Source organism: Miniopterus natalensis, chromosome 13 (genome assembly GCF_054644295.1).
Source record: "Miniopterus natalensis isolate mMinNat1 chromosome 13, mMinNat1.hap1, whole genome shotgun sequence".
Taxonomy (NCBI): Eukaryota; Metazoa; Chordata; class Mammalia; order Chiroptera; family Miniopteridae; genus Miniopterus; species Miniopterus natalensis.
Window position 1 is genome coordinate 16,899,732 of NC_142093.1, and position 288,358 is coordinate 17,188,089.

The window sequence follows — 288,358 nt, forward strand, 5'->3', positions numbered from 1 at the left end:
GACAGGCCTCAATCTCAGAATCAGCCCCACAAATACTTGAGTACTTGCTGTACAGTAAGGCACCAGGAGAGGCGCTAAGGGTAATCTAAGAAAAACAAACATGGTCCCTGCCTCAAGGAGCTCAGAGACAGAAGGAAATAACCATTAACCATTTTATTAGGTGACCAGCAGTACTTAATATGTAAAACCTGAGTTGAGGATGGGGTAGAATCAAGGCATTCACAATAAAACTCATCACACTACGGGCTACCCATGCCTCAAAAAAATCCACAAAATTTTGAATACATAAAACAAACTTACCATATCTTCCTTGCCAATCTTTGTACTCCTACAATAATTTCTAAAAATCAAACATAATAAAACTTGTGTTTATTTGCAGAGGCAAGATGTATATATCTTACAACCAGGGCACAAATCTGCCTGGATCTGCAATCTCCAAGTTCAAAAGTAAAATCGTTTCTGCGTCCAGAAAGCAGTGTTTCTAAAGAGAAAGCAGCCTGCTCGCAAGCTGTGCTGTTTTTCCCTGGAATGAGGTGTGCCTTCCTGAGTCTCCCACAGCAATGAGAAAAAGGAGCTTATCACCTTGCTTGTTCAAAAGGCTGAGTGAGTCGAGTGTCTGAGGGCTGGGAGAGAGCCTGATTTCTCCGATCCTGTTGTAGACAAGAAACTGAACAGGTACTATTTCATTGAAAAACTTAAGTGAACTGGTTGTTAAATGGTATTCTGGTTGAACCTGTATACTTTTACAATCCGTGAATGGCAAATTGGTAGAGTTTAGCCTTAATGTTAACTCTGAGGGGACCTAATATTAACATTATTTACATGGTATACATGCTGTATCTAAACATCCACTTTGACATGTATCAAATGCATAAGGCTTTACATTTATCTGCAAGCCATGCACAGAATTATTGCTTTTCCTGTCAGCAAAATGCTGAGACATTTACCACATACAAAAGCATCCCTATGTAGCAGTTGAGTATTGGGGAGGGAGGTCTCAGGAATGCTAGTCATCAATGACTGTCAAAGATATGTGAAACCACTGAGTTCTGTTTCTAAAATATACCTCTGAAATATTTAGGTTCAAAAGTCTGTAGAAAAAGATACAAATATATTTTTAAATGCTTTTAAAAGCAGTCAAAATCATTCAAAACAGAACCGATCCTATAAAAATGATTCTCCTGCCTTTTCATGATTATCACTTGGCCACATTAGGACATTTCTTACATGTCTAGTCTTCATTCTGATGTGCAGATAACACAGCATACCTGGGCCTGTTAATATAGCTTCCTAAAGTATAATATAAGCTGTGTGGTTTGACACTTTACCAGGGAGCTCTAGGATACTTCCGATGTGTTTCCTAAAAAACAGGGACCAAAGACAAGTCAGAATTGGAACTATTCACTTTTAGAGGTCAAAAGGACCTCAGAGGTTAGCTTTCCAGGCCATGTAAAGAGAAACAGACAATGGGTGGTGGGCTCTCCCTTTTTGGTGTGGTATTTCTCTCCCCACACCCTCACCCCAGTCATCCAGCACCCCAGTAAACTGTTTTTATGACATTTCTTTTGCTCCAAGGTAAGTTAACCTTTTTAATAAAAAGTTCTGCCTTGGTGCCACTCCCATAAAGAAGTAATTGAGCGTTAGTATACTTCAACATTGCAGCACATTTTATATAAACCACAAGCATTTTTACAACTCATGCTTAACATTAAATTTTGCTTTCCGTGCAGTTTTTAATTAAAGAACATTTTCCAGTTTGGGAATTCTCATTTGTGGGTGATGTTTCCTTACCATTACCCTTAATTTGATGCTGCTATTATATGAGGTAATTCAAAAATATCTTTGGTTTGAGGTTACAGATTGGGAACCTGGTACATGCACTGGATCTTACGAGGGCATGAAGAACTTTGGCACGTGAATTAATAAATACTAACTCTAGTACTCCAAGCGCTATTTAGCAGATGTTTTACTGTGGGCTCTCCTTCGCATCACCAGATTAATGAACCCTTTAAAGATGCACACAGGACGAGTAAATGTGGAGTTAGCATCTGGACCGCCTTCATGTAAGATGAGTGGCTAAATCACCAAGGACAAGAGACTTTTCTATGAAATAGTCCCTTCCTATTAGCAGGACATGGCAGATTTTGTTCACTGAACTACTCAGATCCGTCTTCAAGTCTGACCGAAACCACCACTACTTTAGTCTAATAACAACTAGGAGTAAGATTGGGGTTAGGGTTTTACAGGATCTAAGGGAAATTCAAAGTGAGTCATTTTTTTGTTTGGTGGATTTGTATTCTGTTTGGTTTTGAAAGTGTACAAAATACACTAAATTAAAATTTGTGTTCCAGAAAATACTGACTCTTAAGTTTCAGAGTTGTATGTCAGTGCTCCTCCACAGAATTGGAGTGTCCTAATCAATGCAAACACCAGGTGTAATAGAAGTAACAACTGGAGGGATGCTTCATGGCTATAATGTTGGGTTAAAGGGTGTTGCCAGATTCCCAGGAATTCCTAGGGAAGACTCTAAGAGTCATGACAATTCTGGGACCCCTCAAAACCTCAGTGATGATCTTGGGAAACCCAGTGCAAGTCAGAATACCATTCTGGCCGAGGGGTCCACTAGTCCATGAAAAACATGGAGTTCTACTGACCTTCTGACCTAGATTACTCTAAAATAACCCCAAGCAAATTATGTCTCAGTTCTCATTAAAAGGAACAAAAGGGATATTTCTGACACTATTGAAAAATGTGTACATACCAAAGGATTTAACACTCATTACTACCACAGCATAGAAAACATCAACAAATAGTGGATACTTTCAAGGACATCCGAAGGGGGATCTCTTAGGTTCCATACAGTATTGTGACTACAGATCTGAACAAAGAGACTTTGAGTCTGGGCAGGGGAAGCCCTTGAAAAATAATGTTGATTTGAAGAAGAGAAAGGACAAAGCTAATGCTTGTGTGTTAAGTAGCCAAAGAAAAAATAAAAACACATTACATGTGGGTGTATAATTTTTAAAAATTATATAACTGAACACTTGAAAAAATAAACCTGTGTCCCTGAAAGTATCCTTGATCCAATCTTATGGGGTATTTTAATTTTACTGGCTTTCCAAAGGTCCAAACTCTCTGTAATGATAAACTTCTCCACTGTTCTCACAATTGGTTCATTATTCTGGATTCACATCTACTTTGTCTAATACCCTTTTATTTCTCTGTACCCCTCTACTACCTCCAAAAAATAACAAAATTAGGTTGTATTAAAGTATTTTAACTACAAATCCACTATATTCCAAATCTGACAAATATTTTAATTCATGAGACACCTATAGCACATTATCTATATTTGTACACTTTATTTAAAAACAATAATACACTCAGAGCCACCAAAAAAGGATATCTCAATTAGCTTATCCATACCCTGAATTTACAAAAGAAACTTCTTGCACCACAAAAATTAGCATTTGGATTAATTTACATTAATTGATATTATACCTAGTTTTTAAAATACCTGAAGATCAAACATTCTGGCCCAGGGCTCACCAGTTGGGGGTGAGTGGGTGGAGAAAAGGAGTTATTTAGGAATCTGAACTGATGATGCCCCGAGGTCAGCTCTAGTAAACTGAAGTTGAAAAAAACGTAGAATAACCAATAGATTTCAGGATTACAAAGAAGTGGTTCCTCCTAAAAACAGTTATTAGATCACATAGTTGGGATGGGTATAGGGGATAACTCTTCATGTGGATTGGAAAAAAGTGTGTGGAGAAAGGGGACTGTATTAGTTTCTCGCAAGAGGCCAACTTCAGCCGAACAATGAGAAGAAAGTAGACAGGGAGGTGTGCGACACGCTGAAGACTTTCCAGTCGCTGATAACACCAAACTGAGCAGCTCTCTACAAGTCAACTAAAATACCATTCTCTGAGACATCTTCAGAGAGGAGCTAACATACAACCAGGAAAGAATCATTCTACATAAACAAGGCACTCACTGGTTCACAGCCTGTTAAAAACCCAGGCAGACATTACAGTTAATCTAAAGTAAAATGAACTTTCTAATTTGCATCAGAGGGATGACAAGCCTGTGGTCCCAGTTAAATCAAGTCTAAAGCTTGATTAGCAAAGATCTGGAAAATTCTGACCCCTAAGCACTACTTCAGGAATACTGCTAGAATAAATAAATGGGATCTAAGGATCTCTGGCCTAATACTTGCTTTTTTAAGAATTTTTAAAAAAAGATGTGATTTGTTAAACACTTTGTCAACCTTCTGTCCCTTACACTGACATGGAGACCCAGTTGGATAATGAATACGGCCAATTAAAAAGCCTTCAGTGGCAAAAGTAAAAATTATTCCAATAATTTACCAAGGACCAATCCTCTGTTTTTAAACACAGCTGTTAAGTATTAGGGACGTTCCCCTAAAACCAACTTTGGGAATTGATACATTTCACAAAAATATAATTTGTGTCAACAACTACTTTTGTACAACCCGAACCCCAGTGTCAAACACTTAAAGGTCTGCAATGATATAACTAAATGAGTAACGTAGTAATGGAGGCAACTGCTGAGTAAATAAAATGAATGATTATGTACTTAATAGCCTTGAAACAGCTTTCAAAGAATAAAATAAGCTGAAGAAAATTATACTTAGAGCTCTTTCTTCATATAAATTCAGTAACAGTTTGGCTCTTGGTTGAAAACATCACACAGACACAAACTAACCAGAGATTAACCATCTTGACTCACTATCAACACTGATGATAAAATTTAAGCAGTTCTTTAAAAAGGAAACCAAAATTAAGTCTTTTGATCTGATTTGTGACATCTTAGTTCAATATAACTTAAATGACAAAGCCTGAGAAAAGCACCAACACAGATTTTTAAGTTGCATCCAGCCATCATTTCCAATGTCGTAAAGATCTGCTTCAGTTAAAATGGCAGCAATGAGAAAGAGGTAGATATGAAAGATGCCATTTAAATACTATTCTTAGGTGGAATTATAACTAGTTCAAGGTGTTTAATCCAAAAATAATTTTTACTAGTTGAATCTTTATTACATAAGAATTTCATGACATGCTCTTGTGTAAGGGAAAATATATGAAGTACTAAAAAATAGTGAGCTTTTAAAAATTACATTTACTTAGCCAGTATTAATGAGATCCCATAATGTTGGTGAACTAGTAATTCATCCTTTTACCTGCATTGACTATAATTAAGTTACTTTCTTCTCTACTGAAATTTTTAGGAATTCACATTCAAAAATCTTGGGAAGTATAAATGGTGCTCAGAAGAGCACAAAGCGCACGGAATGTCCCCTGATGTCCTCGCAGTTGAGCAGACACATTAAAAAGACACTGATGGTCACAAATCAGGGCCTTCGCGGACTGGCCCACGCGTGCCCATTCTCCCCCCTCCCAGCCCATCCTCACCCGCACTGTAAGGCTGCATTTGTATTTTTTAAAAGGCACCTCTCATTCTCTAGCTATTGCCTTCTGGATGATATCTATTTTGTTAAAAATCCTGAATGTTCAATGGAAATAGTTCAATACTAAGAAGGGAATATTTTTCAATTCACATTTAAATAGCCAAGTTTTCTTACATTCAGATTTTAATAAACTAGAACGACAGTCTTTAAAACAAGCATGCTAGCCTATAATGAATATAGTATTTACAGTAATTTAAACGTTTAGAACTATATATTATACTGCAAAAGCAACAGCACAACACTCATCATACTCATCACTACCTGCTGTGTACACTATCTCCAAAAATGAAAATACAAAACAGTAAAATGCACCTATGGTTTTTTATATATATATATATATATATAGTCTATATATATATTATATATATTCTTACAATATATATAATATATATTTATAAAATATACATACATTTTAGACATTTTCAAATAAATTTTCATCTCCAAAAGAAATTTATAGCAAGGATACCGAAGGAATGAAGGTCAATAAACAAAAAATTTCTCACAAAGTTCATTACCAGTGATGCAGCTCAATTTGTCCCCCTTTAGTCATAACTAAAATGATTATAAAAGCTAAATACTTTGCATAACTAATTATCTGTTTAATGGCAAAAATTGATTAACTTGTTCAATAGAAAAATACTGAAGGTCATTGTATCACTTATGTTAAATACCTATCTATGGTTCGAGTAGCAAATGAGCTCCATATGACAGCTGAGTTTTGAGAAGGCTGCTGCAAGCTCCCACGGATGTATCCACAGCATATGAAAATAAGGCAGGAACCCACATGATGCTTTTGATACTATTCCAATTCATTTCATCCAAAATATTTACAAACCAAGCCCTCCGAAAGCATGTTAATGGCTGTTTGAATTGTGATTTGTTTCACTTCGTGAAGTTTGTTCGCCTTTTTGACAGGCTGAGGGGAAAATGAGAACCTGTATATGCGTCTACCTGGCTGGAAGACAGCTCTGGCTCATTTCTAGGCTAACATCATACAGCACTGGCAGAGAAGAATCTGCTTCTGTGTACAGTCTCCAGTGGCACAGCACTGGCTTCCTAAGGAATGTTCAGCACCTCCAGCATTTGCAATACAGTCTACATATCTCACGGTTATTTTCCACTCACTAACAGAAAAATTTCAGCCGTGAGGTACAAAATGCAGGTGAAGAGAAAGTCGGTTTTGAGAATTTCAGTGACATAAGTAAAGAAGGTAGTGAAGACCATGGAAGGTAATCAAAGCAATAACTGGCACAACAATAGCTTTGTAGTTGTCCATCATAAATACAACAGGCTGGGCACCTGGCTAGAATTTTCTAGTATTCTTCTACAAATGTTAGGTTAGCAATAGCATTATTTTACTCTCTGAAGAACCCAAAGAGGATTTCCACAAACACAATGTGGAATTCCATATCTGCATGGGAATATAAATATTCACCTGGTATGCAGCTCAGCTATGATATGGCAGCTTGTGTCCAGGTCAATTCCTTTGATTATACAAGAGTCCCTTCAGCCCACTGTTAACCAAAGCTCAGATGAAAGGACAAGGTAGTTGTGTCAAAATATTAAAGCATACTGTATATCAACAAAGCAAATTTAGCACAGGTCCTTAACTTTAAGGAAAATTTGCCTGTACATTGCAGAATTCTAGAAGCAGACAAGCAGTGATTTTAAAGAAAAAGAGTTAATTATCATCCATATCAACGCCAGAATACTTCTTCAAGGAGAAATATCATTAGAAGTACAATTGTTGTGACAATGGAATATGTGGTAGGAATTTAGGGACTGTATTAAAAGGTTAATATATTTATGGATATGGATTTTGTAAAGTCTGAGAGCCTATTATATATACATTTTGCTGAAAAGCTGGGCATTAGTAACTTATTTCTAATTTCTAGATTGGTCTCTGACATTCTGAGCAAACGAGAGTGTGTGAGGAGGCGAGAGTTGCAGGGATGAGGTATGTATACCAGGGTCAGAGAGCGGGGTCAGGGGAATCCCAAGAGCTGACCACACGTCGGTCAGAGGCAAGGATCTCAGGGAACCCTGGTGCTTTAATATATGGTTTTCCCCAGAAACAATATTGATTCACTGCCATTAAAACATGCTGTGTTTTAAATTAGACAATGGAGGAGGAGGGAAATGAAGAGAGAACTATTTACCCAATATTATACACGGAGCCCTTCTGTTCAGGTTTTTAAGAGGTCCTTCTTATGGGAGATGCTAATGGAGGACTTTTGGGTTATAAAACATTTGTTTTATTTAGTACGTCTGCAAAAGCAGCTGAAATGAACCATACCCTTTGGACTGTTGAAACATAATTATGAACTATTTTTTTGGTAGGTGTCAGATAATTTGAGTATTAGAAGAAAGAGCAGAGATCATCTGAAGTGTGGTTATGTGGGTTTAGATAAATGAGTACTTGCAAATAACCACCATCTTTTCAACCACTGAAAAGTTAAGATTTTATCGATATGAAATAATCACTCTGATACTGTAAATATCATATGAATAAAGTGAGCTTTAAAATTAATAGAAATTATAAAGATATGCCCTGCTTGCCCTTAAAAATAAACAATCTTACACCTGAATTAAGTTAAATCCTTTAGTAAAAGCAGAATCTCAACTACTCTTTACAATGGTGAGTGTTTTTGACAGCTAAACTTCAGAATGGTACCAAATCCATTTTCAAAAATGTAATACAATACAGAAATCTGCTTACAAACTGAGTATGTTTAGCATTTCTGAATAATAATACATTTAACATATTATTGCATTTCTTTTTTCCCCCCTAATAGGTAAAATGCTTTGCCAGGTGCTGTATGTAAACAGTTGGAAAGAGAGCTAAATTAAAAACTCATTTTACACTGCCTAGTCATTAAGTACACAGGGATTAGTATGGCAGGTATAGTGCAGATTACTCTTTTGACTACCTAATGTGTTTAGCAAGATTTCTCAGGGGACAACTAGGTCTAAATTTCTGCTCTTCCTCTACTCATTACCAGCCATGGAGCTTTTAAATGATCCCTTATAATGTGCCCTATTTACTCAACAGGGGACAAGCTAGACATATGTTCGCTCAGGCCCGCCTAGCGAATTAGAATTCCAGAAATAAAAGTTCCTATTTTGGGGAAAAACTGAAAGTTTTCAGGCTCACAGATTCAGCTGAGCTTGCAGCAACCTGAACAAACCTTAGTTTTAGAAAACAGTGTACGAATTGCAAAACTATACTTTACAAATGTTCTCTGTGCTCCTTCAGCAGAACAGAAGGGCAGAACAGGTTGATTCTTGCCCTGGTCTTCTGTATCTCTTTTGTGCAGTTGGTTATTTATAAAGAGATAGAAGCTGAAGATGACGCAGTCTGTCATACGAAGACCTTAGCCAGTGCGTCAGCCCCAGCACTGGCTATATAGCATTTGGATGGGTGGAAAGCTACATCATGAATTGATTCTTCAAACTTTTTCCGATGAGCTGTGAACTCTTGGATACATGTCTTACTTTCTAAGTTCCATAAACGTATTGAACAGTCATGACCTATATCAAAAGAAAAGAAATTGAAAGAAAAATTACATTAACATGAAAGTGATAAGAATAAATAAATAATCCATAGCTGATGTACTTACTGCCAGACATCAAGTACAGGCCATTAGGATCAACGGCTAAACTTGTAACGGCTTCTAGGTGGGCTACCATTGAGTGGATCAGTTTGCCTTTGGAAAAAGAGATTGTTACTCTTTATTAATAGCTTTCCTCATCCTGAATATATGCCAGTTACCACGTTACACTGGTTGCTCCAGTCACCCATCTCTGTGGACCTATTGTATCAACAGCTTTTTTCATCAGTTAAAACAGCATTTCCCTCCCCACTCTAGCCATGTTAATGATGAGAAACAAAAGCTCAAATTCCAGATTATATTTTTGCCTTTCAAACCACAATATAAAAGCCAGTAATTTGTATACAAATATTCCTTTAAGCCACGTGCACTAACCAGAACTCAGACATTAATCACCTACTTTGCATCCTTTAGCTACAAGCAAATTATATAGATTGTGGGAACAGAGACTGATATAAAGATAAAGAAATAGAGAGAAAACCTGGCCACAATTTTGGTGGAAACAATATATAAAAAGAGTTTGAGAATATTAAATTACTCATCACTCACAGCTAAGTAAAGTCAGCAAAAGTCAACATATTTACAAAGCCAATAGCAGACACTCAGGTAAATATGGCTGCTAACATAGTGTTTTCCTCCCAGCACAGCTCTTCATGAATTTTCTTTACACTAGCGAAATGTAATCCAATAAAAACTGGAAAAGCCCCAACTCAAATCAATCAGAACCAAATAGCATTACAATGCAGAAAAGATTAGTCCATGTAAAAATGAATAAAATAAAAGCAAATGACTCAGGGGTTTTCAATCTGAACACTAAGGCTATTCAAGAATTGAATGATTTCAAACAAAATATAATGACCATATGCTTCTACTTCTACTTTTCCCCAGTATATTCACAGTAAGGGATCATTTTTATTGGTATTTGAATGAAATTTTCATTATGTTCCTACTGATAACCTTGACTCCAGGGCCAAAATATAGCAAGTACTTACTATTAAATAAACCAAGATGACTCTATACGCTATCATGAGTAGTTCTTAGCAGATCTGCATGAAATGAACAGAAACTGAGCTGGGAGAGTACCTGTGTTTCAATGCCTATTCCCTGATGATAAAGTCATGGATAGACACCAAAAAAGGCCTACTGAGAGTGGAGGACTTTTTTTTTGGCTTTAATTAATTTTTAATAAATTCTTACCTGTATTGTTATCATAGAATTTGATATGCCTGTCTTCATGAGCAGTGATGCTGATGGGAAGAGTGGGATGACTGATGACTCTATTTATTTGGCAGGAAGAGTTGGCTGCTAAAAAGAAAAAATTAAACATAACACAAATTAGTCAAAGCTACTATTTCTTCACACAAAAGTGAACTGAATACTCACCTAAGTAAATGATGCGACTTTAATTTGTTTTTAATTTATTCTGTGACTGTGTTCATAATTTCAACGTTAGGAAATAAGAACTGCCAGGGCAATACTATACTGACAAAGCTGGAGGTCCCTAAGAATCAGAGTTTCCTTTTCCACCACCTGCTATCTATGGGTGCCACATAGGGCTTAGCCTAGAGCCAATGACATTTCTCATTCTACAATGTTAATTCCAAAATTTTCACATACTTCTTAATTTCATACTGAATTTTTACTTTACCACTGTAGCTTTAGGTCATATATTTAAATATGATTTTAAATTTACTGAGTCTAAAACCTACATTTCTTGGCAAAAAATTCTTTTTCCTATTCCATAATCTCAATTTTGATTTTTTTGGTCTCTTTTACATCCAAATAGTTCAATCAGTCTATTCATGCCTTCTTCCCCAAACAATTCTGAAAGAACATGGGAAGAAAACAAAGGATAACAGATGAGAAAGAGAAAATAAGGAAAACTAAAATAGAATGTAGGAAATTTGGGGGAAAAAAGAGAGAAGGGACCCCCTCTCCCCACACACTCATCACAGTAATTATTTTTAAAGCTAGTTCTCAGATTAAAATAAGTTTATGTGTATGTAAGTTTTCTTTACTAACTGCAACCTAAACTGTGATTGTTTGGATTAAGCCTAAAAATAGAAAGCAAGGGTTAAAAGAGCCCCAAACAAAATAATTCTGTAATAAATTCTTCACAATCTGAGAAATTATTTCCTAACTTCCTGTATCTAATAAGAAGTTTCAGATTTGGGATTTTAAGAGGCACAATTTGATCTATATTCTAATTAGTAATGAGCTGTGGCAAATTATATTATTAATATAAAATTAAGTTGATTTAAAAAATGATATGGGCCCAGCCGGTGTGGCTCAGCAGTTGAGCATTGACCTAGGATCCAAGAGACTGCGGTTCAATTCCTGGTCAGGGCACATGCCTGGGTTGCGGGCTCGATCCCCATCATTGATCAGCTGCCTCCTGCATGCCCCCAACTGGGGATCGAGCCTGCAGCCCAGGCATGTGCCCTAACTGGGAACTGAACCGCAATCTTCTGGATCCTAGGTAGATGCTCAACCGCTGAGCCATGCCGGATGGGCTAAAGATATATCAAATATATATATATATATAATGAGAAAGGAAAAATATCTTATATTCAGAATAAATATTTTCTTCAAACAAAATTGAAAACTAATCATTTGGCACGAAATTAACTTGACTCCTCTTTGGCATAAGTCAAATGTTATTTCAAATGTTATAGTTAAAAATGTGCATACACTTACCTCAAAGACTTAAAATCAATTGTAAATCATCATATCCTTCTACATAACTACTATGTTCTGTGATTTAGTAGGCAGAAGACTTTATAATGACAAGTATTTTCCATAGTCAACTCTAGAAGTTAATATTTTGATGAAGACTATCTAAAGACTATCATACGTACTCGTATCTAGATTGGATTCTAAAGTGAGAATGCGTTGTTGTGTTTCCATGTTAAAGATGCTTGTATATCCTTTGCTGAATGATGCTACCATAAGGCTCGGGTCACTGCTCACTAGATCCACAGAGGCAGGGATTCCAAATTCTAAAAAAGTCAAAACATATTCAAAGAGAATGATAATTAGAGGGTTATTCAACAGTGTGCTTAAAATATAGCAAAACAAATAGCATGATTTCCTTAAGGAGTAAATAAGGCTCGACATTAGGATAAGAATTTGCTCACTGCCATTCAATGGAGATTATTTCTTTTTTTCTTTTAGACCTAGCCTATTTCATTACTCTTACCTGTTCAGCACATCTACCTGTTACTCGGCTAACATATATACGAAATGCAAGCCTTTATTTAAAAAGTAAATGGAAACATGTATAGACTACAAGTTTTGCTGCTTCTACCTCAATGTGGGACTTAGAGTGGCGTCATGGAAATTCTTCATTTTAAAAGCCCATCTCTTATTTGGAATTCTAACTTACCAAAAACATGGAATTTAAGGTAAAATTCCAAATTGTTATTGGTAGTCATGCAAATATTAAATACAGGCAACTCATCAAAACCTAGACACACGTTATCACAGCTCAATAATAAAGTAGGTTATTTTTATTTATTATCTAAAATAGATAAAACTTGGTTAAAACTTAGAGCTTTTTAAACATAAAAAAATGATAGGTATATATGAACGTAATATAATTTTTTCATTTGGTTCAAAATCTAACTAAAGCAAGCTAACAGTTCAAAAATGTGTACATTATAGAAGAAGATATATTAATGGCCAATAAGCACACAAATAAAGTGCTCAAAAGAATTGGCCACCAAAGAAATGCAAATTAAAAGACAATGAAATACTGCTTCACACCCAACAGAATGGCTAAAATTAAATAGACTGATAACACCAAATGTTAGTGATTAAAGATATAGAACAACTGGAATTCTCATATGTTGCTGTCAGTGGTATAACATGGCACAACCACTCTGGGAAAAAGTCTGGCAATTTCACATAAGGTTAAACACACAATTCTACTTCCAGGTCCTTACCCACCTATCATAAAAACGTATGAATGTTCATAGCAGCTTGTTCAAAATAGTCAAAAACTGAGAACAATCCAAATGTCCATTAAGAGGTAAATGAATAAACACATTGTGGTTTAATAAAATACTATTAAACAATATAAATTATTGACACTTACTACAACATGGATGAATCGCAAAAATATATAGTGAGAGTAAAAAGCCAGACACAGAAAGAGTACACATTATATGATTTCATTTATATAAAGTTTTATAGTAGACAAAACTAATTTATGGTGAAAGAAATCACAACAGTGGGTAACTCTGGATGGTTATGGGGAGAGGGGATTGACTGGGAAAAACATAAAAAAACCTTAAGGAGGTAAAGGAAATGTTCTATATCTCGATGCAAGAGTTATACATTTGTCAAACTCATTAAAATGTATCCTTATAATTTATATACAGTAAAAACCAGATAATATCTCAATTAAAGATTATTTTAATATGCTCTTTCACCAAATGCTATGTTTTTAAAACTTATACATAGTAAGCTGAAAATTCAAAATATATTTTCATTGCTTCAAAAACCCTTCAAATTAAATTTAAACAGTAAGAGTTTGTGGAATCATTTATTTATTTGCATGTTTATTTTTACAGTAAGACAGATAATTAAGAATTTTATAAAAAATTCATTAAAGTACTTTAAAAGGTATGTACCTTGATTATCATTAAATACACTTAAGGCTGGAGCAGCCTCGGTTGTGTTCCATAGACGAAGAGTGCCATCTGCTGAGCAGGACAGCAAACGCTGATGTGCTGCGCTGTAAGCCAAACCCCAGACTGCGTCGGTGTGGCCTAGCAAAGGGCCTCTTAAAACAGAAGGATCTATAGAAAACAGCAAGAATGCAAAGTCAGGAGAAAAAACAACTTATAAAGGTACTTAGACTCCAGAGAAAACACAAGGACCCAATAAAATATGTTTCCGACTATCTATTATTCTTTCTGAAGTGCTTCAATAATTAAAAACAGGCTTGGAAATATGCAAATGTGAGTTTAAAATTTATAAATTAAAATTACAAAGTACATATTTTTCTATTTAAAAAAGTTAGGTATTTCACTCTCCCTCCCTTTTTTCTTCCATTTGTCTAGATATTTTAAAGAGTCTGTTAAAACAAATAAATCATTTCAACTTAAGCTACTTCAGAGAAATCACAATTCACATTCCCTGAGGAAGTAAACAGAGATCCTTCCCTCCTCCGACTCCTTCAGCACCCTGGATATACTCCTTCAGGCCACTTATCCTGCAGTGCCACCAATGGCAGTTATTCCTGGGAGCAACAGGCTCTGACATAATGGACGTGAACTGAGACCTACAGGGACCCCAAATTCTCGAACAGCAGTAACGGACATGAATGATGTGTGTGGGGGAGGGAGGAAGAAGGCAGCAGGTGGGTCACTTGTGACTATTTCATAATAAAAGTCAAAATGGAAACTTTAATTATTAATCCTCACTTTCAAAATGGCTCACAGATGTTAAGTTTAAAATGTTGCTGCTGTTCTCTGTCCTATATCCTCTCTCAGTCATACCCTAGAGTATTTATGGAAGACACACTGTGTGTTAGGCACTACTCTAGATGCTGGGACCACACAGATGATTAAGACACAATACCACCCATGTTCTCAAAAGACAGTGTGGTAAGTACAATAACAGTGGCAGACACCAGTTCCATGGATAGTAACTGGGTTAGCAAAAGCTGCTTAGAATGACACCGGGAGTGCTGGGCAGTCAGAGTAGAGGAAAGCCATTCCTGGCAAAGGAGGCACCTACAAAAATCACGGAAGGAAAGACAGCATGGTAAGCGAGGAAATGAGCAATTCGGAGTGAATGGGGTATGAAGTTTGAGGGAGGAATGATGAGACGAAGAGTGGCTATTTAATAGTGAGATTTCCACAACATATTAAGGTACTTGGGAATTATCCCAAAAGCAGTAGGGAACCACTAAAGGGTTTCCCAGGGGCTTCGGGGTGAAGTACCTACTGAATAAGGTAACTCTGGCTGTAGAGAAAACAGGCTAAAAAAAATCAAGATAAAGGCAAGGGAACCGCTTCAGGAGACAGTGATGATGAAGACCTAAGCAAGGGCAGTGGCAAAAGGGACAGAGCAGAAGTAAATTCAAAAAACATTTAGGAGTGATATCTAAAAGACTAAGTAATTAATAAGGTATAGATAGTAAAACAGAACAAGAAATCAAGGATAACTTGTTGCTTTCTAATTTGGGTAATTCTGGTAGAGCCACCAACTAATAAATAATATATGGGAGAAGCAGCCCAGCACTTGAGAGGATTTATGGACAATGAGGCAGCCACTTAAAAAATGTTCTAGAGCTTAAGAGGAGACTTATGAGTCAGCAGCACATAAAACCATAGAAGTGGATTCAATCTAAAAAGAATATGTAGACAACGCAAAGAACGAGTTAGGGTCTGGACCCTGATAAATGCCAATATTTAAGATAAGGGGGAAAAAGGTTTACGAAGGATGGGGAACAGAAACTGTCAAAGATACATGTCAAAAATGCCCACCGAGGACAAACTTAAAAGAGGATGAGTGGTCAGCTTCAGAGCACCAGTACCTCTAGCAGAACAGGGCTGTAAAACAGCCTTGGGTCAGCCCTGAAAGTCTCGCTGCACTTAAGTGGTATGACCAGAAGACAGAATGCACAGGGATGGTGGAGCACAGGGAAAGGACATGGAATTAGTAACTAGTGATTGTGTTTTCTAGACAACAGCACCGAAGAGACCTAGATGGTGAAAGAGTTTAAACAGAAGCCAGAGGGAAAAGCAGCCAGAAAAGGCTTCCCCTGGCCCAGGATGGGTGATGCCTGAATTTACGTACATGTTGAGGGGATGGAAAAAGAACAAAGAAGCTTAAGATGAGAGCCAGAGAGATCTGAAGTGGGGAGTGGGGGGAGGGTCGACTACAGCCTCAAAGGAAACAACAGAGAACGGGGTCAAGAGCAAAAGCCAAAGAGTTGGCTTGGGACAAAATGAGGACAACTGATCTTTTGATGGATAAAGGAAGTAAGGAAAAGCATGAAACAGATAAATGCACAAGAGATTTGGGGAGAGAGAGGAAGTTCACCTCTCACAAAACATGTAAAATGCTTATTAAATGTTAGAAAAATTTTTACTTATTGAATTTCTTTACTTAGATTTGGTGTTAAAATTAATCTAAAGTGATAATGAAAATTAAATATGGCTTAATGATAAATATGACACTTTGTACCATTCTAGAATTAAGAGGAAACCAAAAACAGTCAATTCCTAAACCAGTTTTTGTAAGAAAATTTTATGGCAATAGCCAGGGATAGATTATAATAAGGATTTGTGCCTCATGGTACTGTTCCCAAAATAAAGGGCACTTCTGAATTTTTAAGACCTTTTTTTTTTTTTTAAACGTATCTTTATTGATTTCAGAGAGAGGAAAGGAGGGGGGAGAAAGAGAGAGAGAAACATCAATGATGAGACAGTCATTGATCGGCTGCCTAGCCTGCAACCTGGGCATGTGCCCTGACTGGGAATCGAACCCTGATCTCCTGGATCCTAGGTTGATGCTCAACCGCTGAGCCACGCCAGGCCGGGGAAGACCTTTTAGGTATTTTGGTGCCAAGCACTTGAAAAGTTACTAGCCTCTAAGTCCTCCAATAATTGATCAAGAAGACGAGGCCAACATGCATTTTCCTTCAAAGTTGTTTATTAGAAAACTGATGAAATATGATTACAGATTAGTAATGATGTATCAAGTACTGTTCAGATGCCTAAAATGAGGAAAACAACTGTCAATCAAACCAGCATCTTGAATCAATAAGACTGGATGGTGGGAACTGTTTTCTAAGGAAGAATACTTTTTTCTTTTCTTTTAGCATTATATATTAAATTGGTGCCAAAATTTAGGAATACTTTTAAACAAAATAAAGGCATGGTTCTCTTTCACCAATTTATTTTCAAAAAGGTCTCATTTTATCCTATGTATGCTATGTACAATGTATAAAAAGAAAACATTTTCTTCTTTCATATCTTTGAGACTCACATACCATAGGAGTCATAGGGATCGATGTTGGGGTTGGTGGTGTTCCAGCCCTGGATCAGTCCATCAGTGCCACCACTAAAACACTGTTCACCGTTGCTGCTCATTACCACACAGAGCACTGGACCTCTGGGAGATAAAAATCAGTTTCTAGTCTCAAAAATAATCTGATAATAGGACTTATTAAACTAAGAATACTTAATTATTCAAATGGCTTTCTATTTTTCAGCTTTGTACAATGAATAAAAATACTATCAAAACACTGTTCATTTTTCTTCCTCTGCTAAGCCAAAGCTTGGTATAAACTATGGACTGTGGGCCAAATTGAACCAGTGGTTTGCTTTTGAACAGTCCTCAAACTAAGAATTGGTCTTATAGTTTTTAAAGGGTTATAAAACTAAACTAAACTAAAAACAAGAATATGCAACAGAAAATATGTGGCCTGCAAAGCCTACAAATATTTACTATCTAACCCTTTACATAAAGTATGAGAACTCTGCTACAAAGCAAGTGATTATGTACAATCCTTAAGCTTAATAGGAAAATAGGAAAAGCAAGTAATATGTGATCACAATAAAAAATTCTTAGATATTTTTATATAGGTTATCTTTAAGGGAAAAAAGGTCAGGATTTCTAATATTTCAACCTAAGTGTCTCAACTTTCTTTTAAGAAAGCTATATACATCATTTAAACATCATGCAAATAAAATCTAATTTCAGCAAGAATCCCCTTTTGGTAGCGATAAACTTATTTTTAACATTATCTGCCAGTTTCTCTTACAATTATAAAAAAAGCTAGTAATACAAAAATACATAACACAAATACATAAGTGAAAGAAAATAAAATATTCTAATCAGGCTGATTTATAGTGATGTCGATTTTTTAAAAAAGCACATACTTACTTATGAGCCCTGAATGTATAGATAGGCTCCACATCAAGAGATGTACTCCTAAATCAGAGAGAAAAGACAAAGTTTCAGCAGTAAATAGTATTACTGAATTACATCATAAATTCTGGGTTCAATTTCCAGTGCTGTTATTAACTAACTTTAGGCAAATTGTTTAATCTTTCAGAATTTCACATTCCTCTATGTTTCAAATAAAACAAAAAAAAATAGGAACAACACCAAATACAGGAATAAAAGAGATTTTACAAGTATAACAGCCTAGGACAGGACTGTGTACATAGAATTTCAATAAATGGTACTTTCCATAATTTCCAATATGTCTATCCTTGATATTTGCAGAAATTGTCCAAGTCATCAGTTCATTCATTACTCAGAACACTGAATGTATGAGTACTCTACAGTACAAAAATGGCCATGATTGCTAATAGAAACTGGATTTCAAGTAAAATACCATTTTCTACAATGTATTGCAACGTTTTTTTGGCATATGATCTCTCTCAAGTCATTTCCAAAGTTTTAAGTTCAAAGGTAAACAGGGCAGTTATTTATATTTGGAGGTATTATTATTAAACTGTCACCAGCGAGAAACTTGTTTCAGTATTTTTCTAAAATTTAGTCAAGAATATATGATGAGACATTCACATTCTCTAGTTTGATGTGATGCTCATTCTGACCAAAGAACCAAAGAGAAAAAAGCACAATTTATAACCAGGAAGTAATTTTTCTCTGCTGAAGATATCTGATCCAAGAGAGGATTCACTTGGTTTTAGCAAGATCTAGTGGAGCTAACTGATAAAGACCGATAAATCAAGTATTTATCTAGTTTAGTATGACTCACAGCAGGAATATCACTGATCTCTTTCAAACGGGGCAATAGATATCCTCTACCAGTAATAAAACTTCTGTAATCTCCTCCATCGGAAATTCATTTCTACTCTTCTAACAGAAATGCCTGACACTATAGAAGGGCCCTTGCTATCAGATGCTGAGTTCTGGGCCATGTGATCCAAGGAAGAAAGAAGAATAGCTCCAATAAGGACGCCAACAAGTGGGATCAGGGCTAGCTTGGTGACTGACCAAGGGTTTACACCAACTCACACCTGTCCATGCCTAGAGAAAAAACAAGGGCCCAAGGCCAAGACCAGGAGTTAAATGACAGCAACATGCCTTTCAGTCTAGACCTCTTGGTGGGTATGGAAAGTACCTAAAGGGTCAAGGCCAAAAAACAAGACCAAAGAGAAGTCCTTCACCCCTCCCAATCAGCCTTCCCTCCCTTCCACTCCATAAGTCCAAAGCTTGTAAACAATGGGACAGGGTTGGGGTGGGGGTTTGATGTTTAAACTTTTCTATACCTGTTTACAGCAACAGTAGAAACCTTCAGTACATTTAAAGGGCTCCCCAAATATGACAAACATTTAAAATACTGTGTAAGAAGTATAATAAGGATTCACAAATCCTGAGAAACCAGATAATACCATCTCTCCCTAAGTGTCAGTTTTCCAACCTAATATTAGATAGTGAGTATAAAGGGGAAAACACCCTAAATTATATGGCATGGTGAAGAAGAAAGAACTAGAAGAGATATGTGGGAATTTAATAGTAAATAATAAAGTATTTTTCTGCTGAAAATCTATTAATTAAAATACTCAAAGTTAAAATAGAATATTCTCACTTTTTGGCTGGGGCTGTTTTCTGTAAATTCCACATTTTTAATGTGTGATCCTCTGATGCTGTTATCAAAACAGGCTCAATGGGATGGAAAGCAAGGGCTCGAATGCCATCAAAGTGACTTCTTAACGTAAACTTTGGGTTCCAGGTCTTCCTCAATGCATCTTTATTGTTTGCTATCTATTAAAGAAACCAGAGAAAAATACCTATACATTTAGTTCAGGATAGAGAAAAAAAGCTATATTTCAACATTAATTCTTGCTGATTTGCCATTAAACTATCACATTTTAAAACTTTCAAAACAATATAATTTGTAAATGTAAATAACCAAATCAACAGGCAAAATTTGCAATATGTCAACAGTGGTTTTCTTTGAAGAATTATGAATGCTATAATAAGAAAACGTAACAATTCAGTACAGAAAAAGGTTCAAATAATTTAATAAAATAAATCTTCCCTAGGATCATTAAAAACAACAAGTAATTTCAACCTAAATTATAGTACAAAAACTAATTTTGGGTAGGAGTTGAAAACCTAAGTTATCTTTAAACATGTCAACATTATAGAATATTATCCTACTTTGGTTGCCTCCCGCACACTCACATGACCCAAATGGGGTGGGGGATCGAGCCTGCAACAAAGGTACTCGCCCTTGACTGGAATCAAAACCGAGACTCTTCAGTCCACAGGTCGATGCTCTAACCACTGAGCCAAACCAGCTAGGGCTACAAATGCATTTATAAAACAATTGTGCTTGGGAATCATAAAGGTACGAAATTTCAGCTTTGGTCCAAATCACTCATGGGTCAACCTTAATGCCTGCAGAGCACCCTGTACACATTCCTGCCTAACAGCTAAAATCACTTCTCAGCAGAATACTGATGTACTAGAGAAGCAAGACAAATGGTACTGTTAGGCAGGCATGAATTTCAATTAACCACTGATGCCCTAAAACATAAAACAAACCCCAAACTTAGTAATGGAAAAGGAAATCCTTTATCTAAAACCAATAAACGAGCTATATTAATTTACAGACTTAGGTAAAGCCCATAATTTTAATCTCTACATGATGTGGAAAATATTGTTTATATTTACAATATATTCATGAACAAAATTCTATACTTGTCAAGTTTTACTCATTTATTACCATCTTTTTCTATGAAGTTAACTTTTTACTTTCAAAAATGAGTAAAAAGAACAAAACACAATCACCACTCACATCATAAGTTAGTGAATCTGCTTCGTTGGCCACGGTAAGGCCTGCCAATTCTCCAAGCCCCAGTTCATTTTCAAGCGCTTCATCTGCTCCCATGATGAAGGACTTCCCAGAAGAAGGAGGAAATGTCAGTGCTTCCACTGAAAGAAGACAAAGGAAACATAAAAACACCTCTAAAGGGTCAATAATTAGTGTCATAAGAGCACATCCACTTTTGATTTTTTTGTTAATCCTCCCCCGAGGGTATTTTCCCATTGATTCTAGAGAGAGTGGAGGGGAGGGGGGGAAGGAGAGAGAAAGGGGAGAGAAAGAAACATCGAGGTGAGAGAGTCACATCAACTGGCTGCTTCCCACAGCACCCTGAGGAGGGGGGGGAACCTGCAACCCAGATACATGCCCTTGAAGGGGAATCGAACCCACGACCCTTCAGCGCACGGGCAGTAAAACATGAAACAAATCTAATACTTACTGTCCTTTCTTTTTCACTATACACAAAAACAATGTGTCTAAGGGAGAGTCAGGTTTCCTCATCTGATAGTTCATGCTAATTACCAAAATTATTTCTATCAATTATTAATCACATATAACAAGCGATTCTGAACATTGCTACTCTCATTCAAATAAAATTGTTAATTCTATAACCTGGAGGAATATAAAAAATTTCAAATGAAAATGGTTACAATTGTGAAATGTGCCAATATAAGGCAAAACTATGTGGTGACAGAAATCAGGATCACCTCTAGAAAGGAGAGAAAGGGTAGTGATTAGAAGGCAGCACTAGTAGGACTTCTAGGCCTTGGTCATGTTCTGCTCCTTGACCTAAGGGCAGTGGTGACATGGTTGGGTTCACTTTGTAATAATTCAGAGCTACACTTTGGTGACTTCAGTAGTCTTCTGTAGGTAAGTTATATTTCATTTAAGAATGTTTATTTCAAACAAAAATTCTTAAAGTGTCCATTTGAACATTTTAGATTTCAACTATGCTTCAAGATGTCAGATTTACTTCATGATAAATATAAATATCCTTACTATAAATGTGGACACACCAAATTAACCTCTTTAGTCACCATCACAGAAGAACCAGTTAAAAGTAAAATGCCAAATTTATTATATAAAATAAGTATTTTACTTAATTTGGCTAATAATAAAATGCCATTTTTTGTAAATGCAAATTATTCTGACAAACTGTAGATGGTCTTTCAGTAGTTTTCTACAGGTGGTTACTTTATTGATGACAAACATTTATGAGTTTATTAGATGAATTTAGTAGTTTAAATTTTCGCTGTTAAATAAGTAAATTAAATTTTTCTTAAAAGTAGCAAATCAACCTACTAATTAGTATATGTAGAAAACTGAATTTACAAGGTGTTTTTCAGCTACAGACTCATTCCTATAATTTTTCATTCAGTCATAAATATTCGTCAAAGAAATGAAAGAATAGTTATGTTCTTTTAAAAATAGTAGTAGCAGAAACTCTACTGAAAATCCTTATAAGAACAAAGTAGAGTACAACTTAAGTAAGACACTTTCACACCACCATAGAATAAAGCAGCAGTAACAAAAATGCGTTTTACCAAAACATACCATATATCCTCTGAGGGAATTTAAAGAACTCTAAACATTTATTAATGATGAGGGAATTGTTTAAATTAGAAAAGCAATTTTCATGCCAAAATTTCAACTAAATGAGTCATGCAAGACAATAAGACTACGTCTTTAGCCAGGTGTTTCGCCTGTTTTGTTTTCATTTCTAATATTTTCAGATAACTTTATTTAGGTGTTAAAAAAAATTTACTTTTCAAAAAAAGACTAAGATTTGTGGGATTTTACCATACATATTGTTTGGGCTAATTTAGCTAATGTTCTAGAAATGGTCAAATAAAGCCTGAAAACACATACCAGTGGCTAAACCAGCACACTTGAGGGATGAAGAGAGAGAAAGCAACAAGAGGCATAATCTTATTTGATTTCTAAAATTCCTTAGAACTTAAGGCTGTAGTGCGTCTTAAGTGTGGCACTGCCTCCTAAATGAATAAAATAAAAATAAAGTAATAAGTGTATGTAGTACACACAGGCTACGGAGGCTTTATCTGAAATTGCAAAGATAATTCAAAACTAGAACTTGAAGATGGTTTTTAAGTTTATGCACCCCTTTTCAAGCCGTAAAGACTGAAGTTGGAATCAAGCCCCATGAATATAAGAAAACCTACATTTGGGGAATAACATGTAGATCAAATATTGGTAGAACACAATTTTTCTTTTAGAGAGCCCTTTCTAGTAAGAATGTAGATATGGATATCCAAGTGCTTTCTGTGCCCCAGAGTGTCTTAAATACTCGCCTTCATCTGCCCTATTTATTTCGTGTTCAGGAAGCCTGGAGCTGCTGGGTCTGGAAGGTGAACCCACAGATGGCTGCAATGAGGGAAGTTCATCAACATCTCTCAAATTAGCAAGCATATCTTGTAGTTTTGACCTATTGGGCCCTAGCCCAAAAAGGGAGGGAGAGAACAAAAGAGAAGAAACAGAATTATCCAACTGCATTAAAATGCTGCCATAAACTTATTCACAACTGCCAACATTCACCTCTAAATCTACCGTACTGTAATAAAAAGTAATTATTTTCCAAATTTTCAAATTATTTTAAAAGTTTATTATTTCTTGAAAAGACTTATATTTTACATATATTCTAAAAATTAAGTTAATGGAATAACATCACTATTTGTATGGACAAATGCTCAATGTGCAATTTCAACCATTAAAAATAATATTCTATAATTCTTGCAGATTGTTCTAAATTCAGACAGACACTGCAGACTGTGAAGCTACTGCTGTGTACCAAATTAAACAATAACATCACTTTTTGATGGTTTGCTTAAGTTAAGTTGCACTCATCGCCTTACATCCTGAAGCTATGGTACCCGAGGTGAAGCCTCATGCCCTGCTGATTACTTACCTGAAATGTGATTCTTCATTCTCCCACATCCCTGTTTTGACTGTTTTATATAGGATAGAGGCTGAAACAGATCTTCGGTAGTTTTTCCTGTTATAAGTTTAATTAAGAATGGGAAATCTTACCCATAGTCCGTTATGGTTTTTTTCCTACACCAGCATAAGCAATTTAACTAATATCTAAAAATATATTTCAAGACAGTATGACTGGAGTACACAATTTGACTGGAAATATTTCTAATAGACCATATTAAAAGAATTCAAACTTTTCCAATGAGTACACAGTTCAATTAATAAGATATTTCCAGATTATAAATTAATGCTTCATTTAGCCATTCAAAGCTTTGCCTCAGTTCTGTTTTGGCTTGTTCCCAGACTACCATTTATCCACATAACAGGAACTGACAATGAAACAAAACGTGCTGAACCGTTTGTAGTCTCTCTAGCTTCAGTAAAAGACATTAAAATTTCTCCCCATAGTCTTTTTTCCTCATCATACTAAAAAACTTTGTGCTTTATGCCTGAATACTGATCATAATCCCCACATTCAGGAAATCGAATAACTTCTATTAATAGGAACACTGTTCCAGTCAAATGGTGCAGTTTTAGATCTTAAGTGCTAAATTTCAACTACAGCAATGCTTTGATATTTGACAAGAACTGAATAACCGATATAATAGTAGATGAGTTCTACATAAGTCCTGATGCTGTTCCAATTTAAAGATCTTTTACATTTCAAGACATTCATTATTGTAGCATAATGAGTGAAAGAAATATATCAACTTTAAATCAACCTAAAAATTAAAATATTCTTGTTTCTCATGTATGATACACTAATTTTCCTCAAAGTTTCAGTTTAACAGGTTTTGTTATGGTTCTGAAAAGCAATAACAAATCATGCCTCAGTACTGTTTGTTAAGACTAATTTTCTTATCAGTTTATTTGGATAAAAGGTACAAAATATTCTACTGTTTTAATATTTATATTGATTTAATTTATATTGAGAAGACATCAAATGACATCATCTCTCATTTATGTAAGGGTTGTTACAATGATGACATCAATAATAGCCACTGACTTTTATCCATTCAAGCTAAAGGCCTGTAAATCCTAAAATATTTTAAATAAATATTTAAATGTTTTCCAGTAATTACTGGGATTTGAAAGAATGTCCTAACAGGAGTGACTGGTCTTTAATAAACTTTAACAATACTATAAAAAGAAAAAAGTATATCCTTCCAGTCTTCTGCAACTTTTAAATGCATGTTTCACTAAACTGGATTTTAATCTCACTTTACGCTACTTTAATATCCCAGAGGGTAAAACTCCTATTGCCATAAAAGATAGACCCATGTTCATACAGTCAATAAGTGGAAACACAAGGAGCTAGTTTTACCTTGCTCTCCTAAAAAGGGGTTTTCAGGGATGTTTGAAAGTTTTTGTATTTCCATTTACATGCTTAACTAGATCTATTGCCAAACTTTATTAATAATTTGCATAATGAATTATATATATATGATTCACAGGGCTAGAAATTTAAGCTTCTGTTTTTGATGTGGCACACATTTTATTGAAAAGAAAAAAGCGAATTGGTAATATTATAAATGAAATTGGCCAAAAGTTTTAAATTAATAAATACTTTTAGAAATTGTGTATCTGTGCCCTGTATAGCATATAGTGGTGAAAGCAAATGAACTGTGTGCTATGAACACATAGGATATTCAGGGGTAGAAATTAACTTTCTTTCTGTCTCTAAATTCTAAAATTATGAGCAATAATTTTGGTGGATTGCCAGAGGGTCATACTAGATGAGATTTAAAATTATCTAAAATTGTCAACAATGAAAAATCATTATTGTAATTAAGCACATATATTTTTAAAAATAAAATCATCACTATGTTTGAATACAGTCCCACACTCTCATGAGGCTCTGGATTTATTATTGGAATATACTATGATTCAATAATAATATGCATTGTTTTGTTTTATTTTGGGTTTTTTTTTAAGTTCCTAATTAAATAGCTAACCATTTAATTTCAACCCCTGAGAGCAAGTGAAAAGGAAAGAGGCCAGGAGTAGAAAAGAAAAAGAGTAAGTAGTTTTAGGAAAACATTGAAAAAAAATTGGGGGATATGAAAGAGGCAAGATTTATGAATTACAGATACAATGTTTTCCACTTACTCTTCACCCCCTTTTTCCCCTTTCTCTCCTTTTTGTATTGTTCCTTGAGTTTGGTAATTACTCCCTGGTCCACATTCCAAGCTTCAGGCATGAGACACTGGTCTTCCTTTTCTAAACAGAGTGAAACAAATGAAACAACCTTTTTCAATGAAATAATAAACACTATACGTCAATTCACTATTATGTCAATGACTGACATAACCATTTTCTCCTTAGTATCATTAATTTTAAAAAGACATCAGATATGTCACACAAAATACAGTATCTAAGAAACAGTGACCAATTCAATTTCCTAGGTAATATTAAATTTCTCTTGAAAGAGACATAGAAGAAAAAAAACCCTGAAAGATGTGAGTGACTTTTAGTAAATTAGGCCCCAAAACTCTATAATCAAGAACCCCTCATTTTCATCCCATTTTCTGAATTCGATTAGGATTGAATCACAAATTTTTTTTATTAATTTACATAATGAGAGATTATTAAGGTTATACAAAATAGACTTCAATGATCTTCTCATTTGAAAAATTTTCTATTTTGGCATGTGTTCATCAACAAATGATCATTTTTATTTTAAAGGTCTTATAAGAAACACCTGAACACTTAATCAACCTGCATTTAAAATTTAAAGCAATTTAAGTGATTTGTTTATCAATTCTTTAAACAGGAAATAGAGCTTCTACGAGAAAAGAAATTCCAATCATTAATTTTCCCTATTTCAGGAGAAGAAAACTTAAAGAATAAATGCTATATATTTTATACTTACTATAAAATAATTTCTATACTATATAATGTTACGTGTTAGCTTAGAACTCTCACTTGAACTCAAGACTCATATATCCAACTGCACACTCTACATTTCCATTACGAAGTCTAAGTAATATCTCAAACTACACATACAAAACCAAATTCCCAATCTCCCCCATCCAATCTGTTCCATCAACTGGATTCACCATCATACTTGATGGAAATTCCATACTTTCATTTGCTCAGACCAAAAATCTCCCTTTCTTTCACCCAACATCAACTATTTCAGGAAACAGTTTTTCCTACCTTCAAACACATCTAGAATCTACTATTCAGCATCTCTACTACTTCCCTAACCTCTCGCTCTCTCCCCCTCCCTCCCTCCCTCTCCCCCTCCCTCCTCCCTCCCTCCTTCTCTCTCTCTCTCTAGAATTACTGCAACAGTTGTTCTCTCTCCCCACCAAGTTCACTATCAACACTGGTTGCCCTGGGTTCTCAGCACAGCAGCCAGAGTAATGCTTTAACATAAAAGTCAGATCCTGCCATCCTCGTGTTCAAATCCCTCCCATGGTTCCCCATCTCACCAGTGGTCTACATAACCCTACATGATCTGGTCACTTCTTACTATATTCCAGCCCCAAGCACTCTAGCTTCCTTGAATTCAAGCATACCAGGGCTGCTGCTATCTTAGGGCATTTGCTCTGGCTTTCTTCTTCCTGAATACTTCCCCAGGTACCATATGCCTAACTCCCTCGTCAACTTCAAGTCTTTTGCTCAAATGTTATCCTCTCATGACCACCTTATTTTAAATTGTAATCTGTGGCCTCCACCCCACACCGACCCCAGCACTCTCTATCCCCCTTATTCTGTTCTACTTTTTCTACTTTCCATTGCATTTACCACCTTCTGACATACTATTGATATATCATGGTTATTGCTTATTGCCTATGTCCTCTTGGTAGGAACAGGGATGGAGATCCTCACCTAGAACACTTGGCACATAGAAGGCATTTGATCAATACTTATTGAATGACTGGAATAAACAGAATAAACAGGAATTTGTCTATTCTTAAGTTCCAATCCACAGTTTAAAAAAATGGTTATTAGGCCTGTGAATATACTAAACATAATAAAAAAAAAAAAAAAAACCCTCAATATTTTTATAAACCTAACTATAATCTATCAATAGTAGAAAGTCTCTTTTTCCAGAAAGAGCGAACAATCAAAAATGTTAATTTTCATCAATCGGGTCTTAATAATTAATTAAATTGGGTGGCTTCTAGATCCCAAAATGCCTTCAGTTGTTGTTTTTTAAATAAGCCTTAAAATTTTTTTAACTATAAAAATTAGCCTTATCATAATCTTAACTAGACTCATAATAACAATAGCAATGAAAACTCATAGATGTGTGGTAAAATCTATTTACTTGGCGACACTAACAAGATTCTTAACCTAAACATATTCATTTTCTAGGGGTTGGGGAGGGATAAAGGAAGTACTTAAAATGGTTTAAATGTCTATTCAACTCCACAGGATTTGCCAGCTAGTTTTGTTAATTGCTTAAAGGTGAAATGCTTAGAATTAGAATTATAAAATCTTTAAAACACATAAGGTCAAACTCCAGGTAAAGAAACCTCCAGTCAACTGAAAGATTCCATTCACTCATATTCATAAACAAAAAAATACCCAACACACTACTAAAGAGTGAGATAGCTCAGATGCGGGAATAGTCCCTCAGGTTTTCACTCATAACTCCCTAGCAAGTTAGGTTAAAATGCACACACAGGTGTCATCTAATACTCTGGGCCATGACTCACCCCTTAAGGCAAAGAAGTTACATAAGGGACAATGCAGCCGTGTCTGGAGAAAAGTGAATTCCAATCACCACTGCAAAGAGACTGGCAATGAAAAGGGCCCAGTATCATTACTACGCAGATGTAGGACTTCTCAAAGACGACCTGCGTGAGGCACAGTGGGTCTAACCATATTGGTAGAATTGTTGCCTGAAATATCTGAATAACCTGATATATAAGCTCATTAGGAAATAAAACAGAAGAGAGACTCATTTCACTTTAACTTCCTCTGGTTTCCAAACTTTGTTCTGTCGTGGGGAGGGACAAAGGTCAGTCACTAAAGAGCCATTATATTCTCCATAATGACTTCAAGTAACTGACCCAAATAATTCTTCAAATGTTTGCTATGAAAAAGGAAAAGAAGTGGCAGGAGCATTACCAGACCCCCGCCAGGAAAGCCCCAAGAAGAAAGTTTGGGTAGCTACTCATTCCCTAACCCTACGTCTCTCAAGTGCATCGGCTGTAAGCTAAGGGTGTTCTAAAATTCTTTAACCTCAAGAGAACATTCTCTCATTCCAAAACACTTGTTTTAATTCCTGTTAGATGTTTAAAATATCAAATACACTTAGAACAATTTACACACACAAAATTTGATGACTTGTGCAAACTGACGAAACCTGACTAGAATGGCAACTACAAATTTTTAACTTATCTTCTTTTTGTACAGAAGATGCCAGGGATGAGCTCTCTAAATCCTCTAAAGCAGCAATTTTCAACATTTTTCATCTCGTGGCACACACAAACTAATTACTAAAATACTGCGGCACACCAAAATATATATTTTTTGCCAATCTGACCAAAAAAATAGGTATAATTTTGATTCATTCACATTGGACGTCAATTGTTGTGTTGTCTATTGTCATTTTTTAAATTTTTATTTGACAATCTAAAGAAAAAGAGGTCGGTGTGCCTGACTAAATAGTCAGTAATGCATGTTATAAAAATTCGTGCAGCACACCGCTTGAAAATTGCTGCTAATGCATTGTCATACTCCACAAAAATCTAGATTTGTACATTCTACTGTCTAGGCAGAAAACAGAGAACATTCTGTATATGAATTCAAATTATTTTCATACTTCATTACTTAATTCTTTTTAATGAGGCAATTACTTGTACAACTTTCTTTACATACATACACACATACACACACACACACACCCCAGACAGAAGGTGGTGGTAATAAAAAGTTCAGTGGATCAACATTTCAACATTATTCAGTATCCTTCCTTACCCCAGTCTGTTCCATCACCTGCACTTCTAGATTCACTGTCGCCTTCCTCTGAGGTAACCAAGAAGTCAAACTCCTTTAGAGCTTCTTCTGTATCTCGATCTTCACTGCTATCAGGCAATGCTTTTTTCCTAACAATCTAATGAAAAAATATGCCAAATTAAAATATATTGTGGAATTAATTTAAATAAAGGAGAAGGTATCCCTTTACCACTGAATGGGAAAACCGAATTATTTTCTTCAGAAAGTGTATCTTTGTTTTGTTAAATAACTGTAATACCAATTCAACTGTAGAAAACACAGATGACACTACATTTTAAAGCAATAATTGAAATTTTGTCCAATGACGGCTTGTTTTAAATAAACTAATGGTATCATATATTGAAAACACTGGAATATAAGACATGTATTTAAATTACAGGTAGATACACTATATCCCTGAAATACTGTAGTATGAGAACCACAACCAAATCTTACATTTCTTGGGAGCAGTTTGTGCAGTGTGCAGACATTCTAATCTTTTTTTTTTTTAAATATATCTTTATTGATTTCAGAGAGAGGAAAGGAGAGGGAGAGAGAGAGACAGAAACATCAATGATGAGAAAGTCACTGATCGAGCCCACAACCCGGGCATGTTCCCTGACCGGGAATCGAACCCCGGTCGCCAGGATCCTAGGTCAACGCTCAACCGCTAAGCCACGACTGGCCGGGCCAGACATTCTAATCTAACCAAAGAAAGAAACACTTCATAAAACATTGCAAGAGCTTTCAGAATATAACCATGATAAATTTTAACTCTTATACATCATTCCCTTAAAAATTTAATCACAAAAACTACAAACTCATAATACATGCCTCAAGACTCAGAAGGTATTCTGTTTGTGGCGGGGGGCTGGGGGTCGGGAAATTCCCATTATTTCTCCTGTCCCGATCCTGCATTAATTTTCTCTAATAGCTCTGTATTTATTCAAGTTTTTCCTAAAATATGGATGTTTCAGAGTGAGACTTGACTTAGATTTAATAGCAAATCAAATCCAGCAGGGCTGTTATATCTCATTTTTATATATTTAGGAATATCTCTGGAATCACAAATCCAGTTGGAAGATTAAAACTTAGGCTTAATGCATGTAGAGATAATTTTTGAGATCTATATGTCAATACTTTTTATTAATTATCTCCCTTTTGGTCACCTCCACCACCAGAAGCCCAAAGAAATTAGGACAACTGGTTTGCAGCTTCCTTTGATAAAATGGACTCAGTATCTCAACTTCTCCAGACCTCTCAGCCTTTTCACGTCATGCAAAATAGAAACAGCATGATCTGATCAAACTTTATCACTGTACTATTCTGAGTGGTTAAAATTATAATGGTTCAACATATAGATCAATGGTACAGACTAGAGACTCTAGAAAGAGACTCTGAGAGAGAACGATTACCTGATTTGGGTGGCCCTGTTCTCATGCTTGTGACTGATACCACTTGTCAATCACAGCACTTTTCATCTAAGACCAGATACAGGCTCAGGAATCCTCCTCAGTGCAGCACTCCAGGGAGCCACTATCATAAAGGGAAGCTGGCACCATGGATGAAACCTGATCTGCCCTAACCATCCTGGTGCACATAAACACTGCTGAGGAGAAATCGAGGATTCTTTAATGATGCTAGAATAATTAGTTTAGCTATTTAGAATATTTCTATGAAACCAAGAAACACTTTTAATTTTATAGCATTTTCCAATACCATCTAGTAAGTCTATTAAACATAAAAAGCAAGATCTGTTTGACAGAATGTAAACAGAAAACCTATGCTAAAGGTGTATTCTTTTGTAAGTATTCACAAGCCAGATTATTACTATATGGTAATAATCTGTTCTAATTTTCCCTGGGCAGGCAGACTACAGTAGAAATGTCTTTTAAGAGCTATACCAACAGAAGACGTTCGTCTTCATAGTTCCAGATACAAATGCAATGCCTAACCCACCTACCTTTACCCTACAGGCTTGATCCCTCCCTTTTCGTGACCCTGATGGAACTTATGACAGAAAACAGAGGGATCATCACCAACATCCTATAGATAGAGAACAGAGAATCCATATTCTCAATGCCTGAAAAAAAGGGCAGGGAAAACACAGAAGTATCTGGAACCATAAATTCAAAGTCTGAATGTATTTTCAACATTAGATATTACTAATTATAGTGTTAAGTCACAAAACTAACCTTCTGGGAAAAACCTGTTTCTAGGTCTCCTCTCTATATAACCTAACAAAGAAGGAAGATAAATGGTAAGTTGAAAACCACTGTCTATCAAGTATCTCATTTAAATCAAAAAACAAAAATCCCTGTATTTTGAATGGCTAGACATAAAAGAAAAGTGAACTGTAGTTACCAATGGAGAGTAGGATTAGTAAATGGGAATGGGTGGGGTTTGCTGTAATAAGCATGTATTACTTTTCTTCATTATATCTTAAGGTTCCACTCCACTCCTACCTTCAATGGCTTACGAATCAATTAAAAAAATTAAGACAAACACAAAAAAGATACCAGTTGCACAGGGGGCTAAGATTAGTAAAAGGGATAGGCTGTCACTTTGAAACCCATTAAAAGAGGCATAACACAAACAGCTATAAGATTTTTACACTATGACTAAAACAACAGTTAATTATCCTGCATCCCATTAGCTCTTCCTACCAAAGTGTTGGAATGTGGAGACAATGTGCTGCTGAAGTTATCTTTCATGTAGTTCAAAACTGATCACATCTGATGGGCATACATAATTTCAAGATCATTATTACACTTAACAAATGATATGATGATGAGAATGCTCATAATGAATGGTAAAAAAAATCGATGAAGAGGTTGAGCTTCAGGAAAGAGGGACATGGAGAGGAGAAAAATGATCCAGAATGTAACCTGAAGAACAATCAAATTCCAACAGAGGGCAAAGGGCAAGAAAGGAGAAGGGACATATGTACCTTTTGAAGACACTGTACTATAGAAGAACTTAAACAAAATCAACTGCTACTAAGAGCTTTATGTTTCTATATTTTCTTAGTTGAACCTAGTAAACTATTTTGATTAAAGAAATCAAGTAACATTTTAAAAAACCTGTTTGTTCTACTAAGCAGTAACAGGATAATTATCAGCCATCCTTTCTTTATATAAAGCACTGCAATAAATCTTCTAAGTCATGCTTATTCACTGCTACGTAGAGTTAGGTTTTGAAAGTCCTTTTGGCATGTTGCTATTATACTGCAGCTGTGAAAATTAATGTACTATATCATAAGAGTTAGTGAAACTATTATGAAAAAAACAATTATTTGTTTAGAAATATTTTTTCCGGAAGAACTACAAAAATTTTTTAATTCAATGTTTCAATGGGGTTAAGTATTTTTACATTAGCTGTGCCTTCATTACTTGGTCAAAGAATTGCTATGGCCTATACTAACTGGAAGACAAGGTATTTGTGAATTTGATTACTTAAAAAGAAACCAGTTTATGGTTAGGAATGTCTAGTGAGACCATACTTAATAGTTAAAATAACCAGCTTACAGATTTTAAAAATATCTAAACTGATGTAATTACAACTAACAGAAACTCAGAGTGTCATAGCTAGTTATTATTTACCACTAAGCTATGAACACATTCTTCTGGCAGGAAAACAGTGTCTCAGCGCCACCATCTCACAGAAGTCACAAGGGAGGAGAGAACCTCCAGGTGAGCAGACAACGGCTGCCACTCAAGCCTGGGCATTTTCTTCAACTGCAGCAAATCAATGCATATTTATGACTATTTGTTTGGGCAATAGAAAGAGGGAGGGGAGAGGGTAACTTCTCAAAGCTCAAATAATATCCATGGCAGGGCTGAATCAGCAGAATACAACTGAAGAGTGGCCCAGGTAAATAATAATCTGGAAGTAATAATTTGAGAGTCTCTGATGGAAGCAGAGGCATAAAGAACAAAGAAGATGCACTTAGAAAGCACTTTATAGTTAAACACACCATTTTCATATGTAGTGTCTCATTTATTCTTCACAAAATCCTCTGGGGATAAGATGGTATGTATTATAATCCTCACTTTACAAACTAAAAGGCTAAGCCTGAAGGATTAATAAGCACAGACAACTGATAACAAAATGGGGACTGAAACCCAAGGCTTTTCTGACTTCAGGTCCAGTCTGCTTTGTATTACCTTACATCCCTCCTCCCTCTTCTTAAATAAAAGTGGAAGAGGGAACATGAACATCTTCCTAGCGAAGCAAAGCGTGCCCTCTCCTCTTACTCTAAAAACAGGAGGAAGGGGGAGAAGGGAGCTGAGGCAGAAAAGAGTAACGGGCAAGAAGAGAGGGGAGACGGGAAAGGGAGAAGGGGGCAAGGGAGAGGGGAGAAGGGGCAGAGCAGAGCAGGGAGGGGGAGGGGAAGGGGGAAGGAGCAAGTCAGAGACATCTCTTATTCTAGGAAACTACCGAGAGGGTCAACTAACTTATAAAGACATAAACAAAACTACCAAAAACCCTAAACAAGCTTCAAGAAATAACAGAAGAGTCCTGAAGCTCTGTAGACCATGTCCACCAAAGCAACCCTGACAAGAACAAAACTGTATCACTGAGCGCTGATGCCAGTCACCATCAGGCACCATAACGGGTCTGTCAGTTCCATTGTCTTACAGCGGCACACAACAGGGCACTGTTACAACACACAACGTTCACCATATTCACCAGCTCTAGAGAAATGTCGAAATGTGTAATGATTAACAAAAAGTCGAAGAATGGGGCCCTTAACAGAAAGCTGCTATACTAAAAGTATTCTTGATGGTGAAATCAATACTAAAAACTCTTCTATATTTCCTCAAATTCATGAAAAAAAAAAAAGTTAAGGGTTTAGGTTGAGAGAACATGTTATTTTTACAGTGTGCATAATAGTCCCTAAAAATATTTATATCCGAGTTATCCAGCTCACCGTCGACGTGTCGGTGATGCTCTTCCCTCGTCCGTCGATGTCGTCGTCGTCGTCGTCATCGCTGAAGTCCGCAGCTGCGCTCCCAGGGAATTTGAAATTATCCAGCACAGAGGCAGGCTCTGTTAACTCAGATTTCCTGGTTAAAACATGCACATCTTGCTCAATTACATTTTTAAACCTAACATAAGAATTAATCTGTGATATGATGCACTAACTTCTGTTTATATTGTAACTATGATCCCTCACATCACATTATGACTGACAATGATTCTTATCCATTATATTTCCATGGATTTTATTTGGAAAGACAACATAGGAAGTGATTACTTTTTAAAGTACTTTGCAACCCTACCTATTCAGATTAATGGTAATCTAATGTAAAGAACTCCCCCTCCTGATTCAGAAGTATTTAGATCCTAAGTTAACTTTCATGTATTTGTTTTTAAATATATTTTTTCTCTCTGCAACTACTTTTCTCTATTCTTTCCCTCTATGCAACTCTTCCTATGACACATAAGTTTCCATAACTACATAACTAGAAGATGTCATTTTTCTCTGATGCAATCTTATCTCTCTGAACAGCTGAAAAAAGCAAAGGCGGACATGAAGTTACTAAATACAATGTATTAGTCAAATCAACATTACTGCAAAACTTCATCCTATCGATGAGCATTAAGCTTTTGGAAATGATTTCAAATATGTAAGATTTTAATTTAGGTCCCTAAAAATAAATCTAGTAAACAATTTCCTAATGATCAGAAAGGATGATTTCCCTCTAGTTCACTAAAAAATGTTTTAGAAAAGGCATGTCCATAAAAAAATTTAGCCCCAACTATGGACAAAATTTTCAAAACAGATAAATAATAAACTTCAAATCTGCTGGAAGCTATGTTTGACATTTTTCCACCCTTTTCTTCATCTCTACATAAATTAGACATTCAGAATAATTCCCTTGTCGGCTTCAAAAGACAGGTCAGGCCAAAACACAAGACAACTAAAGTGGTCTTTATATTGACTTAACCCTTTAGGTAAAACTATAACCAAGAATGCCTACATTGTCTATGTCTGCACAGAGAAGCAATCTACATCTCACATTTATAAAAACAATTTAATGTAGTTTTAATTACTAATGAATACATTTAAGAAAGCTCGAATAACATCCGTTTACGGAAGTCATATTTTTTTAACCTTTACCTAAATCTCATAATTTTAGCTTATGGTCCAGATATCAGAAACTATGTTCTCACTAGAACAGCAATTTTCAACCTTTTTCATCTCATGGCACACAGAAACTAATTACTAAAATTCTGTGGCATGCCAAAAAATATATTTATTGCTGATCAGACAAAAAAAATTGGTATAATTTTGATTCATTCACACCAGCTGGCTATTGCTGTGCTGGCTGTTGTCATTTTTTAATCTGACAATCTAAGGGGAAAGAATTCAGGGCCCCTGACTAAATAATCAAGTATTGCATGTTTTAAAAAGTATTGCGGCACACTGGTTGAAAATGCTGTACTAGAACACATATAGAATTTAATTAAAACCATTTTTTCAGCCTAAACAAACATTAAAAGAAAGTGACATCATATTTAGACTTTCACAGAACCTTTTTTTATTTCTTCAAAAATCCTGCCAATTTTTTTTCAATAAAGAAGAACCTTCTTGCCCTGGGGCAGCTCAGTTGGTTGGACCATCAACCCGTACACCAAAAGGTAGTGGGTTTGATACCCGTCCAGGCACATACCCGGGTTTCAGGTTTCGATCCCCATCGGGGCACACACAGGAGGCAACCAATAGATGTTTCTGTCTTGCATGAATACGTCTCTCTCCCTCTCCCTCCCTCCCTCCCTCCTCTAAAATCAATAAATATATCCTCGGGGGAGGAGAAAGAAAGAAAATAAAGATGACTCTCCTTTAACTTTTCATGTTCCTTTTAGCAGAATTACATATAGCTGTATGATACATGATCCAAAAAACAAAACATTTCAAACAGCTATTGAATTTTTCACACTTACTCTGTCAATTAAAAATATATACTTAAAATACATATTTTTCAAAGGAAAGCTGAGTTACAGCATTACCAGATAAACAAAAGTGGCTAAGGTAAGGTTTACTTCTAAAAAATTTGTGTATTTATGTGATTTCTAGGTTACAGAAATAAAATTTCACTCTTAAAGATTTGAACTGAATTTCCAAAATAAGATCTTTTATGAAGTTTTAATAGTAACTAAGCTTCAAGATATTAAAATCTGTATTAAGTCCATAAATTTCAAGCAAATATCTTAAATAAAAAATATTAAAATATCATAACTATGTTATCTTCTATCAAATGAATTTTAAATTTTTATTAAACTTTATTCTGATTATTTCTGTAGCAGTATCTAAAAGTGCAAGTATAAATATCACCCATAAGTCAAATATATTTAATAAAAACTAAAGTTATAGCTAAAACACTTTCCAGACAAAATACTTACCCAATCATTGCTGTATCTTTAACTTCACCTTCTGTGCCGTTTATAACCGAGTCCTGATTTTTGTCATCTTCCCTGTCCGTGACATCACTTGAAAAGCCCAACAAAGCTCGCACTCGTTTAGATTTCACATCTAGAATAGTATCTGTGTAACCCACCTCCTGTAGATACCTGTGTATGAAGAGGATCCTTACAATTCAGCCATACTGGATGAGCATTCTATAACTTAATACATAAATTAAAGTATTTCTTTAAATTCACTGCCTGCATAAGACTTAACAGAATAGTACTATGCTAGTATGACTTGCTAATAATCTTCCAGATGGAGCGGTCTCTTGCAGATGGAGCTGGCTCTTGCAGTACCAGTCTCTATGGTCACTGAGAAAAATCAGAGAACTATACAATACACCATTCATTATATTTATCAAAGAAGCTGTTCCTTAATATACCTCACAGCACACACATTCTTTCTTCTAGGCAGGGTTGGAGTAATCTCACTCTCAGATAAATTACTATTTCATGATAGTAATTATTATAACCAGTAGTCTTTTTACATTTCTGATGTAAAGTGTCATTGTTTGAGATCTAAAGAGAATGTTTCTAGCATACATAGTTTCCTCCACGACATACAAGAAGAAAATATAATCCAAAGAGTAACTTCTATAGGAGGAAAGCGTCTATCCTGGGACAACTGTAAAATAAAAAATGTAGACCACAATTCAGTTGTGGAATGTGGGATGCCTGTGTGCACAGGGAGAGGGGCACGTGGCAGAGGGGCAGCAGCACAGAATAAAAGAGAATAGGCTTTATATTTAGAGTTAGAACTGGATCTAAACACCATTTCTGCTACTTTCTTCCTGTGTTACTTTAATTCTGTTGAACCTCAGCTTTCTTTCCTTAAAAGAGACATACTTAGTATACTGCCTGGCATCTAGGCACTCAATATCTATTAACAAAGATGACGAAAAAATAAGATCAAAAGTGGTAGAGGCAGGAACATCAATAAGGCAAGTGTCACTAAGAGCATCATTAATAAACATGACGGACAAGTGCTAGGCATTAACTTATAAGTAAGCGCCAGTCTATGGGACGAGGGAGAAAATGAAGGTAAACAAGGTAACCAGTCTAAGGGAAGTTTATTTCAGTGTCTGGTATTATAGTTATTACAGCGCAAAGAGATCTCTCACAAAGATATGTGGCCAAAATGGAGTAAGTGCATCCTATCAAATCAAGACACTCATTTTTCAATCCTATTCAATATTTATAGCAAGGGATTGATTAAAATATAGATAATAAATTTCTAATTTTCCTAAATTTAATCAGTTGTTCTTGCAAAGTAATACAAAGGTACTATGTTTCTCCATTTCTAACAAATAATATTTGATACATACTTCACTTTGGCAACAAAATCACATAGCAAATAACTGCTACAAGAACTGCGCTTTCCAAAGATAAGTTGGCTTTACTAAACAGTTACTTCCTCATTCACTGCTAAAATGTCACCTTTCCTTTAAGGGGCAGCTATGAGTCTTTTAAAGTTTCTGCAAATATCTCTTGGATTGCTCACTGTAATAACTTCCCATGAAAAAAACCAGCAGATTATGAACACATATTTATTTATATAAGGAAAATGCTTAAATCATATTTAAGACCAAAGTGAGGGCACTAGTGAAAAATCCATTTATTAAATATTAATGAAAACTCATTTTCCTCTAACTTCAAGTAGAAGAAAAATAGATATGTGAGGCATTTTACTATTCTCTTCCCATCATCAAGAGGAACAGCTGGCAGGCACCTATTGGAAATCATAGATTTAGACTATTGACAGTGACCTCAAAAATCCAAAACAAGCAGCAAATTTCATAGAGTACTGAGGCACAAACCTGAACACCAGTTTCAAATGTGATATGCAAGGACCAGGCACTGAGCTGGTGTGTGGGTCTAAGTCCTGACATCTGAACCTCAACCCAGCTTTGTTCCCTCTTTATAGTCTCAAATACCCATTTTATCGGAGAAAGGACATGTTAGTGCAATATTTGCAAATTTGGGAAAATCGGAAAGTTCTCCAATCAATTAAAAACAAAAATCTTAAGAACACACAATTTACATATAAATACTAATTAAACTCATATTAAAACTTGTATATTCATGTATAAAAGATGCAAAGAATAACTTCAAGAGTATAAAATTCTTTAAACTATAAATTTAAGTGTAATAAAATCTAGAAGCTTAAAACTGTACTCTTTTTGATGAAGATAAAATTACGAAAATAATTTATTCTTGTTAATTCTTATTAATATTTAATAAAATATAAATTCCACTACAGGGGGAAAATATGTTTAACATGAAAACGGAAAAGTAATTCAATTAAGCTTTTTCACAGCAGCAGCATAATAATGAAATAAATTATTCTACTGAGTTGAAAATACAAAACAAAAATAATCTCATGAAAATATATGCTTTTCTTTAGTTTGACCATGAGTTACTTACTGTCTGAGTAGTTGTCGACCTTGTTTCCACATTAACTGGCTATTTTGTTGTGGCTGCACCTCTGTTTCATTACCTTCATCTAGGAAACATTAAATCATAATAAAACTGACTTGTCATATACATTAGAGGGCATCTCCATTCATAAAAAGTATCCAAAAAATGTGTAAGATTAATAATATGTAAAGCTGCACTGTAACGTATATTTCAGGACAAGGTAAATTCTGTTTTTAAGTCAAATTTCCATAACAAAACTCTAAATTCATTACTGCTACTGGATTCCCTTCAGAGTTGTAGAACTAAAATAAGGACATTTTCCAAATCTTTAGGCAGCCTGAGAAGTTTCCTCCAGGATAAGCCTATCCATATCAAGTCACACAATTAAGAGTTCAATAGAAGTATTATGAAGCACCACATCAGAATTAGAACAAAATACCCAGGAATGATGGCTTTTTAAAAAGCCAGTTTGATTAAAGGATAGGAAACAATCTCAGTTCAAATCTATTTCCTTTACTAATTATTAAATGAAAACCTCAAGTATTCTTTTTAAGAAACTGTTCGAATGAAAATCTCATAGAGCCTTCCTTGTAAAGCTTTAAATCCATCATTTGATAGAAGCTGAATCCTTTCAAGAAGGTAGTAAAATAAAAAGAGCCTTCTCCATGATAAGTCTGGACTAAAGGATTTCTAAATTATGCTATGGCTCTACTTTTAAGTACAAAAAAAGTTCACACTTTCCATCAGTCCTTGAATAAACTATAAGAAACTGTGATCTTTATACGGTTTTATTCAAGTGAAGATATAAGACTAGCGAAATCTATTTCATGATATTGATATTACACATTTACTGTGCTTCAGATGCTGTGTTAAAATGTATACATTATCTCTTTTAATCTTTTTTTTTAAATCCTCACCCGAGGACATTTTGTCCATTGATTTCTAGAGAGAGTAGAAGAGAGGAAGGAGTGGAGGAAGGGGAGAAAGAGAGAGAAACAGAGAGAAACATCAATGTGAGAGAGACACACCAATCAGCTGTCTCCTGCACGCACCTGGATCGGGCGAGGACCCTGCAACCAAGGTACATGCCCTTCACCGGGAATCGAACCTGAGACCCTTTGATCTGAGGGCCAATGCTCTAACCACTGAGAAACTGGTGAGGGCATCTCTTTTAATCTTTACAAACTCAAAAAATAGGTGTTATTACTAGCCTCATTTTAAAGACGAGAAATATGAGTTTTACAGTTAATTTTAAGGTTTCTAAGTTAGAAGTAGAGTTTAAGCATTGAAGTCATGTCTGACTCCAGAGCTCACGTATTTTCCTCCATATGCTATCACTACAATGATACGAAATTAGAGAAATAAGTAAATTTAAAAAATTAGATCTTGCACGTTCATTTTTCTCCTAAAATAACAAGGCAAAGCTCTGTGATACACCAAAGAAATATCAGTAGAGTAGATGGAGGGTGGGAAGGGAGGTCAGGGGGATTAAGTTAACTCAAAAAGGAAAATTACTTCGGGATAACTTCAGAGAGTATACTTTCTTTTTTTTTTAAAAGGCAAAAACAAAGGTCTCAATACTAAGGAAAAATGATACATTCTGTTTCCACTGACCCACAAATTCAGGAACTGTGTATATAACATAGTATGTTCCAATATGTCCCCTTCTTAAGTCAAGTGAGTAAACTATACTTGCCAAGTAGGAACATTCATACTGACACTTCAAAAAACTAAAATTTCAGATGTAAAAGAACTTTTGAGGTCATCTAATTTCCCATCAGAACAGGCCTAAATCCTTTCTATACCATCCTCAGATATCCTCAACTGCCTTTGCCTACTCTGGCAGCTAGAGATGTTAACAAAGTGTGGTACATCCATTCAATGGAATACTACTCAATAGGAACAAGGAACGAAATACTGATGCATAATTTCAAATGCCTTATGCCAAGTGAGAGAAGCTAGAATCAAAGGTTACATTTTGTATGACTCTGGAATCCATATGACTTTCTGGAAAAGGAAAAATTATAGAAACAGAAACAGATTAGTGGTTGCGAGATTAGAGTGTAAAGGGAGGGAATGATTACAAAGGGTAGTAGTAACAAGACTATATGTGTTTGTCAAGGTACTAAATAGGTGAATTTTACTGCATGAAAATTATAACAATAAATGAATTAAACCAAATCCTCAAACTCTTTAAAAAAAAAAAAGTATATTCTTATACTGAGATAAAATCTGACTCTCTGGGTAACATTTGACATTTACAACAACAAAAGTCTGAGGTTTAAAAAAAACACAACTCTTGCACATGTGAACTTGATTTTCCCCACATTTCCTTATCTAGGCTAACCTCACAGTTCTCTCAATGGTAGTAAGTAGTCACCAACTATCGGAGTCATTCTTACCTTATAAGCAACTTCAAAAAGTGACATTATACAAAAGCAAAGATTTTAAAGTGGGTAAGAGTTGTATTTCTTGGCAATATTAAAAGTATTTGACTGGCACTTCCAGTCAAGTTGGAATGGACCCATTTACCCTCCTGCTTGAAACAACTATAAAACAAAATAGATGAAACAACGGTTAAGGCACTGGACATCACACAACAGAGGAGAGCCAGCCCTGAGATGATCCCCGAGAGAACGGAAACAAACAGGCAAGCCCCATAACTGTTCCAGTTTACTGCCTTAATAGTTTCCAGATCACAGCATAAGGAGGGGGAACTCAAATATCTGAAGAAATAATGGCTGAAATGTGCCATATTTCATGAAAACCATAAAACCATAGATCCAAAAAACTTGACAAACCCCAGCCCAAGAAACACTGGGGGGCAGGGGGGCACCAAACCACATCATAATAAAATTGATTAAAGATGAAGAAAAAAATCTCAAGTGTAGCCAGAGAAAAAGGTCACATTCTATACACCAGAACTATGATAAGGATGACAGAAGACAGTTCATTAGAATCAATTCACAGGAAAAATAAAGACTTTTTCAAGATACAAAAGCTAATCGTAATAGCGGCCCATATTACAAGATATGTTAAAGAAAGTCCTTAGTAAGACAGGAAGAAAATTATACCAGAAAATATGAATCCATACAAAGGAATACGAGTACTGGAAATATTTACTTTTTATAGTACTCAAATGTCTTTAAAAGAGAATTGACTGTTGAAACAAAAACAATGTAGTGAGTGGTTTATAACATAAATAGGAGTGAAATATATGAAACAGTCACACAAAGACAGGACAGATGCAAGTACACAGTAATAAGCATCTCATACAACACATGAAGTCGTACATTATCACTTAAAGATAGACTGTCATAAGTTATAAACCCTAAACAAAGAGTTATAGCTAATAGGTCAGCAAAAATAATAAAATGGAATCATAAAAATTACTAGATTAATCCAAAAGAAATCTGACAAAGAGGAAAAGGAAGCAAAGAATAAACTGAACAAATAGCAAGGTGGTAGCTTTAAACCTAACCATATCACACTAAATATAAACGGTCTAAATACTTCAATTAAAAGGCTGAATTTGCCCTGGCTGGGTAGCTCAGCTGGTTAGAGTGTCATCCCGATATGCCAAGGTTGAGGGTTTGATCCCCAGTCATGGAACATACAAGATTCAACCAATAAATGCATAAATAAGTGGAACAACAAACTGATGTTACTCGTCCTTCAGATGTCAACTTTAAATATCACTTACTGCAATAAGCATTCCTGGACCACTAGATTTGGTTCCCCTGCTATTATGCTCTGTAACACAAACCTATTACCTTCCCCATTATGCATGTCGCTTTATTGTAATCACTTTTTTCTGACCTTCCCTGTAAAAATCCAATAGGGCACTATCATCTTATTCACAAAATTTGGGGCTGGGTCTGACAAGTATTACATATTTAATATCTGTAAGAGGGATACGTAGTTTGAAAGATCAATACATGGAATAATAACTAGGTACTTAGTACTGTATACTAAGAAAATAAACCTGGGAATTAGAAATTATTCCCAGAATTTTTCCCAGTTTACAGATAAGGAATGGAGCAAACTCAGAGATATTAGGTAATATCATAGGCATTTAAAGAGTTAGGGCAGAGTCAAACTTACATGTATCTGATTTGAAAGCACAAACTTTTCCTACTGAACCACACTGTTTACTTATAAACATTTTGTATATATTGCAACTAGGCCTTTATACCTCTAAATTGATATCTAAAAAGTAGGAAATAAACTTTTTAATGTAAAAGTACTGGTTAAAACCACTCCTTTGAATTAGGCAATATAATTTTAGGACAGTCTTTAACAAATAGCCTAGATATAAAAGAAAATGCACTTATAAAAATTTAAGTGCATCTCAAGTTAAGAGATACCAAAGTAAAAGATAGAACAATTTAAAAACAAAGGAAAAAATATGTCAATGATCAGGTATTACTGTATTTCTCAAGATTCAATATTGAACTGTAGAAGCAAGTTAGTAACTTTACTACACTGAACTGAACTATAAAATCAGCTGCACATTTAGAACTTACTTTGTGAAGTTCTTTCATAAACTGTTGTATGCAGAAGCAGTGTGGTAAAATGGGAAAAATATGAATTTTGGAGTCAGACAAACCTGCGCTCAGATTCATATTCCCATTACTTAAGTTATGTGACCTTGAGCAAATTTCTCCATTATTCTGGGTTTAAATTTCATATAGTTAAAATGAGGATAATGTTATCTTTATTAAATAACTATTTTAAAATTATAGTTAATATACATAAAGCCTCTAGCACAAGGCAAGTATTTCAGTAAATGATATAAACAATAGTTGGTATCTTCAGATAATTGATCCAGATATTTAATCTGAAATTATGTCCAAAACACAATCACCTAAAACATGGCAATAACTTTTTTTTTAATTTATCTTTATTGTTGAAAGCATTACAGGTGTCCCCCCTTTTCCTCCCACTGATCCCCTCCAACCTGCACCCACCCCACCCCCAGGCCTTCCACATCATGGCAGTAACTTTTGAACAACTTTTCTTACTTTCCCCTACACCTACTCGTAAGTAAATTCTACCTATACCCCTTAAGATCTGATGGTTTCAAGTACTATTTTTGTACTGTTTGGGGGGGGTGACAGGAAAGCAGGAGAAGGAAAAAGAAGTAACACAAAAAGAAACTAAACGTTTCAGCTGTTAAAAGATGACCTGGTTAGGGAATCCGCTGTGGGTGACAAAGTCCAAAACAATTCTGCGCCTGAAACTGAAGGACTAGGTTTGTAGGACAAGGAATGCCCCTGTACTTAAAGAAGAAATCTTTTACCTCCACAGTTCCTACTCTCTCTCTCAGACTTCAAGGACATGCTGTACTTTGTACTGCGCATCTCAAAGTTCCCATTAATACGAGGGAGACCCAGCAAGAATCAGTTACATTGGCACATGTTACTCCATGAATTCTGATCCTTCCTCAAGTGTACAAAATAAACAGAAAATGAGGAACTAAAAGGAAGGGGAAGGGATAAAAGAAGAAAGGTGGTGGAAAAAGATCCAAATGACACTACATAATTAGTGCCAAAAGGTAAGTAGGTAAAAAAAAACTAGTATGCAAATAACTAGAAATTAACTCACAGTTATAAATATTGTTGCTACAAAATACTAGATATTAACTTCTTTTTAATCACTTGAACTTCCTTTAAAATTAGCTTACCAGAATCATAGCTTGGAGGCTTCATATCTCCCTGATTCAATTCTGTCCCATATTTCAACTTGTGGTATTTGGCTCTAACAAAAAAATGAGAAAATACAAACGATCTTAAAACATATTTAAATAAACTTTTAGATATGCAATAGGAGTAGTCATCAGTATGCAGCAGTCCTTGCTAACTTTCAAAGGCTCATAGCCTTCCAAAGTGTCAAAGTCATAATACAGAAGTGTCTGCCATTATTATTTTGTTGTTATACCATCAGGTGCTATTATAACAAATAAATAGCTAACACTGGGAACCATACATCTTCCTTCTATACTTACTAATGAACCATATTAACATGCTAGTTTTCGTTGTATTCAAATTTTCTTAATAACTACCACAGTATACTTCTATTATCAAAAGCAGTAGATAAGTTTGGATTTAAAATAAACTTGTATAAGACTAACCTTTTCAAAATCGAGTTTTTTAAAAAGAAAAATCATCTATAATACTTTGTGCCTTGTCAGGCAATTAGGATTTACCAAGTATGCATTATATTGAACAATCCAAAGGAGGGAGGGGGAACCAGCCCAAATCATGAATGTTGAATAAGATATTGCGGCAGGAGTGAATAATTTTTTTTAATAGTCAAAGTATCCTCTGCCTTTTCAGGAAGAACTCAGGAAGAACCATGAACAGGAATTCTTGTCTATCTTCTTTCAAAAGCTATATGAATGTTATTATTTCTGGTTAATCTGATTTAACCATCTCAGATTTAATCATCTGAAACCAGAAAAATAATCCAGAGGAGGTAAAAAACTTTAAGGTTAACTAAAAATGGCCATACTTCCTTAATGCACTTGTATATTTTGACTTGTTTGCTTTCCTGAAATATTGAGGCCATTTACAATAAATATTCACTATAATGAGACTGGGATAATAATAATTTGAAAATCTAAATAATAAAGAAGTAATAAAAGAGTAACATAGTCAAATCTGAAAGTTATTTTTTGAAAGTTCTTTTTATCTTTATAAAAAACTAATTGAGAATTTACTATAAAGTTTTTATATTTCAAGGAAAGTATAAAGAAAATGAAAATTATTTGCTTGAATGTATGAAGTACTGGAATTTTTATTTTATTTTAATGCTTTAATTTATCTTTCTGTTGAAAGTATTACAGATATCCCCCTTTTATCTCCCCATTGATCCCCTCCACCCTGCACCCTGCCCCCCCCCTTCCAGGCGAAGTACTAGAATTCTTCATATTATTTTGCAATAATTATTTTGCAGTTACAACAGAAAAGTCAATATTTTATACAGAGGGGAATCTTAAGAAAACCTATAAAAATTATAGACAGCTGATGTTCTATTTCTTAGGGTAAGTGGTGGGTACATCAGTATTTTTTATATGTATTTATGTTTTGCATATATAAAAAATGTTTTATAATATGTACCCATTTAAAAAAAAATGTTTGTTTGCTAATGTGGATTGATCTCTAAGTTTAAGTAAAACAACAAAGTACAAAATACTATGTACATAAGTATTTTATACATATGTTATATATATTTCATATGCACTGAATATTTCTGGAAGGATACATGATACATAAAACATCAATTACAAAGATTTCCTTTGGGAAGGGAAATCAGTGAACTGATGCATAAGGGAGACTATTTTCAGTTATTTGGCTAATTAACCATATGTATATATTTCTTTTAAAAAATGTTAGTAAATATTTTGTCCCAAATTATTTAGAACACCTTTTTCTCTATTCCCAATGCTTCTCTTAATCAAAGATTTCATCACCATACTAAGCACTTTCTAGTCTATCTCAGTGTATTTGTAATAATGTTGATTATAAGAGGATAAGATTTATAGCCATTAAATTGACTCAAAGTAACAATATCTCCTAGAAGTCAAAACAGTAATTGAAAGTGACTGGCCTGAGGACAGAGTTCAACTAACAAAATTTTATGGAGTTAATTTATATATATTTTTTATATACATATAAAGAAAAACATTTTCAAACACAACATACTGCATTATAGTGCATTCTAGTGGTCTTAGGAAAAACTGCAACAGAGCTACAAAAAGGAACAGAAAATATTCTATGCAATATATATAACAAAAATAATAAAACACTATGTACTAACACTTCATAAAAAATTAGACAAAGACAAAATAAGTAAAGAACTGCTATGTTTATGAGCTGAGTTCCCTTAAAAATAATGTCATCGCACCCAACAACTTACTGAATTCTTATAACATGCCAGGCACTGCACTGGCTGCTATAAATAACCTGCAGCTTGCAATCAGTTATAAGGGTGGAGGCAAGGAGATGCCTAAGAGATAGAAATGTAAATAACTAACTATATCACACTGTGGGTTAAGAGCTGGGAGTTATATCAACTGTTATAGGAATTCAGATAAGGAATTATCTCATTCTGTCAAAGGTGGTGTCAAGGAGGCCTACCAAAAAGAAGGTAGTAGTAACACATGAGATTTTAGCTAAACCTCAAAATACCATTAGTTTCCCAATCAGACAAATGAACTGATTGACAGGGCATTTCTGACAGAAGAAAAATCTTAAAAGTTCCTCAAATTTAAAACCATATGTGTGTGTGCATATGAAGTAGGTCAGAAAACAGCTGTGTGTGTGTGCATGCGTGCCATGTATGTATGTGTATGTATAAGACTAGAAAGGGGCCTGGATGTAAAAGGTTTTACTAAGAAGAATTTTGAAATTAGCCGGATATTTTTAAGCAGGGATATAACACCTGTGTTTTAGAAAATGAGTACAACGGACAAAGAATGTCTAGGAGCTCTAATTCACAAAGAAACACTTTTTTATTCCTTAATTTATTATACTTCAAAAGGGCCATTACATCAAGAATAATCTCAAATCAGTCCATGAACTTCAAAAGATACAAAATCAAGGACTCTTTTCCAGGAAAATCCCATTAGTTAAAAAACAAAAGCAAAAACAAAACAACACTTCCCTAGACCAAGCCAGTTCTTTATCTCCTCTGTTCTCCAAAGTCAAACTACTTGAAAGCTAAGAGACTGATCTGTCTCCATGTTACCTATTCTTCTCACCCCGAGTCCCCTGTGATCTGGTTCATGTTCCTGCTACCTCACTGAAGCTGTTCTGCAAGAGTTCCAACAAGCTCCTAACTGGCAAATCCAAATGACTATTTTCAGTATACAATGTACTTGGAGTCTGTCTGGCACCTGCAATTGTCAAACTCCCACTTTCTTTGGCTCTCGCCTTCCTTCTCCAACCATTGTTTTGTTGGCTTTTCTTCCTCTGCATTTTCTTCAAACACTTCCATTTCCTGTGGCTCCTGGGGGTTCTCTTCTCTTCCCAAAATATTTGTTCTTCTTGTCTCAACTACTTCTATAACTTTACCCACAACACTGATGTATACATCTCTAGTCATGAATCCCTCCCATTATTTGCTTTTAAACCCTTAATTCTTACCCTTAATTCATTCAGTAACTTCCAAAACTCACACTCAAGCCAGCGCCTAGGAACCACTCTTGAATTATCTTTCTTCCTCCCCCTAACCAATCATCTTCCAAACTGTATGGATTCTTTCTATTTAAAATGTTTCATAGCTGATGCCTCCTCTAGTCCTGCAGAGCTACTCTGCTACCATTTCTCATCCTAGACTATTAAAATCTTCCTGCCTGTATTAACAGACTTTCCCAGTCCATCCCTCACAGTGAGGTCAGAATGATCTTTCTAAAATCTATTTCACACTATTCTATGCTCAAAACCTTTCAATTGCATGACAACTAAATGCAGTATGTACTCCTAGACCAGGAAAAACAACAACAAAACCACCTATAAAGATCATTATTGGGACATTTGGTGAAAAAATGCTAGAAAGATCATCACTGGAACATATGAGTATGGGCTTTGTTAGATAATGGAACAGTATCAACATTAAATTTCCTTAATTTGATAATAAGCTTAATTATACAATGGAATGTTCTTGCTTTTAGAAAATATACACAGAGGAATTTAGGGGAGAGGGACATAATGTCTGCAACTAAGTAGCAAATGATTCAGGAAAAAACAATATGTTGTAGTGTGCGTGATGTGGTCAAACTGATGAATCTGGGTAAATGGTATACAGTTCTTGCAACTTCTATTAGCCTGAGGTTATTTTAGAAAGTTTTTGAAAACTTTCAATATTCCTTATTATGTGTAAAAGTTTCAATTCCTTAGTTAGGCTCTCAATGATCCCTTATCAAATCACAACTAATGTCCTTCCCTCCAATACATAGTAATTACAAATTTCTGAACACACCGAGCTGCTTGACTCCATTTCAAACATATCTTCTCTACTTCCTGAACCTTGCCTATCTGGCAAACACATTATTTTTTATGATGATATTCAAGTCCACCTCCTCTAATTACACCCTCCTTCCTACTTCCACCTTCCAGACAGAAGCAAGCAGTCCCTTCTTTGTGATCACACTGTATCCTATACAGACTTCTCCCACAGCACCTAGGAGGCTGCACTCCACTCTGCAGTTTCCAGTTACTCTAAGCCCGTAAGGACAAGGATTATGACCTGTGCTTATACTCAGGTCCAGCACAAGTGCCTAAATTGGATGGACAGATTAATATGTTTAATGAGAAGGGACACACACACACACAAACATAAACACACAAAATATTCTTGGTTACTGTAGTGTATTTCAATTCTTCTGTCTTACAAGATACTATAATGTACTGGTAAAGAATATAGGCCTCAGAATCAGACAGACCTGAGATCTGAAGCAGAGCTCTATCTAACTGCAGCTCTACCCAGTCACTTTGTTTTTAAGCCTCAGGGCCTGCAACGTAGTAGTTAAAACATAGTGGCCATTTTAATATTACCCTCTCTCTTCGCTTATGCCTGTAATTTAGATAGCTTAAAATCTCAAATATTCTCATATTACTACTTTTAAAAGTATGGGTTTTTTTTTCCATTTCCCTGATACAGTTTTCAATTAACTTCTCAAGGAAAAGAATTGCCTATTTTTCACTAAGAAGTCAACCTGTTTTCAATCTCTTGTGCCATTTAAAGATGCCACATGAAAGTGAACACAAGTTCAAATAAAGTTTTATCTATTTATTAATATTCATAAATATCATCTAAATGTTATTTTACGGTAGTTTTGCAACAGCCCATTCATCAACTTCAAAATAATGAGAAAAGAATGTGATCACGAAAAACAAAGCAAAACAGCCCTGACCGGTGTGGCTCAGTGGTTAGAGCATCAGCCCATGCACCGAAGGGTGGCAGGTTCGATTCCCAGTCAAGGGCACATACCCGGGTTGCAGGTTGGATCCTCGGCCCTGGTTGGGCCTGTGCAGGAGGCAACCAATGGGTGTGTCCCTCTCACAACGATGTCTCTCCCTCTCCCTCCCTCCCTCCAACTCTCTCTAAAAAGCAATGGAAAAAATATCCTCAGATAAGGACAAATAAGTAAATAAAGCAAAACAGAGAGTTTTAGTACCACCTATCGAGTACTGAGACAAAGAGCTGTTTCACACGGCTGACACACAGAAATCCAGAGACTATCATCCGTTAAAGCAGATAAACCTAATTTACGTGAAAACTTCCAAAACTCTCATCTATGACCTACAACTTATGACCCAAGTTTTGTTACTTGAGTATCTCAAGACACCAGCAAACTAGAAAGGTAAGGTTTGCATCTGGAGAAATAGGAATAGCTGATAGCAAAAGAAAAAAATACCAAGAAACTCTAAAAAAAGATTCTCAACACACTCTGCTAGAGCAATGTTTTCCAAAGAAAATACATCAAATTGAATATTAGATGGTAAGAAAAGGGTTGCAAGCATTATAGAATTTTCTTTACAACTCAAAAACTATTTCAATTACATAAAGAAATGGAAAATAATAGCTCAGTAAGTACATGTTTCTTAAGAAAGAAACATAAGTCAGCTTATTGTTCATTATTAAGTGTTAAAAATAAAACTAAGCTAACGTATTACAGCACTGAGAAAGGTTTGTTACAGATGACATTTCCTGAATTTGGAAGCGCAAAGCATGAGCGTGCAGATGTGCCTCAGGACAGGAGGACAGCACGCCCGGTTCGGCGCCCGCTCCGCGGTTACCTCTCCTGCTTCAGCGCAAACTCCAGCATCTTGATTCTCCGCACAAGGTCCTTTTTCAGGTTTTCCTGACCCTTCCTTTCCCCCTGAAGGAAGGCGATCTGCGCCTGCATAGGGAAGAGAAAGATAAAACTCAGTGTAGAGCAAATACATTTTAAAAACTCGGCCGAGGAAAGAGCCTTTGGAGGATAGGACACTAGATGAAGAACATTTCCTTTACACATCCACACAGAGTATCTAAGCATATATATAGGAAGGCACTTACTGCAAGTGGGAAAAAGCTCAATTATTTTTTTAAAAAGGACATCTATATACATTTTACTTCAGACTAAGGAGGTTACAAGACACAGTCCATATCCTCCAGAGTCTATAATCTACAACCACCAATAAACACAGACAGATGCAAAGTATACAGTATAGTGTGTTCAAGTGTTTGTCTCCCAAGGCATTGGGGTTTTCCTCTTTTATAAAGAGTGAAAATGGGGAAAGAAGGAAAATCATGAGTTCGTATAACACCCTCGCAAAGTAAGAGTTCTGAGAGCGTCACCACCTACTTACATTTAGGAGGGACTCCTTGTCGTGGAGAGACTTTATCCTAGACCTCCCCTACAAACATTCCACGCTCCCACCCCCATTCTTTACATTTAATATGCCGGGGGGGGGGGGGGGGGGGGGAACTGAAAGCTGGAAAACGGAAAATCAGAGAGAACTGCCCTCTGTAGATTCCTGGCCTCTCCAAAGAACTACTAATGAAAAGAACCCTTACATTTTAACATCAAAGAAACTGTAAAACTCTTGTCTTCAGTAAAACAGAGGGCTAGGAAAGAGCTGATCGGCAGAATAATTTAAAAAACATTTAAGACTGAAATAATATCTTCCACTTAACGAATTGAAACTATGTTGCAAACACTAACTTACAAGTTAAGTAACTCATAACACTACTAAGATTAGGGCAGGTCTATTTAAGGTCCATCAAGCTAACTATCAATTTCACTATTCCCACATGCTTTCCCCTCTCATGTTTATTATATTAACGTAGGCAAGAATGCTATTTATATTTCTACAGCACTTTCAATTTTATTAAGCAAAAAAATTACACTTAATGGTCACCTTACCACATCCCTAAGGAATTGTGGGGATTGTCCAACTAAGGTTTAGAGAGCAAGCCATTAAGCTTACTTCTTACTTAGTTTGAATGACACTAACTTTTATTTATTCAGTACCAAAATGAACATAAAGTCCAACTCACTGAGTTTCTTACAATTATCAAGATTTAGGTAATGTTATGCTTTTGTTCTCATTTTAATGAGCTCTTAAAATTTTAATTGGAATTAAAAGAATTATTTTTATCTTACTGAAATGATTGAAAATAGTCTAAAAATAATTCAATTGTATACAAAGGAAATGGCATAAAATATCTATATCTATATTTAATAATCATAAAAGCCTTTTGAAATCATGTTATGTAATGAGATCATTATTTTAGATAAGCGTAATTATAGCACATGAAAATACATGCATTTAAGGCTGACAAAAATAAAGGGCTTGTCAGAAAAACATGTTAGCCCAACTTTCATACAATGCTTTCATAAACACTCTTCAAAATGGCTTTAATAAAAACAATAATCAGTAGAGTCATATAATCAAAGTAATACTAAAATTGATCAGCAGTGTTTCCATCTATACCTTTTGGCTAGTTTTTTATTTCTACCACCATCATTGATTCTGAAATCTCAGCCTCTAATACTCAAAAGTCTTTACCCTGACTCATTTCCCAACCCATCATCTCCTTATCTGCTATCAAGTCACATACTGGGTTAAATAGTTAATAAAAATAGAAGAACCAGAATTGTTAAAGAGAAAGATTACAAAGAAGACGAAGTGCCTGGAAAAGGCAAACAAAAAGGTGCAATAGGAGTGCTGGGATATTCGCTGATGATCACAGAACACCTCTGTGGTATTTCCTACCAAAGATGCATGAACGGAAATCAACGATGGAAATTTCAGAATCAATGATGGTGGTAGAAATAAAGAAACATCAGGCAAACTGAAATTGAGGGCTATTTTACATTAACTTTTTTGTAATATTCAAAACTATCAGGCCCTAAAAGTCAAAAATATTCTTTGTATTGCCCTTGCAATTTTTCTGTCAATATAAGATTAAAAATTTTTTATTTTGAAACAAACACTATGCCAACTACCTTACTATGATAAGAGCCACACAACACAATTTAAAACCAGCATCATGAGTAGTGAAGAAACCCAGAAGTACTGACAATCAGGAACAAAGTAAGGGTGTTCATTCTCCACCACAAATAGCCGTGTTCTGCAGGTGGCAGCCAGTGTCATTAGTTAAGAAACATGTAAGTTTAAAAATAGAAAAGAGGAAATACAATTACTATTATTTGCAAATGATATGAGTGAAAATACCTGAAAAATCCAAGAAAATGAACTATAAACTATTATAAAAATAGAGGAATTTTAGTAAAGTAGCTGCATATAAAAATAATAATTTGAAACGCATGGGCTTCTATAAAAATGACTAGTAGTTAGATGATATAATGAAAGAAAACAATCCCATTTATAACAACAAAAATGATAAAATGATTAGAATAAATTAAGAGCTATGCAAAGATTATTTTAAATGGTACTAAGGAGCCCCCCCAAAAATGCCTTGAACAAATGAGAAGCAAAGCAATGTTCTTAAAAAGAATTACAATGATTTTATTTCTCCCTAAATTAAACTTTAAAAATATGCAAGCCAAATAAAAATACCAACAGAGTGTTTTTTAAAAGCATCATACACAACGATTCTAAAGTACGTATGGAAAAATAAAAAGAGCAACAATAAAAAAATTATTTAAAAGCCCTAAAATATTTTAAAACTTATAATTCTGTAAGTCACTTAAAAAGTGGTAGTGATACATAAATAGGTAGAGACATACATGGTACAGTCAAAAAACAAACCCAAATATATAGAGAAATTTAGTTAAAGCTAAGACACTGCATGCACATGACTGGGGAAAAATGTGGATTATTCAATAAATGCTGATGGGCAGCCATCTGAAAATTATTTCTCACATCAAATCAAATGCTAAATGGATCAAAAAGTGTTAAGGAATCCCAAAGTAAGAAGAAAAGATAGTTTTTGTTTTAATAATCTCAGAGTTGGGGATGCCTTTCTGAGAATAAGACAAAACCCGAAGCCATAAAAGACTAATAAATTTAGTCTTTTAACCTCAAAAAAAGAAAATATTTATATATGGCAATAAAAAAGTTGCTAAACAATTATCATGAAAAATAAGACAATTCTTTTTCAACAAATGTCCAAAAAAATAGGAAAGCAGTCATATCACAAATCACAAAATTTACTTTTTTTAAAAAAGTTTATCTTTATTGTTGAAAATATTACAGATGTTCCCCCTTTACCCCCATTGATCCCTTTACTTCTCTTAATATATTAAGAGCACCTACAGTCAATAAAGAAGAGATCAGGACTCAATAGAAAAACATACAAAGAAAGTGTTGATAGAAAGGAAATACAAAAGGCTCAAACATATTAAAAAGATGTTCAATCTCACAAGCATGAGAAATGCCAATTAAAATTGCAACCTGTTAATACTGTCAAATGAATAAATGTGAATATTTGAGACTCACAACTTCAAGCCTCATTTATTAGGAGGCCCCCAAAGTCTCATCTTAGCTTTTTTGTATATGTATTGTTCTGGTCTTATACCCTAACCAGACTGGAAGTGCACAGTGAGAAGGAATTTGGTTTTATTTTTCTTTCCTATATTCTTCCTTACAGCAATCTGGACCATGGTAGGTAGTAGGTATTCCCCAAACACATTACTGAACTGGATGAAAATGGCTGACTTATCCTATCAGGATACAGTTTAAAACACAATCATAAACAAAGATTTTGGGAAAGAATTTTAAAAAGCTAGTGTGTACTAGTCTGTCAGCTTGCAGGCCTATATAAGATTTCATGCCTCTGTAGAGTGAAGAGTTGGTGTTCTGCAACAGCTCTGTTTCTTGCTCTTTATTTCTGGCCACCTAATATGTCACAAATGGTGTAAGTTAGTGGTTCTCCAAATGTTGTCCCAAGTAGTAGCATAGCATCACCTGGGTACTTGCTAGGAATGCAAATTTTCAGGCCCCATTCCAGGCCCGTTGAATCAGAAACTGAGGGTGGGGCCCACACATGAAAGCTGTGTTTTTACAGGTCCTCTAGGTGATTCAGATGCTTAAGTCTGATATTACCACCTGGTGACACTATCTTTAGGAGAAAGGGCTAGCTAGAGGCAATGATCATATGCCAGGGGAAACCAACAAGTAGCCTAGAAGCCTAGAACACTCTTTCCTCAGATCACCTTTTCTGGCCTTTGTTCAAAAGGCACTGTATCAGTGAAGCCTTTCTTCCCCACTCTACCCTCCCAAGCACTTCACAGCCCACTTACCACACTTTATCATAACACTTACTACCATCTAATGTTTTAAGAATGCATTTGTTTATTACTGCTTGTCTTCTGCCACGATTTAAGCTTCATGCAGGTAGGATCTGTTTTAATCATTGTTTCCCCAGTGCCAGCATGAAGTAGGCACTTGAAAAACATCTGTTGAATGAAAATATGAATCACTAAGCCAAAATCCAAACACATAAACACTCCAGTACCAACCTCTGCACCACATGCCCTAAGCTGCTCAATCATAATACCTTTCTCGGGATTCTAGCATTTCCAGGTAAATAGCACAGCCTCCCCTACTACATGACCTACAGGGGACATACACACACATCAAAATCTAGGGACATTAGAGCTAAAGTAGTGACAAAACAAATAACACCGAGCTCACAGTTCAGTAAATGAAACATGCATGCTGAATAAAACATATGTGAATTGGTAGCATATGTTGTGTGCTACTAGAACCAGAAACACAATTATAGGCAAAAGCAGTGAATATACAGGTAAAATACAGTAGGATGCCTATTTAACTCTGGAGGCAAGTACAGAACTGATGTTTAACTCAAAAACTATATTTTATTCTGGTATAAACTCTACAGCTAGCTTTATCTTTTAACAAACTAGTGACTTTCCTGAAATTTCCTCATAAAGTTTGTGTCGTTATTTTTATTTATTGATCTAACATTCCTTTCGATCATAAATGTTACTTATTTATTCAATCATTTTTAGAATATAAATTTCCAAAACATATATTCCCATACATCATATAGTCTTATGCAAGAGAAAACAATACCACTAAAAGGACAAACTAAAAAGACATGGGATTCAGGAAACAAGAGTTCTAACAATGGAGGGCCCCCAAAAAAACGTTTTAGATTAAGAACTGGTTCACAGGCCTAAAGAGCAAGTAGCCCACATTAGAGCAAGTTAAGACAGGAAACTCTAAGAATAAAATTGCTGGTTTAAAAAAGGGAGCAAGGGGCCTGAGAAATTATTTGGCAATTTTGACCACACATAAATTTGTATTTAAAGGCTACTAAAGTTGGGGGTGGGGGGGAATAGAGCAAAGTTCAAACAAAATTAAGCCATTAAAAAAATGAGGTAATCATTAACTCCAGGAAAGCAAAAGTTGCATAGGAAAAGAAACAATTGTAGTATACTATTTGGCTGGCTCATAAGTGGGTATTATTTATGTATATTTATATAATATACACAATAATTTTGAATATTTTGATATAACTGGGGGATAGAAAGTAGAGCCAATAAAGGGGATAATATAGCTAAAACCCTCATCTACCATATATAAAGTTAGTAAATATTATTTAAAACCAACAAAGAGGAAGTACTATAAGAATGCTGTTTTGAAATATGAATAAATAACAGAAAAGACAATTAAAGAATATTTTTAAAATGCTTGATTCTGAGGAGTTATACTTGGAGGCAGGGAATGGCATATTAGGGAACAACTGTCTTTTACCATAAGCCCTTTAATACTATTTACCTTTTACTGTGTGCATGAATTACCTTGACAAAAATTAAAATACATTTGACAGGCTAGCCACAGTGACTCAGTTGGCTGAGCATCGTCCTGTGCCCAAAAGGTTGCCAGTTTGATTCCCAGCCAGGGAACACACCAGGGTTGAGCATGAGATCCCCAGTTGGGGCGCATATGGAAGGCAACCCATAGATGTTTCTCTTGCCCCCCCCGCCCCCCCCCGCGCAAGCATGTCCTCAGGTGAGGATTAAAAAAAATAATAATACATTCAATAATTTAACAACTATCAATACAGCGTGGAACTGAGGCATTCCAGGTGAAGTGATAAGTAGAATATGAACTTCTTTAAAATATACATGTGTCTTAATTACCTTTGGACCCCTAGTGCCTAGCAAAGTTTCTGGCACAAAATCATTATTTAATAAGCATTTGATAAACAGAATGAAAGTGAACAGAAAGAGATTTCAAAAAGTGATTCAAATGATTCTAACAAATAAAAATATATAAATCCAGAAGTAATACAGTACTAGGAAAAGATCATGATTTAATACTTGTTAGGACCAAAAAGGAATCAATTTGAAAAGAAATAACTTAAAGTTCTTCATATTCTAACGAATATACTGCAGTAAAATCCATCCATTCATTTACTGGGTGCTTACCATGTAACAACACTGTGCTAAGCACTGGGAGGATAATCCCACCGGAAATACAGTCCATTTTCTTTAAAGCTATAATCTACATAAAATATGGTGTATTTTTTTAAAGGAGTCCCTTTTTTTTAACATTCTTATAGAAATAGCATAAGCCTTTCAACTTCTGAAGAAATAATTATAATCAGAGTCAAATACTTGTAGTAAAAGTATTCAAACAAAAGACATTTTACATAATAAATTATGATAGGGTATGCTCCAAAAGGAAATAGAAAATATAAACAGGAGATATAATAAAAGTTTATCTTTAAAAAAAGGTCAATATTAATCAACACAATAACCATATGAGAGACTGATGAAGAGCCATGAGACCATAGAGATGAAAAATCATTACATGGAAAACTACAGAGTCTAACTAGCAAAAAAATACAATTTATCACAGTTTTAAATATTAACAATTGAAGGTGGGTGAAGAATTTTTAATACTCTTCTTGGAGCCTGCCTGTTAGATTTTTTTTTCAAGTTTTAAAAAAGGCAGCTCTGATGCATTTTAAATTAAAATGTGTTAAATTAAAAAAATAAAATTTAATGGCAGCAATGCAATTTTTTTTTTTTTTTTGCCGAAGGGGCCTGACAAGGCCACACACCCACACCTTATGATCCGGTATGAGAACACCAGTCCCTTCCTCACTATTGTCCAAAAAAAAGTAATGTGCAAAGCTGTTCAGATACCCTCTACTTTGGCTTCTATTTTTATCCTTTGAATTATTTCCTTCTAATTTCCCTTTCAATCCATTTCTCTACATAGATAGAATTATGGTGCAGAATTTTATAGCTTACTTTTTGTTATGCAGTTTCTGTGTTATTACTGTTTTTATAACCATCATTTTCATTGGGTTTATTATAGATCTTCAAGTAAACTTACCATAACTTAGCCACTGTAGCAGATTTTGTGTACTGGCCACTCAAAATACACATTCCGAAGCCTCTTCTATCTTGTAACTTCCCACTATAGAATCTTGAAAGCCAAGTGTTTGCTGTCTTAAGTTCTGTCATGTCCAGACATAGCTATGTAACCAGTGAGACATATATGGATGTCTTCGGGGGGTGGGGAGAAGGTACTTCTGGGAAAGTTTATCACTCACTGATAAAGAAGGCTCGCTCCAAAGAAAGCAAACATTTTTCTGCTTTTACTGAGGTCTTAATGTCTGTAACTACAGTAGTCTCCCTTTCTCTGCAGTTTCGCTTTCAGCAGTTTCAATTACCCGCAGTCAGATGTGGTCCAAAAATATTAAGTGAAAAATTCCAGAAATAAGCAATTCTTAAGTTTTAAATTGCACACCATTCTCAGCAGCATGATGAAATCTCACACTGTCCCACTTGAGACATGAGTCATCCCTTTGTCCAGTGTATCCACACTGTATAAGCACCTGCATGTTAGTCATTTAGCAGCCAACTTCGTTATCAGATCAACTGTGGGCTATGGCAGTGCTTGTGTTCAAATAACCCTTATTTTACTTAATAATGGCCCCAAACTGCAAGAGTACTGATGCTGGCTATTTGAATATGCCAAAGAGAGGCTGTAAAGTATACGTATGTATAGGAAAAGATATATTATATATGGGGTTCAGCACTATCAGTTTCAGGCATGGGGTGGGTGTCTTGGAACAGATCCTCCATGAATAAGGGAAGAATACTGTCTAGCAATCTTGTAACCATAATGTAACAAGAAGAAAGATAGTAAGTTAGTACATTGGAGGTAAGGGATGGCAGAGAAGAGAAAAAGCCTAGATTCTTTATGTCATCACTGAGCAACTGCACCAGCTTATGTCAGAGAAAAGACTACCCACAAACAGAACTGAGAAAAATGATTGTTACTTTTTTTATGTCACTGTTAACAGAGTTTACTTGTAGCCAAAAGCATTCCCAGTGATACTCATTTCACTAGTTGGACATTTAGATTATAATTTTTCACTATTACAAAATAAATTGCCAATGGTGTTCTTCATGCATACAGACTTTTAAGGCAATTTTTGTTTATTTCCCTGGGATTACTAGACCAAAGTATAACCATGTTTCCTGACAGACCACCAACAATACCACCAACAATGCATGAGAGCAAAATTTAACTCATTTCCCCTACCACTGGGTGTTATCATTGAGTTTTAAAAATTCACAGACAGAAAAGGGTACCTCGTTGCTTTAATGTATATATTGTTGATCATTGTTGACTATTGTCCTCCTCTGAGCCCTCTGCTAAACAAAAATTGATCTTTGAACTTCCAAGTTCATCTCTGTGCGTCTCTCAGCAAATATTTCTAAGTAGGTTTAGCAAGAATCCTCCACCTTCAAAATCTGATCGCCCTCAATCTCTGATCAAATTCCTCGCCACCCACCATCACCCAGAGATATCTGATCGCCCCGGCCTGCTGTCAAGTACCTTCTTCTTAGTATCTTCCACCCACCGAACCCCACCCTCCTCCTAGTTCATAAATTCCCACTTTTCCTTGCTGTATTCAGAATTGAGCCCAATTATAAACTGAGATCTTTCCCCCCTATTACAGGAGTTCCTGATTAAAATCTGCTTTTACCACTTTAACCACTGTTTGGCTCTGGTTTTCTTTCATACTGCTAAATGTAAATTTTAGACAGCTTTCAAAAATAAAATCTAAATTTAACTCTCAATTCTAAATAAGGTCTAAGACTGTTTTGTTTTGTTTTTGTAGAAAAATTGGTGGCTTCTAGTCAGTGGTTCAGCTCTAAATCTCTTCTCTTATTCAAGTTACAGTAAACTTACAAAAACATTTTTTTTAAATCATTAGAGATTCCTTAACCAGGGAAGTCAAGTTTTATTAAAATAAGCTCTTATTAATAACTACCTGATTTTCAACTATCATAACACCCTCATTTTCTGATAAAATATTAAGACAAGATGTCAAAATAACAATTTCCATTCAAACAGTCTGAAAAGAAAACAAAATAGAACATAACGTAGGGAAAATAGGAAAGACATTAGACACATATAAAAAAATACCTGAGATAAATTATATTAATATTGATATATACTGAATCTTAAAGATATATATATTCCTACCTTTATTTTTTAAAAGGCCAGTGAACATAATTTTTTTTGATGATTCAGCATCACAACTCTATACATCAATTATTGAACTGTGTTGTATAAAAATTCAATGTTCTTTGATTTGGGAGCTGGGAAATTCCTACTCCTGGTTCTCTCACTAATCCATGTGATCTCATTAAAGTTACCTAAGTTTTCTGAACTTCAGTTCACTCAACTATACAATGAAGGAGTTTAACATTCGGTGATTATATGGAACTAAAGATCACATTTGGGAAACACCTGAGTAAGTACTGATCACGAGACAATGAGTTTAAAAAAGATTTCTATTTGTTTGCATTCTACTTGCATCCTGGTCATAGGAGACTGATGGCACACAGTTGGATTAACATCTTCCAAGGCAGTTTTACTTTGGCTAATTTTTAAAAATTTATTATTGAATCCATGACAACAGCCACCTTCCAAAAGACATCTTCATCCCACAGAATAATTATCCTTCTCTATAGTGAGTTTTTGTGGGGGTTTTTCTCAGCATTATTAGTCCAACGGCTCCTTCTTGCAAATTTGAACTCAATTTTAACATCATCACTAACACATGCTGTGACAGGTGCTAGAAATAAATTATAAAAAAAAAAAAATAAGGTCAGAGGAAACTGCTAACGCTCCAAGAGGACAGGGACTGTTTATGCTATTCACTGCTATACTCCCAATGCCCAGAACAGTCACTTGCATGCAGCAGATGCCCGATAAATATCTGTTAAATTAATTAAACAGCTTCATAAAGAGCAAGTAAACAGTATAAGGTCATATACCCTAAGTGCCAAATGACAGAGCAAGTACTAAAAATAGAACAATCACTAAAAACTAAGGGTATCCAAAACTCTTCATATTGGAAACAGGACTTAAGCTAAATTTGAATAAAGAACCTATAAGCCTGAAGAGTAATAGCAACTACAAGGTAATGAAAGGACATTCCAGAATGTCCTTCTAAACAATGATTAAAAAAAAAAGTAGACATGGCTTATATGCAAAGCAAGATTACAACACTATTTTGGTTTAGAAAGAGTGCCCTAACAGGTAGGAAATATAAACAACCTAATCATGGAGAGATGTGAAACACACTATACGCAAAAATAAAAAAGGGTGCTTGAACAAATCAGTATTTTTAGAAGCTTGAGAGGCAATACTGTGTAGAATACCTTGGCAAAGGGAGAGGCCAGAGGTAAAAAATTAGGATGGCCCCTACTGCAGTCACCCAGATAGGAGGTGATGAGGGTCTGGGCCAGGGTAATAATAGCATTGGGAATTAAATGATTACAACTGGAATTAAAACATTACAGAGTTTATAAAATCAGATAGATGGCTAGGAGAGAACCAGAGAATGAAATATTCAGTGAAAGCACAATCTAGGTTGCTAGAAAATGTAAAAGAGGGGCTAGGTTTGAAAAGAAAGGTCAGCGTGGTTTGGGAGAAGAATTTTAGAAAGGATGACTGAGTTTCAAGTGGTAAGTCACCCAGGTAAAGACATTAGTAAAAAATTCTACAAGTAGAATTATAACTGTGGAAAAGCTACAGACTAGCTAGAGATGTAATTTTACATCTAAACAAAAGGACTCAACTGTAGTGGAAGGAATTAAATCAGAGTAGCTACTGGAAAAAACAAAACACACAGTATAATCTGGCGAACAACTGAATAGAGGACTGAAACAAGATCACAAGAGTTTGAGAAATGAATAACCCAAAAAAGAGAACAAAGAAACAGGGAAAAGAAGATGAGATGAGTAAAAAAACCGAAGGTTGTAAATGTGGTCTGCACAGAGAAATTCGTAAGATAGAGTAAGGGACAGGATGACAGTGCCAATGGGTAAGAGCTGAGAAAGGGGTTTCTTCTGTTGTTACTATTGGTTGGTTGTTTTATTTTTTAATCACAAACAGGATTTATTTGTCACCATTAAATGTCTGAGTTTTAAACAGGTTCTTGGATTGGGGGATCATATCCATCAGCTCGTTCAACTTTAGAACCTGTCTCATTCCCAGTAGCTTTTCCAGAACTGCTACCTTCACCATGAAGCTCCATGGATTTTCCCAGTTCAAACTTGGGCTTCTTCAGCATTTTGTCTTTTCCAACAAAGACATCATGGAGCAGATAAATACAGTGGCAAGCCTTTTCTTTGTTTTTTCCAACGCTATCTGGAGTCAGTTTACTGACCACTTCTTTCAAATCATTTGCCTGCACCTCTCCGGTCCTAACTTCCATCATCTTCTGGATTTGGCGGACCTGCTGATGATGAGCATTAAGAGGTCTTCCAAATCCAATTGTTGTGGTTTTTAGGAAAACCAACAGAGAACAGATGAAGCAAATAACCACTGGTCTTGACATCAACGTAAGTTTCAATCATGGTCTGCATTTTTTGACCACGGAGCACATTTTGTCATGGGTAAGATCCATGCCGTGGAAATTAGTCAGACAGTTTTTGCCTTGAACATCCTCAGCAATTAGCTTGAATTTTCTAAATTCAACTTCATCATTCTGCATGCAGATCAGACAGGCTCACTTCAAAAACAAGACCCTTGAAACCATCAGATGTGACTTTGGTTCCTTGAGTTCTCATGACTACTGTTTTTCCAATATTTCTTATATTGAACATAGCTGATGCTTTCACATCACACCAACCTTTCTTAGAAAATGGATCGACCACTTTCTTCTTGGCTCCCCTTTTGCCACCTTTTGTAAGGCACTTGGTTCTTGCCCACCACCATGGTGCTGCTCAGGGAGCCAAAAGGGCTAGTTGGTTAGTTTTCAAATGCGGAAAACTAGAATAGCAAAAGTAGATATTACCATTGGCATAATGGACTCAGTTCTATCTGAAGTTAAGAATCATTGCCAGATTACAAGCTACATGTGAGGTAAAGCCACATCTGCCTGTTTTTCACTGTATCTCCAGAACCTAGGAGAATGCCAGGTATTCAGTAAGCAACTAATATCACAACCAAAAGCCTTATAAGCAAAAGCATAAAATTTTTTAAAATTCTCAATGATAAATTTTCTATGAAGTTCTGGCAACTTTAATATTTCCATATTTTAGAGTTTTTGTGCTTCTTCTCACTTAGCTGGCTAGCTATCAGGATCTAAAAAGGTAAACTTTAACTTTTGATGAAAAGAAGCAAGCTTAGTGATACGAAAATCAGAAGTTTCATTCTAAATTCAATAATTGAGGTGTTTCCATTTTATTATTTAAAAAAGCAGTTTTAAAAAGTTTTAAAAATCACAATATATAGGTAACGCAACTACAAACGATCAGAAACGTAGAATGCAAAATAATTATATTTTATTTAAAATAAGATTTATCTTTATAGAAAAATATTCGATTTGCTCTCTATTAAGAAGGAATAGAAATGTGTATAAAATTTGAAGGTATGGGCTTTAGAAAAGAAAAAAAGTTACAGGACTCTGCTGATTACAAAGCTTTTTAGTACATGATGCCAAAGACATTTCTTGGCAGTCCATATTTAACACACAAAGGGAAAAGAAAACAAACCTATACTCACAACTACCAAAACCCAAGCATCATTTGCTGCCACTAACATCAAGCTGCAATTATGAAGCCAGTGGCATCCCTGAAATGAGCTCTGTCAGAATGACCTGGCAGGGCCCAGGCAATGCTCTACACACAGAATGCAGATACTACTTACTCTAAAAGGCTCTTTCCAGTGGAAGTCATAAGGCAGGACTAGCTAGCAGCAAGAAAGATAGGCTGTCCTGTATATAGCAACATATATTATACATTTACTACAAACATTGTAAATATCAAAGATGTTGGAACATAAGACTTACCCTTAAGGACACAATTTAGCTGAGAGACAGAACATACATATACAGACATGTATTTAATACATAATCAGTAACAACATAGCCTAATATATGATTCATTCAAGAGCCATTTATTAAGCAGCTACTATATGCTAGTCACTCTGCTGGACTTTAGGGAAATAAAAACACCTTTAAGTGACTCACAGTCTAATGAGGAAACAACCATACTAAGTATGAGATAGGGTATAATTGAGGTATAGTACAAGTTCTCACCACTCCTCTCTTAACCAACCCTGTGGATTAACCAGTATTCTCTAGTCCCTTTGTAAAACACTGCCCAAAGCCCAGGACATATTAAATATTCACACCTAGAGTATACTATTCTTTAAAGTTCACCCATACACTTTGGTTCCCACAGAAGAGCTGCATAAGATCACCAAAAGTCAACTGGTTTCCTCCCAAACCTGTTTATGTCAGTTGCACTTGTTATTTTGATAATTCAATTAAATACTATACAAGCCAATAAACATGAGTATGAAGAAAAAGACTAGGCTGAATGTTTCGGAAAGTCAAGACAATAAAAAAGAGATCTACTAAAAATATAGCTGTCAAATTAGATGTGGGTGAAACAACTGTAAAAGATTGGGAGAAAGGTGATAAAAATCTAGGATTTTGCACTCAGTGAGCTTTACTCGAGAAAAACTAAAACCAGAAATCATAAACAATTGTACTATGTATTATTGTATGTATGACAAATGCGTTGAAATTGTAGCCAATTCAAGAATGTCAACACAGAACTCCATTCAGCATTCTTAAAAAAAAAAAAGTGAAGGGTCAGTGGGCTTGGTCTTAGATTGGCAAATGATTATGCATTTATATATATTTAATTCACTGCCCTACCACCAGTCTGGATGGTGTTGGATAACAAAGCTTCTCTCTTATATATACAAGCGAGAAACTTCATTGTGTCTGGAGTTTTCCCAAAGAAAGTAAACTGAATCTTTGGAAGATCATTAGAAATTCATCAGACAACAAGAGAGAGGAAAACATCCCAGCCCTGTACACTGACTCAGAGCATGAGAACAAGAAAAATGTCAAAATATTTCCTTCTACTTACCATGCCCAGGCCTATCACTCCAACTTTTCTAATGGCAAATTATTTAACTTCATATCTATAAATTAAGGAATGACTACTAATACCTACCACATATAGTTTTACAAAGTTTAAAATAGATCATACATGTAAAGTGTTTAGCACTGTACCTGGCAAATGGTAAGTGCCCAATAAGTGAAACTATTACTGTTTCTGGGGGGTAAAGAAGAAAGGAAAGAGAGAAAACAACAGCAAAAGTACTGGGTTCAATTACTGGCACCACAGTACCATCCTCCCCGACTAACTCTACTTTTCAAGTTCAGTAAGTATGCTGACCCGGATCCACCGGCTCCTCCTTACTCCCTCCTTTTAGCTCTACCATATATGAATCCACATTCCTCGGGAGCAGGTTTTAGTTGTGCCTATAATTAAGATCCTTTGCTCACTACTTAACCTTCTCATTTAGGAAGCATAAACAAAAAAATGAGAACAAGTCTGGGCTGTAATTTTCCACCAGGTGAAATTGGTATCACCCTTGTGGAATCTGACATCGTGTTTATTTCTCCTAACTAGATATGCTGGTACTGGGTCCAATTTCTGTCACATGTAAATGAGTGCTAATGGAACCTGTGTGCAGAGTAATGAAACACTCCCCCGGCCCTTTCCTTGGATCTCTATAGTGCAGTAATGCCAAGAACCTATTCGCCACACCCAAGATACCTATTCTACCCAAACTTATGCAATGTTTCCCAAAGATTGCCTTAATTCCAGGGCTTCTACTCCCTTATTTTTCTTCTCATGCTGTCTCCAAATATCTACTCATTTTTCCTCCTGCCATACTGCTTCTAGCCAACTCTATAATAACTTTTCCTTCTTACATATCAGTATTTTCTAATATTCCATCATCTTGTTCAGATAAGGTACTTTTACAATAAAGGTTAAACAGCATTTAGTCTGCCCCGCAAAAATAATTTAATTTCCTCAAATACCTTACTGCATAAGAGCAAAGAAAGACAAGGTTAACATAGTATTCTGTTCAAATATAGCATATGTATAACAGACAGGCTAAGAATAACCTAATAACCAAAGCACTACACAAACTGATATATGATCAATAAACACAAACTACATTAAAAATATATATACAGAACTTAATTAGGCTATTCCCAGGGTAAGCTGAAAAAGATCCAAATTTGCAGACTTTTTAAAAAACAAACAGACATTTCAGTATTCCTTACACAAAAATAAATAAAATTAAAATAGAGTTATACACTGTTAAATAATTTTGAGGAATACAAATTGTTAAAGACTTTCCTGAGCCCCTTAAAAAATTATTCTACTTGAAGAAAAACTTGAAATAAGTGGTAAGAATTTACTTTAAATGATGACAACTATTCACAGCATACTTAATCATCTAAATAATATAATTCACTTGGCTACTTCAGATCAAAAGCAGCTTCACAGGACCAATTAAAGGAGATGATATAGTATGGTGAACAATGCCCTGGCCTGGGTTCTAAACTAAATCCATACCAACTCGTAGAGTGAGCTAAGACAAATCACTTCAACTCTCTGGCCCTAACTACTAAAACAAGGGATGAGACTACCTAAATTCTGAGGTCTCTCAGGAGGTAAAATATTCTTAGTTCAATGAAGGGGATAGAAAAGTGAGAGTAGAGATACGGGAGAAGGCATGTGTGTGTGTGTTGTGTGTATGAGTGTCTCTGTCCTAGTCAACCCTAGGATTCTACAATTACAAATGCTAAAATGAAGACTACAGATAATATACATCCTTTAGAAATTAAGAACATTACTGTGTGCAGTGCAATTTCTCCCTTCTGTCTCTGCTTCCCCCTTCTCTGTCTCTTCTTTTCTTCTATCCCTTCCCCCAACTTCTCTCTCTTGCCTCAGGATTCTCTCCCAAACTCCAAACTTTCCTCCATTACTATCTGTAGGCCTCAATGCTTACAAACTATTACCACCTACTACTACTATCTCTGGCCTGCCCCCAACTCCCAATATAGTCAGTTTATTGTCCTTAACCACTAATAATAGGGCAAAGAGAATGTAATTAGCTACTACACGAAATGAATCACTGAAACCAATTCTTGGTTTATAAAATTTGATTTAAATAAATAATACAATCAAATGCATTCTGTCCATAGAAATTTCAACCAACAAGAGCAAACCACTTACTGGACATCTATTATGGGTAATATACTTTTCATAGTTTATCTTTTTTAAAACCTTACAACTACTCTCCTTGGTGGGTGTATTATCATCCACAATTTACAAATAAAAATAAAGCCCAGAAAAATTATAAATCACAAGTGATGAAACTATTGTTAACATCATAATCAATTAGCTAATATTAATAATAGGAAAGGAGCAAAGGGAAGGCCAGACATTGTGTAAGCGTGGTCATCTGGACAGTTTCACCAGGAAGCTGAAACTTCACACTCCCAGGAAACCACCAATCCATTCCCTGCAAATCACTGGGGGAAGAGGTCCAACAAAGGGGAAGATGGACACATGGGCAGTGAAGTCAGGGTGATGTTGGGCAGGTGCTTACCTATCAGTCTAGCCTGGGGAACAATAGATTGGCTAGGCGGTGGAACCACTGCAAGCACAGGAAATCCTGAAGGATTCACTGGTTAAGCTCCTAGTTAAAATCCCCAAAGAAACTTTCTCTCTCTTGTTCCTCTTGCTTTGCTCCTGCTTCCTTGCACTCACTTGTTTCATGATCTGCACTAGCCCACCATGTGGCCCTAGGCCATGCAGACCCCAAATGCATGGACTTCAGCTGGGAACACAAGCTAACCTAGGCAGATGCTGGGCTGCACTGGACTGGACTTTAATATGAGCAAAGACTCTGGGCTGTGGCTTTAATTCTAGCTCTACTGAAGATGAAATGGGACTTTTTCCATGGCGGAACAGAGGGAGATGGGAACTTGGAAGGGAAATCCCTTAACCTTCCATCATCAATAAAGCTTTCCATGACACCTCATCCTCCCATTGGGCCTCAGGAAATTCTTGGTGCTGCGGCACCCCAAGAAGCCTACTTCCACCAGAGACAGGTAGGGACACGGAGGACTGCCCACCAATAACAGTATGACCCACACTTTCCACAGCCAAATTATGATGGTCAATAGATTGTTTTGTCCAAATGGCCATCAAAGCAAGAAACTCCAAAGATCCTAATGGCAATTTTACTTCTAATGACCTGAATACCACTAGTAACATTCGTAAATCAAGAAGTGTACCTGAGATCAACCAAGCAGATAGTAAGCTGAAAAAGGGAAACCAGTCCAGATTATTTGGACTTTCAAACACCTTTCAGAGACTGACTATTGAAGGGGTTTGTTTTAAATTCTGCTTAAATTACCAAGATTTCGGAGAAAAGTTGTAGGTCTTCCTCTACCACTGGAATTCAATGAAAAGTGGACTTAGATAGTATGTAATATTTAGGGCTAAATAGGCATATCCCTTGATAAAGAATTTCTAGCAGTGGTATTTATCCCCAGATAATTAATGGGGCCATTCTTATATGTCAGTTTTGGAAAGTAAGACAAGAGAAATCCACTTCCAGTAATGGTGATTTGAAATAACTCCCCTACTGAAAACAGATAAAAATTCTGGATAAAATATTTTTACAATCATCTTAAAAAGCAAAGCTGGTAAGATAGTAAGGAATTGTTTGGTTAAAACTGAAGAGAAAATGGGAACCTAGTGAGGTAGGGAACAAAAGCACTTCTGCCCTTTGAGTGCTGGCTAATCAGAACAAATCTGAACTTTAGTTTGGACAGTCCTGCAGGACTGAAAAAGGCAAAAGTCAAAGACCAGGGCCACACGGAGCAGGGGTCTCATAGGAGATATACCGCACATTTTACTAAGACCCTAAAGGGCTTATACGCTCAAAGCAAAGGGGAAACAGATGTAAATTGGCCCTCGAATATATTCACAATGAAAATATGCATCACCTGGGTGGTCCAAAACTTCAAGCAATGAATTTGCTTTAAAGTGGTTCAATCCAAGCAATGCCTCCAGATACCTACCAGAAGCAAATGCAAAACCTTTCTGAAGAAGCTGTCTTTCTTTGAGACCTCAGATTAGTCTTTATTTTTTCAGGGACAGTGAGCAGCACACCATGATAACTATGCATACCAAAAAAAAATACAAGTCATCAAAGAAAGAATCAGCAAAAACAACAGATCACAGAGAGGGACCTCCAAGATTGCACATATAGGCAGAAGAGACACCAACTATAAAATAAATATACTTACTAGGTTTAAAAAATAAAAGACAACTCTGAAAATATCTACAGGGAATAAGAAACTATTAAGAAAAGATACCACAGATTTTAAGAAGAATTAAACTGACTTTGAACAATAACCAAAATTACAAACTCAGAGGAAAGCTTTAAAAAATTAAGAGTCAACTGAAAAGAAAATTAATGAACTAGAAAATAAATCAGAATAAAGCATGTACAGATAAAAAGATGTAAAATAAAGAGCAGATAAAGAAGGCCTAAAATACATGTAATCAGAGATCCAAAGGAAAAGAGAACAATATAGAAGAGAAATCCAAAGAGATGATGAATGATTATTTTACAGAACTAATCAGATGCCAATCCACAGATTCAAGGAGCCTAACAAAGTCCCAAATAAAATAAAAAGAAATCTAAACCCTTACACATCATAACAAAACTATAGAACACCAAAGTCAAAATAAAATCTTAAATAAGCTAGAAAACAGGAGAACATAGTAAAATCTCCATGCCTGTTGCTTTAAATTTAAAAAAGTGAGACTTGGCCAGAGTGGCTGAGTTGGTTGGGGCATCGTCCCAGACACCAAAAGGTGGTGGGTTCGATTTCTAATCAGGGCGCAGGTTCAATCCTGGGTCGGCGGAGGCAGCGCATAGATGTTTCTCTCTCTCCCTTCATCTTTCTGAAATCAATCAATCAATAAAAGTGATTAAGTAAGCATTAGTGACTGAGAAGGTTGTAAGGCTAAAACAAGATAATGTACTTGAAAATTTTTTTTAAAAATCTGGAGATTTAAGTGAAAGAGCTTGGTCAAAGCCTATTTCATTCTTGGTCATTTAATCTCTCTCTGGGGCCTCACTTTACCCGCAAAAGAAGAATGTAGCTGATTATTTCCAAAGTTCACTCAGTTCAAAGATTACTCTATCATTTTTATCTCTCAGCCTGAGGGAGGTGATTCAAATTATGGTATTCTATTGCCTAAAAATAAAATGCTAGCTATTATCAGAAAGAACAGAAACACAACAGAAATTATATCCCAAATTCTATAAAAAGCCATCCATATCTGGATACTAAGAGAAGTGTTAAAATCGCCAAACTATGTATGTAAAAAATGAAAAGAACAACTAAAGCAGTTCTCAATCCTTGTTGCATATTAGGACTACCAAGCAGTCGAAAAATATTAATGCCAGGGGCCCTAATTCCTACAATTCTGATTTAATTGGTCTGGGACAGAGCTCAGGGAATTGATATTTTAAAAGTTCTCTCAGATTATTCTAAAGTTGCAGCTAAAGTTGAGAAACACTAAACTGAAGTGACAAATATTAGGATACGTTTCAAAAGAGTAAAACCTTTATAATCTTTCCCAAAATATAATTAAAGATTATAAAATTATCAAGGATGACTAAAATTAAAAAATGAACCTGTTTACAGAATTACACCATACCATAATGGGGTTCACCTGTTCCAATTGTAACGGTCCAAATAAAACCAAAAATTCGTTTTATAGAGTGGTTAGTAAATGCATACAATTTGTTATCCAAGAAGTCATGCATAGTTAAGAAAAACACACTCTGAAATGTTTATAGAAATTTCAAGATAACAGATACACAGTGGGTTATTAAGTATAGCAAGTACATTTGAAGTATATTATCAATGTTTTGAGGCTGACTCCTATTAAATGTCCCTTAGTGCCACCATCAGACCCAGAATATTATACTTCCTGGTTCTGGATGGCACTACATGGTCCAGCCTTAAAAGGGCTCATAACTGAAGATTGTGCTTTTCTGTAGAAACAGGAGATACACGAATTTCACATCGTGCACTTGGTGCCATTTATTTATTCAGACCTTACTTTGGGTTATGTACCCCAGGCCTCTGCTAGATACTTTAAAATACCTTTTAATTCTCACACAGTAGTTTATTATGCTCACCTTACACACAAGGAAACTAAGGTTCTGAGAGGACAGAAATAAGGCAAAGACGTATTTCTGGCATAAAATAATAAGTCTTAGTGCAAAGATTTAAATCCAGGCCTAGGCCATGCTGCCCTTCACTGTCATTGTGAATAAAATTACAATAATAACAAAAAATAAACTGTTATTTTAAGTGTCTACTTTGTACATTTAAGTGCCCAGTAAATCTCAACAGTCCCACGAAGATGTTCAGTCGAAATAATTTTGATACTTGACTTCCTTTTCTCTAAGCTCACATCCTATCTCCTCCAGCATATCTTGCTGATTCTACCTTCAAAAATGTATTCAAAATCCATAATATTTTGAGTATGTATCCAAATATATAATCCCATATCTCGTTACTGCCACAAAGAGCCTACTAACTAGACTCTGATTTTTCTACCCTCATCTCCCCTCCAAGTCTATTGTGAATCCCTGCAAAGGGTTCCATTTAAAGATGTTGTCACTCTTTAGTTCAACACATTTCAATAGTCTGCATCTTGAGGTAAATTCTAAAGTCCTTACCATGGGCAAGACTCAGTACCTCTGATACCATTTCTTCTATTCTCCTCTGCTCCACCCACACTTGCCTCATTCATTATTCGTCCAGCATTCCAAGTGTTCCTTCCCCCTACTGTTCCCGCTGCCTCGATTACTCTCTTCAGATCACCTTTTCTGGTCTTTCTCGAGGGGCATCTTATCAGTGAAGCTTTCTTCTCCACTCTACCCTCCCAAGCACTCCACAGTCCACTTACCACACTTTATCATAGCACTTACTACCATCTAATGTTTTAAGAATGCATTTGTTTATTACTGCTTGTCTTCTACCATGATTTAAGCTTCATGCAGGTAGGATCTGTTTTAATCATTGCTGTTGCCCCGGTGCCTAGAATGGGACCTGGCATGAAGTAGGCACTTGAAAAACATCTGTTGAATGAAAATATGAATCACTGATGCCAAAATCCAAATTCATAAACACTCTAGTATCAGCATCCACACCATATTTCCTAATCATAACTTAACCTTTTTCACAGTTCTAGCATTTCCAGGTAAATAGCACAGCCTCCCCCTACCACACACACACACACACACACACACACACACACACACACAAAATGTAGGGCAATAACTTTTATTTTCTATTTACATTCTTGCTTTCCTGTAATTTTTAAATACTGAGCCTTAGGTTCTCATTACCTCATAAAGTTCTTTTTTCCTGCTCTTTTCTCCACTCACTGCTAAGCTCTTCTGTGCTATTCTAAGAAAATTTAAATCCCCAAAATGATAAACACTGATTCTTCTGCATTTTGTTTGTTCTATCACTCCGACTAGATTGCATGTTTCTTTGAGGTTATCTAGTTCAACGTGTCTCACCCAGAAAATCCTTTAAATGTTATGTATGGGTGTGGTTCAGCAGTTGAGCATCGACCTAGGATCCAGGAGATCAGGGTTCGATTCCAGGTCAGGGCACATGCCCGGGTTGTGGGCTGCAGCTGATCAACGACTTTCTCATCATTGATGTTTCTCTCTCTCTCTCTCTCTCTCCCTCTCCTTTCCTCTCTCTGAAATCAATCAAGATATATTTTAAAAATAAAATAAATAAATAAATAAATAAATGTTATATATCCCATCTTCAATTCCTTTCACAAATATAAAGCTCAGTAATAATTTTGGCCATTCTTTTCTCATGAATTATCTTATCTGCATGGTGTGGTGAGGGGGATTACCACAAAAGTAAAATGGGCAAGGGAGAAAAAAATGACACTAAGTTTTTGGTATGATGTGACCAGTTCCTTACTCTCAAGATCTGAAAGAGTGAGGAAGTGATGAAGGCAGGCCAGGTAGACAGATGAGAGCTTGGATTGCCTTTCACAATCTTGCCCTGGCAATTTGAAAGAGCAGGACTAACAGGTTCCTGAAGAGACAAATTGGAGTTAATCTTAAAGGTATTTTTCTCGACTCTGCTGTTAATGACTTGAGAAGAGATTTAAAAATTAAAAGGAAGACACCAAGTACTTCAAGTTTCATCATCATTCATTCAACTCTACTTCCTAATATTTGTCTAGGAAAATTCCAATGACAAAAGAAAAATGAAGGGCTACGTTGAATTTAATGATGTTGTTGTAAAGAAATGACTTGGCAAAGCAGGGGTGGGGGGGTGGGGGAAGACATCCATAATACTGTCAACAATAAGTAAAAATTTTAAAAATGATTTTTAAAAATATGTTTTAAATAATGCTAATAAGGGAGTCAAAGACCACAGGTTCCTGCAAACTGTCTCCCCCCAAAATACATAATACTTGCTCTGTTTGGAAAATATGACACATTTTTTTAAGTTTCTCCATGGATGTTTAATTTGAGCACAACCCAAAAGGTACTGTAAAAATGTAGTGTCCTTCTCTTACCCTTTGAGACAGCATGGATTGACCTGAAGACTATTATACTAAGCGAAATAAGCCAGTTAGAGAAAGACATATATCACATGATCTCACTTATAAGTGGAATCCAAAGAACAAAATAAAATGGTGAACAAAATAGGTGCAGAGGTATGGATGCATCAAACAGAATAGAATAATAGATCTGGGGGGGGGGGTGTTGGGGGAGGGGACAGGAAGCGATTAACTAAAGAACATATATGTATATATGCATAACCCATGGACACAGACAAGAGCATGGGGAAGGCCTGGGGTGGGGTGGGGGTTGGGTGGAAGGGAGCAAAAAGAGAGAAAAGGGGAGACACGTGTAATAACATCAACAATAAAATTGAATTAAATTTTAAAAAAAGTAGTGTCCTTAATATAATGAGCACCAGTGGAAAACCTACCTTAAGTTTAATATTTGCCATAAATAATCCAGGAACTTGTGTGTACATATAAAATTGAAGAGTGGCTACAGTTACAGGTAAATTAAAAAGTTTAAACAGTGGGGTGGAGGGAGACACGGGGGTGAGATGGGTTGCAAATTCCCAAGCTTCCACAGGTAGGAAGGTAAGAATTGTTTTCTTGTTTGTTTTTGACCAAATTAGTGTGACTTATCTTACATTCCCTAAACTGGAAAATAAATTCAAATTTAAGTGGTTACATATAAAAATCATTCTCCACACAGTACATTAAAGTAAAAGCCTACCTTTATCACTTCCTTGAGGTCTGAAATCCACAAGCTTCATTATGGAATTTATTGCTAAAGGTGAATTACCAATAAATGTGAATGAAGCATTAAGTCTGCTGGTTACTATACAGACATGGTCAGATTCATTATGAGAAAAACTACAAATATCAAAAGGCCAGATACTAAAGCAACACAACAGTAGGAATGAAAAAGCTGTCAAGGGATATAAACATAAAGAATCAGAAGGTATCTTAGAAAATATGGGTGACTCTCATTTTATTCAACTCCTCCCGGAGGCCTTCCCTAACCACTCCATCTAAAATAGCCACCCCTATCACACTCTATTCCCGTTCCCTGATCTATTCTTCTCATAGCAGTTGCCACTATGGGTCAGTAGTCTACAGAGCTGCATTTGCTGATTGCCTCCCAACTAAAACGTAAGCTCTATGAGGGCAGAGGCTTTGTCAGTTTTGTTAACCCCAGGACCTAGAGGCACACAGCTAGCACTCAATAAATGTACTGAATAAATAGCTGATGAAACTGAAGTTCAGAGAGGTTAAAGGAGTTCCTCAAGGTCACAGAGCTAGCAGCAAGCCCAGCCCATACTATAACCCTGTCTACTTGCTCTTTCCATTGCCACCTGCACTACCCCAAACGAGCTGATTCCAGCACAGATTCTATTTAACAGATGTCTCCTTTTCTTTTAAGTGCCAAAGAAAATAAATGTTACCAAAAAAAGTAACACACTGGGTAGCATTTTAACTTTAAGTGTTTCACCAACCAAAACCATACTCAAATTTCATTAAGCATACAGGATTGGTCAATAAAGCACAGCCACCCATAGTTCTTAAGTTCCTTGTGAAATTGGTGTCTGGCTTGGAAGTTTTAAGAACAGCCACTTACCAACTCAGAATGGCCTGTAAAGTATCAGCCTCACTTTCATTCTTCTAAGAGCCCACAACAGCTCCTCCCTGGATATACTTTACCTTGATGATTACGCAGGAAATGTAACCAGCTTTAAAGCCCCTTTTAAAGTAAAAGTCCATCTCACAAAACATTGAACATAAAATTAACCCTCGGGAAGTTTTAGACTCCGAGAGCAGGAAACCATCTCTGAACTATCATCTGGCTGTGATCATCTAGGTCCTTCATTTAAAATCCATGAATCTGAAATACCTAAAAGAAACGCGGGAGGGGGTGAGGGAGTGGGAAGGGGAGAAGACACATTGACATATGAAAAAAGAGCTGATATTCCTAGCGACACTTTCCCCCAACATCAGCTTCTCGCCCAAAGTCAAGGCCTCCCGGACGCGGCTTCTGCTGCCGCCCGTGACCACCTTCCTCCCGAGAAGCCTGCCGCCCGTGCCCACTGCGGGCGCGCCTCTGCGCGGGCACCGAGGACGGAGGCTGGCTCGGCGGCGTTCAAAACTACTGTTAGCCCAAGTAGCACGCGGAAAGGGAAGACCTAGAATGTGGACGGCAACAGAGTTGAAACGAGACAGAGTTGAGAGAAGGAAGGAGCCAACGACAAGCAGCGGGGGGGTAAACAACGCATCACGGCCGGAGTGGGAACCCGGGTCAAGGAAGTGGGGTCGGCCAAAGGCAAAGGTGAAGAGGGGAAGGGGGCAGTTCTGGGTGGGACGGGTGGGAGCAAAGGGGAGGGGACCGGCGAGGCAGGAGCAGGGGGAGGGGGAGAGGGGGAGGGGAGGGGGAAGGGTCCGGGGCGGGGCGAACGGGAGCGAGGAGGCGGGATGAAGAGGGCCCGGCCAGGAGGGTCGTTACCTGCAGCTCCGCCCGCTCCACCTCCCACTGGGCTCTCTCCACCTCGAAGCGGGCCCACTCGTGCTGCAGGAAGTGCAGGATCCCCGGAAGGCTGTACTGGGCACGGGCCGCCCCCGCCGCAGCCGCCCCGTCCCCGGCCGCCTCCGCCAGAGGCCCGAGCCCCTTGGCACCGCCGGCGCCCGGGTGGTTGTTGCTGAAGAAGACGCCGGGTCCCGCCTGCTCGTCCATGGCGGCCGCAGAGAGCCGGTGAGCTGCCCAGCGCCCAGCAGCGGAGGCAACGGCGGCGGCCAGCAGCGCCTCCTCCGCCCTCCGCCGCTCCCCGCCCACACCCCAGTCAGCAGGGAGCAGCCGCCTCGGCGCGGGGGCCGGCCGAGCCCGGGACGGGCCGGGAAATGGGTCAACTGCGGCGCGCGGGCGGCGCGGGGCTTGCTGGGAAATGTAGGCGCGGGGCGGGGCGGGCGCCGCCGAGGCGGCCTGTGGGGCGGCGAACGGCCGCTGCGCGCCCGCGGCCCCGCCCGGCCCGCGGCGGCGGGGGGGCCCGAGCGGCGCGCGGGTTTCCTCTGGGGCGCGGCGGGGCGCGGCGGGGCGCTCGGGTCCCTCGGGTCCCTCGCACGCGGAAGTGCGCGGGCGGCGCCCCGCTGCGCACCCACACGCGGAAGTTCCGGGGCCGAGCCGCGCACCTTCGGGCGGCTTCCTGGCCGTGCTGCGGAGCCAGCGAGCAGAGCGGCTTCGCCGGGCTGGGCCCCGTCCCGCGGGCCCGCCTCGGGGCGCTGCACCTGGACGCTCCGTGCTGCGGGGCGCCCGTCGCTGCCGCGCCCCCTCCCCCTCGGGGCGCAGACCTGTTGCCGGGTCGGCTCCCTCCCTCCCGGGCTGTTGACACGCCGCGCGGAAGTCGCCTTGTGGTTAATCTTGCAGGAAATCTTTTTAGTTTCAGGTATCCGAGGCGATGGTATTCCGGTCTCCCTTTTCCTACCTTATTCCCGCGCAGCTTTTACTCAGTTCAAGTCAGTTCAACAAAGACTTGATTGTCGGGTGTGTGTGGCGGGGCCGTGCGGATGAAGGGCCCTCCCTGCCCCGGGCCTCGGCGGTGCCGGCGCCGCTCCCTCGCTCGGCCGGCTCCCGGCTTCCCGCGGGTCGCCTGCAAACTGGCAACAGTGCCCTTTCTTTCCACTGTTTCTCTGAAAAGTCATCCCCCGGAGTCCCCCGAAATTGTCACTAGAAGTTCCTTCTACAACGATAATGAAAGGAACACACTTGAAAAACTATATAACAAGTGAAGATGAAATTAAGCCTTTGTTTAGGCTTCATAACAAGTTATTTGTATTTCTTTTGTTTTGTGGGACGGACTTCTGACATAGCAGGTGTGATGGCCATGAAAAAGCTTAAAGATGCGGGCTGGCGAGTGACAGGCCGGGGAAGGACGTCCCCCCCTTCCCGTGGCTGCTTGTGGAAAGGGCAGGAAACATTGTATCTGCTCCAGCTGCAAATGAAAGGGCAAGCTCTGTTCTCCCGCTTGTTGAATGTTTCTGTGTATTAATTTATTCTTTATTATAATTAAAGATTGATGCATGGCCAGATCCCCTGTGTCATAAGTATTTTGGTTGTTCGTGTCCTTTGAGATACTGCCCAGTCCTCTCATTTTACATCTCAAGAAACTGAAGTTCAAAGAAGTTGAGACTCGTCTACAATGAGGCTATTATTCGGGTACAGGGAAAAGTAGAAAGCAGTGTTCCTGACTGTTAGTTCGCCAGCCTCTCCGCTAACGTTGCCTCCTCTCTTATCAGACCTATAAGGATTCCAAGGGGACAGTATTGCATCAATGGCACTCTTGTTTTTATTGGAAGGGTTTAAATAATCTTGGAGGTTGTGAATGTCCAAAGCTATTTTTTCTCTAATAGAAGGCATGTTTGACAATTCGTTGAAATAAAGACACTATTAAACTAAGTGGTAGCTGTTAAAGAACCCATAAGCCCTTTAGCTAGACTCACCAGGAGAAAAAGAGCTCAAAATCAGAAATAAAAGAAGATACTGCAACGGTTACCACAGAAATACTAAAGATCATAAGAGACTACTCTGAACAATTGTGGGTCAAATTGGACAATGTAGAAGAAATGGATAAATTTTTAGGAACATACAACCTACCAAAACTGAATCATGAAGAAAGAGAGACTCTGAACAGACCTACTCCTAGTAAGGAGATTGAATCGGTAATCAGGGACGCTCAACAAAAAAGAGCCCAGGACCAGATGGCTTCACTAGTGAATTCTACCAAACATTCAACGAAAAGTTAATACCAATCCTCAAACTCTTCCAAAAACCAGAAGAGGAAGGAACTCTTCCAAACTCATTTACAAGCCCAGCATCGATCACCTGATAGCAACACCAGGCAGGCAAGGACACCACAAGAAAAGTATTAGAGGCCAATATCCCTGATGAAAACACATGCAAAAATCCCCAACAAAATATTAACAAAGCAAATTAAACAATACATTAAAAGGATCAAACGCTATGATCGAGTGGGTTTTATTCAAGAATGCAAGGCTGGTTTAACATCCAAAAATCAGTCAACGTGAAATAGCATATTAACAAAATGAAGAATAAAAATCGTGATCATCTGAACGATGCAGAAGAAGCATTTGACGAAATTCAACATCCACTTATGATAACAGAGCAGGTATAAAGGGAACATACCTCAACATAATGAAAGCCGTGTACGACGAGCCCAAAAATAACATCGTACGTAATGGTGAAAGCTGAAGGCTCGTCCTCTTGAGATCAGGAGCAAGACAAGGGTGCCCACTCTCGCTACGTTTATTCAACATAGGACTGGAAGTCCTAGCCAGGACAGTTAGGCAAGGAAAAGAAAGAAAAGGGATCCAAATTGGAAAGGAAGAAGAAAAACTCACTATTTACAGGTGACACGATCATATACATAGAAAACCATAAACACTCGTCAAAAAACTTAGAACTAATAAAGAGCTATCGAAAAGAGAATCACCCCATCTATAATTGCATCAAAAAGAGTAAAATACCCAGGGATGAATGTAACTGAGGTGAGAGAGATGTATGCTGAAAACTACAAGACATTAAGGAGAGAAATTGAAGACACAAGTAAATGTAAAAATATTCTGTGCTTATGGACTGGAAGAATTAATACTGTTAAACGTCTACACTACCCAAAGCGATCTACAGATTCAGTGCAACCTCTATCAAAACTCCAGTGACATTGTTCACAGCAATGGAGCAAACAATCCTCACATTTGTATGGAACCACAAAAGACCCCTGAATCTTTTTCCCCTTTGTGCTTATCCGTCTCTCACATTTGCTGTATTCAGCACGAATTACATTTTCTTAAGGAAACACTTAATAGCATATAACATATGCAGAAAAGCTCACAAGTGGCAAGTGAACACAGTGAACTTACAGACTGAACTATTCTATGTAACCGCCACCCAGATGGTGAAACAGAACGTGACAGGCACCCCAGAAGGCCCCTTTCAATGTATATCCTCAGACACTACAGCAAACATGTTTTTTTGGGGGGAAATATTCTAAAAATTTAATACCTAGAAAGGACATGACATTTATAGTTAGTTAAACCTAAATTTTATTCCCCACTCTAGTTTTCCAAATCTGGAAATCTTGGACAAATGTTTTAACTTTTTTCTGCTGCAATTCTCTCAATTTTAATATGGGAATAATATTTACCTTATAAAGTCACTGTGAAGATTAAATGAGAGAAGAAATGTAAATCCCCTAGCATAGTGCCTTTTATTGTAATAAGAGCGCACTCACAAGACTAACTGAAATAACACACGTAAAATTTAATTACAAGGGGCTCAGTATTTTTTCTTATTGCTTTCTCATACTGTTCAGAACTTTAATTCAGCAGTTAAAATAATCTTTTTAAACATTAATGTCTATGCCCAACCATAAGCCTCAGGCCTCAAGGTTATTGCTGATTTCCTGATCATACATTTTATAATTAATAAAGCCTGTGACACAAAAATAGTGTTCCCTTTCCAAGCACAGAGGGCAGCTGTCAAAATGTTGATTTATGTATCAGTGTACCCAGTTTAAAGTGAAAAATTGTGAAATGCTAATACGTTATTTAGATAATTGGAGTGTTTGCTATTTTTTGGTTTATGTGTGTGTGCTTTGTAGTGTGGGGAATCATAGTTCTACAAAATGGCAAATAATTCATTTCTATTTTTCATTAAAATGAGTGGCTATTTAAAAAGAAAAGTTCCAGATGACCTGGTATTTGGGTCTCCGACTGTAACTGCTCACAGAAAAGGATTCCAGTTGAACTGGCTCTTTCAGAATTATGCCAAGAAAAAACAAAAAGAGTGGAAAATTTGGCGAGGAGCTGGGATGAGTGGAACTTCGGGAGGGGAACATGCAGTAGCCAGTTTACCTTCCCCCCCTACCATCTGCCCGCTTCCTAATTTCCCCTCTCCTTTCTGCCTGCCCTGCTTCACAGGCCAGTCTCTGCTGCTCTGGTTCCTCAGCCTCCAAACTTACGCCTGAGATTCAAAGTCTGGTAATGACTGGGCTGGGGAAACAGCCAAACGCAAGTTGGGAAGTGAAGGAATTCTATTTCTGAATTTTTTCTCGGAGTCCAAGAATTAAATCTGCATCACAGTCTTGTGAGAAGATGGGAAAATAGCCTCTATCACTTACTATTATTACTACTGCTATTTTATTTAGGAAGAGTATGGTTGAAATGAGTTGCCTAATTTAAGTTTTAAAATTAAATTTTATTTAATGTACTTAAATACACTTAAATAAAATTTTAATATTGTAGTAGCTGATATTTGGAAAAATAAATACTTAAAATCTAAAATCAGGAGAGCTTTAACAAATGTAAATCCCTAGCACAGGGGGACGCTGAAATGGTAACAGCTCTGCAGCTTACACTTCTTTTGGAATATTGATGGTGAGCAACTTAAGATTCTATTTCTGTAAGCAAAGATAAACTGCTTTTGAACACTGTTTTCCTTTCTCCCCAACAACTCCATCTTTGCTTCTTAACTTTCTCTTTTAAAATTTCAAGTGAATGAAAGCTCTACTCAACAGATTGTTTTCTTTCTCTTATTTTTTCTTAAAATAACCATGGTGCCCCCATTTTTAAGGCAGGAACTAAATGTCAAACAATTAATGTAATCTCCATTGCATAAAAATACCTGGGGTGGGGGGAGAGGGGAATATTTTTATAGTGTGGCTACTCCTGCCAACTATGCAATAGAGACAATTTGTTTCCACGTGGAATCTTTTCTCAGCAGAAAACTCCCAATCTTCCTTTAGGCTTGAACTGCTCAGAACAGCAACCCCCAACTCCTGTCTGATAGTCCTTTAACATAAATTAAGTCAGTTCTCAGAAGAATTTAAATGTGCTACTTTTTTTTTTAATAAACATGGTGGGGTGAGGGCGGTGCATGGGGAGGGGCAGGGTTGGAATCTGGGCTTTGTCCCGGAAAAAAAGAAAAATCAATCAGGTTAAGGAGGCCCAGTACATTTTTGTTTTAATTTTTAAAGACCCGTGTTTTCTTAACTTTTTCAAGCAAGATTTCACTTATTTTGCAGGTACTACATTTCCCTCCCTCTGCTCTGCAGGCCCTCAGTATCCTACTGTTTGTTGTTCAACCCATGTTAATTTTAGCACTTGCAGTTCTGTGCAGTGGAAAATTCTGCCATTATCCGTGCTATCTCCTTTCCCAGATTTCCCCCAACTGCAGGACATGAAGTAACAAGAGGAGTGGTTTGAACCAGCTCATAGACACTTTCACATGAACTCATGATGTGTAACACTGTAACTAATGAGTATTCAAACTTAAGCAGCCAATACATTCATTTTCATTATAGGAGAAAACAGTAATTTAAATAATACAGTTTTTAGTATATAGCAATGACCAAATTAATGCTGCAACATTTTTATGAGGATGTAATCAGATTAAATGTGAAGCAAGAGTATACCTTAGCTAGAAGGTGGAATGGAGCTTTTAAAGCAAAATTCACACACCTTAGGATGAAAAATACACAGTGCATTTGATATCTTGAAAGAAGTCCAATATAGCTAACAATAAAGAACAAGGGGAAAGTAATAAGAATTGTTCTTTTTATAGCCAGTACTTATTGAGCATTTACTCAATTAAAATGATGCATTTTAATAGTGCGTTTAGATCCTTACAACACCCCATGAGGCAAGTACTAAAATTACCTTCATTTGACAGACAGGGACGTGACAAACAGTCATAGGATGAGGAGGTGAAGTAGGAGCCAGATGATGCAGGGGCTTGAGGGTTACCTTCAGGAATTGGTCTTCATGGTAAGGTACCTTACCTGAACTGAAGACTTTTCAGCAAGGTGTCAGATTTGAATTTAATTTCCATTTCTGTGTGGGAAATACAGTATAAGTCGACATTTCTAAATTGTTCTCTAAAGGTGAGGCACTATTTTAAGGTCCTTTGCAAGTATTAACTCATTTACCCCACAGCTACTCTGTGAGATAGGTATTATTATTGCTCCCGTTTTACAGATGCATAAACGGGCACAAAGAGGACAAGCGACTCGCCCAAGGTTGCTCAGCTTGTAAGTGACAGAGCCAGATTCCAACCAGGCAAACACCCAACCGTCCACACGAGCCACTTTGCTACACTGCAATCAAATGTGCTGATTTGGATTAGGATGGTGATAATGGCAATAACGACGCACGGCGGGACCGACCAGATACTTAGGAAACATGGTGAGGCACTAAGCATAGTGAGAGAAGTTGGGGGAGTCACGGGTGAAGCTGAGGGTTCCACATGGCTGCCCAGCAGGATGGAAGGTTGCGCTGTTTACTGGGAGAGCGTGAGCTGAGAAGCAGGTGTTAGGTAGGGGGGTGGAGCTCAACTGTAAATTAATTCAGTTTGAGGAGCTTCTGCGACAACTAATGGTGGGTGGTCACATAGGCAAGTCTGAGGACAGGCCAGGGCTCCGGGCACGCCTGTGAAGGAACCCCTGCCCGTGATTCTCTCCTACCATACTTCGTACTATTGCTCCCTACTTGTCACGAAGCTGTGCAGAACGTGAACACATCATGGCAGGTCCTTTGCCTAACTGTTCGCTCTTGCATTCCCAGTGCCCGGCATACAGCAGGTGTCCCGTGCATAGCTGTTCAATGAATGAGTGAGACAGCAGCAGAGAATCTTATCACGGAGCCTTTGACGAACAGGAATTCAAGTTCCCCTTGCATGTGTCCAGTGACAAGGAATGCGCTGTCATAAGGCAATCATTTTTAAAGAGCTCTTAGAAAATTCTTCGAAGTTTGACTGCAAGCCTCTTCTTTAAAACACTGACCTGTTGGTGCAGTCTGCTAACTGGTCCTCCTATCTGAAGATTAATGATCATATTGCCCTTTTTTACCCTCAATTCCTCTATGTCACTTCTTGGATACACACCAGTTTGTCATTGCCATTAAAATGTGGAATTAAAAGGTGATGTTCTAATTCCCTCAGCTGCCCCTACACACACACACACACGCACACACACACACACACAAGGTCCCCCAGTGTGTAGAGTAGGACTGCTACCTTCCTTATTTTAAACAAGTATATTTTTACTAAAAAAGTAGCCCAACTTTATGAAATTTTTCTACTAGCTTTATAATGATTAAGTCAACTAAAATGCCATTTAAAAAAAAAAAAAGGCTAGGTATATCAAAATTGTTGAGACTTAAGGGCATTCCCAGGCATTTTCTTAGAATTTGGAAAACAATGAACCAGTTTTATTTCACTTCCGTTATTTCAAAAAAGCATCACTTTCTAAGATTTAGCAACGTGTGTCAAAATTCAAGCCTGTCATTTTTTTTTTATAACCCCTTTAAGGAACTATCCCAGGAAATAATCTGCAAGGCTTCCTTTTTAAAAAGTCAAATGCAGCATTTTTTATTAAAATATAAAAACTAGAAAACAAGTGCCCAAGCATAGGGTAATGGCGAAGTAAGTTAATTGGTACATCCACTATGAGGTAGCCATCAGAAAAATGAAAGAAGGAAGAAATGTAGACAGGATAAATTACCAAACTTAAAAGTTGGAGAAGTTAAACAAGCTCACTTAGATTTTCATGGATTCTTCTGACTCACATTAAAGTCAGCAGGGGCCGGCCGGTGTGGGCCAGTGGTGGTGCGCCGACCCGGGCACCAAGAGGCTGCCGGCTGGATTCCGGGTCAGGGCACATGCCCGTGCTGCCGGCTCCGTCTCCCTAAGGTAGGGAGTATGTAGGAGGCAGGCGTTTGATGTTTCTGTCTCTCCCTCTCTCCCCCTCCCCCAAAATCAATAATAAGAATGTTAAAAAAAAAAAGTCAAGGGGTTTTAAAAGGGCAAACAGAAGTAGTATATGTGCATAAGGAAAACAATGCCTAAGATGAAAACCTCTGAGTTCTAATGGCAGAAAGAGAGAGCTGTGGACAGGGGGCCCAGGCTGTTAACCAGAATAAGATCTGGTAGACAAGAAACAGTACTGGACTGGTCACTGGTGCATGCATGGGTCTCACATTTGTTTACTGACACCACCAGAAACTTAACTCAGAATTTTTCTAAATTATGATTAAGACACGCATTTCCCATTTAAGAAAAACTTTGTGAAGTCCATAAATAATATTTTCATAAGCCCTTAGAATTATAAATGGGTTCATAGTGATTGAACCAGGTTTTGAAAAGAATCCATATGGAAAGCATGAAGGCAAGAAATTTATTTATAGCTATACTCTAGCCATTTCTGGCTCCAACCTAAAAATTCCAATTAAGAATGAAGAAAATGTGAGGCATAGTAATTCATATATAATTAAATGCATTTTGAAAACTGAGCTAATTATATCCCTCCTTCGGCATTGTTTGAATGAAAAGAAACAAGGAATGTGGAGTTCTAGCACAGTGCCTGATACACAACAGAAAGGGCAGCTCTTCTTCAAAGTGATAACCTGCAGCATTTTAACTGCTGTCTGGATTTAATGTATTTTATACTGTCATACTGTGATAGCAATTTTATACACATGTAAAAACTGCTTATCAGACTATAAATAATATATGCCAATATTAAAGGATTGGCCAGAGTCATTCTCTCGATTTTTAAAAAAGGCAGGATAAACAGACATATATACTTCTTAGGTGTGCAAAAGATCAGAGAGAGAATACCTAGTAAATGTGCCTCTCATTTTATAGATGGGAAAACTGAAGCCCCAGAGGGTTCGGCTGTCCAAAGTTCTATCCCTGGCTGATGGGAGGACCTATTTAGAACAGGGACACTTGATTTCAGAGCTTCTTTCTTTCTAATTGAGAATTCAAATGTACTATATCGATTAACAGGAATTTGAAAAGCAAATAGATATTTTATTTCCTATAATATTAAAACTGCCCAGATTAAGCTTTTGAAATAATCTGCTGGCTATCATCATGCTCCTCCTCTTAGCTTCTTGATACTGGATATTCTTAGTCAAAAAAATAAGATTACTCAGGCTGAGGAAATCTCATGGGTTGGACAATGAAACAAATTAAAAAATATAATTCTTCCAACAAATCTTTTAATAGGTATAATCTCAGAAAACTAGAAGTTAAGTTGTAAATGATGCAGAAGAGTTTAGAGAAAGTATAAAGATGTGCTGTGGGGGGCGGGGGGAGAGGAAGAGAAAGACTGAGGGAGAGAGGGAGAAGAAAATGACAGAATCATTGTCAATGCCTGATGCAGTCTACTGCAAAGTGGGATATTATGGAAAACGCCTGGGGGGTAAAAAGAGCAGCAGAAAACAGCCAAGGCAGAAAGAAATATACTTTATAAATAGGTGAATGAAAAGGGGTTATGTCTGCAAGGAATGGGAAAACAGTCTAGCAATTCCTAAAAAAGTTAAAAAGAGTTACCATTGAGTAGGCAAATCCACCCCTAGGTACATACCCAAAAGAAATGAAAATATGTTAACCAAAAACTTGTAAACAATTGTTCACAGCAGCATTTTTTCATAATAGGCAAACGGTGAAAACAATCCATGTGTTCATCTACTGAATGGACAAACAAAATGTGGCATTCATACAATGGAATATTATCCAGCCATAAAAAGGGATGGAGCACTGATGTATGCTACCACATGATGAGCCTTAAAAACATCATGTCGCCCGGCTGGGCGTGGCTCAGAGGTTGAGCATCGACCTAGGATCTAGGCAATCGGGGTTCAATTCCTGGTCAGGGCACATGCCCAGGTTGCAGGCTTGATCCCCAGTCGGGGGCATGCAGTAGGCGGCCGATCAATGACTCTCTCATCACTGAGGTTCCTATCTCTCTCTCTCCATCCTTTCCTCTCACTGAAATCAATAAAGACATATTTGAAAACCAAACAAAACACATTAAGTCAAGAAGCCAGTCACAAAAGACCATATATTATATGATTTCATTTGCATGCAATGTTCATAAAAGGAGAATCAATAGAGACAGAAAGTAGATTAGTGGTAATGTAAGGTCAAGGAGAAATGGAAAGATTGTGGGGTGACAGCTCAAGGGTATGGCTTTTCTTAATGGAGTAATGAAAATGTTCCAAAATTTCTGGCGATGGTTGCATTACTCTGTATATATACTAAAAACCATTGAATTGTATATTTTCAATGGATGAATTGTATGGTAATAAAACTGTCATTACAAAAAAAAAACACTAAAAAAAAATGAGAATAACTTTAGAAGAGCAAGTCTGAAATGAAAAACAACCCTGCATAAATAAAAGTCAGTGAGCAAATAGGTGAGAGAAAGCTCCTGTCTAAGGTGTAAAGGACTGCATAAGGAAGAAAGGCAAGGATATCTGAGCTGCTAATTGGTGAGGGTATGAGAGAATATATAGAAGGTAGCAGATGATAAATAGGTACACATTTTGGCATGCTCAGAAAGGTGACTTGCTTTTGATAATACAGTTGATGTAACACTTGTAAAACTTGTTTAAAATTTGCTAAACACTGTGGCAAACATTAATTTCATCAATTATCTATTTGATGTGGTAAAATCCCCATTGCCTTTGAGACTGGCGTAACTATAATTATTAATTCATTTTTGTATGCCCTGTGGCACTTAGCTTGATGCCTTCCTTATACACAGTAGGCACTCAATAAATATTTGATGAATGGAACTAGCCATCATAGCCAGAACTCGAGGCTCTGAAATTAGAAAACATAACCGAGGCCAAATTTTAGCCATTAAAAAAAGGCAGAATAGTATTCCATGTCTGAAACATTTTAATGGATCTTAAATGAAAGTTTTAATTTAGTTAACAACTAAAATATACAAAGCATAATTTAGTAACCTAATGTGAAAGTAAAACGACAGAAAGGTAAGGACATTTTGAGAAATTATAAGAAAATGTGACTTTATTCATATTATATATACCACAAACAGACATTTTACATTATTTTGCTAAACAAAATTTAAATTTTGCTATTTTTCAATTACATTTTTCATGACAGATGCTGAATACTGGCCTATTTTTTCTGACAATATCAACAGGCGGCCCAACTACATGATACGATTGTTTTTAGCATTTAAATTTAAAAGACTGGCTCAGTGTTTAAAAAATAAATTAATTAATAAAAGAGAAACAATATTAGGAGAAAAATGAAAGCATATTCACCACATGATGAAAGAAAAAAAAAATCACTCCTTCAAAACCAGAAAGCACTCTGAGCATTAATTCACTTAACCTACGTGGAAGCATATAATACCAATATACAAATAAAGTAAAACCTATAGCCTGGAAAGACACAGTGACTATCACTAACTAGCTTCTAGTTGACAATATAAATAAAAATGAGTGGAAGAGCAAATTAAAAAAAACTTGTTTTTAGCTTAATTGTTGGTGCAGAATGTACAGCAGGGGCTGGCTGCCTGGTAGCTGCTTTAGCTTTGCTGGCTTGGCTCGCTCGAACAGCAGTTTCCAAACGTACTTTCAACTCCGGAGCTGCTCCCATTACGGTCTTGAAGGCATGTGGATACAGAGGTCCAATATGCATTAAATTCTGGAGTGCAAACTCATGAAGATCTTTGGAGGCTGTGTTTGCTGAGGCAAAAGAATTTTCATCCAGCAGGTAAGAGATCAAAGTGGGTACTAAAAGAGCAAGTAACTGGACTCCTGCAAATAACAGAGTTAGTTTGAAGATGATCATGATTCTGAAAATTACAGTAAACTTCATTTTTAAAACTAGGCACAGTAGTCTGAATTATAATAAAATATAAGTAAACATACACAATCTACTTTGGACCTCAATAATAACTCATAATTAATATTAAATATTTACTAAATGCCCAAGTTATGTTAGGGTTAGAAACCAGGCTTGTTAGATTGTATATTTAGCCCGGCTGGGTGTAGCTCAGCAGTTGAGCGTTGACCTAGTTATCCAGGCAATCAGGGTTCAATTCCCAGTCAGGGCACATGCCTGGGTTGCGGGCTCGATCCCCAGTCGGGGGCATGCAGGAGGCAGCCAATCAATGAATCTCTCATCATTGATGTTTCTATCCCTCTCTCTCCCTCTCCTTTCCTCTCTCTGAAATCAATAAAGATATGTTTTAGAAAAATAAAAATTTAAAAATTAAAAAAAAGATTGTATATTTAACATACATATTAATTTAATTTTTAAAATAATGCTTAAAAGGTTAAAAATAAACCCTTTACAATTGCCATCTGATAGAATGTATTTTGAGAGTAAGATTATGAAATATTTAAAGTTATTCCAGAATAAGGAGGCTGGAGAGTAGGGAATAGGAACATGAACAACATCTTTTACTATTATTTAACTAAAACAAGGTATTTCCTTGGTTTTAAAATAGAAATACAACTCTTTCCCATTTCATCATCCCCAAAACCCACAGTAAAGGAAGGGGGAAAATCTTCCAAAAATAAGGAAATACATAAAACTTAGGGTTAAAAACAAGAACCCCTGTCTGGCTGACATAAATTCCAACCCCTAAAAAAAGATTTATTGGAGGCTTAATACCTTTTACTAGTCTCTGTCTTCCCATATTAACAACTCCATCCTAGAATATAAATGTCATTAAAGCTGATATTTTTCTAAAAATAATATGTAATCGGATATGTGTGTATCTTACAATCAACATTGAGAGTAATGCTTTCTCCACCTTTAACTTATGCTAATTTTTGCAGAATGGCAATAGATAAAGTTAAAGCCAAGGCTGTGGGGGAGCAGGAAACATCTGACATCAGTGAGTGAAGTGTAACACACTGATGTCATCAGAGAGTGATAATAACCAATGAGGCCTTTCCAAAACCCCGACCCCACTGTGGCCCTGAACTTCCTCTCTCCATGCTGTGTTTTTTCTCCACATCTATTCAGTTCTGCATCTCACTACTGTATCTACATCTAAAATTATATAGTTATATCCTTTTACCTCTACGTAAAATTATACAGAGATATGTCTACACAGTACATATATATAAATTTTATATCTATATATAAAACAAGTGTAGACATACCTAAGAGGGGGAAGGTGTTCATTGTCTGTGTTTTCCCACTAGAATGTAAGCTCCGTGAAGAGCAAGGACTTGAACCTGCAACCTTTTGGTGCACGAGACAATGTGCAACCAACTGAGCCACTCCAGTCAGGCAAGGTTTTGGTTTTAACAGTTAAAATATAATTAATTGGGAGAAACCTATTATAAATTATTAAGTACCCATCAAATACCTAGAAATGTGCCAAGCGTTTTAGGAAACATATAGTTCATCTCTACCCAATGCTTTTATTACTAGTTGAAAAGCGCACATGTATCACACACAGAACAATTAGAGAACTATGTGTAAAAACCTAGATTTAGCATCTGAGGTACAGAGTTCATCAAAAGACTCACAAAGCTGAGCAATACTTTAGGATTTTACAGTTTTAGTGATTGTTTTAAAATAAAGAGTCCATAACATAAGACTGATTACAACTGTCAAATTGTACAAAGGAAAAAATCAGAGTGGAATGAGTAACCTGGCAACATTCAGACAAAGGAGACCTGGTGCAGGTCTAGAAGATTTATATAAAAAAGGAGAAGGAAACACCGAGGAGAGTGAAAACAGAATGAACACTGTACAGAGATTAAACTAAGCGGAGTGAGAAAATTGGTCTGGTCAGGTTAGTAGGGGCACATACCGGGCAACAGAATAAAAGTTTTGAAAACCAAGCAAAGATGTTTAAACTTGATGCAGAAATACAAGAGGAAATTACTCAAAAGTCTTAAACAAGGAAGAGAAAAAACTTTTAGATGTATCTGATAGGAACATCTGCTAGTAAACTACTATAGTTATCTTATTTACAAGAACAGGAAGCAGGTTTCTCTTGAATACTAGAGAAGTTTCAAAACGAGATGGATGAGTTTTGAGTAATGGTGTGAATAAGGATGGTGAAGAAGAGTTAACTGTCAAGTCTAATTCAATGTTTTTAGCTATAACCTTGGTCATGTTGGGGGAAAAAACATTCACAGCCTGTTTCTATAATGGATACTGTAAAGTTAAAAATAAAAATTAATGTGAAAAATATTGAGTGATAAAACAAATTTAAAAGCTGAAAATTTACCCTCTTGGAATCATACTAATGTATTTTATATAATTACATATTATAGTATAAATTAATACTACATACGGTATAATATATATGCAAATAATGATGTACTGCAATATTAGTGAGCTGTATCAATAATAAGCATCACCAAGGTTTCTTCATTTTGTTAATGGACTGCTTCACTCAGAATACAGATATTTTGTACCACAGCAAGACTTTTAAGGGGTAGATTTTAAATGAAATATCTTATACATTCATTCATTTATCTATGCTATCATATTCCATTAATATTTACCTTTTACCTTTAGTTTATCTTCAGTAAATGTTTACCATTAACCTTTGGTTTGCATAGCATGAGCCTTAGACTTAGTTTTACTGTTGTAATGGCCTGTGTCTATTATCAAATAGGATTTACATATAATACAGATCTTCATTTTAGACTAGCGGCTTTTATAAAAAAATACTTACTATTCTGTTCTTCCCCAAGAGCAACCAATGTTTCAAGAACTTTGATTCCTTCTTGAACAGCTAAAAGTTCTGTGTTACTGGCTGGTCTGTTTCTTTCAACAGCTTTTAGCTTTTCAACCACTATTGGAGCTAATGAATGGATATAGGGAGTTGAAAGGGCACGATTGGAGTGTTGGAAGACTGAGAGGAGAAGCTGGTAACACTTGGCTTGAACCTATATAAGAAAATCATTGTATTAACATGTGTAACAGTTCTTATTTGCTGTACAATCACATTGCATCTTTTTTTAATTCTCACTGGAGGACATGTTTTTTCTTACTGATTTTTTTTTTTAATCAATGTGAGAAACATTGATCAGGTGCCTCTCATGTACCCTGATAGGGGATCGAACCTGCAACCTAGGTATGTGTCCTGACCAGGAATCGAACCTGCAACCTTATGGTTTATGGAATGACACTCCAGCCAATTGAGCCACTCAGCCAGGGCTCACTGTATCTTAATATACACTGAAAAGATGTGACAGTGCACAATAAAAATAGCAATTCAGGTCAAATTAATGCCATTTTCTACTTATAGAAATGAAGTAGAAAAACGAAACTTCTAATAAACTAATTAAATAAATGTAACTGAAAATAAATTAATCAAATAAATATTACTTATAGGCTAAGTGCCAAATTACCATGCTTATATAATTTGTATATTTCTATAGTGTGGAAGAAGCTTGAAACCAGAAATCTTAATTTCTGTTCTAATTCTTTCTTTAATTTACAATTATCCTTTCTACTTTAACCCATTTAATAGGAAGGGTAACATCTGAATGATGTCAAGCAAAGCTATATGCTTAGACACCTCAAATCCATTTGAATTCCCTGGAAATGACTGCGTAAGCCAATTTAAGTTTTCCAGGCCTGGAAGGTAAGGTCTCAGTGGCTCCATTTTAGATTACAAAGACTGTATATTAATTTTTTTTAAAAGGAAGGTCCATTAACATATGGGACAAATAGTAGACTCAAACTGTTTGAGCACTTCGGTAGAAGAAAGTTGCCAGGCCTTGCTGCAAATAAATACCCGGGGGGATGTTTCTAAAATACAGATCTCTGATTTAGGAACATAGCAGTAAGTCCAGGATCATGTTACTAAACTGATTTTTTTCAGATGTGTAGCAGGTTTGAGAAACATTCATTTAGACTTTGACACTGTGAAACAATAAAACTTATTTTCTGGAAGAACTAAAGTTTCCAATTGGTTCATTAAAACATGTAATAAAATAAATTTATCTTTTAATGCCCTTGGTGTCATTAAGTAAACAGTGAGAAATATAATCATAGATTCATGTATAGTCTCTACCAATATAATCATGCCAGGGTTAAGCAAATATGTTAGATATTGGAGAATTTTTGCATATGTATATTAACATGCACATAAGTCCCTCCTAGTGTCTAAACCTACTGATCTTTTCAAGTTTTTCTATTTAAAAGCCACAGAGCAAATACTTAGGATTTTCATTTGCTATATCATACATTTTAATGAGTCAATCTGAAATTTCCCTGATAAAGCGGAATAATTACCTCTATGCTTGTTTTAAGTGCAACTTACCCATGGGTCACGTGAGTGTAATGCACTTTTGAATCTGTTCATGCAGCCATTCTGTAATGACTGGACTCCTATTATTTCACCACTTGCAGACCACAGGAAAAGTGCTATTGCAGTTAGCATGCTTACTTCATCAGGCACAGGCATAGAATCCTCTGAAATACATGAATAATAAAATATTGAAATATATGGAAAACGAAAGCAATGTGCTGTTTCCAAAATGCTTTGGAATTTCAGTCTTGAACAATAACCCTCGCTCCTCGCAACATTTATAGCAGTGTATGTCTCCATCTAATACAGTCCAGAAACAACTTTATGAATACAACTCATCTACTCTTGAGGAAATGGGGGATACTTTACTAGAAGTTCTATATTTAAATTCTTTTTCCTTGTTTTTCTGGATGATACAACAGTAACTGAAAAAAATTCAGACATCAGTCCTAATCAGAACTTTAATACAGAAAGCTTATTTAAATGATAAATAACATGGAAGTATAAAATTGGAAGATAATATGGAAGTGTAAAATTATTTAAAAGTCATTTACCTTTTTTGGAGTCTAGATTAATCAAACATTTCCAAATACTCTCCTTCCAACAAAGTTAAATGATTCTAGTAAGATATTCTGAGTAATTTAAAAATCCAGAGTAGACTTTTCTTAGTAAATTTCCTATTCAGTAAATGTGAAACCTATAAATTCTACACAACCATAACCAAAAAAATCTTGCACAATTTTCTGAGGACAGTATTCTCAGAATTTTAGAGACTTTCTTGCTATTTCAATCATTTACTCAGAAATAAATATAACTTAACCTAATGAAAGTATAGTATGTAATTAGAAATATAGGAAATATGTACAGTTATTCTAAAGAACAATACTACTAAACATATAAAATAAGAAACTTAAATTTTGTGATTACCATTTCTTCCACAGCTGAACTTATCAACATTCTATATATGTGAATTTGGGCTAATTGTGCAACTGCAAATACCCAATGATAATCTGTACTTTATCAGAATTATAAACATATACATTTGATATGCTAACATTATCTCATAATGAGTATACAATAGTTGAGAAGTCCATTAACTTAATATAAAGAAAAAAAGGGATGTAACATTCAAAGGATTCCGCCAATTTACAAGTAACCTTAGCCATAAGCATTAAAAACCCGAGACCCCCACAGTGGGAATATTACTCTAGGTAAAATGAGAACAATCTCTAATTCAGAGTTTGGAACATTGCAAGCAATTTTTTTCTGTCAGAAAATCAACATTTTATTTTTAAATTGTGACTTCAGTAATGGAGATAATAAAAGATGAGTCTGCTGCATCTTTGAACCAGAAAGTAAGGAAGTGCTTAGGAAATAATAAGGTCATGCCAAACCTCCCAACATATATTTAGGTTCTAAGATAAGAGTATTTAGAGTCAATATCCAGAAAAGGTACTAGAGTTCATATCCGAAAGATGTGCCTAAAACACTTCTGGGTTGATTCAGTGTTATACAGCAATTTTCTCACAAGCTCATTCAATTAATTAGTTATAAGGGAACAGATAGCCTACAGATTAAAAGTTTTAAACTCTGATTAGGTTACCTGGTTGCGCATATTCTAGAATGCATGCAAGGGTGCTGCGTATGAGAGCCGTCCACTGTTTTTGAGTGTCCTCAGTTTTGGCCATTGAAAGTGTCACAATATTTTTAATCCCTTGAAGAGCTGCACTAACTGGTGGAGGAACCTGATTATCTGCAGACTTTATTGCTGTGTCTTTTAATATTCTTGCAATTAAAAACAGAATCGTGGGCAGGATTGTCATACAACCTGAAATAAAAATCAATCAGGTTACTTTATCACTACTTCCGTTCCCATATTACAGTTGTTTCAATTTTGTTTATTTTTACAATTGACTGTGGTTTAATATTACTCCTTTTCCTTGTTTTTATACACAATTTATTGCATTACTATTACTATAGTTCAAGGTTTGAAAAAGAAAATAAAAATAAGTGGCAAATTATTTCAAAGACGAAGGAATTAATTTCTTTCTAATTAGCCTTGTTTTTATTATTTCCAATATTTTATCTAGTTAATATGCCATGCCCTTCATAATGGAAATGAGAAAGGAAGATAGAAAAACAGAAGGAAAACACTACCATATACATAATTTGAGAAATATCTGGGTAACCTGGTGAATCTTGTAGCAATTCTAAGACATGTAATCTATCTTCAGTGTACTGAAGTCAGCCTAGCCAAGCCAGGTAAATGATAAACAGACTATATGGGTAAGCAAAGAAGAAATGACAGAATCCTGGAATTTGTAGCTAAAAGACTTTCAAGGTCATGGAATTCAACCTCCCACTTAATGAAAGACTCCCGTCACCACTCTCCCATTCTGCTATTGTTGTCTGCTGCAAAGCTCTGCAAAGCTCCAATGATGGAGAAGTCAGTATTTTCACATCTGTGGGTTTATGTTGAGCTGAAATTTACCTTTATTTCTCCTGATACTATTTCTACCTTCTAGATAAACAGAGGGAAGTCTACTTTTCCATTCAGTAGTTCTTTAGGTATCTGCAGATAGCTATTACCTTTTTCATCTACAGTTTTAGTTACTCCTTAGAGTTCACTGTCACTCTCCTCTGACATTCCTTAGTCCATCAGTGTTGCTCAAAAGCGGCAACCAGATCAGAAACTAAAGGGTTTAGTAATTTCAACTTGAGTCTACTTGATAACATTCAATGTCTCTCTCAAGGTGTGGTTCTCTCTCTTCATTGAAGTTTGTCTAAAATATATCTGAAAAGAGCATCTTGAGCTTTAGGTTTTTAAATTCTTTAAAGGCTCCTTAAGATAAACAAACCCTTAAAAAAACTTTCTCCTTTCACATTTGAGATTTAAGAGGAAAATAAGTCACAATAGTGCTTAAAATCAAAAGCAAGCTCATCTTTGTCTACCATAATATATAACATATTTTCAAATAGTAATCAATACTGTACCAGCAGGTGAACAAAGGGACGGTAAGTCAGAGAGTATGGTAACTGTGGCTGCCACCAAACGAGCACTTTCTTCAGACAGTCGAGTCTTTGTGGCTATGTGACTTGGGGAGTCTGACATCTTGGTGCTGAGATGAGGCATGTGCCGTACTAAAATGAACATCAACAGCTCCATAGTTGCAAACACAAGAGATTTTCCAGGAATAAGACCACCGCTGTCACCTCCTTCTCCTAACACAGGACCAGGCTCTTTTTCCATGTCATCTTCATCTTGGGTAAAAGAAAATTTGGTGAAATTTCCAGCAAAAAACAACAACAACACAAAGTAGATAAAAGAAAGCCATAAGTATATTTGAGAAATTCTTTCAAAAGAATTTATTACTGAATGTCTGATATAAAATGTCTTTCTCAGAATAATTCTTATTAGAATTCTGTTTACTGACCTCTCCTTTAAAGTAAAGGACAATCCATTTTTTACTTGGAAAAACTTTATTACATATTTTTATTAGAAATGTATTTAATAGGAGTAACATATATATTAAGTTCAACCCTATGCAGCTGACACTTTTGAAGGTGAAAAGTAGTTGACTATTAGCAATTTCATTTGGTTCTTTCTAATGATAGCAAAGTCAATTGCAAAGCTTCTCAAAGTATGATTAACTTTTTTAATTTAAAAAACCCTGGCCAGGTGGCTCAATTGGTTGGAGCATCATCCCGTACACCAAAAGGTTGTGGGTTCAGTTCCAGTCAGGGCACATACTCAGGTTGAGGGTTCAATCCCCAGTCGGGGTGCATACAGGAGGCAACTGATAAATGTTTCTCTCTCACATCAATGTTTCTTCCTCTCTCTCTAAAATCAATAAAAGAACATATCCTTGGGTGAGGAGAAAACACACACACACACACAACTTCCTGGCATTATTGTTTTAAAAATTAGAATACAAATAAGATCTACATTAAAGATAGTGTAATTTCTAGTGCTTACTTAGAGCATTTCTTTTTTCTTGCAAGTAATCCTGAGCAGCTCTTACTATCTGTTGTACAACTCCAGTAACCAGCAGCTGGACGGATGGTGGATTGCAGGTCAGTAAGAGGCGGTGCAAAACACTCAGCAACTCAACACCAATCAGCTGTTATAAATTAACACAAATAAATTTAATTAATTTTAATTTCAAAGGATAAATTTATATTATTAAAATCTAAGAAAATATACATGTAAAAATAAATAAATTTGGTAGCTAAAATTAGCACATAGGACTCTGTAACAAAAAACATTCTCACAATCTTGAGAAATAGTCACATTTTATCCCAACCTATTTTCAGTCAATAAATTACTTTGTTAGTTATACACTTAAATAATTTTTATATTAAAAAATGATCACTCTTCTATATCTTTCCTCTATTTGAACTAGCAATATTGTTAAAGTCTAGTAACACTAAAGTTTATGATTTTCAACCTGAACTGAGTACCCAAGAGGTGTCTACCAGAGGTTCTAGGCACTTCCAGTAGTCCCTTTCCAGTTCACCTAAGCAACTACTACAAACAATCTCTACTCACTTTAAGCCCCTTACTCACAATTTCCCCATCAAACCCATCCCATAACATGGATAAAGTCCTCTAAATATTCTATACAGAAATTAGAAAAAGTCAATCATTAAACTGTTGAGATGAGAACTTGAGCCAGTGCAAAAAATAATTGCATTAAGTGAGAGAGAAAACTTCCTCAAACATATAAAAGTAGCATAATTTACTTAAGGTCCTTATAAATTACTTCAACCCCTTTATTAGAATCACAAACTGGCACTAAGGTCATCCTTAAATTTTTAGTTTTGCTTGTCTGCTGATGAACAAACTAAAGAAGGTATACTGACTGTCTCTAGTCTAGTTGTGCCTGGTCACCCCACATTCAATAAGGGGTGTTAGATAAAGCCAAAGCTTTGCCTAATTACTATATAATTACTACATAATATTTCATATGTGAGAAAATTATCTTAAGATAAATATGATGAAAACAAAGCACACAATTAATTATATATTATAGAAATCAATTATACCTGATCTTCTGCAATATGGACTCGGGCATAAGGAGAATCTAGCAAGGTATGTAAGGCCTGGAGACACGCTGTAACATGTTCAATAGGCTCCTCAGGTCTAGGGGAACAAAGGAATTGTATACTCACACCTGCGATGAACAAAATAAAAACGGGTTTGTCAATATAAAACACGGTTGCTCTGACACCAAATTTTTTTCTTTTTTTTTTTTAACAAGTTACTTTAACATATATTTATTAACGCCTTAAAGTAGAATTCAAAATGGTTTCCAAAATAAACAGCCAAACTTAACATAGACTGTAGCTTTGTAATTAGGTGAAAAATAAAATTGGAGGTGGGGAGTGGGGTTCTAAGATCATCAGGTTAAGAAAATATTCAATTTTTTATTTCTAAGACATTTAAAAATAATACATTAAGAATAAATTTATGAAAACTATAAACTACTTTTCATTAAATGACAGCTAAAAATTTTTCATACCTACAAAGTTTTTTAAATGGCAAGCTACGGAGGCACGATGGGTATCACAGATAATAACTGCTCTTAATTGGCATAAGGGTGAGGTGACTGGAAGACTTGTATTTTCACTTAGGAGATCTACTGACAAATTCTATAATTTCACATTACCAATTGTGTTCCTTTTCCCCCCCTAGAAAATATAAGATGGCTAAGAGATTCATTAGAATGTATAACATTGAAAAAGTAATTATAAATTAAGATTACAATTTACTTTAACTTTGCATTTTATTATTTCCTCATGGAACAATATGTTAAGTGCCAAGTTAAAAAAAAAAGTTGCTGAAAAAAAAGTTTATTCTGTTTCTTGAAAATTATTCAGTATTGCTCTGTGAATAAACATGACGGCTAAACTTTTCATAGTAGTTTTTAACAATTAGATTTTGATTAAAAATTCAGATAACAACTTAGAAAATGTGTTTAAAATCATCCTTTCCTTCTCTGAACTGACTGTGCTATGTAAAACTTTCCATAGCATTAAAATGAAAGATATGAAGGAGTTCAGAACATCCCATGCAAAAATATGCCTCTTTGGCGTTTTGATTATTTTGAGCTAAAGATACTTGAAAAAATGGCAGGTGCAGAAAGGGCTCTCTGTTCCCTTTCTACTCAAAAGCAGGTCATAAAATATCTCATGATAACAGTGCCCTCTCTGTATCAGGAAAAGAAGAACATTCTTAGCACCAGAGACTGGGAGTCCATGTCAAAATAGACCTGTACAAACACAAACCTACTAAAATAACCCTTGTATCCCACTAGTTTCTCCCATATATTTCCTAGTCACTGTGCCACAGTTTACTGCCCCTTACCCAAACCCCTTTGTCTTGTCACAGCTCCACAATTTATTGTTCTCTATGTAAAATGGTAGATAAGATTTTTGGCCTAATGGCTACTTCAGGTCTTCATTTTCCTTCTAAAGATCCTGTGTACATGTGAAAATATTAAATAACTTTGTATGCTTTTCTCCTGTTAATCTGTCTTATGTGGATTTAATTCCTGGGCAAGCCATAGAACTGAGGGTAGAAGGAAGTTTTTCCTCCTCCATATATGAATATTCAGAAGTGATACATCTTGAAGTACATTATGCTAGCTCACCTACCTAAAATCAGATGCATTCTGTCTTTGTTAATTTCTGGTAAAGACTTAGCACTAGGCATTGCTCCTGATGGTTGGTTTAAATTGATGGATGTAGGACGTTTTTGTACACCAGACACGGCTGCTGTTTCTGCTGACTCTGAACATGTAAATCCTGTGCTGTTTAACCAAAGGGCCACTGCATGGAGAATTGGGGCCCAGGAATTCCGGTAGTGAAGTCTGGCTGTATCAATAGTCTCAGGAGTATAAAATGCCCCACCTAGAAAACAATCAAATCAAACAAAAACATTACTGTTAGTCTAAGTGTTCACTCATTTATGTACAACTAACTTAAAAGTACTCATTACATACTTTCTTAGCCCGTTCAAGCTGCTGTAACAAAATACAGCAGATTGGGTGGCGTATAAACAACAGGTTTATTTCTCATAGTTCTGGAGGCTGGAAATCCAAGACCAGGGTGCCGCATGGCCCACTGAGGGCCCTCTCCCTCGTTCACCTTTTGCTGAGTTCTCACATGCTGGAAATGGCTAAGGAGCAATGCAGGAGTCTCTTTTTTGTGTGGAGTCTCTTTATAAGGGCACCCAATCCTACTGATGAGGGCTCCACTCTCATGACCTAAGTACCTCCCAAAAGCCCCATACCTCCCTAAGTACCTCCCAAAAGTCACCTTACTGACACTAGGGTGTCCAGCCTCTCCTCTGCAACTGCTGACGCCACTGAGCATCCCGACCCTGTGGCCACAGGCTTCACCTTCATTGTTGCCAGAGACTCATAAAACCCTCATCACCTTCTCTTTCTGTCACAGCCAGGGACCTCTGCTGCTTCTTCCTTTTTCACTTTTCTTCTGCCATTCTTCCCCGCACCTGTTTTCACTACCAAACTGAGGACTTCCTTGCCTGTCCTTGCACACATACAATGACCAGGGCAGCAATGTACTTCATCACGCTTATGCATAATGACTTGTTTTGCATAATTATTTAGAGTACCCTAGCTCATAGTTAGTACTATAACAGTGAGAACATTTTTGCTTTGGCTAACAAATAATTTTAATGTGGTATTTGAATTCACAAATTCAATATGCAGAATATGCTCTAAGTGAGAGAAAGCCAAGTTGAAGTGCAAAGAAATGTAAGATGTTATTATTACTGTTGTTTTTAGCCCCCTCCAGTTCCATTTTGTTTAATTACTACTTGGAACTCCATGAAAGCAGAACTCTGATTGCAGTACTTACCGTCTGGGGGGAGCTGACTAGCAAATTCTGCTGGTAAAGTCAAAAGTGCATAGTCTTTTAATGCTGCTAACCACAGGCGGCTGAGTGTTGGCAGTTCAGGCTGTACAAGTGTTATTAAACTATCGGGAGGTAGTTCATCTACGGTACCATAATCATCATCATCATCATCAGTATTTTTAATTGCTCTTTTTGGTTTAGACTCTGCTTCTTTTTTAATATTCATAGCAACCACATATACCTAGTAAGATATTCAGGAGGAAAAACAAAGCATAATTTTTAAAAACAACATATTCTAAGTTGTTATGATTACACAGTTGAATCATCAAAAAGTAACTGAATATAAATGTTACAGGCTATACAACCTCATGATTTCCTGATAACCTCAAAAGAATAATTCTAGCTACTTTGGAGGCAATCTTTTTCATTGATCTGACTTCTGACCAGTACTCCAGCATATTCTTTAGTAGGATCCTCTGAGTTTTTCTGGCTTCTCTTGTTCTACTTTACAAAGCCCCCTTTTATGTGTTTTTTTTTTTCTTTTTTTTTCTTTTTTACCATAGGGTATAATTTCCTGTTTACTGCCTCCACTTCCATAGACTATTAGACAATCCAGCATTCAAAGAAAATGGCTGAGGGGAGAAGAGGTCAGAGAAGGGATTTCCATAAACACCCTTCTAACCCCCTTCTTATACAGTCCTTAAGTGATAATTAGCAATCTAGCCTTTACAACAGATAGCTGAGCCAAGAATATGATTTACTAGTCACATATATTACCTGTATCCTTTCTCTTCACTTTTTAAAACCCAAAAGATGTATACTTGCCACTTCTAAGACATAATTTTAAAGATTCCTCTTTGCTGAAGTTATTTTTGTTGTTTTCTCTGTCTTTGTACATACATTTAGGCTTTGGCAAATAGCAGGTACAAAGCTGAATTACACATGAATGAAAAAGGAAGAAAAAAGAAAGAAGGTGGGGAGGAAAAGGGAAAGAGCAAGAGTAAGAAAGAAAACTGTACTAGGTAAAAATCTTGAGAAAATTGTTTTCCCCTACACAGTGTTATCTTCACTGTGTCCAATGAGGAAGTCTATGTATGTGTATATATGCCGTAAACTTCTTGATGGCAGGGTCTTATCTCTATTCCTACAATGAGCAGACAGTTATAGTACAGTCATTCTAAATTCTAGACAATGAGTACAGGAAACAATGAGTCTTCATTTTTGAGAAAAAGCTTTCTTTAACATTGCAATGGTCTGTAATAGTTTGTTATAGTCAATTAGAAATACTAACCCCGAATATTTAGAAACAGAAACCAATTAATATTTGGAGTAGGTACTTCGGATCTCAAGTTATAAATATGTTATATTCATATTTTCTAGTGGTTTTAAAGCTTGCTTCTCACCTCCCGCCCATATTTATTTTCATACTGACATTTTACGAAAACCTCTCATAAGCATTGTAGCATATTTAACCATTCATCAAATCCTCATTAGGTACTTATTCTTGCCTCTCATTTGCTATTGTGCTAGTACCCAAGGCAAAAAAGACAAACAGAACATGGTTTTAGTCTTCCATGAAGTCACAGACTAATGTAATGATAGGGGAGTGAGAAAAGTGCTAGAAGAAGGAGTGTTTTATAAATTTGTTTTTAATGATCTATCTCCCCCACTTTACTACACTCAGGGTCTAGGCACAGTGCCTGGCACCTAACAAACACTAGATGGTTTGTGTAACGAATTAATGAATCTCAGGCGCAGAACTGTGTGTGGTTTTTATTTTATTTTACTTATAGTTCTAATTTTTTTATTTTTCTGTGTAATACCTAACAAGAAAAACAAGTTTCTATTCACTTAATACCATCATCTCTGACAAAGTCACATGTTCCCAGAGATAACCAGCTATTAAAAAACAAAACACAAAAATCCCCTGCAGCCTGGGTACTAATGAGTGCCGGCAAGTCTCCTAAAATTTACTCAAACAGAAGAGTCTTGGCCTAAATTATTTTCTATTATTTGTACTTGTATGTTTTCCCTGCCTAATTTCTCCATATTAAGTAAGGAGAGCCCTTCCTCAATATGGAAGTTTTTAAAAAAACTCATTAAAAATATAATTTTCAAAGATGTAATAACAGTTCTTTTGAGATATAAATGTTCATGTATTTCAGTGAGAGAGTGCAAATACATTTTAATCAAAAGGTCAGTTTAAAAAAACCAAAAATTTAAATAAAAATTTTTTACCTATAAGAATAGAGACATTTTCTCATGCATGGAGAAATAGTTCAAAAACAATAGGCCACGGTTACCTCTGCCCAAGCTTTGAGCACAGCCAGTTTTTCCATGGTCGTGGCACTCTCTCGGTACAGCTGGCTGGAAGATCCTTTCCCAGCCTGAACTTTGTCCAGAGAAGAAACAAGCAGATTGTGTACTCGACGAAGATCATTGAGGTCACTGACAACTCCACTTCCAATCCAAGTACTGCATACCTAGCCAAAGAAAATTTTAAATTTTTGTATAAAAACTAACATTTAACAGATAAGAGAATGGAGTAATTATAACTTTTTTCTTTGAGGAAAGAAACACAAAATAAAACCAATAAACAAAACCAAATACAACAAAAAACCCCAAAGCTATAATTTAATTAGTTTTAATAACAAAACAGCAAGTATGGACTTTATTATACATTTATGTAGAAAAAACAATATTTACTTATCATGTTTCCATTGTCTAACTGGACAAACATTTTACCAGAAAAGGTTTTCCAGCTAAATCAGGTCAGCCGTGAATAATTCAGTAACATTTCTGTTTACTACAAGCAAGGGGTTATTAGTGCTGTGGAAGAGAAGTTTTTCTTAAAAAGTAAAGGGAAAATAATCTAGTCCCTGTCCTCAAGAAAGCAAACAGACTGAATGAATCCATGAGAACGTTTAAAACTACAACACTGCACTTAAAAACAGGGAGAGATTAATTCTGGCAGGAAAAATGGGAATGCTTAGATACCAGGAAGGTTCCTGTGTACAGATACAGGGGAGCTACAGAGGGAAAGAGATGAGAGTAGGAAAGTTAACTGGGATCAGATCACAGTACAATTTAAATTCCATTAGAACTGAATTCAGACTTGTTCTGTAGGCGGCTATGAGTTTCCAAGGCTTCTGAGCAGGAAGAAACTAGAAAGACTGCTCCAGCACTTGTGCATAGGAAGGAATGTGTATAGACAGTAAGCAATATGTTCAGTTAAGTGACTATTACGATACTATGAAACAGAGATGACAGGGATCAAACTGGGAATGGGACAGAGAAGGAGAGGCATCAGGGAAAGACTTGGAAGTAGGAATCACAGGGTTTGGAAACCAATTAAATATCTTTAGGGGTTGGGCACAGGGACATGCAAAAAGTGTGACAACTCAAAGATTGCAAACTTTTGACTGCCAAAGCTGCTAATGTGGATGAATGAAAGGAAGGTGACACCAATGATTAAGAGAGATCACATAAGAAAATAGAAAAGTTTGGTGGAGATGAGAAATTAGAGAACATGATTTTGGTTGTGAACATTTTGACGTGTTGAGTTCAAAGTACCAGTCGGAGACCCGGGAAAGACATTCAGCAGGCAGTTGTGAACCTGGGTCTGGATTTCAGGAGCAAGGTCAAAGGTAATTATGTAGACCCAGGAATTTGCCACACAAAGGTGATAACTAAAGCAATGTTACTAGGTGAATTTGTTCAATAATTAATGCATTTAAAAAAAAAAAAGCCTTGCCCTGGCCAGGTGGCTCAGTTGGTTGGAGTGTCACCTATACATCAAAAGGTTGTGGGTTCAATTCCCAGTCAGGGCACATACCCTGGTTTGGGGTTCAATCCCTGGTCCGGGCAAGTACAGGAGGCAACCAATCAATGTTTCTCTCTTCCTTCCTCTCTCTGTAAAAAAATCAATCCTCAGGTAAGGATTAAAAAAACACACAAAGCCTTAAGGATAGAACATGGGGGAAACAGTTATACTTAAGAGACAGATGGAATAAGAATAAACAATGAAAGAAACTGAAAGGCCAGAAATGCAAAAGGAAAACCAGGCAAGTGTGTTGAAAACTAGAGCCAACGGGAGAACATCAAGAAGGAAGGGTGGTCTGGTAGTGCCAGTTTTATTCAATAATTACAAGTCCTTACTTCCTTATTTGAAATTCTTGGGTCAAGACATGTTTCACAATCCACAACTTTTTGGTAAAAGGTAACAAGGGACATGAACCTCATTAAGAAAGATACCAAGCAAGATGTGTGGCAGCACCTCATAATTAACATGGACATTTTTCCAACGAAAGGTAGTGCGAATCACACTGAAAGATTAATACGCTAGTCTCACTCAGTTTCATGTCAGGGCCAAATGAGTACAGTCAGCTCAGGTTCTGCTACCAAATAAATTATGAAAAAGCTTTTGGCTTTCAGAGCATTTGGATATTGAATCATGGCTAATGAGTTGTGTTCCTATATTTAAAACTTTTTAAAAGTTGAGAATAAATATTTATGTAACTATTTTACTCTTATAGTGTTATTTTCAAAGGATTCAAAATTAAATTGAATAAAAATTAATAAGGATATTTTAAATTGATTATCAATTGTGAACATATTGATGGCAAAATAAAATGCCAGCCAAAACAATGTTGAAAATATGACACTTAAAGTGACAAAGATTAAATATAAATATGAGAATAAAGAGTTGTTATTCCTAAGGAAATGAAACAGAGAGATTTGATAAATATTTCTGCAAAATTTGGTAGAAATATAACTAAAAGTTGGGGAAAATTGTAAAGACTGAGATTTGGCATTAAGTTTACTTTGCAAAAACCTCAGTACATTTTCCATTTTAAAGAACACAAAATTAGAAACTGCAGATACTGCAATAGGGTTTGGTTTACGTCGAAAGACAAAGCAGCACTGAATCAGCAAAATCATATTAAGCGAAAAGACCTTGGCCTTGCAGAAGAGTGGTGAATGAATGCACATTTATAAGTTGTAAGCTGAAATCGATAAAGTATGTATTATGTTTATGATTTCTGCCCTGCTTTAAATAATGTTTGATTAGCCCACTGATTACTGTGCCAAATTGTGTTACATCTGAAGGTCTTCCTATAATATCTAAGAATTACCCAGATTTCCAGGTTTAATGTTAGATTTATCTAGTAAACAAGCTGGGATGCCATGTTTCATGATCTGCCCAAAGCCAAGTCCTTACTTTCCCTTAAGGAAACACAGCTCCAGCTGTTTCAAAACCAGGGTTTCTTCCAGAAACAGAAGAATACAAGGTCAAAAATTTATGCCTGCCACTAGAAAAGAATAAATTTCTTATCGAAAAAGCAGCAAGAGCCACATAACAAATAAGAGGTTTAAGGCAAATTCAGTAACAGGAAATTTACATACTATCTGTACTCATTCACAAGATAAAATTCTAATAGCCTTTGCTTTTCTAATGATCAGGAGCTTTGTAGCAGACTTTCTGTGCTTAAATACTATGCTCTGAAACATCACCATGATACATTTACTTGCATATGACTGTGATTTCTGATGTTTGTGTTTTGGTATTCCAAAGCAAATGACCTACTCTGACTCCAAAGTTTGTACCATGATCCACAGACCTCTTTCTTTAACAAGGCTCCCCCTTCCCTCTCTGGTCTGCTATTGGTGGGAGGAGTTCATTTCTCTGAAGGCCGCCATTAAGTCTTAACAATGGAAATGAGAGGCAAATCCATTCAGCCACAGAGAGAACAAAGTCCGAATTTTAAAAATCACTCCCAACAGCAGAATATTCTCTCCATGGAGGCCACATGTAGCTTGATTATGGATTCTAAACAATAATGAGAGATCACAGTTCTGTACTCCAGAAAACCTGAAAGAAGAAAGTTGCTTTTATTCTATCCTTAGGTAAACAGATGAAGAATCTGATTTTCTTAAAGTTTAGAGCTTAATGCATCAATCCTTTTTCAGGATGAGGCATAAAAAAGAGGAGCTCATTAAAGGTGTAGGAACACATGTGCTTTTGTGACTCTCTTCAGATACAATAATGTGAAAATAATCCCCTGGGATTAATTTTGCAATGAAATATCTACATTGTGAAACTCTCTTTTGGATAATTTAATACCCAGAAACTTGTAGAATTTTCACAGCCTGTCAAAAAAATATTTTATTACCTAATTATCATTACTATACATTCTTTAATTATTCTAGATTTTGGATCTTACTTTTATTTTAGTCCCTCTTATGACTGTCATATTTCTGTTCACTTCTGGGTTATATAAGAGGTATGTATCCCATAGTCATATTCTCAGCTATGACCAAAAAAGGGGATATAATTAAGTTTCTATTTCATCATTTGATGCAGAATAAAAAAGGAAGCTGTCACTGTTATATTATCAAGATAAAAATAAATGTTATTTAATTTTTCTATCTCCTTTCTTAGAAGTGAAATCCTAAGATATCTATGAATTTATAGGCGATAACAACAGAAAATCCTATTTTTCTTCTTACCTGGCAAGCTTTTGCTATTATGTCTGATGGGGTATCTTGTGAAAAGGCTGGTCTTAGAGCAGCTCCCACCTAGAAAAACAAATCCAAGCATTTTATTTTTAAAGATAAGTAATAAACAGCCTCTTCTGCCTTGGTGATGAAAACACAAAACACAACCTTGTTCCTTCCTTTTTATTACATCTCTCTCTCTCTTTTTTAATCCTCACCCAAGGATATGTTATTGATTTTTAGAAAAAGGGGGGGGGGGAGAGAGAGAGAAACATCAATGTGAGAGAAAAACATCTACTGGTTGCTTCCTGTACCCCAACGGGGGATCGAACCTACAACCTGAGTATGTGCCCTGACCAGGAATCCAACCTGCAACTTTTCAGTGCACGGGATGATGCTCCAACCAACTAAGCCACCCAGCCAGGGTATTACATTTCTCTTATCTTTCTTTCCAGTTACAATAAACTCAGCCATACCATTTTCTTTTGCTTTCCAGGAGATTATCATTATCAAATCTATATGAGTACTATACCAAACAGGCAATGAATTTTGTTTCTTTTTCCTTTGTTTTTGTTTAATCATAAACAGGATTTTCTGACCAAGTCACACATTCCCAGAAATAACAAAAAACTGCTATCCTTTCTTCCCCTGTGTTTTCCTAAACATCTTTCTAACAGTATTTACTTCATGGGTGAATCTTACATAACTAAATCAATTCCTTTAAATAACTTAGTACTAAAAATTCATAGTCACTAAAAAAACTTAGAGATAATTTCACCTCAAAAAGAGATGCTTTGCCCTGGTCAGTGTGGCTCAGTTGGTTGGGCATCCTTCCAAGCACCAGGAGGTTGCCAGTTCAATCCCTGGTGGGGGCGTGCAGGAGGCAGCCAATCAATGTTTCTCATTCTCCCTCTCCCTTCCTCACTCTCTAAAAATCAATAAACTACTCTTCTAAAAAAAAAAGAGAGAGCCTGGCTGGGCATGGCTCAGTGACTGAGCATCCACCTAGGATCCAGGAGATTGCAGTTCAATTCCTGGTCAGGGCATGTGCCTGGGTTGCGGGCTCAATCCCCAGTCAGTGGTGTACAGGATGCAGCCGATCAATGACTCTCTCATCATTGATGTTTCTCTCTCTCCATCTCCCTTCCTCTCTCTGAAATCAATAACGATATATTTTAAAAAACAAACGAATACATTTAAAATAAATAAATAAATAAAAAGATGCTTTAAAAGCTGTTCAAGAAATATTACTTTATGTACTGTTCTTACAGTAATAAGTAAAAGAATTTGAGCTTTAGTTTTAATAAGTCAACATCAATTGCAGATTCTTAGCTATACTAGATTTAATACGTATGAATTGAATAAGGAATTGGATAAAGTCAACTCCTAATTTGAGATTTCTTCCCTTTCACTAGAGATTCACTTGGTAAGGTATATTAACAGCACTTTGGAAATGAATCAAGAGCCCCTCTCTGTGACTAAAGACACATGGGAACTAATTGCAGTATTAGTATTGCAATAATCAACTAATCGCAGAGTTAGTAATTGGATCCTGTACTGAAGAATACTATAAAAGACATACTTGGGTTGACTAATAAAACTGAAATATGATAGATTATGTAAAAATAGTATAGCAATGTTGAATCTTGAAATTGATAACTGTTCTGTGATTATGTAAGACAATGGGCTTGTCCTTTGGAAATACAGACTGACATGTTCAAGGTAAAGATATATGATTTAAATAATTTACTTTTCAGTGGTTTAGAAATAAGTGTGCGTGTGCATTTGTGTACCCGTGTGTGGAAAGAGAGGAGAGACAGACACTATCAATGTTAAAGCAAATGAGACAAAATTAACAACTGGCAGATATAAATAAAAGGTATAAGACAGTTTTTTTCGTACTATTCTTGCAACTCTTCTGTTTGAAATTATTTCTAAATTAAAAAAACAAAAGGCCTTTATTCTAATAGGTTGGGATTTGGAAATAAATAATTGTACACAGGTTTTCAGTAGCCAGTTGGGCTAGAAACTATAGCTTCCTCACTTGTACTTATGATGGAAAAACAATGGATTACACATTATTCACACTTCATCTTGTTCAGGTTGAACGTAGCTTTTAGATAAGGTGTGGTTTGTCCAGAACCAAGATTTTGGTATTATCACAGGAAAAAAAATGTTTATTCTTTCTTTGCTAACATGAGTTTTTTGCCTTTACATAACCCATTATTATTAGGACTATATCTATTGTGCCTCATTTGGAAAACATAAAGGGATATATTTCAGGAGAAATAAGTGTCTGTTTAGAATAAAATAAAAAATCTTTTGAAAGTATCTAATTCTTTCAGTAATATTTTATCTGCTGTTCTTAAAAGTTAATTTATCCTTTAGCATTCAGGGCAGAATTGCTTTTTATTTCAAAAAATGCTTATAAAGTTTTGATATATAAAAATAATGGCAACAAATCCACATACTCTTTGAATGTTCCTTTTTATCTTTTAAGTGGTATGGCTAAATATGTAAACACAAGACAGGACAGTCAGGCTGGAATTTCTATTCTAGTTTTATCACTAACGTGCTATCATGACTTAAAAATAGTGACAAGTTTTATAACATTGTTTCTGCAACTATGGGTTGATTAAAACCATGTAACAGACAATGGCAGCAGAGATATGCCTTCTACATGAATAAGTAGGTTGCAGTTCAAATACAGTTTTTCAGGGAATCCTCACACCTTGAATGATCACTCGAAAGATGAATTTTAAGTTTTTAAATAAAGAGAATGTCTCACATTAGCTTGATACTGCTCCAAAATCACATGACCTGGAAATTCTGGCTCCGGCACGGATGCAAACTTCTTGATAATGTCTTCAAGTGCTTGGAGCCCAGCCATCCGCAGCTGGTTACTGTGATCAGTGGCAGCCATGAATGCCATTCGAATCAGGTCAGAAAGGTGAAGTACTAAGAGGTCATCTAAAAACAAAAATAGAAGGCAAATGGAAAACTTTTCCAAAAATAAGTATAATAACATAAAAATATGAAATAAATTTCTTTATAAAGCACTTAGGATCCATATATTTCAGTGTGCTTAAAAATAACAAAGATACATTTTCAAGAAAGCTTCCATATCATAAGAGCTCAAGAACATTGATAAACTAATTATCATAATTTTCCCCAAAGGAGTCTGTAATTCTGAGAACAGGGATTGGCAAACGTTTTCTGTAAAGAACCAGACAGTAAATATTTTGGTTTGCCAGCCATTTAATTTCTATAGCAATTGTTCCTGGAATTAAAGTGCTGTTAACTCTACATAATGTCAATATCCAACCTTTCTCAAGTCGGTACCTTTATCTTTTTTCCAAATCCAAGGAAATGAACTCAAGGGACATAGTGGGAATGGGCACTGGGTAGAAACTCCAAAATGGGGAGAATTAGCAGGCTGTTATAAGTTTATTACATATGGGAGTAGTAATTCCCTATAATTAAAACTCTTACTCCCTCTATTTATAATAAATCAGTGTGGCAGGAAGAATAATGGTGTCCAAATACATCTATGCTCCAATTCTTGTAACTTCTGAATATGTTATCTTCCACAGCAAAAGGGACTTTGCAGATATGCTTAAGGTTATGGACACCCAAATGGGGAGATTATCCTAAATTTTCCATGTGGACCCAATTTAATCATGAATCCTTAGAAGCAGACCACCTTTACTGGCTGCAATCAGAGAGAGAAAGATGTGATGGCTGAAGAAGGATCACAGATTCCCCCTTGATGGGAATGAAGACAGAGAAAGAGGCCACAAGCCAAGGAATGCAGGTGGCCTATAGAAACAGGGAGCAAAAGAGAAAAAGGATTCCCCTAGACATTATAATCTCTTTGTAAATTCCTCATTAATATCTGATCCAGGATATATGTGGTACAAAACCCTTACAAAACACTAAAAACCTGTGAGGGGGTTAGTAATAGACAATTTTCACCTTTTCAAAAATATCTCATAGCATTTCTGAAATCTGAGAGTTTGAAATCTGCAAGTTTGAAATCTACCAAGGCATTCATCAAGTCACATTCTCCATGCTGGGGACTGCAAAACTCACGTTATGCACCTTAAAGGATTGTCATTTCTGTAAAATAGAATGCTAACCTGAGAGTTTTAGCACTGAAGTGTTAAAATTAAGACAATGTACTAAGGAAACATAAGGTACTACCATCACTACCCTTAGGAGAAATTTGACAGATAGATATACAGGAAGGAAGGAAGGGAGGGAGGGAGGGGAGGGGAAGGGAGGGGGAGAAGGAGGGAGGGAGGGAGGGAGGGAGGGAGGGAGGGAGGGAGGGAGGGAGGGAGGGAGGGAGGGAGGGAAATGAAAGCTATAGTCTAAAGTAGTAAAATACTGCAAAACTATAAAAATACTTTGGGGAAAAGAAGTACTGATTTTAAATTTACTTGTCGGGTTCCGTAGTTTAGCAGAACGTGCCATGGCAAGATCAAAGTGAGCCTGGTCTGCATTCTCACACAAGTTGATGATTCGACACAGGCAATCAGCAGCAAATACCCGAGTGGCCCACCGAGGTGCCACAAAAGGCTTTGATTTATCTTCTTCGCCCAGTGTGGTAAACATGATATCATCATCCATCTCATCTTTCTTTTCAGATTCTTCATCTTTTCCACTACCTAGTGGAGTTGCAGTGCTCATATCTGTAACAAAAATAAAAGCATATTGTAACAACCTCACATATAGCAAAAATGATGCTTTAGAAATAACATTTATGTTAGAAGATATCAAATTTTAAAAAAAGACTAAGTTCTCAATCCTTTAAAAACAGTAGAATTGGCAAGCTTTCTTTTTTATACTATCAAACAAAAATCAAGGAAAGGATAACATAAAAGTATCTTACACAGTTCACTAGTTTAACATACTGTGCCATCTACAGAGTAACCTAGGACTTTTATATAGGAAAATTTAGTTTGAACTTAGTCATTTGCCAAAAAATAAAGTTCACTAGTTTGTAATATAACATAATCTTCAACATTTTTATAGATATTCCGATTAAAATTTATAAGTAGTTTTAAATGTAAGCTCAAAGTTACATATCTATATGTGTATATATCAATATATGTATATGTCTATATATGTGTATATGTAGTTACAAATCAGAAAATAATTTTCATTATTTTGAGAATATATTTCATATGTTAAATACGTACCACTAGAAGCTGCGAGGACATCTTTACAAAGCATTAGCCAGTGGGAAAGTTTTTCTACAGCCAGTGATGAAAGCATATGTCCCAAAGTATCATGAATATCAGAACATAATTTTCTATCTGTCTCCCGGTCTAGCATTCCAAAAAGAAGTCCCTCCAGACCAGTTTCTGTTATATTAACTCCTTGATGCCGGCAATGGATATCACGCTGAGAACTTACTCCAGGTGCAAAAGGGCTGACATCTGAAAAGCAATTTTTACAGATGAACTTGTATAAGATTTTGTTGTATATTGTAGGTAACAACTATGCTAAGAAGTAAGGCTTACATGTAAACTCACATTAGCCACAAAACCAGCTAGCTATATATATATAATTTATCAGTGGTCTCCAGTTTATATATCTTCAGGATTATAATTTAATCTGACAATTAAAGGTGAAGCCCTAATCTTTAAGACTGATATTCTGAGGTATTTAAACAAATCTCAGGGAATGCTCAATAAAAATATGTGATTCTACAAAGGGTGAGAAAAAACATTTTCTAAATAGATTTAATTTAATGGGCTGAAAAATTTTTTTGCTATATTTGTTGGAACAACAAATTAAAACTTACTCAATCTTATAGTTCAGAATTTTAAAAAAATCTATAAAGCCAGAAAATTATAAATGGATTGTATCCTAAAACTTCATTTAAATTTTTGGAAAATCCTTTCCAAGAAACATACAATTAAAAAATAATACAGTTATGAGATAGTATTAAAGTTCTGTTTTATCCAAAAGTCTTTTTATTCTTATAAACAGCAGAAGTAATAAAACTGGCACCCCTAAGAATGACTACATTATGTTTGTTAATGTTGCTCTCATTATACTATGCTAAAATTGAAGTTATTTTGGTATCTTGCTTTTTAGTTCCCAAGCAACTCCTATGCATTAGAAAGTCTTATAAACAAAAATTTTCTATTAAGCTCTGAAAAAGTCCCCAAACCACCTATCCCTAGAGAGTGTAAGACCTGCTATGAATTCAAGCTATACTAAAAACCCTCCCAAAAAGCAGAAAGACCTAAAGAAGGCAAAGATCTACCTTTCACTACCAAAATAGATTATTGGTTAATTTGGCCTTACCTCTCAGAGGAAAAGTTGTATCACAAAAAGTTAACTACTGTCAAAGACTGGAAGTTTCCCAAATAGGTAATTTCTGTTCTCAGAAGTCTATTAGTGATACAAAGCAGCATACCCAAGTTAGTCACCCTTTATACAGCTGCTAAATCAGTCTCAAGGGATGGCAGAAGTATTCATATACTAAATGGTATTTTTTTAAGCTACAAAATGTTTTAAAAGGTAAAAATGTATAAAGTTACCAAGAAAACTACACTGGAATTTTTAAAGTGATAATGGTTTTTATTTTTTTAAAGTAACAAGAAAGTTGACCATATGTTAACACGGAAACTTATTCAATAAGGAACACTCACTTGAGATATTCCAGTGCTTAAAGGAAGAAAATAGTGGCCAATAAAATAACTTACTGGCACCGCTGCTCTCTTTGTCCCCCGCATTTTTTGCTAGGCTCATGGCATATTCACAGACTTCAGCTGCTTCTCTTTGTGCAAGCTGCCGGAGGCAAGCCACAGCTGCGCGCCGAAGTAACAAATGGGAACTACATAAGTGAACCTGGAAAACATAACAATTTTAGACATTTTTTTTTAAAAGTTGTACTTGTACTTGCCTCATGAAGATATATAATCACCTAACTTGTGAAGAGGCTCTTCATTTAACAGCCTCAGTTGTTTAAAAACTATAGTCAAAACTATAGTTGAAAAATAATTATACCAATAAAATATATAAATACTCAGAAACCTAAGCATATATGTTCTTTTTTACAGGCAAAAGGAAAGAAACCATTACTTATACAGTTGATCCTGGAAAATATATGGAGTTTGTATGATGCTGTCTTTTAAATGCCGTCTTTTAAAGGATAAAGAATACTTTAGTAGCCAAAGTAACTGTCCCAAGACCTGGGCACTAAATATTATATAATATACTTAATAAAATTCTAGGAGGATCTTTTAAATGCATTTCTTATTTACATATGGTCCTATTAAATTTTGTCATTTAAACTTTTTTTAATCCTCACCTGAGGATATTTTTTCCATTGCTTTTTCAGAGAGTGGAAGGGAGAGGGAGGGAGGCAGGGAGGGAGGGAGGAAAGGAGAGAGGGGTAGAGAGGGGGAGAGAGAAACATCGATGTGAGAGAGACACATTGATTGGCTGCCTCCAGCACGCACCCCGACCGGGGCCAGGGATGGAGCCTGCAACTGAGGAATGTGCCCTTGGCTAGAATGGAACCCTGGACCCTTCAGTCTACAGGCTGAAGCTCTAGCCACTGAGCCAAACCAGCTAGAGCTGTCACCTAAACTTTTTAAGTACATAGAGATTAAATGTAGTGAATGAAAAGTTAGGGGGCAGAGTGCACAGTAAAAACTGAAAGCAAAGGAGAGCATTAATAAAAAATCTAAAAAAAAAAATTAACCAAACACATACCTGAAAAGAATTGCTAAATGTAGCCTTTTGGTATAGAATTTTTTTTTAACCTCAAAATTCCTGAAAGAATCAATATAGCATACTCTAATACATGAAGTAAAGTATAATGCACCACATAGCCTAATGATCAAGAGCTCAGGCTCTGGTTGCCAAACTGGGCTTGAATCCTGGCTTTGTCACTTACTCCTGAGTGATCTTAGATAAATTACTTAACCTCTCTGTTGCCTTAGTTGGATGTAAAATGTTACATATGGATGTAAAATGGGGATAGTAATTCTTCACAACATGGCAATGAGCATTCCTGTCCATATCTTTTGGCATACATGTGCATGTAATTCTGTCAAGTATTTACTTAACAGTGGACTTGCTGGGTAAAGGTGTAGGCATATATTTAACTTTTATAGATTATGCCTAATTGTTTTCCAATAAAGCTTCTTTTTTTCCCCTTACATTTCACAAACTCCAGGAAAAAGAATGCTGTTTTGTTCCTACATTAGATCTCCACCTTCCTATAAAAACCCTTATTATTTTACACTTTATGTCATCTTGCTATCTCTTCTTGTGCCTACCATCCTAGACAACTGGATATCCTGTGCTGTCACTGACAACTTGAGCATTCAGCTTAAGTCTTTCTCTCACTGACATCTCCTGCAATTATCCCAGAGGACATCAATGCCTATGTGTAGAATAATTCCATCAGGACAGAAGAATGAATAACTGTGGGTCACACGATATAAACAGCATCAGTAATTGAGTAGGAACATGAAATTTATAAAAATTTATAAAAATCTGAACTGATTCCATTAATATGGATGAACCCATGTGCAGATTATTTCTCAGAGCATGTCAGAAGATCTGGTAATGGAGACAGCACAAGGGACTTTTGTCAATATGGAAACAGGAAAACCACTCAAATGGCCCTTTTTTTCATCTTATCCTGCCAGGCCATCTCCTTCCCACCAGCTGCCTGTAATCTAGTTTTTTGGAAGAAGTTCAGGAAAAGGCTCCAGCATGCCTTGTAATAAAACCCTTGAGGTTCTACTAAGGAAATCGGTTTGGAGACATAATCTTGTGTTAACACAAAGGAAACTCATTGCATTCCCTGTGCTTTACTGCTAACTGCCACTGAGATAAAGTCCCATTATTACTTTCCCAGGTCCTCTTAAATGTGTTCTACCTCATACAGTCAATCTCCAGAGTATAATTAATTACCTTTAAGGAGGAAGATAAAGGAGAGAGGAACCAGACAACGGTGGTAAGTGTGTTTGCATCTTCATCACATGTGTCAGTTGCCTACCTAAGCTTGGATCCCATAACAAGTCCACCTCGCTCACGAGGTGCCATCTATGGCCTCAGCTTGAGTGTTAGACCATGCTTTTGCGAGGATGTCTCACATCATGCTGCAGAATTCAATTTAGTGTATATTCTTAGTTGACTATTTTCTTTGTGGATGCTCTTTGTAAACATTTCATGTGCATCCGGTTTGTGCCCTGTGGTATACTCAAACTCCGTGATGATCTGGGACTAATTCGGCTCCCTGTGGTCTGTGGTGAAGCAGAAGCAAATCTTGTTGAGTAAAGCTAAATATACCACATGAGATCCAATATCATGGCCTTTCAGTTCCTTCACCACATCGTGGGTAACCTTCCCTTCCCTTTCCTCAGCAATATCTTCCCACAGGTATATGTACAGCACCTTTCCTTCTCCCTATATATCAGCCTCCTCCTGTCTTTACCTTTCTCCCTCATTCAAGTGAGATTTCATAATCCATCATTAACTTCCTCACCTCCCTCATCCTGCTGTCATTTAAACGAATCTGCCTGGCCAAAGCCCAACTATGAATGTATCAGAGTATCTGGCTGCTCAATGCTAAGTTGTTTATAGGTGCTGAAGAAATTCTCAAAACAAAGTGAACTGGTAGCATCATAAATCACACAATGGAGACAGAGGGCGACTGACCTCTAGTGAACCCTCAGTACTACCACAGGATCTTGTATTTCTCCAGTTACTACCAACTCCCACCTTCCATTCTCCTCAAACTTCTGACCCTCCTCTTTGCTCCCTCATTCACAGAACTTGATCTGCCCTTTTACTTGATTAAGAAAGTAAAAGTTGGAAGTAAAAACTCCCCCAACTTCCAGCCACCAAATCTATAAACCCACTTATACCTACATGCATCCTCTCCTCCTTTCTCTATGTTGCACTGAAAGAGATATTCCTTTACTTACGCCCTGGAAACTATCCAATTAGAAACCTTGGATGTTAAATATTCCCTCTCTGCCCTACATCTTTAACTCTCCCACTCTACTGGCTCCATCTCATCAGCATTTAAACATGCTCACCTCTCACTACTGTAGGAGAAAAAGAATCTCTCCTGATCCCATCACTCGTCCTCTCCTTACAAACTTCTGGAAAGGAGTTTCTGTTTATATTCTATCTTTAACCCAATGTATTTGAGCTTCTGTTTGTACCACTCTACCAGATGACTAAACAGTTCCTTAAATGCATCACACTCCTTCCTGTCTTGGGGACTTTCACATATTTTCTCTGCCTAAAAATAAATGCTATCTACTCCAATACTGTGTTCTTCCCCCAAATTAACTCCTATTTATCCTGAAAAATCACACCTTAAATATAATTTTTTCAGGGAATTTTTCATGAATGCCTGGATTATGACAGCCTCCGCTGTTAAATGCTCTCCTGTAGCCTTTTCTAACACTTATCTTATTTGTATATAATCAATGTCGACCATGTTCCCTTGAAATTATAAACTTCATGATAGAGGCTTCATCTTATCTCATCCACAGGTGTATCCCCCATACTTTGCATCGTGTCCAATACATAGCAGGCTCTCACTAAATATTTGTTGAGTGAATAAATTAACAACTGGGAGGACAGCAACAGATCCTAAGAAGTTATCAATCAAACTTCAAGAAATAAAATTCTGAGTGGGATCCACTAAAAATAGGAAGCATTCTTAGCCAGGAAATAAACAGTTCATCAAAATACTTCTTAAAATGTGAAAAAGAAAATCAGTAAACAGATTAAATAATCATAAAGTGACTACTGAAGCCAAAACCCTAGAATTCACCATCTGGGAAACTTACTTTTTGTTTATTTTGGTCTAGTTTGATTTTTTTGGGAAACAAATTTGGAGCTTTCTAAATAAATTGCTGAATGAAAGAGCTTTATACTTACACAAAGGCTAGGAACGAGACTAGATAGATTGACATGTCGTGGTGCAAACATGTGAAGCTGCTGAAGGCAAGATATGGCAGCTGCCTGAACGAGAGAATCTGAATGGTCCTGTGTAATTGCACAGCCCACCAAACAAGAAGAACGGATTGTGGAAATGGATGGTCCATTTCCTAGTAGTAAAAGAAAAGAAAATGTACAGTACAATTATTTTATTATCAACAAAAATATTCCCAGAAGACAATTATCTTCTAAATAACCCTCCTTCCGATTACTATTCAGAATGTTTCAAAACAAAAGGTCTGCAAAGTCCATGGAAGTGATTTCAAAATACAACAGTATATAGATGACAATGATGCACCTGTTAGATTTAGCTAGGTTTGTATTTATTACCTGAAAAATTATATTGTCTTTTAAACCCATCAGTTTTATTTGAAAGGGCCAAAAGATTCATCTCGGTTCAACCATCATTATCACCTCTATTACATAATAACCTGAAATCCCATTTTCCAAATAAGATTAAGAGCAACTTTTAGAGAAATAGTTAGGAAAATAAATTGTAGTATTATATACTGTCTATATAAATGTCTTAATTGTCAAATATAAGTGATTTAAAATTTTTACCAATGTAAAATAAAATAACTTTACATACACATAAAGACTAAACAAAGAAATCACAGAGTCACGTAAGAGTCACATTCTAATATGAAATATGCAATGCCTCATCACATCAGAAAGCACTTGGTAAACACATATACTTAATCAAAGGCACATATTTATTCTCTCCATATCCTTCTGATATTCACTGAAGAAAGAACTATCAATTTTCTCAAAGAGGACACTGAGTCCAAGAAAGAGACATGTCTAAATCACAAAGTTTTTCAATTCCTAGCATTTTTTCCTTAAGATCTTTTGTTTCTACTTCTTTCTTTTAAAAAAAAAAATCTGTCCATATTAAGAATGCAAGCAGAGGAAACTGATCTGGGCTTCATCTCTGACTCCAACCACTCACTGGCTATACTTGGAAAAGCTTTTAATCTCGCAGCCTCAGTGTTTCTTCTGTAAAATGGAGAGATAGCTCAGGATTGTTGTCAGAATTAAATGATATAATGTTTATAAAAAGTTTGACCCATTGAAAACATTTAAAAAATGCTGAAATAAACTCTGAAAGCAGCTTATATATTCAGGATAAATTTACAGTAATTTGCTGACTTGAGTGTTTAATTTAACCATTAGTGGAATTATTTCAGTGGAACTGGGTGGTAAAAACATGGACCTTAGAATCATAAATCTGCTACTCATTAGTTCAGTAACTCTAGGCAAGTTACTTATTTTCTCTAAGCTTGCTTCCTCAGGGAAAAATTAGGTAATATTATCTACCTTATGGTAGTGGTTTTTCAAAACTATGCTTCTGATCCTTAGAGTTAAAAAAAAACTAAACAAAAATCCATGAAGACAAGTGAATGGTTTCTCAGGCCAAAGGAATTCCACTTGTATCTTTATCTTCATGGGGTTCCAAGTAAAATTTCATTTAGAAATGTCTTCTGTGTTCAAAACTTTGAAAAACACTGAGTCGTAGGTTTGTTGTAGGGATTAAACAAAGTAACACATGTAAAAAGTGGAGCTCCAGGCCTTCCGTAAATTGCAAGTATTTGGTACACAGTAATGGTTATTACTATTACAAAATTTCTTTAAGCAACACAATGATGACATTCAGGAAACTGAAAGATAGTAATTATCTGTCTAGTTCCTCTAATTTAAGATGAACTTACCTTGTAGTTCAGGGCCAACAGTAGTGATTATAGCACCCAAGCATCTACCTAAACACTGATGAACTTCCATATGTGAGGGTGGAACTGTCAACAGCAAGGTAAGAACTAGAGATAATGTTGGTTCCACATATCCACGGTACATTGGGCCACTAGAATCCACTATCAAAGCCAGTGAATGAAGAGACCAAGTCTGGAATAAAATACAATTTTACTTTAGTTGCAAGAAATAGAGTATATTAAATTAATTTTAAGTTAAATTTTAGTAAATACTATTATCTTAGTTTTTTATCAATGACCTAGAAATACTTAAAAATATACTCAAGAAATAAAAGGTAGCACATAAGCTACCAATCGCCAATAACCGAAGCAACTGACATATCAATGCAGCGTGGCTTTGAGTGTCAGAAATAAAATTTCAACGATTAACTAATTTTCTTCTACTATAATATATATATATATATTTTACACTTCCAAAGACATTGATTTATGCAGTGTTTGATTCAATGGATGCTTATGGACAGTATCTTTATTGTCTGTATTGTTGGAGTTTTGCTAAGAAACTTGCCTGAAATAAAACAATGATCATAACAATGTTCAGTACTCAGATATATTTCTAGAGCCATCACATGCCCACAACAGCTCTTCAAGTGCATGTAATATGTTCAGGCCCCTATTTATGTTTACTAAGTACAAAGTAAGCTAACTGGCTACTAGTACTTACAAAACTAACTCCAAAACAATATACGATTATCAGAACAGGTCTGAGAAAATATAAAGTCCTTCAAACTGCCTATATACCTCTGTAGAACTTCTTTTATTTCTACTGTTGGCAGCTCTAAAGGAGAGCTGGAAAAATGGGCTGAGAACAGAGAAGTCTCCACAGAGAGGCTTCCCAATTTGCCAACATAGCAGAAAAAAATCCATACCTTAACTTCTACTACCTGTCAATCTACTCCAATCCTAGAGAATTTAGCAATCTGACTTGGACAGGTTATGTACAGAAACCACACCTATTAAAAGAGTTAGTAAAAAGTAACAGATATACAATACTTTGATGGAGTAAGGCCAGAGCACACATTCTAGAGGAAAAAAAATTAAAGGAAGAAACAAAACAGGACTTCAATAAAACTATAATCAGGATTTTAAAGACAATATAATTAAAGAATAAAGGAGATTCTAGAAATGTTAAACAACAAAAAAACACACACAAAAAACCAACCCTACCCAGAATTTATATTAAAAATTCAGTAGAGCCCGGCTGGGCGTGGCTCAGCGGTTGAGCATCGACCTAGGATCCAGGCGATCGGGGTTCGATTCCCAGTCAGGGGACGTGCCCGGGTTGCGGGCTTGATCCCCAGTTGGGGGTATGCAGGAGGCAGCTGATCAATGACTCTCTCATCATTGATGTTTCTCTCTCTCTCTCTCCCTCTCCTTTCCTCTCTCTGAAATCAATATAGATATATTTAAAAAAAAAAAAAAATTCAGTAGAGCCCTAGCCAGTTTGGCTCAGTAGTTACAGCGTTGGCCCATGGACTGAAGGGTACCAGGTTTGATTCCAGCCAAGGGCATGTACCTCAGTTAAAGGCTAATCCCCGGACTCGGGGATCAGGGCACATGCGGAAGGTAACCAGTCGATGTGTCTCTCTCACATCAATGTTTCTCTCTCTCTTTCTCTCTCTCTTCCCCTTCCACTCTCTGGAAAGCAATGGAAAAAATATCCTCAGGTGAGGATTAAAAAAAATTTAGTAGGAAGAAAAAAGAATAGTTATTGCTAAAATCCAAAATCAATATCTTGAAGATAAAATGGGGGAAATATCATATAACAGAGTAAAAATACCAAAAAAAAAAAAAAAAAAGAGAAAAAAACAACAGACTTAATATATGAATAATAGGAGTTCCAGTAAAAGAAAAAGATAAACTTATACAGAATTTGATGACATTTCTAAGCTTCAAGGACAGAGAAAAATATTCTTACATACTGCCAAACCAAAACATAAGGTTACAGACATAAAAATATATTTCAGGTTATGTTTTTTGGCAAAAGCTATGAAAAGATGGGGAAAAAAGACAGTTGTTATGCCCTCAAGCATCCATTAATTCAGAATTTTATTACATGAGCTGTTGTCTTTTGGAAGTGGGAAATATATGCATCATATAAAATAGAAAAATGAACTCAATGAAGTTTTATCTACATGCGCAAAGCCACACTGCAAAGAAACGTTAAATAGTACTTGCACATGAGTTGTTTAGTTATGTTACCTTTTATTTTCTAAAGAACTTATTTGGAAGTTTTAATAGGTAACTGATTACAAACTGAGATGTTAATATTTACTGAAATTCAATTTTAAAAAAATCTAGCTACCAATAGCCTCCAATGTGCCACATCAGAAGAGAGAAGATACTGAAATATTTATGGCTAATTAAAGAAAAGAACTGTGTGCAAGGAACAGTATAATCAACTAAAATATCATCCAAATGTGAAGGCTAAAGAAGCTACTTTTTAGATATGCAAGGATTCCAAAGGCAAACCACTGAAGACCCTTCCTAAAGTAATTATTGCTAGGGAAAGTTTTCCTAAAAACAAAGATCTCAAGATAGGAGTTGAAGATACAAGAAAGAAAACAGTATTGAACAATAAGTCTCCAATAATTATAGTTAAATACATGTAGACAATAATGCAACTGTGAAGCATGATTTTTGAGTTAGGATTCTCAAAACAGAAAAACAGTAAGGAACACTTAAGAATAAGTATTGTACTATTTAAACATTTTATAACAAAAAAAATTAATATTATACCTGGACTTCAGAGGATGTTCCATCTTGTGCTAGAGCCAATAAGATGCTGACACTGGTCTTCAAATGTTGTCCTGAGCCAATACCACCAACATAACGATGCAAACAGCCCAGAGCCAATGAATGCCCAGTTCTGGATACAACATCTCGAGCAGATTTCAACCTGGGGAAAAATATATGCTTCAGGGATTGGTTTTCTATTTCTCTATGGCAATAAAAAGCTTATAAGCCACACAATAAAAGGAATTTATTCAGAAAATCACAAAAGACTACAATCATGATTACTTCCCTCTCCACTCCCAAACAAGAGCTATTCAATTTAAAATGGTTAAAGTGACACATTTCACTGAAAAGAAAATGTAAAGAGGAGCCACAACTTCTCAGAACTACAGCTCAGGACCACTGCTTCCCCATCTCCCTCTCTCGTTAATAATTATGACATAGTTTGATATAATTGGTACTCAAAATACAATATTAGTTAAGAATGATTAATTTACCTAACTTAAGTATTGGTTCTTGACCACTCTTGATTTTCAACTTCTCTAAGTACTTAACAACCAACAGTCACTAATAACTGCATGTTATCATCTTAATCATACTTATTTAGAACTCTGAGATCACTCTTTTGAATTCATATTAAAAGAAATCCTTAAAACTTAATGCTACTTTTATTCTCTGTTTCAGCAATTAATTTCAGAGATGATAAACTTAGCAGCAATTAGCCAAAAAATGACTCATTTTAAAAAGTGAGTAATTAACAGAAAAAATGGGAGGGAGATGAGATAAAACAACTTCAGAGCCCCTCTTTAGAGCAGGAGACACATAACTGAGAGACATCCTATTAGCCATCTTCTTCATTCCATTTGTAACATTCAACAGCTGAAACCAAAGCCCGCACCACACTGAAAGTACTTAACATATTACAACTTAGCCAGAGTCTAGACTTTAATCAATCATTGAAATAAAAATTAAGGCCATTATGAAAAAAATCACAAAATATTGTCACATGCTATACTACTTGGAAAACATATAGTCCAATTATTAATTACTGATTACTTAAAAGACATCTTTGCCTGTATGAGAAACTTACTTGTTGGTAAAGAGACTCACTTACTTGTCAAAGCTATATTGGGCCATTCTAGCAATAAAAGTTGCTTCTCCAACCACCTGAGCCATTCTTCCAAGAGCTTCCCCTGCTGCACATCGTAAGATGGGGTTTGGGTTGTCAAGAGCGCCCATAACCAGTGTCAGAGCGGATTTACGTACTTCCTCAGGTCCTAAAGTACTTTTGTTTTCAGCCAGGCCCTACAGTTATTTTTTTTTTTTTTAAAAAGGCAAGTCATAATTCATATTAAATAAAAGAAAAAAAAAGTTGCAATCTTTGTAAATATACATATATCTTCAGACATTATTTTCTTTAGTCATCTTTCGCATGCACATAATATGTCTAGAATCAACAGCTATTTAGTTGATGGTACTCACTTTCCTAAACATGATTCAGGACACGATACATAACATAGTAACAGCTCATCGACCCTAAAACCAACAATCCCTAGGAATGTCTCTATCCAAAAACTAATACATACTTAAAAGTTGTTCTTATATGTAAAGAACACTGTATTATTAAATCAACTGTTATTCAACTGGTTGAAATTTATCATCATAACTTTAAGGAAGGCCTGATAGTATGAAACTTTGGTTAATTTATATAAAAATCCCAGGGAAGATAATTATGTCACAAGAGTACATCCAATATATATCTAAAGGCTAAATGAGGTAATAATAAGTAACTGAATGTTGATATAATTTGTTCATCATTCTAAATGTTAATATCTCTGTTCTAGCAATACCTACTGTCCTAGAACTTAGTGACTTGAGACCAAAAATCCACATTCTGGCACCTGGGGAAAAAATGTTAACTACAGCAGAGGCATTAACTAGCATATCTATGAAGAAAAGTATACTGTACAGCAATATTACAGTTGGTTCACTAGATTTCCAACCACTGAGGAAGACCATGAGCACCCCACTGCTTTTTTAAAAAACTCAGATGTTAGTATTAGCTGATGATCTCTAAACAGGGCATATACTAATGGTTGTGTAAATGGTACAAGCCTAAATTTCTACCAATGCCTGTATCCCCTTCCCCAGATGTTTACAAAATATGACTTAATTCATCCTTATTTCAACACTTGTCCTTGTTGCTATTTTACTTAAAAACAGTTTTACCTTACAATAAGCTTAGTGCTGAATAATATAAAAAGTTTTCAAATACATCATGAGAGGCTGCAGGCTGCAAGTGCAGTGCATAAACTGAGAGATAGGCAAAATACTTGTTGTTTCTGTATGTGTAGAAACTGAGGTTCAAAAAACAGTTAAAGAAATTATATAAGACATAAACCAAGTGAGTAGCAAAACCAGAACACAACCTCTAAAGGCAGAATTCTTTCAACTCTATAACACAGCCTCTCCTGATTTATGGTCTAAGCCGAAGTTCAAACTCAAGCTTTATCTCATTGTCCTTCAGCAGAATATCAGATTTTACTAGTCAGACATCTCTGAGAATTCTGTGAGAACTACTGGCATTTGTAAAGTCTCAGGGGTCAAACTGAAAGAGTAACATTACTAAAATATAAAATACTTATTTAATTACAATGAACCTAATATAAAGTTTCTAGTAATTTAATTCAATATAAACAGTTATATAAACAGTTGTCAAGTGATATACATTTAAACATCACAACAGTCTAGATGTGCCTACCTTGTTACAGGCATTAATTAAAATCACAGTTCAGAATATTTATTATGTTTTAAAGTAAATACCTTTAGTGCACTAAGAACAGCAGTAAAAATATTAAGCTGCACAGCCTGCTGGCGGACACCTTTGGCTTGTTTAACACATTCAGCAAAGTGATCCAACATCTGCAGTCTATGATAATAGAATAAGATCTTATTAACAAAACTTTATTCAAATATGGCTCAAAAATTAGAGATAAGAAGAGTATGAGCTAATTGTTTAACAAATAATGCCTCCAGCTGTCTCGTTTCTGTCTCATTCCCACAGCTGGTCCAAACCAGATCTCCTTCTGAATTAGTCTATGGGCATGTGGTTATCAACTGGAACAAGAAGAGATTGAATATTACATTTCAACTAGGAAAGTAAGGTCATAAGTCCAGTGGCTCTTAACACTAACACCAGCATCCCACAAAGTGCCTGGCATAGCAGGTGCTCAAAGTTTTTTTGAACAGAATAACAATTTAATTATGCATCTGAGTGGGAGATTTTTTAAGGCGGAAAAAAAAATTGTGGCATAATTTTTTAAATACTCTCAGATAGAAGAAAATAGTACCTCATGTCCTACCCTTAGAAACTAACTGAAAGATTTTTTTTAAAGATTTAGCTCTGGTCAATTTTTGTAATGTAAAAAAAATCAGAAGTGAATTGGTGTTCATTATTTCAACATTTTTAAATGAGACAGTTAACAAAAATAAACCAATCACAGTCAGTTGAGAGTATTCTGATAAAAGCGAATGAGATAATTTCAGATTCTTCTATAAAGAAATGGGGTTGGGCAAAGGAATCTAGGGAAGTTGGGTTTAGTGCTAAGGTAACTATGACCTAAAGTAGGAAATAAAGATCTCCTTAAGGTCACTGTAAGGATTTAAGCTCAATTTATAACAGGACATGGGTTTCAGGTCAAAGGACCCTTCAAAAATCACACAGTTCCTGCCTCCAGTTGGAACTCTGGTTAGAGATACCGAGGACCAAAGATGACTACTTCTACACTTGCTCTGACAAGACCCCGATCTATGGGTGAAAAGGCAGGACATTACTTACACTACTTCAGGACACACATAAGAAGACACAAAAGGTCTCCAACACTACCATTAAGCATCATTTGCCTATACCTGACCCTCAAATGCATAACTTTAAAAGCTTATTTAAATTTATTTTCCTTACAAAATATTCATTTAACTTGAAAACTATTAACAAGAAATTATTACCCAGAAATAACTGCTGCTACCCTCGGGTATATTCCTTTTCTTTTATGAATGTATACACATGTGTATACCCTTTTGCTTATGTATACACGTATGTACTTGTATACACATACACATTTTTATGTATTTTAAAATACCAAACTGAAATTACACCTTGCCCTTTACTTTTTTCATTTAACATTACAGGAGCATTTTCTGGTATCAAAACATTGTCTCTTTAAAAAAGTATTTCAGCCTGTCAACTTGCCATAATTTATTCCTCAATCATTGAATATTTATGTTATTTATTATACTTTAATAGAATTTATTTATACATTTCCTTGTTCCACAAAAGTGATTGAGTATAATTAAGATATTCCTGGGTTCTAGTTATAGCTCCCATAGCTAGTTGTATTACTCTGGACAAACCATAAAGTCTTAGACCTGGATTTCCTTCGATTAAAACAAGAACATTAAAGCAGATGCTTTATAAGATTCCTTCACATTTAATGATCTTTAACATTTATATGACAACCAAATGTTCCTACAGATATCTGGGTAAAGTAAAATTTCGTATTTAAAAATTTCCACTCAAATTAAAAAGCAACTGACCAAGTAACTTACACTTTTAAAAAGATAGTATTTGTGTTATCTTTTACATATAAATATAATAATGTTTTTAAGGCATATATTTAACTAAAATGACCTGATTGACTATATACTAACCGGTGTTTATACGAAACATGAGGAAACACTACACCAAAAAGAGCCACGGAAGCATCAATGACTGACACTCCCAGAGGGAGAGGACCAGGCACAGCTTCTCCAGCAGGTATTCGTAAATAAATGGAGGATGGATCATGTTCCAGAGCCCCACTTCCAGATGCACTGTTTGGCTGGAGCTGCAAAAGAATAACATAAAAATCATTCAAAATCTACTTTAGAAAATTCACTTACTAAGAATTAGACATGAAGAATAAATAGAATAGGTGAGAAAGGAAAAAAACATAGCAAAAAAAGGACAAAATGATTGGATCTGAAAATTTTTAAATAGATAAAAATGAAATTTGGCCATTAAAAAAAAGCCACCAGCAACACCTTATATAATTTTAAGAAAACTTTTCATTATAAAACATTTTTATGGGAAAAACTTAAACCCACAAAAATTTCTTTAAAAAACGCTTTAGTAACTCTTTTTAAAAGGTACTGTATAAGAGGTAATGTATTCAGTGGGCTAAACAGTTCTAAATGCTCAATCTACTAACACCCCTTTCTCTCCAATCTATCACAAAACAAACTAAAATGAAACAAAACACCAATAACCAAAAACCCAGCTAAAATCTGTCTTGGCCACAGACACCCACAGGGTATCTAAATACAAACAATGTTGAATAAAGAGAATTCACCAAATTCTAACTACTGCTGTTTACCTGTTTTCACTATTTATCCACCACTGGGAAGCCATCTTTAAATGTCTAAGAAAGCTCAATGAAAATTAAATTTTAGCCTACAATATTTTCTTTTCAAATGACAATGTGTAATACTACCAGTGATTTCAACTAAGCAAGTATTTCAGTTCTCTATATGGTTTTCTACCTGGTCTTCAATTGACTTATGATCAGTTTCTTGCAGCCAGGACCCAAGAAGAACACTATCATCATAGTGACAGAGGGATCTGAGGAGTGAAGTAGTTGTATTGGCTGAATTGTCAGTCAAAGTGAATTCTGCCACTAGTTCTCTAAGAAGTGCGTTGAAAGATCCTAAAAAACAGAACTTCAGATCAGATTAAGAATAATAATTTTTAAGACAATTACAATCATTGCCCACAAAGAGCAGCAACATGTTTAACAGAACTAAAATAATTAAGTTCCTATTTCCTATTAAAAATGTGTATTAAATATTTTAATGCTGTTTTTAATATACAATAACAGTATTTCCTTTTATACTATTGTACTGTGTTTTTTAGCCCAAATTATTTAAAGTAACCAAAAAAACTCAAATAGAGGAAAGATTCTTTATAGTAAATAAATTAAATATGATATGATTATTTTATTAATTACCCAGTGATATACAAACACTGAACCAGAGCATATCAAAATTCTTGGCCATGGTTGAACTGGAAACAAATCAATGACTTATTTTAACGTTAACATTTTATATAATATTTAGTTTCTGCAAAGTTCATTCCTATTCTACCTCCAGATTCCTAAATTATTGGCTAAAATATAATATATATGAAGCAGCTTAGGATAGTTATTAAAAGCACAGACTTTAAAGATGAACCAGGTGGGTTGGATTCCAACCTCTGACACTTATTAGCTCTCAAACTTGGGCAAGTTACATTACCTATATGTTCCCAAGATTCTTCATTTATAAAATAGAACTAATCACCTCATAAGGTTGAGGGTACAGCCAGAGATGTTAATACCTGCAAAAGGCTCAGAAAGGGGCCTAGAACACAGTAAGTGCTGTGTTTATAGTTTACATGAAGAAAAGGAAAATGGTTGTCTGCTTTTGCAGAGTCAGTCACTGGGAGAGCTGTGGTCAGAACTCTATAACACTGTAAAAAACTGGAAAGGGACATTTAAAAACTTTTATGAGCTACTGAAAATTTTATTTACCTTCATAAGTTTTTGGAGGTAATAAAGCCAAAATATCGTAAAGTCTTAAACGGACCATTGCAGCACTAGCTTTCAGATGAGCTCCATGAGCTTTAATTACAGATGGAATGCTAAAATATCAAAGGTATGATTAGTATCATCTTATTAGAATAAGTATTATTTACAACCATTTTTTTCAGCAATGCATCAATGTACTGATAAATTGACAGTACTTCAATAAGTATAAGATTTTCATTTCAGTTTATTTTGTGATCCTTACTGTTCTAACAGAAACACTATAAAGTACAATTTATTTGAATACATCATTACTGCAGTTTTAAGTCACTTTATAAAAATAAAGTTTTATATGTTTCCTATATGATACTAGAGGGAAGTACAAAACATGACCATCAATATGTAAAATTGGATATTGCTTGTCATAATTGCCTACTTACTGTGACATCATAGTCATGGCACATTCAATAGGGGTCATCAATTTTCTTATCACATCTTCAGTTAGGAGTTCAGGACAATGCGCAACAAAACTCCTCATTGCTGGATAAAATTTTTAAAAGGACAGATTTGGAGCAGTTTTTGTGAAGATGAATATATTTATAAAATTATATAAATGTACCTACAATTCTTATTATAAAATATAAGGTTCTAAAACCAGGTCAAACCAAAAGAAGAAACAATTGCAACTATAGAGAAAAATCATTAGAAAAGGCTAAAAGAAGGGTGGACAGCAGAAATGGAAGGAGGGAAGACAACCGTTAGGGAGATTTCCGTAAGTAGGAATTCAGAGATCTATAACCCTACATGAATCTAGATGACTACAAAGAAAGCTGTTTCAAGACAGAACCAAGAGTGGACACCATGGCCCAGTGAGAAGGAATATCTCTATCGTCTCTTTAGCAATAGAGCTAAGAGTAAAACAGCTCTTAGGTGTGTGGGAACAAAACTGACACCTTGCCCTGATGTTCTTATGGTTACATCTGACTCCAACAGTTTGGAAAAAAAAGCACTTCTCACCCTGAGATAAACCAAAAACAGAACAGGGTCACCCAGTGTAATTCTAGTTCCCAAATGAAACAAAACTTGAGCCTTTCCTATAAGTTGCTGACTCCCAAATAAAAACAAGTTTATTCATAATTTTTGTAATGCTGATATCTGAAAAATGTATCAACATTTGCAGATTTGATCATGACACTCATAGTTGTTTCTCCATTATGGAAAGACTCACTGCAAACTCAATAAACTTGGCAATCCCAAGTTTCTGTTTCCTTAAATACCCACTGGGGCCCAGCTGGTGTGGCTCAGCAGTTAAGCATCATCCTGTGATCCAGGCAATCACAGTTTGATTCCCAGTCAGGGCACATGCCCGGGTTGTGAGCTCGTTCCCCAGTGGGGGGCATGCAGGACGAAGCCAGTCAATGACTCTCTTATTATTGATGTTTCTCTCTCTCTCTCTCCCTCTCCCTTCCTCTCTCTGAAATCAATAAAGACATAAAAAAAATCTTAAATACCCACTGGTTTTTTTTACATGGTGATCCAATGCTCCTCTGACAGGTGGAAGATTGCAATAACTGGGAATTAAGAGGCCTGAGTTCTACTGCCTGTTTTCACTAACTCTACACTCCATCTCAGTCTCAGTTTCATTTTTATTTCATAATTAGCCAACTGATGTATTTATAAAGTTCCTTTCTAAATCTAAAGGTCTCCAAATGTTAAATAATGTATAAAACATATATAAGTTTATGTTACAAACTTATCATTATATATTAAAATAAAAATTTTAAGAAGTGATTTTCCTTCACTGAACAAATACTTTAGTAATAAAATAATATTCTGAAAGTGCATCCCTTTCAGTTCTTACCACATAAAGCTCCAGCACGGCCTTCCAATGTTACCTGCCAGGTGAAAGAATCGCCTCGGGCCTTCTCAGCCTCCAATTCCTTTAAAGATCGAGGGAACACATTTCGCCACAGTAACAACATCTTTGGTAGATGATAACGAACGACAGATGGTCCTAAAAGGAGAACGCAAAACCATACATACATACATACATATATAGCATACATTACAATAAAAAGTTTAAAAAAGAGCCCCATACAAGCTTTAGTAATAGCTAGCATTTCACTTTATATCTCTAATATCAACATTTTCAAAATGTTTCTTATTCAGTAGGTAAAATATCTATATATCTATAAAATATCCACGTATTTTATAGATATTTTATATCTATATCTATTTTACAGATATATATTTTATATCTATAAAAGCATAAGAAATTCAACTAAAAAGTGCCAATATTTTTAGCACATAAACATAAAACAAATCCACAAAAAGTAATCTAAAACAAATTACTCAAATATATTCAGAATGGTGAATTACGTAATATTGATGACAAAATATATCTGGAAAAAATTTTATGATTTTTTTCCTATAAATATATGTAAATAAACATATATACCTACTCCTACACACATACATATATATATTCCTCTACTTGAAAGGGGCAATTTATATGGTTAATTTAGTTTTATAGAGGAGCAGTATATTTAGAATTAGGGACCTATATTTACATTGCTAAGGAATTCATTTAACATATTACTTAATATACCTAACATAAATTTCTAAAAAAGAATTACCACATTTTCTTTAGAAAGCTAAGTCAAAGCATAATTTCCAAAAGGCAGATATTTAAAGTGGTAACTCTGTACACACACATTTGTGTGTGTATGTGTGTACAGAGTGAACTAAAAGATAGACACACCTCATCACATGTGAGTTAAAAGACAGATACATCTCATCACTATAACATGTCTTTCTGTTCTACGTCAATGCTGCACTTTGCCTGCATCTCAGAGCTGTCACAGCACTTCAGAAAGTGAAGCACGTGAGGATAACCCTAAGGAAGCAGCACCTACAATCCTGTTTAAATCTGATATTGTCACCCTACTAAAATTACATCATTGGCTTTTACTTTGGGGGTGAAATGTGCCCCCCATGCTCTCGTCTCTTTTGATTAACACTAAGCTAACCAGTTAGACCTTGGCTATTCTGATGGTAAAGGTGAAACTTTGTTAACAACTTCCTCATTAAGTGTCCTCAAGCAAAAATTGCCAAAAGAAGAGAAATACGCTACCAAGTGATGGGAAAGACACCTTTACCATTTTATAATCTCATTCCAAGTCTAGAATGTGAAGTTTAATACCTTTAAATTAAATCTTCTTTATTGTCTACTGACAGTTACAGAGTAAGACAAAGATCCTACTCAAATACAATTGTACCTAAAGTCATAAGTGCTCCAAGTAAAAGCCATCCAGCTTGGGTGCGCTGTAAAGACAGCCTGCTGTTTTGGGCAGCAGTTCGTAAGAGATCTTCAGCAATACTAACTACCATCTGCAAAAAAAGTTAAAGAAATCAAATAAGAAAATACATAGCTAGTATACTTTATTAAAACAGAAGTTGTCCCTTTTTGTTGCTGCTGTTAACATGTTTTTAAGGAGGCAACATTGAGACCTACTCAATCCCGACTTGCACTACTGCCTCTGAGGAGACCCAGAACAGCGCTGTGGTTAAGAGTCAGCTCTGGAGCCAGGCTGCCTGGGTTCATATACCAGCTTTATTGTTTCCTGCTTTCTAAACAGGCACAAGTCAAACTTCCTGCCCCAGGTGCCTCATTGGCAAAACAGGAATAATAGAAGTGCCTACTACACTCTTTCAAGGATTAAATAAGTTAATGAAGCAAAGCACTCAGAATAGTGCTGGTCCATGTAACCACACAACAAATACTATTATTATTGGTACTATTATCCTATATTCAAAGGTTTGTTGAAGACCTATTATGCAACTGCCATTAAGCTAATCTTACAGTGCTTAGAGTGTTAAAAAGACCGAGGAAAAATGGGAAGTAACAAGCAGTAAATGACAAATAGTAGTACAGAGATAGTAGTGGTCAGAAAGGCTATCAAAAACCGAATAGTTTTGAAGAGATTTCGTGAAAGAGATGGAACTTAAATTGGGCCTCTAAACAAATAGATAAGTTTGGTACAGGTGAACAAACAAGGGGGACGAAATTCTATTGTAAGAGATTAGCATGAGCAAAGACATGGAGGCTGAAGAAAGCATGGGAAGAAAGCAAGATGACTAGTCTGACTTAGAGCAGTGAGAAATTAGGATGAATGGGTAGAATAAAGACAAATTATGAAGGTAAACGTTTACCAGACAAAGGCGATTATATTTTATCCTGAGTACTAGGTAGTCCTTACGGGTCTCTGAACAAATGTGAAATATGAGAGTTGCGTGGAAGAGACAGGAGAAAAAGATTTCAAGGATAATCAGCAAGCAGACAACTGTATGACAAAGGGAGATGGAAGCCTGGACACAAGTAGTAGCTATGGAACTAACAGGAATGAATGGACATGAGCCTAATGATCCAGAAAAAAAAAAAAGAAAAAAAAGTAGTTAAAATCTAGCCCCAATCTCCCTACGTAAAGTTGCAAATAATATTTATAACAATATTTAATATTTCTTCCTGAGAAGAAAACCACGATGGTAATAGGAGGTACAGTAGAAAGAAAAAGAAAAGTAACTGACTCATGAAAACCATTCAACTTTCATTATTATCAAAATGCTAAATAATGGCTATAGCATATTCTCCTGACATCTTTTAATATAGTCGTGTCAATTTTTATTTCCAAAAGCTGAAAGAAAAGCTCTAATTTCTAAATAATAGTAATTACATAGGATTTTTTCTCTACAATAAATTATAAAGTGATACTATACCGAAACAAAATCTATTCATTATTCCTGTGTCGGAATTAAATATCAAATTTTAATTAGAGCCTGTCAACTCCATATTAGCAGAACACTCTATATTACTGTAGTAAAACTGTTGTCTGTCTTCTGATCACTTAGTTCAACATTAAACACAGAAGGTGTTCCAATAAAGATAAAAGCCCATATGATAGCACTTGCAAGTCTAGGATCTCTGTCCTACCTTTCCCTTGGCATGAGGAATGCCCAATGGACACTGATGAACTCCACCTAATAAGGCAGCCATTGCAAAACTGTATCCACTAACGGCTTCTGGTGAAGTTTTCAAGTTGTTGAGCCGTTCTGCACACCTGTCTAGAAATGGTGTCAACTGGAAAGGTAATGCCACAGCCACACAGCGCAAACACCATGCAGCAGCGAGCCGAGCAGCCATGCTTGGATGAAGCAGCACGGAAGTCACAGTCTCCAAAAGTCCTAACAAAGAAATACTCAAAAAATTACTCTTTAATGAAGTCAAACAATTTCACAAACTAAAAGACTATGTACAACACAATAATTAAAATCATAGTCACTATGGTTTCACAAAGATACTTTCAGAACTTTGCCAAAAACACATACATTACCTCATAAACAGCAGAGCACTTTAAAGGAACATTTTCTACAAAGAGCACAGTATAAATTATATTCAGTAAGATATAAATGTGGATGTAAAATTAAATGAAAGTATTCAACAAACTTTAGTCAAAAACTACCATGATTTTTTTTATTTGTCTCCCCAAACTTTATTTCACCATTTAATTCAAGACCGACTATCACAGTGAATTTTAAATTAAATAAAACTCAACTTTTAATAAATGATCTAAACTGCTAATTTGATGACAAGCAACTACTTAGGGGTTAAATATCAATTACACCTATGACTTTTAAAAATAGTAAAAAAATGTTTCAGTAAGTAGGTGGATATCATACCTATGGATGCTTCCTGAATAAGAGGGGAGGCGGTGGCATTGAGGCTCTGCACCAGGCTCCCGAGCTCCTGGAGGGCACAGACCATCACGTGCTGGCTGGCTGCGATGTCTGCTGCTCCAGACTTGTTTTCACTACTAGTATCATTCACTACTGCTTCTGGAAACACAAAAGTATGTCCTCGATGAGTGTGAATTAAATTGTGATACAGCCCGGCCGGGCGTGGCTCAGCGGTTGAGCGTCGACCTAGGATCCAGGCAATCAGGGTTCGATTCCCGGTCAGGGAACATGCCGGGGTTGCGAGCTGAATCAATGACTCTCATCATTGATGTTTCTATCTCTCTCTCTCCCTCTCCCTTCCTCTCTCTGAATCAATAAAGATATATTTAAAAAAAAAAATAATAAATAAATAAATAAACTGTGATACAATTTTCTTGACCTACACAATTATATTCTAAATCATCCTAGTTGATGCCTGGGCGTTAGAACTCTGTATGTAGTTACTTTTCGGCAGAACACTTGTATAACTAATAGTGAAGTAAACTAAAAACATCATTTAATGACTTCGTGGCAATGCTTAAATACATATATACTGAGATATTTTGTTTGCTTCCAGGATAAGACCTAATTTTAGTAAACAGCAGCAAACTGTATGGTACAAAAGCACAAGCTCTAGAGAAAGAAGATGAGGGTTCAAATCCCAAATCTACCAGCTGTTTTAGCTCTATGCCACTGGGCAAGATACTCAACCTATCTAGGTCTCAAGTTCCTCACCTGCTGATAGGGTTAAGAGCCTATCTTGAAGAGTACTGTTAGGATTAAATAGTCAATGCATATAAAGAATTTGGCAAAATGCTGCCCCCAATACACATTTAATAAATGTTAGCAGCTGTTATTATTACTTATTAGAATTACTGCTATTTTCAAGTGCTGCTATATATTGGTAATATCGGTGTCAAATTACTACCAGAAAGTGGATTTATAAGAAAAGTGGCTTTAGACTTCTTACTGGAATGTTCCTCAAAGTCCCCATTAGCTTTGCTGCTCCCTTCCTCACCTTTTAATTTCCACTAGACTTGGAAAGTATTTAACATAAAACAACTGTAAATCCCTTGTCAATTTATTGAGAATACACTCTGGCCCATAAATTCCAGATACATGGCATTGTATTTAATTCTGCTTTTTGGATTTTTAAAACAAATGGCTACTCTATGTCCTTAAGATTAATAAGTCAAATCACAGTAAAACTTTCTTGCCTTTTTTGCATTATGAATTAATAGACTATAAAATATAGAATACAGAATAATAGAATACAATAGATTAACACATTATGGACTTTAATTAAGTACCTCTTTTCTTCTTAGATATCTCTGGACTTAGAAATATATGAACTCTTTCTTTGATTACTAAACTAGAAGCTGCCTAAACAAGTAGTTCTCTGTATCTGGTTCACTATTTTCCTCCCACCATTTGGCAGTGTTTCTGGCACTCAAACATTTCTTCAATGAACCAATGTACAAATATTTTTCAAGTTGTAAACCTAGGATATACTGCTATTTTAACATATCTAAAGACCTATACCTCATTAATTCAGGCATCCTTTAATTCACAATTTGTAATTTTTCAGTTAGCCCTGGATATTTTAAAAAATGGTTCACTAAATAAGGTATAAACAATAAAAACTATAAACTATTTGTAAATTTATTTTTTTTAAATGTATACAACATATATTCTCTAAATACAAATTTCTGATCATTACCTTTTCATTAAATTCTTATTTCTAAGGACCTCTATTAGGCAATATAACTGGCCTGATTAAAGTCAATGTACATTCCCAGCAGTGATAAAACTGCCTTATAGAATTTACATTTTACCTTGCTTTAATTTCCTAAGTGAATTGTAAGCTCCATGAAGGCAAGGACTTTATCCCACTTCATTATTCAAACCTTAAATTACCACTTTGGAATTTCAGATACTTGATAACTATTTGTTAAACTAAAAAATTTATAAAATTGATACTTCTTAGAAAAGGGTTTCGCCCGGCCAGGCGTGGCTCAGCAGTTGAGCATCGACCTAGGATCCAGGCAATCGGTGTTCGATTCCTGGTCAGGGCACATGCCCGGGTTGTGGGCTCAATCCCCAGTCGGGGGTGTGCAGAAGGCAGCTGATCAATGACTCTCTCATCATTGATGTTTCTATCTCTCTCTCCCTCTCCTTTCCTCTCTCTGAAATCAATAAAGATATATTTTTTTTTTTAAAAAAAAAAAAGGGTTTCTTTTCATTATGAATTACTGCGGTTTTACAATGTATCTTATCGTGGGCTAATACTTCATGTTAAGCCTAGTAAAGGAGGGGAAAAACCAACATGTGTATATAAAATAACAGGCTCCAAGCACAAAAATCACATTGATTATCTTTAAAGAGAGCAAACCAATGCTGCTGTGTACCAGGAGTTATAAAATCAGTATAGGTACTTGAAATAAAGCAGAAAATCTAATTTTATAAACATGCTACCAAAATCTTTAAAAACTATTTCACTAAAATTACATGTTGCTTTAATATAAAATTAGAGTACTCAATAAGATGACTAATAAAACACAGCCTCAAAAAACATATAAATTAATTAGATCTGTTAGTATTTACTAAGAATAATAATAAAGAACTAAATGAACAAGGCAATCAACAACATTACTGAATCAATCCTTACCTACTACTTTCATTTGTTTTCCAATAGCTTGGCATATTTCTTTGGCAGCCGCAATCTGGGCTTTTTCACCTAGCAAACTGCCCACAGTAGCTCTCAGGATGAAGGAGACACATCGTCTTGAGTACACAGCCTCTACATGTGTTTGTGTTGCCCGAGGATGGGAAACCAGATCAAGTACGTGAGACAAGAATGTAGCAAAGCTACGCTCCAACCACTGACCACCCAATGTTGTGACAAAAACAACATATGCCTATAAACAGATTAAGATACATCTTCAAATAAATGTATGTAAATGAACTGAAATTACAGATAAAGCAACCACAGAAATAACTGATAACAGCATGCAAATAAATTATACTTGAGATTAAAATAGAGAAAAATTTAAACATGAGACCTTTTTAATACTTCTAGCATAGGAATTACTGGAGGAATTATCTTTGACTCAAAATAGTTAAGACAATAACTTCATGAAGAACACAGTGAGTAGTAAAGGAGGAAAGCTAAATTCATCCTGGTTATAGGAATAAAAAAAAACCTAACACCCTAAATAAACACAGACCTAGAGCGACAAATCACTTGCTCTTGACTTCACGATAAAAATGGTTACTTCTATTTATACCTGTTTCAGGAATAAGAAATAGTTGAAGCGGTTCTTACTAAAATCACAAAGAAACATTTCATCTTATTAGGTGTTACTATTAGATCATTAGCCATAACATCTCATTTGGTGTTAATTATTATTTTAAAATTATAATTCCAAGACAGGTTTAATATTACCATTTATGGAAATCCAAAGTATTACCCAATATTTTTAGCTACAGGATCGTTGAACAAAATTAAACTCTAAATGTCTCAAGCTACCTAAATAAAGTTTTGATTACAACTGAATCATTTCACATCTGATTTTCTAAACAGTAAATTTTGTTATTTATATAAATATAGTAGACATAGGCTTACTTATACATCATTAAGCATCTACCTTTCCATATAAGCATGTAATTTGGAATTTAAATGTAATTCATTCATTTGGTAAAAGAAATGTTTTGAAAGAAACCAGACAATATTAAAAATCTCTTTGTGTGTACTATTACTTAGTAAGAGTTCTCCATGATTTTCACAAGTGATATGTATTACAAACCTGTGTGACTCCAACTCTCACTTCACGATTAACAGACCCTCCAACTTTTAACATCTCTCCACCACTCTTTAAGAAACCCGACCCTCCGCGTAGAAATCCTGTGGCCATGAGTTCTAAGACTTCATCAAATGTCGCTCGCTTCACATTCTGGCGCATTACTTTCAGGAAGAAAAGTAAACTTATAAACAAATATATTTTGCCATTAGTTAAATAATATTTTCTAATAATCTATCTTGAAATTTCAAGTGATTATTTTTAAGCATACCTAAATTGCCACAAAGGAAATAGGTCATTTAGTTTTCCTTTTATCTTAAAATTGACGATGTGCTTGTAAAAATAAACTCAATTTGAAGCAAAAATGCTAACTATAAAGAATAGAAGGAAATAGAAATTAAAATAAATTCAATTAATCCATGACAAAATAGTCACATAATGATGTGATCTGGATATGTGTAACACAACAAGGACAAAGCCTATCCACAGCAGATACTGCTAACTGATCATGTACAGCCTCATTCCGAAAACTGAGATGGACATAAAGAAACTTCGTCAAGACCATGCTTTCTATACAACAGTTATCAATGCATTAAAATGTCACTGGACTACAACTGACTTGCCATCCCTGGTATTCAGGTTCATATTTTATGAAGTCCTTTCACATATAGTAGCAAACATAATCCTCATAAAAGTTCTGTAGGAGAGACATAAAGCTCATGATGAAGTATCTAGGCTTTAGAATTTAACTGCCTGAGTTTTAATTTCAGCTCTGACACTAAATAGAACTCTTAGTAGAATGTAAATTATACAGTCTCTCTAAACCTCAACTTTCTTATTTATAAAATGGGAATAACAACAGAACTTACAATTCATAGGCTTTTGTGAGGATTAAATAAACAGTTCTGTTATATGCTTATTAATTCAATGCCTGGCACAAAGCACTTCATAAATGTTACTTATTACTGTCTTCATTATCATCTAATTCACAGATTAAAATAATTCTTATTAAAGATGAGAACAAAGCTCTAGGGGTTTCATAACTAATAAACATAAGAGCTAGGATTTGACTCCATAACATCGGGTTCTCTTTCTACTATTTAGAGATGGAGTAGGAGTGGGGACAACAGCAGAGCTGGGTTTGCTCAGCATCTACACAGTCCCAGAAGCATCTCCATGAAAGTGGGAGGCACAGAAGAAGTCACATGAAAAGTCAATGCTGCCTCTGATTCTACTCACAATTATGGTGAAGAAAAAATGAAAAATAGTACTATACTACAAATGGGGGTCCAGTCATCAGAGATTTAAAAGAAAGCATATAAAATGCCCAATTCCAACCCCTTGAACATTATACAAAATCACTTCATAAATCTTACTTGCTTATCTGTCCAACATAGTTGCTACATATTATCTTGTACATTATCATCATAAAAAATATTTTCACTATACCAAGAAAAATGCCATTTGGGTACTTTAATTTTATGAAGAAGTAGACAAATATCTAACAATTTAAATCCTTTAAAGTGACTTGCCTGTAAGTAATAACTCATTTAAAAGGAAGCATTCCATATACCTTCAAATGTCTTTTACATCTAGATCAGGGATTGGCAAACGATACCTGTTGCTTGTTTTGGCATCAGTGCTGTAGCCATGACTGTTCCTAAGAGTTTAGATACTGCCACTCGTACTCCATAATTTGAGTTTTCCAAAGCCTTAAAGCACAGAGTGGCTATATTTTCCAGTTCGGCAGTCCACATGAACACAGCTTCATTCTGTAGTTCCAGTAGACACTGTAATTTTTTTTAAAAAAAAAGTAAATTACATCCTAAAACTTCCACTTCCAGAGATGGAGTATAAGAACCAGATTTACTCTCCAGAAATAACCGAAATATTGGACAAAATATATGAAACGCAAGACACTGGGCATCAGAAAATAAAGAATAGTGATCCTTAAGAAATGGAAAACAAATCAGGTGAATCCTACAATTGTTCCAGTTTATTGCCTTGAGAAAGTTTCCAGTACCTAGGAGGACATGTTTAACACTAAAGTCCTATGTTAGAAAGAAGCAAGGTCTCGAATCAATAACCTCAGCTTCCACCTTAAGAAACTTGAGGAAATTAAGTAGAATACAAAGGAAATAATACAGACAGCAAAGGAAATCGATGAACAAGAAAACTGAAAAGGAATAGAAATGAAACTAAAAGCTGCTTTGATATAACCAATCAATTTGATAAATCTCTAGCCAAACATGAGGAAAAAGAGACACAAACTACCAAAATTAGGAATGAGAGTGGTCACATCACTACAGACTCAATATATATTAAAAGAACAAAGGAAATTTATTTCTTTATTAAATTTATTTATGCAAATAAATCTGAAAACTTGTACTGAACAGGCAACTCACTCAAGAAATACACATAACCTAAATAGCCCAATATCTGTTTTAAAAAACGGATTTATATTTTAAAATTTTGCCCCAAAGAAAACTGCAGGCCCAGAGAGCTGTAGTGATTAGTTTAACCAAATTATAAGTAAGAAACAATACCAATTCTATACAAACTCAGAAAACTGAAGAGTATACTTCCCAGCCCATCTTATGAGGCCACTATTACTCTGATATTGAAATTGGACAAAGACACTACAAGAGAAGAAAACGACATACCAATATCTTTCATGAACAAAGATAAAAAAATTCTAAGTAAACTTTTAGTGACTCTAACCCAACAATATATGAAAAGGATAATATAAACCCCCAAGGGGGGGGTTTATCCTAGGAATGAAAGCTTAGTTAAAATTCTAAAACTGATCAAAATAATTGATTACATCACCAAAGTAAAAAAGAAAAGTCATATAATCACCTCATAGATGCTTAAAAAACCATTTAACAGAATACAAGTAACCCTAAGGAAACTGGTCATCAGTGGAATGTGTCAATGTCACACTGTATTATACTGGTTGTAATATTACACAATACTTTTGCAAGATATTAGCATGGCAGGAACTGGATATAGGTTTATATAAATCTCTCTATATTTTTTCTTACAATAGCATATAAATCTACAATTATCTTAAAGAGTTTAATTAGGAAACAGAACCAACACAGAAATCAAATTTAAAACAAAAGGCATTTCACAAAGTCCAACATCCTCTAAGAAAGCTAGGAATATCAGGGCACTTCCTCAACTTGATAAAGATCATCAAGAAAAATCGACAGTTAACATGATACGTAATGGTGAAGGACTGAATGTTTCCTCTTAGGGATCTGGGACAAGACAAGGCTGTCTGCTCTCATGTTTTCTATTCAACACTGTACTGAAGGATCCAGCCAGTCAGCGGAATAAGGAAAGAAATATAAATAAAAGGTATCCATATTGGAGAAGGAGTAAAACTGTCTTTATTCATAGACAATATGCCTGTCTACATAGAATATCTGATAAAATCTATTTAAAAATCTGATAAGCCCATTTAACAAGGTTGGTGAATACAAGATCAATGTATAAAAATCAACTGTATTTCTACAGGGTGTCCCCAAAAAATGTATACACACTTTGAATAATTATTAATTCCAATGCGTTAAATCTGAAAAGAAACATCAGTTGAGCTATCAGATATTAAAGTGTATATATATTTTTTGGGGACATCCTGTACATGTTACTAATAAATAATTAAAAATTTTAAAAAAATTGTTTAATTCAATACCATTTAAAAATATGAACTACTTAGGGATAAATCTCACAAAAGAGGTGCAAGCCCTGTACAATGAAAACCACAAAATGTTGTTAAGAGAAATAAAAGAACACCTAAATGAATGAGAGAGATATCATGTTCATGGGTTGGAAGACAATATTGTAAGCTGTCAACTCTCTGCAAATTGATCTATATATTCAATTCAACCTGAATAAAAACCTCAGCATGCTATTTTTGTAGAAATTTATAAGTTAAAATTCATATGAAAATGTAAAGGATCTAAAATAACCAAAAATATTTTGAAAAAGTTGGAGGGCTAACATGACCTGATTTTAAGACTTATATAAAGATACGGTAATCAAGAAAGTGTTACTGACATCAACATAGACAATAAAACATAATAAGGAGTCCATGGGGACAAAGTATGCCATCATATTTTATTTATTTATTTATTTTTTATTTTATTATTTTATTTTATTTTATTATTATTTTATTTTATTATTTTATTTTATTTTATTATTTTATTTTACTATTTTATTTTATTTTATTTTATTATTTTATTTTATTATTTTATTTTATTTTATTTTATTATTTTATTTTGGCCATCATATTTTAAAACTTTAAAAGAACAAACAAGATAAGCAGCAGCATTATAAATTGGTCTAGCACTAACCTTGGCAACTGCGCATCGAACAGCCATGGACCTGTCAGTCAAGAGGGATCTGGCATTCTTGTAAATATCACGATGAGAAGAAGCTGCAGCACCACCCAGTCCGTTTAGAACTTTCTGTAGACTCATTAAGATTTCACTTCGCCCTTGAGACTAGACTCAAACATAAAGAAAACTTAAAAACCATGTTGTAAAGCAAATTCCACATTTAAACAAGAATATACCAAAACACAAAAATTATCTAGGCCTAATGGTCTTACCTCTAAATTGTAAATAGTAAGTAATAAAAAATAAAATTAAGTATTCTAGAAACATTTGCTGTAAAACTTACCTCTGCACTTTTCAGAGATTTCAAAAGGTTATTTACTGTATCTGGAAATGCACTACCTAGCATTCTTCCCATTTTTTCATAAAATGCTCCAACACAAGTCACTGCAGCCCTGTGAGAAGTGGTATTTTCATTAGTCATTGTTCAGGTTAATAATATAATTTTATCAAACTTTTCTTTTCAGAAATCAATTTATATTTGTGCTGGGCACTTTTGACTATAAATCCTTAATTTCCAACTTACCTTGTTTATTCTTTATAATTACAACAAATATTATGGTTAATCAAATTGTATTTTTGTTAGGAAAACATGAGAATAAATAGAGAATAAATATATATTACATAACAAATCATACCCATCCTTTGGAAAGAAACCCAAGCTTTCCTTTTATGAAGACTTCACAAATTATGTCAATCAACAAAGATCCCTCTCTTCTCTCATTATATATAATGTCAACTACTCATTTTTGACAAAATTATATTGTTTACAGTAATGTGACCCGATCATTTTATTCAGCTATATCTTATCCTGCCAATGAAAATGTAAACTCTGGAAACAGGAAATCTGTCTTACATATACTTGCGTTGCCCATAGTGTCTGCCTCTTAGTATAAAAATAATAGTAAACAATTACTTGCAAAATTTAATCTTAATGGCTTTAATGGAACATTTGGCTACAGAAATGTAACAGCAGCCTATCTCTTCAGGAAGGAGGAAACCACCCGACCATCACTCATGTAAACAGTAAATAAGTAAATAAACGTGAGGTTAGCTTAGAGGCCAGAGTAGGGCATAGAGGTGAAGAGCAAAACGTGAGGTTAGCTTAGAGGCCAGAGTAGGGCATAGAGGTGAAGAGCATATATGTGGGAGTCTGGCGGATGTGTGTCTAAATCCTAAAACCTGCTCCCTAATAGCTGTGTGTTCTGAGAATTTACTCTGAGGCTGAGAGAGGGTACATAAATTTAGCTCACTATCATAAGTGTAGTAAATAGTAAAATCAGGGAATCCACCTTCACCTCTTTGACTCCAAATCCTATGCTTTTTTCAATACTCTCCAGGCTGATGACAAAGCTAAAGGTGACAGATCATATGCCAGAATATATTAGGAAATTCCTACAGAAACCATAAATCCACTGGAAATACATATAAATAACATAATATGTACTAAATTCTACTTAAGCAGAACTACAAAATCGTGCATGGATGTGTTAAGTGGTAGAGAAATAAATCATTAACATAGCTTCAAACTCCAAAATAAAGTGGAAAGCACTAACACTCCCTAATCACTTTTGAGATCTACATCTATCCCAAACAACACAAAATTTAATCACAACTTATTTACATAATTAAAAACAGACCAAAGAATCAGTTTTCAGAATAATTTCCCCATTTCTTCTATAAGCTATTACACTGGCCCTGGCACCATGAATGTTGGTGCTTTAGAGTTGTATCCTTGGCACCTTCTCTCTTCAAACAGTAGTATACTCTTTCTGGGTAACTTTACCCATACCAGAGGGTTCAGCCTATTCCCAAAGCTCTTATTCTCCACTCACCAAAACTACGCTCTCAGCTCAGATCTCTGAAATCCAGATGAGGATTTCCACCTGCCTACTACACACTGTCACTTGGCTATTCCCACTTATACTCCAAAATCAGCATGCCCAAAACTGAACTCATCATCTTTCCCTCAAAACTTGTTTCCACCACTATTTGTTTCTTTCTGAAAAGCACTGAAAATAAGGTATAAGTAAGCCATTTCTAGTTCCCTTTGCCTAGAAAGTAGGCTGGCAAACTACAGCCAGCCTGCCACCTGTTTTTTAAATAGTTTATAAGAACACAGCCATACTCATTTACTCACATACTGTCTGTGGCAGAGGTGAGTAGTATATGACAGAGATGAATAGTCCACAAGCCAAAAATATTTACTATCTGGCCCTTTTCATAAAGTTTGCCAATCCTGGCCTATCACATCCATCTTCCCCTCTTCCTATCTTAACCTCTTACTTGATTAATTTCCATGTTTCCTTCCTTGATAGTTGATCTTTAGTTGACGCTTCTTGTATCACTGTTCTCCCCTCACACCACAGCTAAGCTTATTTAGGTGTAATTTTCCCTCCCACAGCACTCCTCATGGTACTGTAACTGCTGTGTTTATTTAACTTTCACAGCTTGCATCCCTACAGCCATTATCTTCAAGACTTGCTCCAGAAATGTCTGCCCTTGATCCAAACCATAAAATTGGGCTAGGAGTTGGGTTAAGCTCTTAATCTAGGGGTCAGCAAACTTGCAGGCAAAATGGTCTCTGTCATAGGTACTCAACTCTGTCATTAGAGCATGAAAGCAGCTACCTCCTAAATGAAAAGATACGTCTGCATCCCAGCAAAACTTTATTTACAAAACAGGCAGCAGCCTGGATTTGGCCTGTGGACTATAGTTTGCCCATTCCTGCCTCAGTCCCATCACCTAGAAATTGTTTCTTTCCATCCCAGCCAAGAATATTATCTCCATCCAAATTTACCAAAAGACTGTGCAAATCGCTGACATTGTATCAATCCTCTGTAGTTTGCTGAAAGACCAAGTGGCAATGGAGCAAATGTTGAAATAGAATCCCTTCCCCAGATGTACTTAGGGAGCTTTTATTGTCAGCAACATGCCTCAGGTTCCATCTACCTGGAGGTCTTTATAATCAGCAGCTGCTCATTAAGACAAGTTACTCTGAAAAACCAAAAAATGTTAAAGGGTAGATCTCAAAGTAAGTACTCACAATTTTGTTGGTAAATAGGCTGCAGTGTCATCTTTACTTCTGATAATCTCATTACATTTTTCAAGTGTTTGAAAAACAGTGAAAGTATCCCCAATGCTATAGAGGGCTGCAAGATTTTTAGCTAACAATTTTCGGGTTGGTGGTCCAGGTGAACTACTTATTAATCCAGTTAATTGTTCAACAAGTTTTTTCTGCTTTTCCTTAACATCAGTCTGTTACAAAAAAAAGGAACATCACTAGTTTTTTTCTTATATGTACTTTTGTTGCCTTTTAGTCAAAATAAAAAATACTTAACAGTTAAGGCATTCTAATAATTAAAATCTATATTACATTCAGCATAAAACAAGTGAGAATTTTCAAGATAAGGAAGAGTTTAGCAAGAAATGAATCATTCTTTACCAGATAAAATAGTCTCTCTCATTCCCCTCCAAAGCCAAAAGTCAGCTGTCAATAAAAATAACTACTCTAGACCCAATAGTTTCCATGCCAATTTACTAAGAAATAAACCAATAGTCCAAGGATGTAAAATATTGGGCATATAGATAACTGATATCTTAGAATCCAAATAAACTCCCCTTTAAAAGCAAAGTCAGTAGTCCAAAAAGTTATAGGTCAGTAAAGGAAATAAAAAGAAACTCTGAAAGAGCCCTAGGCAACAGAAAAAATATTCAGATCCATAATCAATACTAAAAATTCATTCACCCATTCAAGAAATATGTATTGTGCACTTACTATATGCCATGCACTCTTCTAGGCATGAATATTCTAGGCAACCGTGAACTCTAGAATTTACATTCTAGAGGGGAGACACAGACTTTACCAAATAAACAAAATGAATAATGTGAGTTTACTATTTTACGTAGATTAGTGAGGAAAGGCATCTCTGAAAGGAAGTGAAGGTGTGAAATATGCAAATATCTGGGAGAGGAACATTCCAGGGAGAGGAAACTGTGTAGAGAGGCCTGGAGGAGGGAGCATGTTTAACATGCTTGAGGACAGTGAGATGGCCAGTTTGGCTGGAGCAGAGTAAGAGACAGGAAGTAGTAGGAGATGAGATCAGAAGGATAGAAGGGACCAGATTGTGTCCTGCCTAATACATCATCGTAAGAACTTTGGATTTTATTCTGAGAGCATGAAGCAGAGGAGGGACGTGATCTAAATGTTTTAACAGGCTCACTCTGACTGCTGAGCTAAGAATATTCTACAAGGTACATGTTGGGAGCACGGTGCACACTTAGGAAGCTTTTTGCAATAATCCAGATGAGAGATGAGAATGATAACATTGGAGAAGATGGAAAGTAATTTAATTATGGATAGACTGAGTGGGTAGATCCAATAGGGCTTGCTGACAATTATGATGTAAAATTTGAGAAAAAGAGAGAAGTCAAGAATGCCTCTAAGGTTTAAGACCTGAGCAATTAGAAGGATGAAATGGTCATTTCCTGAGATGAAGAGCACTGGGGAAAGGACACGTTTGGAAGAGGGAAATCAAGAGTTTGGTTCTGAATATGTTAACTTCAAGATGCTGTTTAGATAGCCAAGAGAAAGAGGTAGAGTGTCTCATTGGATACCTGGGAGTTATTACTGTACATATGGCAGTAAAACTGGAGATTAGATTATATCACTGTAAGAATAAGTATAGGTAGATTTTTTTAAAAAGAAGCAACAAGCTACCCAGGAATGAGAAAAGAACCAACATAAGGGAATGAGGAGTAACCAGTGAGGCAGGAAGAGAACTGAAAGCAAACGGTGTCCTGGGAACCACGAATAGGAGAACTGCACGCTGTGTACGTCCACAGCAAGGATAGCGATCTATTGTTTAATGTGAATGGAGGGTGCACAGATGTTCATATCATTATGCTTCATAACTTAGGTAGCTTTATATATACTCTTTTGTATTTTTCAATTTCACAACAAAATAAAAAGTATTTGTTTCAGGTAGAAGATCAACTCTGTAAATTAATACAGAACACTGACCCACTGGTTTGGGCAATTTGAGATCACTAATGATTGGAAAAGAGCTGTTTCAGTGGAGTAGAGGAAACAAATACCCAGTTGGAGGGGGTTTAAGAGAAAACAGAAACGTCCGGTTAAAGACACCTTACTAAAACCCACTGGAGTGGCTCAGTTGGTTGAGCATCGCCCTGTGCACCAAAGGGTTGCTGGTTCAATCCCGGGTGAGGGAAGGCAATCAATTGATGTCTCTCTCACACATTGATGTTTCTCTCACTCCCCGTCCCCACGTCCTCTCTCTAAGCATGTCCTTGGGTGAGGGTTTAAAAAAAGAAAGAAAGAAAATCTTACTAAAACTATACTAAAAGCAACCCACACAAAAAAACACACAAATCCACAAAAGTAAACAGGAAAATAATCAATGCAAAATATGGAAGCCAGGTATCCCCAACAGGGAAAGCTGGGAAGAGACCCAACTTACAACAAAAAATCCCTTAAAAGCTCATGCTGTTTGTTGTTGTTTTGAGGCTCTAAGGCGCTTATGGAATAGTGAAGTTGGGCCTAGAAACGGAGGGAATGATTGAGAATCTAAGAAGCTGTAAGACTCCTTTATCTCTCTCTTCTATTCTGCACTTACGGAGCCCAGGCATGACTACAGGCTGGGAAAATGGCACTGAAAACAGGGGAGCTAAGTGGAAGTTTACATCTGAATGTTGAAGTCCCTAGCCTCCTCCCTAGGGAACTAGTTAGTCATACACCCTAGAACACAAAAGTAAAAAAGTCTCTTCTGGGGAATGACCAGCCAAGAGAAACCTATGATACTAATGTCCAGGGTTCCTCAAAGAACCGGACTGGCCTCTGGTGAAGCACAACTAACAAACTTCACCCCGCCCAGAAAGCTTTTCACTTCTCACTCTTAAATTTGAGCAGACAGCCAAAGTCCATCAGGTGGTTGAGGAACGCATCTAATTTTAAAGACAGTAAATAAAACATACGGAAATAAAAAGCAACACACAGGTAATGAAATAGACTACGAAGACTAAGAAAAGAGAAGTCTATTATTAACTCCTCGGCGAGATAATGAAGATACTGGGATTGCTAGACAGCACTGAGGGCCCTGAATTTGGAAATAATGAATTTAAAGTGACAGCAGTGACCTAGCCATGCTCTTCTCCAGCCACATGCAGCTGTCCAGGTGGAGGCAGGAAGCAGGCAACAAGTGGGTTTCAAGGAGCTTTGGGTTTTGCCACAGAATAGAAAAAGTACAGACAAGAAACTCCTATTCCAGTGTAATATCCTCTAGTTCCCTAAGTGACCCACAACCTTTCCAAAAATGCTTTCAACACATAATACTCTTGATTATGTTAACCCAGCTGAGGAAAAAGCAAAGCAATACCATACCTTGTTGGCAGCAACCAAGACTTTATCAAGAAATCGCAACCACTCAAAGATAAAAACTGGCCTCTTTGCTTCAGTGATTTGAGCCAAAGCTTCTTCATTTAGCAATAAACTGTGGGCTAACTCCATGACTGAAGTTTTTAATTCACACCTTAAAACAACAAATTAAAAAATACTTGTAAGGATTTTTCAGTGTTAAAAAGTCCAGCTTAATGACTGTGACCGCTACGAAATGAAGAGTCAGGCTTTCCCTCTCATTTCATTTGGAGGAAACTTCTTTTGAGGTAAAAGCTGAGAACTAAAATTTAAAGGACCAGGGTACCAAAAAAAAGAAAGAAATTGATTAGCGAGGGAAACATGGGGTAAAAATTTGAAATAAATATTGCAAATGAGGCATTTTTCCAGAAAAAAGAAGAAGAAAAAAAAGCCTAGGAAAACACATCATTAACCCGTTCCATAAACTGGAAAACTGGAGCACCGTGATCAAACACCAGCCAGGCCCACATCCCAGGCTTTTCGGGTTCCTCGGCTTTTCCTGCCCCCTGCGGGTGCGCGGCCCCCGCCCCGCCTCTGCCGCACCTGCCGGGCGCGCACCGCAACGCCCCGCGGGGCGGCCCCCTGGAAGCCTCCCAGGGTCCTCCCACAGGGAGGGGTGGGCGGCGGGGGCCCTCGCAGGGGCTTCGGGCACAGCCCCGGCGGCCCGAGGACGCGCGGGCGGAGGCTGCGCGCCGCGGGTCTGGGTTCACGCGGCCCCTCTGAGGACCGCAGCGCCCGGCCCGGCCCGGCCCGGCCCGGGAAGAGGCCAGGAGGCCGCCGCAGGCCCGGCAGAGCCACTCGGGCTGTCAGCCCCAGGAGGCGCTGGAGAACGGGAAATGTTCGTGACGGACTCGGATTTCCTCCGCAGCCCTCCGAAAGTGAACGGGCCGGCGTGTGTGCGCGTCACCGTGCCGGCTTCGGCGGCGGACGGGGCGCCTCACCTTCCAGTCTAGCGGGGGCCGACCGGCTAGGCTCCGCGGCCAGAATCAGCTGCCCGGAGACCCGGATGCCCCGCCCTCCCGCCGGCAGGAAGCGAGGAGAGGGCGCGTGCGCGGAAGGTGCGTCCCACGCGAGCGCGCTCCGCAGTCCTCCGGCCCCGCCCGCCGCGGGTTCCGACGCGGGACTCCGGGAAGCTCAGGTGCGGACGGCAGCGCGGAGGCGGCGCGCCCGCCGTCCTGAGCTGACCGGGCGAGTGGAGCTGCCAGGTAAGGGGCTGGCGGCCCGGATGGAGGGACAGAGGGCGGTGACCCGCATGCCGGCTGTGACCGCCCATCGCACCTCCCCCGCGCTCCGCCCGCAGTGCGCTCGTCCGGGGGACGCTTGCGGCCGGGAAGGCGCGGGGAGGTCCCGGGACCAGCGGTCCCTGAAAGGGGTGTTGTACCCCGAGGCGTCTGGTGCTTTGCTTTGTTTTGTTTTTGACGCCTTCCCACTGTACAACCAACTACGTATCCCATCTCCCCACTAGGATGGTTAGTGGGGCTCTCGGTGTCTGAGCAGCACCCTTGTTGCTACTTCCCTGCTCTCTGTCTGCAAAAAAAAAAAAAAAAACAAAACCTGATGCCGTCTAACCCCTCTCAGAAACTGGGAAGAATGCTAGGTCGCTGCAGCAGAGGAAGAGCTACAGAAATCAGGGCCTTTGGAACTGGGCTTGGACACTCGTTACTTTTAGGCCTATCTTTGTCCATTTTCTCTGTCCGGCTTCATTCTGCAGAACAGAATTCTTCATATGCCCAAGAAGGTGGCCATCCGCAGCCAGCTTCACATACGTCCAGGTCAGAAGCACCAATGAAGAGAGTTTCTTTCCCCACAGTCTACATATTCATATCGTGTAAGGAAAGTGAGGCTTCTTTGCCGTAGTTAAGTCATGCCCTCCTTGATGCAGGGACATAAAGTACTCTAATTGGCCATCTTGTGCCCAAGAGAGTATAGAGATTGTCGCCCTCCTCTAGAACCACGTGGAGGCCAAAGGGCCGGATCCCCAAAGGAAAGCATTAGCATGACCTGGGAGCCTGTTAGAAATGCATAACCTCAGTCTCCAGCTCAGAATCAGACTCTGCGTTTTAAGAAGATCTGATGCAATTCATACATAATAAAAGTTTGAGATGCACTTTCTGAATAATTATTTTACCCCCTTATGGGCCAATAATTATATGACTTCAGCTATTTTGGATGGAGACTTCTTAAAAATGTTTATATAGGTGAAGCATTACCTATATCAAGTTCCAAATGTGCAGCTTGAATATAAAGTGCTGTAGAGAGAGGCCTGGAGCATTCAGGACAGGCTTTGGGGAAGGAAAGTAGCCTAGGCCTAGGAGGAAGGGCATGTCAGTGGTGTGTTCACTGGGCAATGAGAAGCCAGGTGGCTTGAATGATGAATCCTAAAGGAGAGTCAGGGGTCAGATTATGAAGCACTTCTGCTACATTGTTAAAGTGACTGATTCTCCACTGCCTACAGGGTAAAGTTTATTGGAAGAGGAGAAGCCAAAGGCAATAGGACCAATGAGGAAGCAGTTGTAATAGCTCAGGTGAGACAGACATGCCTGACCTAAAGCAGTGGTCACAACTATGGGGAAAAATGCCTTGGAGGGATATTCTAGAGGAGGAAGGGACAAAGGTTTAGAAGAGGCCAGGAATGGGGAGAGAGTAGTCACTTTAATTTGGAAATATAGGGGATGAAGGCAGGTTGGGGTAGAAGAGAATGAGTGGTTTGGATTGTTGAGTTTGAGAGCTCCACACAGAAAGCCATCAAAAGGGCACTTGGATGTGGAGGAGAGCTGTGGAGAAAGGTCATGGCTGGTGATACAGAAAAGCTTGTTTCCAATTTGGTAAACTAAAAAATGAGTAGCTGTTACTTTATCCTATTTGACTTGCAGACATTTTTGTTGTATGAAGTTGAACATGGCAGAAGAAGAGGATTATATGTCTGATTCCTTCATTAATGTCCAGTAAGTAAAAGTGTACACCTCATGGAATGATCTGTATAAGACATTAATGTAGACTTTTAAGCAAAGACATTGACTTTAAATGTGAGGTTAGAAAGTTAGTCGTTGCTTTATGGGAACACTGTCTGCTTTTCCATGCCTCTTCCCTTTCAGTGCTAAGCATTTTACTTCTGCCCCCGATTCTTTTTATTCCCATCTTCCAAGGAAATGTACCCTTTTATTTCACCTTACTGTCTCTTCTAGCTACTATTCAGCTTCGCTCATTATTGTTCCCAACCGCCTAGAAAAATTAGTCAAAACTTACTTTTTTCTAATTTCTTCAACTGTATACTTTCTTTAGTTTCCCACAGTCTGGCAACAACCATCGTCGTTTTTACTAAAACAGCCATTCTCGGAGGTCACTCGTTATGTTCTAATATTGATGATAACAAAGATGGTCAGAGAGGCAGCACTGAAATGCGAAGTAGTGTCAAGCGAGAATCCGAGTCATGAGAAAACTCCACATACTCGTCTAAAACAACCTTTTCCCTTGTTCTTCAGAGAAGATATCAGACCAGGATTGCCAATGCTGAGGCAAGTTCGAGAGGCCCGCCGAAAAGAAGAAAAGCAACAGGAAGCTAATTTGAAAAATAGGCAGAAGAGTTTGAAAGAGGAAGAACAAGAAAGACGTGACATTGGGTTGAAAAATGCACTAGGCTGTGAAAACAAAGGGTTTGCTTTGCTCCAGAAGATGGGCTATAAAAGTGGTCAGGCCCTTGGCAAGAGTGGTAAGTCACATCCAGAAATAAAAAGGTGTTCTAACCACCAAATGGTGGTCCATCCATGGGTACCAAAGATGACTCTTTAATCTTATTCATCTACACAGAAATTAAAGCAACTTAAGCTTTCATCTTCCCACACCCACTTTGTACAATCATCGAGAGCTGCTTATCAGCCCAGCTCAGCCTTGTAGTCACTAACAACTGGGGTGGACAAAGCTTATAATGGAGGCAACAGCTAACAGTGGCCAAAGGATAGTGAAACAACGTTGAGGACCATGTCAGGACTCTGCCCTGTTTGCTCTGTACCTGTAGCAGCTGCCAGAGTGCTACACCAGCTGGAGAAACTCCATTCTCACCTCTCTTTTTAGGAAGTGAGACTATTAAGATGTAGAGGCCATATATTTAAAGTAGCTTCTGTAAACTCTTTTACTTTTCTCCTTTATTGTAATTGACTTAATTTAGGACTGTCACCCTTTTGAATGTTTAATATTAGTTTTTCACTTTTTTTTTTTTATTGATTTCAGAGAAAGGAAGGGGGGAGAGAGAGAGAGAGAGACAGAAATATCAATGATGAGAGAGGCATTGATTGACTGCCTCCTGCATGCCCCCCACTGGAGATTGAGACGGCAACCCGGGCATGTGCCTTGACCGGGAATTGAACCACGATCTCCTGGATTCTAGGTCAATGCTCAACCGCTGAGCCACACCAGCCGTGCATCAGCCTTGTTGAGAACTAGGTATTCAAAAGGCGGTAATTGATTATACAGTGTTGGTGTTCAGATTTCAGTTTGAATATCATTGAAAGAGGTGGGGATCTGTATGGGACACTGTAAAGTTGCATATTATGCTTCCCTGTAGTTTGAGGAAGAATTTCTAAAGTAGCTTGTGATTTGTTCTCTTTTTATAGGAGATGGTATTGTTGAACCAATTCCTCTCAAAGTCAAAACAGGTAAGTAATTATTTTTAGGGATATTTACCAGTAATAATAACTTATGTTTATGTCTAGCACATATATTTGCTTAATAAGTACTTTTTGATGGTGGTACTGTTACAGTTTTTATCATTGGAGGCCTTCAGTAAGATGTTTCTTAGTTAAACTTCTAAGCCTTTTAAAATAAAAATAAGTTTTAGTGAGTATAAAATAAAATTTATATCATAAAAAATATGGGGAGAAATTGTTGTAACCATTAAAAATGCAATTGAAATGTTCTGAAAGTATTCTGAGACAGATTTTATCCATTAAAATTTTTTCTTAAATATCAGGGGGATTACTTTTATAAAGTATATGATTGTCTAACCGTTATGCTATATATCTAAAACTAATACAAAATAATATTGAATGTAAACTAATTGCAAAATAAAATTTAAAAATAAATGTTTTTCTTAATACTTTGAATGAATTAAAGAAAAAATATTTTGTTTGTTCATATTTATATGAAAATATGACTGTTGGTGGTGTTCTCCCAATTGAAAAAAAATTGTACAGTATTACTATCATGTTAGCTCAGACTAACAATGATCTTTGTGAAAATCAAATTGTGTGTTTGGAGTTTAAAAAAAAAATCTCTAGTGTTTTCTCCTGTCATTCTTGTCAAATGATTTTGAATGATTGTACTCAAGTTACAACTGCACTTAATTTGTATTTAAATTGTCATGTTTTGAAATGTAAAGTCAGTAAGTTTCTCATCAGAGTTGTCTGTTTGAACAGGAAAAAGTGGCATTGGTCATGAGACATTATTAAAACGAAAAGCAGAGGAAAAATTAGAAAGCTACAGAAGAAAGATTCACATGAAAAACCAAGCTGAAGAAAATGCTGCAGAACAGTTCCGGTAAAACTTTGTATTTGAGCTGCTTTTGGTTTCATATTTTCTTCAGTGTGGTATGTTTTCTGTCCCTTGGGCATATAAAATGGATAGAGAATACAGACCTGTAATGTGCTATTTTTTCTTTCAAATAGAATGCGACTTAAAAATAAGCAAGATGAAATGAAGCTAGAAGGAGATCTTAGGAGAAGCCAGCGAGCCTGTCAACAGTTGGATACGCAGAAGGCAAGCCTTTTTCCTGCTTTCAGTGAAGTGTTTTGGCACCCAGTGTGATTTTCCATGAATTTATATTTAAACAAAACATTCCAAGTCTGGTATACTTAGTCTTCTACTGATTAAAGCAGCAATTTTCAATCTTTTTCCATCTCATGGCACACATAAACTAATTACAAAAATTCTGCAGCACATCAAAATATATATTTTTTGCCAATCTGACCAAAAAAAGGTACAATTTTGATTGGTTTACAAGAATAATAATAATCATAGTAATTACCTACCCTTTTTGCTCCAAAGTGACTTTTTAAAAAATCAGATGCCTATTATATATACCTGTATATAAGGATTTCTGGTGTTAAGAGTTAACCATTCAGATGCAACCTTATTATATGACATTACCAGTAAGGTGCAACTCTGTTTTACGACCTATATATTTATGGTTCAAGACAGGGCATTCACACTGGACGACTATTGTTGTGTTGGCTGTTGTCATTTTTTTATTTGACAATCTTAAGGGAAAAAAGGTCAGTGTCCCTGACTAAATAGTCAAGTATTGCATGTTTTAAAATTTCTTGCAGCACACCACTTGAAACTCACTGAATTAAAACTTTCATTTAACATATACTACTCACAGTAATGACTTGTTCATGGTAGGAGCTTGAGTACTTTGAATTATCCAGTAAGGGTTAAGTAGTATTTTTACATTTACTGGTTCTCTGCTTGTTTGAATATTTGTTACTCAGAGGTGGAAAGTCTATTCACCAGAATATCTGACTAACCAGAATAGCCTATTTTCAGTCCATGTTCAGTACCTCATGTGTTTCTCTAGCTACTAATATTATTGTAGAATAATATCTTTCAGATTTGAAGGATTTTTTTTTATTTCTGTCATTGCTTTTATTTTTTATTTTGATGGTTCAAATAAAGTGTCTCCACTTAAAGTCTCAAAATTGCACCTTGGCCAAGTAGCTTAGCTGGTTAGAGCATCATCCCGATACACCAAGGGTGCAGGTTGCAGGTTCGATCCCTGGTCAGGAAATATACAAGAATCAACCAATGAATACTTATAAATGAGTGGAACAACAAATGAGTATCTCTGTCTTTCTCCCTTCCTCTCTAAAGGGAGCAAAAAGGGTAGGTAATTACTATGATGATGATTATTTTTGTAAACCAATCAAAATTGTACCTTTTTTTGTCAGATTGGCAAAAAATATATATTTTGGTGTGCTGCAGAATTTTTGTAATTAATTTATGTGTGCCATGAGATGGAAAAAGATTGAAAATTGCTGCTTTAATCAGTAGAAGACTAAAAATCCTCTCTAAAAATCAATTAAATTTTTTTTAAGTCTCAAAATTGTTTGTAAAAATTTTACTATCTTTAAATATATTGCCAGGAGCAATCTCTCACTTTTATGTTTCCCTAGCACTTTATTTTGAATGTATCTCATGACTCTTAAGATTTCCTAGCTTATATGTATTATTTTATACCCATTAAGTTACTTATGCCCAACGCTTATTTTCCCTACTAGACTGTCAGCAACTTGGAGACAATACAATATTCTAATTGGGCCCTCACCAGTGTGGCTCGGTTGGTTAAGAATCATGCACCAAAAGGTGGGGGGTTTGATTCCTGGTCAGGGCACATACCTAGGTTGAGGGTTTCATCCCTGGTAGGGGCGAGTATGGGAAGGCTATCGATTGATCTCTCTCTCCTTTCTCTCCCTCTTTTTCTCCCTCTCTCACTCCCTTCCCTTCCTCTAAAAATCAATAAGCATGTCCTGGAGTGAGAAGTAAAATATATATCTATTCTAATTGAGCTTTGCATCCCCAGAGTTCGTAGTACAGTGCTTTACTCTTAAAGCTGCACTCAGTAAATATTTAATTAAAAGAACGAATTCATGTTGACGTGGACACACTGGTGACAGTCTCATGCTTAGCTGTGTTTAATTGGGCATAATTCTTCATTTTCAGAATATTCAGGTTCCCAGAGAGGCCTGGTACTGGCTGAGGCTTGAAGAGGAGACTGAAGAAGAGGAAGAGGAAGATGAAGATGAGGATGAGGATGAGAGTGAAGATTTAAGTGTATGTTTTGGTACCATTTTCTTGAGCTGGGTGCCTCAGCACTGGCACTGCTGACGCCTTGAGCCGGGTAATGGTTTGTCATAGGGCGCTGTGCTGTGCATTGTAAGGTATCTAGCAGCATCCCAGGCCTCCACCCACCAGATGCCTGTTGCACTTCCCCTTTCTGACAGCCAAAATATCTCCAGGGATTGCAAAATGTCCTCTGAGGGCAGCAGTCACCCCTTGTTGAGAACTACATGTTATAGGGTTATTAACCCTGAATCAAAACTTCGTATAATTTTTCCTTTTAGCTTCGGTTTACCCTCTTCACCTTGGCCTCAGTGTAGATGATGGATTAGCTGCAAATGTAAACTATTTTCATTTCTACCTAGTTTCCTGTTAAATTTCTCGAAGTGATTCTCATGAGTACCTCTCACCCCCACCCATAAACAAGACAAAACAAAACTCAATTCAAAGGAAGGTGGAGATTACTAAAGAAATGAATACACATTTCTGTGGTTACATGTATATCAGAGTTTTGTAGGAAACATTCAAAATTTGAAAAACCTATATTCCACTTAAATGGGAGACCACTGAAGAGAACTTTAATGGTGCCAGGAGGCAGTGTCACCCTCATCCCACTGGGGAAAGTAGATTCTTTGAAAGCAGAAGTGGTCTTTAAAGGATCCTAATAGTGCCAGCCAAATTCTGTTTTCTGAATGTTAACGAGTGGTCTCTGTTGTGTCTGGCAGACTTGTGAAAACATCAGGATGGTTGGTCAACTGGGACACGTTCTAAAATGCTCTTTCACACCTCTCCTAACTGGTTGAGAGTGTAGGGGAAGATTTATGGCCTTGGGCTAATTCAGCTTGATCCAAGAGACCAGGAAACCCAGATGCTTTTCAATGGGAACCATTCATGTGTTTATGTCCTTTACCTAGGTACTGGACAAATTACAGATATTGACTAGTTATCTAAGAGAAGAACATCTGTATTGTATTTGGTGTGGAACAGCCTATGAAGGTAAGAAAATATTTTAAACTTCTTTAAAATTTTGAATACAAATGCTCTTTGATTTTTTTTACTTTTTTTTTTTTTTATAAAAGTCACATTTCCCTTAATTGAAATTTCTTATTCAATCCAAAAGGTAATGTGGAATCAATATCTTAAACAGTAGATATAGAAATAACTGAGGCCTTATTAAAGGTGTTTTTAAACTTTTTGGAAACCATGTGCAGAAGGGAATTTTTCAGTCTTTTATTTCAAAAGAAACGTTTTGAATCACTTAAGGATGATAAATTTTTTTCATGCTTTATTTTTAGAGTCGTAAGTTACAGATACTTGAAAGCTATATTAAATTTTTAGAATTATTATATATTGTCCCTGAACGATAAAAATCAGCATGTTGAAATCCACTCCTTTTACTTTTTTATTGTAAGAAAGAAATGGTTTAAAACTTGCCATATGTCTTATAGAGCCAAGTGCTTTCCCTTCTAATACATGAGCCCATGCAGGCTTTTCCCAGTTTGTTTAACAATAGGAGCAAACACAACTACAAAATCCATGTTATGTTGAAATAATTTTCTGGAATAGTTTATTATAAGAGTCTTTTACTTTTCTCATGTAAATTACAGATAAAGAAGACCTGTCTTCAAATTGCCCAGGACCAACTTCTGCAGATCATGACTAAGATTATTGTCAGTAAAGTAGAAACTTGGAAAATGCTGTTGCCAGATGTTTTGTGTTTTGTTCTTTTTGTACTTCAGAAGTACTTTGTACTTTAGACTATAATTGTCCACTGACTTCAATAAAAGAATGGACTGCTATTTCAGAACACAAGTACGAGAGACATGGGCCATTACAATTTATGGCTCTATTGTGATGCTTATGGAGTTTAAGGACACCAACAGGTAACTCTCTTACTCCCCTCTTCACTTTGGAACAAACTGAGAAATAAGACTTGGGAGTCAGATATCCAAATACCAGCTTTCTTGTCAGTGAAGCTGAAACAGCAAGGCTGGCTTGTTGTCCAGTCAGGCTCCCTGATAAATCTGCCTGATTGGAGAGAACTGCAGGCCTCTGCCTTGCAGGGGCACAGCTCATCTCTGCATTCCGAGACCAGTCAGCTTTCTAGGTGAGGGAAACCACCAAGGTCTGGGCCAGACAGGCTAAGTTCCTTCTCCCAAAATCACTCATCAGATAAGACACCCCTCTGTTGAGAGGGACTGAATGAGGGTCCACAGAGCTTACTCCCACACTTCTCAGAGCTCACTACCTTAAAACAGACTGTTCCCTTGCTGGGTAGCTCTAAGCAATTTTAAAGTTATTTTTCTGTCTTAAGCTGAAATCTGCTTCCCTATAATTTAACTGAATACAGCTAAGCACATTCCGTGGCACACCTACAGAGCTCCTTCCAAGATTGGGCATCAAAATTATGAACTTTTTTTAACATTCACAAGTTCAGGTGCCTCCCCCAGTGATTCTGATCAGCTGTTCTAGGGTAGCTCCTGGATATGCGTACTTATTTTAAAGTTCTAAGAATGAGTCTGATGAGCACCTTGGGTGAGCTCTGATGCTGTAGGTTAAATACAGAGCACCACTGTTCTTGGGATAGAGTTGTGGCCTCACCTGTACAGTTTTACCTCTCACCTTTCAGGCGCATTGAGCAAGAGGTCAGCCTCTTCTCTTTATTAGAAACAGCATACCCAAGAACAGCAAAAGCTATGTTACACGGACACAAGCTAATCAATAGCACTTGTTCTAGCTCTTACCTAGCATGACCTACTTCACTTGTCCTCAAGTTGAACTTGGGAGCTTTAAAAATACAAGGATCCCACCACCAGAGAATCTGATGTAATTGGCCACTGGGGCCTTGGCCTCACTACCCTTGATTCTAAGATGCAACAGAGCTTGAGAACCATTAACCTGGTTAACTTCTGGGCTTCAGTTCTTCATCCAGAACAGGAATCATTTTTATGAATATAAGTACATATATAAAATATGGGGGGAAAAGGGGAAACATCTGTAATAGTGTCAACAATAAAGTAAAAAAATATATATTGGGGAGTTTATATAGTTGAATAATGATGCTGAATACTCACTTGTTTCATTTAAAAATGATAAAATTATGTTCATAGCTAAAACAAAGGAGTACATCTTTCCCTTGGATTTATAGTCAAATCCTTTCCTGTCATTTCAGCCAACATACATACCAATATTCATTAGGTCAATCCCAAAGTCATGTGGATTGTTTCACATGCAGTAGTCAGGAACTGGCTTCCTTTTCTCCTCTGACTATGGGGACAACCCACCACCTCCCCTGTGTCCTAGAATATTCTGAGTATGTTCAGAATAATTATGCTGAGAATGGGAATAACCTTTATGGGACCCATGACTCCACCAGAGGGTGGCCTGCATTTCCAGCCTAGGTCTGCCTTGGAGAGTGGGAGACATCCCACCATTCTTATCCATCAAACGATACATCCATCAACAGTTAAAAACAAAGGATTTCAACGCAAGTAAAAACATTTTTACTCATAGAGGCCTTTTATGAGCTCATAACTAGACAATAATGAAAACCAAGGGAAGCAGAACATTGAAAATAATCTTTTAATTTTTAGAACATTTAAGTAAAATTTGAAACACAGATTTTTAGTTATGTTGTCATTTGCCTTTGTTTACACTGTGCTGTCGATATTGTCCTACCAACAATTTCTAAAATATTTCATTTTCCTAATTTTAAATCCTAAATACCTCAGTATAGCAAACTGATTTGCCTTACAGACCTTCACTTTAAGTGCTATTTGCCAAACATTTAATGGTTGAAATTTTAAAGTGAACATTCTTTAGTATTAGATACATTTTGTAAGTTCAAGCATGTGAAATTAACACTTACTCCCCACCAATTCAAAAGCAGTAATATAGCTACTGCTTTATGCAGGGCATTAAATCACAGTTCTGTACGAGTTAACAGCCACTCGGGAACAGCTGAACTCTGAGGCAAACTGGTAAGCACAATACTGATGTACTAGGCAGAAGTTTCATTCTGCGTGGGAGATGGTGGGACACTATGGCAGTGGCACTGAATTTAGGTTCCAAATATAACTTTGATATGCAAAGTAATGAGGAAGGAGTTACAGTATGTCCCAGCATTTCCACTCTTAGGTACATGCCCAAGGAAAGTAGAAACACGTCCACATAAAACCTGAACACAAACATTCATTGTAGCCTTGTTCACAATAGCGGGAAAGGGGAAACAACCCAAACGTCCATCAATTCATGAATAACTAAAATGATACATCCAATAAAAAATACTGATCCATGCTACAACCTGGGTGAACCTTAAAAACATTACACGAGGTGAGTAAGACCACATACTGTATGATTCCATTTAAATGAAATGTCCAGAATGGGGAAATCCATAGAAATAGAAAGTAGATTAGTGGTTGCCTAGAATTGGGGGGAATGAGGAATGACTGCTAATGGGCATAGGGTTTCTTTGGGGGCCAACAAAAAATGTTTTAAAATTGATTGTGGTCATAATTGCACAACTCTGAATATATGAAACATCACTGAACTGTATTCTTTAAATGGGTGAATTACACAGTATGTGAATTATATCTTAATAAAGTTGCTATTTTTAAAAAGTTGAAGGGAATTTCAGGTAGAAACCATAGCAGAGAGCCATTGAGTACAAAAGCCTATTCAGGTAACTGAGAGCCAAGCAGTGTGGCTGGGGCATGTGTCATGGAATGGGAGCCTCCAGAGGGGCACAGCCCTGCCAGCACCTTCACTTTAGCCCAGTGAAACTTACTTCAGAGTTCTGGCCTGCCAAACTCTACAAGAAAAAAAATATATATATATATGTATATGTGTGTGTGTGTGTATATATATATATATATATATACACACACACACACCACACATATAAAAATATATATATATACACATTCATTTATATATATTAAGCCACCAAATTTGTGGTGTAACAGCAGCCGTAGGAAACTAGTATCAGTCCCAATCAAATTAACCTGAGGGGATCCACAAATATTTGGGAGTGATTTCATTTGCCTCACAGTTTTACCTATTACACAGGTTTTTGGAGTGGTTTTTTTTTTAATCCTCCCCTGAGGATATTTTTTCCATTGCTTTTCAGAGAGAGTGGGAGAGAGAGAAACATCGACGTGAGAGAGACACATCGATTGGTTGCCTCCCACATGTGCCCCAACCAGGGCTGGGGATCGAGCCTGCAACCAAAGTACGTGCCCTTGGCCAGAATGGAACCCGGGACTCTTCAATCCCAGGACCGATGCTCTAGCCACTGAGCCAAACCAGTCAGGGCTATTACAGTTTTTAGTTAAAGTTTTAGCCAATAGTGGGGCCACTGTCCAGCTGTGACCTGTAGTCCCTTCTCCTGAGGCCATTCTGGGGAGCTGTAGGGCTGAGACAGACCCAGGCAGATTCAGAATCACAGGCCGTAGGGGCTGGGTTGCCAGGCGAGTGAATCTAAATGAGACGTCTGCCAGCCAGGCTTTGCTCCTTCCCTCTTCCTCTAGAATATCTCCCCCGGCCCCGCTGGATTCAAAGTGAAGCGTCAGGGGTTACTCCACATCACTTGTGTATGGTCCCAATCTGTCCCTTCTTCCGAGTCCCTGCCCTGCGGTGTGCTCCACACCTGCCCCTGAGTATCCTGGCAGCACCCCAAACTTGGTATCTCCAAGTGATATCCACATTTTACCTCCCAAATGTTCCCCCCCATGTTGGCAGATGCACAGTGGCCCCACTATTGGCTTAAATTCTAACTAAAAACTGTATACGAGGTACAACTGTGAGACAAAATCTCTCTCAAACACGTGTGGGTCTTTGGGGGTTTAATTTGATGGAAACCTGTATTTCCTTCAAGGCCATCATATTCCTGCCCCTCACCTTCAAACAAACCTGGAGGCAATCTCGGATGCTGACCTTTTCCTAAATTCTCACATGCAATCAGTTGCCAAGTCCTCTTGGTTCTGTCCCCTCCTATCGGTCAGGTCCTCTTAGCCTCTCTGACTTCTCTGACTTTCCGAATAAAGTCCCTTCCTGCTCCAAACAATTCTAAATACACTGTGTCAAAGTACCAGTTGGATCACATGCCTGCTTAAAAAACAAAAATCTCATTTGTGACCTTTGGAGGTTGCTAGGGCACCGACACATTCTAAATTAATGTTAAATATTTTTCCCACCTTTCCCATTCAGCCTTACGGAAAAGTTCTTTACGGAAGAATCACAGATGATAAATGCAAGAGGTGTGACAGAATCCAAAAACTCACTATTTGGTAATCCCTAATGAAACAACAGATCCAGACAGCATTCATCAATGGCTGCTAAAGCCAATAGGTGAAAGGCTGATAGGAAGCCTTGGACACCACCACGAACCACTGATCAATCTGAAAATTACCCAAAGTGGAACCACCAGACATCAGGTTCCTTCCAAAGTGATGCAAAAGGAAGCATACAGTATCACCTCTGCAGTATTCCTGGGGGAAAAGTTTTAAATCAGAATCAAATCAAGTTTCTCAATCTAACTAGACACCATGGGGATACCAGAAGCCATATCCTAAATGGAGTAACTTCTACATGATATATATTCCAGTTTCTTCCTCAAATAAATGCCAAGAGGAAAGAAACTAAAAACAAGGGCAAATGTTAGAGAGTAAAAGAGACATCAGCTAAATGCAGTGTTGGATCCTGATTGAAACAACCTGTAGAAATATTTTTGCGATAGGAAAACTGAATGCCCGCGGAATGATTGTATAATCAAAAACACCTTATTTTGTTGAGTGACAATGAAATTGTGGTTTTGTTAAAATTAAAAGGATCTTATCTCTTAGAGATTAAGATCATTTTTAAGTATTTAGAAGTGAAATGACATAATGCCTTAAATTTGCTTTAAAACACTCTAGCAAAAGAAGTTTTTAAAAAGGGAGTAAATATATTCTCTACATATATCATACATAGGGATAGATATATCTTTCAAAATCCCAGTTATCTGTGTGTGCATTTTATTAATTTGTAAATAAGGCCCCTGGCCTTTGCCCCTCTCCTCCTCTGATTAAGAGGATACATTCTATTTATCATCATTTTGAGGCTGAGAAAATATATACTCACAAATAAAAACTTCCAAGAGATAGTACAAATATTAAAATGAGAAGGTAAAAAATAAGGCTACCTTCTTTTGAGTAGAGCATTATTCATTATATCCAGATAATATCCAAAATTCACTATTTTTAAAAAAGATTTCTTTCCTCCAGGAAAAATTTCAAACCTACAAAAAAAGTTCAAAGAATATGACTTCTATACCCTCTATCTAGATTTGTCAATAGTTCAATTGTTAAATTTTACATTTGCTTTCTTTCTCTCTTCATGTACACATTGATTTTTGCTGAGCATTTGAAAGTTGTAAACATCATACCACTTCACCCCTAGATACTCCTGCAGACACTGCCTAGGAATAGACATTTTTCTGCATGGCCACAACATGATCACACCTAAGAAAATTAATAATTATTCTATGTCATCTAATATTGCATGCCTCTTGCCCAGACTGCCCATTTGGTCTCCTTTCTTTTTCTTTTTTTTAATATCTTTATTGATTTCAGAGAGAGGAAAGGAGAGGGAGAGAGAGAGACAGAAACGTCAATGATGAGAGAGTCATTGATCGAGCCCGCAACCCGGGCATGTGCCCTGACTGGGAATCGAACCCTGATCGCCTGGATCCCAGGTCAACGCTCAACCGCTGAGCCACGCCCGGCCGGGCTGGTCTCCTTTCTACTCATGTAAATCCCTAGTTAGAGTGTCACTTGTAAGCCCTGTGCTGTTATACTTAAGTAGAAAGTGATCTCACTATTTTCTATGTTTAGCTATTGCCTTATGGCACAGTTATCATGTCTTTAAAAGTGTTAGAATAGATACAAAATGTATTTAAGATAAAAAAATAATAACTGTATAGTGAACGCTAGGGGATTCAACATCCAGTTTAAAAAGGTTAGCTGTACCTCTGAAGCCCCCTTCCCCAGTCACATCACTGCCGTCCCTCCTCAGAGACAACCACTATCAGAATTTAATATTCCTCATACATTTCCTTCCCTTTATAGTTTTACCACATTTGCTTGGATTCCTAAACAAAATGATTTAATTTAGCATGTTCTGGAACTTTATATAAATGGATTCTGTATATGTTTTTTGTAACCTGTTTTGTGGCTTACATTGTTTGTGAGAGATGTATCATGTTATTACACTGGGTTGTCATTCATTCATTTTCACTGTTCTCTAGTATTCCAATGTGAATATAATACAATGTACGCATCCACTTTTCTCTTGATGGACATTAGTGTTGTTTTCTGTTCCTTTGACCTTTACAAGCAAGATTTCTAGGAACATTCTTGTAGGCATGTATGTAGGAATGGAACTGATGACTTTCTGGTATATATACATTTACCTTCACTAGAAACAAACTGTTTTCCAAAGCAATTGTACGTAAATTATCTTTTTATGGTTACAATTTTTCTCCAACTGGCTTCTTATTTAAAACAAGAGCTTATAGTTTTGGATAAAAATAGTAGACATTTAATAAATATTGATTAATTTATAGATAAACTGAGGAATTTTTTCCCTCCCATCTCATAATAGGGAGATGAGCTGGAAAAAAGTCAAATGTAAAACTGTTTCTGAAGTTAAAAAGTGCAGCCCTGCCCTGGCCACCATGGCTCAGTGGTTAGAGCGTCAGCCTTCAGACTGAAGGGTCAAGGATTCGATTCTAGTCAAGGGCGTGGACCTGGGCTGTGGGTTCGTTCCCTGGTCCCGGTCCGGGCAGGTGCGGGAGGCAACCAATTGATGTGTCTCTCTCACATCAATGTTTCTCTCTCTCTCTCCCCGCTCCCTCCCTTCCACTCTCTCTAAAAAATCAGTGGAAAAAATATCCTTGGGAAGGATTAACAAAGAAAAGTGCAGCCCTGGCCAGTACGCTCAGCTGGCTGGAGCACTGTCCCGCACACCAAATGGGGGCAGGTTCAATTCCCAGGCAGGGCACATACCCAGGATGAAGGTTTGACCCCCAGTCAGGGTGCATTGGGAGGCAACTGCTCAATATTTCTATCATCAATGTTTCTCCCTTCCCCTCGCTAAAAATCAATTTTTTAAAAAAGGTGCAAACCTTTCTGCAGATATAGTAAAAAAAAAAAATTAAGGGAAAAGTGAAAACAACAGGTAAATTCCATCGATATTCCCTAGAAGATTTTAGACAGTTACAGGAAAATCAAACATCAGAAGCAGGACACTTCTTTAAAAAAGCACTAACGCGTGTTTCGCATCTTTTTCTCTGGAATGCCCTTCCACTCCTTCAAAGTCTTCAGTATTTCAGGTGTTTTAGGTCGTTTCCCGGGTTCTTTTGCAAGTAATTTCTGTAGAAGAATTTTCTGTAATGATAGAAAGATATTATGAAGAAATAAAACATTGAAGAAAATAAAATTCCGATTATTTTCAAGTGCTTACTTCTCTGTCATCAAATATATCTGAGAAACGGCCATTCCTGAGATCTTCAAAAATCTGAAAATAAAACATATATATATATTCATTAGGAAATTTCTCACTTGGGAAGAAAAACAAACTTAGGAAGCACTGAAGCCTGGAGATACCCTAAATCTAGGATATTTCCGATCTTTGGAAAGTCTCTTTAGCCAAGAAGCAAGCAGGACTCCCCTCGCCCCTCACCGCATCTAATATTAAAACATGTTGAAGTTTTAAGAGCATCGTGCGCCTTATCTCCCTTCATCCTTTGGGAACCCAGGTAGTTTCACTACCCCTGTTTTACAGAGGAGACGGCTGTTGACTCCAGGCGAGTCCCCTTCACTGAGCTTCAGACCAGGCTCTCCAGCTGCCCGATGCGTGCGGTGGCTTCCCACCGCCTTCGCAACGAAGTCCACACTCTTGCCTTAATTTAGCCCCAATGTGTCTTTCCAACCCCATCAACCACCACTTCCTTGTAACTTATACACTCCAGTAAAAACATCAGACTCTGTCTAATATCCCCAAACACACTCTGCACACTCCTGTCTCCATGCCAGAATCGCCTTTTTCTATTTTGATTCATCGGTCGACGCTCAACCACTGGGCAACACCGGCTGGGCTCCACCTTCTTTCTGTTTTTGGCTATTAGAAGCCAGCCAATCCTTCCGAGCCCAGCTTCAACACCTCAGTGAAACCTAAATCCCTACAGCTAGGAAGATCTCCTCCTAGCTGCTTCCCAAAGACTTCATGCCTCCTCCCAAAACATCGACAGCATTTTCTCGGTACTTTCCCTTCTAGAATATAAGCTCCTGAGAACAAGGCTTATTCCTTGTAGCACTTAGCACAGTGTCATACGCCACTCAGGCAATCCAAATTTTACTTACTGATTCAAATGGGAATAAATAGCTGTGGTTTTATGAGATGCACACACCTTTCCAAAAACCCCAAAGTTTTTGGTCTTTAACAAGAAGGTTTTTGTTTATTTCTTTGTTTTAATTTTTCAGTTACAGTTGAAACTCAATATTCAATCTCCACACAGCTTTTGCTTTATATCCTTAGTTACAGAAGTTCTGCTCAGCTAGTCCTTAGGTGGTTCTCAAGGGTGGCTGTTCTATCATTTAGTTGTCATTTTGATGTAGTGGTGGAAGGAGGTGAGCACAGTGTTTACCGACTCCGCCACTTGATCAGAACTTCTAACAAAAAGTTTTACTTGCCCAAACATGAAATAAATAAAAGGCATATTTCATCTGCAGTCAGCACTAATAGGTTCAAGCCCATCCCTTACGTGAGGGTGGTAACTGTCTGCAGCAGCACTTTGAAGATGATGGTCAATAATTTTTGGTGCTAAATTCTTTCCGAAATTATTTACCTTCACTGTTTCCACACGAGTGCAAGTTATATAAAGAAGTTCTGCAAGAATTAGCCCCAAAGCAAAGATGTCCACTTCGTTTCCATATTCTGGTGAAGACTGGAGCTACAGAGACCAAAATATATTTACATTTTTTATTCACCCAACATAAACATCCACACCTTCTGAAGCCAAAAAAAGTTATTTGGCCAAAACATACTATATAACAGTGCACGTCTGTTAACAAGATCTGTAGAGTCTGACTGCCCAAGTTCAAATCTTTGTCACTAAGTAGCTGAATCACCTGTGCAAATTAACCATCACCATGGGGACGACCTCAATCATAAACTGGGAGAACAAGAGTTTCAACCTCAGAGTTTGATTGTGGGGTTAAATGAGATGTGGCAGCTGAAACAGTTAAAATAGTTCCTAGTAAGCAACTTGCATGAAAATGTTCCTAGGAGATTTATTCATAATATTCCATAACTGGAAGCAATCCAAATGTCCATCAACAGGAGAATGCATAAACAAATTGTGGTTATACAGGAATACCCAGTTTTACTGCATTTTTAAAAACTAGATCAGAAATCCACTCAGAAACACTCTATTGTGATGTGGGGTAGCGGATGATATTGTTTTCCCAAGAGGCTAATAAACTTCAATTTATTTAGAAAATGCTCTCTCCTGGTTTCTTTTCTTTTCTCTCCCCCATTATTGCCTCGCCAAGTACTAGACTATTACATGAACTCAGTGGATAAAGCAGTGGCAGGGTGCGAGAGAACTGACTCCAGTTCTGAAAGAAATTACACTGTGGGTAAAATGCTATCAAACAGCACCGCGTGCTAGAAATCATTCGTGAAAGGAAAAGTTAATTGATGCGGCACGCTTCACTGTTGGCTTATTGTAAGAAACTGCCACGGCCACTCCAACCCTCGGCAACCACCACACTCATCGGCCCCAGGCGTCAACATCAAGGCAAGGCCCTCCATCAGCAAAAAGGTTCCACTTCACTGAAGGCCCAGGTAACCGTTAGCCATTTTAGCAACAAAGTATTCTTTAATGAAGGTAGTAGTTGTTTATTTAGACACAATGCTATTGCACACGGACAGGCTACAATAAGTGTAAACAGCTTTTATATGTACCAGGAAACCAAAGAATTCACGTGACTTGCTTTACTGCGATGCTCGCTTTATTGCAATGATTGGAACCGAACCCACAATATCGCAGAGGTAGGCCTGATTTTTTAAAAAGTCACTTTGGAGCAAGATACTCCTCATTCATCACACTGGCCCACACTGCAGTCAGCGTGAGGGAGGAAGCGGCATTCTCCCACACCCAGGAGAGTGCAGTAGAATCCTTTTTAAATGACAGTTTCACAGTTTATCAAGTTTGAAATGCACCTGTTACCCTATCCAATAATTTCACTTCAAGGAATCTATCATAGATTATCCTGGAAATATTTGTTCTTAGGATCAAAGATAAGGAGGAAGACATAGAACATGTCTATAAATGTAAAAAGTTATAGACATGTAAGTGTCGATAAACCTAAATCAATACCCATCAATACGGAAAGAGTTAAATTATGGTACAGCTCTGCTTTGGCATACAGAATAGTTATTAAAAGGATGTGTCAGATCTTATACTGATATGGAAAAATTATGATATGTAGTTGAGTGAAAAAAAAATCAAATCACAAAAGGACATCATAGTATTCCAGTAAAAGTGTATGTATGTCCATTTTCTGTGTAAAAGTCTGTGCAACCCGGCCAGCGTGGCTCAGCGGTTGAGCATCGACCTGTGATCCAGGAGATCAAGGTTCGGTCCCCAGGCAGGGGCGTGCAGGAGGCAGCCGATCAATGACGCTCTCATCATTGGTGTTTCCCTCTCTCTCTCCCTTCCTCTCTCTGAAATCAGTAAAATATATATTTTTAAAAGTCTGTGTAAATATATATTTGTGTTTGTATATTTTTAGAACTTACAGACAATGATCTAAAAGGACAACAAACTGTAGTTAGCAGAGTTAAAAATAAAAAGGAAGGTTAAGGGGAGTTTTCCATTTTTATTCTATATACTTTGTACTATTTTAATTTTATCAGAGGTGTCTATTATTTTTATAATTTCTTTAAAATGAAAGAAATAAAAAAACAGAGATAGAAAAGAAAGGAAGGGGACCTCACCTGTTCCGGGCTCATGTATAGTGGAGTTCCCTGGTCCTCTGTCCGCTTTTCACTATGTTTCTGGAATGTTACAAGTCCAAAGTCTCCAATCTTTATTTGTTTTCCATCTACTAAAAATATGTTACTTGGCTACAGAAAAAGAAAACAATATTTAATTTATAAGTTCCAATTTGACAGAATGGCATCACATATCCAAATCATATATAGCCATGACTATTTTTATATTTACTAACAGGGGTGCACAAAAGTAGGGTTACAGTTAGTTGCTCATGTGGAAAATAATACAATAATTAATAAGCCCAGCTGGCATGGCTCAATGGTTGAGCGTCGACCTATGAGCCAGGAGGTCACGGTTCAATTCCCTCCCGGTCAGGGCACATGCCCAGGTTGGGAGCTCAATCCCCAGTAGGGGGGGCATGCAGGAGGCAGCCAATCGATGATGTTTCACTCTCTCTATCCCTCTCCCTTCCTCTCTCTCTAAAAATCAATAAAAAAGTGATATTAAAAAATAGTAAATAATAGTACAATAAACTGTTTTGTGTACTCACAACTGTAAACCTACTTTTGCCCACCCTTGTATAAGGCATTTACCCTTACACAGGTAGCCAAAAATAGAAACTTTAATATTAATCACAGGTCTTTAAAATGCCAGCTGAGGAAGTCAGGACTTCTCTGTCAGCAGAGAAGGCTTGGGGCAGAGTTGCCTTCAAATTTCTGAAGAGCTGTTCAGTGGAAGGTGGATTCACTCTGCATGGTCCCATGGATAAATCCAGAACTAGGAGGTGGAAACGACCAAAAGATCTGCTTTAACAAAATCGAAATATACTAATAGTGTAACATAATATATTAATAGTGTGCTTCAAATAATGGGAATTTAAGAGTTCCCTATCCCAGGAAGTATTCAAGAGGTAACTGGTGGAAATGTTGAAATATGAGTCCAGGATTCGGTGGGGATTGAAGTAGGTGCCCTAAAGACCCCTTCCAACTTTGAGATTCTCGGAATGGCTCTCTACCCAGGGATGCTGCAGGACATCTTATGCAGAACTTCTTGCGGGAGCTTCCTTGAGGTCAATTTCTCTGGGCCTCTGATATCTTCTTCAAAAACATATTCCCTCTTGCCCCGGCCAGCATGCTCAGTGGTTAGAGCATCGGCCTGTGCATTGTAGGGTCACAGGTTCAATTCTTGGTCAAAGGCACATACCCAGGTTACAGGGTCAATCCCCACCCTCAGTTGGGGCATGCAAGGGAGGCAACCAATAGATGTGTTTCTCTCACATCATTTTCTCTCTCCTCTCTCTCTCTCCCCCTACCCGCTCCCTTCCACTCTCTCTAAAAACCAATGAAAAAAATATCCTCACTCCTTGGGTGGGGATTAAAAACAAAACAAAACTATACCCCCTCTATCCTTGAAGGGTACCAAGTTAACTGGAAGCTGATAATTTGCACTGAAGTGTTTTCTCCATGTAATTCTTTGAACAGATCAAAAAAAATAAAAGAACAAAATGAGGGGTGTTCATTCTGTTCCACAAATTTGTAGGAGGTATTGACCAATATTCTAAAGACCATGAAAACATGGTTATTGATGAGGAAATTAATATTTTGTCATTGTTGAAAAGGCTAGACTTTCAACACAATGTTAGACTGTACAGTCACATACAGACCTCATGAGCCAAAACTTAGGGGAGGGCCCAGCAAAGGAACTGAGAGGGAAGAGACATCAGCCCAGGGCAGCTGAAAGGGGAGCTTCCCAGAAAGGTCCACACAGAAGTTAGCAGTTGGATTGGAACAAGGAACAGTGAGATTGGAACCTAAGGCCTGGGATGGGAGGCGAATGAAAATGGGGGGAGGGGGGAAAGGAGGTCATCTGTAATACTTTCCAACAATAAAGATAAATTTTAAAAAATGAATGCAGATGGAAAGCTGAACATGTGCGTAGGGTGGATGTAGAGAGAAAATGTGCCAATGCTAATTCAAGTTACAGCGCAGGAACATGTTGGGATTGCAAGGACAACTGCTAGTCCCACACAAGGCTATAACCTGACTCTGAGAAACAGGTTACATTTACGATGGTATGTAAACATATAAGCTGGATAGGACTGTCTAGTAAAAATATCAGATTGCTTATTTATTGTTTGTTAAAAAGAAAAAGAAAAACAATAATGCCACAATTTGTCTAATTTAGTTATGGTATGATTCCCACAAAATGTTGGGTTGTAGAGCACTAAAAAGGTGCCCATTTTATATAGAAGGTACAGGAATAAGGGCTGATGCTCAGGCTGAAGACAGATGACGGAAGAGCCTGGGCCTAAGGGGACTCAACCTCCAAGCACAGTAAGCCCTCACTCCGGAAATTTCTATGTCCCTTCCCCACTGCCTTTGGTCTAGTTCTTAAGGTTCCAAAAGAAAGTGGTAAACACTGGTAGACTTCATATAAGAGGAGCTTTACTGGATAAAGATCATTCTCTGACAAAGCCACCTGCAGCTGGTGTTTTGCAAGGCACCACCAAAAAAAGTGCACGCCTTCGTTTGCACCCTGTCTCAGAAGCAAAACAGCAGCGACTGTTGTAGTGAAGCTAGAACAGTTGTAGAAGAGGAAAGAAGGCTCAGCAGTATTCAAGTCTGACCTTTGAGCAACTGCAGGGATAGGGCCGTCTCTGCAAAGAGACATAAGAAAAGATCAGTCTACCGCCTGGGGCACAGGCACTGTGGGACACGGGAGAGGTGTAGGAGAAGGCAGACTCCAATCAGCACACTATCCTGAGGAGGGTATGGGAGTTAATGCCCATACTTTGGTATTTTCTTAAAAATTACTGTATAAATGGCCCTAGCCGATTTGGCTCAGTGGTTAGAGCATCGGCTTGTGGACTGAAGGGTCTTGGGTTTGATTCTGACCAAGGGCACATACCTTGGTTGCAGGCTCAGGCCCCAGCCCGGGTCGGGGCACGTGCAGGAGGCAACCCATCGATGTCTCTCTCTCACATCGATGTTTCTCTCTCTCTCCCTCCCTTCCACTTTCTCTGAAAAGCAATGGAAAAAATATCCTTGGGTGAGGATTTAAAAAAAAATTACTGCATAAATAGATAATTGTGCTTGCTTTCTCATTGAACTCTATGTATGATTTATTCCAAAGCGAAGGTATAGCCAATTCTAAATATATCCTTTTGAACACAGTCCTTATTAGGCCCCAACTTCAAAGAACACCTTTGGAGATTGTTAGAGAGTGATACTGGAGCCAGGTGGACTCCAACATGAAGGCATCAGATACTCAGCCCCTGGACAGACCAAGGATGCATATCATTTAAGGGTTACTTATTCCTATGAAGGTCCAACAAACAACTATCTGCGTAAGTGCTTGTGTTACTCAAGGAACCTTTCGCTTTATTCTTCACTCCTGGATGTTTTAGATAGATGGGCTAAGCAGATAGCCACGATCCATACACACAAGGCGCTTCTGCCTGATGCAGAGCGATCTGGAACAGCTACATAAAGGAACTGGGACCACGGGGGCAGGCCAAAGAGTGTCCTGTGCAAGAATATGAGCAAAGGCTCAGCGACAGGCTTCAGCATGGCTAGTCTGTGATGCGGGCAGGCAAATCACAGGGCATAGAGTATAGAGGAGAGACTGAAAAGCTGGTCTGTCTCTCTTCTTTCATTTTGATGAGATGGGAAAGCTGCTCATCTAAACCATGTAGGATGCTAGAAAGACAGGAAAAAATGAAAATACAAAGGTTTGCTACATGTTCCAAGGTTTGGATTATTGCAATTTTCCAATCACGGGGCAGAGGTGTACAAATGCCAAGAAAATTCTAGACTTTGGACCTAGCAGTGGTGACTGCCCTCGAGAGTAAAGGCTGAAGGAGCAGGAGAACCCATGTTCCTCCCAAAGCTACAGTCACCAAAGTCCCTCTGCCTCTCAGACAAGCCCGAGTAGCAGTAGAGGCAGGGACAGAGCAGCCAGCTGGCTGTGCCAGCCACAATAATTATTTGCATGAAAAAATGTTCATTATGCTAAAGCTACCAGTGTTTATAACTGGAGTGTGACTATCAGCCAGAGAACAACAGAAATGAATGAGCTCCTTCCAGTAGGGATCAGTGTCTTGACAAATTTACTAGCCCTAGAGAGCTTCTGAGTGGCTCTAAGGAATGGTACTTGGGAAAGGTTCTAGATCCATTCTAACTTTAGAGGACCAGGGATATTATTTCTTCATGACTGTCAACCAATTCTAAAATTTGAAGAGACAGATTTTAAAATTATTATATTTATCAGTTCCTAGCAAACCATATTTTCCACTTACCTTAAGATCTCTGTGAATTAACTTCTTTGAATGTATATAATTCACTCCTACTGCTATTTGTTCAAAAAATTCCAAAGACAGGTATTTGTTTGTTTTCTGGTTTCGTCTTTGGTCAATCCATTCTTCCAATGTCCCTTCATCGCAGAATTCCATTTGGATGAAAAGGCACTTAGTCAATCTGGATATAAAATTCAGAGAGGTACCAATAAAAATAAATTTATTAAAAAAATGCATTTCTTTCTTAAAATTATACCATCTCTTTTCCTTCTTTTTTTAACAAAAATTCTCACCTGAGGGTATGTTCTTATTGATTTCAGAGAGAGAGGAAGGGAGAGAGAGAAACATCAATGTGAGAGAGAAAAATCGACGTACACACCCCAACTGGGGATCGAACCCACAACCTGGGCATGTGCCCTGACTGGGGATCAAACTGGCAACCTTTCAGCGCATGGGATGACACTCCAACGAACTGAGGCACACAGGCCAGGGCACACCTTCTCTTCTTAAGAAGCACAAAACATGTCTCAAAATAGAAATCTAAATAAGTAAATTTGAATCAAAATATAATAAACCATTTTTTATTTAAACCATAAGTTCCCAGATGTCCAGAACTTGATTGGCTTAGCTAATTTATAAAGTATAAGCCTGTCCATTCTTTAAAGCTGAAGGTCCTTCATCACCTTTCTAAAAGATAGGAATGGGGACATTAATACAATGGAATTGCAGAAAACCAAGTCTCATTATTATATAAAATAATTTTTAAATCTTTTAATTCACCCTGAATCTACTCAGCATCTATTTTGTAAAAGGCACAGAATGAGTTAGACACTATCCTTGCTGTCATGGGGGTGACATTTTCATAGGAGAGAGGCAAAGGAAAAACAAACCTGGCACAAGGACAGCTACTCTAAGAGAAGTGTCCACAAACTGCTATGAGATATAACTGGGAGCACTGATTTTGTTAACCATGTTTGTTTTTCTGAAGTGGGCCTCAATATTAATTTATATTCTTTGAACATATGTTGGCTAGAAATAGGTAGCCCAGAATTAGCTGAAAGCTGAAGTCCCATGTGCTGCTGGTCAAGAAGTCCTGAAACCGATGATAAGGTTCTCAATACATCAGGTAGAGACTGGGCCTGTGCCAGGAGAGAATGAATGACCAAGCCCACAATGGCCTCAGGACTGCAGTGAGAGGACCATCCCCATGAACACTGGATGACTTTCTTTTTTTTCTTTTTAAATATATCTTTATTGATTTCAGAGAGAGGAAGGGAGAGGAAGAGAAAGAGATAGAAACATCAATGATGAGAGAGTCATTGATCAGCTGCAGCCCACAACCCAGGCATGTGCCCTGACCAGGAATCGAACCCTGATCTCCTGGATCCTAGGTCAATGATCAAACGCTGGGCCATGCCCGGCTGGGCAATACTGGATGACTTTCAAAGGAAGACGCCAGCTCTTTAGAATCCTCCAGCCCTTTGGCAGCAGCTTACATGAGACAAAACATGAGTATGCAAGGTGAGGTGCCCCCATCCCCTTAAGCTCGTGGGTCTTAAGATTATCTTCACTGCCCTGTACCCCACCATAAGCGGTGTCGTGGCATTTGAAAGAGACCCCTTGACTACATCCTACCAACCTGGGGCATGAGAGAGGGAAAGAAAAGTGCTAGCAGCTGAGGACGAACCCTCCTCTTGCGACAGCTACCTATTCAAACTTCCTTCTCAAGTCTGCACCTACAGCCTGGACGGGGAGTCGGGGCCTGTGCGCAAGCTACGCACGAAACGACGGGTCAGGGAAGCTAAACCTGAGACTCTGAAGACGGCTGAGGACCGAAAAACCAAGATCAGAGCAAGGAAAGGAGGAAGGGAAAGAGTATTCATTGTCTCCTTACCTGCAGAATGGACACTCAATGGTGTCTCAAACAGTGTTTGTGGTTGTGATTATTAAATGTATTAATTAATTAATGGCCTTATCCCATGGCCCACATATCGACAGTTCCCTCCATCCTGTTATGTCTAAGAGGATTTCTTTGTTAGTTACCTTTTGTTGCTGTCCTCAGGATTATAATCATTTCCTTCCCAACTATTATAGTAGCGAACTATGTTGGGATGATTCAGCGTCGCCAAAACTTGTACTTCACGCTCTGCCTTCCTGCTTAAAAGAAACAGAGAATATAAAGGGTGAGTATACATCCCTGATAACAACAGCAAAACATCTCCTTTATTGAACAGTCACCATGGTTCCCACAACCCGAGTTTTTGTGTGTGTGTTTTTTAATATATCCTTATTGATTTCAGAGAGAGGAAGGGAGAGGGAGAGAGAGAGAAACATCAATGATGAGTCATTGATCGTCTGCCTCCTGCACGCCCCCGACTGGGAATCAGGCCTCAACCCAGGCATGTGCCCTGACCGGGAATCAAACCCCAATTTCCCGGATCCTAGGTCGATGCTCAATGGCTTAGCCACGCCCGGCGGGACCACACCCAAGTTTTAGAATGAAAACCAGGAGCACTGAAAAGGAAAAAGTGAACGAAACGTAGCTGTTTTCACTCTCAACGTAAAAGAAAAATCAGTGACTTAAATCATTCCAAACATCAGACAATTTAAATGCCAACAGTCTTTGAAATGCCAATGATAAAATTATGGTAGCTAATTCATACATTATGCCTTATTTAGACTTGTGTTGGAGTCACTTTGAATTTCAAAAATAAACCCCATTTGGGCAGCAAGGTAGGTAACCCAGGCAGTAGGAAGAGCCTAATTCGGAATTTCCAGTGTGTGGCAAAGATACACAAAGGAGAAGATTCAGACAGAGAAATGGAGACTTTGCTGTATGTGTGGGAGCTTTACAGTGATGTGTAGTCAAGAGTGAAGACAATTCTATGCTAAATGGAATAAACAAATCTGAAATTTCAAGGATGAGAAAGGATAAGCGGACATTGTACAATTTTATTTTTTATTTTGAAAAATTCTTTATATGACGTAATTTGTAGAAGTAAGAAAAATTACTCATATATTGACAATCCTAACACAATCAGTTATTACTTGGAGTTATTTCTTATCGTTTGTATCTTAGTTGTTTTCTGGCAGTTTGTAATTACAGTATATAATTATAATAGTATATAGTAAATAATTATCGTTTGTAATTACAGTATATAATATTTATTCTATTTTCTCACATTATCTTTACAATTTTCCTTATTGTTTTACAACCTGCATAACTAGCATGCATAAACTTAATGTAATATTTCAAAAGTGTAAAAAACTAGAGCAAAAAGTATAATGAACCCCTACCTCGCCATCACCAGATGAAACAGCTGTCAGTCTCATCTGTACTCTTACCCACTTCCTCACCTTTCCCTACATTATTCTGAGGCTGCTTCCAGCACCATGTGACTTCCTATGTAAACACTTTCCGCATATAACCCTTATTTTTAATCACTGTAAAACAGCCACTGATCAGGGGAGAGAGCAAAACATACTTAATCATTTCTTTATTGCTGGACATTTTGTTCTTAATTTTCACTGCTATAAACGACACTGTGTTTCTATCCTCTTATACAGTTTTTTCTGTATTTGGGCAATATCCTTAGAACAGGTCCCCAGACAGAAAAGTCCATGGGTCAAAGTGTATGAACATTGTTATGGCTCTAGATTGTTATTTCCAAGTATATTTTAACTGTGTTCTACCAGTTTATGAAGCCGCTACTAATGTCCCCTAATACCGCACCATGATCATCACCAAGTATTTCCTCCTGCTAAAAGAAATGGCTGTTGAATGGAAGGAACAGCAATACTGCATTCTTGTTAAGGAAAACGGTGAAGAGGGAAAAAGCCTTGTTTTGATGCCAAGAAGGTATGAAGGTATTTCAATGCCAAGGGATTGCCCTGGGACGGGAAGTAGGTTTGTTTGACTGGGATGAAGAGCACCTAGGACTCCCTGCCTGCTTCTCCTTAGCTCAGGACATTCTCCTTGGTCATATTCCTGTCCACCTCCTTCTCTAGTCCATGTCTGGCCAAGTAACACAAAGTAATAACTGCCAGAAAACAACTAAGACTGGTGAACCGGTGAACATGTGATCTAAGACCTCCTTCCTTTAAGTCCGCCTTCCTGAAGGAGTTCTGCTATCCGGTAAGGGGGTATGTGTGCGCAGATAATACATGAAACAAACATGGGAGGTAATGGGTTCTAGTGGGAACACAGCGGATTGGCATTCCGGAGGAGAGGATGCGTTCTAAATCTCTACCTCGTTACCTTAATAAGTATATGCGCCCACTCCTCAGATTAAAAGGTAGAGTCTATCTGCCCTCCCCTCGAATCTGAGCTGGCCTTAGTGACTCTGTTGAACCAATATCATGTGGAACTTCCAACACTAGGTCAAAAGTAGCCTTTGCTGCTTCCTCTTGGGATGACTTGCTCTGGGGACAATTCTTCTTGGAAACCAGCCACTAAGCTGTGAGAAGCCCAGGCCACATGAAAAGGTACCAGCTGAACTGCCAGCCCACAGCCAGCATGGACGGCTCTCCATGTGGGACTGGCTTCGTGGATGTCCTGCCTAGTCAAGCCTTCAAAGACGCCCGACTGCAAATGCAAGACAGACCCCAAGTGAGAATGGCCCAGATGAATACATAGGACCATGAGAGAGAATAATAACCTGTTTTTAAGACGTTACATGTTCGAATGGTGTATTATGCAATAAGAGACAACCAGAACAGTTACTATTTTCACCTTTGAAAAATCAGTTCACATCTTTGGACCCCAGTCTCATCTATAACATAAGGAGATAAGACTAGAAAATCTCAAAGGTCACCTTGAGCTAAGTGATCCTATAAGTTCAGTTTTCATCAAGACAGCCTTTAATGGTATATCCATTTTTTATTGAGATAACCACAGTAAAGGGAGATCATTTCAGAGTAAGCCACGCTCTTGATGACAGAATAACATTTTTAAGGAAGACTGGGAAAAGTAAGTAATACACTAATGAAGAAGAGCGATACGTAAAAAGGAATAGTGCAATTCGACGTACCTTCTCACTTAAAAGTAAAATAAAACATTTACTACTTACTTGTCATCGTATTTAACACGTTTAATGGCGTAAGTCTTCCCATCAAGTCTGTGTTTTGCTTTGAAAATATGGCCATATGCACCTGAGCCAATCTGTGTTATTTCTGGAAAATCCTTGAGAAACCTTAAAAGATAAATCCACTGTTATTGTGAGGTCCCATGCCAGCTGGCCCCACCCCTCCCACTCTCCCTTAAGGTCACTAGTGAAAAGGACTGTGTAACAAGCAAGACTCGCCCCTTCTGAGTACGAAGGGCCCGCGTCACAGAAACTCTTGAATCACAAAGGACAGTTCCTCCCTGACCTCCTCCCAACATAACAGATGATCCCTGGAAGTCACAGTCAACTCCTCACTCCACAACAGCCACAAGACTCTTCGCCCAAGCAGAAGACTTTAGAAAGCAGCACCATGTCGTGTTCCACAGCTACCGCCAAGCTGTTCCAAGAGAAATAAGCAGGTGCTCTGGGCCAGCCTAGGCCTGTGCGCCCCACCTTCCATCCCGAAGCCCTGCCAGTTCTACTTCTGAAACGTACCGCAGGGATCCGCCCACTTTTCCCATCTCTGACATCTTCACACCAGTCCAAGCTTCCACCAGGCTCCTGCAGGACCTTGCTAACGGGACACCCCACTTCCTCTCCCTCTCCACTTCAATCCACATCCACACAGCAACCAGTGCGATCATGTCTCTCTACTGCCTCACAGCCAAGAGCCTAAGTTTGCGTTCAGCAGAAAACAGAAAACCCTTAAATGGGCTCTATGGGGCCTGTAATTTGGCCTCTGCCTCCCTCTCCAGCCTGTCCCGACACAGCGCCCACGTGTACTGCACTTCAAGCACACAACCTCTCTCTGCTCCTTGAACACCCACATCACTTGGCCCATCTGCACCTTCCCACAGGCTCACCTTCCCGCCCGCCCCCGAGCCTCCACCTCGCTGTGCTGCCTCATCTTTCAGGCCTCTGACCACAGTTTGTAATGACAGACTTTTTCATCTAATTTTCATCCCCACAAAACTCTGAGGGCTGGAGCTGTTGTCAATGGCCAGCACAATGCCAGCTATATATTAGGTACTTATTCAGTATCTGTTCATTCTTTGTTTTTTAAAATTTATTTCCAATGTCCTTTTGTTGCAAATCAGTCTTTTAGATTATTTTTTAAATGCAAACACATGATCTACCACAAGAGACACCCATTTTTTAAAGCGAAATCTGGAAAACGAAAAACAGATTTAAGTGTTTCTATTCTGATTCCTGCAGGAGTATTTTTTGGGGCGGGGAGGGACTGCTGGTTTATAGGAATATTTGCTTTCAATATTAAAAACTTCCATAGATCTCAGAGAAATCCACATAAGCATCACATAGATCTACATCACACCACATTCCATTTAGATTCGTCTACACTTTACTTCTCTAAGATACAATGATTTTTATATTTTTTTTTAATATATCTTTATTGATTTCAGAGAGAGGAAAGAAGAGGGAGAGAGAGAGATAGAAACATCAATAATGAGAGAGTCATTGATCGAGCCCGCAAAGGGGCATGTGCCCTGACTGGGAATCGAACCCCGACTGCCTGGATCCTAGGTCGATGCTCAACCGCTGAGCCCGGCAGGGTAAGATACAATGATCTTTTGTGGGCCTGACTGTGCTAAAATAACTTACCTGTTCAGGTGGAAATATATGCAACCTGTCTGATGTATAACAGTTCCTTATGAAACTTTCATCAAATAAACATATCTTTGAGCAAATTCTGTTTTACAGTCTTCCTTACCGGATGTCCGAAGTATGCTTTCCAGGAGAGTAAAAGGTAGGGGCCAAATTTCTAAAAATTAAGAGAAGAATGTAAAATTCAAATAGAACTGAAATCAAATGTAACTTTAGAGCGGTTTTATGCCATGCACTAGGCTTTTTTTAACTTTATTTCTATTGCTGACACTATTACGGATGTCACCATTTACACTCCCATTTGCCCGCCTCCCCCCACCACTGTCCCCCCTTCCCTCTGGCCCTCACCAACTGCTGTCTGTATCTATGGGTCATGCATATAAGTTCTTTGGCTAATCTCTTCACCTTCTTTCACCCAGTCCTCCCTCCCCCCTCTCCTCTGATAGCTGTCAGTCTGTTCCATGCATCCATGCCTGTTTCTATTTCGTTTGTCAGTTTATTTTGTTCATTAGATTCCACATATAAGTGAGATCATACGGTATTTGTCTTACAATGACTGGCTTACTTCACTTAGCATAATCATCTCCAGGTCCACCTATGCTGCTGCAAATGGTAAGAGTTCCTTCTTTTTTATGGCTACACAGTATTCCACTGTGTAAATGTGCCACAGCTTTTTTATTCTGCTCACCTACTGATGGGCACTTGGGCTGTTTCCAGATCTTATTACCAGAAGTTTCTTTATATTTTGAATCGTTTGAGAGCATTTGATCTTTTTATTTCTTACCCGAGTTATTACACCATTTCTACCCTACCTGTTTATCTGCAGAATGCACTTCTCTTGAAAACATCTCTCGAAGCCCACTTCCCTGAATCAATTACTCTAGCAACATCCCCATAGGCCTTTCTGTGTGCAGTGTACTGTGTGCATACAATGATCTCTCTACGTATTTAAAATTATTTGTTTGTAGATTTGAGCTTTTTGTGATCTTTAACCATCCTCTCTAATTTTAAAACCCTACTCAAATAAGGGTGTACAATACAAATACTGAAGACTTAATAAGGCTGACAAACTAAGTCTGAAAGAAAAGTTCACTTCAAACTAAGTTCAATGCATAATGATACTCACATTTTCACCTTCTCCAGCCGTTTAATGACACCCATCTACGACAAAAGAAAGTGAAAAACTGTTTCAGGTGATTAAATCAACTCTATTGCTTTTTACTTGTTTTTTTCCAATCCTCGCCTGAGAGTGTGTGTGTGTGTGTGTGTGTTTTATTTTTAGAGAGAGGAAGGGAGACAGAAAAAAACATCAATGTGAGACAGAAACACCGACTGGTTGCGCCCCGACTGGGGATCAAACCCACAACCTAGGTATGGGCCCTGACAAGAAATCGAACCCACCACCCTTCGGTGTAGGGGATGATACTCCACCCGATGGAGCCCCCAGCCAGGGCTCTTCTGCTTTTCCTTGCTATGCTTCCTCCTGTACTTCTAGCTGGTTCTGTGACCACATTTCTTTGTCCATAAGGTTAACAGCCTCATCAATGTTTGCACTCTTATCAAGCCTGCTTCCCAGCTTACTTGGTTATATCGACCTACTCATCTATTACAGCAACCAGACAGGCGTGGCCAGGACAAAAAAGGCAATGGTAGGGCACGTCCTGAAGCGGCTGACTGTCCAGGGAAGTATATGGCTTCCCCGCTGATCCTCTGGCCAGCAGAGCTCAGCAAGAAGGTGCGCCCCCAACCACCCACAGTGCTTAACACAGATGGAGCCCAGGGATCTAGTTGAAAATAGTTCTCCCAGGGCTATTAGATCACCAGTTAAAAACTGCAATGCTGATACTTTCATTTTTAGCACAAATTAATTTTGATATTTAGCAAAAAAGAGGAGTCTTCAATACATCTCTCAGAAGTTAATGTCACAAAGCTCTTTTCATTCATAGTCACTTTTATTCTGGCAGATTTTGTGGATTTTTTTTAACCCGTTTAAGTATAGTGATACAGAGAAGCACCAGACTAAGATTTCTTGGGTTCCTATCACCTGCCAGCCTCGGTATCGCACGGTGACCACACGACAGAGTAATTTAGCCATTCTGTTAATGAGCAATATTTTTTTCTCATTTCTTCCTATTACAACCAATGTTGCAAAGAACATTCTTATACCTGTTTCTCTGTGCACACGTCTCTCTCGAAGAAGATATCCCCAGAAGGGACCTCCTTGGCATTATAGCATGCACACCCTCAATTTTACTACGTTATCAAATTGTTCTCCGAAATGGTTGTACTGATTTATACTTTCACCAGCAGGATATAATAGTTAAAACTGGAACACACTTATGTCAATACTTAGTATTGCCAGACTCAAATTTTGCCAATCTGATGGGTTTCAAGTGCATCTAAGTGTTGTTTCGATTTGCATTGTCCTGATTACTATGAAGTAAAGTATCATTTCCTATGTTTCTTGACCAGCTGGGTATCTCTCTGAATTTTCTGTACAGATCATTTGTACATTCTACTGAGTTGCTTGTCCCTTTCACATTGATCTGTAGTTCTTTATAAACAGGATACCTTTGTAACACTAATCATCACATGAAAATTACCTGATTTTTAAGTTTAGTTCTGATTTTTTTAAAAACAAAAGAATATTAATGAATGAGCTATATTAATGAATCTTTTAATTACTGTTCAGTTCGTAGAAGAAGCAAGATCACAGGAATATATGAAAATATGAAGGTTAGTAGGGAAAGATGGGAGTGACAAGTGGGAGAATTCTGCATATGAAGGGTGGGAGTTAATAAAGCAAGAGAGTCACAGGCTGCCAAATATCATTATTTAGTGAGAGCACAGGAGATAAAAATAGAAAAATTAAAGTTGATAACTGAAGGTTGTTTTAAAATAAGGATGTACAGAGGGAATTAAGACTAACTAGGAATTTTAGAGGTGAATACTATACCACAGATGAAGGAGAACTGGTAACACTGTCACTGTTAGCATTTCTTCCTGATCCACTTGCTGAAACGCCATTTTCAGATGGTGATTCAGAAACACTAGAAGAAATGGGAGTAACTATTAGTTTATGAATTCTATTTTTTGTTGGTAATTCCTTTCCCTAAATTCTCCTTAAACATTAAACATTTTCATTAAAATTTGCTCTTTCAGGCAGAAATCTGAATTTCTTAAATATCACAGTTGTCTGTACACACTTACGATATTATCGAGGAGTCGCTTCCGTAGTCACTGGACCCAGCAGGGGAAAAGGCAAGGAATCCTGAATCATCTTTCTGAAAGAAAGAGAGCCCGTGGGGGTTTCGCCACAACTAAATGACTTCTCCACAGTGGCTCAGTCTCTGTGTATCAACTGCCACATTTACCAAATTCACAGCCACAAACAATCATGAGATTAATACATGGGACGCTGGTGGGACACGGAATCGAGGAATCCTTTTGCTATGTGAATTGGCTGTTTTGACATCATGTGAGCAGTCAAACCTCAAAGCAATTTCAGGGAGAATTTTAAAATACAAAAATAAATCCAAAGGCAGTACATACCTTTGAGCTTTTTTCTAATTTTATCTGCTCATATGTACGTTTAGCAGCCAAATGTTTTGCCTTCTGCTTAGTAGTACCTACAGCATCGCCGTATTCTTTCTCTCCAATTTTGATTTTACAAGAAAATCTAGGAAAAATGATGGAGATTATTTACCTAAATACCAAAACAGTGAATCTAAGTGATGATTTGAAAAAAAAAACAACCCACAAAAACACATTGGTAAAGGCCTTAATGTGACACTAATGTAATAGGCAGATTTGTATTTCACGTCTTTGTATAATTTAAATCTTCCGTAAGATGGCTGACCAATCTGTCACAGTAACCAGGACTGGCTGACATCTCAGCTTGCATTTTTCCAGAAAACGTCTAACTCTTTGTTGCTTCATTCAAAGATCTGGCATAAAGGCATTAAAAGTGGTGATTTAAAAAAAAAAAAAAATCCCCAAAGGTCAAAAGATATGAAGGTAGAAAAATAGAAAAGAGAAGATCTGGTGAATTTTTCAGCAATGCTCAAGTGGGAAAGAAAAGGCCAGTAGAGAAAGTGAGGCTTCTACAGGAGAAACAATGAGCTTACAGTGTTTTGCAGGGAACAGGTGAAGCATGGACTTTGCTCTAACCTCAGCATTTTCTGCCCCCTGCTACCTGCACGAAATCCTAAGAAAATCACCATAGTGCAAAACCCCCATGCTGAAGTCCACTCCTCCTCATATTAATGTAAGGACATCTGTGGTTAGGCAAGGATACTTGGACAATTACATAAGAATTATTTTTAAGGTGGCAAAGCAATGCACATGATAAGAATCATGGAGTTGCTATAGATTACCAAAAAATGGTTCCTATATTATTTGCTATAGGGGGAAACACAGCCAACCAGCAGTCTTCTCTCGGCCCTAAAGGAAGAATTAGGGAGCTGGGCTAAATGACCTCAATTGTTTCTACTGTTCCTGTTTTTCCCAGGCACCTCCTAGGAAGACTTCTCTCTTTTAGGAATCTAATGTTAGAGTACCTAATCCATAGGAATCAAGCAGGTGAGCTAAGGAAAAATAAAAGAATGTATTGAGACTGACCCACAGAATTCACTTCTGACTATTTCCTTCCAAGGAAGATCATCACGTTTTTCTCTCCTTCATCTGGCCTAACAGCCATCAGAGTAAAAATTCCAACGTAAATAGCTCCGTCAATTCAGAGAACAGTATCCTAAAGTGACTGTTTGGACAATTTGCATTTAGATTGTTTTTCCTCCCTCAATAAATGGACTGGTTATAGCTGAGAAACAATCTCCCTCACGCTCATGGTTTTGTTTTCCTCATTTCCGATCCATGACTTATCCTCACTTCCAAGTCCTAGCTCACCGGTGGCATTCTCAGCAACTGAAACTCTAATCTGTCAAATTCCCCATCATACTCCTCAAATCCTGGTCTCCTCACAGTCTAGGGAGAAATACCACTCATACTAATGCACAGTATCTATCTGCAGAGTGATACCGTTTAATCAAATCTGAAAGATGAACCCTTGGACAGACAGCTCCCTATAACCTGACATGCTGGAAACTGAGTCATTCTACACACGTGGCAGAGCTGTCTTCACACAGCCACTTCTCACCATGCAGGGCTGGAAAGATCTCTGCATCCTTCAAGCAGGGCACCTCACACTCTCTTAGGTGTCCTGCAGATTAAACTATCCAGACAGGCCTCAGAAATAAAGAATTACCCAGAGTTGATCAATTATAATATATGAGTTCCAAGCCTTCGGCAATGAAGCATTTTAATATTTTAATTACAAAGATGTCCAATTGTCTGAAAGTCCTATAAAACTTTCCATGCAGATGTACAAAAAAGAAACATTTCTTGAAAATTAGACATAGAAATAAGTCCATTCTATTGCTCACATACATTGAAGCAGAAGGAAAAAGCCAACTACATCTCACCTTTCGGGCCCACTTGTGCAAACTTCACGTTGTTCATAATTTATAGACACTCTTTCCTTTTGGGCAATACTATTAAGATAACCTATGTAATTAAAATCTGAAGTATCGATTGTCGACAGTGATGATGAACTAACATCCTGCAAAGAAAAAAATCTTGTTTAATATGGATGAGAACAAAGATTTGACTCTTTTTCTCATAAAATTACTAAATGAGCCATCTAAAAGACAACTTAGATTTTACATATTCCCCTACTACTATATTACTTTGAATCAAAGTGTAAGCATATACCTTCCTCTACCAGAAAAATCCCACTAGAATAAATTTTAACAATAGGAAAGGAACCATCCATTTTCCCTTTATAGTTTGATAAGGGAAAACAAGTCCATTTTCTGTTTTTCCATGCAAAATACTATAATCCTTTCTAGCCTGCTGTACCCTCAAAAAAAACAAGGTAACAAATATTAAACTAAAGCTATATCCTGGATGACAATTTACTGGGAAAGATGAACATAATAGTGTCAGTCCTTCCACCACTCTCTGCATCTTCTTTTATTCTTAATCTGATAAAATGTCTAAAGTTTTACAACTTTATTAGTCTTGTTTAAACAACTAACTTTGGGTTTTACTGATTGTCTTTATTATTTCTTTGTTTTCTTTTACATTAATTTCTGCTCTAATCTTTGTTACATTCTTTCTTCTGCTTTTTGGGAGGAAAATAATATAGTCACATTTTTGTTCTTTTTCTAACTTCTTGACTTGGTTTTCTTGCTCATTAACAATTTATGAATTCATGACTTTATTTTTCAACTGCAGCTAGAAGGGAACATCTTCAAGTAAGATTTTTCAGGAAAGTATCTTGAAAGCTAAATTTTACCAAAAGTTTCAATATCTGAGAATGATCATCTTCTGTCCCACATATAAATGACTTCTTGTCTCATTTTATAGCCGCTGTTCCCCTACGTCCTGGTTGTCAATATTGCTTTTTGTTTTCATTTTTACATTTTACATAGTTTTTTTCTTCTGCCTACATGCTTAAGGATCCTTTGCTCATCACTAGAACGCAGGACTTTCACAATGACTGAAGTTGCTCTTGGTGGTTCTGTGTTTTCCTGTATCTGTTGAGCTGTTTTAATCTTCACCCAGTTCTTTGTTTCAGAAATATTTGCTACTGAAATCTTTTCAGATAGCTTTTTCTGTACTGGTTACTCTGTTCTCATCTTCAGGGATGCCAGTTATATGTATGTTGGTTCTCCATTACCTGCCCTCCATACACATCCCTCTCCTCACAATCCCTTCATCTCTGTCATTTTCCACAGATTCCCTCAATTAGGTGGAGGGACTCCTGCCAGCACCTGTCAGTTCATTTCTCACTGTTTCCTTTCCACATCTGTTCAGCTTCAGAGGATGTCACTGCTACTGGCACTCTGAACAGGTATTATATAGCTTTGCCCGCTATTTTCTAGGTATACCTCTCATTCTGGGTTCTACAGAAATGGAGACAGGAAAAAAGACTGAACTTATGAATATAAGGGAACTTTCCAATGGATTTATTTTGTATGTTGGTATTGTCTCACAGAGAAAAATATAAACTATATTGTGAGTCCCTTTTAACTAGGGGGGAAAAAGACAATTACTCACCTGTTTTTCTTTATTAAGTATTTCAAGAGCTAATTTGGCTGCAGCATTTTTTGCTTCCTTCTTTGGTTTGCCTTCAGCTTCTGGAAATTCTCTCCCGTCTATTATAACCTTAATCGTAAACCTGATTGCAAAGAAAATATTCACAAAATATTATTAAACTCATGCATTATCTAGAGACAAGTATTCCAATCGCCACTGCCTCTTCTGTCTACCCTTGAAGGTTCTGACTCATGTTCAATATAGAATTTAAGTAGTCACCTCCAAACAGCATAATAGCGCATCGTCTTGAAGCATGGGAAAGCTTTTACCCTCTTTTTCCTCCAGAGTCCTCTGAAGTCATAATTTCATACCAAAAGGACTCTCTCCCAGAAGTCTGTGGCAACTTTGCCCTAAAGTACTGACTTCAACCCTGGCCGGTCTGACTCAATGCTCAGAGCGTCGGCCCTCGGACTGAAGGTTCCTGGGTTTGATTCCAGCCAAGGGCACGTACCTGGTTGCAGGCTCAATCCCCAGCCTGGTCGGGGCGTGTGCGGGAGGCAACCAATCGATGTGTCTCTCTCACATCAATGTTTTTCTCTCCCTTCCACTCTCTCTGAAAGCAATGGAAAAATATCCTTAAGTGAGGATTAAACAAAAAAAAAAAGTATTGACTTCAAAATTGTGCCAGAGTTGCCATTACTCTAGTTTATATTTTATAGGTATATATCCTTTTTCTAAATAGCATCTTACCTTAAGTCATGTGGAGGTCCTGTCTTAGACACTTCATGATAGTTAACATCTACGTTGTTTTTCTGACAGTATTTATTAAGTTCTCCTATGAAAAAACCTAATGAAAGATCGTCGGCCATTTCTTCTTCCAGTAACCTACAATACAAGTGATGTTTGAAAGAAGTGACACTCACAGAACATATTTAATTGGATTTTCCCAATCCAGTTTAGAATGCAAAATGGAGTAAGAATTTACTTTATATGACTCATCTCAGCAATACATAAATCCAGAGAAAACTTTCTTTAAAAATCTTTCTCTCTCTCTCATAGGCTGCACAATCAAGCTAATTTTTCCAAAATTTTCTACTTTTAAAACTCAACTGGCCAAGAAAGGAAGGGGTCTATCTCTTTAAGGCTGGTCTCTGCTTTCACTGAGTTTGTCCACCTGCTTGAGAAGGTAAAAAGGCCGCAGAAGTAGAATTGGAATTCTTTATGTTGAGAAGAAAAAGGTTGAGGTTATATATAGAAAGTGATGTTTATGAAACCATGAAGGATTTAGCTCTATGAAAATAGTCTCCTATGAAATCCCCAAAATCCTTCCTTTCAAATTTGCACAAATCAATGTTAGGACAATTTACCGAGGTAAATTATGACCCCAGTTTATGGGTCACACTGGACTAATTCAGTAACAATGATTTAAATAATGAACAAAATCTAAAGGACGTAGAACCTAAGTATAAGAGCCAAAACTATAAAATTCTTAGAAGAAACCATAAGGGCAAATCTTCCTAACCGTGGATTTGGCAATGGAATCTTTGCCATGACGACAAAAGCACAAGCAACAAAAGAAAAATTAGACTTCCTCAAAATTAAAAACATTTGTGTTCCAAAGGACACGATGACAAAAATAAAAAGACAACCTACAGAATGGGATATTTATAAATCATACATGTGATGCGGGTCTAGTATCCAGCATATATAAAGAACTCCAAACTCAACAAAGACAACCCAATTAAGAAGGAGGCAAACGACTGGAACGACATTTCTCTAAAGAAGACATACAGATTTCCAACAAGCACATAAAAAGATGCTCAACATCATTAGTCATTAGAGAAATGCAAATCAAAACCACAACTAGATACCACTTCACACCCACCAGAAGGACAATAACAGTAATAGTAACAGAGAAAATAAGTGTTGATGAGGGTGCAGAGAAACTGGGACCTTCCTATGTTGCTGATGGGAGTACAAAATGGTGCCGCTTCTATGGAAAATAATTTGGTATTTCCTTACAAAGCTAAGCTTAGAATTACCATATGGCCCAGCAACTCCACGCCTAGGCTTATCCCCAAAGAACTGAAAAACAGGTTTTCAAACAAATACTTACATAGGAATGTTCATAGCAGCACTGCTCACAGCAGCCAGAAAGTGGGAACAAACCAACCATCCATCAAACATGGTATATCCACACATGAAAACTTCAACCATAAAAAGGAATGAAGTGTAGAAACATGCTACAACATAGACAAACCTTGAAAACATGATGAAGGAAAGAAGCTAGACACAAAAGGCCACATATTGTATGATTCCATTTCTATGAAACATCCAGAATAGATAAATCCACAGAGACAGAAAGCAGACCTTGTTGACCACTCATTTCTTGTGGGAAAGCTCTTTAGATTTTCCTTCTTCAACGGTCAAGCGTCTTCCTAACACCTACTTAACCTTCACAGGCTCTAAGTGCTGGAGTTCCCCCAAGGCTTGGTCCAATACCCTATTCCGTTTATACTTTCTCCTCAAGGTGATTTCTCCCGTGTCTATGATTTCAATGATTATTTGTCATTAACTCTAAAATTTACATATAAACTTATGGGCCTCTCTCTGAGTTTCAGGTCTCTCTATCCAACATCTCCCCTTGAATGTCTTGAAAGAACTTTTTTTTAACTTTTATTATTTATTTATTTATTAATATGTCTTTACTGATTTCAGAGAGAGAAAGGGAGAGAGAGAGAAACATCAGTGATGACACAGTCAATGATCGGCTACCTCCTGCACACGCCCTACTGGGGATCGAGCCCGCAACCCAGACATGTGCCCGGACCGGGAATTGAACCTCCATCTCCTGGATCCTAGGTCAATGCTCAACCGCTGAGCCAAGCTGGCCGAGCTTAAAAGAATTTTAAACGCAAAAGATCCAAAACTGCATTTATGATCTTCCCTTAAGCTGGTTTGGAATTTCCTGTCTCAAAAAAATGACTCCACTATCCATCCATGTCTGAAAGCCATGAATCTGGGAGGCATAGTTGATATTTCCTTTCCCTACTTTCTTATCCATAACAAAGTTCTGACCCACAGATCCTTCTACTTCTCGATGATGTCACAGCCACTATTCTGGTCCAAGCCACTCCTGGGCTGCTGCAAGAACCTCAGATCCAGTTCCTCACAGCCACTGAAATTCCTTCTCTGCCCTGCAGTCACTGTGATGATTTTCTTTTTATTTATTTTTCTTCACTGTGATAAAATACACATAACATGAAATTTACCCTTTTAACCGTTTTTAAGTCTACAATCCACAGGCATTAAGCACATTCACAATGTTGTACAGCCATCACTGTCATCTATCACCAGAACTCTCTTCATCTTCCCAAACAGAAAGTCTGTACACCTTGAATAACTTCCCAATTCACTGTCCTCTCACCCCCTGATAACCAGCAATACTTTCCATCTCTCTGAATTTATCTACTCTAGGTACCACATATAAGTGGAAGCATACAACTTTTGTATTTTGGTGCCTGGTTATTTCAGTTAGCGTAACATCTTCGAGGTTCATCCATATTGTAGCATGTGTCAAAATGCCCTTCCTTTCCAAGGCTGACTGCTATCTGGCCATGTGTACACACACTACCACATTCTGTTGACCCATTCATCAGTTGATGGGCACTTGTGTCATTTCAACGTTTTGGCTAGTGTGAATAATACTGCTACGAGCATCGGTGTACAAATACCTGTTCAAGTCCCTATTTTCAGGTACTTTGGTTATCTACCTAGAAGTGGAATTGCTAAATCATATGATAATTCTGTTTAACATTTTGAGGAATCACCAAATTGCTTTTCACAGCAGCTGCACCAAATTATATTTCCACCAGTAAGAAATGAGTGAGAGGCATGGTCAGGGATGCGGGTGTTGTTCCAACTGTAATAGGAAGCTTTTGGGGGGTTCTAAGCGGAGGGGTGATGTGATTGCATTTATGTTTTAAATGATCACTCTGATGCTACGCAGAGAACAGAGTAGGGGGGCTGGGCATGGAAAGGGGAGCGGAGCATGAGTAGACGTTGGGAGACCATGTAGAGACTGCGGGGCCCTGGTTTGGGTGAGCAATGGCGGTGGCTGGAAGCAGGGTGCTGGAAATTCCTAGATCTGAGCAAAGGCAACACCTTCATATTACTGCCTAGTGCGGTGGAGAGAGTTGGGCTTTAGAGCCACAGAGATCTGAGTTGGACACGTCTCTGAACCTCTGATTCATGACCTGGAAACACCTGATTCACAGGTTGTTGTGGGGGTAAATCATGCAAAAAGCATCCAGCAGAGTCCCCCACACCGTTTATTGTGGTCCTCAATAAACGGTGCTTCTGGTCTGCAATTTCAACCCTACCTCCCAAAATGCACTGAAAATTGAGATTCATTTTGTTTTCATTTGTTCTGGGTTTGGTAGATTTGCAGCCCCCTGTCTAGACCTAAATTGACATGAGCCACGTAAGAGTCTTTATCATACTTTGTTGCCTACTTATCATGTGACTGCAGAAATATGCTCTATTGCAGAGTGCTGTCCCCAAATCCTGCTGAGAGCGGCGTCGTAGGCAGGGTTTATCTGCACCGCCCTTCTAAAGCCCGAAATCTCTGAATTTAGTCAGAACACACCTGGCCCAAGGTTTCAGAATAAGGATCTGCACATACCATTATTTTCAGGACCCCAGGTGTGTTTAGTTTAGTCACAACCGCGAAACCATACATCAAGTCGGAGGGGGTGGAGGCCTCAGAACAGCAGTCAGGGAAGAGCCCTTATGATGACCTAACCAGGAACCCTAACAAATGCTCTAAGTCCTCAGCGCTTTACAAGTCACTGCTCATCCTCAGAGCGACAAGCCAGCCCGAATTTAAGTGAAATATATGTGCAAACTTATAAGGCGCTGAACTGACATGTTTGAAAAAGTACTTACAAGTTTGGGTGGGGGGGAAGAAACAGCAAGTTTCCTTTTAACTGTTTTTAATAAATCTTGTTTTACTACCTGTTAGCACCTTCTTAAAAGAAACCGCTACCATAACCACGAACAGCTGTTACACGCCCATCTTCCTGACTGTACCCAGACGCGGCCGGCTGCGCCTCGGAGCAGCGCCCCGCGGGGCCGACCGCGAGCGCCCCCGCCCGGCGCCCGGCCCCCGCCCCCACCCACCCGCACCCCACCCCACCCCACCCCGGGCCTGCATGCGACCTGCACCCAGGAGCATCTGGTGCATTAAATGAACGCGCGCCAGGCCGAGCGTGGGGGATCTTCAGGCTCAAATGAGGAAGGCGAAGAGGCGCAGGCCGCCCGGGGCTCTGCGCTCCCGAGGCGCGGGGCCCCTCCGCCCCCGCCCGGCAAGGCCTCGTGAGGAGTCGCAGGCAAGAGGAAATCTCACGGTTCTGGGCCTCCGAAGGCAGTTCGGGACAGACCCCTCACCAGGCGACTGCTCTGAGCGCGCCGCTTCGGTACCGGGCGCGGGGTTACCGGGCCAACAGAACCCGCTCCCGCGCTCGGGGAGGGGCCCGGGCAAAGCCCAGAAACGCCGCCGGCGCTGAACTCCGCGCAACCACCGGCAGAGAGGGGGCAGCGGGGCGAGGGCGCGGGGCCTCTTCCTTGCAGGCCCTGAGGGCAGCGGGGCGAGGGCGCGGGGCCTCCTCCTTGCAGGCCCTGAGGGCAGCGGGGCGAGGGCGCGGGGCCTCCTCCTTGCAGGCCCTGGGGGGTCGGCGGGCGAGGGGCGCCCGGCGGGCGAGCGGGAAGCGGGGGCTCGGCCGCGGGCGAGGGGGCGCTGTCCCGCGCGCCAGGGGGCGCTGTCCCGCGCGCCGGCCCCCAGAACCGCGGTGAGGTCAGGGTGGGGGGGCGCGGGCCCAGCCCGAGGGCCGCGGGGCGGGGGCGGGGGAGGCCTCCAGCTGGGAACAGACGCCGCTGCCCAGGCGGGAGGCTTCGGGAGGGTCACTGCGCCGCGCACGGCCGCGGAGCCCCGGCCTCGCTCCTCCGGGTCCCGTCCTCGGCTCGCGGTCTCCCCAGGTGCCCCGCCCCGCCCGGCCGGGCGCGTCCGCACGGGCTCCGGGAAAAATGCTTCGCGGGAAGTAGGCGGCTCCCAGCTCCCAGCTCCCAGCTCCCAGCTCCCAGCGCCGCGCCGCACGGTCCGGGAGGGCCCCGCGCCTCGGCTGCGGGCGGAGCGCGCCGCTCGGCGGGCCCAGGACCGGGGCCTCTCGCCGCGTCACCGCCGGGGTGGGCGGCGCGCGCCCGGGCGCCCTCGGCTCTCGGGGCCCCTCGGCGCGCCCGCGTGGCCCCCGCTATCCGGGCCCCCCCCCCGCGCAACCCGGGCCCCTCTCGGCGCCCGTGCCCCCCCGCAATCCGAGCCCCTCTCGGCGCCCGTGCCCCCCCACAATCTGAGCCCCTCTCGGCGCCCGTGTCCCCCCCCCCCGCCATCCGGGCCCCTCTCGGCGCCCGTGCCCCCCCACAATCCGAGCCCCTCTCGGCGCCCGTGTCCCCCCCCCCGCCATCCGGGCCCCTCTCGGCGCCCGTGTCCCCCCCCGCAATCCGAGCCCCTCTCGGCGCCCGTGCGCCCCCCCCCCGCAATCCGAGCCCCTCTCGGCGCCCGTGCGCCCCCCCCCGCAATCCAAGCCCCTCTCGGCGCCCGTGTCCCCCCCCCGCAATCCGAGCCCCTCTCGGCGCCCGTGCGACCCCCCCCCCGCGCAATCCAGGCCCCTCTCGGCGCCCGTGCCCCCTGCAACCCGGGCGCCTCCCCCGCGCGCCGCCCAGCAATCCCGACCACCTGCCGCGCTGGTGCTCCCCCGCGCCTCGGACCCCAGCCGCGCCCCCGCGCCCGGCGTAGCTCACCTCGCGCCGCAGCTGCCCGCAGAGCCCGCCGAGTGTGGCTCGCTCCTCTCAGTTTCGTTTCCCCGCGAACTCCGCCTTCCGCCCGCCCGCTCCCGCACGCGCCCTCTCGGCTCCCGGACCCCGGGAAACTGGCGCAGGGAGGGAGTCCGCGGGAAAGGCGGCGGGGCGGGGCGTGTCCGCGCGCAGCTCGCGGGCCATTGGCTCGCTCTGGGCGCTTTCGAACCCGCGCCGCGGGCCGGCGCCCCGCCCGGCGCCCCGAGCTGTGGGCCCGGCCGGCTGCAGGCGCGGCCCCGCCCAGGTCTCGGGGTGGCCCGGGCGCGCCGGGCGCTCGCCCGGCCAGGCTCGGGGACAGACCGTCGCGTTTCCCCTTCCACGCAAACTTTTGGGGTGATGGTGGGGTGGACATTATCCGCTCCATTTACAATAGAAGAAACAGTAAATTAACTTGCTTAGAGTCTTGGGGCTGGTCAGTGGCAAAGAGCATTCAACTCCAGGTCAGGCCCCTAAACCAAAGCACCTCTTCCCCCTCCCACACCGCTCCTGGTCACCTTCCCAAGCCGGGCGTGAGGGTGCTGCTTCTGTTTGCACCCACCCACCCTGTCGTTCGACAGATACTTGCCAGCCGCTGTACGCGGCACCTGCCAGTTCAGAGGCTCCCTGTGGGGCCTCATGGCGTTGACTACAAAAGCCCTTACCAGTAGTCCTCGATTTATAAGAAATCCTACTCACCTAATTCCCAGAGTGATGCTCAATCTCATTGACACCTGATTTAGGAGTGCTGAGGACTTAGCCCACAACAATACAGCAAGGCAGGTGGCATTACGGTGGCCATTTAACAGATGAGAAAACTGAGGTTTGGGGCACAGAGAAGTTAAGTAACCGCAGCTGGTAGACAGGGGACCTAGAATTAGAATCAGGAGTCTGTACCATCAAATATCTTCGCTAGGGCAAAGGAGAGAAGTGGCCCCAAGATGTTCATTAAATACTGGGCATTGGCTCTAGGAGTCCTTTCCCACTTCTCCTGTATATCCCCCCATCCTGCAGGGCGTCAGGGGCTGTAAACGTTTCCCTGTAGCTCTGCACACAGAGTTCTCACGTAATTGTGTCCCCTCGTGAATGTTCACCAAAGGCACCCACTTCTGAGGAGGCTTTTGCGAAGCAGGTGGGCAAGGAGACATCAGTCAGCTTCTCCCCGAGTGCTTGCTCCAAGGGAACGAGGGGGTGTGGCGGCAGGGCTGGCCGCGGGCGAGTTCAACACGGAATTCTCATCAAGGCTGATCCGAGCCCGTGCCCCAAACACACTGTGCGGCACCCTGGGAGCCCTCCCAAGGGGCCCTTCCACCACGGAGTGGGCGGGTGTTTGTGGAGTAAACATTTACTTCGGATACGGACTTGCTTTTCCTCCCTGCGGTGCTTCTGCCGGTACCATCATTGCTGGGCATTCTGAACACCTTGTTCACCGTCATGGCATCCCTCCCTAAGCGACCCATTTTACAGAAAAAGAAGTGAGGCAGCACACGGACTACCATAGGATTCAGTGGTTTTATCAGGAACCTCATTTCCCCAAAGCAGCTGGCCTTGGAGGACGGTGGGGTGGAGTGGCGAAGGCTCAGTTCCAGCCCCAGGTAGGAGGCAGCACCTAGCGAGCTGCGTGCGCGGTCGGTCCTTCAGGTGCATCATCCGCTGTAAGCCAGGCTGCTGCTTTGTCCGCAGCCCGAGTGCAGGAGACCAGGAAACAGCAGAGGCGAAAGTGTCGTCTCCCACAGGTAAGCCTCACCTCGCACTCGCACAGTAAAGGCTTCCTGCTCCGGTCACTTTGGGCGCTCTTCCCACCAGAGGACATACCTAATTCCTTAAACTGCATCTGGATATTGCAGGTTCATCATGCCATCAAGAAAATGACGACCGAATTGGTTGGGCTGGTCGATATGAACTACCAAGGGGACACAGTGGGGTCAGGGGTGAGCAGGTCTTCAAGCCAGGGGTTTCTCTGGGGTTCCTTCTAGTAATCCCACTTTCAGTGATACAGGTTAATGGAAGTCTAGAGCTGTCCAACACAAGCAGGACTGTTAAGGTCTCCGACGCTTCAGGATTATTGATTTGTATCACCCTACTGAGCTGGGGACACTTTTGGGGACAAATGAATAAGGAAGCTGTGAACACCGACTATGGTCTCGCGGCCCGTAGCAGAATGAAGGACCGTAGAAGCGATGCATGTTCTTCTACTTGCTTTGTTTTTGTTTGTATTAGCGACCTTCTTTTCATTGCTTTCCCCTTTCCTTTTAGATGAGATCTGCTGCTGGTGGTTAATTTTATAAGATAGTCTTTACATGAGTGTCTTGAGGTAGGAATGTGACCAAAACAGAAGAAGAAGGAACATCACAGAGCAATGGGCATAAAGATTTAAGAGATGGTATGTGTGTGTTTTCATTTGAAGAAGGGAACGCATTAGGTGGGGATGTGGTTGACAAGTGAAGATTAAGAATCATGTCCTTGTTCGAGCCCTGCATCACGTCTCACCTGCAGCTGGCCCCATCGTAGACTGATCAGTCCTAAAAGCCCTCTCTCCTTTTCTCTCTACTGTAGACCAATTTGGGTTTGGTTTTCTGTTAATTACATCAAAAGCATATTCTGATATTCTAAAAAACATACTTCTTGAGAAAAAAAAAATCTCTTCATTAATTTATTCAATAAATTTTATTGAGTGCCTCCTATGTGAAGCACTGTGATGGCCAAAAATCACATTGTGTCCTTAAGTGTTTATATAGAAATTAGTTTCCTAAGGATTGAATGTTTGCAGGAAAGGAAGCAACTTTGTGTTGGGAAGCATGGATACATAGATAACATAAATACATAGATAGAGCAGAAGCATCTTTGATAACTTTGTTAATTTTCAGTGATGGCCTCATGTACTATGTAACTCTGAATTCCAATTTGATTAGACCTACAGTTACTGCTATAGATCTATTTTTCAATTTTGAAACTCACAGTAACTTTAGATCAAATGTTTTGCAGTACTACAACTAATCAAATACAGACAAAAGAATCTTGCACATGTGAAATACTTTTCATTTTTTAACTAGGAGATTAAAAATAACTGTTGTCCTGACTTTGGGAAATTGCTGAGCAATATAGTTTGGAATCAGGAAGTGTGAAGCCTCCAGCTTTGTTCTTTTTGTAAGCTGACTTTAGGTAGTTGGCATCTTTTATAGTTCCATAGGAATTTAAGGATTTTTCTCTATTTCTTTGAAAAATGCCATTGGAATTTTGATAGAGATTGCATTGAATCTGAAGTGCTTTGTGTAGTATGGATACAATATTAACTCTTTCAATTCATGAACATGGGACATCTTTCCATTTGTGTGGGGAGTCTTCAATTTTTTTCACCAATGTCTTCAGTTTTCAGTGAAGAGGGCTTTCACTTCCTTTGTTAAATTATTCCTATTTTATTTTTAATTTTATTGTAAATGGGATTGTTTTCTTAATTTAACTTTCCTATAGTTTGTTATCACTGTATATAAATGCAACTGATTTTTGTACACTAATTTTGTACTCTGCAACTTTATTGAATTCATATATTATTTCTAATAGTTTTTGGGGGGGTTTTTTTGGTGGAGTCTTTAGGGTTTTCTATATATAATATCATGTCATCCACAAACTTCTTCCTTTCTGATTTGGATGCCTTTGGTTTCTTTTTCTTGCCTAACTGACCTGTAACTTCCAGTACTACACTGAGTAAAAGCATAAAGAGAAGACATCCTTGTCTTTTTCCTGATGTTAGAGGAAAACCTCGAAAAGTGAACAAACTTAAGTTTTTACTGAAAACCTTCAGATGTTATCATTATTGTTAAATTTGTATTATTTATCTCTAATGTTATTTATCTATCATTATTTGGTTACTTGCTCAATTTATTATTTAAGTGTTTAAATTCAGTTGTTATTAAGGAAAATAAAATACCCAGACCTGATGGACTGACCAGGATCAGGCCTGGCAATATGATTCATACTTCAGCCTTGCTCCCAGGACAGTGCCTGCTAAGCACTCTTGGAATTTTTCATCCATTTCCTGGCTCTGAGTTTCATTGAACAGAGTTTTCCAATCACCAACTTCACCTGCAACACACAAAAAACAGTAGACCCAGACCCCTGTTAGGATATTTTTTCTTGATTTTATGAGTTTTCAATGTAGTGTTTCACTCTGAAATGTGAAAATGGACACACGAAAAAAATTAGACAGTCTTAGAAAATGAATGTAATTCCTCTTGTAAAATTAACAGTATCCATTGGTGCTTCCCGTCTGTGGTGTGGTAGGTGACGTGCTTTCTTTCTCTCTCTGAGCGGACCGTTGGCCTCAGTGATCTCCCATCTCCACCTCTCTCCCAACACTCAGGACCTAAAATTCTAGCCTTTTGAGAGTCAGTTTTTTTCTCTCTAAAGACTTTTAACTTCCTTATACTCCTTGAGAAAAGGTAACATTTTTACAGCAGGTTTTGGTTAAGGCCTCAGATACTGAAAGTTTTGTAAAAAGTGATTATTTTGCCTGGGACTAGGATATTATTTTTATTTGCTTTTAAAAGTAAAGGAAGTTACTTATTCCTTTAGAATCTTTTGATAATTTGGGTTAAAGTTATAAGTTCCTTGTTGCATAGTCATTGAAGTTTGTACTTATAAAGAGGGTGTAAAGCCATGAGGAAATGCTTAGATATATGAAGGGAATAAAATAAAATACAAAACTGTCTACAAATGTCATCAACTATATAAAACATCACAGAATAAAGCTGGAAGAAATATGCCAAAAGGTTAAACCTGCCCCTGGTGGGGAAAATGGGGTAACTTTTAATGCTTTTCACATATTTTCAGTGCTTTCTGAATTTTCTATAAGAAATATTATTAAGAACCTTGTTATTATGTTATTTATTTTAGGATTTTCTATTCTAAATGGTATTTAAATAACAATGTATAAAAAGGTTGCATTTTCCTCCCTCCTGAAAGCTAACAAGAGTAGGCATAAAAATCAGGGCTAAAGTCAGGGATCAAACAAACCAAAGTCAGATTTACAATCAACATCCCACTTGCAGTGGATTTTAAAAATAGGTCTTCACTTGACGAAGTGTAGTAGAGTCAAGTAGACCTAAGTTCAAATCCTAACTCCATCATTTATAAGCTGTGTGACAATGGACAAATTAATATCTCTGAGCATCATGCCCACGTTTGTAAAACTAAGGATTTGATATCTTTTTTGCTATGAAATTTAAGCCCAGCAAGGATCGAACACATGATAGATGCCTAATAACTGATAGCTGTTGTTATTATATGTGCTGCCTCTAAATCACGTTATGTTTCCATTATATATTCAATAAAATAAAACTGGCAATCCCCAAGCTATACTCGCATATATTTCCATAAGGAATTAGAACTCTATAATGAAATTTAGTAAAACCACCAGTGCCAGAGACAGCAAGTTGCCTTATCCAATACTCATTTTCTCCCTTATTACCAAACCCTAATTTTAATTGGGTGATAATGCGACCACCTTTTTAAAAAATCACATTTCCCAGCCAACAGTGCAGTGAAAGGTGGCCAACAGGTCTAAGAAATCAGAGTGAGGTCTCCATCAAAGCTCTTGAAAGGGGTCTCACTCAGCTAATACACAAGACTCTGTCTCTTGCCTTTCCCTTTTTATTTTAATAAAATAACCCTTTAATTTTAATGTAGTGGTGGGCTCTAGCTGCTCCCTTGTCATCACAAGGTGACAGGCAGAAAGGTAGAAGGAACTTAGTATTCCAGAAGATACTGTGGAGCTGCCAGTTCCAGCTCTGAACTGTGTCCAGACTCCTTGTTGACTGGAAGAAAAAGAAGAACCCGTCTTACCAGAGGTAAAGTTCTACGGTCGCCTAGCTGATGGGCGCCCTAGACCCCAGGGCAGCCTTACCCTTGCGGAACAGGAACGGGCCCACGGCCCCGTGCATTTCCTGGGCCTTGGCTCTCATTGCCTGGAAGGTACTCTGAGCACAGACACTTTGAACCTGCTCCCCAGCGAGAGAGACTCCAAGGAACTCGGCGATTTCTTTTATTCCAGAGGCCAGATTCTGAAAAAAAATGTTAAAGGATGACCTTCTTTCTATGGGAATTGTGCTGTGAGCAAAGACAGGCTTCTTAGACAGAAGGGGTTGACGAAGCCCACGTATTTATTTCATCTGTTTATCTCTCTACTTAGATTTAACTTGATACCTGTGTGTAAATAGTTGAGATATCTTTAGAAGATATTCTATATCGGTTTTACTTCATAGTTTTAATTTATAATTCTTGTTAAACTATATATAAATAATGACAGTAAGCATTAATTAATAAGGTTAGAATTTTATCTAAGATGATAGTCATTTTTTTTAAAGAAGCGCCAGTCTAAACTAGCTGAGGAAATTGTTGTATTTGTGCACGCTCGTTTGAATTCTTTTCTCCTGAATCCTGTTTTTTGCTAATGTGTAATTCCATGAAGAAAGTCTAATGTTTAGAATCATAAAAACTAGAAGGGAACTTTAAATCTACCCAGTCCAAATTCCCTTGTAAGTCATGAACCCCACCCTGCCCCTCCAACAGTATCCCTGACCAGTGGAGATTCACGAAGTTTCTAGAACAGTTCCTTCAACTGTATTCTACAAAACACTCCTATCCCTCAGGATGGTTACCGATGTTTCATGAAAAAGAACAAAAGGAAAGGAAGGCGAAGGGTTGAGGTCAAATAAGCTCGGAACCCTCTGGGTTAAACAAGGGTAAGCCTTCTTCCCGGCAGGGCCTCTCAGCCTTCAACATGCCACTGCGCCCCGCGACCCCCCGAGGAGCAGGCCGGCTAACCCCGCGCCTCTCAAACCCACCGGAATAAGCGACTTTCTTCAGCCCCCAGGAAGGAGTATTAACACCTGGGGCAACGATGTTTCAGAAACATCCTAGACTAGAGGAGGAAAGACTAAATACTGCTGTTCTCTCATGTTACAGACATGACCCTATAAACAGAAGAGACAGGTTATACTTTCCTTGGATAAGACAGGAGAGACTTGTGTTCAAAAGCCAACCCAGCTGGAGAGCAGTGGGCAGGCGCCCTTCTCAGGCCCGTGCGCCCTTCCCTGGGGTCCAGGACTCTGCTTCGCTCCTAGCTCGTCGGTCACCCCTCCTTAGTCGCCTCTGCCGATTCCTCCCCTTTTCCTCCACCTCTGTATATCGGAGGGCTCCGGGCACAGCTCTTGGTCGGCTTCTCTCCCCTGTCCACATACTTACGTACGTAGGTGTGTGATCTCATGGCTTTCAATGCCATCTGTGTGCCACTGATTCACACGTTTGTATCTATGGGGCAGAGCTCGCTCTCCATTCAAGAGTTTTATACCCAGCTGCCTGCCTGACCTCTCCAGCGGGGTGACTGACACACATCTCAGACACGGCGTGTCCAAAACCAAACACCAGGTCACCCCGATAACCCTGCTTCACCTGCCATCTCCCACTCAGATGACGGCCGCTCAGCCCTCCCAGGCGGTTAGGCAGGAATACTGGCGTCTATTTTGCCTCTTTTTTTTCTCTCACTCCTCTGACCCCATCCAATCCAGCAGCAGATCCTACAGGTTCTTCTTTCAATGTAAACCCAGAAGTCAGCCGTTTCTCTTCACTTCCACTGCTTTTTCTGGCCTGAGCCCCCATCGCCCCTTGGCCGGGCTCCTTCCTGCAGCAGCCCCCTCACAGGCTTTTCCTGCACTATCTGTGCTCCTCTCCAGCCTGTGTCACACACCAGCCAGGATGATCCTTCTAAAAAGATGCCAACTCCTATCACCTGTCTGCTTGAGTCCTGCAGCGGCCTCGTGGGTGGTGTTCGCACTGGTTAGTCTCCCCTTGGTCACCTCTGCTGCCCCAGGCACATCTGCCCCCTCCCTGTCTCTTAATCACACAGGAACTCCGACCTCAGGGCCTTTGCTTCAGTCAGTTCTCTCTGCCTGGAAAGCTCTTGCCCCCGTGGCTCGCTCTTCCACTTCCTTCAGATCTTTGTTTAAATCACATCCTCTCTGTGAGGTTTGCCCTGACCATCCTATTTTATACTGGGATTTACCCAGCGTCCCACCCCCCACCCCCAGGCATTGCTAGTTTTTCTTAATCAGCTATGCCATTTCTTTTTTCTCACGTTGTGTATTTTTAAATTTGCATTGTGTTTATGATTTGTCATTCTGGCTTCCTCCAGTTGGAATGTGAGCTTCTCCAGGGCAGTGCACTTTGTCTGGTCTGCTCACTGATGTATCGCAAGGGCCTAGAACAATGCTGAACAATCGCTCACTCAATGTTTGTGAATAAGCAATTAAAAATTACACGGAAAAATCAATTCCCAGCCCAATGCATGTTCAATTAAATCGCAGGTAAGACCTACCTACTGCTTTTCACATTCCTAGTTTGGACCGTCTCTCATACAAGGAAAATAAAGCAGCGACTGTTAGTATAAATTGCTAAGCATGACTTTATGTTGGATAATCAACTGAAGCACTTACAGGTTGTTTGTTTTCCCCCCTAGCACTATACCCCATATCTGGAATATTCTTTTTAATTGAATACAATATGTGTTCATACAACCAGACATTACGAGTGTTCTGAATTGTAGTTTATGATAAATCTTGCTATAAAGTATTAAGAATCGTAACCTCACCTCTTTCAGGTCTTCATATAATAGGAACTTAACATTTTCATCATCAAGATGTTTGTTCCAATTAATTGCAAAATCAAAATAGCTCCCCCAAGAAACTAAAAACACAAGAAAAAAAACTCCTTAAGGAATTTGAAATAACTGAGGTTAAAATGATAGATGGTTAATTTATGTTCTAAAGTATAAACTGTTTACAAATGAGCTTAAACAAGATGTTTACAAGTTATTACAAATCCCTGCTCCAGAAGAACTGGCATAAGACAGTCCTATTGCCAGATTTTTGGTCATTTTATCTTCATAAATAATAACACAACTAAGCAAGTTGTAAAATGGTTTGATAAAAACACCAGACAGTTATGAATATTTAGGTGAATAAAATAATTCAGAAATAGTGACTGATACACAAAAACGGACAGAGATAATGCCAGAAAGAAATGATGAGACATATTATCTAGACCAGTATTGTCCAACAGAAATTTAATGTCAGCCACATCTGTAATTTAAAATTTTCTAGTAGCCACATTAAGAAAGCAAAAATAAACAGGTGGAATTAATTTCAATATTTATTTAACCCAGTGTACCATAAAATATTATTACTTCAGCATGTAATCGACATAAAAATTATTAATGAAACATTACACATTATTTTTGTATTTTAAATCTTAAAAACCAGAGTGCTAAGTTTTTATCAGAATCACTTGACTTCATAAAACTTACAACTTTTTATCAGAATCACTTGACTTCATAAAACTTACAGCTTTTTATCAGAATCACTTGACTTCATAAAACTTACAGCTGGAAAAGTAGATTCACACACTCAACTTGTACCAAACTTACTTTAAAAAGTTTCCAAAAAACTAATCAAGTGCTGTTTTAAAAATCTAAATTTAAATTCATTAAAATAGAATAACATAAAAATTTTAACTTCTCAGTTGTTCTAGTCGCCTTTCAAGTGCTCAGTTGCCGCATGTAGCTAGTGGCTGCTACACTGGACAGTGCAGAGCTAGACACTGGTCAGCTGTGTGCTTAATAACTGGGGGACTTCGCACAGCTCCCTGAACCTCTCTGTGCTTTAGTTTCCTCATTTGTAAAATGGGGTTGTTGTGAGGCTTAAATAAATTAACACCTGTCGAATGCCTAGTTAATAGTACCAACTCAATAAATTTAAGCTATTATATCATTAATAGTAATATTCTCATAATTATTATAATTATGATAATTAGCACAAAGCCCTTGCTTTCAGCCAAGCAGTTTCTACATGTTTTATATGTTGTGGTCATGCGTCAAAGTAAGAATAATTCTTTTACCAACAGCCATACCTTGACCATTCATGAACTGTCTGAAGAATTCATCCCATGAGCCATAGCTTGGAATATCGGGGACATCATTGTGGAAATGGAAAAAAGATACCGCAGTATCTTTAGGATTTCGAAATATCACCAATATCTAGGGAGATAAAACGCAGTTAACTGATTTAGGTCTACGTTTTGAAGTTTGGAAAAGTGAAAGGGTGAGCAGTAGCATGTGTCCCCTCGTATACTACACAATTTTGTTAATATGTAAAGAATGACAGTAAGAAATTGAGGACTAGGAGGTGGCAGATGGGGAAGCGTGGGGAGAGGAGAGAAAGGAAGAGAAAGAACACTGATGTAAGAGAGAGCGTTTGCTGCTGAGTTTAGACAGTAGAGGCACATGCAGAAGACACAAAAAGCAGTAACGGGCAAGCTCACAAGCGCATGATCTGAGAAGTTAAACCCTAAACAAAGTAAAAATTGCAAAATAACATTAAGGGTGATTTTAAAAATGTTAAAAGTTTGGTGTCAGAAGATCAAAGAATGGCAGGCCCGCTCTCTGGGGCCCGAGGTGCGATGGGTGATGCAGATGCAGCGGAACCTCTGCCCTCCCACGGGACCCCTACCTTCTCTGATGAGGAATGAACTTATTTTCAATGAAAAGTGTGAAATAAACATTGTAAAGAGCAAACTGAAGCCCAGAGAACCACAAGATTACAGGAACCATTTGGTTGCTCCACGTGAATTTTGTTAGGCCTCCTGCCGGACGGACTCCACTCCAAGAAGACAGTGTTGAGCCCTGTGGACGGCCACTGAGGAGCCCGAGCCGACACAGAGCGCTTCAGAAGGCTGGAAACGGGCAGGGTCATTCCGGGCTCAGAAGGGAGGCAGGCACGGGTTTGCAAAGTAGAGACTTGTGACCCCGACTTCCACTAGGAAGACGTTTTCTAGAACGTCTAGTTGACTAACTGGATGGTCCAGGGCCACCTAAAAGAAGAAGTCACCAGCAGGGGGCAACATGGTCCTCTAAGAACAGGTCGCTGTGGACTAACACCAAGTTTTTCTTGCACGGTTTCCCACTTAGTAGATTTGTTGCTAATTATTTCTCCTACAAAATGGGAGAGTGTAAGCTGAAAGCAGAAGCAATTAGGCGTATAGAATTCACGTGGAAAGAGGGGAAATCATTAAGGTAAACATGCCTGGGGGGCTTTTGATGGCATTTCCACTAGGCCATGGATGTCCTGACTAGGCTGTCGTCGTTTTAATGAGTGATTTAGGTAAAGATATAGATGACATGAAACTGAGAGGGAGTCAGGATCTCAAAACACCTTGTCTGTCTGAGACACACAGGATCCAGCTGAACAGAGAGCAGTAAGCTGGGGTCTATGTCCTTCACTTAGATCTAAGACTCACTCCTGCCCCCGATCCAAATGGAGCAGATTTTTGTCACTCGAGGGTGTTATATTTGGGGCTTTGAGTAACACTCATTAGTCGCCCTGGCTTGTAGCAGTTTATAATTTTACAAAGCTGTAAATTTGGACAGTGAGGAACCACTTCCCTTGGCTATTTCTTTTCTTGCTATGTTTTTGTGACAGTGAAACTGTTTCACTCCAAATCCAAATGTTTTGTAAACTACTTTAGCTATGTTTCTTATGGAATAATTAAGGGGGGAAAAGTCAGCTAGGTTTGTGATGATATTTAACTACATTAAACTGGAGAGATTATATGTTAAAGTGATATTTCAGTGACATTGGGAGATTCTCAATAGCAAGACTGTTTAACGAGCTGTCCAAAGTTGGCGTAAGCGAGAGGGGCTCAGCCATAGGCCAGCCAGCCACTTAGTGGAACCCAAACACCTCTTGGGGATTGGAGTCGACACCCTTTAAGGTATTTTCCAATCCTAAGCGCCTAGGACCCTGCACCCTGGCCACAAGGCACTGGTTGTAAGCCTCCGCCTCCCTAGTGACTTTTTCCCTCTTATTTCCCCTCCTTCCTGCTACCATCGCAGTCTCCCGCCTGCTGCTTTCCCCTTTCTTTGCTACGCTTGCCCTGTCCCCTCACCCTTGTTGTGGCATTCAAGAATTCGAATCCTTATTTTAATTAATTCTCATCTTGCTCGTGAGACAGAGAAACGAGGCACCCAGAAATAGGGAATTGGGGAGAGACAGGCGAAACCAAAACAGATTAGGTAAAAACTAATAATTATGAGAACAGATCAGTACTGTTTAATGAAACAAGATTTTTAAACAACCAAGAGTAGCTAAAGCACCTATAGTTATTTATGCACAAGAAGTTTGCTATCACAGGTCAAATTCAGAAATAAAATAGTTTCAGACTTCAGGTAAACAGTGCTCACCAGCCAGAACCAAAGGGGCAATTTCTGCTCATTTTTCTAGGTTGTATCCTTTGTTAAACACTATCCTAGTTGGGTTCTGAATTCTCTTCACTCTAAAACGGGGTCTAAAATATGTATAAGGTTTACATCCTAGCTGAAAATTCCTTTGATTTGAAGGCAACTGCAACAGATATATCTGAAGAAAGAAACAATAAAAGAAATGCCCAAATCTCACACGTCACTTATTAAAATTCTGTGATGAGCAGCAAAGCCCTCCCGTAGCTCAGAAGGCCAAGAGCTATACATTAAACGCTCCACCTGAAATTCCAGTGGGAAAGGACACTCACCTTGGCCTTGTTCCTGAAGATGGACCCGGGCAACCTGTCATAATGGAGGTGAGTTGCCAGAATCCTTGGCGATGGAAACTGCTTCATTCTCTTAAAAACATAGGACAAGGTGAATGTGTGTGTGTGTGTGTGCGTGTGTGTGCGTGTGTGCGTGCGCGTGTGTGTGTGAATCGCTCCTAGGTTTAGTGCCTGAGTGGTAGTTTTACGCATTACTATTGCTGCGTCCTCCTCTCCCTAGGGCCTCCAGTATTCTTTAAATTTCTCTTTCCTTTGTGAGGATGAGAGGGGAGAATCATAAATGAATAAATAGTGAAAATCTTCCTTTTGAACCCCCTTGTTGGATACTGCTTATCATTTTTTGGGCCATGTTTTGAAAAATTTACCTTTTCCCACAATCGTACTGAGTACTTTGTTCAAGAATGCTCATAATCTGCAATCCACTCTTTCACTTAATTTGTATCTCTTCTACATGCAAGGTCTTTTACAAAATATTCAAGTCTTCCCATAGCTCCTTCAAACCCATTTTTAACATCTAGATCTACTTTGTTTTACCAGTAAAACTCCATTCAGTCCAATAGCCCAACAGAACCGGAAAGCACACAGCCAATCAGATATCCGAGAAATAGTTTATGAGAGAAATTCTTCAGCATAAGGACTCGGTGATTCTTTTTACTTTCTTTTTTTAAAACCTACTTCTGCCAATAATTTTACTTATATTTTTCAATTACAGTTTACATTCAGTATTATTTTGTTTTATTTTTGGGTGTACAGCATAGTGGTTAGACAATCATATCCTTTGCAAAGTGATCTACCGATAATTTAAAAATGAACGTTAACCTGTTTAATCTGCCAGGGTTAAGGGTCTCATCTTAAAATCAGGCCCTTAGTGTGTGTTATGGGCAGGGGGGCTGGGGGGGCTAAGGCATCACGTATTCATTTCTATGCTTGTGGAGGTTACTCACTGCTTGTGCTTGTGGAGGTTACTCACTGCTTGGCCAGTCACATCATTTCAAGTGATAAAATAATATTTAGTTGTTTGTAGCCAATTGTTTTGTAAAAACTTAGTGAGATTCCAACTCAAGCAATGGGGCAAAAAAAAAAAAAGTTTTAAAATAAACAATTTAAATCAATCATATGGGTTTAAGTAGTGATTAGGAGTCCTGACACTTGATACACATAAATTGCACTTTTTAGATTTGGATGTACTTTTACATTCATTCACAGTAATCCTCTCAGGTGGATATTGTAACCCCCATTTTAGAGATTAACAACAGCTTTGACATTTTAAGCTCATTGTGAAAAATCACACAGGTGGTAATTTTCAGATTAAGCGATAGAGTCCTTTTTCCACCAAACTGCATGACCAAAAATCACATAAAGACGTATGAGAAATGCCGAAGTTCCGGAAAGGATTAGAAAAATATCCAAGGGGAAAATGGAAGTTAATTGTAACAAAACTAGATAAACCATAATATGTTCGTGAAAATGCGTGATCTACCCAACTGTAAACAGAGTAAAGACTGGGTATAGCTACATCTCGTTTAAGGAAATACGTGTATTTTAGAAAACTTTTCTGTGAAGCGAATAACTTGTATGTGGAGTTCATCCTCTCACTTCTATTTTAAAACAAAAGGCATATTGCATGGAAAAGTATCTTTGTTTTTAGGTATGGTGAAATTACAAAAATACAAAATCATGTCTTTAAAATTACCTGGAGAAAAAATATAAACATTTCTGATAAATTACACATATTCAAAACCCAAATACCACACTGAGTTAAAACATTTTCCAGAAGCCCTGGAGCTACAATCATATGTCTCACTCGCCTTATAGGACATTTTCATGTTAATTTAGATGCTTTTAGAAGTCTTCCTTTTTACTAAAGCTTTCCCTCTTTTTTTTTTTTAACAACTCAAATCTGAAAACAGGTTCAAATCTTAGCCCTGCCATTTATTACCTCCTTGACTTTGGGCAAGTCTCTAATAGTTTTAGTCTTTGTAAAATGGTGAAAAGGTTAGTCTGTAATAAAATGAGATAATCCCTGAAAAGTGCTGAGGATATGGTAAGCACACAATATGTTGCAATAATTATTAGTATTGTACTTTCTGAACTCAACACTAAAAGATCCTCAAAACAGAAGAAATCCTCATTTGATAGTATTCTATAAGTTTAAAGGCTGTTTACTACTAACCTGATATTTTTCTGGGTCCCCACATTCAAGAATTGGGAATTCTGGACATTCATACTTTTTTTTAGAATCAGCAAATATTAACTCACTAATGATGTGAAGAATCCAGTTTGAACCTATGAGAAAAATCAGACAATCAAACTCATTAAAGAGTCTTGATATAGTAAAAGCATGTTACTTTAGCATATACATCATAAAAATTAAAATCTACCACCATTCCCTGATGTATGTACAGTTGGTTCTTCTGTGCTTAAAATAACCTGGGCTGTGGAAAACAGTATTTATTTACATTAATATAAAATTTAACTTCTCAGATTTCTCCTGTGATGAGACAGTTCTTTTTGAATCTAGAATATATTCCTTATAGAAAAATTTTATGCTGTGGCAATGATTGCTTATTATATATCATATATTATATACCTTACAGTAATGAATATTTTCAATAGGAGTATATAACTTTGATTTTATAAAAACCCAGCATCAGTTAAGAGAAAGAAAAATATTAAATGAGTGGGGTTGGCTATAATAAACAGAGATAAAATAACAGTTAAAAAAACAAAAGTTGTTTGTGTAAAATAGGGTGGTTGAGATTCGTAATGTTTTTCTTCCACTGATAAACGACCACTGTAAAACTCCTTTCAGAAACCGGAGGGTTGATGTTTGGTCGTGAAAAAGAAAGAACCGATTTCATGGAAATCATTATCTAAATTATGGGCATGGCTATGCTTTTTCTTCCATCAAAACTCAGCGGTTGAGCGTCCACCTAGGATCCAGGCGATCGGGGTTCGATTCCCGGTCAGGGCACAGGCCCGGGCTGCGGGCTCGATCCCCAGTCGGGGGCGTGCAGGGGGCAGCTGATCAATGACTCTCATCGTTGATGTTCCTATTTCGCTCTCCCTCTCCTTTTCTCTCTCTGAGATCAATAAAGATATATTTTAAAAAACAAAAACAAAACAAAACAAGATGAAAACTTCTCTATTGCCCTCAGTGCTCCGTGGCAACCGGCCTCCCGCATTCGTTCGTGGCCCTTTGCCAGCCCCTCCGGCCTCTCTGCCTCCCGCACCAGCCTCCGATTTCTGGCTGGCCCCCCGCAGGCCAGTCGCCTCCCTCCGGCCTTGCCGCACCCGCCCGCCCCACGCCCTGAAGAAGTGGCCTGCAGAGCAGGAGCTCTTTACCGCACTTCGGATAAGATGCCAGCACGATGTCATCGCTTCTGGCTTCAAAGGTGCCCAAGGCTTGGAAGGTTTCTGAGGCGCACATGGTCACTGGGTAAGGAATCCCCTGGTAGGTGAAAAACAAGCGAGAAAGTGCAGTGTCTTTGGATTTTTCCAAAGCCTCATCAATGTAGTCAATAAACTTGGACGTGCCGGCCATGCTGGCTCCCAGTCACTCAGCCTGCTCCGTGGGGCGGGGATGGCTTTTAGAGGAGCTTTGCAGGGGTGGAACGAAGGGCTCCTCCCCTGCACAGGAGGAGGGAGTCCTGTAATTCTCCCCAACAGTCCGCCCCAGCCGTTCTGAATACCTGCCCCTGGCAAAAGGCAAACCACAGGTGCAAAACAGGCTGAGGATGGGAGACTTTTACCCCAGGGGTTGATTACATTACCATCAGGAGCACCCCCTACCGCGAACATAAGAATGGAAGCTCTTAATAGACAAGAACAGACATTAAATGCCTAACAAATAGTTACTTAATTGAATCAGGCGTGCAATTTTCTCATTAGCAAAAAGCAATTCACGGAATGAACCCCCAGCTCTGTCTTCGGTTGAAAGCTTTGCACATACATCCTACGTGGCGTGACAGTAATGGGATGGAGAGGTCATTCAGGGGGGCGGAAAAGAGCCCGCGAACCACCTGCTAGTTGTGTTATTCTGAGCTCATAATGCATTCCAAGGCCTGTGTAAAGTGGCGACGACGAGAGCTGGAATGAGTTGCTCACGCTCGGCCATTCGGTCTTTCCCCGGCAGGCACTCTGTTCCTTGGCCTTTGGATAAACTGAGCTGTCACTCTCACCTCCCGCGCAGCTTGGTGTGGCCCTGGGGCTAGCGGGAGGCGAGCAGACGTAAAGCCTGCACCTCCCTGGCCTTGTCCTTAACACAGGAAGCTGATGGCTCCCTGTCCTTCTCTATCCCCTTTCCCACGCCTGCAGGACAGACGGGGTGCTGGCCAGCCAGATGGCAAATTCAGAGAAAAACAGCCTTCCAGGGGGTGGCAGACCAAGACACAGGAAACCGGGCTCGCTGGACAACCTGGTGACATAAAGCCACCCTCGCACACCCGCCCTGCACGTAACTAACCTTCTAAACTGTATTTGAAAGAGTACAGCTGTTTCTCACGCTGGGCCCACCGAAGTTTCAGTCTCTTTGTTACAGTAATTTAGCCTCTAACCTAATTAGTACACTTTCTGGGTCAGTATTGACTCCTAGGCCAGGCATCCGCGAACATACCCCAGCTTCTCTTCTTTCTCTCCCCTTCTAGTCTCCACCCCGTTCTCATTCTTCTCCCATTTTCATCCCCTCTAACCTCAGGAATATAGTTTTTAAAAAACTACATTTGCCTTTTTCCTAAACTAACGCTAAAACTTAAGAGGTTAACTCCTAGTTATGCGTACTTAGCTGCTGCAGTCACTCATGTTTCGGTTAAAAGAGCAGCAAACATCGTTTCATGACACAAATCCATCACTCGTATGTACGACGCCCTGCCAGGCTGGCCGGCTGCCGCGGCTGATTGCATGTGACTTCACGTTCCCGAGGGCCCTAGGAATCGGTGCTGCTGCTGTGCCTGTCCCCAGGCAGGTTGGCTGGGGCTCTGCGGAGCGAAGCGGAGCCAGCTGCTCGAGGAGCTGGGACTGGAACGCAGCCTGTTTCCTGGCCAAGAGGCAGCTCCAGCGGGCCCGTCTCCGAGGCCCCAGGCTCACCAGCGCCAGGGCATTCCTGGTGCTTCCTCATCTGCTATAAGAAACGAGGCCGCGGGACTTTTCACTGGAAAAACAAACAAGCAAACCTCTTACCTTCTGAGGAGAGAGATTTTTATGATCACAAGGGAAATAAGTTTCCTGGGTTCTAGAAAATTTACTTAATAACAGCATTTTGGAAAATCACTGTGTCAAGTGTACACAGCAATTGTGAGATGCATTTCAATCTGAGAAATGTAAACCCATGGGAACACGTGCATCATAGAACTGAGGGAACTTTCTAAGCCAACAGAGGGAATCTTCCTGAAGCTGTGGTGGATGGGGGAGGAGGGGCAACTTTTAATCTCCATTTTAAGGAAAGAACTGACCAAAGAGAGTGCCTAATGAGGAAAAGGTATATGGGTTTCGTTATAGTTGTGATTATTTTTTTTTGTTTGTAAAAAGGTAAAATTAGAACATGTGTCTTACCACTTTTTAATTTCCATACAGCACTTACCAGCGAAGGTCTTATTTCCTTACGTAATGGGGATGCTGTTCACCCTGGGTGGGAAGGTTGTGTATTTCAGAAGTTCCCTCCCCCAAGGAAAAAGGGTCGGGCTGGACTTTCTGCCAAGCTGCTTAGTGGGATTGTCCTTACACTATACTGAGTGTTTGTTCCCTGGGAAAGATAGAATTTGAGACATTTATTCAAACGTTGGTGTGGCCCTTTGCTTGCACCTTAGTGAATAAACATTGAAGAAGACGATGTGGGTGGGCCCTGTTCTGACACTAACGCCTGTAACTTCAGCAGGAGCCGGGGCCGTTTTGAATTGGTAACAGGGGCCCTGATTCTTGTTTCCCTGGGTCAGTTCTACCTGCTCGACTCTGATTGTCCCGTATGCACGAGGGGCGGGGACAGTGCCAGGACCGGCTGCCGCAGAGCCGAGACTGCACGGTGCGTCCGCAGGGGCCTGCAGCGGGACGGGGCCCAGCGAGGGGCGGGGCCGGCGGGGGCGTGGCCGGCGGGGCGTGGCCGGCGGGGCGTGGCCGGCGGGGGCGGGGCTCTGCAACCCTCGCGCAGGCGCAGCCTCGCGTGCCCGCGGCTCGGGTCGGCGCCCGGCTCTGGTTTGCAGGTTAGACTTGGGCTACCCAGAGCGGGGAGTGCGGCCAGTTTTGGGGGGACCTTGGTAGCGTCCTGGGGTCATGCTGAGGACACGCGGTGTCCTGTCTCCCCGCCGGCGGAGCGAGCGCGGGAACGGCCCGAGTGTTTCCGGGTTGCTCGCGACCTTGGCCCCGCGGCCCGAGCGGCGCAGCCGGGGCCGGAGCGCCCGGGAATCCCGGGCCCGGGGGAGCCGGGGGCGCCAGGGTGCACCGGGGAGCTGGGGAGGCGGGGGGCGCAGGGGGCCCCGGGGGGCTGGGGAGGCGGGGGGCGCAGGGGGCTCCGGGGAGCTGGGGAGGCGGGGGACGCAGGGGGCTCCGGGGAGGCGGGGGGCGCAGGGGCTCCGGCGATGCGGGGCGGCGAGGGGCTGCGGGTCGCGGGGAGCCAGCCTGAGCCGCGCGCAGCGCCTCGCTGACGGCGGAGCCTGGAAAGACCGCTTTTGCTGATTAAGCCCAGAGGCGGGTGGGAACCGTGTCGCAGCATCTAGCCAGCGGGAGGCCTGGCTGTGTGAAACCCTGTCGCTGGAGACGCTGAGCTGCGTCGATTTCCAGCTTTGGCGCACAGATGAGGGGGTTTCGGGTGCAACACTGAACACCGTCTCAAGCTCGTGCGCCCCGAGTCAGCTTCTCAGCCCAGGGTGATGGTAACCCTACGACCACAGCCCGGCTTTTCTTTGAGCCCATCAGAGGACGGCTTTATTGTACACTCCGTCTCAGTCCATCCTTCTCAGAAGCCTTGTCTGCTCCCGTTCCTCCTCTGCAAGCTGGTCACCGCACTTTGTCCTGGGCAGTGTGCCGTCGTGTCTTTATTTAATGGGCGTATCATAGAAACCACTCTCCTGAAGCGGAGGGACCGTAATGTAAAACGTGTGCGCGCGCGCCCATATATGTACATTTTCAAGGAAGGTAAATGACTTATTATACAGTGTTATTTGGACTTTACTGTTTGAACCCTTAACCTCACCCTCTCCAACAAACGAAACGAAATCTTACTGGGATTCCTCACACTGTGGCTACAGGCAGGCCTCGTTCTTTCCGCCCCCTTGAACATTAAAAGTAACCCGATAGTTCCCCGTAGGGCTCAGGACTGCCTTCCTGTGCGTGGTACAGCATTGCAGTGAGCAGCCAAACGGCTCTCCCCGCGCACTCACCTGCCTGATGTTTTTTTTTTTTATTCCTCTGCTTCATTTCTTTTAGGTAAGAATAGTAAAGTTTAATCTTTTAGTCCCCAGGGTGATCACATTATCAAAATGAGAAAAGGAATTTGGGGGGAAGGGACACCTGATACCGATTTTAGTAGGATAATCCTAGGAAGGCAGGGGATTGAATGGCCCCCGCCCTCAGGTGTTGTGGAAGGAGTCAGTGAACGGAGTGAAGGCTGACAGTGAGCAGAGCTGGGACTGGAGGACTGGAGAACATGCCACCTGCACCAAGGACAGAGAGCAATGCCAGGAAGAGCATACGCAGGGCAGTATCAAAATACTGAGTAAAAAGGGGTTCTCCCGTTGTCCTTGACTTTGGGGTTATGAGGAGGCGGAGCAAAAACTTGGGTTTCCATTTCCTATACTCGGCAAGAGTCACGTTGGCTATTACCTGTTATTAAGCCCTTACCTTGCTTAGCTTTGAGAGAAAGGATGACTCAGACCCTCTCTTGTGATTAGCTTTTATTTTCATTACAGGAAGGGAATCAGGATCTAAAGTCTAGTCTTACCACTTCCTGGGTGATGTCGGTCGGTTTTCTTCCTCATTTGGTCCAGGGGCCTCTTGTGTAAACATTATTTGGAGTTGCCGGCTATAGGGCAGATCACGGGACACCAACCCGAGAGTTGTTAAATCAGAATCTGGGGGTTGGGGAATTGCAGGTTGAGGCCCAGGGTGTGCATTTTTAGTTTGAAAATACTGTAAGAAAAGCAGCTTTTCTGGAACAAGAACCAGTTATTGCTCAGCTTCGTATAAAATGCCTGGACTGTGGCACATAGTTCAATGTATGACATTGTATAAATAAATGAAAAGCTCCAGCTATAAACATGTACAACCACTTATAGAATAACCTTACTTTTGTAGGGTACTTTACAAAGAGCTTTCAAATACTGCACCCATTCGATCATATATTTATTTACCCTCTCACCATTCTATATATCCTTAGAGAGTTTTAAAATCGTAATTCCATAAATTGTGAGTTCTTTTTACGATGCCTTCTTCAAATCTCCTCTGTACTTTACCCAATCATGTCTTTGGTTCATTGTGCCTCCAGAGCGTGGGAACTGGAAACTAGGACCGTGGGGCATGTCTAATACAATCAAGTAATCAGTAACTTTGGGGTTTTATTCCTATACAGGTAAACTGGGAATGAATTGGAGTTATTTTTATAGAAGGGGTATTAGATTTTAATATGCTCATTTAGGTTTACATGTATTTGTTGTTAAACTTAGGATGGCCCGCACTTTGGAACCACTGGCAAAGAAGATCTTTAAAGGAGTTTTAGTAGCTGAGTTTGTGGGCGTTTTTGGAGCATATATTTTGTTTAAAAAGATGGACACAAGCCAAGGTAGTCATAATTCAGAAGTAATGTTTTATAGAGGGGTATACAGTTTGCTAATACATTTTAGGTACTAAATGGCATTTTTTTTAAAACTGCTTCTTCAGATGATTAGGCATTTTTATAGCCACAAGGGGAAACTAGGTGTTTACTGTAAATGATTCCTCCTAAAAAAATTAATGTTTGTAGACTAGGGAAAGTTTCACACTTTCTTGGGTTTTACTAGGGGGTGGGTAAGGCATAGAGCAAATGTCCTAGTCTAGCTCAATTTGGGAGTCCAGATGGAGCAAACACACCTCATCGTTTGGTAAACCGAGAGTAAGCGGCATAGCCATATTGTCTAAGTAACCAGTTTCTTAGGCTTGTAGAGTTCTGCTCAGTCCTGGGCACTGAAAGCCTTTTCCATGCAGCTGGCTGTTGCTGAAAGTGCTTTGACTTTTTGTGGGATGAAATTTTATGAGAGCTCACAAACTTTTAAATGAGGAAGTACTGCTTTCTCTTTTACTAAAGCAGGGAATAGCAGTCCCCAGTGGGGGCCATCTTTGAAACGTGTCATTTGTTTTCTTAAAAGTACTTACTTAAAAACCTGGGTATTGTACAGCCTTATTTCTAATTCCAAAACAAGGTAAATTGCATCCATAAAAATAATTTATATAGTTACATAAGGGAATTATATATTAACATTGAAAATTTGCTTTTAAATACCATTTCTAAATAAATACATCATATGTAGGCCACAAATTTTAAAACTTCAAAATAACTACAAAAGGCTGTATGCAAGTATAATTTACACCCAAAAGGATATAGTTCCTGGATTACCAGAAGGATCTTAACAAAAATTTCTAATCTGTGGGATCCCTTCTTTATCCCTACCCTAAGGCTAGCACTAAGTTATGGCTGCGTGTTTTAATATAATGAATTTCTAATCATGTCTAATTTTAAGACTCTTTTTTTCATTAGATTTCAGGCAAACAATGAGCAGGAAATTTCCCTCCATCTTGGAAGGTATGTTTCACACAAGCTGTTCACCTTATAGGTATTTGTGTATAACTTTTTCCTTAAGTAAAAATAAAACTACAAAAAGCTTTTTCAGGTAACCTATAAACTAAGTAGTAATTTCTTCATGACCAATTAAGGGCTAAATGACTTTATTTTGTAACATCTATTTCCAAAAAAACCTCTTCATCCCCATTTTAGCTCCTTCTGAGAAAACACAGTAGAGAAAATTCTTACCTACAGTTATTAAGATGAGAACCGTTAGCCTCATGGGCTGGAGTCTTAATTCTTCCAGTGGTTAAGAACGTGGACTATGGAATGGAACATAACTGAGGTGGTGATGGAATCAAACCAATCTCAGGTTTGCTAACATCTTGGAGCTGTTTCTCTGCCAAGTAGAGATAATCACACCCACTTCACAAATTGTTATAAGGATCAGATGAGGTAACATTACATAATTAGCACAGTATCTGCCTAATAAATAGTGTTCATTACAATGATTAGTATAGGTGCTACAGCTTCTGCATGAAATATGTAGCAAGAAGGAAAAAAGTTTGATATTTCTCAATACTATTTAATTTTAACATTTTTACATGATTTTATAAATGATTTTTTTTTTTTATAGTTTATTACAAATCCATTGAATATTCCGGAATGTATGGAATCAGAGAGCAAGATCAAGAAAAATGGTTGAACAACAAAAGTTAGAAGTAAGTAGAATTTGAATTTATAATTTATCTAGAAAACACTCATTTTCTTTGCTTTTTAATTTTGTGAGTGGTTTTCGGCCTCTTTTTGAAATTTTTCTTCTTCTTGATGATACTCTTCACATCTCTGTTGTGTAGCCAGTCATCGCGTTCAGCCTCCCATCTGAGCTGCTTGAGACCTTTGCGGGGAGAGGAAAGATGAGCACACGGCACTGCAGAGTCCTGGGGGCCCCACAGAACTTCCTACTGAGTAACAGGAACTTGGGGTCTGCCAGGGACTACAGTTTGCCAACCACTATGCAAATCCCCTGCTTGTTTGTTACTTTCCTTTATTTAATGTCAAAGATTACCATTTTATAATTAAAAGACTAGGACAGGAAAGGAACAAATTGCTCTGAAGATTTTATTTCCCCTGAACCCTTTTTACTGACAAAAGAACTGAAGCCAGTAACTATGAATATTGGAAAAAATTAAAATGTCTATAAAGCATTTATAAAGCTACTTAACAAAAAAATTCAAGTTACTTACTTGCATTATCTTTGTTAGCCATGGCATTCATGCCAATGTTGTCAAACTTGGATCCCATATTTTCATCCAATAGGTGGCCAAACTTAAAAAAAAAAAGGGGGGGGTATATTTATCAGAAAACTTAAGACAATGTTCAATAGCTAACTTCTTAAAGTAGTACATTAGCCTTACTTACCTCTTCAGCAGATACAAATAGGTTGGAGTCACTGAGATTTCTTTTCTTTGTTTTCCTGGGTCCTAAAAGAAGTATAAACCTATATTATTAAATTGTAAATCCAATGATTTTGGAAAAATACAAATCTTTCAATACAGTTTTGTTTAAAAAAATTATACTCAGGCTAAAATACACAATTGCAGTTATCTTCTAACACCATTAGGTAGCTGGCACTTAAAGACAGAAATGTATTTAACAGTTAGTATATACTGTTTTTTTTAAAAGTTAGTATCCTAATAGAATTGTTCAGATGACTATTATGTCTTCTTGCCTTTCAGATTTGGCCACTGATCAAGGTTTACCCTATTTCATAGTATCAGGCACGATTAAATTCCAAAGTTGACATGGATGGATTTTGGAATATTTTAAGGCAAAATGTAAATTCTAATTAAGCCAGAGATTGTATTCTTTGGACTGTGAAGAAATTTTTGGAAGGTGTATGTATTATGTTATAAATAAAGTTTTGTTTATATTGCTCAAAATAAAGGGGTTCTCCTTAAAAATAAAACCTCATAATTCTGGATATATAAACTTTTCAAAGTAGATAAAATAGTAAAACATCTATTTTTAATATTTATTAAATAGTTTTTATCCATTTCCTGAAAACATACTATCCAAACTCTGCATCTTTGATGTCCATGTCTCTGGCACTACTAGAGTACTAAGGAATAAAATTCATCATAAAATTAAGCTGTTTTAAGAGTATAACTCAATACATTTTGGTAAATTTACAGAGTTGTTCAGCTGTTCAGTGTTGTTCAGTGCAATTGTAGAACATTTCCATCCACTCCAAAAGATCCCTAGTGCCCATCTGTGGTAATATCCCATGAAGGCTTTGCCTTTTCTGGCTATTTTATATAAGTGGAATCATATAAGTGGTTTTCTGTATCTGGCTTCTTTCACTACGTGCAACAATTTTGAAGCTCATCCATGTTATAGCATGTACTGGCACTTCATTCCATTTTACTCCTGAATAATATTCCATTACATGGCTATACCATATTTTACTATTCAGTCACCAATGGACACTGGGCTGTTCCCACTTTTTGGCTATTACGAATAATGCTGCTATGAACAATCGTGCACAAGTCTTTGCATGAATATACCAGAGCCACTTTTGGTAAAATAGTTTCTAGAGCCCAGCTGGGCATGGCTCAGCGGTTGAGCGTCGACCCTAGGATCCAGGAGATCAGGGTTCGATTCCCGGTCAGGGCACATGTCCTGGTTGAGGGCTGCAGCCGATCAACGACTCTCTTCATCACTGATGTTTCTATCTCTCTCCCTCTCCCTTCCTCTCTCTGAAATCAATAAAGATATATTAAAAAAAAAAGTTTCTAGAGAATTTCATCTTAATTTTTATCAAAGTGAAATGTATGTTATATTTTTTAAGAGCTGTGTATGATGCTATTATTGACTATTTTATCTGAAGCTAAAATGTTCATTGGTATAGAATTAGGAAAGGTTTTTTTTGTTTGTTTTCATTCATCTTATAGGTATAGAGCTGTAATTTCAGTTAGTAAACACTTTTGCTGCACTGCCTTCTTAAAGTTTCCTTAAGGTTTGATTATCCTTAGGGATATCCAACATGTGCAGATTAAGGTGAAGTCCTCAATCAAGTCTGAAATTCCTTTGCCTCCTTTGTTTTAATCAATTCTGCCAGGTACACGTTAATCTGCATCCGAAACTATTATTGAGATTTGATATTTCAGACTACTGTCTTCTGAAACAGTACTTTATTATTAAAAATAAGGGTACTGAGAGAGCATCTTTTAATATGACAGGCTCAGTAAGACTTGATATAAAGCAACATTGATTTTCTGAGAGATGATTTTGAGGAAGACTTTGCCTTATATTTATTTGAGCATATGCTACTATTAAAGCAAAACCTTACAGCACTCTATTGAAAACAAAATGTGGAAGACATGTTATAATTTAGATATGTACCAGGTAAATCAATCTAATTAAGAGGACTGATTGTTAGCAGTGTTTGAAATAGCTGATAAAAATTTTGTACGCATAAAAACCTGAGACTACTACCAATATATAAGTAATTTTTATTAGTTTTGATATTGTCAAAACATTTAATGTCAAAAGTTTTTAATACTTCTTATTCAATTTTAATAAAATATTGTCCAGTGTTTTGTTTTTAGCTTTGCAAGTCTATTTTTATTCATAAGTGGAAGCTAGAGAGGCAAAGTGTGAAAAAAAGCACAAGCCTGTGTATTTTTTTGAAAATATTTTTTACTGATTTTTAGACAGAGGAAGGAAGAGGGAGAGAGAGAAACATCAATGTGAGAGCAAGCCATCAATCAGCTGCCTCCTGCATGCCCCCTACCAGATATGTGCCCTGACTGGGAATAGAACTGGCAACCTTTTGGGGCAACCAATTGAGCCACACCAGCAGGGCGCCTGTGTATTTATCCACAGAATTATGGGGTAAAATATTTATTTTTAGTGCTGTCTACATTTTTATCAGAAACTTAAGGCTGTCACCAAATAATAGTACTTTTTTATTTTATTAGTACCTTACAAGTGTTACACTAAAATAATAATGTGATGATATACTTTAAAAAAATGTTAGAGAACAAATTAGAGTATTTCATATCTGTTTCATATAAGATATTTTTGAGGCTAGAATTGTTCTGTCATGGCAGCAAGGTGGCAGATCTCATAAAAGAGGAAAATGAAGTTAATAAAGAGCATGGATTTTTAGAAGGGTAAAGTGGCAAAGATTAAGACTTGGTTGAGAAAAGGCAAAAGGTGTCCACTGAAAATCCAGGCTTACACATAATTGAATGGTTTAAACATAAATGATCTAGAGACACTCAGATGTGAGAGGAAAGAATTCAGGAAGAAAAAATAATTGAAGGTGTATGTGGGAAATAATTTTCACATATTAAAATACATAGAACTGTTACTACCCATTATAAAAATGAACTAAATTGTACTAACCAACAATTTAGAAAAGTTAATTTCCCGAAATAATAATGAATAACAACTTTCATATGCACACTGCTTAGGTTTCAAAAACACTAAATGCATTTTCTTACCTTGAAATGATTCAGCAAAGTCAAAATCATTTGCACGTTTCCTCTTGCTTTTCTTAGAATTGACGTTGGAGCTGACTTCATTAAGTTCTATTACCAAAAAATGAGCTATTAAGTAATTTAAAAAAAACAAGACTGCCACAGGGTTATGATGAATGATGAATATTGATTTACTTTTAGAAAATGGTAATTACTATTCTAACATTAAAAAGGGCAACAGTGTGGTGACTGCACTGGGCCGGGGGGGAGAGTGGAGGTGGAAGAAGGCATAGAGGGGATAAATGGTGATGGAAAAAATAAAATAAATAAAAATAACAAAATAATATAAAATAAATTACAGGGGGCAACGTAACAACTCAACATGTATTACACAGATAGCCTAATTATTGATTAAAATAAAAGTCCAAAACTCAATACTCAAATGCTTTAAAAAAAACACCTTCCAGTTCCAAATGAGAGGGGGAAAAGGTCCTCTTCAAATGTTTGGCCGATCTGAGTATTAACTTGAATACAGAGTAATATTAAAAAACATTCAAAAGAAAAACTAGCCTACATGAGGAAGAAAGGAAGATACAGTTTGTTTCTGTCTTATATTTTAAAAATGCTTACCTTGAATGCCGTCACTCTCGTCATCCAACACATCCATGAATGTTCCTCCATCGTCATCAATTTCAGTAAATTCTTCATTCATACTTCCTAAAGACACTTCATCATCATCCAGGTTTTCAAGGTCGTCATCACTATCTTCCGAATCTTCACTTTCTGGCTCACCCTTAGCTCCTTTTGTTTTCTTTTTCACATTGCTGAAGGAAGAGTAAATAAGAACAGTTTTCTAAACTGTGATTTGGTGACTACCAGGATATTAGACTATTAACAGGTTTAAAAGGAGAGTTACAGAACTTCAATATGAATTATAAAAGGTCCAAAATGAAAGTACTGGATCCAATTTCCCAAGCTTTTTCAATACCTCTGCTGTTCTGAGGACAGCAATTTGGGAAATGCTGAGAAAACAGTTAAAAGAAAATACTGAAGAAATGTATTTTACCCAGCAAAATCAAGATCATCCTTTCCAGAGGTGAAACAATTATCATCTTCAAATGTATCTGCCAGAGAATATACAAATTGTGAGATATAACAAAAAATAACAAAGTTGACATGTCTTATTTCTGAATCAAAAGTCATGATTCTTCCGTTTATGACAAACACCAAAATAAACCTGTGCATATACTGACCTAATTAAATTCCTAAATTAAAATGGGTTCCAGTTAATTTCAGCTTCTACAGTTCTTTTATAAAAAGAGGGTGAATATCAAATATTTAGATACTGCAGTCCTTTTTACTCTATTAGAACTATTTAAGTGAACTCAATGTAAGCCTTTCTAATTTCTCATGTTTTGTTTCAGTCTAAATTTCAATTAAAATTTTCTAGCTCTGTGGAGTATAAAGATAAAATAGATGAAATAGTAGACTATTGCTACTAATAATGTAAGGAGATTAGGAATAGTAAAAATGATTTCTCTTTCATAGGAGATTTGGCCTTAAGAATGAATATACTCATGTAAAATATAATGTTTTTTGCTCCATAAATCGTCAAAGAACTACATATCTTTCTGCAGCAAATGTGGGTGAATTACCATATCCCCCCAAAATATTTAATCCTCCATTTATTTGCATGGTGTTCTTAGTTAAAATAAGTCTTTATTTTTTACTTATTTTTTAATCCTCACCTGAGAATATCCTTTTCCATTGCTTTTTCAGAGAGGGGGAGGGGAAGAGAGGGAGAGTGAGAAACATCAGTGTGAGAAAGACACATCGAATGGTTGCCTCCCGCACTCGGCTAGGGCCGGGGATCGTACTTGCAACCGAGGTAAGTGCCCTTGGCTGGAACAGAACCCAGGACCCTTCAGTCTGCAGGCCGAGGCTCTCACCACTGAGCAAAACCAGTGAGGGCAGTTTAATGATTTTTTAAACTAAGGCCACCTCTACATCTAACACTCTATGGTTCTATAAATAAATAGTAATAAATTATTTTCAAATTAAAGTCAACAAATTACCTATCATCTTTTCAAATTCCTCATCATCCACATCTTCTATACTTTCTTCATCTGCATCCCGTTTCTGTTTCTCTTTAACAAGAGCAACTTTTTTATAATACCTAAAATAAAATTCATGTTATGTATTTGATAATTTTACTATAAGGCCCACTTGAAACCAGTGTAAAAGTTGTTAACTCAATTGGATATAAATGACTAAAATTTTTATTTATTATAGAAAAAAGTTTTGAATTCTACAGAACAGTGGGAAACTTCCAAAATGTTAAGTATAAATTTCAGATATTTAGGTTAAGTTCTTCATAAAAATACCTCAACTCATCTTAACGTGGCTGACCTCTAGTCACAAAATTTTATCGGTCAGACCTATTGTCATAATGGGGTACAGTGAAACTTAGCATATAGTAATGATACCAGTAGGTTTAGGACTTATCTCTATAGCAGCACAGTGAATTTTGCTAACTCTGCTTAGAGCCACATTTTGGACAAATTACTCATGAGTTGTTTGTAATTACATTAGCCTAATACAGATTTAAAGCCTCTAAGAAAATTACTGTGTTATAAAAGGGAATTAAAGATTAGGCTCTATAATGTCAAGTCTCATGAAACAAAAATTATGCTATATTAGTAAAAACAAAACCCCCATATTTACTTGTTTTAGTTTCACTTGGATATCTTAATGTTAGCAAAATTACTAACTTATAAATTATCTTCACAAAAATGGATACTGATAGGTCTTTCTATCTTTTCAAGGTTGGCCTATGTTAACAAAGCATTTTATGGAATGTAAACAGTTACATTTAACAGTTCCCCAAATGAAACTATATTAAGTATATTACCTATAGAAAAACACTTCATCCACTGGTATTTGGCTTTCTTCTTTTGTAAGGAACTCCTTACTGTTCACTAGAAAAATTCAGTTAAAACTTTTATTAAAGAAATCCTTTTTATGTTATTCAAGCTCTTAAGACTATAGCATACCCACAATCCTAACATCTCAAAATGTTAAGGAAGGTGGACAAAACAGATCCTAGAGTGCAAAGGACAATGTCTGGAAAAGTCTATGTGGAAGAGACCCAACATTTGAAACTGATCGTGGGCTAAATGAAAAGTAGGCAGTACTTAGCCAACAGTAAGTACACCACAGTGAAAGAACAGGGTCTCTGACACTGTCCTCCAATTGCACCCCAGATCTGAATTTTAAGAGACATAAAAATTCAAAGAGTTCTTTTAATAATCACTTTAAACTTGCCATTTTCATCCCAGAAAAAGGACAATGCCTGCCATTCTTGGAACAGGAAGCAAAGGCAAACAAAGAATTATCCACAGTTTTACTTAATTCTGAGGAAACTAATGAACAAAATTAGGGAGCTACAAGGATGTTTGTTTCCCCTCTTCAGAATAAAAATTTCTGACTCATCTTAATTAAAAGGGAATTTGGCTTCTAATTCTGTTAACTTTGGGCAAGTCTTTTCACACCTCTGGACATCTGTGAAATAAGTCAGTTGGAAATTAAATGCTTTATTAGGTGTACTTTCACCTTGGCCTTTGAACAAAAAGGAGTTGGGATCTGTTATGCAAAGAAATGTCTGCTCTGAAAAGAAAAACAAAGACTCAGACCCTAAGATGGGTAAATACCCACAGAAGTAGAAGGTTATCCACTAAGTTAACATGATGCTCTGTGACAAAACTCTGTGTGGGTTTTCTGCTAAGCCCATATTAGAGAGCTTAAGATGGTCTGAACTGTAGAAGAATGACATGTATATGTGGGGGGTGTCACTGATAAAGCTAGAGGTGATATCAGAATGGCAAAATATTGATAATTATTAAAGCTGGGAGATAGTCTTTGGGGAGAGGGGTGGAAGTTGATCATACTATTTATTTTTTTAATATATCTTTATTGATTTCAGAGAGAGGAAAGGACAGGGAGAGAGATAGAAACATCAATGATGAGAGAGTCATTGATCTGCTGCTTCCTGCACGCCTCCCACTGGGGATTGAGCCCGCAACCCAGGCATGTGCCCTGACCGGGAATTGAACCCTGATTGCCTGGATCCTAGGTCGATGCTCAGCCGCCGAGCCATGCCCAGCTGGGCAATCATACTATTTATTTACTTTGGGTATGTTTGATATTTTGTCTAATAAAGTTAAAAAAAAAAAAAAGGCCCAGTTAGACATAGCAGACTTAAGAATGCCTACACATTCTTAGGAACAAAAGATGGATAACGTCTCTGGTGCTTAGGTTTTATGTGTTATTAACATGTACTATCTTGTAAGTTTCAACTGTCCAGGCTTTTATAAATTATTATAAAGTATTTTATAAATACTTACCAGCAAGACTACGGATATCCTTTATAAAATGTTTTCTTTTTGGCTGCATCACAACACTGTCTGTGTTTTCTGAAATGTAAAATCAAGACAGTGCAATGTAAAACCTAGTTATGTGCTCCTATTGTTTATTAAATATCAACGGTGAAAACCAAATAATTCATCAACGAGAAGCATACCTTTGCCTTTATGTGGCTTTGGATTTCGGTATACAAATCGATCCAAGAATCTTATTAGTGTGAAATCCTGAAGTGGGTCCCCTGAATACTGAATATAATTTCCCTGAAAGATGGGGGAAATTTCAGAACTTATATATATGCATCCAGATAAGAAGCAGAGGAAAATGTAAGCATCTATTACATACAATACATAGAAGGCACAAATCTGCAATAAATGACTCTTCAAATATTCCTCTCGTGCATTTTTAAAAAAATTCTCACCCAAGGATATGTTTTTAGAGAGAAAGGAAGAGGGAGAGAGGGAGGGGGGGAGAGAAACTGATGTGAGAAACATCGATCAGTTGCCTCCTGTACGTGCCCTGACTGGGGATTAAACCCGCAACCTAGTTATGTGCCCTGACTTAGAATCGAACCTACAGCCTTTGGGGTACCAAAGCCACCTGGCCAGGGGTTATGCACATTATTCCTTACTTAAATTAAACACACACCGAGACATATTCTCTGATACACTGCTGATTATATGAACAGGTAATATTAATACTATAGGTCATATAACCATTAATCAGGAACCAAGCCCTGAAGTAGCAAACGAAAGGGGAGGGCAATCTTTCTCTAAGAGAAAAGCCTGAATGTAATAAATAACTGTGGTTTCCTAAAATCCTGTATTTCCATTCATCTCAGAGTGGGAAGGCTTAACTGCTGCTCTGTATTAAGTGAGTCACTGCACCTTTACATCAGCAGACAAATGTATATGATTCTATCTGGTGGAAGAAATACTGTATGACCAATTTATTATCTAAAACTAGATTACTTATTTTTCTTATATCATGTCTTTTGAATATTTTAGACTTACCTGAAGGATAGTTTTTGCAAATAGAGCCACAGAGGGATGAAAATGTTCAGATAGCTAAAAAGAAAAATGTGAATGAGGTCAACTCTTACTACAATTATAGATTATTTAAGAAAACCCAAAGAATTAAAACTTAAGCTAATACATTAGAAGAGTGAGTCTCAAAATTTTGGTTTTAGGGCTGCTTAATATACTTAAAAATCTAGGACCTCAAGAGTGTCCTTAATTTAAGTGGGATATATCTATTGTTATTTACATTATTAGAAATTACAACAAACATTTTAAACACTATTTACAGTTTACTTGAAGTAATATTAGTACATATATAACATATTTTATGAAAGTTGTTTTTAAGAATATTAGTGAGAAGAGTAGCATTATTTTAGTTTTACAAATCTGTTTAATGTCTAGCTTAATAAGAATATAATGGATTCTCACATCTACTTCCATATTCCATGTTATTTTAGTTGGAGTATATGAAGAAAATCTGGCCTCAGACAGAGATACAGTTGGAAAAAGAAGGATTTATTAATAGCCTTTCACATAATTGTGGATTTTCTTCATGTTCAAGACAGTATCTCCCAAATACCCAAGCCTAAATAACTAGTCTGTCATTCAGCCAGTCTTTCATGAAAAAAGTAGCTAACTGAGTTTCCAGCAATCACACAGATACTTGTCCTTGGGCGGTGAGACAACCTTCATATTCAGGTATGCAGCAGAATGCATTATGCATTCTTACTATATATGCACAGCGGATACTAAAAAAAATATACTTTAGGGTCAAGATAATAAAATCAAGTTTTTCCTGCTTTATCATTCTTACATGATACTGTCTTTTAAAAAAACTGAAAGTATGTGGCAATAAAGAATATAATGATGTGAGTGTGGCTTAGTGCTGTCTTTATTGTGCTAAGGCACCGACAGTTTTACCCATTATTTCTTTTACACCATCAGTGCCGCTGTCAACATAGTGACAAAGGTAAATACTGTCTTGGTATCACCATGCAAGTAGTTGTAACCTTGCAGACTTGCTGAAAAAGGGGTTAGGGACCCCCAGGAGTCTGTGCCCATACTTTCAGAATCACTACACAGGAAGACATTTATTTGCTTTAAAAGAGAAACCATAAAAGGTTATTAAAAATATGAGGTACTCTTAAACATTTAAAAAGTACCTTTACTTGCAAAAAGTACTTTCATCACAAAACTTTTCAGGGGTATTTAATGCATAAAGCAAAATTTACCTGTTTTACAGAGCTGTTACATGCAATAATCTACCTACAAAAAGCAAAACTTATTTATAGCCATGTACAACCATCCTTATTTTGTATGTACATTATTTAAGATTTTCTATATGTGAATGCAGAAAGGTGTAAATTTAATGTTTCACAGAGGCAACAGAAATATGGGCTAAAAAGTATTAACAGCTGTGTACTTCAAATTGCTTCCTTATGACAACTCATGTTTAAATAACAACTCCTATATTTATTATTTGCAAGAAAATGGGAACTTCAGGGTATGTTAAATCCTTGAGGACAAATACATAGCACAAATGAATCAAAAGACAAACTGAAATTATTTTACCTTTTTGAGTTCCCAAAAACTTGTATTTTCAGCTCCACAGAACAAAGGGTTTCTACTGAATGGATCATATGTGTTTAACCGTTTGCCACCTGAGAACAAAACCCAGCATTTTTCAAATGCTTTATTTCTAGCCTAAGGTATCACTAAAGCCACCATCATTAATGTTATCAACAGATATTTCCCACATTCTTCATTAGCCAGGCATCCTACCTACATTAAACATTAAAAGCTCCAAGGCCCACCCGGCCAGCATGGCTCAGCAGTTGAGCACTGACCTATGATGCAGGAGATTATGGTTCAATTCCCAGTCAGGGCACATGCCAGGCTTACGGGTTCGATCCCCAGTGGGGGGCGTGCAGGAGGCAGCCAACCAATGACTCTCTCATCACTGATGTTTCTAGCTCTCTCTCTCCCTCTCCCTTCCTCTCTCTGAAATCAATAGATATTAAAAAAACAACACACAAAACCAACAAAAAAACTCCAAGGCCCTTCAAGAATTTATCCTTATACCCAAGCTAGCATTTTGCTATTGAATAAATCAGGCAGCAAGTTTACCCCAACTACTAAAAGATCCCCTTCAAAATTCCTTTTCAAATAGCAAGAAAAGGTGCCCAATTCTGGGTAAATTAGGTTGTAAGTGTTAAGATGGCAAATAACCTGAAGATGAAATAGGTCTACAGTCTTTTGAAACTTTAGAGCTCTAAATATTTGTAATTTAATTATGTCCAGAAATAATTCTCACTCACAACAGGTTTTACACTTTCTTCATGTTTTCAGAAACTCAGGATTAAACAATGTAAAACAAAGAGTTTTCAGAACACACTGTGAACTGTCTGCTTTACAGTGTCCATGCCCATTATCCTTCTAAAGCATATTCTCAGTTTAGCCTTAAGACAACCGATGGATCTCTTTTAAAAGCTTTCCTGATGGCTACCAAACTTCTTTTAAACTTCACAGGCAAACTGAAATTTGGAGAGAGAAAATAATTTGACCACGAGTCCCACAACAAGTTTGAAGAAATAGGTCTGGCCCATTTATTAATCCTCAAGGCTAGTAGTCCTTTTTTATTTATTTATTTTTTTACAGTCTCAAAGGAAGAGACACCATTTCTAAGATTTCTTTTGGCCCTACTTAGTATTCTATTAATAGACTTAATTCAGTTTGTGTATGTATATGGAAAACCTAAAGTTTCTACCTCACAGTTTTTATTCCTAAAACATTACTTTGGGAACCTGTAGAAGGATGAACATGATGCTCAAACAAAAGATCCAAAGCTGCCACATAATTCACAATACCTAACCAAACACATTTGTTTATAAACCAAACTTTCATGTACACACATTTGATATCTTCATGTATGTTCCATGTTTGAGGTCTTTACATATACAGATGAAGATCAAGAAACTAAAACTGGTTCAAAGGTATAAATTTTTACACTAATAGCTAAAGAAAATGAGATTTACTTGTGCACCTAATATGTCCATAATTTTCTCACTAAATCTTCAGAGCTCAAAAAGGTACTTGCTTTAAGTTCTAAGAATTAAATTATTTTAAAATGTGTATTTACTATCTGTAGTACTGTTAATAAATAAACAATCCACTATATTAAAAATGTACTTCTAAGGTCTTAAATTTATCTGGTTATAAGAGTTCCCATTTTTAAGAAAGCAATACTGAGGACTTCAAAAATGGTATATTAATTTCTATTAAGATCAAAGGGGAAGCCAATTCCCTCATTTAAAAACTCAAGGGAATAAGATTTAAAAAACTCACCTTTTAAATTATCAAAGTGTACCCAAGATGCAGACTCTGATTTTTTGGTTTCCATATGACTTTTAGACACAGTTTCTTCTGTCTCAACTTTTTTCACGGTACCTATTTCTTTATCTGCATCAGTGAATGTTTCTATGTCTTCATCATCACTTATGTCAATAAAATTTTCATCATCATCAGATTCCTGAAAAAGTGGTTTAATGAATCTGAGTCAATCAACTGGAAGTCTGTATTCAATTACGTGAGACAGCTATTGCAATTCTGGTGAAACATGAAAATTCCACCAGTGAAATTAGATCGAGGGGAGAACAATGTATCGTTATTTCTTAATAGAACAGAGTTAAGTTTTGAGCCAACAGTCCCTGTGACTTTGGGACTTGATGACATAAAAACATTCAGCTCTCAAACGAATTTCTGACATGTTTTAAACAACCCTACCAGATAGGTGTTACTGTTATGTTCATCTCACAACAGAGGGAACAGGTTTAAGAGATCTGCTAGCTCTATAACCATCTGTAACTATCTCATGTAATTGCAGTTTAGTGTAGTGCAGTTTATAAGGAGAAAAGGGGTCAAGCAATATGCCCACCTAGTCAAATGTACACCTGGGCTAGAGTCCAAGTATGTCCGACTGCAGGACTCACACACTGACATGCTCCAGACACCTAAGAAAGTTACTGTCATTGAAGCAACAAAGAAAAACACCAATGTATTTCAGAACCCACTCAATTTAAAAAGCAGTTGTAAAATATACCGCATGATCGTCTAGTTGACTTCTTAAACTTGGTTTTGCTTTAAGGATCTCAGACACGAGATATAAAGCTCCACATATGAATGGTGGCATCTGTTCACAAGTAACTTGAAGTAACCTCTTCACAAAAGCCTTCACCCTGCGCAACACGATGTCAGTTTTCAGAGACTTGTAGACAAGGTTAAGAAACATGGCTTGCTTTGAACATGTCATTAACCCTGGGTCCAACATCTTCCTGTAAAACAAAAAGAAGATCAACTATTAATTCATAAAACATTTCTACAACCAGCAGCCACATATTAGAGGCAACTACTAACATCATCTTAGTTAGGGATAACTTTCCTACTTATTTTAGAACAAAAGCCCATTTCTGCCAAGAGGTAAAATTTAAGTCAATGACCAGAAAAGAATGAATGATGATGGTAGGAGTGGGGGATCACAGAAAAAAGAGGCTTTTCTCCTCTTTTCCAAGTGGTTCTCCATACTCTAGACTAAGAGGGCATGGTCCTAACAATGTAATTTTCATAGATACAGAACCACGCATGAAAAGCTAATCCAAGACCAAACAATGAAACTGAGCTATGAAAGCAGTGGACTAGACCTGGGTTCTTATCCTTGTATCACTATCTACTAGCTGGGTGACCAGAAACAACCTCCCCCACATGGTTCTAGTGAAGACCATACATGTATAGTAGAAAACTGAATTGTGAGAACTTCAGAGAATCTCTAGGCCAATGTTCTAACTCTATAATGTCCTTCCATACATGCCGTTCTCTCTGCCCAGAATGGTCTTTCCCAACTGTCTGCATGTCATTTTCTAGCTGTGTAACCTTGGGGAAGTTCCATAATCTTCACAGTAACTGTATGAGACAGGTTTCTTGCTCCACTTTACTAACAGGGTTGGGTTATTATGAGGATAAAGTGGCTGGGACTCAGATCCAGACAGTGTGGCTCATGCCTCAGACTTCACTACACTGCATTTCTCGTAAGACGCATGACTAAGAAACTATAAAAATGAATTAGAAGGAAAAGCAGAGCTTTTTGGTATACTCCAACAGTTGCAAAGTGTTTCCACACTGTTCAAAAGATCACGCCTCAATGGATAAATTGCAGGACAACTGCAAAGTTCAGTAAACAAAATCTTAATCCCAATATAAAAAAAATTCCAAAACTGTAACCACCAACCATCCCTACCTAACAAATTTTCTTGTTTACCATCTGACTTCCCCAATATAAATGTAAGTACCTCTGCTTACTGTTCAGTTACATCCTAAGCACCTGGAACAGTATCCAGTGGATAGTTGGCACTTAAATTCTTGATGAATGAATTACTAAATGGCTGTATGAAGGACAGGGTAAACAATACAGGACTGAGCATGGGGTTGGGAGTGGGGAGAGAAGGAAATTTGCATCTGTAGTTCTATCTCTTTAATATCCTAACAGATTTAAAACAAATACAGCAAAATGTTAAATTTGAAATATTAGGTGGTAGGATATGGATGCTTTGGGTGTGTATTTTTCTGTATTTTAACAACTTCTCAATAAAAAAATAATAAACAATATTTGCAAAACTTGTAACATAGCTGTCCAACAGAGAAACAAAGATTAAGTGACTTACTCAGTGAGTGAGTAGCAAGTCCCTGAGGGGGCCCTAAAATCCAGTTCTTTCTCTTGCCCCCAGTGGGGTATTGCCTGTACTGTAAGATTACTTTATTCCTCACATTCACATATTGGGAGGGTATGTACTTACCTGTATAATGCTGCATAATATCGATCCGATATTGTCTGCTGAGAATTCATAACTTGGAAAAGCAACATTAAAGCCTGCACACTGGTATTAAAATTCACAATATGTAACACTTTAAACAGCGTATCAACCTGCTCCCTCACTTTGTCATCACCAGTCTGGGAATAAGGGTAGGCCCTATTCACTCCCGTTAAAAGGGCACTAAGCATTTTTGATTCAATATCTTTTTTCTTGATACAAGTGCGAAAAAAACAAAAATACAGAGTTATTAATTTGTTAGCCAATTCACTTTCTTCATGGGAGAGGACCATTTGATTTAAAAAGCAAATTGCATAATATTGTGCTTTGGAGCTGATATTTGAGCGAAAGAGCAGCCTTTCGACTTCACCACACACGACGCCTTTCATGTTGGGATGTTTACAAAGCAATGTCTCTAACAGATGGGAGGCTTTTGTGGCTATTCTGTTCTGAGGATCTCCCAGTTTGTTTACCACCTGCACAAGAAGAGCTTTTTCTTCCTCAGGTTTGTTACAAAGAAGCTCATGAGCCACTGAAAGAGCTCGAATTTTCGTGGCTACTAATGAATCATGACTTAAAGTTTCTAAGACCTGCACAAATTCAGCCACTAAGTGTTTCAACTGGTGTTCAAAATACCATAAGATTAGCCTTCTGTCTCTGGAGTCCCTGTTGCCACTAGACAACTGTTCTAGTTTGTTGAAAGGATGCTGGCTGAAAATCCGCAGTTTCCGACTGTCTGGCAAAAGATCTGTAATGAGTAACTCTTTGAAAGTATCCAAAGCCATGAGGCACTGCTGTTTGCTGCCCTTCTTTTTCACAAGGTTTACGAGAGTTTCTACAAACTGGAGTGTGTGAACAGCATCATCCTGAATAAGAAGAATCATGGCTGCCATCCTGTCTCCTAGGGTCCCCGATGACACAATTGCCTTCATCCAGGTAGAAGAGGCTCCCTTTTGATTATTTGACTTATTTTTGAATAAGTTAATTTCATGCTCATACAACTTCTGAGCCAAAGTTTTGTACTTAGACACAACATCCCGAGGCTGGGGTTCCAAAGAACATTCATTGCTATACTCCAGATCATACCATTTGCCTCCAGGCTTCAGTAACAATGCTGGTCTCTCGACAAATTCAAAGATGTCCTGTTGTTTATCTTTCTTTACTTTTGGTATAGCACTGTTGTTCTCATCAGAATGTTTTTCTGGTCTCTTCTTATTTTTCACCTTACTGACTGATGTCCTTTCACCTCCTGCTGCATTTTGCTTTTTATTATCTAATTTAGATATGCTTGCGTTTTTGTTGGCATCTTCTTTGTTGGGCGGTTCATCTTCAATTATGAAAGCTTTTGCATACTTGGCCAAACTCAGACTTTGAATAAATGCTTCCAATTCACCTTGCTGAAGGTCATCAATTGCTCCTTTTTTGCCTCCATCCACAACTTCCTCATTCTCATCCAAAGCAGCCAGCAAAAGGTAATCTTGCTGCATAAAAACATAAAGTTAAAAATAAATGACAAATGCAACAGTTTAGTTAAAGCTTCAAAAGTTAATGTGAAACCTGTATCTTTGAAATCAAAGTTGTCATGGTATTGCCTGGACTCCCAACCTACACCAAAATAAATTCAAATAAATACTTGACAGATTCAAGATTTAAATGTAAAAAACAGAACCATAAAATCAGCATAAAACCAAAAAAGCACACCATAATTTTTAAAAAACTTTCAGAGTAGGGAAAATCTTTCCAAAGTTGATATAAAATTTAGGGCCCATAAAGGAAAAATGGGTAAATTTATCATTCTCTCATACACAAAACATATACACAAATCAAAAGACAAATAATAAACTGGAAAAAAAATACTGGCAACTCATATCAAAGGAATTTGGCTTTATAATTAATATAAAAGTTCCTACATATCAGTTAAGGAAGTGACAAATAACCTAATAGAAATATGTGCAAAGGATATAAACAAACAGTTCATGGGGGAAAAAATGTGCTTCTTTTAAAATAAGAAAAGATGCTCAACCTCACTGACATTTAAAGAAATTTAAATTAAAACCACAATAATGCATCAACTTTTTAATCTCTCAGAGGAAAGATAAAATTATGACAGGTGGTGTTAGGAAAGGAATGGGGGGAAAGGCACTTTCCTATGTGGCTGATGGGAGTGTAAACTGGCACAACCTCTAAGAAGGGCAATTTGCTACCTTCAATGAAAATACATAGAAGACACACATCCTTTGACCCAGCAGCTCCATTTCTACAAATTTAGATTACACGCATATTTACAAATGTGGAAATAGATATTTGCAGTCATATACTGAAGCATTATTTAAAATAGCAAAATATTGACAACTTAAAGATCCACAATAAATGGCTGAGAGAAAATTAAGACAGACACAATGATTTATGCAGGCATTACACCAATGACGTAGGACTTTACATTCTGATATGGAATAATCTCTAAGACAATAAGAAAAAATGGATTCAAAATGTTATATATAGATATAGATATAGTACAGTGCCTTTTATGTAGAAAATAATACATACACATATCTATTTCCTTGGAAGATACAAAAGAGACTTACAACAATATTGCTTCCTGGAAGGTAAATTGCATGGCTGGAGCTAGAAGTGGGGAAAAAGACTTTTCACCCCGTATCCCTTATTTTAAAAAAACCCCCTTTTTGTAGCATGTGTATATATTACATATTTAAAAATAAAATACAACCTGAACACAGAGCAAACTGAATTTGCTCCTATAAGGTGCATTTCTTCTGCCCCTCATGCCCCAATTCTAGTCTCAAAAAAATATTTAATAAAAAATAAGCCAAATCTTCTCATGATTTTGTCAAACTCAAAGTAAAAGCTCACCCTCTTACGCCTCTGACCTCATTCCTTACTAATCTCCCCTTACCTCACTCTGCCTCAGCTACAATGACATTTTTGCTGTTCATGAAACATGGCTCAGTCCTTTCTTTCCTTCAGGTTTTTGCTCGAACATCTCGGTGCTGGGTTCCCCGATCCCCTCATTTAAAACTGTGACGCCCTCTCTCACTCCCTGTCCTCCCTGGTTTTATTTTTCTCCGTAGCACCTCAGCGTCGGACATACCGAGGACTCAAAAGTTTGGTGACTGCTCCTTTCCCATAATCAGGATGCAAATTGCAAGAAAGCAGAGAGCTTCTTGAACGTACAGTGAGCATGTGCGTGTACTCGGTGAGGACATAAGTTAAAACTCCAGCACTACTGTGGTTCAAAACGCTGATGCCACCCGAGGTCAGGACCAAAAGTGTCAGTCCTCGCGGGCCCGACGGAGCGCCAGCCACACTACGTCAACACGGCGAGAGGATCGCCCTCATCCGAAGGCCGCAGCATAAACACGCTCAATTCCACGTCTATCTTGCACAGAGCAGTGGAAAAGAAGCGGTGCCGGGGGCGCACAGAGCACTTTTCGGAGCTGGGAGGCGGGTCCGAGACGCCCTCCACAGCCGCGGGGCCACGCGCAGGACCACGGCCCGCGCCTCGGGTCCCCCTCTCCGGGAGCTCAACGCCATTACCTTGGTGCCTCCAAGCCGTAACACTTCCTCCATGGAGAACCCATTCTCGGCTTCATCGTTATCATCCTCGTCGTCCTCGTCCGTGTCGTCTACCTTCTTGTCAGGACCCCAGGGCCGCTTGGCATGGAACTCCAAAGGCTTCTTGGCGGCCGCCATGGTTAGCAAAGCACGCGCGAGCCGTCAGCATGTCCCTTCCGCTCGGCCCGGTGACGTAGTTCCGGCGGAGGCGTGTCCTCTCCCGGAAGTGCCCGTAATCCCCACCCCCGGGCGCCTGCCGGCTGCTTGGGAGCCTCAACATGAGCGTCCTCGCGAAGGCCGGCGCGAGGTCGCTGGGCAGAGCGGGTAAGTGTCCGCCCCCCGGACCACGGTTGCCGTGGAAACCGCGCGGGGCGCCCTGCTCAGCGGCGGGCGCCTGGAGCGCTCCAGGCCGGGAGACGAGTCCGGCCTCCGACGGAAAGCGGGCTCGGGGCGGCGGGCTAAGTGCGGGCCTGCCTGAGCCTGGGGTGCGTGCAGCGGGCCGGAGTCCGCTTCCCGGCTTCGGGCGAGGGGAAGGGGTCACGAGGCCGATCTGAAAGCGCTCGGGCTGCTGCGCACTGTAAACACTACGGTGTTGACCGGGCCCCGCTTCCCGTGTGTTTTTCGCAGTCCTTCCCTGCCTTTGGAGAGGGAGATACCTCAGCTCCGGGAAGGAGCCCGCAGGAAACCAGCCGGTGACGCCGATGCTGCGGCACCTCGGGTATAAAATCAAGGCTACCGGGCCCATCACTGTGGCCGAGTACATGAAGGAGGTCCTGACCAACCCGGCCGAGGTAGGAGTCGGCCCGAGGGCCAGGCCGCGCTGCCCGGCCGCCACCCCGGGACCGGGGGGCGGGTCACTTGATGTCGCGGCAGTGAGGTGACACAGACAAGTTCCAGAGGCGTTCGGGAGACCGGGTAGCCGACTGGCTGTGTGAGACGCCGGCAGGACGGCTTTCCTCCGGGGCTGGCGGTCAGGGGGAGGAGTTTCCCTGGGGGGGAATCGAGGCGGAGGGAGCGCCGGGCTGGCTGTGGACGGAGGGGCGAGGTCAGTCCGCTTTATGAATCTTCAGTTCACAGGGACCCTGAGGTGGAAACAGGAGCCTGGAAATATGAATTTCGTGCCTGGAAAGGGACACTGGAAGCATATTCTGGGTTTTTTTCCTCGAGAATGGAAGGTCTGAGACTGGACTGTTCTAGGATTAAACATTGTCAGAACTTTCTGGCCTATAGTCCCTTGTCTGCTCCACAGACCAGATGGTGAAAGCCTGTAGGCCTTTTTTTTTTTTTGAGTGTTGCACCTTTTGCTGAGTTGAAACACGAGATCTGTGGATTTCTGGGGTTGGTTGGGTCTATTGGATGTGGTCGAGTGGCCTGCTGTCCAGAGGTTTAGGCAAGGCAGTTATTTTAATTAACTTCTAACTGAAATTTAGCAGTTAGAATGTGTAATCCTATGTGTTTTATGTCCTGTGCATTTAAAAACATTCTCTGAAGGGATCCACAGGCTTCACTATACTGCCAGCGTGGTTCATAACACACACCAAGACACCCCTGAAATGCTTACTTATGAAGGGCAACAGAAAGGCTAGAGGGTTTCTAATGCTGAGAGGGAAAAGTCAAAGCTGTGAGAGGAAGATCAGATGATACAAAGGTCCTGGCCCATGAGAGCTGGGTGAGGAATTGCAGTCAATCCGGAGCACGGGGGGATCAGGTTTGGATAAGCACAGAAGGGGTAGGCATTTCATATTTTGAGTCCTAAGGAAAGAATGGAAGCAGGTGGAGGCCAGGAGGGGTCAGGAAGCTGAGGAAGTTGTGTTGTATTCCTGGGTGGGCAGGAGCCCAGGTCACCTGCTATGAGTAAGGTGGTAGAAGGCGCATAAGGACCATAGGAAATTTTTAAACTAACCATTCTTGAGTGTTTCTTGAAGGTTAGGCATTCTGATAAAACTTGGGGTATGAAGGTAAATAAGACATAGTCTGCTCCCTCAACTAACTCTGCCTTCTGGTGAAGAACACAGACGTATCAACAAATAAGCTCAGAAAAGGAAGCACTGGATTTAGCCTGAGGTTGGAAGGCTGGGAGAGGAGGTCCAAGAAGGTGGCATTTCAGCAGAGTCAGTGGATGAGTATGATTGCCAGGAAGAAAGGGAAAAGGAGAGGGAAGGAATTTCAATGGCATGGATGTGTGGACAAGCAGGGCCAGTTAAAAAAACACTGTTTATTGAGCTATAACATTCATATAGAAAAATGCATAAATCACAAGTATACAGCTTGATGAATTTTCACAAAGTGAACACTCCATGGAACCAGCACCCAGGTCAAGAAACCATGACCAACAGGCAGGGGGCTAATTTGAAGCAGAAAGTATCAGAATTTGGGGAAGGATGGCTGGAGGCGTTGGCAGGGTCTTACTGTGTTGGGTTTTTGGAGCTGGGAGGGGGAAGGAGGGTGGAATGTTCTGCTTTTCTAGTCACAGAGTCATTGATTTTCTACCATTCTGCAAAACTTGTCACTTTGTAAAATTTAGGTAAAGATAGTGTTTATCTTGCTTATTTAGAAGAGAGAACTTGCTTACTACATAATTATTTTGTTGTATACATTATATAAGATTTGAGGGGTGTTTTAAAAAGCTTTATTTGAAAATTAATTTGTTTTTTTCCATTTTCTCTTTTTACTTAGGGATATTATGTGCACCATGACATGCTAGGAGAGAAAGGAGATTTCATTACTTCACCTGAAATAAGTCAGATCTTTGGGGAGGTAACATCAATGTAAACTATAAAAGAAACTAATCACAAACATTTGAAAGCAGGTCAAGGTGTCTTATTCTATAATAGTTTTTTACAGCTTTGTTTTTGTGATTCCTCCAAGGCTTTATTTTTTAGTAGTAAATACTGAGGGAGTAAAAAGGTAACAGAGGAAAGAAAATGGTATAATAGACATTGAAAAGTTTATACTTTACTGTAGGAAAGGGAATGTAGAGATAAGAGGGACAAAAGGAAAGGAAAAGAGGTGGAGGTAAAGAGGTGACCAGATGAAACATGGGAATGGGAGAGGGAAGAGAGAGAAAAGCAAAGGTGAGGAGAGGTAGAATGTACTCCAGAAGGAATTACTGGGATCAAAATGAACTCTAAAGCCCCCGATCAGGGTTTAGCCATAGTTACAGTAGAAGTCTCCCTTTAAGAAACTCTGGATTCTTTTCAGGAATTCTACTTTATTTATTTCCATATAATAACCTTTGATCAATTTTAAAATAAGAGACAGTACACAAGAGGAAGTAGAGTCCAGGTATTAAAAAATACATTGCTTATGTGTAAGAGCCATGTAATTATTAAAGTCAAATGAATATGAAAAAATGGCATAGTTATATAATTCTATTTCATATGTCTGCTTTCAAATACAAGTACCTTTCTGTAAGCAATATTCTCTTCTCTGTGTCATGGGACCTTTTATAGTGGAGGGTGACTTTTAACTATTTTCTCCAGTTATTAAAGCTTCCTAACTAGTATGTGTTGTAAGATAGTCCCAGTGAAGTTTCCTGTGTGTGCAACTATATGTATATATTAAATACATATGGTTTGCTAACATTTTGCTTTCTGGCACAAAGTATTGTTTTCATGGGGTTTTGTACTGCGGCATGCTTTTATACTTTGTAATACTTCAGTGAAAGTTTTATCCTTGTCACAGCTGCTAGGGATATGGTTTATTAGCGAATGGATGGCCACGGGAAAAAGTGCAGCTTTCCAGCTGGTGGAACTGGGCCCAGGTCGGGGTACCCTTGCAGGAGATATTTTGAGGGTAGGTAATCAAAGAGTGTCTTAAAGTCTCATGGATGTGTATCTTATCACTGTTGAAGGAGTTTGCAAAGTTTGTTGATTTTCCTGGCTTTCAGTCCTACCTCCTTAATTTCATACTTCTCAGTGAAAATATGTCAGAATGATATAGTGAATGATTGTCTGTTTGTAAGGTTAAAATATAGGGGTGGAGGAGAATGTGAAAGCTACAAGTACAAAACATCTAGAAGACATTATGGGGCCAGGCGGTGTGGTGTAGAGGTTGAGCATCGACCTAGGATCCAGGAGATTACAGTTCGATTCCCAGTCAGGGCACATGCCCAGGTTGTGGGGTTGACCCCCAGTAGGGGCCGTGCAGGAGGCAGCCGATCAATGACTCTCATCATTGATGTTTCTCTCTCTCTCTCTCTCTCCCCCTTACTCTCTCTGAAATCAATAAAGATATATTTAACAAAAAAGAAGACACTTTGGGAGAACACACAGTCTTCTGAGTAGGGAAAAAGGCTTTACGTTATATATAAGGCAGAGTCCATGGAGGAAAACAGTAACAATATCTATTACATTAAAATGAAGACCTTTCTGTTCTTTAAAGGAACTAGTTAGTTTTTGGTTCTTCAAAAACATCATTAAGAGAGTGGTGAGACAAACCACAAATTAGAGAAGTTATTTACAACACATATAACCAACAAAGAACTAGTATTCCTTTTTTTTTTTTAAACATACCTTTACTGATTTCAGAGAGAGGAAGGGAGAGGGAGAGAGAGAGATAGAAACATCAATGATGAGAGAGTCATTGATCGGCTGCAGCCCGCAACCCAGGCATGTGCCCTGACCAGGAATCGAACCCTGATCGCCTGGATCCTAGGTTGGCGCTCAACCGCTGAGCCATGCCCGGCCAGGCAGAACTAGTATTCCCTTAAGTCAATAAGGTGACAGATAACTCACTAGAAAAACCAGGCCAAATATGTGAGTAGGCCAGTCATGAAACAGAAAACTCAAATGGCCAATAAAAAAAAAAAGATGCTCATACTCATTGGTAGTCAGGAAAATGAAAGTTAAAATCGATGACAGCCCTGGCCAGTGTGGCTCGGTTGGAGCATCGTCCCATACACCAAAAGATCACAGATTCTGTTTCCATTCAGGGTGCATGCCTAGGTTTCAGGTTCTATCCTGGTTGGGGTAATTATGGGAGGCAACCGATTGCTGTTTCTCTGTCTCCATCCCTCTCCCTTCCTCTCTCTAAAATCAATAAACATATCCTTGGGTGAGAATTAAAAAAAAAATTAATACCACTGTACCCTCAAAAATAGAAAGTCTGATATCACCAAGTGTTGGTGAGGATGGGGAAATCTTTTATCTTCATTTGTTAAATCACAATTCTAAATTTTATCATTAGGAAACCAAACTGTACTGTTCCTTTTTTTATATAGGCTATGTTTAATAACTGATAGGTTATGATTCTCATAGACTGCTGGAGAGTGGCTTGTGTAAAGAACAAATTTCTCTGGAACTAATTATTACTTTTACTATGACGAGCAAATTATTGAGGTCAGTGGTTAGAAAACCTAAACTCAACACATTGTATTTTGCCAATTTTTCTTCTTTTTGTATTTAGGTGTTTAGTCAGCTTGGATCTGTGCTAAAAAACTGTGACATTTCAATACATCTAGTAGAGGTGAGCCAAAAATTAAGTGAGATTCAAGCATTAACTTTGACTGAAGAGAAGATCCCATTAGAGCGAAGTGCTGGATCCCCAGTATATATGAAAGGTGTTACTAAGTCTGGGATTCCAATTTCCTGGTACCAAGATCTGCAGGATGTTCCAAAAGGTAATGATTTTACATTAATTGATGAGAGAATTTTGATCACAACCCCTCATAGTAGTGAAAGAACGAGGCATGTTGTTGTTGTTGTTAATATTCAGAAGAACCAATTCATTATCTTAAAAATGCTTAAACATTTTTTTCCTTCCACTTTTAAATAGGGTACAGCTTTTATCTTGCACATGAATTTTTTGACGTTCTTCCTGTGCATAAGTTTCAGGTATGATGGAAAAAAGTCATTTTTATAATTGAATAACAAAGGGCCTTGTGTTGTAAAAATAAATATTTACAGTATTTAATTATTCAACATGTAAACATTACTTGTCCAGTTAATGATATTTGGACTTTCTCATGAATATAAATAATTGCAACTCAGAAATGAAATATTAAGTAGAATTCTTAATTCTCTTAGCATAATTATTAAGAATTCTTAATTCTCCTGAGATAAAGATGTATGAGAATAGTTTGTGTCTATCAGTCTACTCATTGTTTAGAAGAAATGAAGTAAAGCCTTTAAATAATTTTAAGTGGTAAAGTGGTCTGTAAATGTTACTTACCTACCTTATACACAGAGGAAAAACCAGTAGTACTTTTTGCTAGTGACAGTTTTAAGAACTTCCACAATTTTGTTTTTATGCATTACTTTGTGTTTAGAAAACCCCGCAAGGATGGCGAGAAGTACTCATTGATATTGACCCACAAGTTTCTGATAAACTGAGGTTTGTTTTGGCGCCTTGTGCCACCCCAGCAGAAGCCTTCATACAAGTAGGAATACGTGGGTTTTTTTTCCTTCTTACTTTATTACCAACTAAGTCATATTTTCTGAGTTACTGTTTCAGAGTTCCTTTATATGGGGGAGGAGTTGCTAGCAACATGTGAGGTGCTTTTTATTAGCAGTGAACAGAGCAGAGGCACTAGAGTTGGGAGAGTGAGTTAAAATCATTTTTTAGCTTCGTGACTGCGCTGTTACATAATAAGAGATAAAGTTAATAAGCACTTACTCAGCAAGTCCTGTACCTTCTCCATTGACTTATCAAATGTTGACAGTATTCTCTTGACCGGTTTGATGTCTGCGAAAACAATGTATTACAGTGTAAAGTACAATAACAACAGTGTTTATTGAGTTCTTATTCTCAACTCTTGCTAGGTAGAGTGGGCCTTTTTCTCTGCTTCCACTCAGATCTAAATTTGATTCTAGACTGCCAGAATGGTATTTTACTACTGTTTTCTCTTGACTCCAAGGAATAATCACAAGAGCCCATCTTGGACTTAAGCAAAGGTTAAAAAAAGTCCTGTTCTTCTCAAGAATGTTTGGACTCTGGATAGCCTGCTTTATTCCTTTTTTCCCAGTTCAGAAAAAAGATTTCTATTTTTGGAGCCATAACTAAGAACTTATAACTCAGAAGTTATCAGTTTTAAAAGCACAGGAGCTTTTAAAAATGAATCTGTGAATTAAGTTTTCTTTGCAAAGCATAAGAAAGTGAAAATATCGGCCTAAACACTTGTGAAAATTTCTATTTTTTCACATTCTGGCTACTTAGTTTTACCTGAGTGAGAACTTCATAAAGCTATCAAGAGCTAAGCCTGGCCCTGGGAGCTGTGATTCTTTTTAGTTCTTGAGTAGTCGTCACTTACGAGAGAGGGAGTGGGGATTTCCCCTCCCATTTGAGTGAGTCGAATGGTAATAGAATCTCATCTTGAAGAACAGGCTAAGATGGTAAGAATGTCAGCATGGTACACTGAGAGATGTCAGCTTACACCCGAGGTAGCTGGCCTCATGGTTTTTATAATTAAACCACAATAATTATTTAATAGTACTGGGGGCAAAACAAAACAAAAAACCTAAACAAAGAAGAAAAAAGAACAAAGCAAAAGAAAAAAGGTAGCACTGGGGGTAAATGGCTTGTTGTTTCATTTAATCCTCACAAAAAGCCTAGTACACGTGTAAGGGAGACTCGGACTCCAAGGAGTTGGGTAACATTTCTAGTAAGCAGTAGGAAGAGCTGAGATTCAGAGGCGAGCTTGTCTGACTCTACCTGTTAGACCTGTGCCAGTCTAAGCAGAGACATCAGGGCAGTCAGTACTTCATTTCTATTAGGGTAACTGTTAGGGGGGGCAAGAGTTAGTGTATGTTCTACTAATGAAGAAAAATAAACTTTCTGTTATCTCAGGAATTAGTGAAATTTCATAGGTACTAGTCAAGTTGACAAGTATTGTCATTTCACTTTTTAAGCTAATATGCACTTATTGAGGACCCTTAGTTAATACCTGAACATTTTGGGAAATAAAGGCCTTGGGTACACTGGTATCAGTTCATAAGGTGATGTTTCTAGATACAGAGCATATCATTAGGATGACTGTAGCCCCAAAAGAAGGCATCATAATACACCTGTTTAATCTGGTCTGGGGGTTTTTTAATCGGATTTACGTCATTTGCTCATTCAGCAGTTTTTTGAGAGCCTATTATGTGGTAAGCACTTTTCTTAGGAGACAAAAATTCCTTTCCCATGCTTTCGACCAAGTGGAATGTGTCTACATGAATTATGATATAGACGTAGTAATAGCACCATAACTGAAGTGATAATGTTCTTAGCCTCCTGAATGGTTGGGAGGTCGTATGCCTTTTTAACAATGGGATTATAATTGAAATGTATTATTAGAGGATGGCATCAAAGAACCAAGGAGTTTTGTACAATAAAAAGGATGTCATGGGAAAGTTTGAGTGTAGAGAACATATGTTGAGAACAAATTAATTTTTATTGTAAATAGGAAATGCTTATTGCAGAGAACTCTGGAAAACCCTAAGGAAACAGTTCTTTTGAATGATGTTTTTTCTTTCACCTGTCTCTTACTAGCATGATGAAACAAGGGAGCATGTGGAAGTGTGTCCTGATGCTGGCGTTATTATTCAGGAACTTTCTCAACGCATTGCACTTACCGGAGGCGCTGCACTGATTGCTGATTATGGTCACGATGGGACTAAGACAGATACCTTCAGAGTATGTATAATTCAGTAACATGACTTACCAGAATTGGTATGATTTACTTAGGTATCAATTGTTAGTTTTGAAACATAAATTTAAGATCTTTCTCTTTGGTTTCTATAGTGCTTAGCACTGTTATTACATTATTTTATAATTAATATTAATTCATATTATAATTAATCTTAACTCTAGATCTTATTCCTAAGCCTAAATCCACTGTCCAACTTTCCTTTGAACAGGGTTTGAATTGTCTACACTCCTCAAGTTGCAGAACCTAGGGTCTGCATAGATCCTAGTAAGCATCTAAGTAATACCCCTCTTCCATTTAAAAAAAAAATTGGTACTTTGCAGATTTGATCTAGCTACTGTAATCATTCAAACTTTTTCTGTCAGATTTTCAACATCGTTTTTCCTTCTCCAGATGTACTTCCCCCCCCCCCAAACATCCATTCTTAAGTTCTTTGAATACGATCAATTCTGTTCAATTTACTATAATTGAAGTACATTTAACTAGATGCTATTAGTCATTTTCTAGGTCTTTGGCTCTCAATTTCTAACTTTATTGTATCTTAGAAAAACCTGGATGGTGTGTTAAAAATGCTGATTTCCTAGCCATGCCTTCAGGATTCTGATTCACTAGGTCTGGGTAGTCTAGTAACATTCTCAGGTGATTCTGATGCATGTGGTTGATGATTAGATTTTGTAAAACACCATCTAGGTTCTGATATCCTGGATTCATCTGGAGAATGAGATCTCCTCTATTCACGGGCATTAATGAAAATGTTAAATAACTGTTAAGGCAGCAGCATCTCCAGGTGCTCTAACACTACTTTCTATTGGGTTTTCCACATAGCATCTCATTTGAAGAAAATAGTGATACTTCATTAACAGTTTGTAAACCACTGCCTTAGGCCATATTTTCCTTTTTAACAGTTATTATATAAAATATATTAAAATCACAGCACTTCTTTAATCTTGATAATGGCATAAAAGGAGAAAAACTCATCATTTTAAAAATTATGTTCAAGGGATTTTGTGGCCACAAGCTTCATGATGTCTTAATTGCCCCAGGAACAGCCGACCTAACAGCCGATGTGGACTTCAGTTATTTGCGCAGAATGGCACAGGGAAGAGTGGCTTCTCTGGGTCCAATAAAACAACAAACGTTTTTAAAAAATATGGGCATTGATGTCCGTCTGAAGGTAATGATTTATTTCCATATATTTTAATTTCACAGTGCTTCCAATAAATATTTTAAATAAGTTTACCTGGCCTTAATGTTCTTGTAGTTGGCCAGAACCCTAGTGTTCCAGTCTTTTCAGTAATGTAGGATTTAGTTTAACCAGATGGCCCGGGAGCAGGGTAGAGCAGCCTAAGCTTTCATGCATCTCAATGTGAGATAGAATTAAAATTTTCAAGTAGTGTTCATGTTAAGAAAACCTGACTACAGTTATGGGTATGAATTTTATAACTGTTCTGAGGACATTTTAACCCTTCAGTGTAGATCACACTACCTGGGAATATTTGTTAAACATACAGATTCACAGGTTTGTGTCACAGCAACCTATGTTTTTAATAAGTACCCTGTTGTTTTGAGGCAGGTGATCAGAAATCACAGTTTAAACACTGCTTTATTGAATAGCTAATAGTCATTAGTGTTGCTGCAGATAACTAGAAATCCATTCTTCTGGTTATTTTTACTAAGAAAATTTTTTCTTTTCAGGTTCTTTTAGATAACTCAGCTGAGCCATCATTGAGGCAGCAGTTACTTCAGGGGTATGATATGTTAATGAATCCTGAGAAGATGGGAGAAAGATTTAACTTTTTTGCCTTGCTGCCTCATCAGAGACTTCAAGGTAGAAGCCATCAGATGAATGCACGTCAGTCAAAACCTTCCCCATCACCTGTGGCTGGATTTAGTGAACTTGCTTGGCAGTGATATTTCAGTTTGGACTTTTTGCCCCCAAGTCTGCCTAAGAAACCAAAATAAAGGGAACACATTTCATGTATCACAGGTAAAATAAGTATTTTATCTCTTCACAGCCAATAAAAATAGCCCATCTTATATACAATACAACTAAACACTGATCTTTTAAAGTTGTTTTAACTCTGGGAACAAATGTGTGTTCTTACATATGAAACAAGTTATTGTGAAACTGAGTTTCCTTTAACTAAATAAAGCTAGTTGCTATGTTTTTATTTCAAAAAGTAAACATGAACACTGATTGGTTCAGTAAAAACGGGAAACAACCTAAATGGCCATTTACAGGGGACTGATTAAGTAGAACCATCTATATATTATTTTAAAAAATGATGTAGAGTAGAATGTCTTACAGTTATGATTCCATTTTTGTTGGAGAAAAGCTACATTTAAAGAAATGCTTATAAGTAATTCCATAGACATGAATATTTTAGTGCAGACTGTTTTTTTTTTCAGTTCTGTGACACTTGTATATAAGAAGGAAAAGATGCCCAATAATCACTATTAAATTTCCCAACCTGGAAGTGGGTTTTAGGCGTAGGAAGACTTAATTTATTTGTTTTTCTTCAAAGTATTTTAACTTTTTACCATATGCTTCTGTGAATTTTATAATTAACAAAATTAGACTTTAAAAAGTTTAAAAGTCACAATAAAACTAGTAAACCTGACATGTATTTAAACTGTGAGTTAAATGTAGATGACCTAAGAGGAATAATTTCCTAAAGTGAGCTAATTCACCTATATTTTCAGATAAATGACAAGTTTTAGTTAAGTTCTCATGTTAGTTCACAGAACTTTTATATTGATACCAGACACATGCACTTTCTGAATTGCTATTTTAGCAACACACATTTACAAGTGAGATTAAGGGAAAAGAATATAGCCATGTGTCTTGAACTTTCTGCATAACTACTCTATTGGAAGTTCACTGGCAGAGTGATGAACCATTGCTTTTTATTGCTTCTTTGGTCTGAGAACAGGACTAGCATTCTGTGTATCACTCTAACATAAAGGAAGATGGAGGCCAGCCTCGGGCTATTCCTAGCCACCCTTATTCTGTTTCCATAAATTTTGTCCCAGAATTGTTGTGACAGTTTTTAGAAGATGAAAATGCCTATGGTTGGCTCCTCCCAATTAATTGTCTTTATAATAAAGGGGGAAGAGTCAGGCCATGTCTTATATCTTAAAACCTAGGAAAAATACTTTGATATTAGGTATTTAAATAAATATTCTGGCAGCTGCAGTAGTGGATTATTTGATGGTAGTTCCTGAAAAATTTGTAGTTATAATTATCCCAGACTTGAATTCCAAGAAATGGGACCCTCCTGCTAATTACCTCAAATTGCATATAAAATTGTAATAATGAGTTATTTTTTATTTCAGGCAGTTAAAAAAAAGTCAGTGTTCTTAATTATAGCATTAGTACCATTTACAAATACTGTTTCCAAAATATATTTTGCCAAAGCCTGGGAAAATAACACAACCAAATAAAATTTTCTTGTATACCTTGACTAGAGATAGGCTTAGGTTTTCACATGGAAAAGTATGGTGATAAGGAAATATATTTTATTATTAAGCTTTTTTGAGGATATTTACAAAAAGTGGGATGTAACAAAAAATATAAAAATGTACTGAACAGTGTCATTATAGACTACTTTGTACATTATCAAATGTTTCTCACAATTATTTCTTACACAAATACAACTTGCAAGACAAAAAAGGTTATGCAGGTTATACAGTATCTGGAGTACTCAACTCCAAATTACCTGACAGTGCCTTTACAAATTTAGAAAACTTCTCAGGCATTCAACAACAAAAACAAAAAGAGTGCAATTAATTTCATGGCTTGTAAAGTTTGATTATATAAGTATAGCAAACAAACACCATTCCAGTTAATTTTCACCTTACGCAGTAAAACCATAATAGGATACCTACTGACTCAGAATTATTCCATTTTAGCATGCTGATATAAACAGACTTATTTTGGAGAAATTTGGGGAAGTCATCTTCTATCCTAGGGAAAACAGAGTTCTAAAAGGTTTTGTAGAACTAATAGGATTTTTAAAAAACCTTTATGAGAATGAAATACTGAGAGAAGTGGAATGTCTCCTGGAGACCTTTCTGGGGAGGCAGTGTAACAAAAATGGTTAGAAGGGTAAGAGGAACTCTAGAGCCACACTCTCTGGGTTCAAATACTAACTCTGTGACTTCAGCAGCTAGTTAATCTCCTTGTGCCTCAATTTCCTTAATTGTGAGATGGGGTTCATTATGCACTTAGCTCATGGCTGTTGTGAGGATAAGTTAACATCTGAAGAGCTCAGAACATAGGAACACTGCATGTTTGCTACTATTCTCTCAGAGATCTTGAAAGGCTCTCTGAGTCTTAGTTTGCTAATATACGAACAATCTTTTCCTTTGCTACTCCTAATTCAGTGGGCAGCGACAGTGAACACTTTTATAGTTTATTGACTATGTTCATATATAACTAATCTTCAAAACAACACTCTGAGGAAGGTAGAGGCAAGAATTATGATCTTCATTTTATAGATTGAGGAACTCAAGGCTCGGACAAATTGCCATCTGGCCAGGCCAACATAGCTAATAAAGGGAGCTAAGACTTTCAAGACTTAAACCCAGATCTTCTGATTCCAAATCTTTTGCTCTTTTTGGAGGGGAAAAAAAAAGTTCAAAGCGATTACTAAGGAATGAAGAAACAAAAAGCGATTACATTTTATAAGTTCCAGATAGTAAAATTTTGGGGGGGAAAACTATTAGTAACTTTTTAAAAGCTGTGAAAAAGTCTAACCTCTTAAATCACATATCTGAGTAGAAAAAAATTTCTTTAGCTGGCTGCTGGAGCTGAAATGTTTTAAAAACCCTTATCCTTTCATTTGCTCTGCTGATAATATAGCCCTATCCTTATAAGTGTTTCATGCTCAATCCAAACTGCTTAGAATAACGGATATAAAAACATTCCAGACATCTGTAAAACCTCCCAATAAGCTAAGGGAAGAAAAAAATGACTGTTTGCTATTCTTTCCTAGTTTTAAGTGACCCTGTACTGGCCTTACTTTTAATATATATTTAATTTCCTCCTTCAACCCTGTGTTAAGATAAATTGTATAATTATAGTTTAGGTGTATACCCAATGAATGTTGGGAATCTAATTGTGGCTATATCATAGCGGTGTCAGTGGGAACATAATTCATTAGCAGCAGAGTTGAGCCATGAGAAGACATACATAGTACTCAGCACTCAGACCAGCAGTTCCTACTCCTGGTTCTGTAACATCAGTTGTTCAAAATTTTCTTAGAGGCTATTGTAACATACTCACAAAAGGTGACAACTTAATTTTTATGTTGTAGATAGCACATTCAGAGTTTTAATTCCAAAAAGGTTAGGGATCACTGTTTTGGAGTCTTGATTGACCTAAAAAAGAAAGGTAAAACAGTCCAGCACTCCTTTTTTAGGTGTCTACGAAAAACCCCTCAATCCCTTTATGGTCAGTTAAACAAATGTTTAAAGTCCTTACAGGCAATCACAAGCTGGCAGCCTCTCTGATACCTTTTTAAATGCAAACTTGTTTAGTAATCCACCTTATAACTCTTGTATGATTTGGTCAAGCTATGTAGTAACTGGATTTTAGCTTGCCTTTTTTGAAAATAATATAAAAACAGGAAAGGGAAGATAAATTAAGTGCCACTATTGTACTAAAGTGAAGGATTAGGAAAAATAAAAAAAAAAATTAAAAAACCAGTTATTTCTTATGCTATAAAAATTTATGAAAAGCTTCATCTTGGTTCCATTATGTGTTTTTATCTCTCAGTTTCCCCTCTTGTACCTACTCATTTTGAACTACAGTATTGGTGTCACCGATTCCTTATCATATTTCCTCATGTCTTTGCATCCTTGCAGATGACAACCTCCAAAGAACAGTTGCGCAGCAAAATATCAGTCCATAAAATGAAATCCATCCTTATTGAAGTTAGCTCATTGACAATTAAGGATCTTCTTCCATGTCATCTGGATTGGGAGCCATGATGAAGTGCTTTGGGTATACAAGGTTATGTGTGTATGCATGTATTTCCCAGCGGGCATCATCACTTTCATGTGTAATGTAACGTTCTCCAATGCGAGTTTCAAACTCTCTAAGGTCAAGCCAAGTCTGATAGTCCTAGAAAAAAATGAAGTGACTATGATCCACACAAGAAACAAAATCCTGTCAACCTTTTTTTTTTTTTGCTTAGAACCCTAATCATATAATTGACAAACTCCTACTCATAAGTACTTGCTATAAAGTAAGTTCCACTTGTAATACTTTAAATTAGAAATGTTAAAGATAAATACTTTTTTAAACTGAGTATGAAGAAATTAACTAGTTTCTAAAGTTAAAAAAAATATCTCAGGCTTCTGAGGTGGCTAATAACAATCATTAAAACATTTTGTTCTATACTATGAGAGGTCTACAACTCCTTAAAATAGGGGAAAGTGCTTAGAATCATTTATCAGGGTAATTTAATCCTGAGAGTAAATACGATTGCATTTGTTCTGAAGTTAATTCTACCCTTCATTCCCTTTAAAATAGTTCTAAATCGTCTCTCTTTACACTGAAGTTTGGGGGTACCTTTTTATAAATACATGCAATAGCTTTTGGAGGAATTAAGCCAAATGTCTCAAATGGCATTTCCAATCTCTTCAATGCAAGTGTGAACCTTTAGATATTTTGAAAGTAAAATATATTTGACAAAATAATATGTTAAGCTCATCTTACAAAAAGGTGAAATGGACACACAAGGCCCTATAAAAGGCAAATTCATTGTTTTCAGTTCATAGAAGTTTAACTGCCTATCATTTCTGCACTTCAATGGTGTATTGCAAAAACTTCCAGAGATTCGGCCATAGCAAAAATTAATCATTAAAGAACACTTACATTATTCTAAAATGTGCAGAATATGTTGATCTTAGAGTGGTTTCATTAGGTAAGAGAAACCACAATGATCTGCAAATGAGGATTGCCAAAGAAAGACATTTTTTACCTGTAGCCAGGGATGACTGAGAGATTTGTCCACACTGTAACGTTTTCTCATCTTCACTTGAAGTAGGTTGTTTATCAAATCAATTGCTAAGGAAAAGACAAAATTAGATACATGAATTTGGGTGTACGAAGTACCCCATACCTGTGACTCTGCCTGGAAGTTAGTTCAATCCATAGAAATAGAGAGTTGAGGATTTTTTTTCTCAAGGACATGGCCTTTAAGCTAATATGTTAGTGATCTGAAACTGTTTACTGAATTTACAGTGTATCTGGTTTTATTAAGGAGGCAATATAGAATACAGGTTAAAAGTATAAACTGATAGGGAGAATTAACATTTAAATGTCCATGCTACCCAAAGCAATCTAGATTCAGCGAAACTCCTATCAAAATACCAATGGCATATTTCACAGAACTAGAATGTTCCAAAAATTTATATGGAACCACAAAAGACCCCGCCTGCATAGCCTCAGCAATCTTGAGAAAGAACAAAGTAGGAGGTAATCATGCTACCTGATATCAAACTACTAGAAGGCATCAGTAATCAAAACAATGTGGTCCTGGCATAAAAACAGACAATATAGATCAATGGAACAAAATAGAGCCCAGAAATAAACCCATGTCTTTATGGACAATTATATTTGACAAAGGAGGCAAGAACATACTATGAAGTAAAGACAGTCTATTCAATAAATGGTGTTGGGAAAATTGGACAGATATGTGCAAAAAAAATGAAACTAGACTACCAATTTACACCATACACAAGAATAAACTCAAAATGAATTAAAGACTTAGTTAAGACTCAAAACCATAAAAATCCTAGAAGAAAACATAGGCAGTAAAATCTTAGACATCTCGGGCAAGAGAAAAGAAAAAATAAACAAATGAAACTACATCAAACTAAAAAGTTTTTAAACAGCAAAGGAAACCACCAACAAAATGAAAAAACAACCCACCAAATGGGAGAACATATTTGCCAATGAGACATCTAATGAGTTAATATCCAAGATTTATAAAAACTCAAAACCACCAAAAAAACCAAACAATTCAATTAAAAAATGGGCAAAGGACCTGAAAGACAAATACCATATGATTTAACTTGTATGTGGAATAGATATGGAGAACAGACAGACAGCTCTCAGAAGGGAGAAGGCTGGGTGAAATATGTGAAGGTATTAAGCAAAAACAACACCTACTCAGACAACAGTATGGTGATGACCAGAGGGGAAAGGGGTCATAAATGGTGATGGAAGGAGACTTGACTTTGGATGGTGAACACAATACAATATACAGATGATGTATTATAAAATTGCACACTTGAAACCTGTATCATTTTATTAACCATTGTAACCCCAATAAATAAATAAATAAAAAACCTCAAAAAAAAGTATAGCCTCTGGAGCCTGCCTGGCTGGGCTGAAGTCATTCTGCCACCTACTCTGTGATACAGTCAGTTACTTTATTATACTCCGCCTTAGTTTCCTCATCTATAAAATAAGGTTGTTTAGAAGATGGCATTAGCTTAATACATATAAAGAGCTTAGAATGGTGCTTAGCACATAGTGCTAAGTATTAACTTATTATTTCAAGATGAATAAAACATGCTAATAATTGCAAGCTGACCCCCCCCCCCCCCCCAATAACATCATATTGCTTTCTAGTCTCTGGCTTGGTATAGAAAAGTTGCCAAAGCCATTACCCTTGCCTCCATGGTTAGATTGCGGTGATAACTTACTACCCAAAGTTCATACTCAACAGTTTTGTTGTTGTTAGGGTTATGGTTAAACTTAGCTTTAAGGTTAGAGTTTAGGTATCAATTAGGGTCAGGGTAAGGGACAACCAAGTCATTCTTGGATACAACCAGGAGTAGCAAATTCAAAAGCCTTTACCAGGCAGGAAAAATAAATGTCTAAAGCTTTCCAGTAGGGGTCCCCAGGAGAGCTGAAAACAAACTGGAGAGTGTCTACTGACTATGCTCATTCTAGATATAAAGAACCTGAGCTACGGGTCTATAATCTAGTTCTGAAGAAAAGTGATTATAAAAAGATAGACCACTTAAAGAAAAATATGACTAACTGGTAGCCAAAGTAGATCTTACACAGGTTAGAGGAGAGGTTCAGGGAAGAACTTGGGAGATGTTAAGGGGTCCTTGAAGTGGCAGGACTACAACAGCAGGGAGGAGGGACTGTAGGCAGGAAAATAGTTCAGAAGAGGATACCACCAGATTTGTATAGGGGAACAGTGGGAGATAAGACTAGAAGTAAGCTTGGGCCATATCACAGAGACAGCTGCAGTGTGGTTAAGGGGAGACCAATGACAGGAAAGTAGTGTTTCCTGGAGATGCACTTGCCAGTGGTGACTGGAAAAGACAGAGATTTTAGTAGTTTCAAAATTAGCAAGGTGGGGCCTGGATTAGTGCTATGCCTGGGAACTGTAAGGAGGAGTGCTCAGTAACTTAGGTAACGAATTGAATTTGGAAGATGAATAGGAGATATAAAAAAAGAGAAGTTAACAAAGGCTGATAGATCACAAAGATTTTTATACTAAAAGGCACAGAGCCAAAATTTTTTTTACCTTCACCAGAAATTTCTTTCCATGGATTTGGTGGGTACATAAATGCAGCATTTTGGATTTGGTCATTTATATCTTCATCTTCATTAAAAGGAAACGTGCCACTGAGGCTCACATAGACAATAACTCCCACTGACCACATATCTAGAGAACGGTTGTAACCTTTGCTTCTGAGAACTTCAGGGGCTAAGTATGCTGGAGTTCCTACCACAGATCTTCTGAATGACTTTTCTCCAATGATGCGTGCAAAACCAAAGTCACACAGCTTCACCTGGAATTCAAAGGATGGTGTTAATTTTATACTATACATACATATACGTCCATCCATCCATCCATCCCTGTCCCTAAATATGATAGTGTATCATTTTAACACACTTGCTAACTGTACTGACTATGAATGTCAAATGACTGTAGATAGGAAAATTATAAAATTCATTTATAACCTGTGATTCATTACTAACAGTGCTTCTTTCTAAAAACCACTTTTGGATTCTAGCTTCCAGAATGACAAATAACAGATTGGTGTTATAAGTGTTGAGAGTTTTTTGATGAAATGGAGGGTGCTGATCTTTTATTATTTGGAGTTTAAGGAGATTACTTTTCTGTCATCTGTGAGCAAGAATTATGTTTTTCATTGTTGAATCCTCAGTGAACTTACAGTGCCTGGACACATAAAGGTACTTAATAAATGTTTGCTGAATGAAAAACAAGTTATGATATTTAAAAACTTACTCTTTATTTTACTTAATCCTAGACTATCTCTTCCCAAGAATACTATAAATTAGCAAGGAAATGAAACTGAACTGTATTAAAGATAACTATTAATGTGGCCAGTAGAAAAGTAATGCCAGAAACTAGAAGAACAACAGTGTTTTCTATGCCTGTGGAACAAATTACTGCTATTTAGATTTGGAAAAAAGTTCTACCTGAAGGTAGCTACAGTCACTACCATGTCCATTTGGGAACAGAGTTCTGGAAGTGTGATACGCATGGCAAAACCAGCAGATGTTCAGATTTGGGTGATGAATGATGCAGCCATGCCAAATAAGCAAATACCAAATACTTTCCAGAGGAAATGCCCTCATTCACAAAATGTCTTCAGAAAAAGCACTGATATAAAGTGAGAGAAAAGGGATTTGGCTTGTACACACCAGTAGTAAAAATAGTGACAGGAGAACAAAGATAAAGGTGTATCCAAAAGATGCTATTTTGAGGATATGGACCCTCATAGATGTTTTTATGATATTTGTTTTGTCATTATTGAATTTGGCTACTTCTCTATTTTAGTCTTTGAAACAGGACTATTAACCATGAAGAAATAGGAACTGTTTTTTTTTGGTAAATGCCATATTTTGGCTAGCATCTTGATAAAGTAAAGATGACTTGGCAGTTTGGCAACTGAATAAAGAAGTGTGGCCATGGCTAGCACTTGAGCAAAAAATACTATCAAGTAAATGGTGTTATCTTCCCTTTGTTCCTAATGGAACAACTGGGATCACTGGAGGTCAGAAAGCTGGAGTTTTAGCCTTAGCTGTAGGGGTATGCACCCTTTGCCCATATTATTTGGAATGAGGTAAGATATAGAAGCACTTTATTTAAAACATTGCACCAACTATCTCTGACCTTGCAATGATAAGGAATCACTTCTAACCACACAGGCATTATAAAAGAAGATGAACTACTTCTTTAAAAGAGGTTATGAAATAAATTTGGATCAAGATCAACATTTTTAATGAAATTTAACTGAGTAAAAATCAGAGCACCACACATAGGGCACACACATGGTGTCATATGCGTGTGGGTGCTAGTGATGATGGGAAATGTACTTCTTAGGTAGGTTTTGGTGAAAATGTTTGAAATATAATATTCTAAAGAGCAAGAGGAGTTGGCTTCCTGCCAACTAGATAATCAAAATCTTTTATCTCTCAATTCAGGGTTACCCGTCAGTTTGTTTTGTTCTGAGCAAGGACCACCTACCAAGGTAGATTCTCCCCCACTTCATTCCTAACCCACAGAGAGGTGTTACAAACAATCTACGTGTAGAAGGTATTCTTTGAGCTCTGGTAAAGTCTAAAAAGTCTTAATGAAAATAATATAATTAGTAAAATTTGAATTCAAACTATTCAGGTATTAATCATCACTGGCAGTTACACGCTAAAAACCATTTTTTTTTTTTTTTTAAATATATCTTTATTGATTTCAGAGAGAGGAAAGGAGAGGGAGAGAGAGAGATAGAAACATCAATGATGAGAGAGTCATTGATCAAGCCCACAACCCGGGGATGTGCCCTGACCGGGAATCGAACCCTGATCACCTGGATCCTAGGGTCGAAGCTCAACCGCTGAGTCACGCCCGGTCGGGCTGAAAACCATTTCTGTAAAATTGTTATATATTTGAACCTATAGCACGACTTTTCATTATGTGGGTACTTTGTAATGTTAGACACTTAAAATGATACTTAAGAAGGTTTAGAGAAATCTCACCTGAGGAAATGGCTCTGCTGATGCGAGTAGCACATTTTCTGGCTTTAAGTCACAGTGCACAATATTCTTAAAATGTAGATTCCTCAAAGCAACAAGTATCTGTTATTGAAGGAAACAGATTTTTTTCAGCACCTGGAAAAATCAAGCTAAACTCCAATCTAACCCATTGAACAGTACAGTAATTTGAAAACACTACAGTTCATCAAGGTTTAACTGAAAGTGTTATTCTATTCTTCAAGGTCAACAATTCCCACATTATCAATATGTAAAATATACATAATGCTATTTAACTCTTTTATGTAGTTTTTAACCACCCCAATATAGTTAATTAAAAAATAAAAAATAAAAAGTAAAGCATAGGGAAGATAGTCAATAATATTGTAACAATTACGTATAGTGTCACTTGGGTACTAGACTTATCAGGGAAATCACTCTGTAAGTTACATAAATGTCTAATTACTATGTTCACATGAAACAAATAATGCATCAACTGTAACTGAAAAATTTTAAAAAGAAAACTTAATAAAAAAGACAGCTGCTTCTAAAACAGGATAAAAGCAAAATTAAAATAAAAAACTAAGCAGTTATCTTTTACTGTCAAATAAATTTATTCTCGTTTAAAAAAGTTAAAATACCTGTGTCACCATGAATTTAGTAATTCGTTCTGGAAGTCGACTTTTCTCACTGGATAGAATCATTTCCAACATATCTCCATGCAGCTTTTCCATTACTACAAAAACTCGTTCTGGGGTTTCAAACATACATTCCAGGTTTACAATCCCAGGGTGGTGCAAATTCTGAAGAGTTGTAGGATTAATTGTTGGAATACATGGCAAAGAAAGAAAAACAGCTTAGAAAAATAAACTTAAAAGCAAACAAAAAAGATCACAGATTATGATTTTTTTCAAGTTATGGAGAGCTGATGCACTGAGGGGAAAGAATGTCTCCCCAATTTTATTATATAACTGCCCTTATCCATTCCTCGTGGGAATTACTACTTCTTTTCCTTCTCACCTTTCAATCTTGTGACACTAACTTTATGCTGTTCATGAATAGGCACCAATGGCCAATCAAATGTTAGCCAATTACGCAGGGCTCTTTGGGGCAGGATTTGTGAAGGTCTGCTCAAGGTAGTTATTTACCTAAGTCTTGATTCTCATTGTATTATATGTCAATTTGGTCTCCCTCTTCTAGGCTCAGCATCTTTTTATCTCCATCAATCCATGTTTCTTGAGTACTATGTTACCAGGGTTGGACAAAGGTGAACATGTTACTGTTTCTGCTAATAAAAAGGCTACCTATCTTACTCTGGGGGCGGGGGGGGGACGACATGACGACGATGGGACGGGACACACAAAACAAAACTTCCTTTAAAGCGAACTTGAGAAGTCAGCCATGCTAAAAAACATTCAATAGCTCTTTATTTTTGGGCATAAATCTGAATTCCTCTGCTTGGAATTTAAGATCTTAAAAAATCTGGCTTCATTCTCCCAATTCTTTCTTAAATATGCTCTACTGGCCCAAATGATTAAATTTTTTACTTCTTGTGAATAGAGATATTTTTCTTATGCTTTTCCTTATTATGGGTACCTAATTACACTAAGAGGGCAAACTTTTTTTTTTCTGGCCTATGTGGAGTTCTGCCTCTCAAATGTTTTTAAATCCTCCATTGCCTCTCAATTCCCCCTGCAAGTGCCTTAACTTCAGCTCACATTTCTTCTGCAACACTACTGCAGCAGCTTCCTCTACACTCCGTGTGCAGCAGTACTTACCCCACGGTACCACATTACGCGTGTATGTATCTTACTAGGTAGCTTCATTAGCCTAACGTGTCTTAGTCATTTTAACTCAATGTCTAAATCATAGTGGTTCTTTTAAGAAATGTTTAGAAAATGAGTAAGAAGCACAAAATATTGTTTACTAATCAACTTAAAACAACTTAATGTTCCAATTTAGTAATCAACTTAAAACACCATGATATTCCAAGCAGCAAAATAAAAAGTGGCACCATTTTATAGCAGATAAATGAAAGTGAAATAGCCCACAGTAGTGGGTGTAGTAATGGCAGTAAGCAGCGAAAACTTCAGAATATCGTAACTTTCTTTGGTCAGCCTCAACTGGAAATGGGGAGGGCTGTCCCGTTGGCTGTAGTCGTCTATCTCTTAAGCCTCACGCCCCCAACCTCCATTAAAACCACACACATGCACACACAAAAACAGAACTATGCTGTAACATTATTCTCTCTTAACTTGTATTTGTTTAAATATCCAGTTTTCTCTGAAGTCTGTTTTGGTACATTATAATTTTGTAGAAAATTAACCATTTTCACCAAGTTTTCAAATTTATCTCATAGAGTTGTGCAAAGTAGTATCTTAAGATTCCCTCAACTTTTTTCAGTATTTGTGGTTATCTCTTCAAGATGTTTTTATATTTTATTTTTTTGATTCGGTTGGCCACTTATGTTGTTATCCCACTCCCCCCAGAAAACCTGCTTTTGGACATATTTTACACTTTTTTGTACTAAATGTATTAATTTCCTTTTATGTAATCCCTTCTGCTTTCATTAGGTTCACTGTTCATTCTTTAACTTCCTGAGTTGGATTCTTAATTTATTTTCATTCTTTCTTGCTTAATATTTGAAGTTAAAAAACTTTCTCTGAGCAATAGTCCAAAAAGCTCTGATACAGTTTTTTCATAATTATTTTCTAAATAGTGCTCTGAAATCTTGATTTTGCTGATTCAAAAATTAAGATATTAAAATATTTTCAGGTGGTGGAGCTGTTTTTTTTTTTTTTTAATTTTTGATATTTATTTCTAGCTATACTGCATTAAGATAAAATAATACTGTTTGTTATTCTTTAAATATTTATATCTGAATATGTATATATTCAAATGACTGGCTATTTGGTATAGTGTGATTGGCACTCTTCCACTGTTCAGTGCCCTTCTTCAATTCATTTACTATTTTCCCTTGAATTAAACCTTATCAGATCATGACCCCCTTGACTGTCTTCTATTTGAGAAGGCACCTAGTTATCACAATTGTGGATCTCAGAAAGAGGCAGCAAAACAACCAGTTCTTATTGTTGTATCCCTTCCTGTTCACACCCCTGCTCCATCCTTGGTTTTGGAAAAATTTCTACCTATTTTGTAAGTCTGAACTCTCTTCTTTTATAAATAAAAGACAGAGTATGCTTTTCTGTTTACCACTTTTCTTGTAGCTTTTGGATGATTCCCAAGAAGGGGGAAATGCTGAATTTATAACACAACATTCAAAATAGAAAGTTCCTGCTTTTCTGATAATGTTTCCTCATTTACACAGGTAGCCACAAGAGCACCACACCTTTTCTCCCACTACTCTACTATCCTCAGACAATAGCAAAAGAAACATTAACATTACCGTATCTCTATGAAACAAAAGTAAAAATCCCCATTTCTTTCCTGCACCACAATGTGCTCCCCAGATGTGGCAATGTTGACAGTGTATGTAGATATGAATCCTTTCCTGTACATAACCGTATAAAGACATATATAGTGTACACATTACCTTAAGAATCTATACAAATGGAATCATTCCATACTTCCTTTTTAAAAATTTAATGTTATAAATAATACCCCACATAAATACATTTATTTAACAAATAATAAGAGTATTTGCTATGTGCCTACTACTACGTAGGTAGTTTGAATTCATCAGTCAACAAAACTGATAAATATCTCATTTCATGGAGCTTCTTCCTGATGGGTAAGTTTGAGAAAAATTAAGTATAGCTTCTGGCACAAAATGAGGCATTCACTAAATATAAAAATGAAAATATTTTCTATGAACAATTTGAAGAGAATCTACCGTGAAAACAGTATTATATTAATTTAAGATGACAACATTATATTTGGAGACACACTACAATTACTTAATTCTATTCCAGTTAGGCAATTTCAAGGAAAATAACCAGAAGGATATACTAATAAAAGTTTTTACATTGTGTATTATCTTATATTCAGTTACTATGATCCAGAGCTGGTAACACGGGAAAAGTGGTTCAGTGTTTGTGATCAAAATGACATCAAGACAAGCTTTAGGAATATATCCTTAATATTTATTTTTTTTGCATATTAATTGGACAATGAGAAGGGTTCCAAAATTAGATATGAAAAAAGCTCTCTCAGCAATGTATTCACACCCTAATACAGAGTGTGAATGCTAATATTCTATTTAAGGCAGCTTTCTTTGTAGGAGGCAGCCTTGAAGTGAGCACAGGTAGCTTGTAGACCAATCTTTTATCACTCCTCTGAAAAAGAAGTGAGGCAAATTTATTACTAGTGACCAATAATAAATGTAAAATTAATTATGTGTTTATAAATTTCTCACCTTCCTCAAGGAAGCATAAGTGTAGTGAGTATGTCTTCTTGAACTTCGCCCACAAGCAAATGGGGCGCTGACAGCATTAACTATCATATCACTATGATTTCTAAAGTATTATGCAAAAGCTACACAACACATTAATAGAAACTTGTGTATTATGTATTATATATTATTTTATATGATATTAAATATTAAAAATATAAGATAAACATTTAACATAAATACTCAAGATAAACGTGCTATAATGGGTACCTCATCTGTGAGACCTGGGTGGTGCCACAATGACCTAACAAATGTGATGGTAGATGTACCAATTATTTTGTGCTCCTGGAGTGATGAATTGAGAATGATATATTTTTTAAAAAAGATTTTACTGATGAAAATGTCTTCTAAATAACCACCATAGAGCAAAATAACAGCATTCTTTGTAACTCCTAGCTTACTGTAATTTAATTTTTCCTTTTTTTTTTCCATGCTGTATTATCTTAATAATTAAGTACAGACTTTTCCAATTATGCCACCTAGAGTTCATTTCACCCACTGCTCTGTTTGGCCGCAAGTCTCTTGTCTCTCTCTTCAGAAATAGTGAGAGGGATACCCTTTCCATGGGGAAGGGAAATCCATGGTTTGTTGCCTTTGCCAATTACAAAAATGTTGGAGAGCCGGGTGGCAAAGCTGTTGCCATTGGCATCCTTCACGTGAACTATGTCAAAATAACCAGGGTGCCTCTCTGTTGGTTATGCCAATTCTTCCCACGTTAGCACCTCCAATCACCATACACAGATTACCAGTGTCAAACTTGATGAACTCAGTAATTCTGCCTGTCTCCAAATCAATCTGAATGGTGTCGTTCATCTTGATGAAGGGATCATGGTAGCGGATGCTGTGAGCATCATGGGTTACTAGATGAGGGATTCCTTTTGTGCCCACAAAGATCTTCCTCACTTTACACAACTTGTACTTGGTCTCCTCAGGTATAATATGACGAACAGCAAAGGACCCTTGGTGTCACAGGTCAGATGGGAATTCTCTCCAGTCTGTTCCTTAAAATGATGAGAGGGAGACATTCTCTCAACTTGTCGGGAATGGTAGAGGGCCGAGGAGCACACACACCAGCCAGTTTATCCAGCATCAATGCTTTGCAGCTGCTACACGCTTCAGGTGCTTCTTGGGACCACGAGCCATGGCTGCTCTAGGCACAGAAAGAGGACTGCCTTTTTCCAGTTTGCGGAGAAAAAAGGTTCCCTAATTTTTCCTTTTTAAAAAAGAACTTAAGGAGTTAATTCAGATGCTCACCACCCTGTCACTGAGCCAAAAGGTCATATAAGATGCAAAAACCTGCATCTTATTCTCATTAGTACACTAGACAGTCTCTCATTTAAAATCCATAAATCAAAAATTAAAACCAATATAAAGCAACATTTTTTTTACCTGTAAAATAGCCACTTCATTACGGAGTTGACTTTCCTGTTTTGTGGGAAATCTCAACTTATCAATTACTTTAATAGCCACATCCCTTCCAGTCTTTCTATGTTTTCCTATTTTTAAAAAAGTAGAGAAGGGAAAGAAGCAAATTGACAAGTCACATACAATACATAAGTTTTATCAGAAAGTTATCTACAGACTAACATTTATATGAATTTACTCTTATGTTTCTTTTCTTTGGCTCATTTTGTTCTTTTTCCTTCACTCACCTTTAATTTTGAGAAATAAATTATTGCTCCTAGTAAAGGGAATTTCATTATTTGAAATGGTAGAAAATTTGAATCAACTTGTTTGGTGAAAAATATTCTCCCTTATTAAATGACAGTTAACTACCCTCACCTGGTATTCAGAGACTGTCAAGATGGAAACATTGTACCAATGAATTAATTTTATTCTAGGTTCACTGAGCCAGTACAGTGTGATTTGACCACATATCAGAGCAAGCCTGGAGGCAACAAGGCCAACTGGGAGATAACTGTACAGTCTTAGCAAGGGATGACAAGGGTTAAACATTCCTTTTCTTTTGTAATGTAGATACAGCCTATAAAGTACCCTTATGTACGTTAAGTTAATATTAACAACCCTGTGAGCTATGCAGATCAGCTTTTATTAGCTCCATTAAACTGATGAAGATACTGAGGCGCAGTGAGGTTAAACGACTCTGCCAATATCCTAAGTCACAGAGCAAACAATAGGCAAATGGCACCATTTGTGTTGAAAAACCAGTAGGGTATAAACTTCAATAAGCGAGCATAATTTCATACCATTTATTTTTCCCACACAAATATCTTATGTATGAGCTACAGGAAGAGATAAAGTAAGGATATTGTGAAACTAATTTTCTTATTCTTTCCGTTACTTAATTGTGACAAGGCGTAACAGCTGGCAGATGTTTTAAAATTTCATAATTTTTCTATAGTGTGTACAACATGTAAATGGCTCTAGTTACTTGCCTCCATAAACGATGCCAAACTGGCCTGAACCAAGCACTTCATCTGCAAAGATCTGGTAAACAGTACTGATGTCCTATTTAGGAAAGAGTAAGCAGTTAAGTATAATTTACCTTTACAAAGCATGTCAACATCTCTGATTCTTTTCATTTAAACACTTAAATACACTTTTGTTTTTATGACATAGGGAACTAATTTTCAGAACAGTATTTTATGAAACATTGGCTTTCCATGTTCTAGAAAAGTAAGCCTAATTTTCATACTATCACTCTCAATGTGCAAGTATAATGTACTCTGTAAGAAGATTATTTGGGACAAAAATGCTTTGAATAAAAAAAATCTTATATTTATTAAGTAGTGATCTATAAAAAGTAAATTAACATAAATAATTAAGAATAAAGTTTTACTTATTTTACCATTACAGAGATCTGCCACCTTTGATTTGGAAATAAAAAACAAACCCCGAAGGTTCGTATTATTAACATTAGGCTAATTTGCAAAGACTGATGAGTTTGTATGAGAAGTCTACAACTCAAATCCATGCCTCAATTTTATCCCTCCCCTCCCTCCCCTCCTCCTCTTTCCTTTCTTTTATTTAAAAAAATGGTGGTTGTCAGAAAATTCTTGGGGGTAGGGTGGGGGGAACATCTCTGATGCTATCGACAACTCTTCAGTCAAGGTCACCCTTCTGTTTGGGTATGTGCTGCGGCCTCCATGAAGTTGAGGACTCTTATCTTGCTTAGTGTTACATTCCTAGCCAGTGCCTGTATCATGGTAGTCACTCCATTAAATAATTTAGTCTCTTAGGCCTCAATTTCTTCATTGGTAAAGTGGATATAACATCTATCTCACTAGATTTCTGAGTAAATTAAATGAGGATCTATACAAAGTGTCACGATGTCCAGTGCCTGACATATAAAAATCTGTACAGCTGACCCTTGAACAATGTGGGGGTGAGGGGTGCCAACTTCCATGCAGTCGAAAATCAACATATTACTTTTTACTCCCCCAAAACTTTACCATCGTTGACCCTTCGCATCTGAGGATTCAACCAACTACAGAATAAAAATAGTTTTCACCCTGTAGTTAGATGAATCCATGGATGTGAAACCCAAGGATACAAAAGGTAATTTTTACTTACCACATTCTCCTGGATCTGACAATTAGATACAGAGATACTAGTAGACAAATCTTCTGTAAAATATAAGAAAGATGTATGAGAAAAGAACAAAATTGTTAATATATGACTTAGCAATATTAATATGTGAATTACTAATATGTGAATGCCCACAGTATATTTAATTTAAACCATTGGCTTACATTCAGTTAATATCATGTAATTACAATTGTTTTAAAAAAATTTACACACGCAACACTAGTCCAGGAAGAGGAAACTGGTTCAGTCATATATGATACATCCATACAAAGGAATATTATATAAACATTTAATAGTGTAGAGCTGTAAGTGCTGAGTCAGAAAGCTATCCATGACATCAGTAAGTGAAAAAAGGTAAGGGGCAGGTAGCAGCATTTGAATTAAAAACAAATAAAAATATGATTACTTCTAGTGGGTGGGGAACAAAGATTTTATAGTTTTTATACTCTTCTATACTGTTTATATTTTTTAAAACATAAAAAGCATATGTATTACTTTAATGAAAAAATTTAAAATTAGGTAAATGTATATACTGTCATTGAAATATATCTGATATATATTAAATAGTGGATAAAAGCAAGTTGTAAAAAGAACACAGAGTATACCCACATTTTTTATCAAAATAATGACAATCTAGAATAGATAGGACAGGTGCCCTGCCTCCCAATGCCTCCCCATATCAATAAATATATACCAAATTATTAATAACGGTTTTCTGAGGGGAGAGATACAGAATTGAGAATGGGGGGATGTTTTATGTGTATAGGGAGTACTTTCTCATTTTATATGATACATTTCTAGAAAGTTTAAATGTCTGTATTATTTTGGGGAGAAAAGTAATTAACAAGAAAAAGAAAAAAAGAGAAACATGGAAAGTAAGCAAGAGACTAGATATCAAACATCTAGACTCCTGGAGACAACTCAAAGAAACAAGGTATGAAATTACCTTTGTAATCCCAAATATGAAAATATAAACCTTCACTAACAAGAAAATGTAAGTAAACTATACATCAAAAATAAGTGACTATCAAAAACTCTGTCTTAAGTCATTTAAAAAATATTTCAAATATTGAATATTAACGAAACAAAAAAAGTGCAGCATCCACAAAATTAATGTGTCTAAAATTCTGCTTTTCAGTAGTTCCAGTTTCCCAGTTTAAGTCAATATTTATTTTGTTTCAAAGGCATCGACTATCTAGCTCCATCCAGCTTTAATTTCTATTGCTTCCCAGAACTCTGCTCCAGACAGGTTGTTAAAATAACAGCAACAGCAGCAGCAACACAGTAATACATCACTAATTTGTCAGAAACTGTGCGAAGTCCATGAAGAATATTATTATTCCCACTTTAGAGAAATGTGGAGGCCGAGATCACACAGCTAGTAAGCAGCAGAACTGGGGCTTCGTCTTCAGAATCCTCACTCCCAACCCTTCCCCAATTCTGCTTTCAGGAACCCTTAACCCTAGTGAGGAGGTCCATGGATGTGCCTGTACTATACAGGGGAAAGGTCCATGACTTTCATTCAAATATATTACAGTTCTGCCTAAAATCCTTCCAAACTTAAGGAGCACTGTGAGTATCCATCTATTTACCTTCTAATAATATTAGACATCAAACATGTTCATGTCATTACCCTTGTCCCTCTGATCACACTTATCTCCTCAACTAGAGAACACTACCCCATCTACCTCTATCATTTAGCCCTGCCTATCCTAACCTACCTGAGATCCAAGTTCAAATCAGGTTCTTCTACCATGAAGTCTGTTTACTCTTCCTATCCACATCTGAGTTCCTCGAGTAATGCATCACTCGTTTTTGCACTTTACTGCTTTATGTACCATCTAACACTTGTGGATATGTCTCATCTCCTTAAACAGCTTTTAAAACTTCTGGTTTTCTTTTGTATTCTAGCTCAGGGCCAGCATAATGCCCAAGAATAGCTGCACAAAATAATATAGCTGAACTGAAATAAACTATACTTAGAAACTGGCTGTTTCCATTTAAAAATATTTGTCTAAGAAATGAATTATGTTTCCCCATAAATGACATAATGCCAATGGAGGGAAAGTGCCATTATAGTATGGCTTTCTGATTAAGTGTTCACTTGAACCTTTATCAAATTATGTTGGTGCAAAGGGCATATGTTACAATATTTAAAATATTTCTGAATGTTTTGTTAAAAGAAATAGAGTATTTCTGACTTCACAGATTTCACGAGTGTGATGTGAAACAAAACACTTTATATACAGCATGGATGCCAAACACTGCTGTATACATTATAGGTTTTTCATTTAATACTGACAACCCTATAAAGGTGCTATGAGGAGAGGTACTTGTCTAACGTCACATAGCAAGTTGGCCAAGCTAGGATTGAAATGTAGGGAGACTGACCCTGGAGCTTAGCGCTAGGGTATAAATGTATGTATGTATATAGTGTATATGTATACACTATAACCAACATAACTGTATAAAGGAATTAACTAATGGTACTGGTTACACCAGACAAAGCTTAAAATGAGCATTAAAAATACATACAGAAAACATGACCACACCACAAAATGCTTAAGAACCAAAGGGAAAAAAAGAAAAAGGCCATCAACAAGCTTATTGCTTACTGTGATCTTTCCCTTGCCCCGGAGAAGTGCAAACACTGGCTTGAGGGGTTACAGGCATGAGGGCTTGGCGAATTGCTTTTTCCCAGCTCTGTGCTACATCAAGTCCAACTCCAGTGGCAGCAAGAACAGGATTATGAGAGCTGTCCCCATTGTTCTCACCAACAAAGTAGACCATAGTGTCAGTGATGATTTCAAAACAGTGTGGGTTGCTGCCTTGTGAAATGTTTGTGAAATCTTGTGGCGAAGATATGCGTAGAATTTCTGAAAGTGGAATTTCCTGAAGTAAAAAATTAAGCATTGGAAAATATAAAACTTCTCTGTTTTTATTTTCAATACACTAAACAAAGATATGCATTTCTAATAAATGCTATGAAGATGAACACAAGTACGTGGCCCATGGAACACACAGTGAAGCCTTACGATAGCATCTGCCTTGAATGATCTGCATGTCCAGCAGGGACAGAGGCAAACCATGAAGTATAACAACTGTCCGTGATTCAGGCCTATCGCAGGTTATTAGAATGTAAGGAAAGAGAGGAGTTAGGAAGCCGAAGGCTGCTAGATCCAATACTTGTCACTTTTCAATTGTCTTTAAAACACCCCAACAACTACTTCTCTACTGGCTGCTCTCTGCAAGATACATATATCCCCAAAAGGAGTACAAAGCAGAAATAATAACAGCAAATTAGAATGTCAGTGTAGGTTGTTTAAGCACTCCATTCTGGTTCTGTCCATAGCTGTAACAACCATTTATGTTTAGTCCATTCCTAAGGCAAAAAAAGTTATTAAAAAACAACAACCAACTAACTTTGAATCACTTGTCTCTATTTTCTCTTACTGATACAACTGCCACACTTACAAACTTGTTGGTGTCGGTCAGTGACATGGCAAAATGTGGAGCAAGCCCAGCAAAGGATACAATACAAAGCAGATGAGCCAAAAGAAGCACTTGGGAATTGGGACCCAAGGTAAAATGGAAGGCCAGAGAAACACAGAATATCATGTTGGCCTGTTCTGGGCAGGCAATGATCATGTGAGTTTCTAAACAATTTAATCTGAGTCATGGTACCAGAAGAAAAGCAGCAGAAACCTGATAAGCAAACCAAAACCAAAGAAACACACAACAAAAAAACTACCTTTGGTAGAACTATTATTGGGGGTGAGATGGATGGGTGGGGGACAGGTACTTCAACAACAAGGAACTGAACAGTGACTTCTCTAAACTATATCAGGCAGAATCATAATAGGTTTACTCCAGTATAACAATTAATGAATATTACTCAGATACATTTAGAAAACATACAATATTTTAATGTATGTTTTTTAATGTGAAATCTTTACCTTGTAATACTTTGATCCAGATTCATTTTGAAACAATGTTAGACATTTGCTGTCAAGTCTCCAATAATGCCTCTTTCTCTATAAAATAAAGAATATAAAACTGTGAAGTTCAAAAATGATGATTCCTCCAAAGTCCTTTTCCTTTCATTTCTATTCATAAATTTGTACTTTTTAATAGGTTTAAAATTTGTAAGGTTCAAAATTCTGAAAAAATATAAAAGATATATAGTGAAAAGTATACTCCCACCATCACTCATATACCACTCCTCCCGTATGTATACACAGCAATGTTACTAGGTTTTGGGAATCCTTTGAGAGAATTTTATGCATACACATGTAAATACATATGCATTACACACACATAGATATATAACTTACTTATAGGCTAAATTTCCAAAGATTGGCTTGCTGGCTCAAAAGATATGTGCATATGTAATTTTGCTTGACAGTATTAAATTATCCTGCATAACATTTTACCCAATTTAAAGGCTAATCAGCAACATGAGAGTGCCTGTTTACTCACACATTCACAAATGCAGTATTTTACCACACTTTTGATCTTTGCTACAGGGATAAATAAAAACTGGTGTTCAGTGAAATTTTAAATTGTACCTTAAGATCAAGCTCTTATGTTTAAGAGTCATTTGTATTACTTTGTCTGTGAATTCTACTCATTGGCTTTTCACTTAAGAATACATATTTCGGGTTCTTCCACATCTTTTCATGGATTGATTGCTCATTGCTTTTTAGTGCTGAATAATATTTCATTGCTGGATGTACCACAGTCTACTTATCATTCACCTATTGAAGATCACTTAATTGCTTCCCAGCTTTGGCAATTATGAATAAAGGTACTATAAACATCCAGACGCAGGTTTTTATATGGACGTAAGTTTTCATCTTAAGTGGCTGTAACATTTTGCATTCCCCTCAGCAATGAATGAAAGTGTCTGTTGCCCAGCAGGAGTGGCTCAGTAGTTGAGCATCGACCCCCGAACCAAGAGGTCACTGGTTCGATTTCTGGTCAGGGCACGTGGCGGTGCTGCGGGCTTGATCCCCAGTAGAGGGTGTGCAGGAGGTGGCCAACGGATGTCTCTCTCACTTATGTTTCTATCGATCGTTCTCCCTACCCCCCCCTCTAAAATTAATAACATATTTTAAAAAAAAAAAAGGAAGTGCTTGTTGCTCTATATCCTCACCAGCATTTGGTGTTGTCAGCATTCTGGATTTTAACCATTCTAATAGGTGTAGAGTGGTATCTTGTTGTTTTAATTTGCATTTCCCTGATGACATATAATGTAGAGTATCTGTTCATGCACTTATTTGCCATCTGTGTACCTTTGTGGGTAAAGGATACGTGAAGGTCCTGGTCCCATTTTTTAATTGTGTTTTCTTACTCTTGAGTATTACGAGTTTTTTCCATATTTTGGAGAATAGTTTTTTATCAAATGTGTCTTCTGCAAATATTTTCCAGTTTGTGTCTTGTCTTTCCATTCTGTTGACATTATCTTTCATAGAGAAGTTTTTAATTTTAATAAAGTTTAGCTTATCAATTATTTCTTTCATAGGTTATGTGTTTGGTGTTTGTTGCAAAGTGTTATGCAAAGGGTCTATCCTTAGACCCTTTCTGAATTTCTACTGCTTCACCAGTTTGTAAGACAATACGTTAAATATTCTGCCTTTTAAAAACTCTTTATAAGTATATATCTCATTCTCATTTTGACTTAAAAATGCACAAAAGAAAGCACGTAACAGTTTCACTACCATATTTAAACGCCTGTGATTACTGACCAAGGTGTCCCTGCTGGTGTGATGGACCATCCATCCTTCCTTTACCACTGTGCTGCTCTTCCTCTTTGTGTGCTTGATGGATTGTACGACCCTCATCAGCGGAATATTATTGCTTGTTGATGGACTAAAAAATAGTTATGATAAATATTGATAATTTCAATTAAAAAATCATATACACACTATAAATTAAGCCTTTTGATAATGAGCTAAAATATTTCAAAATATCTTAAGACGACAATGGCTAAAGAAGAAAATAAATGATCCTGTTATGCTGACACACAGCTGATCTATAAAAGACTAAGATAACAATAAAGAGAAGAGAAAAATCCCCCCGCCCCCTCATTTAGAAGGTCTGGTAGAGGCTCCCCTTTGGGATTGCTGTTGAGAAAGCTTCCCGCCCTAGGCAGCATGATAAATTAGTAAATTCACAACCAGGCAAAAAGCAAGTATACCTATACTCAAATTTTCATGGTTCAAAAGTCAAATTCCACTTCCACTGTTTCACGTTGTTAGAACTTCTAGTAGAAAATACTAAAAAGAAAATTATTTACAGATATTAAGAAAATAATGTAATGAGTCAAGTCAGGTAATATTGAAACACAGGTCAGTAACAGTGTGGCTGGAAAAAAGAGCAATTTGGGGGGTATGAAAAAACTTTTTTGTTTTCTGTGTGTGGTGTTTAAACAGTTTTTGAATTTGAGTCTCAAACAGTTAAATACTTCTTCTTAAAATTATGAAATAGTCATGCTTAGGAAACTAAGTTCTTTCAATAGTCTCCAAATTGGATGAACGAGTTTTAGTTAATGATAAGACCTATAATTTAAGGATAAGCCAAACTGAATAAATGACAACTCTGCCATGTTAGACTGATAAATGACCCATTTTCTTTAATACCTCTTTGTTGCCAATAAAAAATAAAACCTGCCAAAATGTTAATATTCTACTACAAAGCAGTACATCCTTATAGGGCTGTATATATATATATATATACACAAAATACTGAATTTCTGTTAACATAGAAATAAGTTTTATAATCAAGTAGCATTTTTACAAAGTGCTAAAAGTCAGATTAACTGTGGTAGTATGAAAATTGCCCCCAAATTCATCACCACCATCTTTGTGTAAGAGTCTTAGGTATACTCTTACTGTGCTTCTAACACTGGGTAATCTGCCTGGGTGAAGGCTGTGTGAAAATGGTTGCTTTAACTGGTGGTTCAATTCTGGAACCCCGCAGGAACTGCTCCACAGCTAGATATCACATCTAGACTATATTTAAATAAAGCATTTTTCTCTTTAAGAAAACAGAATTCTCATACCTTTCCATCTTGAGTAGATGGCAAGAGTAATATAATTTATTTCAGAAATACTGTGGTGCACGTAAAAGAATTAGCCACAATTTAATTAGATTTTAAATTACATTTTTATTCCACTTAGAGAGATGTGGCTTTTTCTTCATTAATGGAGCCCCCTGGACCGACCTTGCCTTTGGAAGTAGCTTGCAATACCTAAACATATATTACCTGATTGTTTTAACAGCTTCTTCATCTCTTTCCACATCAAGATCAGATGGATCCAGGAAGAACATTTTATCTTCTGGGGGAGATGGCTCTTCCGTGTCATCCAAGCCCCTACTACCATCACTGTTCATGTCACTACTGTCGATATCCATTGGTATATCTGTATCTGTTCCCAGACTGGAAGGTTCTGGCAAAGTTTTAAATGAATTTCAGAGTTTTATACTAATGGGATATAAATACATCTCAACAGGGACAGTATATTAAATGTGAAGGGAAAAAAATGTTTAAAACGCTTAAATGAAAATGTAGGAAAACAGCTTTATTATTTAGGATAAAGAAATATTTCTTAAGGCAGATAAAAAATACACAAACCACAAAGCAAAAAAATTAATTTATTTGATTAGATTAGAATTTTAAATTTCTATATGACAAAAGATAATACTAGAAATAAAGTAAAAGATTAGCCACCACTATTATAATTCTGGTCAATTGATTTCTATAAGGCAATTCAACGGAAAAAGAAAAATGTCTTTTCAATAAATAGTACTAGGACAACTGGACAGCTACATGTAAAAAAATGAAATTGAACCCCTTCCTTAAACCAAATATAAAAATTAACTTAAAAATGGATCACAGACCTAAATGTAAGAGCTAAACCTATAAAACTCTCACAAGAAAACATGAGTAATCTTTTTAACCTTGGGTTAGTTTAGGCAAAGCCTTCTCAGATATCTATGGTACCAAAAACATAAGCAACAAAAGAAAAAATAAGTAAATTGAACTTCATCAAAATGAAAAACTTCTGTTCTGCAAATGATACCTCAAGAAAGCAAAAAGACAGCCCACAGAATGAAAGTATTTGCAAATCACATATCAAATAAGAAATCTGTATCCAGAATATTTAAAGAACTCTTACAAATCAGTAATAAAAAGATAACCTAGTTAAATGCGTAAAAGATCAAAACAGGTATTTTCCAAACCAATGTAAAAATGACCAATAAGTACATGAAAAGATGTGCAATATTAATCATCCATCAGGGAAACGCAAATCAAAACCACAACGAGGTATCACTTCATACTCACTAGGATGAAAATCATCAAAATAACACACAATAACACAAGAGGTGGCAAGGATGCAGAGAAATTAGAATCCTCACACACTGCTGGTGGGAATGTAAAATAAAATAGTACAGCTGCTTTGGAAAACAGTTTGGCAGTCCTCAAAATGTTAAACACAGAGTTTACCATATGACTCAATAATTCCATTACTAGGTATTCACCCAAGTGAAATGAAAACATCTGTCCACAGAAATTATGCTAAAATGTTCACAGCAGCATTATTCATAATGAGCCCAAAGTGGATACAACTGAAATGTCCATTGACTGGTGAATGGGTAAGTAAAATGTAATATATTCATACAGAGGAATATTATTCATCGACAAAAAGGAATATGTTACAACGTGGCTAAACCCTGAAAACATTATGCTAAGTGAAAGAAACTAGTCACAAAAGACTATATATGATTCCATTTATATGAAATGTCTAGAACAGATAAAATCATAGAGATAAAAATATGACTAGTGGTTGCCAGGGGCTAGTGGTGAAGAGTGGATGGAAAATGACTACTAATGGGTGATGAGAATGTTCTAACATTAGATTATAGTGACAGCTGCATTCACTTTGTGAATAAACTGAGCGAGTGAATTGTAAGGTATGCAAATTATATCTCAATAAAGCTGCTTAAAAAATAAGCCAGCAACTGAGAGGAGTTTATATCACATTATTACTGGCAAAAAATGAGATAGAATATCAAGTTCTTCAACAACAAATATACAAACAGAAAAATGAAAAAAAATGTGAACAGGCAATTTACAGTGGAAAAAACCCCTAAGTAACCAGTAAACATTTGAAAGATGCTCAAATTCATTAGTGTACAGATGGATACACATTAAAATAAATATAAATAGTATTTCATATCCATTTGCCAACAGATGTAAAAGTGAAAAAATACATGAAAAGACTTTAGTAATGTAGAAGACAAAAAGACCAATCATGCTCTCTCTGTCAATGGTGTTAAACAGCAACCGCAGAAAACATGTTTTAAGAGAAAATGTTAAACTCTTGAGGAGCTGTGTAATTTCCATTCCTTAAGCTTTTCCTCCTACAGAACTACTTACATTCCATTTTTACCAGTTATGGAAATGATTTTAAAAAGTTACGATAAAAGTTTAGAGTCATTACGCCTTCTTTCCAAAAATGGTAATCATTGATTAATATAATATTGAAAAGAGAAAAAAATATGGCAAAAAAAGGAGAAATGTTGAGCTAATGATTATTTAACGGAGAAAGAGACAGTGAGGCTATACAATGTGTTCTAATAACTATGGACTAAGAAGCCAGACCAAATGGGTTCAAATCCCAACTCTACCATTTATTGGCTGTATTTCATGGGCAAGTTATTTAACATCTTTGTGCCTAAGTTAACTCAAGTGTAAGTAATTTCAAAGGGTTGTTCTTAAGTTTAAATTTCAATATGTGGAAAGATCTTAGAACAGTGCCTTGCATATAGCAAGCAGTCAATAAATGTTAGAACTAAATGTTAGTTCTAGGGGTAACAACAGGGTTTTAAGTCTTTTTATGTCTAAAGATGAAAGAAGATATGCAGCACTATTAGCTATATTAGACTCTAAAGTGGTAAGTGGTTAAAGGAAAGATGGGAAGGTGTAATTACTAATAAAAGTATACCATTACTGATCTCTGCATTTTGATTATTAAATCAGAAAAAAAGTCAAAGTTAAAGAAAACTAAATAAAATATGTGAATATAACTTTATACAAATATAATACACAGAAGAATTATAACCTTTCCTAATCTTTTATAAAAATTAAGAAAAAGAATACTACCTCCATTGAAAGTAACCTCTCCAAGGCAGTCTCGTGGTACTTTTGATGCACAGCGTTTATGACAGTTGAATTTGCAATCTAAAATAAAGTGTTCGGCTTATTAATTTATGTAAAAAATCAGCAATATCAAATATGATTCAAGACATTCCTTAAATCACTCACAAATAGAGTATCACAAATGACAATGATGATAAAATAAAGTGTTCCTCTACTAAGAACTCAGGTCTTGAACTAAAGGTCTAGTTTCAAATTCTGAGGCTGTCCCTTAATAGTGATTTTTAACTCCTCAGGGCTCAGTTTCTTTATTTCTAAAATGAAGTTAAAATGTGCTGGCAAGTCCAGGTTTTCTTCCCTTACCTCACATTCGTCTTTCCAAATACCCATTAAGGGTTTCTCAGTCTGATTCAATTCCTTTCCAACACATGTTAGGCCTTACTTTCAACTTCTAATTATTAGGACCAAGTGCATATGCAGAAAAGAGGCTGAGATTCCACAATCAGTGATTAGAAATTAGTGAGGGCTTTCCCGTACTACCTTGTAAGGAAAGACTGAGCCTCTCATGTATAAGGTCTCCCACTTATACAAAATGGTTCTTTTAGACTGCAAGAAATCTCAGTTGATAGCATTGCAGATCACTGTCAGGTATGAGCAGTTCAATACTACTCTGTAACTCAGTGGTTCTCAAACTGTGGTCCCCAGACCAGCAGCTTAAGCGTCATTTGAGAACTTATTAGAAATGCTAACTCTTGGGTCCCACCCCAGACCTACTACACCAGCAGCTCTGGGAGTGGGGCTGAGGAATGTGTTTTAATAACCTCTTTAGGTGACACTAAAATTGAAACCCACTGCTGTAACTATAGTCTAACACCACCTTTGAAATACATCTACCAGCAATAACTGGGTAAAAAGGTAATTTCAAGTTCTGACTTAAAGGAAAAAGCCCCGTGAAATTAATAATTTGATGGATAATAAAATTTGCATCATATAACACTGTCTTTTTCAATGAGACACCCTGAGAAAATTCATATATATTATCTTGCATATATCTTAAATAATTCTTTTTTTATCTCATTAAGGTTCGCAAATTATAAAAATAACAAGGTTTCCATTATCCCTTTGAAAATGTAGAGCCAAATTTGTGGCCCATCTGCAGCAAGTACGTAGGTTCTAATGGCAGGCATTTTTTCCCCTCTGTATTCCTACTCATGTTTTATGGTTTTTTTTCCTACTCATGTTTTATTAATTTGTTTATGCTTTCTTATATTTTATATATGCTCTAAAGTTGTCTTGTAGTTTTAATATAACAAAGTAAAAATTAAACAGATGACTGAGTGCATAAATGAATAGCTGTTCTTGTAACTGTATTTTTTTCTCAAATAATCCAGCATAACTGTTTTATCTTCACTAAATTATTATTTTTTGTTCTTAGCTTGAAAAGTGAACAAAAATAACTATTTTATTTTTTAAGCATTTAAATTCATATTATAAAAACACAAGGCCCTGGCCAGTATGGCTCAGTTGGTTGAGTGTGTCCTGTACACCGAAGGGTCATGGGTTTGATTCCAGGTCAAGGCACATATCTGGGTTTCGGGTTCGATCCCCGATTGGAGTACTTGTGGGAGGCAACCAATCAATGTTTCTTTCATGCAGCGATGTTTCTCTCTCTACCTTCTCCCTTCCTCTCTCTCTAGAATCAATGGAAAAAACATATCCTCTGGTGAGGATTAAAAAATAAAATAATAAAAAAAAGATACAAGAATCACTAAAGTAAATTCTGATGGTTTTTGATTGATAATCAAACTAACGAGAAATATAGCCTAATACTTTCTGAACCAATATAATCACAAACATTATTCTTTTAGAGCTCTAAAAAGTTAAACTAATAACTCAGTGGCAGAGTGAACTGGTTTTATTTCAAAATTCATTAATCTACATATTTATTTTAGTTCCTCTACAAAATATTGTACTTTTCTGCATATGGTTTTAGAATGTCTCTGCTCTGCTGAGCAGAGCAGCACTATTTTGCTACCTTTACTAAGATAATCTGTTGGCTAGAATTTGTACATCTGTTATTAATGTTCTTTCCCAAAACATTCCTTAGTGGCTGCTTGCCAATACACTTTAGTGTTGATATTTTTAAGTATTAACATATATTAACTCATATGCAAAAGTAAGCTGTTGAAATAAAATTTCAACATATAATTATGCCTGCCTGATGGTTATTAAATACTTGACAACATACGTACAACTTGTTTTCTATTTGATGTTCCCCTATGCTATCATATTTTTACCAAGAAAATTTTCTTATATACTTAAGTTAAATTTATATATAATTATTTGACTTTGTACTGTAAAGAGAATTTATTATTGCAAAGAACCTCAAATATAATGTTTACTTATATAAAACTAATTTATTCAATTCCACAAATACTTCTATTATATAATAAAGCATGGTACCAAGAACTGTTAAAATAATCACATGAAAAATAAGTACATACAATTATAGAAAGATTACTTATCATATCCTGGCTTAATGACTAATAACACATTTAAACTCTATTTTGGTTTTCACACTATTGTACAGATTGCTGAGAAGATAATGCAATATAAAAAAAAGATAAAACTGACTTTAAAAAGCATAAAAGCATTATATAAGTAGAAAAAATTATTCCATTATTCTAATGAAAACATGGTCATTAACAGCTGTTTCTGGAATACTATGACAGTGTTTTGGGTTAGTATCCAAATACGGTGGTCCCTATTACAAGTGACTTCTACTATATTCCACTTATTTCAGGAATGACAGTTTTTGTACAACTCTCCTCGCTACATAATTAAAAACAAAAATAACAAAACTCTTGTAGTATGTGTGTATGAATATTTAATGGAAAAAGGAAATAATTATTTTATATCTTAGGAAGTGTCTGTCTTTGGAACCAGAAAGACTTAATTAAACTCAAATAGGCAGGAGATTACCTGCCTATTAACTGTTCTGTATTGGCAAATGTTAAGCAACCATATCTCAGAAATCCAAATTCTAGTCTTTCTGTTTATATTTTAATTTTTCTTTAGCACAGTTCCTGTTACCTATACACATATTGCAGACAGTAGTAGTAGTTGTTAATATGTGTGTCTTCTTTTCTTTTTTCTTTCTCTCTTTCTTTCTAAATATATCTTTACTGATTTCAGAGAGAGGGATAGAAACATCAATGATGAGAGGGTCATCACTGATTGGCTGCCTCCTGCACGTCCCTGACTGGGTATCGAGCCTGCAACCGTGGCACGTGCCCTGACCGGGAATTGATCCGCAATCTCCTGGTCCTAGGGCGATGCTCAACTGCTGAGCCATGCCCAGCTGGGCTCTTTCTTTTTTAAAAAATATGTTTTTATTGATTTCAGAGAGAAAAAAGGAGAGGAACAGACAGAAACATCAATGATGAGAGAGAATCACTGATTGGCTGCCTCCTGCATGCTCCCTACTGGGAATTGTGCCTTGACCAGGAATCTCACCATGATCTCCTGGTTCATGGAGTTGATGCTCAATCACTGAGCCATGCCAGCTGGGCTCTTCTTTCTTTTTTAAATTAACAACTACGAGAGTGATTTCTTTGCTTAATGCTTCTAAATATAAATGTTTTAAACCTATATTTGCAGATATAAGTTTCTACAAATTTAAATTTCACTTAAGAAAAACATCCAATCCTACCTTTACATTGCATTCCTTGGCGAAAGAGGCCTTTCAGTAACCGCTTGCAGTACTGACATATTGTGGGACGGGTATAAGAGTGAACAGCAAATGTGTGCGGAACTTTCACTCTGCACATTACCATCTTTTCCATCCAGATTGGGCGACCACTCCAAGAAGGAATTCTTTTACTTGGTTCTTGGTGAACATGTGACTAAAATATAAGTAATTTCTGTAAGTATAAGTCAATATTAAAAACAAAATATTAAGAGCAGGGCTTGACCACAAAAGTCATTTTTTAAAACACTACAGCCAAAACTAAAAATGTGGATCTCATCAGTTTGCTTTGGAAACTTAAATTGTCAACCCTTGAATGAGAAAAGTGAAAGATTTCTTTGCTATTTATCATTTTTTTAAAAAGGGTATTTTCACCTTCCCCTACATACAGTCACTGGTTAGCTATTATTTGCCAGGCATATATAGCATTTTTCAAATAAAAAACAAAAGGCTTAAAATCAATTTATAACAGATGTTCAAATCCCTCCAAAAACCTTACCAAGGAATTAACCACAGAGAAAGCAAATAAATATAGAAAGTGTTATCACTGTTAAGTTATTGAACATAATTTCTGGAAATAATTAAAAACAAATTAGTTTTTCAAATTAATTTTAATACTAATATATGTATGTAAAAATTTAAGTCTAATTAATGATGATGATGTACATAATGGCAGATACAAAACTGAAACAAATTTACCCTGAGTAATTAAGCTTTAAGAGGTTCCTTATATTTTAAACATTTTCCAGTTATTTACATTTCTTCATTTTTTGAGCAAGAAAAAAAAATTAAAGGTGTTGGTTAAAAATTTTTGTGTAACCTGAGGGATAAGTGGATTTTTACAACTATGGTTCTTTCTACACATACAAAAGAAATAATATTAAATTACATGTCAACTGAATGTGGCTCATCCCATTCATTCAACGTTCATTGATTACTATACTATGCATGGGGGATACAAAAATGAATACAGTCCATGTTTTCAAGCATAAAATCCAAATGCCTAACTACTTTCTATATGTATTACAGATTTTGTTGTAGCTACTTGCATCGCCACTGCTAAAACTGAGGTCCTGAGATCTTTCACATGCTTTCTGTAACTAGTAGTGTCTGTAATTCAGAAAAGTTGAGTCATTCTGCATTGATATGTTCAACCAACAGAAGGAAAAGCAGCCAGAAGAAATAAGAGACAGAGAAGTGTAAGAGAGAAGTGAAAGGAGGGGGAGAAAACATTTTTTTGAAGAGAAGTAGGAAGAAAAAAGAAAAGGCCAGACGAATGGAGGAGAGCACTATAAAAATACAAGTATAGCCTCTGATGTACAGTTTTCCTCTAATGTGTAGCCAGCAATTTTCTAAAATGAATTATGAAGTAGTTTAAGGAAAAGTACAAAAAGAATGTTAACACCCAAACCAAACTTGTATGCTTTATCTGTCCAAGGTGTCCTGCTCTAGCCTGGCCCCCTTTACCCATGCTGCTATGTACAGAGCACCTTCAGCAAAAGGAACACCACGGTGATTCTGCAAAGCTAACAAAGAAGCCAGCAGGAACCAAAAACAGATGTTTCAGGCCTTTGTTCATCCTTGGCTCCCTAGTCCAGTGGTGACTCAACACTCTGCTTCTTGCTCCTGCTTCTACCACTTTGTGTCTCTCAAGTTTAAAACACACAAGATGGAATAAGAATAATTTAGCCAGTCATCAATAAATTGTAAGATATCCCTATAAGGAAGAACTTCCTACCAGATCCCTTCGTATCCCAACGGCCAGTCAGTGATTGCCTTTTGTCAGATCCTGCTGAGATAGGGGTATCGGGGACATGGTAGAGAACAGTGCGGGAGGACTGTGCCACAGCACCAAGTCTGGCACATGAGAATTAGGAGGCTCTTACTGTACAGCCACTTGAGAGTTAGTTCCTATCTTTCGCTCAGATTTGAGGTTGCTTCCCTCTGCTCATTGCCATCTCTTCCACTCCTCTACAGTATCCTCTTTTCCTACTCTTCCTTCCCTGATTTTCCCCTGAGTTTTCTCTCACTGTGCTTCCTTCCTTTTTGAGACTGCATGCATAAATTGACATTCCACTCTACAATTTCTACTTGTTCTAAAATACTCTGCACAATCTAACCAATTCAAAATATACTCTACTTCTTATACTTCCCTCTGGAATTTTCATCTTCAGGATAAAATGTAAAGTAATGAATTAAAACGTAATGCCTTATTCATCTGCTCCATCCTGTTACTTCCTAATCTAGTAATATCCACCTAAGGGTAGCTGGCATACCAAAAATCATACGTAGGACTCTTAAAAGAACATATTTCTATCCTACTGTCCCCATTCCCAGCTATGTTTCCATGGCAGTTCATATATAAAATGCACTAGCTTTGCTATTACCAATCTGTTTTCAAGCTCTTGCATATCTTTATAACTCACTGTTCTTAGTTCCTTATGCGATAGCAGTCTTCTTCTACTTCAAAAATCTCACACTAGGGCTAAGCAATACGGAAATATGGGATTTTTGTGAAAGAATTTCAGAAGCTTTTACTCTGGTGCCTCAGTTTACAAAATCTTGTGACTAGGGTATCAAGAAAACAGCCAAAGGCTTGAATTTAGTGTTAACTGACAGAAAGACCAAAGGGTTTACAGAAGCAACTAAATAAGAAGATTGTAATCTATGAATATAAATCATTTTAAGTAGTATTAGATGAAAAAGAAAATTATTTCTTTCTTCCCTGATCTACTCACTACCTTTACACTTGAGGGGTACAATATATAAGAAAAAGTCACTGATTTAAAAATAATCAGCTCTGGGTTTCATTCTAATATCACTTACTAATTTGCTCTATGACTCAGTGAAGTCGTTTGACCAGTCTCAACTGTCTCATGGTATACAGATATACTGCTCTATCTCACTGGAATACTGTGAGGATCAGTGGGGTCATCCACTCACTCATTCATCACTGAGTATACCTACAAAGTACCAGTTATTATGCTGGACATGGAAATGAGCATTGCTTTCTTTAAACAGATCATAAACTCCTTGAGGACAATCCAGTATGCAAATACTATACATACCATTAGGACGTTTGAAAAGTGATATGGCATTCAGAAAATAAAATAACTTCTAGGTAAGGGGAAAATCAGGAAAGGTAGCTGTTCAACTAGGTCTGGAAAAAACATGTAAGATAGAAAGGAGCAAAGGTAGGAGAAGCAAGGATGTGTTCAGGGAATGTGGAATAGTACATATGTCAGAACCACAGACTATATAAATGTTTTCTAATGGGGAGTTGTGTATTAAGCTACAAATAGTGTGGTAAGATGGTCCGATGTGTGGTATGTAACATGAAGTAAAGTATGAAGACCAGGAATCGGGATACTGGTTAAGAGACTAGTGCAGTGAGGTCCAAGTGGTGATGTGATCCCAGAGTATACAAAATGCAGTTCGTTACTACTGGTAAGCCCTGTCTCCATAACACATTTTAAGCTTCTTAACTGTAGGAATCTTATTATTCTTTAGCATAAAAGTTATGTTTTAAAATGATGTCATATATCCTGTACAACACAAGAAATAACTAGTACAGTGCCATTCTATTACCTTAGAATACATACCTCTTCAGTGGGAAGTGCTACATATTCAGTTTGTAGGGGTCTTGGGACTGAGAGGCCAGGTCCTGGCAGAGACACATTTGACAGACGCCTCTTTCTTACTCCACTACAGTTATTTGGAATCTTGAAGGCACATCGTTTATGATAATTTAATCCACAACCTAAATATATTTTAAAAGGTAAAAAAAAAAAAAAAAAAAAAAAGATTAAAAAAACTTATATGTTACATTAAAAAACTGGTACTTCTTTATTATTTTCTCTGGCGGAAAAGTTTACCCTAATTAAAAACCCAGACAACAGGCTAACTGGAAGCTAACAAATTCAAGAACAGTAAATGTGTAAGAAGGTTTACTTAGAAAGGTTAAGTTAGCTAGAGCGGTAGTTCTTGAACTGTGGTCCCCAAGTATGGCATTACCTGAGAATTTGTTAGAAAGTAAATTACTGAGCTCTACCCTAGACCTACTGAATCAGAAACTCTGGGGATGTTTTAACAAGTCCTCGAGGTGATTCTGATGCATGGTAAAGTTTGAGAACACTGGCTAAACACAGCACTTCAACAAACCATGGCCTGTGTAGCAAATCCTTCCCATGACATTTGAAAATTATATGAAATTCAAATTTCAGTGTCCATAAAGAATTTTATTGGAACACAGCATGCTCATTTTTTTTCACACTATAACAGCAGAGTTAAGTAGTTTCGACAGAGACCATATGGCCAGCAAAACTTAAAATATTTACTCTGGCCCTTTACAAAAAATTTTATTGATCCTTCACCTTAGAGGTTTTTTTTCTAATCCTCAACCAAGAATATGTTTTCCATTATTTTTCAGAGAGAGTGGAAGGGAGAGAGAGACACACATTGATGTGAGAGAGACACAACAACTGGTTGCCTCCCTCACGCGCCCTGACTAGGGCCAGGGATCGAGCCTGCACCGAGGTACGTGTACGTGCCCTTGACCGGAATGGAACCTGGGACCTTTCAGTCTGAGGGTCGAAGCTCTGACCACTGAGCCTAACCTGCTAGGGCTACCTTAGAGTTTCTTAAACAGAAATCTGCACCTCATCCTATTCCCTAGCAATTCTAATTTAGAACACCTTTGCTGTTGCATGTAAAAGACTTATGTTTTAAGAAGGTAATAAGGAAGTTAATATTTATTTAACCACTATTTAGTGACAAGTATTTTAGCCATATTACCTCATTTAACCATTTACTCTTCATGAAACCAGTGAAGCAGAGTACATTTTATAGAAAGAGAAATGATCCTCAGAGAGGTTTAGTAAGTTGCCCAGGAATATGACCCAGTAAGTGGCAGAGGAAGGACCAGAGTCTAGAGCTCTCCAATTCTAAACCTGGGTTAATACCTAGTCACCAACTAATGATCTTATTCGTTCCCTGATGATTAGGGAATGCAAATGTGAAATCCTGTTTCAAATGATACAAACTTTAGAACACATACCTTCACATTTCAGTCCTTGACGTACCAGTCCCCAGAGCATCTCACCACAATAATCACAAAAAGTAGGAGCTTTGTAAGAATGTACATAGAGAGTATGTGGACGAATCTGGAAGTCTTCTACTGTAGCCAAAGCTTTTAAAAAAGAAAAATATTAAAACAAACCTTATTATATTTGTAATTGCTATGAGCTTAGGAATGTTAGTCATGTTCATTTAGGTCAAAGTACAGAATCTTTTTTCTCTGACAGTTTCATCTGACCATAAAAATAAAAATAATTTTAGCATTTAATATTGAGGTTTTTAAACTCTATTTTAGGAAGTTCATCAGCTTCAATTAATTTCAGCTCCAAAAGTAGGTCTGTAGGTAAATATTTTGACCTCCAAAAACCTTTTCTCATAGTACAAGACTGGATTTTAAAACAGCTGTTAGGTCTACCTTAGACAATTAAAAACTGACTTACTATAAACTGAGAAACAGAACACTACAGTTAAATAAACAAACAAACAAAATTGTGGAACCTGACCTCAATTTATAGCAATGTTCCGGTGAGAAATGTACTCAGTCTAACTTGCACTCTCAAGATATGCTCTCTGTGTTCTCTATAGTCCTAGTGGTTAAGAAAGTGTCTTCTCTCCCCTCTCTAAGCAACTGAACAGTAGGCACATCTACCAGGAGACATCATCTCACCTACACCTACACCTACAAATCATCATTATCCACAGTGGCCTGATGAAAGGTCCGTAACAAAGAAGGAATGGATGGGAGCATGACCTCTGGGGAAGGCAGGGAGTGAAGCCCCTCCAAAGTGAAGAGGAAGACAAGGACTGAGAAGTATATAGATGTTTGGGGTTGTGGTATAGCAGATGAATGATAAATGTAGGTGCTAGATGAACTGGAAGGATCAGGGACTAATAAGGAAAGGTAATGGTCGGAGAGGATCTCAAGAACAGGCTGCAAAAATGAGTCTGAAAAGAGGAAAAAGTGGTGGCAGGACTCTGGACTCTTGGCTGGCTTTCCTTTCTTTCCTCCCTTCCCTCCCTTCCATCTCTTCCTTCTCTTCCTCCCTTCCTCTCAGGCTTTTCCTCTCTCCCCCACCTCAGTCCCTGCCCAACAAGAAGTTTTACAGGCCTACTATATTCATTCTTTGTTCCTTTACACTCCTCCCTAACAACCTGCCAACCTGTTACTGGATGAGATCTGAAATAGCAGGAGCTAAGGAACAATGAATGGAAAGAATGGGTGAGAGGGGGAAAGGAAAGAGAGGTAAGAAAATGCCCACTGAGAACAAGGGAAGAAGCATTATTTAAGTCATGGAAACAACCAGCACTGCAGTCGCCTCTTCCACATCTTCATTACTTCTCTTTTATTTTCTTATTTTCTTCTCTGAACCCCCAACTCTCTTCTTTTATTCTCTTTACAAAAATGGGGAAAGGGGGACAGAATTTCAGTGTAATTATTTTATTTCTTTGACTCAAAGAAGAGTCTATTCCTCTTCTAGTTCAACTGACAATCCCCTTAGCTTAGTAACACTCAAATAAGTAATTCAGGGCTTATTTTCCTACTTTCTCATCTGTGATATAATCTTCCTGAAAGTAAAAATCACATGGTAACCATTATAATGGATGAAAGAAGCAACTGTAGTACAAAGACAAAGTATAATTGAACACAGCATTTAGTACAAAAAAAAATAAAGCTTGTTGAAAAAGAAGGCAACAAAATAAAAGCTATTTACTTACCTGAAAGGACAACTTCTACTAGGTCTCCTTCATGTATTTCATCTGCTGAGGTAATCAGCTGCAAAATATTTTCTGAGTTCATGTCATGGCGAAAGAGAAGAATTTTGTCATACATGCCAAAGAATCCACACTCTGGAAACTGCAGGAAAATAGTCTTATATCAGTATAACCATAGCTATCTACTTTTATAAGTAAATGTTTCAATCTTACAAAGAATTTTATATGTAGTTTTTAGCCTAACACTAACAATTCTACTAATATCTAAAAGATGAATCATGTACTTAAACATCCTGGTTAATTTTCACGTTCAAAATAGAAAAGCAAACAAATATAATCACTGATTATCTTAAAACACAGGTCTCAGAAATACAGTGTTTCTTTAATCAGTTACTGATGGAGAATATAAGTTTGAGCTTAGTGCCATTCTCTCTTACATAGCTTGAAACCTAAGCAGTCTTTCTTGCTCTCTAGAACTGAGCTTCCTCAACAGTTAGTTACTAGCCACATGCAGTTACTTAAATTTAAGTTAATTAAAATGAAATAAAATTAGAAGTTTAGTTCCTCAGTTACTCTAGCCACACTACATGTGCTCAATAGCCACCTTAGCTACTGGCTACCATTTTGGACAGTGCAGCTATAGAACACTTCCATCCTCAGGGTAAACTGAATAG

At 37.6% G+C, this 288,358-nt stretch overlaps 9 protein-coding genes and 1 pseudogene across 14 annotated transcripts in view; 3 read left to right on the forward strand and 7 right to left on the reverse strand.

The window, feature by feature from the left end:
* Window positions 1-7,960: 7,960 nt before the first annotated feature.
* On the reverse strand, window positions 7,961-77,487 carry STRN (striatin). 2 transcript variants are annotated; one of them, XM_087823473.1, is made up of 19 exons: window positions 77,260-77,487; window positions 51,565-51,668; window positions 45,447-45,520; window positions 39,767-39,845; window positions 37,280-37,447; window positions 34,803-34,938; window positions 29,852-29,987; window positions 26,024-26,134; window positions 23,847-23,933; window positions 23,233-23,376; window positions 20,897-21,033; window positions 19,682-19,857; window positions 18,004-18,051; window positions 17,108-17,229; window positions 13,734-13,901; window positions 11,958-12,098; window positions 10,297-10,404; window positions 9,109-9,195; window positions 7,961-9,019 (listed from the first exon to the last, which is right to left on the reverse strand). In XM_087823473.1, exons 1-19 carry the CDS (start codon window positions 77,485-77,487, stop codon window positions 8,850-8,852), a joined length of 2,424 nt encoding a protein of 807 aa, XP_087679599.1. In that variant the 3' UTR covers window positions 7,961-8,849. The 2 variants fall into 2 exon arrangements, with proteins under 2 accessions (XP_087679599.1, XP_087679600.1); XM_087823474.1 differs by lacking the exon at window positions 23,847-23,933.
* Window positions 77,488-88,491: 11,004 nt separating this feature from the next.
* On the reverse strand, window positions 88,492-151,053 carry HEATR5B (HEAT repeat containing 5B). The gene is made up of 35 exons (XM_016218976.2): window positions 150,725-151,053; window positions 147,371-147,582; window positions 144,611-144,719; window positions 144,283-144,432; window positions 141,540-141,711; window positions 139,928-140,085; window positions 138,790-139,039; window positions 136,086-136,241; window positions 135,340-135,590; window positions 133,628-133,739; window positions 132,211-132,363; window positions 130,790-130,889; window positions 130,356-130,465; window positions 129,331-129,494; window positions 128,461-128,636; window positions 126,577-126,682; window positions 124,868-125,058; window positions 123,757-123,916; window positions 120,961-121,150; window positions 119,192-119,361; window positions 114,979-115,123; window positions 113,461-113,700; window positions 112,699-112,950; window positions 111,045-111,226; window positions 108,269-108,337; window positions 104,062-104,241; window positions 101,762-101,999; window positions 100,535-100,789; window positions 98,924-99,051; window positions 97,854-97,998; window positions 96,872-97,138; window positions 95,481-95,705; window positions 93,890-94,041; window positions 92,294-92,507; window positions 88,492-89,399 (listed from the first exon to the last, which is right to left on the reverse strand). Exons 1-35 carry the CDS (start codon window positions 150,848-150,850, stop codon window positions 89,095-89,097), a joined length of 6,213 nt encoding a protein of 2,070 aa, XP_016074462.2. The 5' UTR covers window positions 150,851-151,053; the 3' UTR covers window positions 88,492-89,094.
* An 816-nt stretch (window positions 151,054-151,869) lies between these two features.
* On the forward strand, window positions 151,870-160,282 carry GPATCH11 (G-patch domain containing 11). 3 transcript variants are annotated; one of them, XM_016218979.2, is made up of 10 exons: window positions 152,473-152,529; window positions 153,213-153,282; window positions 153,631-153,702; window positions 154,240-154,466; window positions 155,368-155,409; window positions 156,169-156,289; window positions 156,418-156,508; window positions 158,471-158,581; window positions 159,502-159,583; window positions 160,195-160,282. In XM_016218979.2, exons 3-10 carry the CDS (start codon window positions 153,644-153,646, stop codon window positions 160,248-160,250), a joined length of 789 nt encoding a protein of 262 aa, XP_016074465.1. In that variant the 5' UTR covers window positions 152,473-152,529; window positions 153,213-153,282; window positions 153,631-153,643; the 3' UTR covers window positions 160,251-160,282. The 3 variants fall into 3 exon arrangements, with proteins under 3 accessions (XP_016074464.1, XP_087679601.1, XP_016074465.1); XM_016218978.2 differs by lacking the exons at window positions 152,473-152,529; window positions 153,213-153,282 and adding an exon at window positions 151,870-151,962; XM_087823475.1 differs by lacking the exon at window positions 153,213-153,282 and having other exon boundaries at window positions 151,997-152,529.
* A 4,076-nt stretch (window positions 160,283-164,358) lies between these two features.
* EIF2AK2 (eukaryotic translation initiation factor 2 alpha kinase 2) lies at window positions 164,359-192,474 on the reverse strand. The gene is made up of 15 exons (XM_016219003.2): window positions 190,497-192,474; window positions 189,768-189,888; window positions 188,129-188,265; window positions 186,201-186,327; window positions 185,859-185,932; window positions 185,605-185,698; window positions 183,775-183,809; window positions 182,755-182,805; window positions 180,990-181,112; window positions 177,964-178,074; window positions 175,924-176,101; window positions 171,629-171,757; window positions 169,473-169,577; window positions 168,089-168,142; window positions 164,359-168,012 (listed from the first exon to the last, which is right to left on the reverse strand). Exons 1-15 carry the CDS (start codon window positions 190,613-190,615, stop codon window positions 167,890-167,892), a joined length of 1,581 nt encoding a protein of 526 aa, XP_016074489.2. The 5' UTR covers window positions 190,616-192,474; the 3' UTR covers window positions 164,359-167,889.
* An 8,109-nt stretch (window positions 192,475-200,583) lies between these two features.
* Window positions 200,584-212,808, reverse strand: SULT6B1 (sulfotransferase family 6B member 1). Its single transcript, XM_016218937.2, has 7 exons — window positions 212,610-212,808; window positions 211,438-211,550; window positions 209,247-209,336; window positions 206,592-206,718; window positions 205,276-205,370; window positions 202,534-202,690; window positions 200,584-200,714 (listed from the first exon to the last, which is right to left on the reverse strand). Exons 1-7 carry the CDS (start codon window positions 212,806-212,808, stop codon window positions 200,584-200,586), a joined length of 912 nt encoding a protein of 303 aa, XP_016074423.2.
* Window positions 212,809-216,834: 4,026 nt separating this feature from the next.
* Window positions 216,835-222,605, forward strand: CEBPZOS (CEBPZ opposite strand). 3 transcript variants are annotated; one of them, XM_087823477.1, is made up of 4 exons: window positions 216,835-218,031; window positions 218,983-219,027; window positions 219,644-219,728; window positions 219,864-220,721. In XM_087823477.1, exons 1-3 carry the CDS (start codon window positions 217,917-217,919, stop codon window positions 219,724-219,726), a joined length of 243 nt encoding a protein of 80 aa, XP_087679603.1. In that variant the 5' UTR covers window positions 216,835-217,916; the 3' UTR covers window positions 219,727-219,728; window positions 219,864-220,721. The 3 variants fall into 3 exon arrangements, with proteins under 3 accessions (XP_087679603.1, XP_087679602.1, XP_016074441.2); XM_016218955.2 differs by lacking the exon at window positions 219,864-220,721 and adding an exon at window positions 220,746-222,605 and having other exon boundaries at window positions 216,837-218,031; XM_087823476.1 differs by lacking the exon at window positions 219,864-220,721 and having other exon boundaries at window positions 219,644-219,740.
* Window positions 219,572-238,528, reverse strand: CEBPZ (CCAAT enhancer binding protein zeta). The gene is made up of 16 exons (XM_016218946.2): window positions 238,348-238,528; window positions 234,778-236,273; window positions 233,031-233,262; window positions 232,277-232,460; window positions 230,504-230,592; window positions 228,926-228,979; window positions 228,073-228,175; window positions 227,897-227,965; window positions 226,405-226,471; window positions 225,569-225,669; window positions 224,560-224,617; window positions 224,124-224,317; window positions 223,518-223,604; window positions 220,429-220,490; window positions 220,254-220,335; window positions 219,572-219,904 (listed from the first exon to the last, which is right to left on the reverse strand). The coding sequence occupies exons 1-16, from the start codon at window positions 238,501-238,503 to the stop codon at window positions 219,768-219,770; spliced, it is 3,171 nt and encodes a 1,056-aa protein (XP_016074432.2). The 5' UTR covers window positions 238,504-238,528; the 3' UTR covers window positions 219,572-219,767.
* A 108-nt stretch (window positions 238,529-238,636) lies between these two features.
* NDUFAF7 (NADH:ubiquinone oxidoreductase complex assembly factor 7) lies at window positions 238,637-249,176 on the forward strand. The gene is made up of 10 exons (XM_016218948.2): window positions 238,637-238,689; window positions 238,993-239,156; window positions 241,042-241,122; window positions 242,050-242,160; window positions 243,772-243,985; window positions 244,141-244,199; window positions 244,634-244,744; window positions 246,835-246,978; window positions 247,992-248,165; window positions 248,687-249,176. Exons 1-10 carry the CDS (start codon window positions 238,644-238,646, stop codon window positions 248,900-248,902), a joined length of 1,320 nt encoding a protein of 439 aa, XP_016074434.1. The 5' UTR covers window positions 238,637-238,643; the 3' UTR covers window positions 248,903-249,176.
* Window positions 249,177-250,298: 1,122 nt separating this feature from the next.
* Window positions 250,299-288,358, reverse strand: part of PRKD3 (protein kinase D3) — a 51,043-nt gene continuing 12,983 nt past the window's right edge. Inside the window, exons 2-18 of the mRNA XM_016218947.2 lie at window positions 287,688-287,826; window positions 285,952-286,083; window positions 284,498-284,655; window positions 280,860-281,052; window positions 277,154-277,231; window positions 274,253-274,436; window positions 272,733-272,856; window positions 270,942-271,019; window positions 269,601-269,877; window positions 266,971-267,023; window positions 265,833-265,905; window positions 264,826-264,932; window positions 259,667-259,828; window positions 259,032-259,130; window positions 256,552-256,819; window positions 253,981-254,066; window positions 250,299-253,118 (exon numbers count right to left, since the gene is read on the reverse strand). Of these exons, the coding sequence (XP_016074433.1) occupies window positions 252,945-253,118; window positions 253,981-254,066; window positions 256,552-256,819; window positions 259,032-259,130; window positions 259,667-259,828; window positions 264,826-264,932; window positions 265,833-265,905; window positions 266,971-267,023; window positions 269,601-269,877; window positions 270,942-271,019; window positions 272,733-272,856; window positions 274,253-274,436; window positions 277,154-277,231; window positions 280,860-281,052; window positions 284,498-284,655; window positions 285,952-286,083; window positions 287,688-287,826 (2,385 nt within the window). The 3' untranslated portion in view covers window positions 250,299-252,944. The remainder of the gene's footprint in view (window positions 253,119-253,980; window positions 254,067-256,551; window positions 256,820-259,031; window positions 259,131-259,666; window positions 259,829-264,825; window positions 264,933-265,832; window positions 265,906-266,970; window positions 267,024-269,600; window positions 269,878-270,941; window positions 271,020-272,732; window positions 272,857-274,252; window positions 274,437-277,153; window positions 277,232-280,859; window positions 281,053-284,497; window positions 284,656-285,951; window positions 286,084-287,687; window positions 287,827-288,358) is intronic.
* Window positions 259,860-264,783, reverse strand: LOC148091615 (small ribosomal subunit protein eS4, X isoform-like; annotated as a pseudogene).

Excerpts from the sequence above, each read along its gene's own strand:
- GPATCH11 (XM_087823475.1), top strand. The coding sequence starts at position 152,315 with ATGCCGTCTAACCCCTCTCAGAAACTGGGAAGAATGCTAGGTCGCTGC. Across the intron at positions 152,530-153,630 it reads CCAGCTTCACATACGTCCAG|ACATTTTTGTTGTATGAAGT; the intron begins GTCAGAAGCACC and ends TTTGACTTGCAG. Across the intron at positions 158,582-159,501 it reads ATGAGAGTGAAGATTTAAGT|GTACTGGACAAATTACAGAT; the intron begins GTATGTTTTGGT and ends TCCTTTACCTAG.
- EIF2AK2 (XM_016219003.2), bottom strand. The coding sequence starts at position 190,615 with ATGGCCGACGATCTTTCATTAGGTTTTTTCATAGGAGAACTTAATAAA. Across the intron at positions 186,328-188,128 it reads TGCACAAGTGGGCCCGAAAG|ATTTTCTTGTAAAATCAAAA; the intron begins GTGAGATGTAGT and ends CATTTTTCCTAG. Across the intron at positions 168,143-169,472 it reads CTCGTGTGGAAACAGTGAAG|ATTTTTGAAGATCTCAGGAA; the intron begins GTAAATAATTTC and ends TTTTATTTTCAG.
- NDUFAF7 (XM_016218948.2), top strand. The coding sequence starts at position 238,644 with ATGAGCGTCCTCGCGAAGGCCGGCGCGAGGTCGCTGGGCAGAGCGG. Across the intron at positions 243,986-244,140 it reads TCTGCAGGATGTTCCAAAAG|GGTACAGCTTTTATCTTGCA; the intron begins GTAATGATTTTA and ends ACTTTTAAATAG. Across the intron at positions 246,979-247,991 it reads CTAAGACAGATACCTTCAGA|GGATTTTGTGGCCACAAGCT; the intron begins GTATGTATAATT and ends ATTATGTTCAAG.
- HEATR5B (XM_016218976.2), bottom strand. The coding sequence starts at position 150,850 with ATGGAGTTAGCCCACAGTTTATTGCTAAATGAAGAAGCTTTGGCTCAA. Across the intron at positions 136,242-138,789 it reads AAAACAAATGAAAGTAGTAG|AAGCAGTAGTGAATGATACT; the intron begins GTAAGGATTGAT and ends TTGTGTTTCCAG. Across the intron at positions 95,706-96,871 it reads GTCCCTTTGTTCACCTGCTG|GTTGTATGACAATCCTGCCC; the intron begins GTACAGTATTGA and ends TTTTTATTTCAG.
- SULT6B1 (XM_016218937.2), bottom strand. The coding sequence starts at position 212,808 with ATGGCCGGCACGTCCAAGTTTATTGACTACATTGATGAGGCTTTGGAA. Across the intron at positions 205,371-206,591 it reads ACAGTTCATGAATGGTCAAG|TTTCTTGGGGGAGCTATTTT; the intron begins GTATGGCTGTTG and ends TTGTGTTTTTAG. Across the intron at positions 202,691-205,275 it reads TATATGAAGACCTGAAAGAG|AATCTGGCCTCTGGAATAAA; the intron begins GTGAGGTTACGA and ends ATTTTTTTTCAG.
- CEBPZ (XM_016218946.2), bottom strand. The coding sequence starts at position 238,503 with ATGGCGGCCGCCAAGAAGCCTTTGGAGTTCCATGCCAAGCGGCCCTGG. Across the intron at positions 228,980-230,503 it reads GTTTTTGGGAACTCAAAAAG|CTATCTGAACATTTTCATCC; the intron begins GTAAAATAATTT and ends TTTTCTTTTTAG. Across the intron at positions 223,605-224,123 it reads CGAGAGTGACGGCATTCAAG|AACTTAATGAAGTCAGCTCC; the intron begins GTAAGCATTTTT and ends TTTTGGTAATAG.
- STRN (XM_087823473.1), bottom strand. The coding sequence starts at position 77,487 with ATGGACGAGCAGGCGGGACCCGGCGTCTTCTTCAGCAACAACCACCCG. Across the intron at positions 9,196-10,296 it reads ATTCTATGATAACAATACAG|GCAAACTGATCCACTCAATG; the intron begins GTAAGAATTTAT and ends CTTTTTCCAAAG. Across the intron at positions 9,020-9,108 it reads CCTGTACTTGATGTCTGGCA|GTCATGACTGTTCAATACGT; the intron begins GTAAGTACATCA and ends CTTTTGATATAG.
- CEBPZOS (XM_087823477.1), top strand. The coding sequence starts at position 217,917 with ATGGCCCGCACTTTGGAACCACTGGCAAAGAAGATCTTTAAAGGAGTT. Across the intron at positions 218,032-218,982 it reads AAAGATGGACACAAGCCAAG|ATTTCAGGCAAACAATGAGC; the intron begins GTAGTCATAATT and ends TTTTTTCATTAG. Across the intron at positions 219,028-219,643 it reads ATTTCCCTCCATCTTGGAAG|TTTATTACAAATCCATTGAA; the intron begins GTATGTTTCACA and ends TTTTTTTTATAG.